The sequence below is a fragment of the Eleginops maclovinus genome, chromosome 18, assembly GCF_036324505.1.
Source record: "Eleginops maclovinus isolate JMC-PN-2008 ecotype Puerto Natales chromosome 18, JC_Emac_rtc_rv5, whole genome shotgun sequence".
NCBI classification, from domain to species: domain Eukaryota; kingdom Metazoa; phylum Chordata; class Actinopteri; order Perciformes; family Eleginopidae; genus Eleginops; species Eleginops maclovinus.
In genome coordinates this window covers 9983553-10266270 of record NC_086366.1, presented here as the reverse complement: position 1 = coordinate 10266270, position 282718 = coordinate 9983553, and the positions used below count along the sequence as shown (strand labels likewise).

General features: G+C 39.5%; 3 protein-coding genes across 4 annotated transcripts; 2 read left to right on the top strand and 1 right to left on the bottom strand.

Annotated features, from left to right (window-relative positions):
- The first annotated feature begins 69245 nt into the window (after nucleotides 1-69245).
- Nucleotides 69246-112716, top strand: pdgfd (platelet derived growth factor d). Of its 2 annotated transcripts, none has more exons than XM_063906271.1 (7): nucleotides 69246-69810; nucleotides 92090-92279; nucleotides 93918-94095; nucleotides 100310-100369; nucleotides 101536-101749; nucleotides 107451-107668; nucleotides 109730-112716. In XM_063906271.1, exons 1-7 carry the CDS (start codon nucleotides 69693-69695, stop codon nucleotides 109865-109867), a joined length of 1116 nt encoding a protein of 371 aa, XP_063762341.1. In that variant the 5' UTR covers nucleotides 69246-69692; the 3' UTR covers nucleotides 109868-112716. The 2 variants fall into 2 exon arrangements, with proteins under 2 accessions (XP_063762341.1, XP_063762340.1); XM_063906270.1 differs by having other exon boundaries at nucleotides 92069-92279.
- A 29449-nt stretch (nucleotides 112717-142165) lies between these two features.
- Nucleotides 142166-247582, bottom strand: dync2h1 (dynein cytoplasmic 2 heavy chain 1). Its single transcript, XM_063907500.1, is given in 99 exon segments — nucleotides 142166-143002; nucleotides 143816-143932; nucleotides 144967-145048; nucleotides 145134-145243; nucleotides 147633-147722; nucleotides 151909-152010; nucleotides 152520-152627; nucleotides 154868-154984; nucleotides 158371-158475; nucleotides 159716-159796; nucleotides 159799-159941; nucleotides 160283-160358; nucleotides 164474-164559; nucleotides 164984-165053; nucleotides 167883-167993; nucleotides 171179-171304; nucleotides 172714-172874; nucleotides 181301-181373; nucleotides 183188-183319; nucleotides 183542-183595; nucleotides 183673-183723; nucleotides 183831-183896; nucleotides 191062-191151; nucleotides 197675-197818; nucleotides 198684-198818; nucleotides 200280-200399; nucleotides 200538-200701; nucleotides 201574-201697; nucleotides 202591-202689; nucleotides 203317-203337; nucleotides 203724-203833; nucleotides 204503-204644; nucleotides 205735-205861; nucleotides 207217-207303; nucleotides 207499-207620; nucleotides 207761-207884; nucleotides 208808-208968; nucleotides 209111-209224; nucleotides 210627-210764; nucleotides 211303-211463; nucleotides 211872-211947; nucleotides 212323-212465; nucleotides 212828-212941; nucleotides 213312-213420; nucleotides 213848-214096; nucleotides 215203-215327; nucleotides 216769-216933; nucleotides 218770-218872; nucleotides 219488-219632; nucleotides 219835-219986; nucleotides 220194-220440; nucleotides 221504-221763; nucleotides 222029-222184; nucleotides 222469-222598; nucleotides 222703-222910; nucleotides 223063-223195; nucleotides 223381-223512; nucleotides 223679-223878; nucleotides 225569-225684; nucleotides 226064-226287; nucleotides 226483-226665; nucleotides 226760-226942; nucleotides 227949-228154; nucleotides 230316-230466; nucleotides 230642-230755; nucleotides 230919-231031; nucleotides 231162-231279; nucleotides 231374-231506; nucleotides 231671-231825; nucleotides 231939-232007; nucleotides 232792-232950; nucleotides 233722-233892; nucleotides 234380-234494; nucleotides 234593-234748; nucleotides 235234-235439; nucleotides 235866-236015; nucleotides 236563-236690; nucleotides 236864-236979; nucleotides 237431-237558; nucleotides 238327-238555; nucleotides 238800-238842; nucleotides 238845-238938; nucleotides 239142-239240; nucleotides 239403-239564; nucleotides 239775-239870; nucleotides 239967-240162; nucleotides 240374-240549; nucleotides 240776-240900; nucleotides 241296-241407; nucleotides 241517-241630; nucleotides 242027-242161; nucleotides 242658-242744; nucleotides 242890-243035; nucleotides 244325-244469; nucleotides 244966-245084; nucleotides 245521-245659; nucleotides 245949-246122; nucleotides 246360-246577; nucleotides 247463-247582. Coding segments are annotated over 98 exon segments (12921 nt in total). The 5' UTR covers nucleotides 246543-246577; nucleotides 247463-247582; the 3' UTR covers nucleotides 142166-142840.
- A 2825-nt stretch (nucleotides 247583-250407) lies between these two features.
- On the top strand, nucleotides 250408-256711 carry LOC134880595 (uncharacterized). The gene is made up of 8 exons (XM_063907587.1): nucleotides 250408-250432; nucleotides 252070-252098; nucleotides 252655-252713; nucleotides 253608-253904; nucleotides 254280-254549; nucleotides 255204-255326; nucleotides 255463-255502; nucleotides 255699-256711. Exons 1-8 carry the CDS (start codon nucleotides 250430-250432, stop codon nucleotides 255739-255741), a joined length of 864 nt encoding a protein of 287 aa, XP_063763657.1. The 5' UTR covers nucleotides 250408-250429; the 3' UTR covers nucleotides 255742-256711.
- The last annotated feature ends 26007 nt before the right edge of the window (nucleotides 256712-282718 follow it).

The following is a 282718-nucleotide window of genomic DNA, read 5'->3' as shown; positions in this document are numbered from 1 at the left end:
CGCCTCATGCTGCTGACTGTGACTTTTTAACCTAGCCGACTAAACAACTGTACAAGGTATATGTTAGGTTCATAATGAACTCATAATAATTGCTGAGCCATATACAGGTATGCAGACATTTACACCAAGCTTTAACTGCTCGGTGGGAAAGCTTTTCAGCACACCAGAAATACCAAATCACTGGCTGTGCGGTAATATTTTGTCCCAATTACACTTAGGGGGAGCCAGGTTTACTCACTATTTAATGTCTCTTGATGGTTGCTACTTCTATTATTATTTTTTCTTGTTGCGTTGATGCAAAATAATGCCCTCAGTGGTTAAAATGACAAGACCAAAACTACTTGCAATGAATGTAGTCTGGCGCTGTAATAAATCCTGAATATTTTCTACTGGCTTTATACAACTGCCAGCTTACCAGAATGTGCATGATGCAGTGCAGGCAAGCAAATGAACAACTGAATCCCCAAACTTGTTTTGGTTGACCAGGGTTAAGCCATCTGTACAATAATGTGTTTGAATGTTCGTTTGATGCTTATAATGAATCACTGCAGTTTATTTTTAGCTTGCAAACAACTGCAGCAGATGTAAAAATTCAGAACAAAATGTCTCATGAAGGGAGTTCATTGACTCATTATTCATTTACGGATACTTACAAGCTGCGGTAATACCTTACTAAAGTGTTTTCATGCTTGTACAGTCCAACTTGGAACCTGATGTTTTACTGTAAGTGGTCTGTATATGTACTGTATACAGACCACTTACAGTAAAACATGACACATATTGTGGCATGAGGTAAATGTGTAAAATTATACTTTTTGCTTGATGGCACTCTTCCTAATGAACACATGCAGAGACTTACACCTTTGCAAGGTCTACCCGTGGGAATTTTTCCTTTTACAGTAGGCTGGATTGCTCTGGTTGTGTAAGCGATATGTATTGCTGAACTCCACTTGACACCATTAATGGTAAACCTCCTACATTGATGGCTCTTGGGAAACATTAATTATGAGCATTACTTTTTTTTCTTCATGAGTAATCCATATCTGTAATCTTAAAAAATGCTTGAATAAAATGCTTTTCAAAGTAAATGTTTGAAACCCAATCACTTTTATATTACTTTACAGCCACAAAAACTGTGATGAATTTCACAATATCATAGCAAAATATAAAGATAAACAATTCATTACTCAGAGGGTTAGGGTTAGAAAAGGACAACAGTACTCAGTATAAATCAAATAATTAAGGTCAAAATGTAAAGTTTATTTCTGGTTCTTTGTGGGTTGCTCCCACCAGGTGTGATTGGGGCTTGTGTCCAAAACCGTATGGCTCAGGTGAAAGGAATATTCCAAATGTCTAATATGTTTAAGTCTAACCCAAACTGATCAAAACCTGAACAACATGTTGTATAACCAGATGATGTGAATCGTAGCTGATTAACAGGTGTAGAGGATCAAAAGATGAATTAAAGAAAAACAAGCTTAGGGAATATGTGGGCTTGTGAAGGATCAAATAAAGATACAATCAGGAAAGAAACAACACTGTCTTTACCAGCACAGTTGCACATGGAGGGAAAATGATTGCATATATTGTCTCATGTTGGAACCCTGTATTTCTATAGTGCTGCTGACATTTTCAGAAAAGCAGAAAAATGGGTCATGATCCTGGGACACATTATTAATGCATTGCATTGAAAACCCAACAAACATTTTAGTAAAAAGTATTTTGTAGGATTCAGTGAGGGCATCAATTAATTGTACTCCATAGTGCATGCCGAAAACACGACTGCTAATGCGTGACCTACATCTTCTGGTTACTACCCATGCCCTTCCCTGCCAATCTGTCATTCCTCTACTAGTTCCTGAGGTACCTGGTGGCAGGGCATCATTAGTCCCAACTAGGCTTGGTTTTCCTAGTCTATAAAGGCCTGGCTGCTACCAACAGTCTCCCTCTCTCCTTCCCTGCAGGCTCCCCTTTGGTTACATGCAGCTTTAGTTACTCTTAGGTTCTTTCCTTTCCTCTGTTTACATGCACTCCACAACACTTACACTCCACTGTCTCCTCCACTCTCCATTTGCTTGTTGTACATTTTGTTGTGTTTAATTCATCTCAGTACATTCTCTATGACACCAATACGGTAATAACCACCTTTTTGTTCTGCACGGAGCACATCAATGAGGATAATGTCACAAAAAAAATATTGCCAAGTCTACATTATGTCTGATCTATATACCACTTTCAAATATATCTAAATCAATTAATCCATGAATATCAATTACCTTATAGGAATACTCATTGCCTGTCAAATTGAACAAAGACAATTACTTAGGTCAGAGTCAATATAAACCCTTGATAACAAAGACCCATCAACAGAGTCCAAGAGGGATTTGGTATCTGACACTGTGATGGGGATGTTAAGGTAGGCTATTTACCTTTCATTTAGATATTTCTTGACAGGCCAGAAACACCGTTTCTACCCATATGTCAATATGGCAGAACATGTTTGTAGAACAAATTAACAAGTTTAATGCCAAATCTCTACTGGCCAGAGTTCAAACATAACATGGCCTATCTGGCCCAATGCCAGCAGCTCAACTTCCTGTAAGACTCTGCCAAATCTGGCTGGATAATGGAGGAGACAGCCATGTTTGAATACCAAATCAGAAAAATTGGAAAGAAAAATTGTTATTGAGCAAAAAACCCAACAATACTTGTCTTTCTAATCAAGCCTACATTGGAGGCACAAGTGTAGCGACGAAAATGTCTGCATGTTGGTCCAGTGCTTTGGTCCAGACTGAAGCATTTCAACTGTTGGGTTAATTGCCCCTTACATTTTGAATTAATATTCATGGTCCAAACAACATGTACATGATTGATTTTGGTAATCCACAAATGTGGATCCAGTGCAACAATGAGGTTAATATTTTAAATGTCTAAACAACATCAGAACAATTTTTGACCAAATAACTAAACCATTTTTTCCCCCATCAGAAATGTCATCACTGTCTTTGTTCAGTTCCCGGTGAATGAATGGCTGGAAACCACTATGCAAGGTGGTGGCCTAACCATCATAATTCATAATCGGGAAAAATGTGGGCTTCAATGTTTTGCTCAAGGACATCAACATTGCTGACCCTGTCATTAGTGGACTGTGCAGTCTACTTCTGAGCCACAGCTGCTGATATTAATTAGCGATTGGCTTGCGTGCTAACATTGTATTTTGCTCAAAGCACAACTGTGCAATTACAGCCTCAAAAGCCACTGGCATGGCTGTAGGCTCTTATATTCTCCCTTTAGAAGTCACTATTCATGACTGCCACCCAGTTCAAACAGTTCGAAAAACAGTTTTTCCCCCATCACCTCACTACGACCCTTTAACTCCGTGACTCCTCCACCACCTAATGTCCCCTGGCCAGTCCAGATGTTGTGCTTTGTTTGTATAGTAATACATGATGAGACTGTGTGAGTCATATTTCCTCTATAATCATACTCCACTAGTCTTGCTTTGTGGTCAGTAAGATAAATTGAGTCCAAGTGAACTGATTATTTTATCCTTTTCAATTATTCTTTTATTTTATTACACTTTCAGGAGACATAATTAAATATATCTCACTAGCGCAAAAATGAACTTGGATAGTATTTGAACAGGTCTGTTTTCTTGGTGTTCTTACAAGGGTTTAATAAACAAAAAGATTAACTTTCAAATAACATTACGTTATTCTTTGCTTTTTTTTAAAGACAATCTAAATGTGCCTTTGAACAATGGCCACCAATGTAACCACTTAACATTTACATTCAGCTCTCATAAGTGAATACAAAAAGTTACTAATTACTGTATCTGGCATTGCGATGTAACCTTGCAATAGATCTTGTGACACCCATAGACAACAGCCTATCCGCAGTCAGAAAAGGTTCACTGCAGGTGTGTGAATGTTTAAAAAAGTTGACATTTCTGTATGAGTGTCTTTCATCTATGTGTTTTCTTTGAGGGTTAAAGCTGTACGTGTCAGTGTGTGTGTGATTATGTGTTTGTATAGCCTACCTCCTCCCCACTTTTCCCTTGACCTAACTCCATCTATTTTTGCTATCATCATGCAGAGCAAGCAGTCATTACCGATAGACCTCCCATAGATTGTGCATTACACACTAATGGACTCCATGCCAGTAGCCACCTTTAAAAATCATTCTCCTGACACAGCGGCATATGGTGGCAATTTCATCGATTCATCTATCTATGTATCTATCCATCTACATATAACAATCATCATTGAGTCATGGGCATTCTGATTTGTCGCTACAAGCCTTCGTCCAGTCAACTTGTCACCACTCCTGCTTAAAGGTTACAAGTATAACCCTCCTCCCTTCCCCTTTTATCGCTGGTTATTCATGCATCCATTCTTCTCCATCTCTATCCCTTGCTTGTGGTGAATCATCAGTCTAAATGCGTTTCTCCTCCTCCCCATCACTTCCTCCTTCCCAGCCCTCCCTATACTCCTCCTCAGACAGCTCCTCTGCCTTATCCTTCACCTTAGCCAGCCATGTGCCCTATGAGTCACCTTTTAAACTGTATTCCTCCAAATTTCCATCCTTCCTTTAACCCTTATGAATTTCCTTCGGCAAACCATTAGGGTAATATCAAAATCCACCAGCCCTCTCTGTATCATCTCTGTATCGTTTATTCACTTTATCTTTCATCTCCTTTTTTGCCCCAAAGCCTTTCTTTTCTCAAACTCAAACTACTGCGCCAAATCGTTTCTTTTTCTCCTTATTTCTGCCGCAGAACATCTAGTTTTGCTATACTCTTTCTCTCTCATTCCCCCAAATGACCCTAGCAGATCTCTTGTATCTTATTGGAAACTAATAAAAGCTACAACAGCAAATACAAATCAATAGATGGTGTTACATTGTGAGGTTGCAGCAGGGGACTCGTCACATTACTCTAAGTAAGAAGAGGATCAATGCGAGTCAATGGCAGCAGATGAACAGTGCATTTATAACATGGAACAGCAATTGTTCAGCCTCTGTGACTTTTGGCTGATTTCTTCATTTAATGGATGAATGGAACATTTCAACAGCAGTGAACAGAAGGCAGTGGGCATGCAAAGTATTCATGAGTGTTGTTTTCTCATTGCTATGGCAAATAACGCTCCACGTTGTTGAGAATCTATTTTTAACTTATGGAATAGGTTAAAATACTTTATGTTCAGGAAACAATCTCTGGTAAAAGGTAGGCATTGATGGCTAATGTGTTTTTGAAAGGCGATTAAAATGTTCAGCAAAAATAAAAAAGGTACCAAAGTGTCATAACAAATCATTGCAGCTTGCTCTATAGCAGTGTAAGGAAGGCTGAGGCAACAGCCCACGCGTTTTGTAGTTTCGGCAACCTTTGAAGATCTGTGCACAAGACAAATGATGATTGACTGAACTAGCATGCTCATTACTGTTTTCAGACTCCACTCAGTCTCTCTTGGACCTGTCAAATGACAGCCCTGCATGCCGATTAACTGTGACTTGTAAATAAATGGTATTATGTTTTGATTCGGTGACAGACTGGCAGTGTGCTGCATCAATATGACTACCGGCAAGAATTAACGTCAGGCTAAATTAAAGGCAGCTAAAACTATGAGGTAGCTTGTAATTCACAGATTAAACCAGCACAGTTCTGCTCATGGTTGACTCATCAAGATACAAGCTATTGTTTTGTTTAAGGATTGACAGTGTCTAATGTTTCAAGAATGCATACTCTAATTGCAACTTTGTCCCAAAATTGAAAAGACAGCGGACAATGTTTTGCAATTACCCAAACTTTTTTTAGTAAAACTATGTTATCAACCCACAAAATACAGTATACATTCACTGTACTGCCCAGCTAATTGCACACAGGTCATTATGCTGCTAAACTCTTGATTGACATTGAAAATTGATAGAATGTCAGACTCTGTGCAGGTTAAACAGAATCATCTTTTGTTTATAACTTTTTCAAGTAACAACAAGTTTCTTTTCCAATTCCCTTGGGACTGAATCTGAACTGAGTGTTCTTGAATCTGCACAAGATTTAAGTTGTCTTCATCACCATTTTTTGATGAGTCCTTGTAGGAACGGTACAGAGCCGGCAGGCGAATGACTTTGCTGGGCTGGATGCCAAAACCATTAAATGCCATCCCTGGGTGCCTGTCAGATAATGATTACCCTCTTGTGCGATGGTCCTGGATCTTCACACACCTTGTCTAAATGCTCTGCCCGGGTTCTGGCAAGGCAGACTAAACGCAGACTGTTTGACAGATAATAGACAGCGCTGTCCCCACAGGCTGGCAGATGGCTATAAACAGCCTAGATAATATGAGTGTATAAACACACACGCTCACACACAAATATGCACTGATGCTTACCTATATATACAAATACAGATCAAAACACATGAATATGCATTCGTGCAGACTTAAGAATATGAAGATGGACCGACTTTGGCATGTGTTGAGGAGTCTGCAGGGCCCATCTTTAAATAGTTTGAACTTTAATATGCTTTTACTGAATGGATGCACACAGAACATCTCTGTGAATTTCACAATCAGATCTCTTAGTCAGATCTGTGCCAGCTCCTCTCTCCTCTTCTCTGATCCTGCCATGGGCCAACGTAAAACATCTGGGAGTTGAACACACACTGTGTGTGTGTGCTCAAACTGAGAGTGCGCTAGATTTGCAGTGAGCCTGTTTGTGCCATGCGTTATTGTGTGTTGGCTTCTGAGCAAGCCTGCCAGGCTAAGAGACCAACATCTGTGAGTTCAGATGTTTTCTAATGATATGCTAATGGTGCTGGAGGGAGCCAAGCACAGAGGCTAATGTAGCGGTCACAAACCTCTGCCATTTTTCTATTTCTCTTCTCCCTGGTAGTCCGAAGACCTTGATTTTCACTCTAAATCTGGCTTTCCTTTAACCAATTTTATCCACATAAAAGATAAAACATCTTTAACTTAACAATGTATAATTTCATGCCATATCTGGTTTGCGTCCTGCTATCCAGTGTTGTTACTAAGTAGCAACTTGCTCCCTTTCTGACTCACAATGCCTATAAATGCAATCATCCGAACCAGTCATCCCAAATAAATGTAAGATAAGAGAGTCACTATGGATACTATGCCAAGGTATTGCAGGTTGAACATCATATCAAGTATCTCTCTCACTCTCTCACTCTCAAGATTACGTACTCACTGCGAGTAGCTCTTACTCATCCCTAGGCTTTAATTAAAGCCTGCTTGGTTAATTAGCTCCTACAGCTTTATAGCAACAGTTAACCTATCATACACACTGTATAATCTAAAATTCTTTACGGGTAGCTACTATCACTTTAGCTTATTGTATCAAACTATATTAACACCAATTTAGTGCAAGATATTACCATGATAACTGTCATATGCAATTGTCTGATAAACCTAAAAAGCAGACTACCAAAATGTAAAAGAAGTTACAAAACCATGCATTGTATTTCAAGGTCAGCTACCAATCTACAAATACACATATTGAATGTTCAGCCCAAAAAAACAAAGACTTCAAAGGTCTGTATTACAACAAAAAATAAAACACACAAGATCGGCAGAATCTGACCTTCTTTTAACAATGACAGAATATATATATTGTATTTTTAACAAAACATTGAGTGGATGGTGTGGCTGTTCAATACTGTGCTCTTTATAATGATCATTATAAAACTGCATGCATGCTAATCACAGTTAGTCCTTTTTCAGAGAGCAAATCTAAATATCCCCAAAAATCTCTATCACACAAACACACAATCACACAAGTAAACACACAAACACTCTATCTGACCATCTCCTAGTTCTACTCACTCTTCCAACCACCCACCTTCCCCAACAATAACCTGAGGCTTAACCCCAATCATGATATACAGCTGTGTGTGTGTGTGTGTGTGTGTGTGTGTGTGTGTGTGTGTGTGTGTGTGTGTGTGTGTGTGTGTGTGTGTGTGTGTGTGTGTGTGTGTGTGTGTGTGTGTGTGTGTGTGTGTGTGTGTGTGTGTGTGTGTGTGTGTGTGATAGAGAAAGAGGGATGAAATATTTCTCTGTGATGTGAATGTGCCTGCAGAGAATTGACCTCAGAGAAATTATTGGATTGGAAGAGGAAGGTGGGGGTCTACATCAAGGCTTTTATGACTTGTGGTGTGTGTGATTGTGTGTTTGTAAATCAGAATACATGTCCTTACTACATGGTGGTTGGTTACTTGTTAAGTCCTAACCCTAAATAGGACATACCGTGTGTGAGTTTCATATTTGGGGGATGATAAGATATCTTGAGTTGTTAACATAATACCCTGCTTGTTTGATCAACCTAAAAAAAAACTATTACGTTGACACTTTCATACGATCACCAATGATATTTCTGAACTGTGTTAAAATCAATTTCCTGGGGCTGTTCATCAGCATGATCAATCTTCATTGTTCCCAAAAGTCAACATCCAAGTCTCTCCTAATGATACAAAATATAGCTTGAATCCCAAACAAAGACAGCTTTAAAGATAATAATTATGTCATTTGAAATACTCATACAGCAGAGCTCATGACGTCTTGTCTAATATTTCATGATAATATTGATAGATAGAGCCTCTGAGAATTAAATCATTGCACAAATGAATACGTGTAATGGCCCCTTCAAGCGATGTTGCCAATATTTTGGGATTTCTAAAGAACGTGCCTTGTAAGCAAACCGTGGCTTTGAAAGAGGACAAGTGTCATCTGAATCCCGATGACAGAAAGCCCCCTGGAGATTATGTCTGCTGGGAAAAACTTGAGCATATCCATATCAACTTTATAGAAGATAATGTCACATAAAAACAGCGAGAGGGCATGCCTGTTCACAACTCTGAATATGTTGTTCAAATATCGGTAATTTGATTTATATACAGTATTTCTCACGTGTTTCACAGAGGACAATAGATGTTAGAGACATCATAGAGCAATAAAAATAAGTCCATAGTTTACACACATGCTCCATTAGCCTACAGCTTAAAGTTTGAAAGCACATAACCAGGAACAAAATGCTATAATTTACAATGACACGATTGACAATAACACAAATAAGGAAATAGAGGAGGAAGGAAAAGCAAAAGGTCAATACCATTAGCGTAGCAATTTAGAATAAGAATATTGTCTACTGACATTATGTAGATTAAGCAATTTCCATGACACCTGTAATGCAATTCTATATTTCACACTGTAATACCGGATTTGTTTATATATCAGACAGGGGTAAATAACACTAGATCCAATGATACATAATGCCTAACGGTATGCAGTATGTCTATTTTTGAGAGGGACTCAATGAAAAATGTATAATATCTGAAAAAAAAGAAAAGAAAAATCTAAAACTCCAAATAAGGGCTATGATCACATAACAGGAGAGAAAAACCCAGAAAAAAAGTGTTTTTTTTCTCCTTGATTTATGTAGGTTATGATATAGTGTTATTGTAATTAGGTTTGAATAAAAATGCGCCTGCAAAATCTTCTGCCGACTAAAAAATTCTACAACACTTGTGCCTTATTCCAACTTTCACTTCCGTTGGATTATAATAGAGTTGTAAATCAAATTCTCTGGCAAAGGGCTAAAAAGACCTATAATAATAAGAAATCTATACATTCAAGATATCAATTTATCTTTGGTCAGGCATTCTTTCTTTTAACTTCAACACAACTTGTTCTACTTCAAACAGAAATGTACTACACAGCCTACCAGAGGCACATACACTGTGGTAATGTTGTGTTAGTGATCTCAAGAGGATTTGGGTAGAAAGCAGGTGCTCATGAATATTCAAAATAAGGGAAATGGTCCAAATGTCTGCTTTTCAACCTAATAAACATTACTGTGTGCGTGGGTGAGGGGGAGGGGGAGGAAGTATTAAGGTGCATAGGGTTGTGAAAATCTGAAGAATTCTAACAACATTTAAGAGCAAAAATATCTTCTCTGCTAACATCTGTCCCCCATCAATATGCAGAGTTGGGTTCAGCATGGAAAACGCAATTTAACAGGAATCTTTCAGTTTTCTTTGTACCAGCAACGTCATACACATCTCTCAAGGTTAGTTTTCTCGGTTGTGCCTCCAAGAAACAACATTAATTGTGTTGTGACAACCAAGTATGAATCCCACGATAGTTAATTATGCCCTGTCCTTCTTTTTGCTAATTTGATTCCATCTACATATTGTGATTTGATCAGGCAACACAGTTCTCCCTAGTGATTTAGAAAAAAGATCCCGCTACTGCTCGAAACGTTTTTAACGTACTAACACTAACCCTAAAAAGGGCTCAGGTTGGTACCAAGTGATCTAACTAAATTACATTTAAACAAAACAAATACATACATTTTTTAAAGTACAACTGCCTCTGTCTTATACCAACCTAAACCCTAAGTTTTGCTGGGTCAGTATCGCCTAAAAACATTGAGCCTGAGCTGAAAATCTGAGCTACAGTATATGTCATTTAGGAATGGAGAGCGGTTAGCTGGATGTGACTGTATGTGTACAGTACAGTGTGTGTGTGTGTGTGTGTGTGTGTGTGTGTGTGTGTGTGTGTGTGTGTGTGTGTGTGTGTGTGTGTGTGTGTGTGTGTGTGTGTGTGTGATAATGGGAAGAAAGCAAAAGCCGTTTTCCCCCTCCTCTTGTCCTCTTGTTCGGCTTGTTAGTGGAACACAGAAACTGAGCTGTTTCCCTAATCAACATGAATAATGTACGCTTGTTTTCACTGTAAACTGAACACAGTCATTCCTCGATGTACTGTATGTGCAAGGCAAAAGGAAAGTGCACCTTAGTTTGTGGGCCAAGTCTTGCATGGCAATACTTTATGCATGACTGTCATTGCACAAATAAAATCATGATTAATAATTTAATTTCAGATATGCTTATGTGCAATTGTGTGCAGATGGGTTAATTGGTGTATAAATGTATAAAATATGGACAGAAAAACACATTTAAGAAACACAACTATGTGTGACACTTTAGCATGCAAGCATAGTCTTCATTTTGTGTTGAAATAATATGTAGCACTTACAGGTTGTTTGTAGATTTAACACCAGCAGATCCACATGAAGTGAAGGTGCAAGTATTGTCACGTCTATAAAAAAGTCAAAGTGTGTGTATGGAGTTTAGGTGTGTATATATATATTTTTACCTATAAAACTTGTGAAAATGCATGACTATGAGAAGTGTGTGAGAAGGGTTTGTCAATAGCTGAAGATACTTAGAGTATTTTGGGTGGGGTTTAATCGGAAAGATGTACATTTGTCTTTTAGTCTCAGTGTTAGACTTTTTTCATCTGTTCCAAGAACACTTTGTTGCTTTTGTGTCTCACAAATTTTCACCAGCTTTTTGTTCCCACAACATCACTCTGCTTCTCTTTGGTGCTTACCCTGTACGAAAGCACCAAGATAGTAATGGCTTTTACAGTCCTGTGGAACAACAAAACGCTTTTCTTAGTCACTGAAACTATCTTCTCTCAATATTTTCAACAATTTCTATCCTCTTGGAAACTAAAAGACTCAAGGAAAGCATTTTACGAGTGAAATGCTAGTATTATTTCATGGTTCACCTAGCTTCTGCAGTACTAAATACAAGGTAACAACAGTACAAAGGTGCAGCTCTCTGCCAGACATGTATTAACTTGGAACACTCTGTTCAGTGCACACAGCTTTTCATATTATATTGGGGAAAGATAATCTAAATGAGTAGTTCAAACTGTGGATCAGTTGAGAGGCACGACTATGGCAACACTGTTTTCCATCTACATCATATTGATGGAGAATGATTAATGTCAACGTAGAAGCATTTGTTCTCATTATGTTATCGTCTTCCTGGGAAATGTTGTTATTGCAATCGCATTAATTGACACACAAAATTCAATCATTGTTATCTTATTTGCATTAGTGTAGAAATATGATAATGTATGTGTATCTAGATATATCATTGGTATATTTTATCTTTAAACAGTGCTGTGATGCTCTATTGTGTTACATATTTTCCTGACTGTGTCTAAGTTGTGTTTCTTTAAAAAAGACTGTATGTCTTAAAAATACACAGGTAGGAAAGGACCAGCTGAGTAAAAGTATTCTAAATATAGCGCACATATAACCTAATATTATTTTTTTAAAGAGGGTCTTTCATGAGGTGGCTAACATATGTATTGCTGCTGCCTCATTCACAGTAGTATATTGCTTAGCACCCATGTTGGAACTCCTGTCCAATTCTCTAAAATCTGAGGGTGCATGGACTCTGTATAAAAGTAATGTACTGTAAATGCGGATTTACATTGTAATGTAGAAATGAGAAGTTAGTGTTCGTGCATGCAGCATTTAATCCTGGGTCCCATCAGAAAAGCAGAAAGGTTTGGCTCTGGCTTAAATGTAAGAGGGAAAGGGATGAACATTTCAAAATACCCTTCCAAAATCATCTTGTGAGTTGCCAGCAGGTCATCTACCCCTGGCTCACGGTAACTATGTTGGAGTACTTCCACCAAAGCAATCCCAAAGCTCTCAGACTCTGTGGCATTACAAAGAAGCGAAAACAAACATCGAAATATATTCCACAAGGGTCGGATAACATCAGAGGTGGACGGGCCAGAAAAAGGTAATCAAAACAAAAACTTATATGTCAGGACCTGGTAGTGTTATCAAAAGCTAAACCCTTGTTTAGTAAAAAATAATCAAGGCTTTGGATGAACATTAAAGGAAGTGTTGTTTCTTAAACTGCCTGCTGTTATCTGTGCAGTTTGTGATCATCTAGTGCAGTGGAGCACTTTAGAGTATCTCAGACGATCCTGCAAGACCAGACACAGGCTGTAAATGAAATGTGTTTTAATAGAAATTACAAACACATTTCTGATTCAATGTAAATCTCTTATTCTCCCGTCACAGATCCCAGCTTTATCCTAATGTACAAACACATCTACTGACACACACACACCCACACACACCAGACCATGCTTAATTAGTTATTTCCAGAGGTAGTGGTGAGCTAAATGCCAACCATCCGTCAGCAGTCTACTGTGTGAAACCTGCTCTCACTCTTAACCTCTTCCCATCTCAACTCTCTTCTAATTTTCTCTCTCTTTTGCGTGAAGTCTCTCTGGTCCCCCATCTCATTTATTCTCTTTGTTCCCTTTTCCCCTTTCCTCTAATCCATCCTCACGTGCACATCATTTACCTTCTCTCCTTTCTCTCCAACCATCCATATATCTGACGTTACAGTAACTGTTCCTCCGTGTCTCCGCTCTCTCTTCCTCCATCTTCCTCTCTTACTTCTTCAACATTTAACTGGCCCTCTCTGACTGTGCACCAACTGTGCGCTGTGGGAAGAGTTGCTAACCTTTCACAACCTTTATCTACAGTGCAATGAGCTTTCTCTCTCCCTGTGCCGGTAGTTATCCCGATAAATAGACAATTATTGTTATGTATGAATGGAAAGGTAAATAGGCCATGTTTAATCAAACCATATTGAATGGCTAGTAAAGGTGCACAATCCTAGAAGGGTATATCACTAGTTAAGAATAACAAGACAATTGAAAAATAGACCAAATATGGTTTGTGACTGACTTGATTAGTAGTCGTTTCTTTGTCCTTTTGGTTCCATAAATGAACGTTTCCAATTGACGCAGCCTTTTTTGTTATGAAGCATATTTTCAACATAATCATTTCCCATAGTATGATCGTGAATGGCCTATTGTAGACCCAACCTGCATTCATTTTAATGTATTGTTATTTTGGATGGAAATGAATTACGTGAATAAGAAGAATGTATGGAATACATGGAGATGCTTCTTCACAAGGCACAAGGGGACAGGAAATAGTTTGATGATAATGAACTTATTTATATCATTGTCTAAGGCCCCTCATAAAAACCTATGGAAGATTTGGTTCTGACAATACTCATCAACAGAATTATCAACACAGCAAACAGGAATTCTTAAGGTGTACAGTACATCCTTTCAGTAAAGTTTAGAGATTTAGCTAGGTAAGCTGAACTGGTGGCCATTTGTCTCCGCCATTCTTGCTTTGGTGCCTCCCTCAATGTCAGCATGTATCTTGTATGCCTCATAAGCTGCTGTGATAAGAACGAGCCTAATGTGTTTAGACTGGAAACACCTCAAACACTAACACATAACTGTTGCTGGAGCAGTAAATCTGCCACTTCATCACTGGAAAACACTTCTTGGGACATTGTCCGTCTAGTAAATGTCACTGTTTACATCCATTATGGGTTGGAGAGGGGACCAACTTATTAAAAACAGTTGGTGTTCTGTGACCTATCGATAGGCCACATCAATATCAAAGATAAATATGATGGATAAGTGATTCTGTGTCCTCTTTGTCTAAAGAAATAGGCCAATTGAGAATATTTGCTTTTTGACACCAGCTAGTTTCCAGGCATTACTGTCCTCCATGTACCCCATCATGTTCCTTGAATCATTGAGAAAATCCATTCTTGGGGGTAGTACTTGTAGTAATCTGTTTGATGTATTATTGCAACCTGGTCTATAAACCTCAGGGAAACATTTTCCAGATGAAAGGTGCAATAGGCCGGAATGACAGTTGGAGGCATACACTTTGGGCACTGAGTGGATCAGTCAAGTACACTTTGAGTTGTTTCCCTATTGGATGATTAAAAGTACACTTGCTGTTTCAACCATTTCAGCCTAAAATTAGGAGTAAACTTTTAAAAGTGCTTTGGCGAAAACTTAAAACTTTACTCAACAGTTGGGCTTTCAAAGTTAACCAACAATGACATTTGAATATTTGTCTTTAAATAACACATTGGTTTAAACTATTCAAATATACATTTTATTGAGGACTGCATGTCTTAACTGGCCTCAAGTAATGCAGCCCTGTTTCTATTTATCCTTTATCAGGTTTTTGTTTTATATATTTCCTTCTCTATTGGGGTGTGGCAAGAGGACTCAGTGACTTTATCTTAATATGCTTCCTGCAGGGAGTGAGGCAGGCGACCCAGAGTGTGTTTAAATCCCCTCAGCTGGAGCTTCCGGAAGAGCTCAAAGCTCTCTGGAGTCCTCTTTGAACAATTTCAGTAGATTTCTTTTTAAGGTCCTCTCTGTCAATACAGCTGTTCCACTAGGTTTGAATTCAGCAAAAAGGGTTGGTCATTTTTACAACCAAAATGCTAACCCAATACTGCTTGTTAGTTCGAGATATTTAACCCACATTATTAAGACCCATTCAAACAACCAACCCTACATCTTGCTTGTTGTTTACAGTTTGTCAATGCTTGCAACTATATATAACCTACTTTTGAGCAAGAACTGCATACATACATTTCCCATTTATGTGACTCTGTCGATAGCAGCAACCCTGTTATTTTGGACATACTGTAAGACGTTGTAAAGAAGAGATATTACAATAACTGCAAATATTATCTTCTCTTCAATCCTCGCTCCACAATTGGTAAAGGCAAGTCTTTGTTGCCCTTTATTGCATCCCACTCACTTCCTGTTTTGCAGAATTTGGTCGGATAACAATATTGGCTCGATGTAGAGTTCAAATAATAAAACAAAAACCTAACCCCTATTTTTGGAGAAAACCCAATCCCGCCTGCCACCCTAGAGTGTCTTGATAAGCAACTTGCCTAATGGCTGCAGCCAAAAAACATTCATATCACTTTTTGTACATTTTATTATTTAACATTTATTTGGACCTGGAAAGAAACAATGCACATGTTACACCTCCACAAAAAGTGAGCCGCAGTACACTGCAGCACGTGTGTGTATTTGTCTGGGATGTTCTCTGCCTCGGAGTAACTAAACTAGCTCAGAGAGGGAGAAACGAGGAGCAGGGGAATGCAGTGAATGAGATAAATGATTTTTATTCAAAGGAGTCGGCCTGTGGCGCCGTACCCCTTCTCTTTTTTCCTCTCGTTTAATTAAGAAAGCAATCCTTCTTTCCCCTGAGTTCTCCCACTCTTAGCCTCACTCGTTCTGGCGGAGGACACGTTCAATAAATGATCATGATGATAATGGGGGGCGACAGGCAGTGGTGTGTGCGCGTGTGCTGAACATTGTATGTGGGTGTACATACATGTGTGTGCATGTGTGGCTGTCAACACCACTCTAACACATACGGCAAAGCAGCCTTGCTACAGTAACACAAAATTAAGGTCCTACATGTGGTGCAGTGCTAATATAGAGGACCAGAGGATGTACTTTGCAATGACCAGCAAAGATACTACTCATCCTTCTTATAGCATGAACAACATTTATTAAATCCTTGCTTTTCTTAAAGAAATGGTTTTACATCTGACATGCCTTTACTCAAAATGAATTTGAATATTTTGGCCATGAAATCTATTACATTGTAACTGACTACAGCTGTGGTTTTACCCCTAGAGGCTGCCAGGATGTATTGATTGAATGTTTAAGAAAAGCCTCATAAAACCCTGATCTCTATCTTTACCATTTACCATTAAGAATAACCTGAACTGGTAAAAACATCAAATTTAAGAAATGTTTGCCAATGTAATAAAATGTCTTGGTTTGCAGCACAGCTAAACTAAACTAAACGTGTTCTCCGAATGAAACAACAGAGGACATTTTCTGTGCATGCCCTCCTCAACAACACATGTTAGTGTTTTCTGATCCGACTCTTCTTTCAGCAGATGTCATTTTTATGCCTTCTCAAATCTTGACAAATCTGTTGACAATGAAATTTGTTTTATAATGTGACAAATAGGGTTGGGTATCGTTTGAATTTCAATGATTCTGATTCCGATTCTGCTTCTTCTTTTCTATTCCGGTTCTTAACGGTTCTCAATTCCAATTCTTTGAGGAGCAGTGTAAAAAATGTTTACATGCTTCTTCCACCAAAAAAAACAACCTTTATTCTGGCAACTTTTACACAAGTCAGTTTACAGTAATATTCACGTTAATCAGTCTGTTCGTTGTTTTTATATTCACTCCTCTGTAACTGTAATTCTGAGAACCAATGAAGCTACAACACAGCAACAGAGCAACTTTTAAAACAAACCTATTTAATTTAAGGAGCTGCAGTCCATGTGGGTGTTGAAAATGGAAAGGTAGTATCACCTGCAGCAATCAACTAACACAAGTCCCACTCTGAACTAGCAAGTATAAAAACTCCCCAAATTAAAAACAGTTCTTGTTTAGAAAAACACGCATATCTGCCTTTTCAGGCAGCATTCATAAGCGTTCGGCCCTCTTCACACAACCAATGTGAGGCGCTCTTATAATGAGTGTCAAACCCTGTGGCGCGTCCTGCTACCTTATCCTTTAAGAGTGGAGGGTCCCTGCAAGAAACAAGCAAAATACACACCCATCCGATCTGCTGCTTATACCATAACATATAGAAATATTAAGTAAATATAACTACTACAGTATAATATAAATGACTACTTTTACTGTTTGGTACTTTGAGTATATTTTGATGCTAAAACTTTTGTACTTACACTCGAGTAACATTTTGAAGAATTCTCTGGAGCCTCTACTTCTCCCACCGAAGCTGGCCTCATATTGAAGCCAACTCACTGTCCTTTCTCTCAGTCATTATCTCACACTTCTTTCCTTTAACTCTTCCAGGGACTTTTTGTCATTTGAAACCCGTTTTTGCCGGGCGTTTGGCCCGTTACCGGCTGTTTCTAAAAACATGTTATTGAAATCTGCCGCATCTGTAGTAAACATGCGTGGGAGCCTGCTCGCGGGGCTCTCTGCTCTGGAGCAGACAGCGTCTGCACTTCATCAACTATCACATCCGCATTACGAAACTCAACATTGTAGCAGTAATAAACAACATTAATTAACCATACTGTGTTCGCTACATGTCGCGCCCCGCCCCCGTCATCTACATTACGGAAAGCCTGCAAGAAACATCTCCTTAGGAATCGAAAAGTGTAACCGAAATTCACCTTTCTCAAGAAAGCCAGTTCACTGGATCCGGTTTTGGATACCCAACCCTGACAACATATTCTGTGGTTATGTTAAAGGCACAAAAATGGTTAGATTTAGGTAAACATGCTGTTGGTTGCAAAATAATTCAATAAGGTAAGGGGACATTGTCTGTCATAGTTAGAATAAAACAGCCGAGTAAAACACCTTTTCTATTGATATAATCACAACAGCCACTAGAGGTCTTTCTCATTTTAACGTAAACATAATGTAGTTTAGATACACTTAAAAAAATATTGACATTTCACATCATGAAGCGTATCATATTATTTAAATGCAACTTAATTTACAGGCTTCCCTTTAGGCCCAAATATTACAATATTTTCAAGTCAGAAAATGGCTTCAGGTTGGAGCCTTCAGATTGGAGCCATCCCACTGAGCAAAAGGAAAGCATGAGCAGAGGAAACCTAAAGCTGACACTAATGGTGCAACATATTAATACACAGCAGGGCTTGTGCCTTAAGTAGCAAGCAGCGAGATAGAATTAGTGTTGAAGAACGTTCAGAAGCTTGCCCAGGGTGTTTTGTTCTAACATTAGCATCTGTGCGTAAAATAGAGAGTTGTGTTCAGTATGGCTTGGCATTAGTGTAGTATTAAGGCATTGGGATAAATAGGCAGAGTATGACTAGCCTACAACTGAGCCGTGTTGACATGTGTTGGGGGTGGAGTAGTTGTAGCAATGGACAGGGGAGGAGGGGAAATAATATGAAACAAGCAGTCAAGACTGAGAAAGATGAGAGAAGAAACTGGAATGGTTCAGGCAAGTATATACAAAATATGATATGGGAGAATGGGAATATTGGAAGATAAGATGAAAGAAAAGGATAGATTAAAAGGGCGAGGGGAGAACACGCCAGAATTAAGAGAACAAAACAGGGTAAGAGAGGGAGCAAGGATAATGAAGAGAAAAGTAGACCGGAGAGTTGGAAAGTTGAAAATGGTTGTTGAGAGGAACAAGGGAGGAAGGGGAAAGGAGAAGATAAAAGGGTGGATAGAAAAAAAATGACAGCGAAGTAAATGAGAAGCAGAAAACATGAACAAAGGAAACCCAAGCGATAAACATCAATGTCCACAAACTGCCAGGGAATGGACACAGTGGAGGGAAAAAGAGAAATTGTCGCTACACAAAGGAGCAAGGGAGGCCCAGGAAAAACTAAGGTATATCCCTGGATCTTTGCTCACCCCTTCTGATAAGTGTGAAACATATTTTATTCATCCACTGCTTCACTTCCTCTCTCCGATCCGTTCTGGCTTATCTCTCTTCCTTGGAGGGTTTCTCCTAGGTTCAGGGGCAGTGCTCTCTTTAGCATTTCCCTCTTATCTCTGCTTTTACTGCATCTCTTCCTCATTTTGACATTTCCATTCTCCCTATTGCTCCTTCTTCTGCCCTTTCACCCTTAAACACATCGCTACCAATTACTCTAATTTCTAGAGTCATGTCACTGCTGAGACATATCAAACTAGACCACATACAGATGACAAGACGAACATGCAGTAAGTGGAGCAGGATAGATGTACTATAGCACTTTGTAACAGGCTGTTGAATGCAATTAATGTAAACATACAGTCATGAACAAACACCGCCACAAACAAGCATCTACAAATAATTAGATCCAATGCTTACTTTTCCAGGTCACGTCTTTATGTTTATGGCTCTCTGTCTTGTCCTATTCCATTTAACACAACAAAACCAATGCATGTGTGATAGCAGCGCTATACGGACAAATTGAGTTGAGTTGAATTGAGTCGTACTTTAAAGCAAACATTTTTTTATGAAGACTTAAGGATGCGTGAAACTGATCTCAAACGCATTTGGTTGCAGTTCCCCTCTCTAAAAAAATCAAATAATATGGTTTTTGTTTTCAATGGTTAATTACATTAACCCTATCCTGGTGGTTTCTGGAGATTAAATAAAAATGTCATTCAAAAAAATGGGGCAAACATGCATATAATAGGAGCCCTGATGTGTGACCATGTTTAAACATTCATTTGTCTAATGAAAAAAATAAACAATGAAAAAGTAAATGATTGCCTGTCATGTACTGTATTCTTGGGATGTGCAATTTGGGCTTATTAATTCAAGTGTTTGAATGAGTCAGGAGAAATGATTCACATTTTTGTGCCAGTGTACACACAGCTGTGCTCAGCTATTTGAGCCAGTTCTTCTGAGTATGTGACTTGCTCAATTACTTAGAAAAACAAGAGAAATGAAAGATTTTCTCATTTCCCTGAAAGAGCTTGAAAGAGTCATCTCCCTGGAGGAGAACCAGTCACCGCTGCAGACCCTTGGCAACTAATCTGTGACTGGCATCAGGGGAAATTGTGACCATACAGAGGACAATAGACTGTCTGTGAATCAGAGGCCTGGAGTTAAGTCACACGATAATTCAATGTATTGGTCAAAATATGTACAGGTGGAGGAAGGGGGGCGGTAGGCTGTGGGCCCTTAGCTTTACAGTAAGCTACTGCCATTCTTAAGGGCAGACTCATTCAGTCTTTGTAGCTATTCGGACTGTGGATCAATCCAACAAACACCAACAGTCATTTATTAGTTGATGATACTTGCCTGGTATTGGCAATGCAAACACATAACAGTGAACTTAAGAGAAAAGTAATAAAGCAACACCAGTGTAACTTGAATGTCAATGTACTTAACATTCAGAAACTTAAATGCATCAATAATTCAACTAAATTATTCAAATCTCTGTCTGCCAGTCTCTCTGTCCCTGTCTCTCCCTCCGACTCTGGCACAATGACGCCCTGTGGGCTTCCTGTGCTGACAGGAAGAGAGCGGCTTTTCACAGTCGGCCAAGACACACAGCTGAGCGGAAGACGAGCCCCCACCTCTTCCCCATCGCTTTCTGGATCTCACTTTGACATTTTTTTTCTCTCCGTCTTGACCATCCTTACAACTGTCTCCCCACCCCAGTTTCTCTTTAAGGAATAAACCCCCCATTTTTCACGAGCTGGCCATTACTTAATAGCTTTTGTTCTGTTCATTTTCATTTGATTCTTTCCAGTTTAAACATTAAATCTTCTCTCCTCCCTCAATCGCACGCTGCACATTCTCTCAGATCCTTTTTCTTTTGTCTGTCCCTCCAAGGAATCCTCTCTGTAAAATTCCCTGTGACTCCATTGTGGACCATCATTACATTCCCGAGGCATCGTTTTAGCTGCTTCTTATTCTTCCATTAATTTATCTCGAAAATCTCTTCCCTATCTCTCAGCAACCTGGTGCTGGTACCCGGGTTCTCCCCTATGTCTTTTATTGGCCCTGTTCTTCTTCCTTTCTGCCCTTCTGCCCTCTCTGCTCTTATCCTCCATTAAATCTTATTTCCCCTTTGTCTTTGCCATCTTGTCTCTTAATCCCTTCCACCTTCTCTTTAACCTTTCATCACTTTGCCTGGATTTCCATACATCTGACTCATTGAGAAAGTCAAGAATGACTCTTTTCTATCTTTCATCTTACGTAATCTCTGTGGCTGACCAACACAGGTAACAATTTGCTGATAACTCTTGAGTTTTTACTGTTTACAAATGGTTGTTTGTGTCTCTAAAAAACAACCAATCAGTGATCCTTGTCCGTAAATTGGCCAAACTGTGATGACCCAGCTTGAAATTGATAAGGTCCACACAAGGTTAACTTCAGCATTTTGCCTCTTTCAAAAAAACTGATTGTGGACAGATGTTTGCTACCTCATAATGAGCTCATTCAATGACCCTTTTCCCTGCATCCTTGCTCATTATGGGCAGTGAGTGAGTATGTTGCTGTAAATGTGTTTTAGCTTTCAAACCTATTGATTCTTCATGAGTTTTCTTTTGATTAGTTTAGGTGGTTGGCACAGCTCATCTGAGTAATCCATCACATTACGTGATGTGGAACAGCAAGTAAGGAACACTGATTGGTGGTCTTTAAGTGTTTAAAGGGTTTATATTTGGTGCTGATGTCAGGAGAAATGATTGCAGTTGAAACTGTTTGGACATCTCTCAATGCTTATTGTTGTTTCAACCTGTAAAGTGGCCAACTGCAGCATTACCAATTTGACAGTGAATTTTCTCCACCAGAAGTCAACTGGAAAATGAGGATAACAAACATAGCCGAAGTTACTTGAAAGCTTCTGAAAGTTTAAGAATTGAACGTTTTTCTCTTCACAAACATTTCTACAGCCTCAAATAGACTTTTCAAATAAGGGCATATTTTTTAACAAACCACATTCACTCCCACAAATACTTTCAATCAAATACATCATCAAAGCATCAACCTTATTCTACGTGTTACTCAACTTCCCCAGGGATCATCAAAGGCGGTCGATTCCCTGAACTCAAACACCACACACAGCTGCATGTGTGTGTGTGTGTGTGTGTGTGTGTGTGTGTGTGTGTGTGTGTGTGTGTGTGTGTGTGTAACATAGTTCTCTGCAAAATGGATAAATCCAAGGATCAATACATTACATTGTTTTTGCATGCAAGAAATGTTTTCTGAAACTATCTCTTGCTTCATTCAGACGGCAATGGTCACACATTCCTAGTTTTTACTTTCTTAGTTTGAACTTACAGAAAGCAAGCACACTAGCCACAAGGAGAAGCTGTTGAGTTATTGTCTGCGTCACCAGGCAGTGAAAAAAAAAAATTCAACAAAAAGACGGAACATCTTCTTTGGGTTGTTTTCTGCCAACCATCCAATTTGCATCAATGTCTATCAAGACAAATATACAGTATATGTGCGATACAGTATGATGATGTGATACAGTAACAGGTGTGATAATCAGATCCTTCAGTTTGTGCAGATCGGACAAAATCAAAACCATCTTGGATAACACTTCTTATTTTCTACTGTATACAATGAGCAGTGGCAGAATAGCATGTGTTGCAGCGAGACAGATGAGAGGAAAGCTCCAAGCTTGGGAGTTGTTCATCGTCTGATTCAAGGATCGTGTTCGCTGTGCAGATTTTGAAATCACAATGAACATTTTTAGTCAGGCTAGGCCGCTAAAAAGGATTGTTACAAAACACAAAGTTGTAACCATGACAGTAGACAATGCTTCATTTTGAAATATGGATGTTGTTGCTACAATTCGAAAATGTGGATGCTTTATATACATCTTTACCTCTGCAGCACAGAAGATCCATACAATCAACACAGCTTCAAGGTTAGCACCCAAGATTCAATTCCAATTCAGTATCAGACCAACTGTGAGTTATGGTCACAGTCACCTCTTATATATAGCAAGGAATTGTGTCCAGCAAAGGATATGTCTCATCTTGTGGCTTAGACTATCAGACAAGCAAGATATATTAATATTGGCCAACTAAATGACCAGATATTTGATTGATATGTTTTGCAATATTGCTCAATGTGAGTGGATCCCAGCCCATATTATTTTAAATGACAGTATGAACTCCCTGTATTCAACAGAAATATGCTATACTTGAAGGAACTCATCCATGTGCATTGCTTTAAAAGGCAACTAAAAAACATAACAAAGTTGCACAAGGAAAATTAGAACAGACAGAAAGAAAGAAGAAAGAAAAAGGTAACACGAGTAGCCTGAAAGTGATGTATTTAAAGCTTGTATTTGCCTGACTAAAGGTGGCACAGGTTGGACTGAAACTGCAGGTCAGAAACTGCAGGCTTTCAGATCAATGACACTTTGTACCCCTTGTTCTGTCTTCTAAGCTGATCCTCCCCTGTCTCTATCTGTCCACCTGCTGCTCTTTCTTCTCCATTCCTAAGGTTTAACCAGAACAAAGGTAGAAATCTATTGCATTCGAGTATGAGACTCCAATATCCATACCAACAAGAGACAGAAATCGATACATCTCAGTTTTTAGAGGCTACACGGCTACTTTAAAGTGATAGTGTAGGAAGTGATACAATTATTTAAAGAAATAACAACAATTATAATATAGAAGTAGACTATAGCAAATGTAAGGAAATTGTGAGCCAGGTGTAGTGCATACACACCAAATTAGCACATCAAAAAGTAAAATGAATATCACTGAGCATAAAAATAGCATAATGTAGGTGACAACAATCCTGCTGCCACTTAGGAATAATTAAAAACTACAGGATTCATTTTTTAACTGCACTAGGCTTGGATGGTCTTTATTTTTTCATACCTTCATGACATTTCAGGTCTTGAGGAATTGTAGCATGTATGCACCTGAAAAAAGCCTATACTGTTCATCAACAGCGCTGCTACATTCAGATATAATATTAACTATGAAATATAAATGCTGATGTCAGAGCAATTATGTCACACCAGCAAAGCTTGGTAAACGATTCTTTTTAATGAAATGGGCAATCAGTTCAGAACAGTCTTGCAAGGATGTTTTCACTTGGCCCTTGTGTTTTGCAGCCTTGCAACAGCAACACACAGAAAACAAGCAAGATATTTCTGTCGTGTAAAATATTGTTAGGAGTGATAGATGTCCTGGGGCGCACATGGGCATAAAAAAAGAGCAGATATGAAGGAACATAAAAAAAAACATGAGCAGGGCCTGAGAGAGGAGGTAGATATCAGGAGCATGCGTGAATGGGAGGAGCAGAAATTATAGTGATTGAGTGGACAAGTGTGTGGGATGACAAGGGTGCAATGGAAGTGAGAGATGGGGACAGCTATTGGTGAATCGAGATATGAGGAGAAAGGGGAAAAGGGAGACAGTGGGAGAGGAAGAGGTGGGGGAAGTAGAGAATAAGGGAAACTCGTAGGAAAGAGAGTATGGGACGGATTAGGATTCAGATTATGGAGATGAAAAAAAAAAAAAGAACGGTACAGGGATAGAAAGAGAGCCAGCTGAAAATGTGACAGGTAAAGTGAGCAAGATGGGGAAAGAAGGAGGCCGTGGAGTAAGTGACCATAAAAAGGAAGAAAATATTATAAAGGAGATGAGGGGAGGTCACCAGTGTTTGTTTTTCTTCATTCAGACAGGAGTGTCTCTGAGTGGGTCTCTTGAGGCTTACTCAGTAACTGTATATATACGCATAAAAACACACACACACACACACACACACACACACACACACACACACACACACACACACACACACACACACACACACACACACACACATACACTCTGAATGTTTCATGGCTTCCTTTTGCAAGATTACATCTTTCAATTAAGACTGAGATGGTTGTCTCTCTCTTATTCCGTGTGCGTGTGTGTGTGTGTGTGTGTGTGTGTGTGTGTGTGTGTGTGTGTGTGTGTGTGTGTGTGTGTGTGAGCGTGTGTGTGTGTGTGTGTGTGCATGGTGTACTATGAATATTCATTTCCAAACCAAAAGCTTCTACAACAACAGATTCACAAATTACAAAATGTACATCAGTTTCAATAACAACGTAACATTGTGTGACTTTAAATAAGAATAATGAACTTCAGTTTGAGAACAGTAATCCTGTTTATATAGCATAACAATTAGGGCTGACCTCATCCAAAAGAAATCTTAGTCACCTGACACTCACAAATCTTGAGTTTTGTCCATCAAGTTCCCTTTACATGCAGATATTTAAAAGGTTTGAGGGAGTGCCCTTGGGGAAATTGGTAGCAGGACCTGGGTATAACCTTAGAAATATGTGTCAGGTTCAATTTAAAAAACGTTTTACCAAGTCTCTTAATCAGTGATAAACAAGCTGATAACCATAAAGAGAGACACTGTATACATCACCCCAGTGAGAATGAATAGAAAGGATTTGTTGCACTCAGATATGTCTTGGCGCTTAGCATTTTTTTCAAATAAATTGACCATAGGGCATCTTATCCTGTGCATCATTAACTACAGTACTCAACAAACAAATATTACCTATAGGTTACATGATAGCAAAATATTTACTGCACTGCATTGGAAACATGCAGATTCATGGGATGGTGATCAGTGGTTGAGGTCTTTTTTTGATATCTCAGTAATGAAGAAGACTCTCACAAATCATGGTGAGCTCTATAATGAGGCACATTGTCCAAGGTGGTCCGAGGTGGCTACACTGATCAAGAACATTTTACTGATCCTTAGATTGGACAACACATCAACCACAATTTGACGTGAATTAATTTACCTCATATTTCACCTTTATAACAAGTCTGTTGACCTACAAATTGCTTCATCATTGTTTTATCCTAATGTATGCATAACACTTTGAACTATTTTCTGGTTTTGGCTGTCTATGGTAGGTTTCCACTTGAAAAAAAAAACAAGTTAAAAAAACAAATGTATAAATGCATCCCACTTGAAACTTCTGTGTTGGAGTACTTCAGCCATTTTTATTATAAAAACACCCTAGGGAATACACTCCCAATCATTTTTGTGACATTGATCCCTCTGCACTGTTTGTTTGCCAAATGGCTGCAGGGCAGTTTTAAAAAGCTCCTTCAATCAATATGAAAGAATGACTCTCTAGAACATATTTGTATAGCATTGGATTCGTTTTTCTGGGGTTGGGACATAATATTTCACTATTTGATATACTGTACAGTTTGTTTGTAGTACATTCAACAAAAACTATATTGACAGGTAAAACAGGTAGGTGTCACAAGTCTTCAGGATAAACCTCTTTTGATCATCATAAGTCTGCTTGGGTTTATCAATATATCCAAAGTACTGACTTATTATTTGTTATTCTTTCTTTTTTCTATTTGTATTTAAATGCTAAAAGTTGAAAACAACTGAAATAAATGATGGAACATCAACATGATACAAGAAGTTTCATTATAAATATCAAATTAAAGTCTTTATTAAACCGAAAGACATATTTTGCAAGGCTATGCTGTCCACCACAACCGAGAACAGGTAATTGTCTCTCTGTGTCCTTCCTGATTATGTATTGGTGACGAGCCAACAGCCAAAAAGCCCAAAAGGCAAAACAGCAGTCTTATACTGTAGCAGAGAAACATCAGCCTCAAAAAAGAGGGCAAAAGGCCTATAAGTTTGAGGTATGTCTACTCTTGCACACACATACTGTAGACATGAGGCTAACACAACAACGAAAACAACGAAACACAGCCACAGCTGTTTCTGATGGCGATGTTTCTAGGACCGATGTAAAACTCTGAGTAACTCGGAGAGCAGGTTGAGTCCAGAAAACCCCACTCCCCAAGGCAAAGTCTCAATTATTCACAGCAGATTACTGCCTTGACAGTCCGGAGCCCACAAACTAGTATTGGGGACAGCCCGAGATATTCCTACTGACTGTTTATTCATTAAGTTTAATCATTTGGGACTTGCCCTTATGCCCTTTCTCTCTCTTCACTATAAATAAATTATGACCCAACAGTGGGTGGTACCCCTGCTGTCTACTGAAAAGCTGAGATACCGTAGATAGAAATAGCACTGTGTAAATGTTCTTCATAAAGAGCGGTTACTGGGACCAGAAGAACATTACACACAGTATTACCAAGTGTTATTTGCAATCAGCGTGAACTTCTCAAGTGCACATATTGTACATGCTTGTGCCCGTGAGTACAAACCTGTAAATGCATGCAGACAAAAGGATGGTTCCCCTAGATCACAGTGAAATATGGTGGTTTCATTTTTGATCAGCATGTCATGGTAACATAACAGTGAGACAGGGCATTGGGAGAAAATTGTCCAAGTCCAATCCAAGAAAGCTTAACGTATCTATAGCAACAAACACCTATTGTCATGCTGTCAGCTTGTTATCCACATATCAAATTATGGGTTGTCATGTCATGATGTGTAAACAAACTAAATTATGTTTGATTGCTCCCACACACAAACACACACACTCTTGTAGTTTGTACATATCACATTCTGAAATGGGCCCTCATTTATTTGCCATTGCTGAAACAGCAAAACCACTCCAAACCTGGATAAATTTAGCGCAAGTGTCGTTACAATTGTGGGAATCTTGTATTTTGTGACACTTTCCCCATATCCTTAAAGTGAGAGCTATAACTGGGCTTTTTTTTTTGTTAACCCTCTGAGACCCACGGGGGCGTATACGCTCCCAATTATCACGTCGTCTTCGGAGCATCATAACTTCTCAGCAGTTTGAGCAAGTTTAGACATAAAAAAGAGATTCCTGGCAAAGAAAACACCCATCGACACTGCTCAAAATAATGGGCTTGTATGCATGTAAAGAAGAGGTTAGAAGCTTCTAATCACTTGTGCCACAATCCAAACAAATGTGGGCAACTTTCTGTGTTGAATGTTTTTTACAGTATTATGGTGCGCAGTTCTGTTTTAATGAAATAAGATACAAATTCAAGGTGGGCTTTTAGATTTAGTTTTTATGGCCAAATATCCACTATCTTTAATGAGTGACTTATAACATTACTTGAGGTTCTGCTGATTTATGGGATGTGTACAACTTGATTATACTGAATAATTATAATAATTTACAAGGCAAAAAACTAAAATATACAAAAACAGAAATGTCCTATTGTGGGTCTCAGAGGGTTAAGGCATTCACAGGAAAACACACCGTTTCATCAACCACTGACATGATTCAAAGCATCATGCATCATTAATTGCAGTGAATGCCGGCATTGATGCTGTATGGGTTTTTTTATTTTCAGATACAGACCGTTTTACTATCAATCAAGGGTTTGCTTCTTCTTCGTAGGGACATATACAGTAGTAACATTTGGAGGAAGTATTCAAATATTGTACTCAAGTAAAAGTAAAAATATGTCAAGTAAAAAGAGTCAAGTTGAGTCATGCACTACATTCAAATTAACAAAAATATCAAATAAGTGAATCGATTTAAAAAGTACAATATTTGCCTCTCAATTGTAAAGGAGTATATGTAAAAACGTACCTCAAAATTGTACTCAGGTATACGCTAAATAAATTCACTTACTCACTTCCCATTCCTGCCTTGAAAGCCTTAATCTGATTCCTGCAGTGATCTCCATTGCCTGGAACTGTTGCTTAAGCGTAGTTTTGGTTTTGTATTCAATAGGGTGCAGCTTTCACAGCAAGGAATCGGTAAGAAGTGAGTGTTTGCAAACCCCAGACCTTGAAAACCAACCAAACAGCTTGTGTATGCCGTTTAGTGTTGGCTGTCAAAAACAGTTCATTCTACACGAGCCCCTCTAAGATGAAGAATTCATTCATTTTTTATTTATTTTTTATAAAACTATGTCTCTTGACATCTTCTCATGAGGCAGAAACCTTGTGCTGCTGCATGTAATTACCCTCTCAGCAAAACCTTTTTTCAGTGGTAGCAGATGTGTCCCTTATTTGTGCGGTATCTTATCTTTTAGTCATTGCATACAGCTTTAAGCCTATTAAACACATTTTCTATATGTTTTCTTGGTTTTGGCCATTCCCGTTCTATATGGTAAGCCTCTATACATCTTTCTGTGCTAACTTTTTCTAGTTTTACATTGTCCTCAGTCTCTTATGTGGTGCAGGCTCCAATCACCATAGGTGGTCCGGTCATGTCATTCATAATAAATGACCGCAGCTTTACTTCCCCCTTAACCTGCGTGACTTCCACTCTATTTATATCTGAACTGTCGTTTCACAGTCATTCGCAAGCACGCACACACAAAGCAAATATCCAATCAGCCAATTACGTGGCAACAACTCAGTGCAATTAGAAATGACATTGTCAACACAATCTGCTGAATTTCCAACCAAGCAACAGAATGAACAAGAAAAGGGATTTGTTCGGCGTGGTTGTTGGTGCCAGACAGGCTGGTTCGAATTCATCTCTGAGGTTTTTATATTGTATTTTGATTGTAACTGACTTTTTGATTCCTATTGTAAAATGTTTTTTCTGTAGAGATCTCTATTATGTTTATGTGTTGTTGAGGCAGATTTACATGAATGTGTTTTCATTTGTCGCCGAGTACATACACTCTTTTTACGACCTCTCGAACATAAGCAGGTGTGGAAAACACACACTCATGCATAGGCCAAACCTACATGACAGTTATAAAGTGGAGGACATTGTTTTTACAGCTTTAAGGGATGGACGTATTAATAATTCATGATGAGAAGGGTTTGTAATGTTGACTGTGTTTTTGTTTTTAGTGCGACTGCTTAATTGGACTTAAAAGAGCAGTCTGAGGACAAAACGCCTTAAAGGATAACTTTTCTAACTATCTGTGTATAAGTTGCAATGTTGAGTAGCTACAGTATCTAAAATATGCAAAACAAAGCCATAGTCCATAGAGGATTTGATATCGCTCTCCGATGGAGCCAATGTATGCAGCCTGAGTTAAAGCATTAACTAACTTTTCAAAGTTGAAACGTGAATGTTTTTTATGAACAGTAGGAAATGTATAGTTTCACCTAAACTGCAACAAAGCTGATACTAATAAATAAAATCCCCCTATCACTCAGGTTATAATGTATATTTTCAGTTGGAACTTCTTCAATAGGGGTGCAAATTCAATTTTTGTTATTTTGGGGGCTGGGATTCATTGTACTGTTAAGATATATCGTTGTGATTGCACTGAGAGGTGCTTTCAATATCTAGTTCACTATTGTAATACATAGGTCTATATAAATGGGGTGGACAAAATATTGAAAAAATGACACACATAAATGTCAGGCTTTTTTGTATATTGACACATGGTATAATTTGCTATTGAGTGTCTGCATGCAAAAATGGCATGACCGTTATATGCTGGTACGTTGAAATGTGTGAAAGAAATAGTCATTGCTGGTGTAAAGGATTATGTATTTATTGGCAGAAACTTTTTATAGAAGGCTTTGCTGAAAATATTTACATGCAAATAACCCATGACTTATAATAAGGAACAATGTATATCTTTCATGCTGTTTTATTTGCAGATTTGTTCTGTTGGATACACCTGATATTAGGTTGTACACTTTCTTTTTTTAAATGTATACCAAGGGTTTTCTTCCTGATGTAATTTTTGCTAAGCTCCATTTAGGCAAATAGGTGGTTTTCAACTTCCCACTCTTGTAACTTAAACTGCCCTTGCAATTAAACACAATCAAGTTGCCAAAAATCTGCCAACTCTCCGTCCCTGCCTTCAGATTCTTCTCCTGAGTAGTTATTTTACTATATAGCTGTCTGTTTTATCACTTAATTTCCACTTAAACTTTTACATTTAGGTTCGCCTCATTATTCAAAAGACTAAATTCAAAAACAGAAAAAGGAAAATGGACTGAAACTGGACTGCAAACCCTATTGAAAAGCACCTTAAAAGGGTATGGTTATCCTGTCTGCAATTGTAAGTCCGTCCTGAGAAACCTCTCGGAGAATAAAGACCTATCCTGTACTGCTAAACATAGAGATTGGCAAATGTTCCTTACACACTCACACTAATGCATTAACCATGTTCTTTGTATTTGAAGATAATTCCTGCATATTCAATCCTAAAATAGCAGCGAGAGAAAGTGTTTTCACTGAAAATCCATCTTCAGTGGCAAACTCCTGAGCGCATTTTTATGTTAGAGAATAAGTGTGTGTGAGGGATGAAGAATGAGTTAATGTGTGTGTTTGAAACTGTTCACTGATGAGATTGTAGCAGTGAGTGACCATCACGATTTCCTATATTAAATATCAAAATATTAACATTGTTTTAGCATTGTTGTAACACTAAAAATGAAACCATTAGACTTCTGTTGCAAACAATACTTTTACATTACACATTTTTTATTGGGGATTTTTTTCTATCTGAATAGCTATGGACTGGATTCCTCTTGAAGACTTAAATAATCGCATTCCTTCTACTTTAAATGAACACAATACCTTAAATCACTCAGTATCATTATATCATAATAAATACAATAATGTAATACAAAATAAAAGTGGAAAAATCGACACCCTTGCAGCATAGTATATGTACACAGAGACCAAACATCACCGCCCTGTAATGACACCTTATGGTCTGTAATATAGAATTATACTCAAGTCAGCCCCTGCCATATCAGATGGAATTAGCCATTCCTTTAACGAAAGCAACCCTGCTTTATCCGCTTTCTGTCAAAACAAAGCTCAAAGGGTTGCTCCATACTCCTTCATTAGATAACTGTGAACACACACACACACACACACACACACACACACACACACACACACACACACACACACACACACACACACACACACACACACACACACACACACACACACACACACACACACACACACAACTTTTAACTGCTGCAGGAAGCTTGATTATAGCCATTACCAGTGTGACAGCAGTGCCACAGTTAATGATATCTGTGTTATACGGAGGACAGCTTTGTGGTGAGTTATTAATACTTAGATGCTTCGTCTTTTATGGCCTTATCAATAAAGGCTGTTCTGCCAGTCGATACAGCTGCTTCACACCAATGACTATTCATCCACAACGCAAATCGACCCAGCATGATATGTGTATGTGGTGGGGTGTAGCAGACTGTAAAAGTATGTGGGTACATATTGGGCTTTGCATCACCTAACAACATGCACACTGAGTGGTGTAGTGGATCAGTGGAATGAGTACTGTCAAGGACTGCATGTGTATGATATAGAATTATGTTGTTAAAGATAACTTGTTTGACCTGTATCGCATAATGCTGCAGCGACTCTAAAAGAAAAGTGATCATAGCGATCCGATTACTTTGTGGACTACAGTGTGAAGCTTCAAGTTAAGCACTTTGGTCGTGCCAATATTGCCTTTTGAAAATAAAAGTGAACACATTAAGATGAGAGGGTCCAAATGGAGAGTAGCATAGTGTGGCGTTAGATCTGATTTTGCAGACTGACTTCCGGACTCAAGTTAGACTCTTGAAATAATAATTAAGATAATAATAATAACACTGGGTAGCATAGCATTAATGGAAATGTAAGTGCAAACTGTGAACATTGGTAAAAGGGAATGTCTGCTGCAGGTTTCCAGAGGGAAGTTAGTAAAAAAAACAGGGGCAATCACAGCAAGCCATGCAATACAAAAATGAGAAAGCAGATGTATGAAAGTCAAACAGGTTAAAGTAAGCAGTGCAGAGATGAGTGAATATGACAGCAGGTGAAAAGACCAGACAGAGCTAAATTGGGCAAATTTCAAATTATAGTCATTTTACAGGTGAAGGAGGGGACACTGCAACCTTTCAAGACAGAGTGATGAGAAAAAAATGAAGGAGGAATCAATAAAAATGAGAAAGGAAGGAGAAAAGAGAGCGAATATGAGAAAATAAAATCCAGAAGATAAATGGCATCATGACTTGGGTGACACTGTGGTGGCTAACATAGATTAGATGGGCTAAACCGCTAAACCATAAGGGATTTTTTCTTACTTAGCAATAAGACAAACCCACAATCCAACCAATCTGTCAGCCTTGGCCCTGGACTCAAGACGTATTCCTCTCCTTCTGTCACTAAAGCATGTTAGCATAAGAATAATTGCGTGTTAAAGACTGGAGAGACTGCAGCCTTTGAGAAAGGTATAAACCATGTTAAAATCTATGTGCTCACATACTTAGATTGTGAACAGGTAGCAAAGGCTCTCAAAGTTTTAGCAGTCAGCTGTGGAGACAGGTCTGCCTGTGCGACATGGAGACAGTTAAGCTAGTTCAAAACAAAGCGGATTTCTGCAATTTGAGCCAAGTCTAATCCCTTTCGGAGTCTAGCTTGGTCAAATGTCAACACACAGATACAGCATATACATTTCGAATAAAAGCGACTCACTCTTTCCGATGTGGTCGTATATCTGATGGCTGTATCGATTTAATGTACATTACTCCACTAGAAAACTCCGACAAAAGACGCTCCTTCCTCCTCCTGCCTGAGAATCAGCACCTTTTAAAGTGTTTCCTCAGTATGAGTAATACATTGATTTCTGCTAGTCTGTATATTTGTGGAGGGAAAACATGGATCTGCAATCTGCTAATTCGGCGTACCTTTAGTGGTGCTACTATCTCCATGGTAGCATTGTAGCTACCTGTTGACAACCCCAACGCATTATGGGAACTGAAGTTCTATGGGGTAAGCGACACAGTTGTCGTGATTTTGTTGTGTCAGTTGTCACAGTGCAGAATTTTTAAAATCCCTGCCCCAAAACATTTGAGATTAGTACTGCAAACACTGGCATCACCTACTCCTGTCATTGTTTTGCACAGGCATTTGACCACCCCTACTCATTGGGTGCTAAAGGTCCAACTGCAACACAAATTGCCTATCTATCATTGTAGACACAGACCAAGTGCACTAATTGAACCTAAAAGACCTATTTATGTGGTTTACCGGCTCTCTTCACTCTTTGTACCACAGCCCCTGCTCTGGACCCCAGTTCCAAATAAAGCTACGTTTTTCGTGTTCGCCGTGCCCATTAATGTATTTACATGCTGCTGCTTTTCACTCACAGCTCTTAACTTTGATCTTGTACTTGACTCCATCGGAATCTCTTTGCATTAAATATTTTATCGCTCTATAATTAGTGCTAAACATATTCACCTCCAAGCACATCTAGCAAATGATCATCTTTTACAACCCTGTAAAATGAGTATTGGTGGATATACAGTACACCTGGTGAATATACAGTAAAACCAATTAGGTTTACACAGCTGTTATGAGGGTCCACACTATATTTTTTATGATCACAGATTAGGCTCATTAATTCCCAGTAAATACGTATTCTCCATTAGTTCCTAAATGTATTGGTTGTAAAGCCAGCTGCTGTGGGGGTCAAAACACATCAGCTGAACCTGTTATCTTAGTGGGTTATGCTGCAGGAGTGGTTTGAGAAGTTTCAATGGATGTTTTAAATTTGGGTAAAAAGTTCACATCAGACATGTAAAGTATTTGTCAAACAAATCTTACCACTGATGCTATCTGTCATCCTCAAAGGAGCAAGCTATAAGTCCTATCACAACACACAGGTATTTAATGGAATATTGGTCTATAGCCTAGAGCTCTAGTCTCAACGTATCAAACTCAACCCACTTATGATATGTCCACTATTCTTTCAATTCCCCTGCCTTACCTTTTTTTCCTGCCACACTTATGGACATGTTATTGTTAGAGTTAAAATGATTCCCTCCTACTCCCCAGTGCTTATTGTGTACACCATGTGCATCTGTTTGTGTATACATTTCTATCTACAGACAAGATTGGTCATGTTTTCCCTCCCTGCAGCTTATGCGGATATAAATATCTCAGGTAATTAATAACTGCGAAGACCTTTGAATCTCAGATGGGATTTCCACCAGGCTCATTCACTCTCTTTCAATGTTCGCCTCCAGCATAGAGAGAGAGAGAGAGAGAGAGAGAGAGAGAGAGAGAGAGAGAGAGAGAGAGAGAGAGAGAGAGAGAGAGAGAGAGAGAGAGAGAGAGAGAGCCGCAGACGAGAAGAGGCATGGGAGGGGGAGTGACAAGCATAGAGAGACAAAGAAGAGTTCGCAGAGGGCAGAAAAGCGAGACAAAAGAGCAAAATAAGAAGATAAGGAGAAGGAGAAAAGGTTAGGAAACAATGCATGCAAATGGATAAATGAGGGGCAGGAGGGAAGGCAGAAGCAAAAAGGGAATCACTTAAAAATTAAGAAAGGAGGGTCATGCTGAGGTGGAGCAAATCCATGCATAGTAAGGTTAGTGATGCTTTTTTTGCCAATCCAGGAGGATAAGAAAGATAGAAAAGAAAGGTGAAATCAATTGACTTCATGTAAATATTACTTTCTTTTTGCTTTTTAAATTCAAATATCCTCCATATTTGTTAAATATATAACAGTTAAAGAATAACAAAATACTTTATTTATAAAAATGCAAAAACAAGAACTCAAGACGCTCACATGGAGGAGAAATAAACAAAATGCTGCTACGCTGGTTAATGATCCTCAGAAAGGACAAGATGAACTGGCAGACCAGGGGAGACAGGACTATTTAAACATGAGGTGACAGGGAACAGGTAGGAAACAATCAGGGGCGGGGCTGACGAGGGCAGTGACAGGGAGTCAAGAGACCTGGAACGAGACACAGAAGGTGAGTACCAAAATAAAACAGGAAGTGGAAGACAAGACAAAAATGACTAAACAAAACATAAAACATGACCAACCATAGATCTGGGGCATGATGACACAAACAAGAAACTTGACAAGACTAACATTTTTGACGAGACCCAACAATATTGAGTTTAACTTCAGACAGTTGCATTGCAGTTTGTAGCTCTTTCTAAGAAATGCTGTTAAAGTCCCTTCAGCATTTAACAGAGTTTAAATGTGCAGTGGCAGCACTCCCTGAAGTTTAGCCTATCAGAGGGATCACTGTTTAGAGTAGAGACGATGATAGAAGGAGGACAACTGTTCAGCAGACTTCAGCCCAGGCCTCAAACAGACTACAGAACTATTCAGCTGTCTGGAAGTTTAGAAGTGTGCTTGAAAAGAATACTAAGAGTGACAGTGTCTGTGTGTCCATTTGTGTCTTTCTGTGTAGCTTGTGTTTATGTTCGGATGTGAATGTACATCAGCGACTCTCTGCGGGCTTTGCTAAGTGTCGACATCCCTCCTCACACAGCTGTGTGTCTGGCTGTGTGTGCATGTTCTCCTGTAGCCTGTGTCTGTGTCTGTGTGTTCTGTGAGTGTCAGATAATACTGGTCACCCCAGTTAACATAACAGAAATGTCATTGAGCTTTCAGAGCTCTGCACTGCACAGAACAGACAGCCTTGGGTAAGGAATTTCCCCCAGCAGCCTGGCAGGGCAAACACACACACACACACACACACACACACATAAACTTGCCCTTTACAAGTGTCACCTCCCTAGCCCCGACAATTGCAGGTTTACACAGTGCGTTAAATTAATAAATGATAAATGTTTTTTTAATGGTGCAATTACTGAAATGTGGTTTGTATATTAGGGAAATGGGCGGATATCTGATCAAGTGGGCATACTTCCCTCACAGATGTTTCCCTGCATTAAAAGAACAAATGATTGAATCAAATAGTACAGCAGATGTTTGAGCAGACTCCTGAGGAGTCACATGTAGAAGATCGACATCGTCATTACTGACTTTGGCCCATTAAGTTTGGACTTTTTTTAAATGGGGAAGGACCAAAATGTTTTAAATGTTAGGATCAGATTAATCTTGGCCTCCACACTGCAGGCATAAAAGGTTGTATCAAATTGTATTTTTACTATCCTGTGGCAATTGGTAGAAAAACGCCATGCTGATACTGTACCCCCTGGCGTCTTGTCTTTGTGGAGGAGAATAAGGTAGTTTAGTATGCAACACTACAGATCTCTTCATAACTGCTGCAATCTAATGTGTTGTCAGCCTCTAGGTAGACACACAACAAACACTTTAATGTGCTACACCTGTGGAATGGAGATTCAATCAAATTGCTTCTATTGATTATCTTATTTAGAACAATGGATACAACATTAAATGCATTTATTACATGTGGTCAGTCATTTGCCTTATATATTTATATGTTTTGAGAAGAGATATAGAAAGAGGGAGATAATTGTCTGCCAACACACTTTCTATCACTAACCTGAGTAGCTCTGTTTTCTATCTGTAAGATAGTTGTTTATCAAACTATGAATCATCTCAGGGCTACATTTGTCCTGATGGTTTTAAAAGATTTAACATTTCAAAAGATTTCTTCCATATTTCTCTCCTGTGTGATATTGTGTACTTTATTCTCCAACCACCTTGAACTTCAGCAGTCACTATTAACCTCCTCCCCACGTTCCATGGCTCATCTTTCATTCATCCCTGCCTTTCTTTAGCTGTGCATCACTTCTCCCACACCTCCTACTAGCTTGTAATTTTCCTTTTGATCTTGGTAATGTAATTTCCTCTCTATTGGTCTACATTAATTGTTTAGTCTTATCGTCATCTTGTGATTGAGAGATGATAGTCATGTGCTACTGCTCACAGGTCCTCAATAGTAGGGGCCCAAACAATCCCCTGCAAACATTCTTGTTCCTGTGATATATACTGATGATAATAAACAAATGAATGAAACCTGGAGCAGAAAATGAATGAATCCTTTAACTTCACCTGCTGTTACAATAATGAAGCTTTCCGTTTAAATTCATTTGATACTCGGTACAACCCTGCTTCTCTGGTGTCTCTTCTTTGTCATACACCTTGAGTTAGTTGAGTTACTGAGAACATTAAGAATAATTGGTAATGACTCTTCATCTCTCTTGTGCTTTTTCTCATGCATTTTTCTCTTGCTTGCTTCACATTTTTACAGTTTCATCATTCCTTTCTCTGTCCCCATTTTCTTAGTTTATCACTCAATCTTTTCTTACTGAAAATAAAATGTTCAGTTGTTGCCTTTGGCATTGTTGTCTCCATTATACATCTTCCCCTGTTTTCCTTTTGTTCATTTTGCTAATGTGTTGTGCAAATAATAACATTTGTAGAATATGGGAACCTGCCGTCATCAGTTTGGAACAGGCATTTCTCTGCTTTTGTGTGTTTACATTATAAAAGAATGGCTTTAATTGATTTTGTGTTAAAACAGCAAAATGAGACATTTATAGAATTAATTATTGATGCTCCATTATGTTTTGAGTGTTGCATTTCTATGCAAGGCATCTCCTTCGTTCTTCTTTCTTAAATGTCATTCACTCGCTCATCTTCAGAGTACTCTATCAGTCCTCTTTAGGTCTCGGCCGCATCTCTTTTTAAAACCTTCTTTTATGCCTCCCCACCCCCCCACCCATCTTTAAGATGATAACCCTGAGGGGCTTACGGATGGCAGCACAGTGGCCATATAGCAGTGTGGAATATACACATACAGTATGCACATTTTCACACACATGCATGCATGCACATTCAATTCTCCAAACACATGCATAGACACATGTGCAAAATAACACAAGGACACATACATAAAAGCAGAATAAATAGGCCGTCTTGAAATATGGAACACAACACACACTGAAACACATTAACAGATGCACGAGAATAGTGGACAGCCTTGGAGTAAATTAAATAGACACATGACATGTAATATGAAGAACCAGACTGCATTAAGTAAATGCATAACCCTTTATCATCGCTGAACTGTTCTACATTATAGCTCACAAAGCTGCAGTATTTACAACATTTATTAGGGAAACCTTTGACTGAATCTAATGTTATCAAATTGAACAGCTCTGCAATAAATCCTATTTCTGTTCAGCTTATGAGACTTTCCTCCATAGGGGAGCGACAGCATTCACCGTTTTGGCCAGCAATCAAAATACGCCGCAATCAAGTGACAAAGCAGAGCAAAGCAGGGAGGTGACATCAAGCACTAGGTTAAATGTGACTCAGCACTGGAAATGTTAGAAAACAAAAGGCATTCTCTTTGTTTTGATCCAGTAACTGACTGGTATTATGGGTCAAGACAACACATTTCCTGAATAAAGTTAACCCAGTATTGTGTTTGGGCTTCACTGACCCAAGCTGGGTAAATATTGAACAAACAATATACAAAACAAAGTCTGTGTAGGGAGGTTGTGGATATACAGTGGGGCAAAAAAGTATTTAGTCAGCCACCAATTGTGCAAGTTCTCCCATTTAAAAAGATGACAGAGGCCTGTATTTTGTATCATAGGTATACCTCAACTATGAGAGACAGAATGAGAAAAAAAAATCCAGAAAATCACATTGTAGGATTTTTAATGAATTTATTTTCAAATGATTGTTGAAAATAAGTATTTGGTCAATAACAAAAGTTCATCTCAATACTTTGTTATATACCCTTTGTTGGCAATGACAGAGGTCAAACATTTTCTGTAAGTCTTCACAAGGTTTTCACACTGTTGCTGGTATTTTGGCCCATTCCTCCATGCAGATCTCCTCTAAAGCAGTGATGTTTTGGGGCTGTCGCTGGGCAACACAGACTTTCAACTCCCTCCAAAGATTTTCTATGGGGTTGAGATCTGGAGACTGGCTAGGCCACTCCAGGACCTTGAAATGCTTCTTACGGAGCCACTCCTTCGTTGCCCTGGCTGTGTGTTTGGGATCATTGTCATGCTGAAAGACCCAGCCACGCTTCATCGTCAGTGCCCTTGCTGATGGAAGGAGGTTTTCACTCAAAATCTCACGATACATGGCCCCATTCATTCTTTCCTTTACACGGATCAGTCGTCCTGGTCCCTTTGCAGAAAAACAGCCCCAAAGCATGATGTTTCCACCCCCATGCTTCACAGTAGGTATGGTGTTCTTTGGATGCAACTCTGCATTCTTTCTCCTCCAAACACGACGAGTTGAGTTTTTACCAAAAAGTTATATTTTGGTTTCATCTGACCATATGACATTCTCCCAATCCTCTTCTGGATCATCCAAATGCCCTCTAGCAAACTTCAGACGGGCCTGGACATGTACTGGCTTAAGCAGGGGGACACGTCTGGAACTGCAGGATTTAAGTCCCTGGCGGCGTAGTGTGTTACTGATGGTAGCCTCTGTTACTTTGGTCCCAGCTCTCTGCAGGTCATTCACTAGGTCCCCCCGTGTGGTTCTGGGATTTTTGCTCACCGTTCTTGTGATAATTTTGACCCCACGGGGTGAGATCTTGCGTGGAGCCCCAGATCGAGGGAGATTAGCAGTGGTCTTGTATGTCTTCCATTTTCTAATAATTGCTCCCACAGTTGATTTCTTCACACCAAGCTGCTTACCTATTGCAGATTCTGTTTTCCCAGCCTGGTGCAGGTCTACAATTTTGTCTCTGGTCTCCTTTGACAGCTCTTTGGTCTTGGCCATAGTGGAGTTTGGAGTATGACTGTTTGAGGTTGTGGACAGGTGTCTTTTATACTGATAACGAGTTCAAAAAGGTGCCATTAATACAGGTAACGAGTGGAAGACAGAGGAGCCTCTTAAAGAAGAAGTTACAGGTCTGTGAGAGCCAGAAATCTTGCTTGTTTGTAGGTGACCAAATACTTATTTTACCGAGGAATTTACCAATTAATTCATTAAAAATCCTACAATGTGATTTCCTGGATTTTTTTTTCTCATTCTGTCTCTCATAGTTGAGGTATACCTATGATAAAAATTACAGGCCTCTCTCATCTTTTTAAATGGGAGAACTTGCACAATTGGTGGCTGACTAAATACTTTTTTGCCCCACTGTATATCCACAACATTTCAGACTTTAACACCAGAGATAGTTGACTGTCAACTATTTGATTTTCAACAATTACAATTTTTCCCCTATTAATAAACTTATACTCTTTACCAAAATAAATCACAATTATTCCTTAAATCTAGAAATGATTATGAATATCCTAAATTATCTTGACTCATTTATACCATTGCATTGTCACATCATAAAAACTGATTTGAAAGGCATAGAAACAACTTTATCCTGGCAATGAAGGCGGCTGATCATAAGATATATTTTTTGTGTCATTACTCTAATTCCAATAATCAAACATCGCATTTTATTTTTAACCTGACTTTGAGTTTTTGTTGAGGACATGTTAGAGACATAATTGTTTGAGACATGTCGTTAGTGGGGTTGTTGAATTGGATAACATTTCCGAAATTGTTTGCCTTATAAATGTGCAATTTACTTTTTCACTTGTTTACTGTTTGTTCCATGACCTACCTACTTGCGTCTTACTTACTAAAATTCACCTCCTCATTTAAAGTCTGCCTCGTCTTCCCCAGTGTCACTTTCGATCTGTCGCTCTCTCACACTGTTTTTTCTCTCACACTAATTGCCTCCCTCTGCGTCATTCTCTTCCTTCTCTCTCTAACTCAGAGGCTGCTGACAGAGAGCTAACATATGTGTGCCATCACATGTTATCTGTCATATTCTGTGTTTTTGTATGCCAGCAACTATCTTCTCATGCACCGGTGAGCCTCTGCTCATTTCCTCACACACTCTTCACTCTTGTGGGAATCTCTTTATCGTCCACATCTTTTAACTTCCATCTTCGGGAACTTGAACTCGGCAAGTTGATGTCAGTCTTCCACATATTTAAGATCTGTACATATACTAAGTAGAATTAATTCAGAGGCAGCTATATTTAATAAACTTTACCTTGAACCAGAATTACACTCAGTTCCTTGCTCCTCCTATCAATGTGTTTGCATTCATTTTTGCATAAATGTACAGTATGTAACTAACTTGGAATTCAAGGCATCATTCGTGTTTTTTGTTCATATTCAGAGTTGGTACTCTGGTTAGGATTCATATTTTTCATATATGTCAAATTGTCATAATTCTCACAAGGGCTGTCTATGTTCCAATTTTATTATGTTGTTTGTTGCATGGCTGTTCATCAACGTCTCTCCTTCCTCTTTTCTTTCCCTGAAGTGTCTTACATTTTCTTTACCCCTTACTTATTCATTCTTGGAAAGTTGTTTTCTTTTTCTGCTACAAGGGCATGGGGACAGATGACTTGTATGCTGTATAGATTGTAAAGCCCCCTGAGATAGCTTTAAATGTTAAACAACAAGCTTTTAGATACTACCATAACAGGTAAACTCAAACGCACCCTCTGCTGAAGAAAATATATTGTGTTTAATTGAATTGTATTCTATCGAATTGTTTAGCAAATGAAATAACTTTCACTTAGGACAAAAACTGCAAGATGACTTTTCTGTGTTGAGTTCTAAGAAATCAGCATAAGGTAAAGATTCATATACTGCCATTTACATATCGTACAGTAATGAAAAACAGGCTACTTTTTTTCTCCTCAAGACATCAGACACTCAGTTAAAATAAGAACATGTAGGAGTGTCGGACAATGAGTAATATTTGTCTTCTAAAATATTCCTTCTTTGTTCATTCTGACAGGACTTGGTTTCAATTGTCTCCTCTACACTTTATTCCAGATTGTTCGTGTTGTGATTGCAGTTTTCATGATGGTCTTTGTGCTTCTGATTATTTCATATCAAAGAAAGAGAGGAATCTATGTCTTTGTATCTTATTTCTGAGAGAATTGACATCTTAGCCATTTTCCTCCTACTCTTCTCATTTCACGACCCTCTCCCTACACTCGAAGCTGAGAAGCCACAATGCTTGTTATTAACTTTCTCATACCATTTATCTCCCTTTCACCACCCCCATTACCTCCCCTTGCTTTCTGTCATCTAATCCTAGCTACCCATCTCTCTCCTTTTCCTTCTCCTTCTCACACACCATTCGTCTGTTTCAGTCTCATTAGTATTCTTCCTCTCTTGCAGACAGCAGGTAAGTTCAGCACCCCCAAACTTCCTTCATACGGCTCCCTCCCGATACATCATTTTACCTCCTGTTCGTTACTGCAGCATGGCTCCTATTACACCTGTCAGTACGATCATTTGATCTTCATGATCTCTGCACTCCCAGAAAGCATTTAACCACCACATGAAGGCATCTTTATTCAAATTAAGGTTGTGGAGTGACAGATTTGATTATACAGTATGTGCGGTTCTGGCTGGAGACTAAGGTTGTCCGCTAGATACAGACTTGTTATCAGGCAATAAATCAACCAGTCTGTTTAAGAGTGTGCATTGCAGTGGTGGTGCTCAGATATTTGACTTGTGTAAAAGTAGCAATAGTGTAAAATAATTCAAGTCCTTCATAAGTAAAGGTACAACAATATTGGTATCAAATACTCTAAGTATACTTATTAAATGTTAAAATTACTGGATTATTATTATTGATGCATTTATGTGCTCATCACAGCTGTCAAATAACTGTAGTAAAAGTACAATAATTGCTTTCCAAATGTAGTGAAGCAGAAGGTAAAGTTCATGTGCCTTAAAATTGTACTTAATTACAATACTTGAGTTAATGTACTTCATTACATTTCACCATATAATGGCATAATGCAGAGCAGCATTTTGCGGTACAAAAACAACGATTTCTCTTGATGTACAACATGATTGCAGTGTCAACAAAATATTATTCTGCTATGTTAGCAGCACAGTAGGACCCTTGGAGAATATTTTTTTAAGTCAAGGTTTCATGTTCTCCCTCTCAGCAAGATAACAAGCGAGCTGAGTTTAGATATAAAAGAAAGTGAATTATTAGCTTGTGTTAATGCTGCTTGTGTTTGGCCACACATTGCTCCCCAACTGCAGTGGAAATGGGCAGCATGTGCTTAAACAGAGTTAAAATCTTAACCAGAAAGCTTCTTTAAGTTTATTCTGCACGCCTTTCTGCCATCTTTTGTCAACTTGTACAACCGTTACTTGCACAAACTGATCTGCTTCTGCCTCTAAAATGAGTTTGTATCAAAAATCCAAATAGCCAATTATGAACATTCATGTCCAATAAACTTCCTACATTTGTTCCGGTTTATTAGGAGCATTAAACTGGGACTCTTTGAGAGGGTGCGTGTCATTATGATAAAATGTGTTTTTTAAGACAACTAGAGTGAGCAGGACCACAGAGGCTCATTAAGTGCCATGGACAGATGTTTTTTAAGCATCTCAACCATGCAGGATGCAGTAACAAACTTCACAGGTGAGAAGTTGAGACAGCAATGAAGTTGAGATTGAAGATGGGTGTGGTCTGAGCAGGGGGGCTAGAAGAAGTGGGGGTTGGAAGTGAGAAAGAGGACATTAGACCCAACACTCTCTTGAGATTGATGTAATTCTATTGAAAGATGGTCTGATATGATTCATTTTAGTGTGAAGTGTTTCCCCCTCTTCATTAACAAATGTTTTGCTGCATTTTGCAACACAGTCTATTATACAACATGTACAAACTAAATCATTGTTTAAGCTCTGTTCTTTTAAACTGGATTTCAAATAAAACAATGATTATCTATTTTAAGAACTTAAAATGTCTAAAATTGATAAACCGTTCTTATGTCTGTCTTAAATGTTACAATATCCTACTAACTGTCATATTTTAACGTTGCATTGGTGTTTGATGTTGCTATAATGTTCAACACACTGGGAAAAAAGGTTTCACTTCTGTACTGTATATAAATATTTCATTACAGTATATAAAAAACCCTCTGTGTGTGTGTGTGTGTGTGTGTGTGTGTGTGTGTCTGTGTCTGTGTGTCTGTGTGTCTCTGTGCGTGCATTCATTCTCTTGAAGGTATTTGTTGTGTTTGCACATTCCTGCAGCTGCTCTCTCCCATGCCCCGAGGAATTTCCTGGAGTCCCCTGTTTCCTGATCACCTGTTATTGTCTTCCATCACATGCTCACACACAGAAAAACAGAGGCACATGCATACCTACAGTGTGCCTGCACACACACACACACACACACACACACACACACACACACACACACACACACACACACACACACACACACACACACACACACACACACACACACACACACACACACACACACACACACACACACACACGATGATCTATTATAAAAGGAACCCATCCCTTTCCTGATTAAAAGTGTGTGTGTGTGTGTGTGTGTGTGTGTGTGTGTGTGTGTGTGTGTGTGTGAGTGTGTGTGTGTGTGTGTGTGTGTGTGTGTGTGTGTGTGTGTGTGTGTGTGTGTGTGTGTGTGTGTGTGTGTAGATATGCGTTGATGTTACAGACTGTCCTCAATGACTCCTAACCACCTTTCAGCAAGCCCTAAAGAGAAACATGAAAGAAGTGAATACTGAACAAAGAAAGAAAAAGCATTATTCAGTCGAATGCAAATGCTCTTCAGTCGAATTTTATGATAGGGGAGATAAGATTCTGATAGCAAAATTGTTAGTCAGTTGATTATCGGGATTATTTTTCTCATAAAAATGGTAATTTATCAGTTTGAAAGTGAAATGTGTAAGCCGGCCTGGTGATGATCTATTTCATTGTATTCTAGTCTTTATTGTTGTTTTAACACATAGCACATCCCAAATATGTTTACTTTGTCATTACTCATTCCATTAGAGTTATAAGTAGTTAAAATTAAAAAACTAAAGAACATTGAAGACAATACATAAATAATGAAACACATCTATCTCACCCAATGGTCTGCTCTCCTGTGGAAAGGTGGTTAAGAAAGAGAAGTAGACTTTAGGTAAAATGAGAGGTCTACAAGGGCAATTGAGTAAAAAGTGGAAAACAAAACCTGTTGAAGAAAGAGAAGATGGTCAAATGTGAAGAAGTTGTTCATGTTCTATCCTAATGTTTCCTGACAGCAAGGTGATAAAAGAACAAGCAAACTCTCTTTAAAGTTTAATGACACAACACTGATCCCCCGCCAACCAACACTGGCTAACAGTTTTCAACAGCTGAGAAAAGCCCTGTGCGTGAGTGTTGTTTGTGTCTTTTCCTACCTCAGCATGTTCGTTCTCTCTTGAGCATTTATGTATCTTCCCTTCTGTTTCCAGTGTTTCATTAAAGTGTGTGTCTGTCCGTGCGTGTGCATGAGTTTCCTGCTATTGTGTTTTACTTCAGCTTCCACCTAGCACAAATGTGTTGTATGAGGAACTGGCCTACCTTTAAGTGCCAACAGTTTCCATGATGGGGTCATGACTTTCTGTCTGGGGTCAGTGCAGGCTGTGTTATAAATGTCCAGGCGGTCTGGTTTTGAAGGCACATTGTCCTTTGAAGTTTTCATTTTATGAGCATAATAATCATGAACAGTGCTGATCATCCACAAGTTTCCAGCTTAAGTGAGAAAAATGGCTGAGAATCTAACCCCATCTGCATGATACTTTTTCTTGCCTGAATAAAGCAGATCATGTAATGCAATATCTATCATTGTTCATTTTAAATAAGGCACTCTTCTTCACCTAATACCGCATTCCATATTTTAAATAAGATATTTTCTGACAAACCTTCCAGGAGCACTAGAACCTAATCTGGATTTGATTTTGAAGAAAAACCTACAGTTCCTTTTCAGTTCAGTCATTAAACCCTACAGTGCTGTTGGATGAAGGAAAATCAGAACCGGTAAAAGTCAAAATGAATCAGGCAATAAGGCCATGTTAGGGAATTTCTGCACTGCATTGCATTAATGGGTAAAGTGTGTACGCTTTTCTTTGTTCTTTACATAATGATTACCAAACTAGATGGTATCTACATTCAAGTTGTCAGATATTGTTTTGGATAGCTTTCCCCAGTTTGCAAGACCTCCTACAAGAGGAAAACAGTTATTGAAATAGTAAGAAAAGTTAACAGCTTTGGCAAATGAAAAGTTGTACTGCAAATTGAGGCACATCTGTGTCTGACTAGGTTTACAGACACACTCCATACAGCAATTTTTTCCTGCCATTTCTTCCTTGTGACAAACTGCGGTACTGCAATAAAATATCCCGGCCTTGAGTACCTTTCCCCGTAACCCATCAATGTAAAAGAAAAAGAGACTTCAAAATGTAAACATACACATTCTCTTGATTCTCAATGGTGAATATCTTGTGTGTGTATTTTGGTAGGGTACAATTTGCTATAGTAAATGTACTGACTCTGCCAAAAAGTTTGCCACGGTATAACGATTGTGTTCTCATACCCTAGCTGCAACACTTTGAGTATAGGTATTGATAAAAAAAAAAACAAACATTTTATAGTTTCAGACCACCACCTAAAAGTCTTGTTAAGAACTATATCTCCATCCACCATGCCAACCGCTGCCTTTTCTTTTTAGGGATAGTAAAATCTCTGCTGGACTAAAATATGCATGTTGGCACTTTATGCAGGCATATAAACCATGCACTTATGCACTTATGCACACACACAAAACACACACACACACACACACACACACACACACACACACACACACACACACACACACACACACACACACACACACACACACACACACACACACACACACACACACACACACACACACACACACACACACACACACACACACACACATTAACAAAATTTGAGAGCAGGAAGATAGGTTCCTAATGGAGAAAATAGGTTGTTATTTGGATACAAGTATATTTTGCCCCCATTTCTTCTCCTAATGCATCTGATATGTCATAGTGGTGCTCTTGAAAGGAAACTTAAATGGATAAAAGTAGTTGTACAAGGTAAGGATGAGACACTTGACTATTAAGTTAATGTGGCAGATGGGGAAAAACGTCCAAGGTGACAGGAAAAATGCTGTTCAGGGTAAAATGCTTTAGAAATATTCCTCCTATCCAGCAGTGCTAAATATAGGCTCATTAAAAATCTAAAGAGCCCATTGAGGGGGAGGGGCAATGGTGTAGATGGGAAGAGAGTTTGTCAGAAACACAGAGAGTAAGATTAGACGGAGGTATGGATAGGTAAAAGAGATTTAAGAGGGGGAAGTGATGGTGAGAGTAGTGTTGGAAGAAATGAAAAGTGGAGGGAAGCACAGAGAATAAGCAATATGGTGATTTTTTTTCTGCCTCACACTGCAAGGGGAAGCATGTCACTTCCATCACATAACAGCCACCAGATTGTCTGCTTCTCGTTGTATTTCTCTGCTCTCATCCAGTATGCAATAGCCTTCTCCTATTTGGCCAGCTGAAATAGAAAAATGCCTCATTGTCATGTTTCACTTCCATTTTCTCTCTAATTGAAAACTGAGGAGGAGGAGTAGAGGGGTGGTGGGTGGAAATGATGAGGGAAAAACAGAGTCGGATGAATAGAGATAGACTACAACAAAGTATGGATCATTTTAAAAACATATTTAGAGTTCAATCATAAACAATTGCCTTTGAAGCAAAGATAAGCAAAATGTGAGATAAAAACAGACAAAGGGTGGGTTGAGACAGAAAGCAAAGTTAATTTTGTTTTACTTGACAGATGTCAGGTTGTGTGCAGTCTGAGTTGATTTGCTATAGCAATGGATGCCTGGGAGGGAGCCCATGTGTGTCCATGCTTAATCTATGACCAATCTCAGAAGTCAGCAAGATATCTTTATGTTCTTTATGTTATGTTGAGTCTCTCTCATATTTCGTCTTTCTCCTGGCTGTAAATTCATGATGATAATACATAAAGCCTAGTTCACACCACTACTGAGGAATTTGAGTCTTATTGCAGCTTTCCATTAATTATTTACGCAATCATGTTCCTTTCTGTGTGAATGTATAGTAAGGTGGCTATTCACTGTTGGTAACCTGTAATATGAACACATTTGTATTTGTTATGCTTTTTCTATAATTATCGGAACATAATTAACATAATTATTAAATATTGGGCTTCTTCTGTCCATTTTACATATATACTGTAGCTACACTGCACATTTGCATGTAAATGATTCATGTTGATTAGTCCTTATTTATTTGAAGGTCGAACACCATACTGTAAGTGAAATTATAAATAAGTTATTTTAAGAAGTTTCCAAAAGCATTAGATTTGTTACTTGAGTTTACTTTTTTTTTTATTAATCTGTATTTAATCAGGCAGTTTCATCAAGATTAAAATGCCTTCTCCAAGAGGAACAAGGGAGCAAGAAATATGCATAAGAACACAATCGGCATATCAGAAAAAACACACCACAGTAACATGGCATTAATCAGCTATAGGATTCATAAAAAGATACATTGCTTTGGATGAAATGTGTCAATTGTGATAAAATGTAATGTACTACGATACACTGGGGTTAACTGCTGGAGTTCTGATGTGGAAGCATCACAGTACCTCCATACATGTACAATTGTGTTAAAAGACGTGCTGGAAGACGACAAACCTCCTTTAATTCTACACTAGAAGCCTAGCTTGATTTTAAAATGGTCAGTTAAATGTTTAAAGTAAATCTATACATGTCTTTTAATCAGCCAATATATTTGTCAAACAGCAAGATAAAATATTGGTTTTAATTTTACGTTTTATCGGCAGTAAAGTGAATTTGACTGAAACGGAAGATTTTTCCTGTGGAAATAGAAGTGACGTTTTTAGGGTGTGGTGAGATGTGTGTGGTATTTCCAGGTGCAAGTGCATCGATAGATGGAAGTGGATGAGCATAAACAACAATGACACCAAATGAGATATGAAGGGAGAAACAGACAGAAAGAGAGGGATAGGTCTTGAGAGGAATGGGAGCAGAAGATGAGAGAGAGCCTTTGAGGAGAGAGCAGCTGCTCAGTGGAACAGCCACGGGGCAAATTTCAGAATGCATGACAAGGGGAACCTTCAAGGCCTTGGTACATTGACACAAACAGACACACACACAGACACACACACACACACACACACACACACACATATTCAATTTATGATTTGTAACATTATGTATGCATTCAAAGACACACATGTGGGTATGTCTGTTTTGGTTTTGCACCACACACACACACACACACACACACACACACACACACACACACACACACACACACACACACAGACACACACAGACACACACACACACACACACACACACACACACACACACACACACACACACACACACACACACACACACACACACACAGCCAGTTTACCTGCCTCTGCCCAGACTATTCATTATGCTATTCAGTGATATATAAATAGGCCAAAGTTGCATTTTGAGTGATACTAGAGCCATACACAAATATTTATTTTAAAGGAGATCTAAGCATTCAAATAGCAATTACCTTAAGAAAAGCACTAACAATTATTATTTCAAAAAGCACATTGCAAGCAACCTTAAGGCCAAATCAAAGTTGCTATTTGTAAGTTATTACAGTCAACTACAAGGTTGATAGCTTGGTTTGACAATTCCTGTCCAAGTGCTGGCTAAGTCAGGGGCTCTATGGTCTTGGCCCTTTGAAGGTCCCAGCTTCATGGGTATTTTCAGTTAAATTAGCTTTAGACCAATTAAAGAACAGTATGAGCTTGCCTACTCTGATGATGTTGTTTGCTTAGTTGCTCCTTCTGGCGGTTATACTAACAGTCATTTTAATACATGGCGTATGGTGACCTTATCCATTCCCGGGGCGCAGATGCAGCAAACATAAACCTAATTAGTCAAGCTAAGTGAAAACACCTGTGAGGGTGTGCAGAACAATTAAGGTGAAAAGTCTAATGTAGGCATCAACTAGAAAGACAATAAAAAGGATCTAAATTATAAAACCAGAGTAAAACCATGCTATTTTCCTTCTCATGTGATTTTTTTTTGTTATCTTAAGGAAGAAATTTGATGTGTGTTTATTCTATATGGAATACAGAATAGCAATCCGTTCACTACTTCATTCACTCTCAACCAGGTATCTCTCTATTAGCTAATTGCCCTAGTTTTATCCATTCTCTCCTCCATCACTTACTTCATCCCCTGTTACCTTCTGTCCCTCTCTATATCACATGGTTGGGAGGGCAATTAGCTTGTTTTACTGCTGTTCTAGTTTTACTGGCTAGGGAGCAACACTATAAACACTAATTAACACACACACACACACACACACACACACACACACACACACACACACACACACACACACACACACACACACACACACACACACACACACACACACACACACACACACACACACACACACACACACACACACACACACACACACACACACACACTCTATGCCAGCTTTACATATATACAGTATATTCTCAATTTAAAAAACAGCCTACAATAAAGCACCAGATGTCAAAATGCTCAAAAACTCTGTAAATTGCAACATACTGCACACAAGAGGGACCCAGACACATGACACGGACAGGGTGATGGTGGTTTCAAATGTGTTGTTATATTGTAAAAGAGGATGGTAGGAAATTTGACAGGCGAGTCACAAAAAAGCAGAAGATAATGAATCACCAGTGATATAACTGAAGGTGTGGCGGAAACAACAATCTGGGGAACATTGGTTGAAGGGTCAATTTACTGCAAGCTATTGAGATAATGAGCTGTAGGTGAGGAGAGCGTGGAAGGGAAGCCATGCCAACGGCAACACAAAACATGTTTACCTGCAAATTTCAAAAAGCTGTTACAACAAACCTGCATACATCCACCAGTGCGTGTATTCACATATAACATCACAAAAAATGTACCTCCATGCCAAATTAGATAATACGGAGGTCACTATGGACCCTCCGAAAGATAGAACTCTATACTTCTGGTCGTAGCTAATAAATAGAGACAGGGAGGCTTTAGGAACAAAGCAAAATATAAACAATTGTAATGGGCATGCTTTACTCTATAGCACGTTTTAAGTAGTTAAGCTCACTACAGCTCAATGTGGCCTATTGGGCTTTAATGGAGTGGCAGGCCCATCATTTCGTACTGTGCTATTTCTAATGCAGTTACTTAAATAGCATTAGCTATATCAGCAGTGTCGTTACTGCTACTAGCAACTTCACACAGGTGTAGAGAGTGTATCAGCTTGTATTAGTGTGAATCTGTGTGTGTTTGTGTGAGTGTGTGTGGGGGGAGGGTGGGATTGTAGGGGTTGGAACAGTATTGATCGAAAGGGGTGTCACGTAATGATGACTGGTGCGCATAAACATGCAATATAGATTAACCCATGATAGAGGCCTATAGAGACACTCACAGCTAGAAAGCAAAGCCTGCAGACACGCACCTAGAGAGAACGGAACATTTGCCGTCTTGCAAACACAGATTCACAAGACAAGAGTCAACGAATGGCGACTCCACAGCTGTGAATTTCCCATATACTGTAGGTCTTTACACTTTTGTAACTGCAAGAGAATGTGTTGATGACTAATGTCTCAGTCTGATAAAGCTGAAAATAAATCCTTGACTGCCTTCTCGTTTAAAGGTAACACTGACATTACATTTCACTGACCTTCTTGAGGAATTGAAGGCGAGAATACAAACATTCACCGCCACCATGGCATTTTAAAGCTTGAGATTCTCACTTTGCTTAATAAGAAGGGGAAGAGAATGAATATACATATATGCACGTCTGTGGGTATGTTTGGTATTATTAGCAACGTATGTATTTAAATATCAATCAACTGTGAGTGTATATTTAAAAAAAAGTGTGCTTTAACAGACAGATTTCTAGGTTGGCAATTTCAAAGTGTAATGGGAAGTATTTCGGCGAGTGTGCGTGTGTCTGTGTGAGAGACAGACAGACAGACAGACAGACAGACAGACAGACAGACAGACAGACAGACAGACAGACAGACAGACAGACAGACAGACAGACAGACAGACAGACAGACAGACAGACAGACAGACAGACAGACAGACAGACAGACAGACAGACAGACAGACAGACAGACAGAAGACATCTGAAGGTAAGTGGTTGATAAACACAGTGTTGTTGCGGTTAGAGATAGAGATGAAGAGACAGATGGAGTGTTTCTCTTGTCTTCGGTGTGAACTGTAGATTAATGAGCTTCTTCGACTAACCTTCCTTTGCTGCTGCTGAGGAATGTGCTGTTCCTATACTCAAATATACACACACCTACACCTGACAACATAGAGAATGGAAAATAGGAAAGAAAATGAAACCAACTGACCAGTTATAGGCTATATCTTATGTTAAAAAATCTTTAGCCCGTCCTAATGATATGGTTAAGATGTGTGTGTGTGTGTGTGTGTGTGTGTGTGTGTGTGTGTGTGTGTGTGTGTGTGTGTGTGTGTGTGTGTGTGTGTGTGTGTGTGTGTGTGTGTGTGTGTGTGTGTGCGTGTGTGTGTGCGTGTGTGTGTGTGTGTGTGCCTAGTCTGATTAAGCCAGATATTGTGTGGCAAGGTCATTGATGAATGTAAGACGGATGTCATTTAATGGCTTTACAATGGATGCTTGACAGCTCTCTCCATCACTGAGACATTAAATTGAAACCGTTCTTCACCTGACTAGATGAGTGCACAACTTGCTAGGCGGTCACTGGTCTTTGCTTCTGATTTTAACGAGAAAAACATGGCAGCTCTTATGGACATTTCTGGAACCAGTGTTTCTGTACCCCTGGGTACTCAGACCTAATTGAAATGACTTGTCATCGAATAAATAGAAACTGTAATAATGAAGATAATAAGTTGCTATGGTTTTTTTAAACATGGGAAATCTAAATGTCATTTTCCTACATACATTAAAACCAACCAGTTTTAAACTAAATTCACATGATTTAGCTTGGCTTTGTGAGGTCATCACCTCTAAGCAAGAGAGAATACGTGAGTTAATAAGAAAGGCTGCTTTGTTGTGTCATCATAAAGTCAAGTGGTTTTTCTAGTTGTGTGTGTGTGTTTCAAGCGTCTTGACATTAATCTTACTGTGAATCGGACCAAATGCTATGGAAGCAAGGTCATTTTGTAGAAATCACATAGCCATTCTGTTAAATTTGCTTCAATTTGTAGTTCAGAACAGACTTTGCTAAATCACTGGCAGTTATTTTGCAGCAGAAATGTATAATAATGATACTACCTTACAGCAGTCTTTTAAGTTACACTAAATTTGAAAAAGTACACGTACACACAAATACACAGGGTAGTCTGCTCCTCAGTGATACGCTGTGTCTGGCTTCAAGGCTGTACAAAAAAAAATGCAAGGAAAGAACAGCCCTGAGGGGAAGGACTTTGGTTTGAAAAGAACCAGTGCAGTTGGAATTAATATCTGTGTGTGTGTGTGTGTGTGTGTGTGTGTGTGTGTGTGTGTGTGTGTGTGTGTGTGTGTGTGTGTGTGTGTGTGTGTGTGTGTGTGTGTGTGTGTGTGTGTGTGTGTGTGTGTGTGTGTGTGTGCGTGCGTGCGTGCGTGCGTGCGTGCGTGCGTGTCATCAGTGTTGATCCAGCCATGCTATTGGTAGCTTTTGTATTGGCATGGCCCATGCATGAACCTACTTATACCCTCCCTTCTTACAAAAGTGCACATTGGGTTGCACACAGAAAGAAATACATGCCCAGACTCTCAGAGAGAACTAACACCTTCAAGCCAGCACACACGCAAAAATCTAATTAACACATTTACATTCTCTGTGACAGTTGATTAACATACAATTACCAGTTAGAGGGAAAAGGGAGGGGAGACTAGTAAATACAAATAAATGCTGAAGACAATAACACATTTTCTTCCCAGTCAACAGTAGATTACATTACATTACTCAAACGTATTAAAGACTACAATCAATTGTCAATGACAATCAAAACATGACATATACTGTAAGTAAATCAACCTTTCTCTATTTGTTTGGTTGGTTTATTTATAAGAATAATGCAATCATATTGTATTCTCCAAGTGTCCTATTGAGTGATTTTCTAAGAAATGTTATGAAGTTTAAACCAGAAGGAGAATGAATCACACTATGCTTAAAGATGAAACGCATTGTGTGGTCAAATTGACATTACTAGGTCATCTTTTAATGAGAAATTAGAAAACTGATGTTCTTTCTGTATTGCATTGTAAATGCCAGGCTCTCAGTCAGTGTGAATCACAGTCTCTGCAATGATAAACAGTAGCACAGCTTAAGCATTTGGAGGTGTGCGTGGGTGTTTTAAGGGAACTGTAGGAAAGGTTGGTAAAAAAAACAATAATGAAATGAGAAAAGAAAAACTCAAGAAAGTTAGGAGTTAGAAACAACTGATTAGATGGGATAGAGAAGAAAGGTTAAAGTTTCATAAAGACAAACTGAAAGTATTCACACTGCACAGCTTCGCATAACATTTTCTACTTCCAAAAATAAGTTTGCAATTGTCTTACTCACTGGAAAGTCACGCCATTGTTATACTCTAGCGGAAAAATAAAACATTGCTTCATAGTGGATGTCACGATGAAGCCTGCCTTTGTTGTCTTATAGCAAAAAGAACAGCTGTTGATGTTGCAAACTGCAATAGTTGCCGGCTGGGCAGAAGAGGACAAATTCATGTTTATTCAAACCACCATTAGGAGGAATAACACACACAACTAATGTGTGTTAATTTACTTTTTTGTATACACGCACTGAAATACACACAGAAAGCACTTGATATGCTTGAGGCATTCTAATTTGGCCCTTGCAAACACTAGGAAACATGGACTCTGCTGGAAAACTGGAAAATACCAAGAGTTTGATGACCACCTCAGGATGATTAAAGGCTCGCTCACACACATGCACACACAGTTGTACACAAACATTGCTGGAGAGCTATGTACAGTATATACTCTGTCAGCTGCAAGGAGGAAGCAGCACCCATTTCATATAATCTAAATAAGGTTTTATCGCTAATCTGCAGTAGCTGCAGCAGGAATGCAGAATTAGATTGGATAGGAAGTTAACTTTTTTGTCAGCTGAGATAATCTTCTTGGGTACGAGTTTGATTAAATATAAATTGAGTTCTGCTTGGGAATGTGGATTCGACCAGCTATATATTCTTGATTGAAACAACATGATTTGATTGATGTATAAAGAGTTATTCCTGTAATGTAAAAGACACATTGTATTTGACACATAAGCTATGCATTAGCTTTTTTTCCATTTAAATATATAAGACATATGGCTGCGAATGACATTTTCCTTCCACACACCAATTCAAAGAGTCCTACTTCCTCCTCTTTAAACCTGATCGAGTAGGATTACTTAAAGACCTTAATTGAGGATGATAATGTAATAGAAACACCTGTCGTTGTTGTTCCTCTTGTCTATCTGGCAAATTGCTGCTCAATAAGACGTCACATTTATTAGATCATGTAGTGTTTGTTTTAAATCCACTAAAGCCACAGCTGTCAGCGGGGACTCAAATCAAAATCCATGCTTCACAGTGATAAAAAATATCTTTATCTACATTAAGGAACCATCTTGTATCACATGCTTAAGGGAAACAGATGTGCTTACACCAAAATCAAAACATTAAATGTAATGTCAAACTGTAATAAGTTGACATTTCTCAAGGAGCAATGTGTCCGATAAGAATCGTCACACTCTGTTCCCTTCAGCCACAAAGTTTGTTTGTTGAATTGTACTAATATTGGAAAGCAACACAATCACATTTTGAATGCACTGTTCACAAATACACAAGACAAACACCAGGGGATAGCATTTCAGAATAAATAACATTGCCCTTACGTGCCTTTGCAAAGTTTGTGTATGTGTGTGTATGTGTGTGTGTGTGTGTGTGTGTGTGTGTGTGTGTGTGTGTGTGTGTGTGTGTGTGTGTGTGTGTGTGTGTGTGTGTATGTGAATTAGCAGAGTAGAGAGTGGCCTTCCTAATCTACTTTCCCCTAATTAAAAGCCTGTGACTAAATGGACCAGCACTGGAGCCGTTTGCAGGGGAAATTAAAAAACGAGAGATGATTAGAGGACAGAGGAAAGAGGGAGGTGGCAGAGCACAGAGGGAAAGAGGGGCGGAGGATAAAAGGCATTGAGAATAGAGCGTGACAATGGGAGGGGAGTGAGCAGGAAGTAAAGGACAGGCGTGAGAGAGAAAGAAGCAAGGTGAGTTTGGGGATGAAAGGTAGGGAGATCGGGGAAAAAAGGGATAGAGGGAAGATATAGAAAACAGAAGATGATGAGTTGAACGGTTAGGAAGTAGAATAAATGATCATCCATGTGAAGAAAGAGAAAGGCAGAGCTGCATCCAAGAAGCGGTGTTAGAGTCAGAAAGAGAAGGATATAAAAAGAGAACCAACTCATAGCAACTCCAGTCCAACAGTCTGCCATCAAGCAAGCAGCTCTGAGAGGCTGCGCTTTAAATTTGGAGCATTGGTATTTAATATTTACTAGGTTTGAAATCTTAGTTTGGCATACAGTATTTTGGCCTGGACCAAAGATAGCATGAAATTTTGCCAGGATCAACCATGAAATCTTGCTTTGCTAAAAGACTGTAAGATCAAAAGTAGGTGGTGTTTTTTTTATGAAAAGCTTCCCATCTTCCATTTTAATAAACTTAACTAAACAGTTACAAAAGGAGAAACAACATTATGGAAGTACCTTGATTCTGATTGGATCAAAGACACATACAGTAATAAGTGCGTAGGCCCTCTGGAGTTGCAGAAAACTTTTGGCCTGCAGAACATTCATTTGAATTCTGAAGGATGCTGTCTTATGTACTTACTTTGCGTCCATAAAATGGGATAGAGGGGATGAAAAAAGAGGAAGGGGAAAGAAAGAGAAAGTAGTGATGGGAGGGAACAAAGGATGAAAAGAAAGATGAGATGAAGACTGAGAAACTGTGCATGCAAGACAAGTGTTTGATCATCCCAGCTGAATCAGCAGTGTACTATAACTGAATATAAACATACTCGATGCTTATACTCTTGAGTTTGCCATTCATTTATATTCATCACTCCCTCTCTCTCCCTCAGAGATAACTTGTCTTTTTCCTCCCCTCATTTTGTGCCCTACTCTCTGAGCACATGCCCATCATCTCCCTTTTGGCTTGCTACAAAGGAAACCACCCCTCAGTTGGAAAATTTGCCAAAAAATGATTTGCCCCTCGGCCTTGACTGTAAGAATAAAAAAATATACTGTAAAATGTAATGCACACTAAGTGAATGTAAGTGGTTTCTTTCATTCAAAGTGCCTGAAGGTGCAGTGAGTAAAATGGCAGGAAAAATCTGACACTGGCATTTGGACCGGAAAGCAATTTATCTTTTTCAGTGTGACTGCTTGCATGAAGGATTTCACCATCTTTATTTACAGTATGTGTTTATTCTATGCCAATCAAATTGCTCTACAAGCCTGAGGGGAATGAATAATTAGCTGATAAATGTTTGGAATATGAACACTATCTGTTGTTGCCCAGTTTGTTTGTCTCAGGGGTGGGACACAACAAAAGAACATAAATCTTTCCCATTATTCAGCAACAGGTTGGGCTCTGGCCAAGAAATAAAAATCATTCGTAACATTAAAAATGCTCAGCGAATCACATTATTCTTCTAACAGTATATCCATCTTTTTATTGTTGATATAAATCATTTTTCCGAAACAACAGTTATTATTTTTATAGTTTTTTCAAGGAGGTGAAGTGACAGAGTCTTGTTTGACAGGCCTAAACTGTCCACCTGTACAATATGAGTTATATGTCACTCGTCATATTATCATTGTTGTGAAACTATTTGTCCGCTACAGTATATCTCTTTGCCTTTTGTAAAACCTCTGCATGTGTAGAAAATAATCACTAAACACGAATCGTTCATTGTGTTGTTCTCTATTGGTGCACAGTCTGTAAAGGAAGCCTATACTATTTAACAATCTCTTTAGTAATTAAAAGATGCAACCCTGCAAAATGGTGCAATATGGCATAATAGTTTAAACCACACAAGGCTTATTGAAGGCAGGTCAATATAAAATATGGTTTGCTCATATCTAAATTTTGATATTACAGTTTAGCATGTGGGTGCATTTAGATGATGAATTTAAGGGGAGTGACAAATACTCGTTAGAATTGTGTATGGTTAACACTGGCCAAAACTGCTATAATCAAGAAAATGTCTTTAAGAGATCAGGATTCATCTGTTCATACTTGTCTCCATCTTGCTGATGTCCATATAAAATAATATACAACTACATTGCATGCGCCAGTGATGCAGAAAAGTCAGGAAATTTCTCTCTCATCTGCAATTTTTGTTATAAGGGAAATTTAAATCATCTAGACATTAAGGATGGGCACTTGGAACACAGAAACCCTGGACTGCCATGGTAAAGGTGTTATCTATTTGGGTAGCGGTGACCCAAATGTGGGAGAAGAAGGCCTTTCAGAAAGGGATCATTGGTTTGATCCCTTGAATTGGCAAACAACAAGCACAGTCATAAGCACGACATTTAAACCCCTTACTGTTTCAATAGAGCAGCTCAGTGGTCAGCAGAAGCTCCCTGTTGTGAATATACAAAAAGTACGATGATGAATGTGAAGTAGGGCACTGTTGGAGAATAATCTCCCTGGATATATACAGTTAGCGCCATTTTAAACTAAATGCAAAATAAGGTCACTGACCTGTATCCACTTAGACCCAAAAGTGGAATATAGGATTTAAGAGTTATTTGTCAGAATAATTGGCGAGGATGAAGGGATGGTGCAGTGTAGTCACTTTTCCTTTGCATATTTCTGCCTTTAGTTAAGTACTTCAACCACACAAGATTAGTGTGTGCCTTGGTCAGTTAACACACTGTGTGCTGTAGCTCATTATAATCTGTATTAGTCACTGTAAAAGATCTTGTTTTTAACATCACGTTTTTTATTAAACTTTTTTATGCTCCTTTAATTTTAGTAAAGCATAATGAATGCATAAGTTATAGTTAGTCAGTCAGTTAATCAATAATGGCACACGTTTTTTGTATGGCACTATCATTCCTAGTGATCCCCAGTGTTAGGAGCAGTGGGCTGCCATTATGCACACAACCCGGGGAGCAGTGCAGTGCCTTGCTCAGGGACACCACGGTAGCACTTGGTCTTTTGGGACTTGAACTGGTGACCTTCCAGTTCCCAGGCCAAGTCCCTATGGACTTTGCCACCAGTTCACTGAGAGTTTATTTCCTTAATGTAAAACTGATTTAAAAAGGTGGAGAGAATATAGCATTGTTGTAAGTGGTGGATTATTAACTTCCATACACTAACATCCTCTGTCATAAATGTAATTTCCAACACTTTAATTAAGATCTCTAAGGCACTGCATTTCTGAATGCAACATATTTTTGGTTTAAAAAGAAATACATCACACAGAAATGACTTATTTTTCAGAAGTAGCTTGAGAATGAAATAAACAAAAAAAATACTTTTGACAGCCAGAAGCACGATTCCATCAAAAGTTACATGGTTATATTGAATTGAGTGGAAGCCTTTCAGGCTTGGCTCGATTTTGGAAATGTACACAACAGGGAATCCCACACTCCTTAATCTTGACTCTGCACAGATGCATTTATAGCTGAAGAGAACTCTCACATTCTACAGAGAATAAGGGAGATAAAAAGTGAAGACTGAGTCCTTATCCTAATGCATGTCCTTGTCTGAGCCGCCTCCTTGTGTGTGTTTGTGTGCGTATGTGAGATGTGTGTGTGCATCAGGCTATTATGACACGTCACATGCTAAATATCTGTGCAGACCTCCAGTGAAACACAGGGATTAATGGGCCATTGCAGACTGCTTGACATTTCAATTCTTTTTCTATGGGGAATGAGGAACACAACCTTGGACGCACTCACACACACACACACACACACACACACACACACACACACACACACACACACACACACACACACACACACACACACACACACACACACACACACACACACACACACACACACACACACACACACACACACACACACACACACACACACAACATATACTGTACGGTAGCATGTATATACGAAGAAAAATAACATGTTTAAATAAAATTGGCTGAAGGAATTACAGTAACAGTTGACTAATTATTCAAACTTCTCAGCAACTTATCTTTACAGTTTATCAAACACACACACACACAGACACACACACACACACACACACACACACACACACACACACACACACACACACACACACACACACACACACACACACACACACACACACACACACACACACACACACACACACACACACACACACACACACACACACACACACACACGCATACAGTCCCAGTTATTAATATACTGTAGAAGTAGGCTATACTATCATTTATAATGTCAACATCAGTTAGAAACTCTTTCATGTCAGCTAGATTATGCACGGTGTGTGCACTTGATCATGTTGATACACTGGCCGAGTTAAATGAGACAAGCTAAACTTGCAATGGAACAAAACATAACCGGCGGTTCTTACACATACTGTACCTCCTTCATCTTACTTCTGCCTGCAGTGCAACATGACCGGCCATTCATCTATGCCACCACACTCTAATAGAACTAGAATGCAAACTGGTGCTTAAAACACAATGTTTTAAATAATAATGTGGTTAGTTGGAACATTCAAATGGAGGAATCTATCAAAAGGAGGACGATGAGTTAATTCACTTACAAAGCATCCTGTAAAAGTGAAGCTACTGTCGTTTAACATTTTTGGCTTCAATTGTACAGTTTCAGTGTGCAAAGAATATTTTTAGTGCTGTACCCTCTGGTGCCTCATGAATCAAGGAAAGTGGCAACTCCACAATGGTTGAAATATGTGACAAATACTCATTATAAAAAGAAAAGGATCATTCTGTGTCAGTATTTTCTTTTTACAAATTGCCCATCCATTTTACTTCTATAAAACCAAGTCTAGAAACATTATTTATTTCTTTACTGTGTATATTATTATGAATATGAGTATCATGTCATGAACATAATCAATCACTTCCAAACTTACCTGATGTATGGCAAGATAATCAAATGTTGACAGTGGGTCCTCAAATGTGTATCAGCAATGTTTTTTGGTACAAAACAATGATGACTCTTTTTAAAATGCTAAAAAAATTGTGCATTAGGATCATCAAGATCAAAATATACTTTCAGTTTGTTTAGTTGTTCTACTATTTACTCAAATTTCCTTGTGCAGGTAAGACATGTAGAAAGTCACAATGAAAAATTATCTGATTACAGTGTTATAGATTTAGACCTGATTAAGTTTCAGAAAGCAATTGGAGTGTTCCATTTTAATGCAACATAAATTGTATTAAAATCCTGTTGAGAAAATTGTGTTTTGTTTTATTGTGGTATTCAATGCTTAGAAACTAAAAAAGGTGTTTTATTTTATTATACTGACCGTAAAGGTTTTAATTCAACATTTTATGACTGGCTGTGTGCTTGATAATTAAAAGAAAAAAGGCAATTAGGTTTGTCAGGGAGCGTTGTTCACATTTATTTTGTTTGTTCTAAGAAGTGGTGTATTGAACCACGTTTTATTCATTACTTTGTGTGTGTGTGTGTGTGTGTGTGTGTGTGTGTGTGTGTGTGTGTGTGTGTGTGTGTGTGTGTGTGTCTGATTCTGATCTTATTCCTGTGTGCTTGAATGTTATGTGTGTCTCTTTTTTATGCAATGAGTGGTTGTTTCTGCAAGGCCAGTTGTTTTGCACTGCTGCCCTTATATCCACGTTGCTAGAGCCTGTGTCAGTATGTATGAACTGTCATATGTCAAGTGCGTGTATGCATGCCTGTGTGTATGTCTGCATTTAATGCCACCAAGTTCACTTTACGTACCATAAAGCATGTGTGTGATATTTACTTGTAGACCATGGAACTTTGTCAATGGAGCATAGGATATCAGAGGACAGATAAACTTGTCATAATAATCCTTCCTTTGCTTTGTTCATCAAGCCAGCCTAACACACACACCCAGTGATGAACACTGAGAAGCACAACCACTTACTGAAAAACATGACCAAATTCACCAAAAAAAACATGCTATTACAAAAACAATACTGATTACTTTCATCGTAAGTTCCTATATTTATAATGTTGCTGTTGTATTGAAACAGCTGACAAAAGGATCCAAATTAAAAAGAGAGGTGACTTTCACACAGATTCATGATGATTTTTTTTTTGTGTTAGTTTTTTCTTGTTCTCAATATCCTGTAGTTGCTACAGCAACAAGAGATTCAGTTGCATAACAGCAAAATATAAATATATATCAATCAAAATTCACCCCTCACCCAGAATATACAAACAGAATTTGTTCAGGAACTTCAGGAATTATGATTGAGATGGAAGTGATGGAAATTAAAAATGTATCACCAATAATTCATTATTTATTAAATTTTCAAAACTAAAGTTCATCTGAACTAAACTGTCACCTTAATATTAAGATACTTCACTTCAAATTGTCCTAAAATAAGAATTGTAATCTAAAGAGTAGTGTGAAACATCGTCTTTTGACCTGGATGTTTGTTTGATTTTTAATGGTTGACTCATATTTAGTAAATACTTAATTATAATGGTTGAAAAGGGTGATCATTCAATATTGAATCATGATTAAAGCTGAGTTGTATGTGTATGTTATGTGTGTCTATTGTGTTCATGGTGAATATGCGTCATACTCAGATGGTCACAGGGTCACTTCCCTCTAGACTACAGGATGCCATTACTCAAGCCTAGAGATACAGAATCTCTAATTACTGAAAATTGGGAGGACAAAACAGTGGAACGAAGCATGTATAAAGACACACACACCCATGCACACACACAGGGTGCGATTTGTAGGGGGGGATGGTGAGGATTTCCCCCCTTCTGGTTTTCCTATCCCTACCTCTGCTAAATTATTTTTATCTCCGGTGGGGACAAGGATTTCCCCCCCTTGATAGCGATGAATGCAACTTAACTGCTAGCCTACTTAAACTCTTGAAATCTAACGATCTTCAGTGTCTTTACATCAGAGTAGGCTATTCAGCAGCCTTCTGGCAGACGGTGCATATTTCTGAACGTCATCGAACACAAAAACATTGTAACATTTTTGTGCGGGAACTTCGCAGGAAAAACAGCGCTGAACCAAACATGAAACGCGTTCAGAGCAGCATATCATCTTACTTTACAGGACCCATTTGCAGAATTGTGGATAGAAGAGGGCCGAAATGCTGCAGACAATGCCCCGATAGGAAAAACGAAAAAGCCACCACAAATTTGTCACCAGAGCCGACTGTTTACTTTGTCTAGTTTTCCAGACCTGTCCCTGAGTGTTGACAGCACGTTGTGCTATTTAGTGAATTATTTTGAGTGTTTGATTTAAGTTAATTGGAGGGTCTTTTCATGGAGAGCATTGATGCTGTTCTATGGTGCTTTCTGCCTGTTAGTGCGTACGCATGTTTTTGTGACGTTGAATAGAAATCCATGTATGGGTTATTAAAAGTTTTGCCATGTTGTGATGGGGACTAATCCACGGACCCGAAAAAAGGGCCTGTCTACTTTTTGCGTTTTTTCTCCCTAGTTATGCAAGTTAAAAGTCCAATGTTCTTGTCTATGAATAAATTTAAAAAAACATCCCCCCCTCTGTTTTTTTGTCAAATCGCACCCTGCACACACACACACACACACACACACACACACACACACACACACACACACACACACACACACACACACACACACACACACACACACACACACACACACACACACACACACACACACACACACACACACAATCAGACTGACGGAAACATACACAGATGCTCCACAGACGTGCAGTCACCTCCTCCTCCTACACTGCCACATAATGCAAGCCCAGCACATGAAACCTGCCTAACATGAACTGCATGCCCCATTGCTCATACTGTGACACACAAACATGGGTAGGCAAACATTTGTGTGTTCATACACACACAGATGATGAGCTCATTAAGAGATTCCCAGAGGGTAGCCAAGAAAGACAGACTAGTATGGGAACCTGGAGGCATCTGCCACTCTGACCTGAACACACACTTTTAAGACAAACAGGAAATTAAACAATAGATGACAGCATTATGTTATTTTTGATAATGTTAAGTACTCTTAAACTAAGTAAATTATGAGTTATGTAGATCCTTTGGAGATAGAGCCACATTCTTATGTCTATCAGAACATTTATTTTTTCCAAATCGAACAAAGCTTTACTATTTGTCCAAAGCATCATCATAGGCCAAAGCTTCTTACAACATATCTTAGAATATTTAACATAAAAGTACACACAACATTCAATTGTATTTAGAAAAAAGTGTTATCTTTTTATTTCTGCCATAGAAGCAGACATTTAAGGATGTGAAGTGGTGCTAGCCCAAAAAACGGTATTATTTTAGTATTAAAGAGCAATTTATTGCAGGCTTTGAAGTCCCTTTGGAAGTTAGAGTAACATTTCTCCCTTCAAAGAGAATTACTGTTGTGGTCAGCTCAAATTTGTGTCACTTACAATATTCTGCAAGACTAACAACACCTGTCTGAGTCCAAATAAACAGCTGTGGCATTTCAGGGATAGCAAAACTGTGTAGTTTTACTATGCCTGAAATGCCACAGCTGCAACACTTCATATATTGTCCCTTGTTGTCTATTAACTTTATAGAATTCATTTTGACATTTTATTGATAGCTTCTTTTAACTTCTCTAAAATATGTTTCTTTGACATGGCTCTTAGGCTTATACATATATGCCAACACACACACCCACACAACCATCCATACTAAAACACTGCACACGTCTCCCTCTGCCAAAGCTAATCTCCCTTCATCTGACATTAAGCCAAAGGATGGATGGATGAAGAGGTGAGCAGGGGATGAGACAGGGAGGACACAAGAAGAAATAGGCAGAGACATTGAAAAAAAGAAAAGAGAACAATGATCTTTGCCCTATTCACCTTTGACTTATCTGGGCTATTAGTGGTGGTGCATATCTGTAATCGAGTGACTGCAAACATTGGCATTTTTTTTAGTTTAGCCTTAATTGTCTCTCGAGGGAGATCCCTCTCCACAGAACTGTGAACGACAAACAACAATACATACAACAGCAGAAAAGTAACAACACAAAATGAAAGACAAACGTGGTGAAGTGGATGTGTGATATCCTGTTCTATTGAAGTTGCAATGTGTGAAAAGGCCTTCATTTTCACCTTCACAAGGTTCTCAAAGGTCCAGGGAAATCTCTCTTGGAAAGCATCGGCTATCGTCTGACAATGGCCTCTGTGAGCAGGGGATATGTTTTTGGTTTTCTGGAGAAGCAATTGTATATCCGTGCCATCACATTCTTTTCTGTCCATTGCTCATTGTTTATAGTCCGATTAGCAACTTGAGAAGCGATAAGGGAGTTGGGATAAGCTGTGATTATATTTAGGCTAGTGCCTTGCGCCTCTTTTGCTCTCGGCATTGACTGTTTGCCTGCATTTAAAGATAGCCCACTCAAACATGTTCAAATCTAGTCCCCTTTCACAGTGGTGGACTAATGATCCTGCAACCCCTGTGTTGGTTATGCGTGTTACTTTAGCTCGATTGGCTACGGATTAGACATGATTTTAACTTTTATCGATGTTTTCATTTAAAAAACGTTAACACGAGCCATTTTCATTCAAATATACTGCAAAGCAAATGTCTTGCACCCACACTCCATCTGAGTCATTTCTGATCAAAATAAAACCAAGGTTGAAGAATCAATAAAAATGTAAATGCACACGTAGTCCACACAGGCTTGCATGAATACAAGTATCTAAGGAAATCATGTCCTTTCACCCTACAAACAAGTTCAATTGTTATTTAATTCTAGTATATGTATTTCATTACCAAATGAATCTTTTCTCTCTACATCTGTTTGGCAAAGTCTTCCTATCATTGGTGAAACAGACTGCTGTCTAAAACAGTACCTGAGGACGTCTTTTATTCATATTATAAATATGGCTTTAATCAGACACACTCGCACACAGATATATCATCAGGACCACAACAATTCTGGGAAACCAGCCCGGTTGGAACAAAACCACAAGCTGTATTAGAACAGCATGTGTGTGTGAGTGTGTGTCTTAAAAAGAGAGAGAATAACACAGCATATACAGTATGTCTCTAAAATATGCCTTGTTTGTGTGAAGTCAAAACAAAGTTGGTAGAACTGTAGAGTGAAAGCTACTTAATGGATGATCCAAATATTATATTAAAGGGACTTTTCATAAAACTCAACAAAGCCCCACACACCTCCCATGTAAAGTTACCACCGGATTAGGCATTGACTTTATTGATCTGCTTCTCCCAAGATCACAAGTTAAACATTTTTTTGATTTTTACAGAAAAACTCAGAAAAATACACTTTTTCTGTCTGTAAAATCTCTTTCAGAGTATTATTTATCAAGCAATACCAATTGCTATATATAAAATCTGTTGGAAATATTCAGAAGTCCTTTTTTTCTACAGTGAAGAGGTTTCCTTACACTAAAGTTAAAGTAGTGCAGGAGCCCTGCTCAAGGGAACTTCAGCAATGACAACAGGTCTATGAATGATGGGGATTACACCAGCGCCTTTTAATTTAAGGGTTGACATTCTTGCTGCAAGACAAACCCGCTGCCTCCATATGCACAGACACACACTCGACATTAAGCTTACACATCAATACTTCTATTCACTGTGAAGTCTCTTCAGGGAATACAAGACCAGATCATTCAAGCATGAATATGCTGCAACACACACACACACACACACACACACACACAGAAAATCTTCTTCCTATGGAATACCTAAATTACAAAAAGAATACGGGAACGGAAAAGCAATATATGTACATCCACACAACTAATATTTCTACAACACGATGAATGAAGTATATCACCTTAATGATAAAAACAGACATAGAGCAGAGATAAGTACTCTAATTACTTTAACAGTGTGTTTGGTGCTTTAATATAGTCTAGCATTATTACTTTTCATTGTATTACAGTGTCTGTAGCAGATTTAATCGATCTCTTGCCTTAGTTTCTTAGCATGTTCTGCCCTTTTTGTGTGTGGTGTGTGTGTGTGTGTGTGTGTGTGTGTGTGTGTGTGTGTGTGTGTGTGTGTGTGTGTGTGTGTGTGTGTGTGTGTGTGTGTGTGTGTGTACACATGCAAGTGTGTTCATGACCACCATTAACGGCATGATACATCTGTGCCCACCAGCGATCTTTATGTGTACTTAGAAATTCACTCCTCGGGTGCATTATGCCTTTGAAGCTCAGCAGGCTAGTCTAATAGCTTTTAATTATAATTAATTTCCCCTCTCTATTAATAACCTATATCATTCCCTAAGTGCTTCGGAGATTTAAAGGTGCTGCTTTACTCATTAGCCAATTTCAGGGTAATGGGATGGCTTTTCCTGAGTCAGCAAGAACCTAAATTTGGCAAGTTCAGCCAGTCAAGATAACTCTTGGAGTGAGATGTGGGGATCCACATGGACATGGTTGACTAGAAAGGAGAGTGAAGGTGAGGTAAGCTTACAGTAAGTATGATTTAGAGAGTGACCAAAACAAAAATTGAAATGGGCGATAAACATATACTGCTGCAAATATCGGATACAGTAAAACCATGAAATGTTATATCTGTGGATAAAACACTCATTAAAATGATCCCAAACGTAATGACTGTCGGAAATGCCTTTAGCTTACACAATCCTGCCTACTTAATGATTCCCGGCAATTCATTTCACATTATCAGAATCCTTAACAAGTACTATCATGTCCTCTGTGTTAAAGTAGGTGGTTAAAACAGTGAGTGATTTGAAGAGGAAAACCAATATCAGTGTCAGAACAGACAGACGGACGAATGCAATCATTGTATTCATTTAGATTCAATTAATCTAAAATAAGTGTATACATTGCAGTGAGCCCCTTAGCCTACAGGACTAATACGTGGAATGTAATGGCCTCCCTTCTGTCATTAGTTTACAAGTGAAGTCATGCCAGCTGTTTCCTCAGCTCTCTGTTTCATGACTACCAGGGAAGAGCTCACTCCAGAGACGTCCTCTCTCTAGAGTTGAACTGTAGTGACCCTCCCAGTGCTCTCCTCTGAGGGTTTCCTTTAAATAATGTCCTCTGTGGTGCATTTCCTCAATTTTTCAAACAAAGTTTACTAAAGTTCATATTCCAAAAATATACATTAAGATTGATAGCCTACAATGAATGAAATTGTTTTGTCCACAATCCCAGAGTGCTTTTTTCTGCGTCTCTAAACTCCTGCAGCAGCTTCTCCCTCAGTTAACCCCCCCCCCCCACACACACACACACCCCATTACACACCCACATACACACGAGTGGTGAACGCACACCACTCGGTTACCACTTTCACAGCAGAGACGCGTCTGATAGAAACCAGAGAACTATTCGGGATATTTTCAGTGACTCAACAAAACGTATCTACGATAAGAAGTTCGGCGCCTGTAAGCTCATGTCTGGCCGTGAACGGAGCTATATTACCCCCCACCTGCACTTAATTGTTTCGGAGTTCTGCTCTCGGTTCCTGTGGGCGCGTAACTTTTTTTATACCAGGACAAAAACTTGGATTTTGGGGCACTTTGGCAGGAGACGGGACATCGTGTGCACAGACATAGAAGTCAACAAATGGCTCTCATTTACGGGTAGAGGAGGGAGATTATGAAAGTTTGAAGTTGCTGAATGGAAAGTTAGTGTGTACTTTCTTGGCTGCAGGGTATTTAAAGTAACATCTCATTTGAACCACTGGAAGTTGAGGAGGACATTTATTCTTAAAGGCGTTTACGAGTTTTATATCACAATGATCGGACCAGTTGTTTTCCAGATGTGGACGGTTTTATTTTTGGGGACTATCACCGGGTTCTGCAGGGCTCAGGTCGCCACCGCCAAAGTGCTGAGAGGTAACATCAGGAGAGAAGGTGAGTTCATTTTTTTATTTGTTCGATAAATTGTTGCTTGTGTTGTTAGTGTGTATTTACTGCTAAGAGTCTCTACCACGCTCTTTAATGATATACTGTAGAGAGCGTTTGTAGGAAACTATACAAATTATAATTATAAAAGAGGTCGTGTTACTCTACAGTATCTTAGTTTGTAAGTTATTGAATACTTGAAGCCCTACCATTTTTAAAGCTTAGATGAGACTTATTTCATTAGTGCATCACTTTATAATTTTTTTTTTCTTTCTCAGCTTTAATACTGCTATGAAAAGATGACTTCAAATATTCAGGATCAATTGTTTGTACTTCAGAATGACTTAACTTGCATGTCTTGCTGTAGTGAATGATGCAAAACAGTGGAATCACTTGTGAAAGAAGGAGAACATATAAACGATGAAAATGTGATACAAAAGTAAAGGAAAAGCAAGTTAGATGACAAGCTGCTTCACATTTTCAGACTTCAAAACTAAAAAGGTAGAGTTCATATCTCAGACAACTGTACTACTAAAGAGTGGGACTTCTGTCATTGCTGCAGTTTGATTTTCTTGCATTCAAGCCGAAGTCTTTAGACTACCCTAGCCTCTTGGCTATCTGACTTCCTGCAGGTGCGCCATGCTTACTTTTTACATGTCCCTGAGGCTAAAGTCGGTGTTAACAGTACCTTTGAACACACACACACACACACACACACACACACACACACACACACACACACACACACACACACACACACACACACACACACACACACACACACACACACACACACACACACACACACGAGAGAGAGCTGCAGGGTTGCTTTTGGCAGGGAAACATTAAAATACCACTGTATTGGGTTCTAACCTGGATAACTGCCCTTGAGGCCGGTCTCACCTCTCTCGTCTGTGTGTGTGTGTGTGTGTGTGTGTGTGTGTGTGTATTGCAAAATAATAACATTGAGAAGTAGGTAATGACTTCCAGTTTTAAATTCCTCTGACTTTTTTTGATGTTCAAATCATTTCTTGCTACTGCATTTACCTTTTCATGATCAATAACTTCGTGAGCCAAGTCAACTATACCATGTAATTACCTTAGAGTCTGACACACTATGATATATCATAATCTATGGATATTGATTGAAACCTGCCAAATAACAGCTGTGGGTCTTTTTTTTTTTTGTCTATACAATATACGATACAATAGTATATAAAATACAGTATAAAGGACACAATTGAAGCTGAAAGAGTGAGCAGCTGTGCTGCAGTATATGTGACACAGAATTGAAAAGTAGCAAGTGATGACAAAGTCTTTTCACAAAAAAAAGTTGATAATGTTAGGAGACAACAGCTGCACTAACTCTATTTGCAGGGTATTTACACAATCTATTTGGTCAATGTACAAAACACTAGCAGGTCAACAAGTTTCTTCTCTGAAAAAGTATAAAGCAGAATAAAATCAGACCAAAGCAGAGTTAACATGCTTCTACAATTTTTTAGAAATAAGCATTTTTTATATTTGTTCAGATAAATCTGAACTGCATCTCAATGTTAAAGAAGATCTCCAAATGATTATTACTTTTTTTTTTTTATCATTGTGTTAACAAACCCACACCAGGCCTTAAATAAGCACTTTTTTATTGTAAACACAAAGTAAATGTTTGTTAGTTTGGTCAAATCTGAACATAAAGGGAGAAACTCACTGCCGAACATATACTGTAACTAAGCTGTTTACACTTGCCATCTTTCAAACTAATCCAAAATGAGGGAACTCCCTGTGATGGTGTTGCCAGGAAATGATTGGTTTAGTGCACACACTCAAGGGAAAGATGGCCGTTAACATTTCAGAGAAGAATTGTTCTCTACAAGCAGTCAGGGAAACTCATAGTTTTAAAGATGAGATGGTATTTTTTTCAACAATGTGCACTCGCTTATTGTTCTCACAGAGTTTTCAAACCACCTTTATGTCCTGTTTATAACATCACATCAGATTGCTTTCATCTGTGATCTCTTATGATCTTTACTTGCACAAAGGCTATGAGTGGCTGTGATAGTTGCTTTTGAGACATTGTTATATGCTGCACAGCCTTTAAAATAGTTTTAATCCCCTTCAGTCTTACAAAAATACACTGTGCTCAGAAGTTATCTTTACGGTGTGTGTGTGTGTGTGTGTGTGTGTGTGTGTGTGTGTGTGTGTGTGTGTGTGTGTGTGTGTGTGTGTGTGTGTGTGTGTGTGTGTGTGTGTGTGTGTGTGTGTGTGTGTGTGTGTGTGTGTGTGTGTTCATGTGTGTTTTTGCATTACCAGGCGGCTTATGCGGAATATGAGAGCTTAGTTCCCTTGTTTGATTGACTGCTGCTGATTAGCTTGGATTTCCATGTGCAGGGGTGAACTTCAAGCTGATAGGGGCTCCGCAGCTTTCATTCATCCATTTACCACTGTGAATGTTTTAATGATGCTCTAGCGCTTTATCATAGTAGATAATGTATGGTTTAGGAAGAGCGTTAACTGATTGGAGTTAGATCCATGTAAGTCTTTACCAGATCTTCAGATGTCAAACATTGTTTTGAAATTCATGCTTAATGAAAAGGAATCAGATATAAACAAGTATAAGCCTATATGATTATTGTCATGAGAGTTGTGTTGTAAAATTTTCCGGATTTTCCATCCAGTACAGGGATGCTTGCATTATATGTCACAATCAAAAAAGAAAATGTCAACAGTCCTTCCTATATAGCTACACTATTCTGTTGATATTTCTTATTATCTACATGAACATTTTTCCTTTCAATGTTTAATTCCCTGGTACACCTAGGCACAGTGCTTCAAAAATCACAGACCAAGGTCAAGAAAAGGTGTTGCGCAACATTCTGTGTCTGAATGCAAGAAATACTTTTGAGATTTGAGTGCACTGTTATCTTTGTTTTGTTTTGACCCTGTTGACTTTAAGATGAACTAAAGCTAAGCAGAAGTAGTACTCCCACAGTATACACTACACACTCACATGCAGACCTGCCTTCTCAGCTCACAGAATAACGAGGTTCAGCTACAGAAACACAATATATTTTATAAAGGCTCCTGGCTTCTTTCTGATTCCTCTTCTTCTTTCCTCCAATACTTGTTCTCTTATCTGTTTCTTCCTCTTTCAGTGCTGTCTTATCAGTCTATGCCTCGCTCCGTATCACTCCATCGCTCCAGATCCTCCTCTTTCAATCTCCCCCTTTCTCATTTCTTTCTTTATCTCCCCATCTCCACCCCACCTGTTTCAGCTGTTGTTAATCAAAAGCTTTTTCACCCTGTCGGCTCTACGAACAAATATAATGCGGCAAACAGTGTCACAGACATGCACGTCAGCACATTTGGCAAAACACATCTACCTGCACAAGGATAATACTTATAGTCAACCTTTGTAAATCAACAGACACTTTACCATCTATCTTGGATACACTCAGATGATTGACATTCACACTATATAAAAGTGATAAAAAACTAAAGGAACACGTTTGTAAGTTATACACACATAGCTAAATGCAAACAAGTACTATATGATTGGATGTGTTAACAAAAGCATGTACTGTATGTTCTCATACTGAGCAATGCTAGGCGTTGGTGCTATCAGGCAGTGTGATGTCATGGTCCTTGACTGTGTCTGAAAACTCAAGGTGGCCTTGCCTCTAAAAACACACACACACACACACACACACACACACACACACACACACACACACACACACACACACACACACACACACACACACACACACACACACACACACACACACACACACACACACACACACACACACACACACACACACACACAGCAGACTAATGGTAGACAATAATGTATGTCTCTCTGTGTTTTGAATTACATACTATATGTTTGCTCTTGGGATGTATGGAGGGCCATCACCCTGGTCACTCCGTACAGCAACCTATGATTAATTGGAATCAATGACTCACTTTCAGGACACCCAACATGGAAGTACTCTCCACCCGCCCACCCAGGCCGACATAGACACAATTACAGGATCTCCCTTCCAAGGGAATCCCCAAATAAACAATGTCATCGCACGCACGCACCCACGCACGCACCCACACACACACCCACACACACACCCACACACCCACACACACACACACACACACACACACACACACACCCACACCACACACCACACACACACACACCAAGCTAGGAATTGCATGAGCCAAAGTTACCCCACCCCAAAACATTTGGCAGACAGTGTTTTCCTCTCCTGCACAGAGGAAAATGGGGTGGTGACCACTTGGACAGGAAAGCAAAAAGTGAGATGATGCCTTGGAAATTAAGTGGAACTAGGGGAGGCTCAGTTGTGCTCAGGTTTAAGGAGGAGAAGGCAGCTGGACAGAAGTGAAAGTTTAGAAGGGATCTTAGAAGAGTTAGAGGGCACAGAGGAAGAGGATCGGGAAAGGTGTTTTGAGAGAGATATGCTGTTAAGTTGAAAGCCCTGTCCCTCCACTTTTCTGCCCTGTCAGCTTAGAAAGAGAGATAGTACGACCAACGGCAAGCCAAATGGACAGAGTATAAAAGAGGAAATGGAAGAAAGCATCACTGATAGAGGAGTGGAGGGGAGGAAAGATAAGGTATTTCTGGAGAGGGAGAGCGGACAGAGTCTAGTGCCGAACATCAGCAGATTATCTGATCTCTGTATCTGATCAAAGTTTAAAGCATAAAGAAAAAAGCAGGATAAGAAGTGGGCACGGCCACAGCTCTATCAGCAAGCATTACTTCACCACTGATGTAGGCCACAGACAGATCTGGCTTCAAAGATTTGGAGGGTCAGGCTACTGTACATGTGTGCACACCCAGAGAAGTGGAAACATTATTAAGCTTCTTCACCTCAATGTCCCAAATGTGATTGTACAAAAGAACAATGAATTCCTTAAGATTATCCAAATACACAGAAAATCTTATTCAGAAAAAACTTTTGATCTTTCATGCTGAAGATTTGAATTAATGTAAAGCCATCATCAATTGTTCTCTCCTAATAGAATTATTATAATAAGGAGTTATCGATAAAAAGAAGTAAAGGTCTGACAAGCGGACTGTGATAAAATGATAATGCTCCTACAAGCTTTCTGCTTTAGCATGTGAATCATTTAAAAGCTAAATACCCCAACATGACCACCACATCTTACAAAATGAGATTTAGCAGTAGCTAAATTCAGGGTTTGCTCCCCCATTTGAATTATGGGGAAGCAAGGGCTGCTTAGATCCCCTGAGAGAGTCATTAGCTGCCCTTAATATAACAGACGATCGAGCTTGGGCAGAATGGCAGTTGTATTTTGCTACCTTTCTTTGAGAGTTTCGAGTTGGGACACGGTAGAGGAGAATTATAGAGCTTGCTTGAAAGAATGAGAAAGAATGAGAAAGGAAGACAAATGTTAAGCCATTGGAGAGCGGGCAGTTTTGTAGCTCTGCCATCTGACTTGCACAGCAGATGCAGATAACAGTAGCAGAAAATTGAGACAGAAAGAAAGTAAGAGATGCATGGAAAAACAGACAGGATAGGAGAGAGATGCAGGGAGCAAATAGGAAAGAAAGATGATTAGACCAGTGGATAAAACAGATGAGAACACCAAATGAAGAACATGGATAGGATAGGATGGAATAGGATAGGATAGTGTTAATGATAGTCTTGGAGGAAGCTACACAGGAGAAAGCTAGTAAGAGGGAGAATTAATGAACAGAGGTAGAAGTAAACAAGTGAAACTTATAATTAAAGGGGAGATGAGGGGTCAAGCAGGTTAATATGGAGGAAGGACTGAAGGAAGGGAGGAGAGAGATGGTGTGGTCCGCCAATAATGTAATAAAAAAAACAGCTGACGAGAGAGAGAGAGAGAGAGAGAGAGAGAGAGAGAGAGAGGAGAGAGAGAGAGAGAGAGAGAGAGAGAGAGAGAGAGAGAGAGAGAGAGAGAGAGAGAGAGAGAGAGAGAGAGAGAGAGAGAGAGAGAGAGAGAGAGAGAGAGAGAGGTAAGATGAAGCAAAAATAATATGAGAAGAGATATGTGAAAAGAGTGATAGAGAGTGCATGGCACCACAAAGCAGAAACAGGAGTGGGCTGAATAAGCAGTCAAAGTGAAAAAAAGCAGAGAGTAAAGTTTAGAAGAAAGGTGAGAAGGTTTGTTAAAACACGTTGAGTCACCCCCCCAAAAGTGACAGGAACACTTATGAATACGAATGAAGGATAATAAGGGGAGGGAAAAAAGTGTGTGCAGTTTTAAGATGATGTAGATTTCTGAATAGCAAGCTACTTTCCTTGACACACAGAACTATTGTAACTTCACATACATTTTTTTGGAAAAGTATGATCCATTTGTGTAAGTGTGGTAGAAACATAGAGATATACAAAGAGATGTGTTCGCTTGTGTTTGTGTGTTATGGCATGAATGAAAGTGTACTTTTGTTTGCAAATCTAAGTGGAGACCTCCAGCAGCACCTGAGTCAAGTTGCTAGCTTGACGTGAGTACTACAATGAGCAGTTAGTGGTATACATTCATCACGCTAATTTAGCAGCTTTTGGAAGTAATGCTGCCAGGTACTTTGATTGGATGTAAGATGGAACATTAGACTGGGTCTTTCAATTTAAAAGGGTTAGGGTTACGCAAAAACGGTTTGTTGAGCAAAGCAATGCACTTTTGTAAACGTACTTATGAAGATTTAAACATACCTGAAAAAGACTACTCGGCAGTATGAAATACTTTCAGTTCAACGGTTATTTATAATGTAGCCAGTAAACACTTTAACATAAAACGACCCGAACAAAGTCACCGCTGAATCAAATCACAAACATTTGGGTGGCTGGTAACATTAAGTGCTGGACCACCACAAGCAGCCAGAATAGCTTCTAGTGAAATATAACATTACTGTTCATATACACAAATAACTCTGGTGTGTAGCAATGCCACTTCAGCTGCAGTTGGTGTGTTAATAACATTGATATCCCCTCAGGCAAGGTGTTGTATTGACAGGTTTTCCAAGGGGATTGTAAGGGAAATTAAAAGGATCTCTAGTGTAGCTATTGGCACTTATTTGGATTTCAGTTGGATAATAAAAGAAAGCCAGCCAGCTGATCTTTCATCAAGCTGCAGGCACATTATGTGTATAAAAGCAACGGATTGATGTACCCGCTACATCAAAAGAAAGGGTGTTCATTTTGGGATTTGCAAACCTTCTAACTGTATGGCAGAAGAAAAGACAAAATCTGGGCCTACAAAAGCTAAAAAGGTTGTCTGTTTTTGCCAACTGATGGAAGCTTTGCCAATATTTCACAATTTGAGAAAAGATCTTTCCCTTTTTTCTCACTTGACTAGAACATTAGTTGATGGTTAATCATACAAGCACCTCGCACCTAACTTACTGCAACATCATTCTAATGAGTTCCTTCGTATTACAAAACTACTGTAACTTCTGCGTTCACTACACATTGCTGCTGTTCATATAACCGTACCTCGAAGTTAACATCCACCTGTTGCATATTTAGGTTATCCTGGCAGGGAAATTACCATTGTCACTCCTCAGTGTCTGCCGTGCAGAGTTGGATGTCATTCCTTCCATAAAACCCCCCCAAAATCTGTCACCAAGTAATGTGTTTGTGTACAGACCAATCAGCATCTGAAAACTGGCAACTGGGGGGTTAGCGTAGATGTTGCAATAGCAGAAAGCTAGTTTTTTTTTTTTTGAGAGAAGAGCAAAAACCTCTACTGCTTTTATCAATGAAAAATAGGTTTTGTGCTTGTGCTGACTGGCTTTGACAAGAATGTGATTGATAGATGGTTAATTAAATCACCTGCCAAGTATTTTTTTAAATGTACCTGCCCTATTTCAAAAAGTTCAATGACAGCTTATTAAATGGCAATGCGAAACCCATCTGATGTGTCATGTTGTTGGGTGTATCTATGAGGGGTTTGACAAGGTCCCACCCGTGAAGCCAAAAATCAATTCTTTATATATGAATCATCTATATATTATATATCTATATATTAATATTCTGGGTTTTGACTGACTGAACCAACACTATCATTGTCACTTTAGACTTTGCCTTGTCTCGTAACTTTCACAAGCCTCTCCTTTCATTCCCAATCCAGTCTGCCAACGAAAAGTAATGGGAAATAGGTCAGTAAATAAAACAAAAGCCACAACACTTAAGAAGTTCTGCACTTCTAGTGGAGAATATTTAGGGTGTTTTTGCAATCAAAAGACAGCAAGGAATCAAGTGCTCCAAATGTACCTACTAAAACTTTTGAAGTACAAGATAGAGTGTAGAAAAGAAGTGCGTGATGCCAGTGAGTTTCAGCCTACAGGGGCTAAGTGAGGGTGAGAACATGACAAATGTCAGAAGTGACACTGCAGAAAGATGAGAGCAGAGCGGCTCTCACCCCAGGAGATTTGCCCCTGCTGAAAGAAAGAGATAAACACTCTGTGTATTTATGTTGTGTGTTTTACATGTGTGTGTGCGTGTGCGCCTGTGCGTGTGTGAGAGAGAGAGAATTCCTTTAGTGCACTGTTCAGAGCTATGTCTTTGTTACTCTGACAATGGTGCTCTGACAAATGAAAAATATTCTTCCCTCCTCTGCCAAACACTTTTATCTTTCCCTCTCCAACTGTCAGCGTTTCCCCCCATATTTCCCTTACCCTCTCTGATTCTCCATTTCTGTATCTCAGAATTTCTCCTGTTGTCTCCCTCCCATCGCCTTCTGTCTTTTCTTGTCTTCATTAGCTTCCCCTCGCCCCTGTTTTCATTTAATCATGTTCCCTTTATGAATTTTGTATCCGGGCAGGAAAGGGTGAGGAAAAGCAGAACGAGAATTAGAGAATACAAATATAGAGGAGACAGGGAGGAATGGGTTTAGGGGACATAGATAGGAGCATAGAGGGTAGGTATCAGAGGCAAAAAAATGTGGCTGAAAGAAAAGTTAACATTCACAAAAAGAAGAAGAAGAGAGAAAGAACATAAAAAGGATAAGTGAAATGTCAGGAGGATGGTGCTATGTGCAACTGTGGAGCCTGCAGCAGGATAAGTGATCCCAGTGTTAGATGAAAGGTCAGATACACACTGACAGTGAGACCACTGCTTAACCCTGTGCTCTGACCACACACGCACGCACACGCTTCCTGACACTGGCACAAATGCACTGTTCTAGACACATACACAGCTGATGTGAGGCAGACGGCCTGAGAGCAGGATGGCTGTCAAAACATCAGCATCTGCTCAGCATCACACACACACCCCTCAGAGCAAACACACACATACATCCAGCAAAAAGCGTCCGAGCAGCCCTCAGAGGGATCAAGGCTGATATTTGATAAACTTGTGCTACCCCAGCTGGAGCTGAGCAAAAGCGCGCGTGTGCACACACACACACGCTCACGCACGCTCTCACACACACGCACGCACGCACGCACACACACACACACACACACACACACACACACACACACACACACACACACACACACACACACACACACACACACACACACACACACACACACACACACACACACACACACACACACACACACACACACACACACACACACACACAAACACACTCGAAGAAGCATACACAGCCCCACAACAGCCAATTTCACCCAGTTTTCTAAAGTTATGTGATTAAACATGAAGCTATAACATTATAAAGGGTTATAAGTTGTATTTGGTAATTCATTAAAGTAACATTTATGGTGACCTTTTATATTGTAGCGTTATATTTATGATATATAAAGTGTTTGTGTGTGCATCTGTGTATGTGTGTATGTGTGTGTGTGTGTGTGTGTGTGTGTGTGTGTGTGCAGCACTAATTGATTGTCCTCATCAGCCCTGCTGTTTAGACTGCAGTAACTGTCAGCAGGAGCCAACTGCTACCCTAACAAGCCTTACAAAAACACAAATGTGTACACTCACACACTTTCATACTCTCTCGCAAGCATACACACACACTCTTATTATCACAGTAGCCCTTAACATAACAATAAATGCAGTCTCACTTTAGGCCACGTGAAAAGGCAACTCAATAAATCTTTAAAATGCATGGGCCGCGATTGAGTCTATGATGGTAGACTTGATAATTCGTTGATAATTAGCAGTTTGATTGACAGATGTTTGAACTATCCGAAGAATTCCCTGGCAGTTCTTGGTACGTGATAAACACAGCGAGGCCCAGGCCTTAATCCAACATTAAAACCAGAGTTATTCAAAACAGAAATGTACCCTCTATTGCTTTAACAAAAAAAACAAAAGAAACTCAGAAAGAGTTCATCTGATTATTCACATTCCTTAAAGGTAGAGACACAGGATAGGAAAAGAAGGAAGATAATGCACACGCAACATACTGTACAGCCACACACACAGACACACACACACACACACACACACAGGGAGGAAATTGCTAATGAAGTGTGGGTAAATACACTCCATCACAGTGTAGGAGGTTACACAGGGACAAGCCCCTCTCATCCCTCATCCTCTGCTTCTCTCTATCCTTCCCCTCCCTCAAACCCACCTCACAATCTGTTGTTGCAACTTGAGCCGGCTTCCTACACACACCTGCTCTCTCCTCTCTTCTTCCTGGACTTATGGTTTCCTGTCTTATCCATCACTTCCTAGTCCCACCTCTCCTTTTCCTCTAAGTCTTCCTGTCCTCCTCCCTGTCCTTTTTTTTTCTAGTCATCTTCTCTGGTCAATTTGTTCTAGTATTTGTTGTCCACCCTTCTCATTTAGCGAGAGTGAGCTTTCTGTCAGACGTTGTCCTTTGAGGCCTCCTTCACCCTTCCGTTTGTGCAACACTGTCGCTGTGTATGACTCATGTGTGCCTGTTGGCACGTGCAAGGCCGTGAAAGCTACAAATTAATGAGTGTGTATATTAGGACTGGGCAATATATCAATATTAAATTGATGTTGTGATATGAGACTAGATATTGTCTTAGATATTGTAGATAGATAGATAAGATAGATAAGTACTTTATTCATCCCAATTTGGGATTTTTTTGCGTAGACGATATTGTAGCATTAAACAAAGTATTTTTAGATTGATTGATATGTGATATGTGTTTACTGTGCAACTTTGTGATACATTTATAGGAAATACTACAATATAAATAAAAGTATTAATAGTGAGAAGTTTGTTTTTCTCTATATTGCTCTATAGTGTGCCTTTATATCTCTCTGACTGAGAGAAAATGTGTATATGTGCTTCTTTTTTGTATATTATTCTTGGGAATGTATTTTATTATGCATACATCAGCATTTGTAACCAGAAAGAGTTGGATAAAAAACATATAACATGATGTTATTTACTTGAAAATCTGACAGATTATAATTGATATGTTCTTTTGTACTGTTGTACCTAATTATGGTCCTTAATGAATCGTTAAAATGGAAAATGTGGAGAGTATGAAGCATGCAGTAATCTGCATTGATAATGCATTTCATCCCCATCTCTAGCCTTAAGAGCTAAATTCTCTTCACAGATATATTACTCATTACCTTTTATGTGCCCCAGGCCCTCTCTCCCTTTCCTATTGTCTACCTCTTTCTCTTTTTTTTATGTGGATGTGCTTCTGCTTTTCAGTTTAAGTGACACCATGAATATGTATGCATTGTCATATAAGCAGCCATGTATCTGCTTGTGTGTGTGCCACCTCTATATTTGTGTTAAGGCTGCTGAAGCCGTTCAACCACAAAGTCTTCACTGACCTGTCCTCAGTGCTGACTCAGCAAGTGTTGGTCCCCTCTGCATTATTCAGCAAGCTTAGCCAAGGTGTTAAACAGGAGCACATCACAGCCGAGGACCAAAGCATGCTAAGTGGACTGGCACCAGAAAGGGGGAATGTAGAGATGTTAGCTCAGTGCGATAGAGAGATTAGCTTGTAGAAACAAGCCTAAAGCCATGTCCCATTTCCATTCACAAACAACTTTGATTTGCGATTGAAGTGTGAAGTTAGTAGGCACACTAAATGTTATTGATTGTTCAATGTAAATGTTTTGATACCCACTATCGTCCCAAAATGCAGCACATGAGAAATTAATTTGTCACAGTCAAGAAACATTGATTAAAAACGATCCAAGTCATAGAATATAGAAGAACTGTTATGCTTTGAACAAAATTGCAGTAATGGAAGATAAATTAATGCGTGGCTAACATGTTCAAATCCCTGGTATGGCTTTTAATTGCTGTTTAAAAAAGCATGAAAATTGTTAGTGTGTTTGCAGGAAGAAAGAGGCATGTAATTGTTGTGGTGGAGAAAAAATAATATTTGTATGCTTTATGTTTCCTAAACAGAGGATTATTATTATTATTAATAAAACTTTCATCTATTCTACATGACATTTAATATCCTGGGGTACGTTTTCAAAGTTATACTATATATCAATGTGGTATAAAGGTGAAGGAATGGCTAGTGGATATTATATTTTAACAAATTTTTCCACCACAGATTTTCTCCCTAATTGGCAGACAGCTGTTCATCCCTCTTCTTTATACCAATTAGGGTGTTTGGTCCCCATCAACAAGTGTGGAGTCATAGATGCCTGAGAGGCACTCGTGAAAGCTAAGTGGACACTAATGCTAATCAAAGGCCCGACAGGACCATTGAAACTCGATGGTTATGATGTAAAGGCTAAAAAGCTCCTGTGCCAAAATAAATGCAAAATGAATTGTGAGTCACAGCTTCCTGGTGATGTTTCTGTTCTTTGAAATAGACAACAAAAGCATGTAATGCTGCATTTTCGCATTACAGACACAAAATAGCACATAACCTCACACGTGCACACAAAGCAGTTATTACCTTGTTATTTATGATTGCGACATGCTCTCTGTTTGCGTAAGCAGTGTTTGAAGTGTTGAAGTAGAGTAGCTTGGGGTTTTGAGGACTTTCAATCTGGTTTTCACAGTACCTGTGGCAGGGTCTTCTTCTCTGTGTCACTAATCCCTTTTTTATTTATCAGCTCAGTCTTTACATTCACTTTCTATTCCTGTTTTCCTTTCTTCTCTCTTCTCTATCCTTCCTTACTTTACTCAATCCATCCCCCATTTCTTTCACCCATTGCACCCGCCTTCATATACTGTATGCTTGAGCTCTTGATTCTCACCTTCCTCTGTATTTTTGTCAGTGTGTTTTGTCTTCTCTGTTTACACTGAGTTGTGTGTAGTCGAGAGGAAGGTAAGCTCAGTGTTTTGTCATGTCTGTAGCTGTTTGTCTAACCCTCTCTGTCTGTGTCACAGAACATGCCTTTGTGTAGGCTTCAAAGGAACACACACACACACACACACAACACACACACACACACACACACACACACACACACACACACACACACACACACACACACACACACACACACACACACACACACACACACACACACACACACACACACACACACACACACACACACACACACACACACACACACACACACACACTTCAAAAACCTTTAACAGAGGTTTGCTCATCCAAAAACCCACAGAGCCCACACACACGTTCTCATGCACACATGTTGACGTTTCTACAATGAAATTATGAAACATTCAAAATCAGAGAAAGTGAGGAATACACTTGGCTTCATATCTTTTTGAGTGTTTTTTTAATGGTTTGCATGACGTTTTTCCGAGGAATATTTCAGTCTGAGTGGGAGTTATAAATATCTAAAGAGTCTTTTCTCTGGAATAAACTAAAAGCTTGAACATTCTACATGATTAGGTCGCCTGGCAACTTAAACTATAAATAACTGGTGGTTGTGTTGATTGGTAGTTGAAATCAAAACAGAAAATCTTAAAGAGAAACATTGGGTAAGCTCAAATCACAGATGGACTATGATAATGACATCGACAACCCTCAACCCCTGTCTCTAACTGGCTGTCTGTTAGAGTTAAGTAAAGTTACAAAAAAAGTGTTTAGTGCCCAGCCAGCCAGATATTGCACCTATCCAATTACCAATAGGCCTATTGACATTGTGTTTCACAACCAACATTTCTCAGCCACTGTAGAAGTCGTAGCAAAAGGGAAAACGCTTTTTTGAAATGTAAAAACACGATGGTCAAAACATTACCAACGGTTTAATCTACAATTTTTTCAACAACCATCCAAAATTTTAAAAAGGGAATGAATGTTTTTTGTTTGTTTGTTTTTGTATCTTTATTTTCCTTGTTGTGTTTGCAGTTGAAAAAGATTCCAAAAATAATTCAGATGTACATTGATAATCATGCTACCCTTTGACACTTTTCTAACGACAGCTCTTTTGCCATCAAACTATGCAGCAGCTCTTTTGTGTCCAACTGAAGGCGCATGATGTATGTGCTGTATTCTTGTCTATAATTATATATACAGGCCTGCTGATCTCTATAATTCATATAAGCTCCAGCTGCCTCTACACGTATGTAACACTCAGACGAATGCCTATGTGGCCTGCCTAATGCACTGGACACTCCCTCACACACTTGTTCTAAAAACATGTATTCTCCTTCCTGATCATCACTTCAGTTAGTCAGACTGGAGAGTGACTGAAACGTCCCGCCTGTCTATCCCTTCAATATTCTACATTCCCCTTTATGCATTAGCTATACTTCATAATCCCAATTCCCCACACTTTTACACTGACTGTGAAAAACATGCTCTCTGTGCATAACATAAAGTGATGGAAGATAATTGGATGCAGCAAAGGTGGGGCTGCAGCAAAATGGTAATCTGAAAGAAAAGAGTAAGATATCTGAAGGGGAAGATGGATGCAGTAGAGGCTATTTACTCCAATTAAATCACACATTTCATCAGAAGATTAGTGGTTAAATCCCGGTTAGATTGATTCATCACAAAAGAGATGTTTAAAAACATTTGTATGCCATAAGTCAGATATATAATATAAATCTTAGTTTTTTCCATCCTCCAATGTCCAGCCATTCAATCAGCTGTTGTTTTGTTGCTGCAGTAAAAGATCATTTTAAAAAGACAAGAATATATCTTTTAGAGCTCTGTACATATTACCATTCTGCTTTTCCAATGAATAATACATTAATCAAATGAATAATAATTAAAATAGTTGTTATTCCAAGCCCTAAATGTGACGCACTGTGTTTTATGATTATTCTCAATGAATTAATATTTAACGCCTCAGGGACTAAGTCAAACCTTGGTCACGGTTTGTCTGAGGTGTGAAATGTTTCAAAATGTGAGAATGTAAATCAGGGGTCAATTTGATGTTAACCCAAAAAAAATTGAGCTCAATTGTTTCTGTCATGGTCAAAACGAGAGGGAAGCAGAGGTAGACAAGATGGTGCAGGATGGAGGGATCAGAGGAAGTGAAGAGAGAGGAGGAAAAACGTGGGGCGAGACTGATGCTGACCAAAGCTGACACCCCTCGGCATGCAGTGTTCACCTCTAGTGTGTGTGTGTGTGTGTGTGTGTGTGTGTGTGTGTGTGTGTGTGTGTGTGTGTGTGTGTGTGTATTTTTCATGTCTCTATGCTTTTGTGGGTGTGACTGAGAAACAAGGGAGAATATTTAAAGCCGGTTTGTCATGAGAGAGTGGTAAAACTGTAGAGTCAGCAAAGGTTTGATAAGCATGCATCATAGTGATGCACAACACACACACACACACACACACACACACACACACACACACACACACACACACACACACACACACACACACACACACACACACACACACACACACACACACACACACACTTCACTTCAGCAGCCGTTTGTTGCTAATGGGCACTGTTTTACAATCTGTTGCCAAACACAGATGAATAAACAATTTTCCAGATAACTAGGGATGCGTCTGTTATATAGTACATGTAAGAATATACAGTAGTAGTGTTGTTGTTGTTAATAATAATGATAATGTATTAGAGAATTGTTTCAACTACTAGTCTCCTTTTTAAGGGGGGCTTTTTTGTAGATTAGGTGATATGTTCTTTTACCATACTCACTTAAATTCTATATCTTCATTATTTATTGGACCTATTGATAAAGCTAGTTACTGTCTCACGATATGATTTGAGTTGAAGTAATCAAACATTGCATACAATTTAAAAAAGCTGGCTTTATTAAATAGTTTTTCCCTTGACATGTCTGACTCTTCAGATACTTGAGTTTATTATCGAAATATCCCCCCACCCCCCCTTATATCAAAGCATTCATTTAACATTTGGGAAAATACGCTTAAAACGCCTGACATTCCCCACTGGGATAAGTAAAGTCTTATCTTAAATCCTTTGGTTGCCACGCAGGCAATAAGGAGACTACAGGTAGTTACTGCTCCCAACCATTCTTGTTTTTCTTAGTTGTAAATTAGTCATGTGCTTATGTGTTATGAATTGGTAGATTACATTATCTTTGGACTTAGCCAGAATAGCTGTTTCCATTCATTGTGCTAAACGAAGCCAACCAGCAGCAGTAGCCTTATGGTGCTTTCACACCAGATGCAAAGCAGTATTATGCGAGTCGCAATTACAAAAGTGAATGCCAAGGTATATGGAAAGCTAATCCTGTACCTAGGACATGTGTGGGACTTTTACAACTTGCCCCGAGCAAAATTTGTGTTTATTTCAGTTGTTATCATCTGCACTTCGATAAGCCCTGAGTAAACACAAATGATGCTGCAGCCAAACAGGCCCAAGTAATGAGACCAAACTTTGCCCGGTAGCACTGTTAGATCAATCGGACATATATGAGAGTGTTTCCAATCCTTTATCTAACTCTTTGCCAGAAAGCAGATCATCCTATTTCCTAAAATGTCAAACTGTGACAAGGTAAGATTGCTTGGATTTATTTAAACTGATGTAGTTACTTCTTATCATCATTTTATGATATAGAAAAACACGAAATCCCAATCCATGATGGTTTAAAACACCTTCTTTACAAACAGAATCTGGGAATGCCACCAAAATCGGGTAAAGCAACATCCCAGGTCTCTAGGGAGTTCTTCACAGCTGAGAGTGAATGTATTATGTCAGTCCTGTTAGAGTAGGTAGTGTCTGGGCTTATGAGAATTCATTTTGAGAAGATGAAAGTCAAACAGGATATGTTAGACGGCATGGCAGATGTAGGAAATGGGGTTGCCTTGTTATAGGTAATGTCCTGTGGGAGTGTGAATGTTTCATAAACAAACTGTCACTCAAGAGCAATAGTTTGTTTCTGCACAGAAGGGAGACTTGGATTAAAAAGAGTGAAGTTTAATATTAGGAGTGTTTGCACACTTTTAATTAGGAGAGAAATATTAGGGATAATATCTCGTCTACATGATCAGTTATTTTCTTCTGAGTTCTTTAGTTTCTGTTCACTGGTTGCTGGGTGATTGGAGTGTGATTGGCACTTGGATCAGAAATAGATCTCAGAGCCATGAAGAACATCACACCCTCGTACTGGAGGTGGGAGAGACAAGTTTAATTTGTGAGAATGTACCCACATACATCCTGGCAGTCGTGCGTCTATACAAATACACATCACTTTTTCTTGCAACCTTAAACACACAAGAGACACACGTCAGCCAGTCACGCAGCATCATTGTCACGGTTACTTAAGTGTCAGATCAGGAGTCTGAAGGCTTAATTGCCAGTGTGAGACATTGCATGTGTGTGTTAAAAATCTAGGCATATGAGTCAGACTGTCAGTGATATTATTATCATCACATCTAACAACATTTCCTAAGAGACTGCAGAACTTTAACTTTATGTTCAGAAGAGATCGGTGTTGTTCAACTGGTTTAAAACAGGTTTTGTGGCTTAGATTGAAAGCACTGCTTATCGTTATGTGCTAAGATGTCATGTTAGAAAGGATTTAAAAAGAGATCCATTAATCGATCAGGGAAAAGACGGATAAAACAGGGAGGATAAAATACGTTTTAACTTGAGATAGATTTTGTAAGACTTGTCTTTATCAATTTCCCACAGAAAGCACCAGATGCTGGGACCTCACACATCAGAGCAGCAGGGGTAATTACTATTTGGAGAAACAATAGCAATCTCATTTAATAACATATTGTGTTTAACTGACAACATGAAGGGGTTTTAAATTGAGGTGAAAAATAGAGAAAAAGATAATGGGCATAAAAGACAGAGACATATTTAATTAGATTAGGTACCATATTTGGAAATGATTTACTGGAAGGACATGTCTTCCCATAACACCATCTCATGAATTGAAATATGGTATTCTTCCTGCATTGATAAAGTTTGGACAGCAACATTTTCTTTATTTTGTTTTGGTTCCTGGACTCAAGAACATTTGGATCCGAATAAAGCCTGGCATGGTTTAAAGTGCTGACTGTGCCGACATGATGGTGTTCACATGTCATAAACAAGTATAGCATTCTTAGCCTTTTCTCCACTTCCTCACTTAAGGGACATTTAAACATACAGACACTAAATGTAAATAAGACTTTATTCAGTCAGTTATTGTCTGAGGTCAATAATCCACTGAAAATAGCTTCCCTGGTGATGCACGGTCGGCCTGTACTGCTGCCCTCCTTCTGACCTTCAGATGTGAAACCCACATTGAGGTGACATACGATGTTAGGTTCATCCCACTGTATTTCTTATTATGTTTGACTTTTCTATATGCATAAGACAATCTGCTGTATTGTGCTTAAAACTATAGAAATGTAAAGAAAGCCCCTTTTAACCAAAAACCGAAAACCTTTAAACACTAAAACTGTAAGTCAGTTTAGTCTCTGTTTCAGTTCGTCAAATATAGGGCAGTAAACAAATAAAACACAATGTGTCACTTCCAAACTGCACAGCATGTCCCGCTGTGCCTCCAAAGTATGTGTTGGATTTTGGATTCTGCTCAAAGCCTGATTCCATAGCAGATTTTTACCCAAAATAGTATCATTGCACTTGTTGGTGTGATGAAAGCACTGGAATCAATTTGTAATGGAGACATCTTCTCTCCTCATTGATTCTATCATTCGCGAAAATATGTCAATGCACATAAACCTGTGTTTGAACACGTTACATTTTTAGTTATGTTATTGTATTACCGAGAACATTAGTAAAAAATGTTAAGCCCACCTGCTGTTTTTATCCACTCAGCAACCAAAGCATTTCGGGAAGATGGAACCATTAATCATTATGCCACAAAACCTCCCTATGACAAATAAATAAAAGATAAGTTGGATGTGTCTGTTATTCAGCAGGAAAGATTTCAATGTTTATGTGCATGACAAAACTATTAAATAGGCCAGAGCTAGGCCAATATAAAGCAATCAAACCAAATTAAATTTGATGAGCCAGGATGGTTGGAGTCTCTGCTGGCTTTCACAAATTCACTGTAATACTTTCTTATTCCAGCTTCTCTTTCCACTGGTAAACACAGTACATTCAACAAATGTTCAAAGTCAAATGCAAACAGAAATGTGTCTATTGTTCCTTTGCTGCAGGTACAGTTGTCATTATATAGGCTAGAGATAGAAAACTCTGCAAACAGATGAGTTAAAAAGCAAGTGACAGCAATTATATATTCTCTTTTGTCTGTCCCAAATCAGTACAAAAGCAGCACAATTCTAAATATCCTGCAATTTTACAAGCAATATTAGTTTATGACCTTTTACTCAGTACAAATAATATCATACAGACAGTTAAGAGACAACATTGTAGAGAAGGGCAACATAGTTTAAACAACTAATTAATGGCTGTGACATTTTAGAGGGGCAGAGATGAGTGTCTTCTTACAATTTGAAGTTATCTCAATCATCTCACACTGGCTTACTGGCCCTGCTAATGTTCTCTATTGTCCTGGAGAAGGTTAAAGGCATATTTCCTTTGATATGCATGGGTTGAGCTAGCCACTTCTGTTTGTTTGACATTAAAACATCTTTGCATTTCTGAGGAAAACTAGGCAGAGATTTCTGATATTTTGCAGGGAACATACGTGCTAATATCCACTGCTTGTAGTTGTTGAGTCCAAGACATAGTGCAACCTATGTATGTGTTAGGCAATGAGCATTAACACACAAAAGCTAGCTACGAAGGTTTGGACAGTTGCTGTAGCTGTGCTATACATGTAAGTCACAATTGCACAATGTAAAGTTGAGAGATGAAATTGCAGTGGCTGCCTGTGGGCGTTTATTTTTCAATAGTTGTGTGTGGCAACATTCTGAATGTAGGAAAATGCACTCACCTCAGACGCGTGTAGAAGACAACATGGCGTTATACAGTTACATGTTACCCAATATCTAAAATTAAGGTGCATTTCTAACACTTTTAAAAGAAGTGCTCTGCATATTTCTTTATATTCACAGGCATACATTTGAATGTCAGTGGGAAAAAGACTCATACATGTTGACTTCAGGTAAATGATCCACCACATACAAATCATTTATGATGGTTACATACAGAAGATATCCACAAATATGCAACAACTGAGTGACGCTCAAGCTGTAACACAAACACACAGCACTGTTCAGCAGTGACCTTAGTGGGTGAAAGTTCCTGACACATAAGCACTTTTATGTCTGAATGGACCTTCACACGCAGGCTTCTGATCATCAGAGTGGAAGGATTCCTTTACAAATAAAGCCCACCCATGCATGCATTTTGACATACTCACACAAGCATAAATGCTCATAGGTGAAAATACAAACACGCTCTTACACAGACCCACCCCACCCCACATACACATAGGGACAGTGTTAATTGCTGGAATGACTGATGAGACAGAATTACTGACTGAAGCAAAGAGGGAGAAAGGGAGAGGTGGAGGAAAGGGCCAAAGCTTCATCATCATCTCCCAGGGGTGCAGGCTGAAGTGGCTTGATTATGCATTCAGCTTTTTTTGTAAAAACCACACACTTCACAGAAAATACAGCCCTGTCAGCCTACTGCGGCACACAGTCTGACCTTAAACTATAAAAATGTGTTGTGTAATTCTAATTTATAGAAAGTAGGCAGAATATTAATGATAAGGAAATTAATATACTGGTTATTAAATACAAAATTGATCTGGTTGATTATGATGTTCAGCTTGACTGATGAGAACATATTTAACTTAAAACGTTCATAATGTGTATAGTTTATAGTAGCCATCTCATCAGTGAATCTAAAAAGTAGATGTTAGGTAGGTAAAGTACCGGTAAATGTTGTGTGTGTGGTTTGTGCAAAGAAACAGCTAACACAGCAGAGCAATAAAGTTGACCGTTTAGGCAGACACTGTTATTTACACACACTTCTAAGCATTCTTAAACAAAGCACACCATGTTTGATGTACCGTACACACTACAGCATATTCCCTTTGTTGAAGACTTTGTATTCTACTGCAACAGACACTTATACTCTCCGTTTGTTTATCTTAGTAGTTTAAAACTTGACATGATTCTTGGGCACCAGAGAATTACTCCTCATGGTTTTAATACTTAGTTTCTATTTGAACAGTATGTTGATCCATGACCAGATTTCACCTCATATATGCTGTCGATATTCATGATCATCACAGAATGAATCTGAACATACTCGTTGATACCGTGACCTTTTCTCTAGTACCCCAGTCAGGACACATTTTCCGCTTGTATGCAAGAGGTATCAAAAGTCTTCAGACTTACACTTCAAATTAAACACAGTTACACAAAAATATGATTAAACACTCTTAAAAACACAAGGTTTAGAGTCACAAAAGCAATGATCATTTCCAATATAACTCACTTTCATAGAATCATGATAGAGGTCCTATTCTTTTTTCAGCTATGAAATAAAACTATTTTTACAGACCGTGATATAATTGATATTGTTAAGGAGTAGTTGTTCTCTTTACTCTCTCTAAAGATTGAATAACCTGCCAAGCAGCATTTATAAGGTTTTGAATGAACACATGATATCTTGTTTGTGTTATCAGTACATCTCAAAAAAAAAAAGCTATAACAAAGTGATGTTTTATGAGGATATGTTAACCTTCTGACAGAGCCAGGGGGGCATATATAAGCGCTGTATCAAACTCGTATTTAGTTCAAGGAAAGGAATGTAAAAAAGCATGTTTGCACAACTATTTTGCCTTCATACATCAAGCTGAAAGCTTTAGAAGTGCTGAATTAAAGCACCTTTCCTGAGGACATGTTATCATTAGACTGAAATGTCTGTTGTATGGAGCTAAAAATGTGTCTGTTTTTCTGCTTTTGTCTCCCTATCGATAAGTATATAGTTGTATTTGCATGTAGCATTCTAATGTGTGCTTTAATTGCTTTTACTTAGAACTGGATTAACTAACTGATAAGTTGTAACCGCTAACAGACAGCAATCGCCTCACCACAGACTTTTACTGCAAAGAGGAAAACATCACAGTAACGCCAACGAGAGGAGCCATCTACAGCCCGCGCTACCCCAACGCTTACCCCCGCAATCTGCTGTTGTCATGGAAACTGCTGTCCCCACCTGGTAGTCGCATACACCTGGAGTTCGACGGACACTTCGGACTGGAGGAGGCTGAGAATGGAGTGTGCAGGTAAGACACAGGATGGATGGAGGGATGATGCAAGTCAGCAGAGAGGATAAGAGCTTAGTAGAAAAAACACACAAAATGAGACAAGGACAATTCCTGAGTAGTAGAAAGAAGAGTTGAGGTACTAAGCACAAAGAAGAGCAAGTATTGATGAATTACAAGCTGCTGTAAAGGAGGAAAGTCAGATGAAAGTAACTAATGATCCAGAGTGCGAGCAAAGATATAATGGAGTGGACTATAAGGAAGATAAGAGGAAAAGTTTATGGAGCAGAAATCTTGAGTTGAAGGCCATACAACAACAACAACAACAACAACAACAACAATAAAATATGTAACAATTAATTGATGATGTATTCACATTAGTGCACCAACTAAGGATGCGAAGGAAAAGCATATAATGAATGTGTTTGGGGTGGGATCACTATGAGAGAGATGGATAGTTGAAGTTTGCTTTCTTGGCAGGAAGAAGTTTGTCCTTGAGGTTTGAGAGCAGGAAATAGACTTTCTAATCCCCATATTCAACTCAGCCGTCTTTGTAAGCACTTTGCTGAAAAGACAATAGGGAGCAGCATGGGGGAGAATTTGGCAGGGGTGGGAGTAGCTTTACCCGGTTTTTGAAATCTTGTTTGTGTGTTTGTGTGTGTGTGTGTGTGTGTGTGTGTGTGTGTGTGTGTGTGTGTGTGTGTGTGTGTGTGTGTGTGTGTGTGTGTGTGTGTGTGTGTGTGTGTGTGTGTGTGTTTGTGTTTGATAGATGCTCTCACTAATTGACTGTGGCATTGATTGCTGGAAAGTTTTTTCTCACAACCTTTCCTACAAAAAGGATTGTTGTCCTGAAGTTTGGCAGGGTGTCCTAGTGAATTGACATTATACAATATTCTCACATATTTTATTACCATATTTGAATAATTTTAAGACAATACAATCAACATAAATTGTGCTTAGCAGTGTCAGAATGACCTGAATGCACTTTGGGGAGAAACCAGTTTAAAACTAAGTGTTTCATTTCCGTAGTGCAGGCAGTCATTTTATATGATTTAAGCTTCTCACCAAAGTAATATCAATAAATATTTTGGAAAACATGTTCATAAACTTTCAAGCCGAAAGATAGATAAGAACAACACTCTCAATGGTAAACATGGAGCTTCAAAAATCAGCAGGTTAGCTTAATTCAGCGTTCAAATTGGAAACTGCCAGAAACAGATAGAATTGCTCCATCAAAAGGAAAAAAAAACCTCCTACCAACGCCTCAAAAGCAAACTAATTAACACAACTTCAAATGAATGCCTTAATTCAGACGTAAACCACAAAAATAGCACAGCTTAACTGTACTGTACAACACTATGGACTGTACAGTACAGTTGCTCAAAGATGTCACTAAAACTGTGACTTTTAGATTTTCTTTTGTTTGTCCACTGAATTCCTAAATGTCAATAATAACAGTATTTTTTATCAAAAAGGATAAAAAGTACAAATATAAGCAACTGTTTTTAAGCCTACTAATTTTCCTCAATGTTAATTCCTTGGTTGGTGAAGACACATTCATGTTTAACCTTTTCTTTTTGTTGCGATGTGACATTTCCATCATCCATCTTATGCTCTTCCCTGCTACACCTTCATCTTCCTCTCCATCTCTCGCTCCAGGTATGACTTTGTTGAAGTGGAGGACCAATCAGAGACCAGCACTATAATTTGGGGTCGCTGGTGTGGGCAGAAGGCACCTTCTAGTCTCAACTCCAAAACCAACATGCTCAGAGTCACCTTCAAGTCGGACGACTACTTTGTTGCAAAGCCGGGATTCAAAATCTTCTACTCCCTGCTGGTGAGAACACTTTAACTTAGGCAAACACACAAACACACACAGAGAAACTCACACACAGCTGGTGATGAATCCTGATTTGTTATATGGGACACAGCTTAAAGGTTTTTTTTTTTTTTTTTTTCACATCGGGTTCAGCCCAAGTACCACTGCAATGCTCAAGGTAAAATACTTCCTTCTCTTTTACCTCCACATAAAAATGAGAGATGAGATCATAGGAAGAGATATGTTGATGGGAGAGGAAAAGGGGGGACAGGGAGGATCTAGTTACACTGTCAGTGTAATGCCAAAACGCATTAGCCAACTGTTCTTTTCTCACACGTCCACTCGACAGTAGAGGAGAGATGCAGTGATAGGGGAAACAGGGAAGGAGGGAGGGTGATGATGAGAAAGTATTCGCATAAAGGCTGTCAAACAAACGGATAAGGAGATTAACTTTGTCATTCTGTCAGGGAGAGAAAAGAAGAAAGAGAGGGACTCTGATTTGAAGATGTTCTGCCACTCTATAATAAAAAAGAAATGGGGAGAGAAAGAGCAGCTGTTGTAACGTTCTCCGGTTTTCCCTTTTAGTGCAGAGGAGAGAGAGAGGGAGAGACACAGAATTGCGGACAAGGTTGAACCGGTGGCATCGCTTATTATCCGAGAAAGAAAATGGAAAAAAAGAAAACATTGCATCCTTCACTTTCATACGATCGCTTCTTACATTATAGCTCCAGCAATAACAGTTACCCTGGCTCTCATCACACTTTGTACTTAAACCTCTACACTTCCCCAGCAAAAACAGTTTCCCTCACACAAAACACTAAGTTCAAATATATTTTACTTGAATGATAAGCTGTCATTCTTCTATGTTGTTTTGTCTTGAACAGACCCAGTAAACCAACATGTGTTAGTCAACACTTTGTACCTTCCCTACCCTGTCAGACAAATGTAGTGGTTTCTGTAGAAGAGGTAAAAATTCATATCCATTCTTCTTTGTTTTTTTTAACATATGCCATTCAAACTGGAGTAAAGGATTCAATTTTGGAGGATATTTTTCAACTGCAGATCAATACAGATGTCCAGTTAACTAGTATTTATGGCAGCAGGGCAGTAAGGGATGAGGGATTGAATCCACTAAAGTGCCCATGTTCATCATAATGAAGTAAAATTACTGACTAAGCCTTAGTAGATTTCTTTTTGGATCAATATCACAGAGGAATAAGTTACTTGTATCACGCTTAACTGCAACAGTTATGCCTTATTCTTAGTAATTCATAACAGCGTAAAAATACCCAATGGAAAGTCTTCCTTGTTTGAGCTAAAGATACAGAAGTATTGAATGACAACTGTTAAAGTGCTATACATTGGGTTAATGTTATGGATGCACTAACGTTTAAGCTACTGCTGGTTGAGCTGAAGCTAAGTAGATCAATAATTATGTTTTTCCGCCCTATATGTGTATTCAGCCATCTAAAAGTCCCTATAGTGTATTCTTAACGATGTCCGGACACCAAGATTCAGATCGCATCCCTATTAAATACAAATATAATCAAGACAAAAACAGAAATGCAGATGAACTGCAAAGCACCACAACACTACAAATCCATGTATCCTGGATTACTATAGCAACATGGAACACAGTGTAAGGCCAGTACAGCCACAAACATGCGCATGTGTGTGTGTGTGTGTGTGTGTGTGTGTGTGTGTGTGTGTGTGTGTGTGTGTGTGTGTGTGTGTGTGTGTGTGTGTGTGTGTGTGTGTGTGTGTGTGTGTGTGTGTGACAAATGAGCCCCAAAACAACCCCAACTAAAACCACAAGCAAGCAACTTCCCAATGCTCAACCCAACATGATGACAACAAAGTAAAAGTTCCCCAAACTATAACTCCCTTATCTCTCCCTCTCAGATGTTCTCTCTGAAGCCTTCTCGTCTTCCCTCCCTCCCCTCCTCACCCTTTGTTATTCCTCCTCTGGTCAAATAAACGCAACTCTGTGTAGAATCCAACTCCTGAGGTTTATCTTATTGGATCCGTTTTACCCATTTTTCAAAGAGCTCCTGTTTTTGAGTATGTGTTTATCGCTTTCCATCTTTCACACACACTCACAGATTCCCTTTAGCTAGACTGGAGCTGTGTGTGTGGCTTAATTTAGCAGGTCTAATTTGTTCTCTCCAGACCTGTCGAACAGATAAGAGGGAGGAGGAGAAGAGGTAGCCAGAAGAAAGGATGAAGAGCGAGGCAGAGAGAGAATGAGCAGAAGCAGCATTTGAAGGAGAGAACAGGTGTCTGAGATAGTATCAGTGTGTCAGCTAATCACTGAAACAACCTGAACTGAGAACGACAGAGAGAAAGAGAGAGGCATGTGTGAGGTAGTGAGCTATGGAATGGACTGTGGTTGACTAGATAAAGAAGAATACAGGAGGGGAAGCAAAGAAGTGTCACAGTGAGATAAAAACAAGAGCAGAGTGGAGTCACATGAAAACATACAGGGAAATTAAAGTAAACCTTTGCCATGTTAAAATGTGTTAGGGACTTGTTTGACTTATACAAGAGCAGCCGCACTGTGAACTCTTATCATGGGTGTGTCATAATAAGAAAAATGTGTTATTTGAGGCCAAGCGGAGGAGGAGAAATGCAGTAAAAGTGATGTTTTTTTGCTGCTGTTAATGACTTTTTGTGGCTGCTCTTTAATGAGAGGAGCATTGTGTCACTGCAGTGAATGTGTTTTCTCTCTTTCTTCTTTTTTAAATGTTAGCACATTTCAACCCATAAGAGATACAGAATAAATAAGAAGTTGTTGAAGTAATGTATTTAAAGCGTCATCAGTTCAACCCCTTGATGATCTGTGGATGACAGAGCACTGATCTGTTTGGTTGTGGAAGTGGTGTCAGTAAAAGCCATGAAAATGAACACTTGTTTGGCTTGTCGTCCATTATCGTGATTTATCGATGTGTGTGTTCTGCACAGTTGTTGCTGAACTGTTATTGTTGTAACTTAACTACTGAAGTGCCCCTTTACTCTTCAATTTCCATTTCCTCATTTTTAGCCGATGCCAAACAGCCTCAGGAGCATGCACGCTGCACTGAGAGAGGCTTACGTAGATTTTCATGTAGCCTGTGAAAACCAAGACAAACAAGCAATCAGATTTGTCATCTGGATTATAGAGACACATAGATTACATTGTGTCCAAGTCTAAAGTATAGTATTACAAATTTAATTCATAATTAGGACACTTGAAATGAAATTGAAAACACATTTCAGAACAGGGCTAGATATCCTTGGGTCTTTAAAATAAAAAGGGTTGTGTATAGGTTTCATCACATTAGGACCTTGGTGATCTTTTATGTCGGATATAAAAAACACACTGCTCCCTCCACCAAATAAATAAAAGCACTGCAGTCAAATAGAGCCCTTACTCAATATTCTGGTCACTGTTTCCTCCCCAATTCATTATTCTTTGATCCGTCCCAAACCTAGCTTTAAGCCGGTGTGATTTGCCTGCAGTGCAGGTTCAAATAGAGTAATGAGTGCTTTTGATTGCATAAGATAAAGATTTTAGGAACCGTTTGGTTAGAATGGCTCAAAGAAAAATCACAACTGCACAAAATCCTTGTATTTATTGTGAACAGAAGTTGCTCTCAGTTCATCTTTGTAAGACTTCACAATTGTATAGATTTTTTATTGTGTTTGTTTGTCTTTCATATTGACTTTTTTCTGTGTTGGATCATACAAGTAACAGTAATGTATTTTTGATGGGTATTCCCGAAAAGTGCTGCTAAGCCTGGTGTAGCGGGAAATGACTATTGATCAGGAGGTATGATCCAAGCTAGTTCCAACATTCAACATGTGTGATTCTCAAACCGACTGGAGATCCCTCATTATTTGGCAAAACCCCAACGTGTCACATAATAATTTCTAATTGATAACAGCAGCCATCACAAATGTTCAAGTATCATGTTGTGCTATAATTTGCTGAATAAGTTATAATTTCTAGGAATTTTTTGAGGTTGTTGACACAACTCAACTGCAGGGTTTTCTCCACGCATGGTATGTCACATAAAAAGGAGTATTTTCCAGGCTTCAGCTTGGAAATTAGCTTAGAATCTACTAACTTCAATGTCCTTTGGCATTAAGTCAGATAACCGGTCATGCGGAGTAACAGTCAACAGGGATATGCTCTTTCCTTCCTCCCCATCTACCCCACACCTAATCCTCAGATGCTCAAGTGTCCAACTGTACAAAATGGGGGTTGAAAAGGGCAGCTCCCTAGTGTCCCCTCCACTAGACTGCAACTGTATATAAAAATCTATTCCCTCACCACCAGTGAAAAAGGCAACAATGCCAGCAATATTATTTTTCAGCCTCCTAAGCAATATTATACATCACATTTTTTTCAAAGTTTATTCAAAAATAATTCACATGCAGAATGAGCTTCCTTTGCAACTTCAGTAAAAAAATCCTGTATGACTACTTTTATACATGAAAGACTTTTATTTATATCCACAGCCGATTCCTAAATATGCCAAATAAAAATAAAGCAAAATATCAAAATGCTACATTTATACACGGCTTTGTTTATTAAAACTTTAATCAGTGAATCTGAAGGTAATTTGGTTTCCCTAGCCTGTTTTTGTCCTTTCCATTCAACTATAACTAGAAATAAAAATCTTGAGAGGGAAAAAGTTTTGTACTGCAGCTGGCAGGTGACTTCAGACTGATCAGAGGCTAACAGCCCTCCCTCTTCATGTTCTGTCTCATAAACCTTTTTCCAACCACAAGTGTCCCAGATGTGCTTGATGAAGCATTTAACCTTAAAAGGAAATGAGACATGGAATCTGTAAACATACATTTACTTGCACACACACTTACAGGAAACCTTTTGAACTCAATCACAGCTGGCTCAGATGTACAAGTACATGTATCCAAAAGCGACATGCGAGAATCTGTTAAACAAAAATGTTTGCACAGAGACAAGCTTTGTTGCCAATTCTATTACATTAGCGGACACACACACACACACACACACACACACACACACACACACACACACACACACACACACACACACACACACACACACACACACACACACACACACACACACACACACACACACACACACACACACACACACACACACACACACACACACACACACACACACAGAGGGCATGGTGTCTTTGAAGTGCGTTTGAGAGAGATTTACTGTTCCATATTGACCGCGGATGATATTTAAGACTCTAAAAGGGATTGGATTGCCAGTGGAGTTTATGTACCATATGTGTGTGTGTGAGAGAGATACAGAGAGGGAGGGATGGAGACAGTAAGAAAGAGAGAAGAAGAAAAAAAATACAAAGAATGTGTGCATGTGTGCCAAATATGTCAGTCTGATGAGTGTTTATGATCTAAACGTGCTTTGACCAGAGTCTGACTGCTTCCACAAAAACACAGAAAGTCATGCTGTGACCGGCATCACTGGAAATTCTTTTAGGAATTTCCTGACATACTGACAGTCAGTCAGCCAGCTATACAGACAGGCACCTTGGATAACCTTACATAACATGTCAAGCTCCACCCCGTATCTTACAATCAAAGTTTAAAGACAACTATTTTGATATTAATATTAACAATTAATTAGCCTCAGGCTGCACCTTTGAACGTTTCACATGTGGATTTATTTCTGTTTTTCAACCTCGAACATCACTCAAAGTAACTGCAATTAGATCTTATGTACCATATGAATGCCATCCCTGAGAAGTGAAATAAAGAAAAAAAAACAATGGCTAAATAACTCAAGTTCAGCAATGTGTTTGAGTCAGTGGGCTGTCCAACAGAACAGATACACTTTCACAGGACTTATGAATAGCAGTGCAAACACATGTAGGTATCACTACACCCTGACACAAGGCCGTGATTATATTATTCAAACCTAAATCATATACACAGTTGCTTTGAGAATTATTTATATTCCACTAGTAAACATCTGTATGCCTTACTCTGTTGCTGCAAGGACACGTGAATTTCCCTGCACAGGGATAACTAAAGTTCCATCTTATCTTATCTTATCTTATACGTTTTATTTTGCCTCAAGTCCTTGATCATGATCTCAAGTTATCTGAAAACCAAGTGACCTTTTTTCAAAAGGCACTGAATTCATTTGGTATGATTTATTGAGTGTCTCAATGTCTGCTCAATTGACCGACTGATTATTGGTTATTTCTGCTGTCCTTTACTGCAGTATGAATCTCCCTTGCCTGCGTCCAACACCAACTGGGAGGCCGTCACTATGCCCATGTCGGTGAGTCATGCGCACACATACACACTTTATGATAAGTTATATTATAGAATTTAAAAATAAAAATGCATGCTTGATTTCAGTTCTATTGGGAGGTGAGCCTTCTTAAGCACAGCAGGGACTATGGCTACACCAATGAATATGACATATAGCCCATTTGCATAAGCTAACCCACACACAGAATACATTCATGCATGTACTGTATATACTTGTATATATTATGCATGAAGTCTGAAATGTTAATTGGCATGCTTCTATAGTCTAATGTTTTTTTATAAGTACATCAGTGTAATCTGTGTGTGTTCGTGTATAAGAGTAGTGGGGTTCAGTGACACATGTGACTCTAATAATTAGTATGCATTGGGCTGTGTGGCAGTTTTTCTGCATGGATCGATAATGATTAAATGTGTGTGTGGGTGTATGTTTTACCATGTTTATGTAAGGGTATGTCACTGCCAGATGTAGTCTCCTCCATTTTACATTCAAAGGCCCTGGGAAGTAATCTGTAATCAAGGGGTTTTCCCTGGGATTTGTGACCGTTTTACATTAGGCTCTTGGTTGCAACTTCACTCAGAAAATACATATAGTTATATTTTTCAGCTCTTCACCTCTCACTGGTTTTGAAATATTCCTGACTCTTAATGTAAAACAAACAAAAAACATTTCAAATTGATAGTGGAAGTAAAAAACAACTATCAGATGGCAATATGTAGTTTATTTGAATAGTAATCCAAGGGAGCATTTGACTTGTCTTATGTGGTGCCATAACATGGTTTACATACACACATTTATTGCAAACAATTATCATAAATCTATCATTTAAATGTTTTTAAGACCACATATTGAAGCCGTTACAATAAATGTTAACTTTGAAACTAAGTCTGAGTGAACTTCATGATAGTCTCCTTAAGTCCTCATCTCTGTGCATACAGCTACTGGGTGAGATGTCCCCTCGCTGTCCAGTAACCACTTTTAAAATGAGGTTACACTATATTTCTATAAAGCACAATAAAGGTGGAAGAAACCAACACATTCCAAGAAGCTCTTGACACATAGATCTTTCATATGTGCTTTTGGTATTAATGCTATGAATGAAACAATTGGTGAAGTTAGAATAGGCCTAAATTATTATAGTTTCTAATTTCGTCTTTAACTTTTGTTCTTTACAGGACAGTGTTGGAGGGCAGATGCCAGTGGCAGTCACGGAGGTTCCTTTCTCATTGGAGGATTTGGACCGAACCATAGCTGCCTTTGAAACTGTAGAGCAGCTGTTCAGATCGCTCAGCCCAGACACCTGGAGACAGGACCTGGACAGCATCTACACTCAAACACACATCCATTATAGATCCAGGGCCTATCACCTGGCAAGCAGACATAATAAAGGTAAGCTTTACTATATATCTGCAAAGTTTATGAGCTATACATTAAACCGTCAAACAAATAAATATAAATCATCTTGAAGAGATTCAGGTTTGACACACTGAAAGCAAACATACACTGCCCTTGCATGACTGGGATTTTAGTGGGACGATATTCAGTTTGATCCACCTCTAATAGAAGTGCTGAAATCAGAATAAACTGACACATAACATGATAGTTAAAAAACAGAACAAAAATGAAAGAGTTTGCAACAGAGTACAAATGTGTTGAATAATATCAAACTATAAACCAATAAAAAGTCATAATTGAAGGAAGACTCCAGTTTTGCATCATTCAAATAGTCATCAAGGTACCAAATATCTATAATATGTGTACAAACGGAAGCTTTGCCTATCAACTACTATACAAAAGATGCAACCGCATGAAAAGCTAATTATGCGAAAGTGTCATAAAGCTACCAAAGAGCTACCGGTTGTTTGCAACCCTGGATGAATGCAGATAATAACGCAGTATGCTGCCTTTAATTTGAGTGAAAATCAAGATAATAACAGGAAAAATATTGTGCAGTCATAAAATTAGAATTTGAGGTTTTAGTTTTATACCTGAAAGACGGATCAAATGCATCGATCTGATTCTGATGTTTTCCTTTGAATGTAATGAGTGATTTAATAGAAACCCTGCATACACGTTCAGTATTGACATTTAAAGTCAGTAAAGTTGATGCAGGACGCTGACAGAGGTGATGTTTTGATCACTTTTTATTGTGCTACAGATGGTGATCCTCCACAACTCTGCTGCATTCACAGTATTTCGCTGAAGACTGGTGCAGTCGCTGGATGCTGGTGTAATATAGGGGAGGGGAGAGCTTGACGCGTTGTGCTGACCAAGAATGAGCCTGACAACAGGAGGCCCATTCTTACATATTGCGCCATACATAAAACTCAGTGGTACAGCATTGCAGCGGACAAAGTTTAGAATTATGTCTGTGATGGAGTCATATTACTGCTTTGTGATGAAAAATTGACAGAACTGGAGAAAGAAAATTGGCTTAAAAGAGCATTCTCGTGATGTTGGATATGAAAGCACCTTTAACTTGAAAGGTAGATATATAAAAGTAAAATCTAAATGTTTGCCCTTTTTCTAGTAGGCTAGAAATATAAATCATCAATAGTAAAAAGGAAGCAGCTCCTGCTGAGTGATGATGCAAAACATACTGTAGCCTGACTACAGTTGTTGCATCATCAAATGAGCAGCTTGCCCTCTCGTGGGTTGAAAAGTGAGTCAGTGATTGATTTAAGGTGACACACAAACAGGGGGTTCAAGGCAATTCTAGACCTGGAATCAGTGAGGCAATAGAATTTTCCTAGAAAAGCACATAGCGGATGTCTTTGAACAATATGCTGATTACACACAGACGTCACACAATCTTGGGGCATGAGTGTGTCTACAGTAATTATACTTTTAAGACTCCAGTGCTTTTCACTCCTTCTCTCACCTGTTCCCCCGTATCTCTCTCACCCACTCTCTCCCTCTTTCTACCCAAAGGCCCTCCTGTACCTTAGTAAACATTTGTGCCTGACAGCAAATCTATCTCTATTTATCAGCGCATGAGTGTGCTGGCAGGCATTAAAAGGTCTATATATGGGGAGTTTGTGCGTGCCGCAGCACTACAGAAAGGTGCATATGGTACAGTAGGTGCTGCAGGTATTTGATCCACTGTACAGGCGTAGCTTTCTCTAATTGGAAATTCAACCTGTGCAGCGAAGCAGAAATCTGCTTCAGTCAGCAGCTTAGCTTTGTTTTCATTAGGAGACCCACACTCAGTAGCTCACGCCCACCTTTGTTCCCATGAAGGACAGTGTTATTATAATATAAATTGGGAAACTTTTAAGTCTGAGTAACAAACAAATGTATAATTCACAAACAACAACACAAACCCTTGTCGACAACTTTACGGCAGAAACGTATTTGATCATGTTCACTTCAGGTTGGTTTCTGTTAGAGCAACATAGCACTTTTTGCAGGCTTGCTTTCTCTTAGCCTTGCTGTCCCCGTCTGTCATTCTCTCCTCCACACTCTCTGACAGGGTTCCACGCCACTGCGTTCCTGAGATAACACTTATTCCCCTTAAAGAGACACAAGCTCGGCCACGCAAGCACAGAAACACAAACCGTATACACCCCAACACATGCAGGCATGACGTGTGCCTTTGTCTTCACTGATACAGCATCAACATGCGACACACACACACACACACACACACACACACACACACACACACACACACACACACACACACACACACACACACACACACACACACACACACACACACACACACACACACACACACACACACACACACACACACACACACACACACACACACACACACACACACACACACACACACACACACACACACACACACACACACACACACACACACACAATGATCCAATGTTCCTTTGAATCTTCTCCTTTACAACAAGCCTTTCATCACCTTGGGAGATGCAGACATTACAAATGGTAGGAACACATGTCATGATTTCTGTATCACAACTTTGCCATCAACAACAAAACCGTTGCTTGTTGAAAGTCAGCTATTTTGCTTTTCACTAAAATCACAACAAAAAAACCCAGAAATGATGGGTCTGCTGTCACCTACATTTTTCACATCAAAGGAAAGAGCAGCAAACTAAAATCAATCATTTCTTATTTTGCTCGTCCTGCATTTGCTGTATTTTGAAGAAAAACAAGCATTGCTATTCTATTCAACATGTTTTATTCTAACTTCTTCAAGCCTTTAAGGTTGTTGTTGACCGTACATTGCATTTCTCTGTAGCTACAGTACATAATGGAGTTCAAAACCAGGCATAGGCCTACAGTGGAATTTCTTCATCACTAGAAACAGTCAGTATTTCATTGTCGCTGTCAATATTTTCTCAAATTTACCAGATTGATATAATCTCAACAGTGACATGTTTCCAAATATCCAAAGTACACACCAATAAATCCAATGATTTTGTTAAACCTGACAACCATGCTGTTCAGTATCAGTCTTTTTTGAGCCTGTTATTACCACACACATGCAGACATTAACTCATTTTCATGTCACCGACTGTATACTAATATAGCGCACACAGAAACTGTCTCATACAGAAATGTTTGAGGCGATTGGAAACACAACTACAATCACACATTAAACACGCAATCACGCAAATATAGCAGTCTTCATTTGCTTTATTTCTTTTCTGTGAGCCCATTACATCCAATATTATCGTTTGTAATATGCCTGTAAATGAAACATGTTGTAAACACAGGTAATGTTACCACTTAGATGGGAGCACAATCAATGACGTTGGTAAAAATAGTTTACCTTTAACCTTCATCTCTCTCTTTACTAAAACAAATGATTACATTGCCTGCTGTTCTCTTTTCGTTGTTCATCAGGCATCCTACAGGTTTTATGGCATGAATTGAAACCCCTTCTGCAATGATTTCCTTTTTGTGAACAATTGCTTATTGATAATCAATGCCATTAGGCTCTCCTTGACCCCATTGGACTTCCCCTTGCATCCTTACTCTCACACATATTATTGCACGTCAGGCAAATTTGTCGTTGTTATACTAATGCGAGGATATGCGATTTCTAGGCAGTTTGTATTGCATGACTGGTCTTTATTGTTGCAGCAAAGCTCAAAAAGCCAATGTAAGCCAATCGTACCAAAATATAGCTGTAGTTCACCTCAAATATCGATCCTGACAAGTCTTTATTCTCGCATTGGGTTGTAAAAGCCCTTTCCACTTCATTGAAGGGAACAATATAGCAATGAGCTAAGAAAACGTAATTCATCTTCACTACAAATGAACTCCTGTGAAAGAATATTTAACTTGTTTCAAGAAATTATTATCCCATTTCACACTCTATTTAACGCTTTGCTTGGTTCAACACAACAAACTTCACCTTGTTTGAGCAGTAGAATTGGCCCTCATTTACAAACCCTGCTTCTGTTTTCTTTCAGTGTGATAATGCTGAAATGTCTCAACACTGCTCACTCCAAGCTAAATTACATAAAAGAAAAACAATTGAGGTTGCCACTTAAAACCCAGTTTTTGTGGACCTACTTAAGTAAGAAGATACCAATACTTGGGAAGCCATTCATGGTATGGGCATTAAATGGCTTCAGACTGGTGAATAGCATCTATTGTGAATAGGCACAGTACACTTTCAGTGCCTAAAGGGCAAGCTCTACCCACTACTCTGTTCAAAAGTCTAGTGTTCTTCACCTATTCTCTTGGACAGGGGAGATTGCATTCGACCATAACGGTAAATGCATCAGCTTGTCATGTTGCTTTTCCTGAGAGGTCGTTCAGTCACTCCCTCCTAAAATGGGATCTTCAAGTAGTGAAGCACCAGAATGAAGTCCAGTGGGTGTGTGCCCTGGCCCTTAAAAGTGTCTTTTATAAACCTCAGCAGACCATTAAGGGAAGATCCTTGGGTTTTACTTGCCTTTTTATAAGTGCAGTAAATAAAACAAACAACAGGGAACAAATAAAGCTAGAATCTGTTCTGCTTACACCAAAGCTTCAAAAGAAAAGCAGTGTAATCAAGGGCTAAAAAGATCTTAATTCACCAAAGTGTTTCTTTTCTTTCTTAAACTTATCAACACAAATCAAGTTTATTGTGATATACCTAATTTGGCTTGCGTCTAAATTGATTGTGTGTTACTATGTCAATCACGCTGTTTTGAGACCTGGAGGGATCCTCCTAGAAAAAGTCAGTAGATCCTATTTGCAGAAAATAGAAATACCTATATCCCGGGTTAAGGTCAACTTTATTCCTCCAAGCAGCAAATTAGCATCTGCCAAGTGCTGAACAACGCTGTGTTTTCACATAAATTATCCCATAATATTTGAACTTATGCAATGGTCACTGCTGAACAATACAATCATGTTGTTTAGATTGCTTTCCACCTTTAGTTATGCTGCCATTTTGCATGACTTATACTTTTTGACAGCTTTTTAGTTAGTGGTCTCTAATTATAATCTAGGACATATTTCAATCAGATTATAGTTTAGGAACTCCTGCTTTCCCCTCTAGACTAGTATAAAGTCCCATAATTCCCTTCAGTTTGTCCTGTAATCCTTTTGGTTCTCTTGATATGAGTTTCGCACCATTACAGGAAGCCAATGAACAAATGTCCAATGTGCACAAACGGGGTAATTGTCTCCAAAGTGGTGACTGGATGGCTGGGGTCAATACGTTCAATTTGCTGTACAATCAATTTATGTCCCCGGCGTGCTTTTCTGGCTTATGTTCTCTCTTTCTGCATCTTTGTGTCTGTGCTCTTGCTATCTGTTCCTGAGCAGTCAATTTCTGTTGCAATTGTACTCGTAACTAAAAGTATCTCCCCACCTTTCAACCATTTTCATTCAATCAATGCTGGCCATATTTTCTACAGAACTTGCTGCTATTTTGCTTCCCTCGCCCGTATAATCCTTCCATCTCCTGCTCCATCATGTCACACATTTGTATTAATGATGATGCTAAGCAATTGGCAACTATCAATGAAAAAACAACTGTTTGTCTCCTTCACACTTCCTTTAGTGCAATCCAGAACAGCCACAGCAAAGAGGAAACTTAATAAACAAAACTGAACTAATTTCCTTATCTGCTCTCTTTTTCTGACGCACTGTTCAGTTGATCTGAACCGCCTCTATGACGACGTCAAGCGCTACAGCTGTACGCCTCGCAACTACTCTGTGAACCTGCGTGAGGAGCTGAGGGCCACCAACGCCGTCTTCTTCCCCCGATGTCTGCTGGTCAAACGCTGTGGAGGCAACTGTGGCTGCGGAACAGAGAACTGGAACAACGGCTGTACCTGTCAGGCCTCCAAGACAACTCACAAACTACACGAGGTACACACACACACACACACACACACTTCTGTCTTTTCTCCTGTGATATTTGGTACAAGGAAACAGCATCAGATCCTCCAGCAGAGAATTGGACAGTAATGAAACGATAAATGAAAGAACATTACCAGGGATTTTGTAGGTGCTGTCATGATTAAAAAACATTGTGAGCATAGTGGATCTCTGACCTTTCTGAAGCATAGGAAAAAAGATGTTAGGTTGTGACCTTTGCTAATTCCTATTTGCTGACATGCAGTATGAAGACCATGGTTAGGACTGCATACTGTTAGCATTGGCGAGTAAATGTAGGGTGATTGATGCATGAGGATTACTATGATCATTCCCTTTTATCTTGCACCTTGATATGGAGTAACCTCTGATCAACTGATCTGATATGAGAACATTTATTCTATCAAACAGCCTTGCTTTTAAGGGAGGGTCGTTATTTTTATTTTTTTTGCATTAGACAGCACTCCGACAACTGCATGCTAGTGCACGCTGAGGCCCTTTCATAAATGTGACAGTTTAGAGTTGATTTCAGCTGGAAGCGTTACAGAAAAGTGATGCGTGGGCTTATTCCAACATGAGCCTTACATGTGAAATTTCTGGCACATTTTAGGTGTACTTGAAAGGGGCTGAAAAGAGGGTGTGAGAGTTAGTGAGTGAGCAGGAGAGAGATTTTGGGTGTGCAAATGCAGGCGCCACATCAACAATGAAGCAGCAATGCACCAGAAGCCTCACAAATTCTCTCTCCAATCTCTCCATATCTCTCTCTTTGCATTGTTAGCATTGTATCACTCTGTCTCTCTAGACTGCCATCATCCTTTCATTTTCCCCAATTCCCATTTTCATTCCCTTTGCAATGCACTGTTATTGTTCTTTAAGCTTGTCATTCATTCTTTTCTCACTCTTCCCTCCATCTCTTTGTGTCTTTGTTCTTGTATAACTTCATTATTGTAACATGGTCCACAGGGTTTCTCTCTCTGCCTCTCGCTCCCTTGCTGTTCCTACAAAAGAAATTTAGACAAAAGTGGAACTCGGGTTGCAATTGTGGTATGTGTATGTAAGCATTGAAAATATAGTGTATTGTATACTGTATATCGTACATGTGGAAAACAGCTTACAAGTTGAGGCTTTGTGTTTTGGTTTGTTTTTGTAAAGAGATTTCCGTCCTCTTTTCCTCTCCCCTTGTAGGGAGGTAGATCTGTACCTGCTTCTTTCACTGACTTCACTTCTTAAGAAACACATTATTTCTCACACTATTGTTTCAGTGCCAGGAAGCCCTGACATAAATCATGGGCAGTTTTGCTTTCACTGAGCTTTGGAGAACAAATTGACTGCATCAGTTGTTGAACAGTTTGTACTTTCACACAAACAATATGGCCATCTCCAACACAGTCAGTAACAGGGAAACACTGACTTATTCCAACTATAAAAACATAGTACCTTTATAGACTCACTGTGCAAAGAGAGCCTTTTAACCTCTAACGTGTGTAATGCAAATGCCAATACTTTTTCTGTATCTGTAATTTGTGTACACTGTAGAGATATTTGGTATGTTATCTGAGATACGGCATACCATTTTCTATTTCACATTCAGCAGTGAGTTCCTTGGCAACATGTCCTGCATTTTCTCCCCATGAGAACAATTCAAAGTTTCCCTGATACGAAATATGAAGGAATGAAAGTTGAAATGGTACAGGAATTCCATGTATGATTAACAGGATAAAGGGTGGGTGTGTAAATGTTGTCTCCTGGCCACCACTGTGTCACAGTACAGCAATGCACTCTTAAAAACCTTGCCTGCTATCTCATCTGTATTTTGATGAATTTGACTTGCTTTGGTATGAAGTTATTTGTTCTTATTTTCATCAACATTTCTCATGTCTCTTGCGTCTTTTGAATTAGATTTTTTGTCGTCAGCTACAATGAGCTTACAAAGTATTTTCAACACCTACTATCAATACCCACCGACCCTTCCCGTAGCAATAACCCTCCAGGCAAACGTAAGTCAATTTTATGACCGCCCCTCTTCATCCTTGTCCTCTTATCCTACTCCTTTAGGTGCTGAAGTACGCCCCGGAGGTTAGTCTGCATCAGCGCCATCGGAGGCCGGGGAGGGTGCGCTGGGTCATAGATGAAATCTTCCTCCCACACCATGAAAAGTGCGAGTGTGCATGTCCATCCCAGCCCCCCCGCTGAGAAACCAAGATTTGGACATACATCAGGAAATGATGGACGAGATCTTTTTTTATACATTTTTGCAAAGGACTACTTATAATTACAGCAAGGCAGACACACATGCAGCCAAGAAGAAGGCAACAATTTGACTGACAAACGCTGCTTGCATTGTACACGGGGACATTTGTTCTTGCAGCAAATGCATTTACAGCCAAACATGTAAATGCATATGTTTCCAGCCGAATATGTTCTTATTTAACTTTCCTGGAACTTGGAGTCACAAGTTCCATCCATATTTTTTCCTCAATAAAATAAATACAGAAGATTCTTTGGAATACAAAAACATGTACCATACCAAACTATGTGAAAAAGATACCGACACTGCATCAAACTTACATTCTGGTTTAGGAGCTCAACAGAGGCCAATTTGATCGAATTTTCATTCAACTGTAAGCGACTGCTGTGTTCACAGTTTATTAATTTCTGTTTCATGTGTATCTGTTTGCATTTCTGCATGTTGTAAAAAGGGTATTTGCAGAAACTTCAATCCCTCTGCCAGGAGCATGCTGAGATGAGTGAGCGTAAGACAGAAGGAGGGAGGGAGAAGGGTTGAAGGAAGCATAAACCAAAATAACATTTTATCTCAATGTGAAATAAGGCTAACCAAAACCCTCCAGAACGTAATTGCACACTAACACACTCACACACATTCACACTCCAGGCAAAAAGTATGTTATTATTTTTACTGAATTCTTCACATTACTATTTATCTGTAAAGCCCTGGGTTTTTGTTTTTGTTTTTTTGCATACATTTATGTCTGCATAGGTCTGTCCTTCCATCCATAGGCTTTCTGCTACTCGTGTTTCTTTCTCACTGACTCCGTGCACACACACTTTCTCTCCCTTCATCACTCATTCTCACAACACATCAAAGAGATGTCAGATCAAGCTGCTGCGCTTTGCCTACTTTTCTATGCGTCCCTGGCATTCCCACTGCCAACCGAAATTCTGCTAACACGGATAAAACCGTGATCCTCAAGCTTTGAAAACATGAGTGGAAAGAGCGTTTTTTTTTTCAGGAGAGGCTGCTAACAGAAAAGAGACAATCAAGCCGGCTATTCGTAGATTAGTAGCACTTCTGGATGAGAGCTGAGAGAGGAGCCACTTTGCAGATGCAACATAAAAGATTGCAGCTACTGTAGGCGTTTCAATCAGCATGTTTATACATTCAGCAAGCCTGATTTTTTTTTTTGTCAAGCTGCTTTTTACTTTCTCACAAAGATGCTCACATTTATCACAACCTGTCCCACTGCTTTGCAAGTGTGCAGCGGCGCCACAGTGAAAAAGATCTGCGGGAATTAGCCTAATGTTCTCTGCTGAAAATACAACAGAACTTGAGTGTGAGTGTGAGTGTGAGAGAGGGGGCTGTGTGTTACAGCTCAGGAAAAGGTCCTTTTGTTTAAAGGGTGGAGGGTTACCAACAGTCTGCGAGAGCTGGCAGCAGATACAAGCATGGGAATGGTCAGCGTGTGACCGTGCGCGCAAGTGTGTATGTGAGTGTGTGCAGGTAGCTAGAGTATCAAAGCAATAGAGCAAGAATTCAAAGTAACTGCTTATCATTTCCAAACACATGATCCAGCTGTGCGGAATTAAACACACCGGCATCCGCCATCTCTCCATCATCACCCCCCATGTGTCACACGCCTAGGCCCGCTTACTGGACTGAATTACTCTGAGAAAATTGGATTTTACACACTTCTTTTGTTCAAAAGAAAGACAAAGCTGGACACTGAGACGATCCCTCAGTCACAGTGAAACCCGATCAGCTGTGTGTCTGCGCCGCTTTTATGTGCATGTGCGTACTGTAAGTCATGGGTATTATTCGGCAGATGTGGATACAGAAACGCTCTTAAATATTCCAGACGCTTTTCAGGTTGTGCAGTAATAACATTCTACACACACACACACACACACACACACACACACACACACACACACACACACACACACACACACACACACACACACACACACACACACACACACACACACACACACACACACACACACACACACACACACACACACACACACACACACACACACACACACACACACACACACACACACACACACACACACACACACGTAAATTGTTTTGGGATGTTCTTCACTTTGTTCTAAAGTTTTTGTCTTCTGTTCTCATGAAAAGTTTGCTTTCATTGCTCTGAGCTGCATTTTGAAACACAATGCTGAACATACAGATAATCCAGAGTTGGTATATAAATCATACTGTTAAATTTTTAATAGCTAACAAACCAAAAATAAAAGGAGGCATTTAGTAACTTTTCAAGATACCTATTGCAAAATACATAGTTACGCTAGTATTTTATAAACTCTGCTGCAAACATATTATTTTGTTAATTATTATTTTGAATATGTGTGAGGAGTATGTGTGTGTGTGTGCTTCCTGTGCCTGCCAGTTTGCTGGCGTTATCAGCACATTCCATTGTTGCGTGCTCCGAAATGAATTTCCTCTTTTCCTTATTGTTTTCTCCTCTCGTCTTTGCGATAGAACCACATGCATTTCAAGTTCCTAGTTTCAAACCGGCTTGTGTAGGTGTTTGGATTTCTGATTATTCCTTAAATTGCATCAACTACGTGCATCAAAAACAAACATTCAACATTTGAGAAGTCCTCTGACTGAGAAATGTTTGTTTTAGTAAAAACCTGCTTTGCTGTGTTCAGAAAAACCTTCATGACAAAACTGTACGTGTGCTTAACCTTAATAATTTATTGTGTCTTTCTCTATTGTTTTATTAAAATATATTAGCTGTTTGATCTTGATAAATAAAAGGTTTCTAGACTAACTGTCTCTATTGCTTTTTCTTTATGACCAAAATGCTTTTTCAGGTATTTGACTGTACTGTGTTTTTCTATGACGTTGATCAATTTCTTTTCAATCACCTGTAGAGTGTTATGTTTCAGTGGCTTCTGGAAAGTAAAAAGAGAGATATAAGAGCCACTGGGAGAAAAGTAACTAGTAACAAAAGCAGAGCTAGCCAAAACATGAAGAGCTTGGAAGCAGAACAACGAAAATCCTGGGAGGCTTTGCTAACTTTAAAAAGCTTCAGCAGTTGAAATCTATTGAAATTGAAACATTGAAATGTCCATTGATTCCCACAATGAATAGGTATGCATGCATTGTTTTTTTGTTGGAGAGTTGAGACTCGACTTAAAGTATTGTTTAAACACATTACTTGCTTCAGGAAGCGTTACTTCACCACAGCAGTGCTTTGAGCTAGATGCTAATGCCAGCTTGCTAATAAGCTAATGGCATTGTTAACATGCTGGTGTTGAGTATCTAAAATGTTTACTATATTCAGGATCTTAGTTTGGCATGTTATTATGCTGATAGTTGTTATAGCTCTAAACTAGAAGTGAATATCACTATCAGAGAAGTCAGGGGATCAGCTATTCACAAAGCTCCATCCTCCGGGTTATCATGAATGCCTGCACTTCTGGCATTACATCCAACAATTTATTCAGATTTCACACTCTGTACAGATATTACAAAAAATGTGCAAGAACAGTCATTGATAATATGGGACAACATCTGTTCAATTAATGTTTAATGACTTTTTGCTGTTATTAAATGCCAAGTTGATAACATAAAAGATATTCATAACAATTTGAGTCCTCCTCTCATCATAATAACAGAAAATAATGGGAACAGGTAATGACTCCCATAAGACCTAAACATATCACTATTCGATTAAGAATATGGTGAAGACAATGATCATTTGTTTCAAAGGATTCACTGTTTCAAAGGAATAATGATGCATTTTCATTCAAGACACTTTCTATATCTCTCAAGGCTGTTTCCTGTCCCTGCGTTGCTGTGGCAACCCTTCCTGTACTTCTATCATTACACAGCAGTCTCCCTTCTACAGCAGCCAGTCACATCCCGCACCATCCATCCATCCATCCATTCATTCATCAGTCATCCATCGGTTCCTCCATCCATCCATTAGTCCATCCATTCATGCATCCGTCCGTCCCTCCTGTCCATCAGTTCTCCACTGACTAGTTTTATTTCAAAAGAAAAATATGCAACAATACAAACAACGTTCTCTCAGAGCCCCATGGAGTTGACAGACACTCAGAAATGTCCAACTAAATAAACAAGAGTGAGCAGAATTAAGATTAAGGTAAAAAAATAAAAATAAAGGGAAATGTAAAGAGGCAGATAGACTATAAAGAAGACGGATCAATCATAAAGGAGAGAGAGAAGGTCAGAGAGAGAGGGGGCATGCTATTTGTTTAAACCCACATTCCTACAAGGCTGTTTTTGTGTCTGTCAGCAGCTTTTTATCTTTTCCTTGCGGGCGGACACACACACACACACACACACACACACACACACACACACACACACACACACACACACACACACACACACACACACACACACACACACACACACACACACACACACACACACACACACACACACACACACACACACACACACACACACACACACACACACACACACACACACACACACACACACACACACACACACACACACACACACACACACACACACACACACACACACACACACACACACACACACACACACACAGAGAATAGGCTGTCCTCATTTTTCTGATATCCCCACATATTGAAAATATTTAAGTATAAAACCCCTCTTGTTTTTTAACTCTAGTTTAACCATCCCCTCAAGCCCTGTGCCCACTCATGCTGGTCTCCCTCATTCCTTTGGTTCCACTTATGTTTCAAATTTCTCTTTTGAGTTATTTTATTCTTCTTACTCCACACGCTTCTGTCCCATGATTTGTTTTTTTTTCATGTTCTTTTATCAGGACAAATCACTTCCGAGCTGTTACCCCAGAAGCCAGGAAATTAAACCATAAAAGATGGAGGGAAACATCTGAGGACCTTTTTTCAAACATTCTGTCATTCTACCACATTGTCCTCTATCTCCTTATATCTCCTATAACCCATTTTCCCATTCCCCTTTTTCCCCATTTCTCTGATGGGAAGCTGGGTTAAGGGGACTGAAGATTATCAATCGTACGGTCATACATTAGTCATGGGGGTGGCCTCTAACAAACACAATACCTTCCAGCACTCACTATGCTTCTCTAACTATTTTCATGTTTCTTTCTTTGGTCTGTGGTTGAGGGCAGAGCTCGACATTACTCATGGGGACCAGCTGCACATTAGATGAGCCACAGCTGAGGCAATATTTGCAGAATTATTTTTGGAGAATAGGTTCTTGTTAGGAAACCAGCAGATTGCCATATTCAAATTGGAAAGCTTCACTAATCAATATTTGTACGTAAAAAAATAGAGCAACTTCTTACATCTAATGACAAAGATACCGCTTGTTGTGATGAATCAAAGATAATTATCAGCAGACTCGACAGCCCCCTCCCCTCTACAGAGTTTTAGATGTATACAGGATAGCTCAGTGGTTAAAGCCACAAACTTTGGTACAGTGGAGTCATACCGGCTCGGACGTCTCGCGGGTCAACAAGGTCCGAGTCAGGTGTTAGGGAACCAGGTCAACCTGCTGAGAAATTAGCTACATATGGGAACAAAGCATGGCTAGACAAGAGCAGAGAATATTGAATGAAGGGGGCAGTGGTGATGGATGTAGAAATCCCAAGCGATAGCAACATCAGGACGAAGCAACACGAGAAGCTTGGGAAATACGAAGGGCTCAGAGAAGAGCAGTGGTACCAGTGATGATCGGAGCAACCGGGGCAGTATCCAGGACAGTTTTCGATGCTCCAACTTTGTTATTTTGGTTTAATCTCGTTGCTCTTTGTTTAGTGTTATTTATAGATTCATCAGGGAACTGTAAACAGGAAAAAGGCTCTGGTAAATCCACCCTACTCCATCATCACAGAATCAAAGGTTATACAGACAAATAAAGTCGCTATATTACAAAGTTGTTGAGCTGCAAAAAAAGTGTCAATAAATAATAATTATCATCAAAAATATTATAATAATTGGTGGACTCACAAGACTAAACAACTTTCTAAAATGAATGAACTCTAAATTACAGAAGCAAAGGCCAAGATACCTTCAATCCAATTAACATCATCCAATATACCTTACACACTTTGGAAAACTTCCTCCAGAGACATGACATAACTGCTGTTGTTTTTATTGACAGCTTATCCTTCTCATGGAGAGTAGATGGACCTTTAACTGTGAAAATTAGTCGTACATTTTTTTTTTTTGTGTGTAGTAGAATTATGGATGATAGGGATGACAACACCTTTCAATGAGAAAGGGAAGAAATTAAATCAAATGTGAAATGCTCACATCTTAGCTCAACAATTGTTCAATTTAGATACAGCTCAGAAAAAAAGAACCCTAGAGAGGAATCTATTTTTATTCTCCGCTTTTCAGCCATCCACGGTCTCCGCAGCTGCTATAATATGATTTTCTTTATCATACATCATTATCAAATAGTTAAACGCTGGTACATATATGAGCTGTGATTGAATTTGGCCAAGCTAAGCATGTTACCAGCAATCGAAAATAAAAGCTGGGTTATTTTTCTGGTAAAAAACTGGCAACATAAAACATTTAAGTGCAAAGAATGATCTAACTTTGGGTGGAGGCTCATCAAACTTAAACAACCAGTACAATGTTTGGGATGGAAAGGGTTGGACGACAAACAGGCAGAATTGAGAAGGAGGATATGTTTAACAAAGAAAGACAGGAAGAAGAATGTCAGGGAGGTGATGGAGAGAAGTAGACACAAACAGAGAAAAAGATACCTAAAAGACAGAAAGAGGGTTTTAGAGAGACAGACAGGCGTAGAAAAAAAGCGACACAGACAGATGATGAGGAGGTGGATGAGAGCTGATGAAGTCATTGAGGCGTGTAGGAAAGTATGGTGAGAATATGACCCATAACTGAGACACGATGTAGCGAGACGGCGCTGCCCTACATCACACTCGGAGCTGAAATGTAACAGAAATGAATATGAGGAGCACTGTCAATCTGTCCTTTCTCTGTTCTCGATCCAATGTCGAACACAAGATAAAAAACATGCAACACCATGACAGCAACCAATTTCACTATTTTCTTAGGCAATTCTTCCTGTTCTTTGTTAGGGTTTTTGAAACACCAAAAGTCTCCTAGCATGAGGTGTGTGGAGGTTGTTTACAAATGTGTGGGTGACGATTTTACTTCCTCACTTTTTCCTCCTTTTGGCAGATTCTTATCCAGTTGTTTAGTTTCATTCTTCCCTAATTTGCAAAATGAATCCAACACATAAAGAAAAATGATCCACAAAATACACACACACACACCATCATCATCATTTCTCCGTCCTTCCCGACCTCCAGGCCCATCCTTCCTCCTTGTCCCTTGCTCCCATCTTACCCGGTCTTTCACACTACATTATAGAACAGCTTTCATTTAGGTATGAATATTAGATATTTCTTTTAAATAATGGATAAAGACCTTATGTGAGGAATCTGCAGACATAAGGAGAAAAAAGGACAGTGGTACTCGTAGGTCTTCACTTGCACATTTAAAATAGTCCAATAAAAATGACATTCTCAGATCCAAACTGTTCCATTAAATAAATGATTAACTTAAAGTGCAAGTCAAGAAGTGAGGTGTGTGTCTGCCTGTGTGTTGGGAGACGGAAAGCTTCTCCATGTTATTATTCCAGGAGCTACTGCAAATCGGAAGTACTGCAGAAATAAGCCAATGTTTATTCAAAGTGACAAATTTGCTTTTAAAATATGATGACCTTTTGTTATACTTGAATGGGATGCTATTGCTCTTCGTAAATGTATCGTGCTTTGACGTATAAAACGGCATGTACGCTTTTTCAAAGTTTCACATGACTTCCAAATTGGTAGAGACGACCACAATTCTAATTTCAAAAGACAAAGAAATATATGATGGTTTTTTTGAGTTCATGGAGAGTCAGGTTTGGAAATGTTATATTTATAGCAGTGTCATATTGAGAGATAACAGGGCGGCGGGAGAAAGGAAGGCTAGGTTGAGGAAACAGGAAGAAACAAATAACAGAAGCTCTGAGGTGCCGGAGTTACTTTAATTTGAAAGAAGTGATTCACTGTTGTGCGTGTGCGTGTGTGTGTGTATGGAAACCTACTGGCACACTTTATACTAAAAGACTATTCAATTACCTGAATTACCTGGTACACAAGCTGAGAGAGCTTATCTACACACACTTACAGTCACACTCCCGTCACAAACAGAACATGTGGAGAGCCAGACAGACATAGACACCAAACCACGGCAAAAAGAAACCTGCAAACATCAACAAGACCAAGGTTTGGTGCGCACACACACACGCGCGCGCACGCGCACACACACACACACACACACACACACACACACATTCCCGCTATGAATGACTGCAGGCATGATTCCTGTTTATACCCTGTGGTTTTTGTTCCACATATAGCAACACAAATATCAAATCATTGACTAGAATAACCTGACTTGCCTTTCCCTAAGCTACCCCTCACATTTTCATGTCATTACTGTAGATTTCCTGTGAGGTCTTAAAGGTTGCCTCTATTTGTAGTACCTTTTTAAAATAAACTAAACAGTTACCACCTACTGTATCGGTGCAGTCAGCCAGAAATGATGATTACTATGCACTTTTATCTGTAGAAACATTATATTTTGTGAATTGTTACAATGTACGTAAACTAATCGCAGGGATGGTTACTAAACTAATCAACAGGTCTATTGTTGAACTGAAAAAGAAGCTCCTTCAGCATAAATAGCAATCATTGAACAACTGGACCAATTCTGGCATTTACACGCTGGTCCTTCATGCAATAAGGAAAGAGTACTAAAAGTATTGCTTGCTTCCACCCAGATTCAGCTTCTGGCAACAGGGCGTCACACTCAACCCGTGCAACGAACAGGGTTGGCAGTGCTCAGCAACAATCATGCTCTGGACTCTGTACAACTCGTACAGGTTGATCAGGATGCCTGTTCAGCAGGGATGGTGCAATCTGCAGAGGACAGCATGAAACTTCCAAGGTGAACCTCCTCACTGTGTACACAGGGAGGCAACTGGTGGTTTCCTGGACCAGCGATGGTTTGGCAGTGACACAGACTGCATACACAATTTGGAATTGGCGATGAATGTGCTGTCTGGCCTGCCTTTCTTTATTAGTGTGCCCACTTTTATCAATAGCTATTGAATTTGTGTTGTTAATGTACCAGTTCAGGGTGGATTTTTCACATCTATGAAGGGACTGCAGATTAAAGATAGCGATGTATCCAACTGACGCATATTTGCACTAGTAATGTCTATTAATGTTCACTGCACCCGTAACCTCGGTTTTCTGAAATGTGCTCTATTAGTTAATACAACTATTATCCTAATTTGAAATTATTTTTTAAAAGAAAATACATAAATAATAATCCAACAAATAAAAAATATGAGGTTAATTCATCTTTAAAAAGTATCTACCCATTCACATTTCTTATCTATCCCTCTAAAAACCTCCTTCCCCCTTCAACAATTTACCAACGTGACCACTTTTTGCTTGCCCAATCCTTACGCTCATCGTACCCACAGCTTGACAATTCCTAGCAATAATAACAAATGTAAGAACAACCGATGTCACATATTTCCCTTCATGAGAAAAAGAAAGAAAAACATCGTAGAAGATTGATGGCGGGAACACAATAAATCTATAAACAGCATGAGAGTAGGAAATAGCAGATCCTGGAAAACAGCATTACAAAGTCCCATATTTAGTGACCGCTCCGAGCAGGAAAGTGTGTCGTCTGCGGTTTGTCTGTGAAGTATAATTTATTTTGTGTGTGAGAGAAGCCTGTCTGAGAGATCTGGGGTTAGTCAGACCAAAAAAGTACAAAAAACAGGAAACACATGGTAGAAAGGCTAAAAAGCTCACCTCAGACCATCTGACACACACCACACACACACACACACACACACACACACACGCATACACACATACACACACACAATATAATAGAAATGTTCCAGGGTTATATTATTAGCTATGGGGTGAGTAAGTTTGTTATTGCATAATTGAATACCAATATTTCACTGCATCAGACTCTAGATTATTTACTTTGCAAAGGTAAGTTATCATGATATAAACTTTTTACAGACGCTACAGTATCCCCGATCAGATCAAGGCAGATATTTATAAGGTTAAACCAATGCTACATTTACCAGATTAGCTCAGCCTGATAGAATGCTATAATAGCACATTAGGGAATCTCCGAAAGTCAGTGAAATCCATCCTGTGGGGACCATGAATGCCTGTACAAGATCCGGGCCAAACCATTCACTAGGTATTAAGATATTTCACTTTACATGTGAAAACTTTGAACAGCAGGTGGCTCAGAAGAAAGATTCAGGTAATGACAAAAGTCATTATGATTTATCCTATGTGCAACATGGATATCTGTTCCAAATTTGATGGTAATCCATTGAACGGTGGTTGAGATAATTCACATTGGACCAAAGTGGTGGACAGACTACATTTAGATTAATAATGACCAAAATATAGTTATTTAACTCAAAATGTCTTATACCCAAGCAATAAGATACTCTATTTTGTCCTATATAGTCAGAGACAAATGAATGTAAGGAACTAGGAATAACCAAAGTATACACTGTATCCTTAAATCCAAAATCTGCTCTGTTTACCCAGTGGCCTCCCAAGTACTGTACAACTCATAAACCCACTGAGTGTGACACTCTTCTTATAAAACCTCTAAGCAACTTATAAAAACGATACAACATCTACCTAAACCACAGCTGTGGAGGGATGTCTGGGGTCTTTGCACAAACACACTTACCATCACACTATCTCTTCCTTATAAAACCTTAGCTTTCCAAAGTTGTTTCCCTGAATTCCTTAGTAAACAAACAACCACTCGTGTGTCGGGAATGTGAACCGCACTAAACACAATGTTTAACTTCAAGTTCCCAATACTGGTGTTTAAACAGCTGCTTCAACTAGTCGGTGAAACCGCTTGGGGCTCACTTTTAAATGCTCGATCATAACTGCATTCTAAAGTTTTAATGGAAAAGGTAAGATATTTGTAAATCTGAAGTAGGGAAACTCATCATTTGATTTTGCAGAGCAGCCATATAGATGCAATGACTATAATAAACCCTGCTTGTGTCATCCAAAAATTTACCTGGTTTACGTGAACGCTGCATTTGTACAGTTAAACTAGTAATATTTGTAATGAAAGATACAATTGTTACTGTGTGAACTTTCAAGATTAGAGCCTTGTATCCTGTATGAGGGCCTTGGGGCATTGCTGATATGGTTTTGTAAGCGTTAATCTGTTGCACCAACTGGACTTCCTGGATTAACATCAGACCTCCAGCATAGCAGTGTGGTGCTGTGCTGTGCTGTTTACAGTCTGGATCTCCATCAGATAAATATAATGTTCTTACCCCTCATTGTGTGGAAGGGTCATGGTAATTGTAATAGTTAGGGAGATGAGGACACTGTTATTCAGCTTGATATAATTTAGTATCTATTCAAACGCAGCAATGACACAAGGTGATCTCACTACACACACACGTACCTCTCACCACTGTAGAGTGGGGAAATATGCAGAAGGTTGAAGATCTCAGTTTATTTGATTCAAGACATACTAGAAAATATTTCAATTTGGAATTCAACATGTTTTTTATGACTAATCGAAACTTCGAAGCAAGAAAAGTCTACAAAACATTATTCAACCACACATACTGTACCATCCTTTTTTAGAAAATCAGAAGCATTCAAGGACAAACAAATCTGACATGACTTCACCTACTGAGTAAACAATCCAGTCTGAACCGTTAACCCCTGAGTAACATTCCCCTCTGCAAAACAAGACGCTCACACAGATTATGATTCACCATCAGTAAAAGGTGTTTTGACAAGGACAACTCATAGAAAGCAATAAATTCATTCTGGTGTGTGCAGAACAGAAGATGTCTGAAATCGCCTTATATGCTTTGTCAATAAGTGTGATGGCGCTTGTCTGGCAAACATTCTATTGGCTAGTTTTTACTGGAAAAGACAGTACTTTCAAGACCCGCACATTTTGGGGGAAATGCCCTTTGAAGACAAGGACAGAAGTGGAGTGACAAGGAGAAAATGTAGCCTATTTATTTGAAAGGTTCTGCTAGGAAAGATACACGCCACAAAGAAGCCATTTATCATCTGAAATAGAGTCTGAAAAGCTTGATTACCTTGCGTTACGTAATCATCACTTGAGGACAATTTCCCGGTAAAGTGGAAAACATGTCAGTAATTACAACTACTGAAGGTTTACCCAGTGGCATACGGGGTCACATCATTCTTGGTATGAATAAATGTAATAGAAATCCAGAAATACATGTATTTTAAGGTTTTTTGCAATTTTCATCAAAAACATATTTGGAAGTTGCTGAAATCAGATTAGAAATATATTGGTGAAACGGAAGTATTTTTGTAAAGAGAGAAATGTACATATACACCCGGAATTAAATAAGATAAACTTTATATAGCCCAAATTGGGAAACAATTTTCATTACAGCAGCATAAAAAACCAAGGCACTGCACAATATTAAAATTAAAAAGAGTAGAAAATAAGCAACAACAACATATAAACATTAAAAAATTAAACAGAACTAAAGAGTAAAAAATATACAAGTTGACCATGAAGATACAGGTGCATTTAGTATATTGAGAGTAATCTGATCCCATAGTGACATGAGTGTGACTTTCTGTGTGTGTGTAAGTTTGAATTGCATTTACCTGAATGTGTGTGCATTTTTCAAAGTGTGATAGGCAGTCCACCATTCCACAGAATCTTGGGACACACACACACACTCCCTAAATGATGGCCCTGAGCTAAATATTTTACAGCGAGTGTCTGACAACATTTGACCTGCTTTTTGATGATGTTGGTGGAAAGTTTCAGACAATAATTTAAGTCTGTACCAAATCCTGACTCAGGGTTACACTCTTTTATATGTGCAATACACTTTGTTGAAGGTGGGGAAAGGGACACTTGGCTCTTAGCTGCCTATTTATTGCCAATGTTTGTTTACAAGACAATAACAGCACACAGGTGACTCTCCGTTGTAATGGGCAGTACTAACAAATACGCATACGAAATATAATTTATGGTGCGCTAAGACATTCCAACTGTAAACATGTCATGCTTGATGTATAATGCATGCGCCCTCTTGGGGAGCAGTGACAAGACACATCGTCTCTCCATATTTTATAAAAAAAAGGCAATTATGGTGAAATCACAGTGTCGTACTTTTCACAGTGACAATGTGTCATACAGTATGTCAAACAAACGCCAGATACTTTACATCAAAGTACATCAGTATGACTTTTAATTAATAACATGGTCAGGAGGATACCCAGGGATATGGAAGATAAGATTCATGGAACATTTACTGAGGTTAAATAACTCTGTCTCATCACAGTTAAATATATTACATATGTCAACAAATGACTCCATTGGCATCCTTATAAACCAGATTCAACAAACACAATTATTTAGCTTTTCTATTAAGCAGAAGCACAACGGCCTTGTTCTGCGTTATGTGTTGGACCTGCTTTAAAGCTGTGAACCACCCACACCTCTCTGCTCATGTTCTTGCTTTACAGAGGGTCAAATCCAATTTATTTTAAAGCACAATCGTAGTCATTGAATACTTTATCTAATAGGTCAAGCACGTTGACATCTGAAGGAAGCAGGAAAAGTATGTCTAATCTTATATCAGGGTTAGAAGTATTGGAGGGAAACAGAGAGCCTTGTTTAATAAATTATTGGGAGATCTAAAATATCCCTTTTTGTGGTGTCTCTTCTTCTGTTTATATTTATAATTTCTTTCACAGTAAATGTGTTTCAAGTGTGCAAGTTATCGGTACAGTTGGAAGCAAATGATAAAAAAGGAAGCTTAGCACCTTTAAAGAATGAAGAGAAGCATTTATCAATAATGTTGACAAGTAGAAGTCAATGCAAAGTGTAAGTTTGTCACTGAATAAACACTTCAGCTCCTCAAAACCAAACTATATTTTTTGCGTCTTGCTTCCAAACTCCTGGGTGAAATAAAAGGGAGTTGGCACAGAAGAGAAAATCAACTTTGGTCCTCCCGGCTAATCAAAGTACCCTCTGTGTCCTCCACAGTCTGGGAGCTTAAGCAAACACGTGGACTCCTGCATGATGTTGTATTTGCATTGCCACTTTACCTCAGCAATGTGTTACTATGCAGCATGTATTACCAATCATAGGGTGTGGCGTTTACAGTGGCTGTTGGTCAAATTGTGTTTCTATAAAACTTACATATGACAATGTGGTAATGTTCATAGTCGTTATTGGATTCAACCCAGGTCTGTCCTTTAAACAAAGAAACGTAAACGCAAAAGATTGCTAACATCTTGCCTGATGAAAACAAACACTAAATACACAAACTGCCAATGTGTAAACAAGAAGAACCAGAACAGAGGTAAAACATGCAGAGATAATGTTCAGCTTTCTATAGAAAACGTATTTGCAAATCTGTCACACATCTCCATTTCAAGCACCCATTTTGTGCAAATCCTGTAATTGGACCAGTGAAAGCAAGATGGAAAAGGCAGGAGTCTGATTTGTGTGGGTGGGAGTGTTAAAAGCCTTTTCGAACCATTAACGCCATTTTCTCTCCTTTCACAGCCTTTAATAGCAAAGCAGTGTGACACTGTCCCTCTCAGTGCTGGGTGCTTTGACTGTGTATGTGTATCTCAAAGATAAGTTGGATGAAGATTAGTCAACCTGGCATTCTTCCCTTGAAGAAGTCATCATTAGAAGAGCACTCTCAGAAAGATATGGGATGGTATAGAATATGATTGTGGAAAGCAATAAAAAAACAGTCAGAGATGATCGCAGTGAATTTATTATAATGGATTAATCGTGAATATCCTCAGGATTGACTGTCTAGCTCGCCATCGTAGTAGTAAAGTTAACCTAGTTTGCAGTGGGACCATATGACTATCATTAACCCCCTTTGATTGTTTGTATGTGACTCAAAGGTGTCCACTAAAAAATCCTATCTGTGATTGAACGCAAAAATAATATGCTCTTCTTCCCTCTGAAAATGAAATCCCCAGCTCTCCTTGTAGTTGATATGTCTTTGTTTAAATACATTTGTTTTTATATTTAATTTCTCTCTTGCTTCTCATCACATATCTCTTTTTTTTCTATTCCCAACTCTCTTCCCGTCTCCATCAGTCGTTCCTTTTCTTTACAGAAGGTGCTGTTTTTTATATTCTACCCCCCAAAAAAAAGTTGGCTTTTATCTTCCTCTCTTTTTACTGTTGGTGTCCAATATGTTGGTCTCCCTTTTCTCCATCTCTACCCAAGCTTCTTTCGCTGCCTTTCTAATTTTACTTTCCGCTCCCATTTCCAGAGTCCCGTTTTAAAGGCCCAAACCCCAGCTGCAATTCTGTCGGCTTTTCTTCTGAATTTATTCTCCGAACATTTTCTTAACAGTCAAATGATAACATATATGGACCGCAGACATACAACAAATACAGTATTAAAAAGGTTGTTTAGAAAATGTTGCTGCTAATATAACATGACCTTATCCAACCTTTACTTCACCACCTGTCCCCCTCACATCTCTACACACACACACTCCATTTGTTCAGCTGTTTTGTCTGTGTCTGTCTGACTGCTTGGCTGACTTCATATTTACTAATGAAGCATGTTAGTGAAAGAAACACTGCACTAATCCTGCCCTGGCTGCAGCACTTAGTAAAATTACACACACACAAATTAACAGACAAACCATCCAACAGGCATTATGTAATGTAGACAAGGTTGCATTGACATACATTGAGTCACATGAGAGCTGGTATGATATATTGGAGGAAGTGTGTGCCCAATTGAGATTTAGTAGTTGTTTTATTTCCCCACAAAAAATAAAATCAAAAAGTTAAAACGAGCCATGTTGCATCAGCTGTCGATCTTATCAAGACACATTTGAAGACTTAAACACATTTTCATCATCAAGTATTTACCAAAATTCTGAGATTTCCGTAGCACATGGGGGCCTACAGTTCTCTGTTCCTCAAGACGGAGGATTTTGAAGAGCTACTCTGAGACAAACACTCCACAGATCTTCTGATGCAATGCTGATGATATAGAGGAAATTCAAAGATAACAGTCTCTCTTATAGGCAAACAACGCATGCACACAGAAAAACAGATACCAGTATGCTCTCAAACCCACAAATAATATGGTTGCATGCTCAAAAGTGTTCTATATACTCAAATGTTTCAATGCTCAGGAACAGAATTTGGTTTAACAAAAGTCCTCTACCCGGCAAAATGCTATGAAAAAAAAAAGAAGATAGGCTTTGCAGAAGTTGCAGACGCTGAAAGTTAAGCTTTTCTGGTGTTCAGCAAGACACTTCTTCAGTTTTGCCATGAATATATTAAATTCAGAATAGTTTAAGCGACTGCAATTATTAGAATATTCTTGTAAACACAATGAAGGACAAAAAGTGTAACTGTTGTTCAAACCTAAAGAGCCTCATGAGTCTTTAAAGGGATAGTCCGGCCAAAATTGACCCGGGGTCTTTTTCTGCATGAAAACTGATCATATGAGCCCTCCAGAGAATAGCTAATAGCCCAAATGGCTTACAGTGCATTCGATCGGGGCAGTGCGCAGAACGCTTCCAAACGGCATTTTTTAACCACTAATATTGCTCGAAATAGCACCAAACCTCTGCAGTAGCATGACTAGGGTCTCTACACATAAAACGGAGCACCAACAACGTAGTTTGCGCACCCGAATTTTATTAAAAGAAACTGTTGTACAAGACTCACCAACTGCCTCCCATACCAGCTCCTCTCCTAGGAAAGTCCGCACAAGTCGATTCTCGAATGCAATACAAAAGGAAAGAGCCCATTGAACATTTGTTCCAGAAAAACACGTATACTTTTGTATTTGTTTATACTTCATTTGAAAAATGTTTTTCATTTCCGTGTCAACACTTAGGCCAGTCATTTTAGTGATATACCCACCACAAATTGCAATAGTAATGAAACTTGGCATTTTTGCTTCTTTTGACCCATGTAATAACATAGTAAAAGTCAAGGAAAATCGAGGCATTGGAACACATTCATTTCGAGCAACCACTTTTTGAAAGTTATGCATGAAAATACGCTAATAGAAATGTTATTTCTTTCACATTTCTCAAAAGATGTAAAAAAAATAAGTGTATGTTGCCTACCTAGAGGTTCTGTGATATATTTATCTCTAAGTTAGGATGTAGTTACCTTATTTTTGTCTTTCAATTGATCGCAATGCATAAAAAATGCCTGTAACATGTAGGGGAGAGCGGGGTTGGTTGGCACACAGTTAATTTCCAGGCCTGTAGAGGGCACTGCCCAAAAAATGTAACATTAAAATAAATGATTGCCCTCTTGACCTGAACATATTAAGTTTATCAAAACATCTGAAGGTCACTATCTGTTGAGGTGAGGACAACTTTTCAATTTTGCAGTGTCAAAACAAAAAAAATGCCCCTCCCACTAATACATTACAGAACTGTATTACAAAGAGATATAGAAAATGTATTAATTTCAGTTGATAGAGATAGGAATCAGCTATATTTTTATATGAAATTTGAAAGTCAGTGGTGAGTGATGCTAGCTGGCTAACATCATTTTACTAGAGAGGTGTGTCCTAATGTGGGTGGGGTTGGTTGGCACACTGATTTTGGGGTTGGTTGGCACATGTTAAGCCATTGGGTGCAATTGTATTAACTTATTTGGTTAAAATTAATATGATCTAGTTTGTTTAGAGGTCTATGGGAATAGCCGGCCTGGGGAAGTTTGGCTTCAGTGTCGCTCATACACGTACACACACTCACACACATCACACACACTATACAAACTGTTATTTGGTTAAAAATGGAAAGTGTTGTGTTGAATGTTTATGTTTTCTGGTTCTTGTATGAAGCCCCCCTCTCCCCTAAGGGTAAATACATTGAGATAATTAACGTTTAATAGCCTTTTGGTTTTTTTTCAGTTGAACCAGTAGCATGGACGATTGCGTTTTCTGCGGTAAGTCTCTCGGCAATGGCGAACAAACCACGAAATTAGGTGCCAAGGGGTGTGATGGAATAAGCAAGGCAAATGACTTACGGCAGGCTGATATAAGTGTTGCACCTGGACAAGTTGTACACACCAAATGCAGGAAGGACTTCTGCTCCCAACTGTCTATTGAGCGAGACAACAGAAAACAGAGATATGACTGTACTGGTGGTTCCAGCGGCACTGTGTGTGCGCGTCGATCTGCCAGTCCTGCGTTTCACTACAGTGAACACTGTTTGTTCTGTGGAACACCAGACAAGTACCAGGGCAGAGAAAAAACACATAAACTTATACCAGTCCGAACAATGGACTTCCAGAGGAAGGTTACAGAGAGCTGTGTTGAACGCAATGATGCATGGTCAGAGACAGTAAAGGCTCGAGTAGAATTCGCCCAGGACTTGCATGCCGCTGACGCAGTCTATCACAATATATGTAGCATAAACTTCAGAACTGGGAAGCAGATTCTTCGCCAGTTCCTTACAGTGCCAAGCAAGCGACCTAAATATGGTAGACCGGTTGATGTCACACGGAATGATGCATTCATAAAAGTTGCAGAGTACCTCAAAGCCAATGACGAGGAACAGACAACGATACCGGATCTCATAGAGAAAATGGGGGAATTTCTTGCTGGAACTGATTGCACACCTTATGGATTCACCTACATGAAGGAATGTATCCAAAAGCACTTTGGTCAGGATATCACCATCGCTGAAATAAATGGCAAAGAGAATGTTGTGACCTTTCACCACAGGGCCTCTGCGATCATTCAGGAATTCTATCAAAGGCCAAAGGAGACATCATCTGAAGCTGAGAAGATGAGACTGATTAAGACGGCAGCAAAACTGATCAAAAGTGATGTCAAATCCGTTGAACAGTCAATAGATATGTACCCATGTTCAACTGAAATGACCTCAACAGAAGAAGCCATGTCGTTCCTACCTGAATCAATAAAACTCCTTCTTCAAACACTCTTTGTGGGCCAAGATGCTGATAGGAAATTTGGTTCTCTAGGCCAAGCAATCATGCAGGCAATTCGTCCCCGAGTGCTGCTGGCACCCCTACAGATAGGACTGGGTGTACAGATGCACCATCATTTTGCATCAAAGTTCTTGATCGACACGCTCCATGCCCACGGATATTGCAGTTCTTATCGTGAGATACAAAGGTATGAACGGAGTGCAGCAGTTGCACTAGGGACAGACATACCAAACTACCGGCCAGAGCAGGTCATCCAATATATGGCGGACAATGTTGATCACAACATCCGTACAATAGATGGCCTCAACACATTCCACGGGATGGGAATGATTGCGTCTGTCACTCCAGGTACCCAGACATCAACAAGAGTGCCACGTGTGTCTGTGACACTGAAGGATGTTGTAGCTGTGGGCCGGATAAACATCCGACATCTGACATCACCTTGCGATGGGCTAGATACTCTGAGGTATGAGGTTCTTCAAGAGATAATTACAGGAAATATCAAGGTTCATGTTTCCAGAGACATATTCAAGCAATGGGGCAGGAGAACATGAACACCGACAGAAATGTCCTACCCTACCCCCCAAAATGCATTACACTTTGAAGCTGGCATGTGGTTAAAATACATTATAACTCCATTGAAGCAATGTTTATATACTAAGATATGAACCTGTTCAGATAAAGCCATCACATTGCAGGCCTCAGGGACATAAAATTGCAAGATCTGATTAGGATTTATCAAGAAAACAGTTGTTAAAAACAGTTGTTTAAAATATACACTGAAAATTGTATGCAGATTTTCTCTTAAAACCTTCTCTTAAGGATTGCAAAATTTGGGAATGTTCCAATGCTCCGATTTTCCTTGACTTTTAGTATGTCATTCTCCACTACATTTGACATTGAAAAATGTCTGTTTCATTACTATTGCAATTTGTGGTGGGTTTGACCCAAAAATGGCATAGAATGACTGGCCTAACTCACTAGATATGAATTTCCATGGAATTACACATTCCAAAACATTCCTCCTTGAACTGAACTCCGGTGCATTCAATAATCGACTTGTGCAGACTTTCCGAGGAGAACCAGGAGGAGCTGGTATGGGGGGCAGTTGGTGAGTCTTGTAAAACTGTTCTTTTTAATAAACTTCGGGTTTGCAAACTACGTTGTTGGTGCTCCATTTTATGTGTAGGGACCCTAGTCATGCTACTGCAGAGGTTTGGTAGCCTGACTACGTCATACTCACGATTCTATTCAGAAAGTGAGTCTGAAACTGATCCATAGCGCTTTGATTATGGGGCGTGTTTCAACCGAACCAGGAAAAAAATGCCTCTTCGCTCAATTGGATAGACCTACAACCAATCAGAGCAACGTAGTATGTGACGTAGATTAAGCGACACACACTTGTTGTCAACGGCACTCATGTAGGAAGGACGGCAAAAACATCTTTTCTATCGATAAAAGCCTTTATCGCGTTCCTCTGTTCGTCTTTCAAAATGAATGCAATGTTGAGATCCTGTAGAACAGACTCGATGGCAGAATCTAAACATCCTCGCTCTCCAGCGGCAGCCATGTTTGTTTCAAACGAATTCAACCCCAGCGCTCTTTAGTGACGTAGTCGATTATGTCCCTGTTGATCATCTGTCCATCATCGTATAAAGCCCGCCCTGGCAATCTGATTGGTTCGACTGTCGCAAGATCCGAGATAATGTTTCCCCAACGGAGCAGAGCCAGACCGAACTTCCCGACCAAAAATGTTATGGGCGGGGCTAAATTCGGCTGGCACCCAGGCTAGAGATTTGGCGCTATTTCGAGCAATTATGTGGTTACAAAATGCCGTTTTGGAAGCGTTCTGCGCACTGCCCCGATCGAATGCACTGTAAGCCATATGGGCTATTAGCGTTGCTCCGGGCAAGCTCTCTACTGGTTGATGAACGAAATTGTCTGGAGGGCTTATTTGATCAGTTTTCATGCAGAAAAAGACCCTGGGAACAATTTTCGCCGGACTATCCCTTTAACGGACCTTTTTATTTGTATTTAAATTGCATATACTGTATGCATGGGCACAGCCCAAACATAAATGATTTGCGGTTTTAAAACAACATATTGGTCGGTTTTGTCCATAGCTAATCAAAAAATATTCTATTGATTCACTGTAAAAAAAATTTTAAAAAAGGTATTGAGCTCTATCTCTTCTAAAGAGACTGTAGCATAGAGTGAAAAATAAGTACAGCTTTCAGTAAATAAACTTGTGAAAGCAGCCTGTGCTGAAACAGTTTTTGGTGATATTCCACATTTGGTGCAACTCTGGTCCTCTGCGAATGGTTATCTGGTAAAAGCAACGGTTTCACAATATTAGAAACAAGCTCAAACAGAGAAGGGGGGCATCCATCAACCACTGCCTGATATTTAGGAAGAAAACTCTGGGTTTAGGATACTGATGCTTCTATTTGAAATAACAAAATACAAAATGCAATAAAAGGGAGTAAAATGGTGAATTTTTGTTCTCTTTTCTTCTTAAGATTTTATGTGAGTCAAATTGGCCAGGGTCAGCCCACACATGGTCTGAATCGGCAAGCAGTCACTGTGTGATTGTTACCGACACTTCCCCGACTGTGCCTCTCCTCCCACATAAGTGCAGCCAAGGTCATGATGACTCATCAGAAACAAAATGGATACAGGTGAGAAAAAAAAAAAAACCTGATGAAAATGCTGTTTTTCTAAACGCCCAGCCCACCCCCCACCACCACCATGTATCACACACACAAATCCCCTTTAAAAAAAACAATTTCTGTGAAAGCCTTGCACTTTTACTTCAAGTCCACAGAATTATTAAGTTCCCTCTTTTTCACAGAACCTTCTGATGTACCGCTTTCAGCTGCTGAAACAACAAAATGAACTGCAGAATCCTAAAACGGATCCGCACCTTCTTCTGTGTATTTTACACCTTTAAGCCTCTGGGGCTTCAGATGCCAGTTATAACAAAAAGCTCCAAGATGAGACATCGTGCTGTCAGTCAGGACTACACAGTGCTCTTCATGTTAAGGCAATTCTGCAGAGATTTGACAAAAAAAGCTGCATATGAATCATCTTTAAATCTGAAAGTGTGAACGTTTTGTTCACAGGTTTTAGCAATCTGAGGTTAGATCCTAAACTGTGATAGCAAGGTTACACACCTGCTCTGACACACACACCAACACAAACACACACACTTAACATACTGAGCCACACAACCCAACAAAGAACCTTTGCTGTCTGAGGATATGTATCATCCTTAATATCCTTATGTGTGTGACTGTCTGCGAGTGTCTGCGAGTGTGTGTGTGTGTGTGTGTGTGTGTGTGTGTGTGTGTGTGTGTGTGTGTGTGTGTGTGTGTGTGTGTGTGTGTGTGTGTGTGATCCATGGTTTGTCTAAGGGCTGGTAGACAGGGCCACGGTCATAAATCCGCCCAGCTGTAACCACGGTGATTTGCAGGTTCAGAGAAACCATAAACATCAGCACTGAGCAGCCCGCTGCCCTCAGAGGAGGCTGAATTAAGTGGTGAGTGTGTAGCTGTGTGTGTTTGGGAGTGCCAAGTGTGTGTTTGTGCCTCCCTGGTTGAATGAGTGTCTATGAGTTTGCTCAAGGGCATCCCGTGCCGGAGATGAGAGCCCAGTGCGGTGATTGGCCGGGGGTCTAAGGGGTCATTAATCTACGCTGCTCCATTGGCTGTGACCGCAACGGGGAGGGGTTAGTGCAGCTGGTCAGTTAGCCGCTGTCAGCTTTCTAATCTGCTACATTCTTCAATATTAGATGGAGTGCGCACAGGTTCACTGGGGCCAAACTGCATTCACTAAAACACTACATTTCTGTGTCCTGTGCCTTTTAGTTTCTCATCGTTTATATAAGGCGGCAAAGTCTCTTGATTTATTTACTTGGGTTTAGAGGCAATTATTCAAACTGAAAAGTGCCTTCACCTTGTTGTCTCTTTTGATAATCTTGATCACGCCAGCGCTCCAGCATCAGCGTTACAGCAACAATAAACTAGTGTGAATCACAGAAAACATGTTCAATGGTACATTTAATGCATTTCAAATGATCAAATTAATCACAATAGAATAACAGCATAGTGTGTTTTGTTGACTGGATAGAATGTACTGTCCTTTTTGTAAGGCACATTCAAGCTTTTGTAGCCAAGTCATCTGTGCCGCTTCTAACAAACACAGAGGGCACAAAATGGTAGCAGTCGTATATAATTCAATTGATAATATCAGAGAACTACAAGGAATGGAATAGTGAGCAAAACCAACATATGGGACTTCAGAAAAAGTACTAAAACAACATGATGGTTGCAAAGGTGCAGCCGAGGAAAGAAGCTGTCGGCAGGAAGATGACGAAGAGAGAGGGGCTGTTGGAAGGGTCTAATATTTTTTCCGCTTTAATTATATTTTTATCGTCCTTCTGCCTTTCTCATCTCCTTCTCTTAATCATTTTTATTTTTCCCCCTCCTCCATTCACCCCCTTCAATTCCTTCCTCTTTTATAGGAGGAAGGATGGACAGTCCAATCTCCTACAAGATTGTTTTTGGTTCCAGTAGGATCCTACAGTGGCTATGGGGTGTCTTTTTACAGCTGCTGCATTCTTGTTGAAATGAAAGAATATAATTCAAGTTGTATTACAGCCAACAACTGCCGGACAGTGCGGCGCTACAGACAATTCAGGCAAAAGTCCATGAAAAAGCATGTTAGAGGATAGAGGAGCCACACACATATTTCTTGTATTGTTCAACCACAAAATTGCTCTGAATCTGGTCCACTGTTACAGCGTACGACATACTACAACACGAGAGAGACACCATTTGTGGCCACAAGTTCGAATCTGATTGATCCAGACTGAAAGCGTCACCTAAAATCAATCCTCAAAAGAGCTTTGAGATGGTGTGTGTGGCCAGTGATGGTGACATCGATCCAGCATGGGAAAAACACTCCAAATAGCTTGCTGAAACTTCAATGTCTGGGATAAAAGTCCCTGTCGCCTTCAAGTGGATTTATAAACAGAGCGCGATTATAGCAAGAGCACAGAACAACGAGCAGCACTGAGGAACAGTTCCTCTCAAAAACCATTTAGATAATATTCCTCTAAAGATTACTTTTTGAATCACACACTACTATCTGAAAATCTCTTTGGGTTTCTTTTATAACTGAAAAGACAAAAGAATAGCAAGAGAAAGATGTGATTCCTAGATCCATCTGCATTGGTTTTATTGAAATGCTTGGGTACAAATTGCTGCCAGGGTACTAAGTGATCTTTGCAAAAGCGTGGGCCATCTGTACGGTTTTGCAAAGACTTCAAATCAATTCAGGAGGGACTGACGACTGTAAAAACTGCTGAAGCCGACTTTTGAAAGGCTGTTGGGCCAAGTGCAGAAGCCTCTAACCGAAGTGTAGCTGCTGCCTGAACAGTGCAAAGTTTGAATTCCCTGTCTTTGGGAATTTTTTATCTGCTTGCAGTGCTATTTAAGGAACTGAGGTTTTCCTTTTTAGATGAGAAGCTGGCTAAGATCCTTTACAAAAAAGATCGAGGGGAATTCACAACTACAAGATTCTGAACAGGGACCATTGGACACTTTCCAAACTCAGTGTTAAGCTTGAAGCCAAACCTGAGGCTTTATAGTACTTCAACAAAGTAGAACTAGGCAGCCCACTAGCACTGCCAATAAAATGTCCTTGTGTATTGACAGAATATAAAAATCCATTTTTGCCGTCCCCGTTTTATTGAGGAGACCTCTTCACCCTAATGGGCACAACTATCCCGATGCAATGAAAAGCTTCAAACTGCAGCCGGGCTGACTCATCACAAGCTGTGTTATCGTTTGTATGGAACAAAATAATATTATTCAATAGGCTGTTTGTGTGATTTATTCGCAAAACAAAAAGCAAAGTCACCATTCAGTCTACATGTACATTTTAAAATGGTGTGTGTATGAAAGTAAGTACAGGATGTTCCTGCCTTTGAATGTTATAGACACATTTCTGATGACTTATAAATTCAGAACATTCTTCATGTCTACTTCTCTGATTATTAATTGAAATAAATCAACAAGCTATAAGGAATCTCACTTGGAAAAGGCTTTTTCTTATTGAATACCCCTTAACCTGTGTGACACTCAGAAAGCACACTAGAGAATGCTTAACTTACTTTAAAACACTTTGAAGTAGCTAACCTTTGAAACACATAATAAGTCAATTAAAAAGGCACTAGAGAGGAAAGTATGGGTAAAGGGAAGGTAAAGAAAAGAAATGCAAAGGATTATGATGTTATATGATTGATCTATTCAATTGAAAAACAATGCAAAACAGTGCAATAACATGTCCATGTATGGAGACAAAGCCCTGATGTCCAGATCAGAATAGTCCTTGTCTGTCTGTGCATCCTATGAGCAATTATGCAAACCCCAATGTGAGCTTTCCTAGAATCAACCTGAAAACAGCCAATAAAATAAAGATAACCAACAATAAGATGCACACTGTGGTGGGTGTAACACTTAAATAGCAACAGCATCACCAAAGAAGATAACACAAATAACTATAGACAATATAAGCTCCACACTGCAGTCACAAGTGCACGATCCAAGCAGAAAGCAGCAGCAGTTCCTGCACAACAATGAGTTTTGTTGGTACTCACCTTTCTCAACACCATTCAGAGTCTGGTGCTCTTATGCACTGAAGTCCTCCCCAATCTGCTTGAGGCTTAAAATCTCTGCTTCTCCACACTCAATCCATAATATATCCAGCCCATAACACTTCTCTGTCCCACAGCACTCTTCAAAGTACTCCAACATTTTAGGCTGAATGCAGCACAGGCCTCACACACCTTACTGAAGGCACAACTTGTTTTGTTTGTTGTGAAAGCAGGAGTCACATGTTAGATCTAAAATGTTAGCATTTAGCATGTTAGCCAGATCCAGCAGCAGCACGCACCTGTTAATCATGTGACCTCCTGGGTGTGTTTGATTCGTGTCACTCAGCATGCTGGCTGGGTGGTGCAGTAAACCAGTGATCAATTAGGATGGATACTTCTTTTCTAATTTGTACAATCTTGCTAAACAAAATGTCTAACCCTGTTAAACTCTTGATGCAACTTGAAAATTATCAAATCAATTTTAAAAAAGCTCAAATAATCGTTTAAATTGTTTATTTTTAAGAAAATACTCACATACATACATACATAAAAGGTTGTATCGTTCAAAGTGTTAGTGTAAAGTGTGAGTTACATTCTTGCACTGACAGCAATGTCATCCGATCTGCTGAACAATATTTAATGTGTTAATGTGTAAAGTGTGTGAAAAAAGGATAAACACTGATTATAAAATAAGAGCAGAAAACCCAAACTGCATACAGACTCCTTTAATACCGTGATCTCTTAAGTCTGCAGGGAGAACATGTCAGCTGAGACATGGAATTATACCATAATGACATAATTAACATATGTTGACAAACGCTTTACACTACATCACATAAAACCTGTTGATTTCTTATATACTTTTTCAATGAGTATTGTTAGTGACACAGCTTGTTTTTTGTGCACGCTGCAATGTTTATCGATATTGTGGCACTGACTCAGACGTTTCTTACTATTGTGAAGAGTGGTTTTCAAACAACAACATTTTATTCTTCAATTGGATGATTACTGGATACAATTTCTGAACAAAAAGATTAAACAGGTTTTTTACCCAATCATTTGAACCAGTAAATAGCCTCAAATATATAATGAAAGATGGCAGGAAGTCCTTAAGGAATGTTGTCTAACATCTAGCAATAATACAATAATCCCCTTAGTCTGCTGGGAGAGCATGGATTAGAGGAGAAAAGAGAGGAAGAGACAGAAACAGCGACACAGGACGAAACTGTTCGAGGAGCAAAGACACAGAAGAGAGAAAGAAAAGTGAGAGGAGGGAAAGGGAGGAGAGGAGGAGTGCGAAAAGGATGTGGAGATAAAGGTGTAAAGGTACAAGACGAGAACAACAGAGGAGACTTAAAAAAAGAAGCAGGATGAAGCAAAGGAAGAAAATTAGCAGGATATTCCCCCTGAAGTGTGTTTGTGTCTCCTGAGAGGATCAGCGATCAGAGACGAGTGACCTTGTGGTCATCTGTCAGACCCTCTGACTCTGCTGGAGGCAGGATATCTCTCCAGGGAAGAACACACTGACACACACACATCACGCTGTAGAGAATACCGAGGAAAACATATGTGTTCTCACATTTCCACTCACACATCTAAACAAAGCAATGGCAGGATGCACACACAAAGCTGTGTTTTCACCTTAAAGGGAGTGAGGAAGGTGCCATATTACATCATGAAGCCTTTTACAGTAAACAGCCAGTCAGTATTTTTCTGGTTGCAACTTTCTCATATTTTGTCTTCTGTCGGACTTTGACATATCACACAATTCCATTCTCCCAAAATACACTGAGTATACTGTGCAGACTGTTTGTTAGTTAACCCAAATAAAAAAAATTAAAACCTGCTTGATAAATAATTCTTAGCCCAAAGTCTACTTTCTGGAAATGTGTCAGAGCTTTCAGCCACACATCAGCATACAGGGTTAGAACAAATTTGTCTGGACTCATCATTCAAAAACTATCTCAGAAACTTTGAGAACAGTTATCATTATCTTCCTTTTAACAAATAGCTGACAACGTGTTCTCCATTTTAATCGCTCCAAAAGGCATCTACTCCTATGACACAGCACTGCATGATAACACTGCAAAGGGCTCAAATAATGGAATAATTTCTTCTATGATTACCTTGTCTTTATTCTCAGGAGGCTGGGGCTTGTCACAAACAAAATGATGTGAGATCATTTGGACCTCCCATCTTTTCAATGTGGGTAAAAATGCTGTGCAATTATTTTAATGTTCATCGGGGATCATATATTGTAATGGACAGATGAGGATGGTTCAATCCTGGCTCAGGCAACGGCTGACCACTTGCCTTTTTTTTTTTTAATACATTGCCTTATTAAGATGTATTTTTCTCAGCCTAGAGTAAAGAGCTGCCATAAGGAGGGTCCATTAGAGGATGAAAGAATCATAGATATCACAGAGGTAATGTTGGGTAGTGCTATAATGTGTCAGATCAGAGATGGAACGATTGGAAGGCCGAAAATGTTGCATCACTTTGAGGAGATAAATTCATCTTTTATCATCACTAATGCAGTCATCAGCCGGGGAAAAAGCGGTGTAAATATTACATCGCATTTAGCTGCCGCCTTTTTCCAAAGCAACTTACAATAAGTGCAATAAAACACAACATTTCAAACTAAGGACAACAACAACAACAACAACAGTGCTGAGATATTCACTTCAAACAAGCAACATCATTGTGAGTGCTGGTGCATAATTTACCACAAAAAAACATTATTTCATTCTTTAAAAAAACATTATTTGTACTTTTTGCTAAAAGCATTATTTTAGTCCATTGTCAGTTTGTCTTTGGCTCTCAGACCAAAACCCATTCACTACTGTTTGATATAATAACACATTAAAAAAGATGGTTTTTCATCTGATTTATTTACTTAAACGGAAACATTTCAAATACCACCAGCACTATCATTTGATCACATGTGGCAACGTATACATGTTAAAAAGCTATCCCAGTATTATACAATCCACGTTCTACTGAGCAAATGAGGGTCAATGGCACTGATCTCTGTGTCAATCAAACCTGCTGGACACCAGGTTGATCCTGCCTTTGTCCTCTTCAACATTTTGCCCTCCAGCCAGTGATGATAAGCTTCTCGCCCCTCCTCCACTCCGCTTCCCTTGCTGTATATTTCCATCCTCTTCCACCTGAGAATCCTATCCATGATGTCCTCTCACTTCCTACTCTTAAAAACCCTCTACTGATGGAAGACATACTGTGACATCTTTTGTAATCCAGGGTGTTTAGTAGGAAGACTGCACAGTGAAAGGATCAAATCACACAGTGAAGCAGTGGGAGAGATCAGAGGTGTCATCACCAGCTGCCCCACAGACAGGGGTTCAAGACTCAAAGCCTTTACAGAATCCCTGACACAACCCACTCGGTGTATAGTGAGAAAATAATATCATTACCTTATGCAAATTATAAATAGACCTCATAGATCTGATTAAAAAAAATACAAAGGTGTCCATTTCATCCCTGCAGATATGCTATAACTGTTTGCATTCTTAGTGATTTCTACACTCAGACACTTGCAGATGGCTGGAGCACTTCTGAGGTTTCTGTATTTCTCTCCCTGAAACACGGCTAAAGCCCGATGCAGCAGTAATTACCATTTTAAATCGGCAACCCAAATGAGAAATCTCGCCTCATGCGGGAACCCAACACATTTTCCACTCCTGCTTTATGGGGATTCACCAGATGTTGGCCTAGTTAGCAAGCTTGGTGCCAAAAGTTAAAATACCAAGATCTGACGATTTAGAAAAGCTGTGTCAGGACAGACTTGATGTTGTCGAATGAGCATATCTAACTCCATTCTGAGCGGGAGAGATTACATATCTACCGGATAGGACAACAAATGAAATGCCTGATTCTGATCTGTGTTTATAGTACTTATTTGGACTACATGTTACTTATATGTTTGTTAGAAAGTTGATCAGACACAAATGTTTATGTCTCACATGGGCCAGCTTTACACAAGCATTGTATTACATTGTTGGTTGAACAGCATAGTAAATGAAAACACTGCATGGTGGCGTCATAAAAGAGTGAATGGAGGAAGTTGTGAAAGAATTGATGGAGGGTCACATAGGGAGGAGTATGGAGAAAACAGAAGAGAATACTTTGAAACTTCAAGACTGAAAAGTACAAGTTCTGGGATTAAATTACTTCTTACTGGAGTCAATCCCATTGATTTAAGTGGCTTTGTAAGATCCAGGGGGCGGAGGTTAACTCAACTAAAGTTCAAGACAAGAACAAGTTGGCAGGTGGTATTTTTCCAGCATAGAGACCAAGCACTAAAACTCCTATTATGTTTGTGGTTACATTTCTTAGTAGGTTTTATGATTATTCACATTTCAGCATTTATTCTTGAGAAATCAGAGTTTTGAGAGCTGTGGCATCGTGACGTGTGATGCATTTATTCCACTGCTCTGAAATGACTCACATCGTGTGGGTTTGTGATCAAAATAAAACACATTTCTTCCCCTAATGCAGCCACTGAACGCCATCAGAGTCAGAAATGTATCACAATAGTTCCTTCAACCTGGCATGCTAATTTGAGACAAACTGTAAACACATTACCTTGGAAACAAGCTCCTGGCAATGCGTGTGTTTCTGTTTGCTGCGATGTTAATTTCCACCTTGGGCTGCAGGATTAGTAGTCAAATCAACACTTATGGAACAGTTGTGCAACAAAACTCACTCGTACGAATGTTTCATTTTAAGCAGCTTTTGGTAGATTGTTAATTCCAGGAAAATGTTCAGGTTTATAGTTTATTTGACTTGCAGGAACATAAATAATATACCAAATGTGCATGATTACAAACTAGTACAAACAGTATTGTAGCTAAACACTGACATATCAATAGAATAAATACAATCTCCTCTCTTTCACACTGCCCTGATGTCAGTGCTGGGAAACAATATACACATTTTTTACCGAGTACTCAAACCACACAATAAAAACATATAAAAGTACTGCATCATGAATGATACTTAAGTCAAATTATTCAGTATGATTAGGAAAATGTACTTTGAGTATTCAGAGTAGAAGAACTGTGAAAAATGTTTGAACAAAAAACATTTGAACCCACTTGTGGTTGAGTTACTCCAATTGAAGGAGGACGGATTAATCTATACCAAATAATCATATGTTCTAAGTATTGTCAAAATGTGTATTTATAAAATATCTAGCAAATCCTTCTGTAAAATAAATATAGTGGAGTTAAAACACAAAAAAATGGCTTCTTGAAGAAGAGTAAAAGTATAAAGTTATATCAAATTAAAATACTTGGGTAAAGTACAAAAGCCTCAAATATGTACCTTTGGGCAGTACTTGAGGAAATGTACCACAGTCCACCCCGGCCTCATGTTCATTTCGCCATATATTTCACCATATTTGTCTGAACCCTGTCTATCCAGCTCTATCCCTTTAAGCCTGCTCTCCTCCAAACCTCTCTTCGGTGTCATTCTAAACATCTTGTTCCTCTACAATTTTTTCATTTGGGTTTTATAGCCATTTTCTCGCTCTTTCCCTCCTTGCATCTTCCTCTCTCGCTCCTCTTCGCCTCCACCCCTCTGTCTCTCTTTCGCTCTCTGACCCAGAGGGCCGTGTTTCGCAGAAATCCAATCCTCTCTTTTTTTTTTTAAACCTGCTGTTCCATTTCATTCCCATTTTGTCACACTGCAGCGCACACACAATACTCGCTCCACCCTCATTTCAAGCCTTTTTTCTGTCTCGCAAAAACACACATTCACAGAAGAGTGCACACACACAGATCCTCCATACATTTGCCCAACTGCATAAACACAAAGGGGGGAAAGGCAGACGCAGGGAAAAATGCTTAATTAAGCCATCCATCAAATTTGATGCTCTTGGATTCATGCACAAACACACAAGCATACACATCGTACACACTCCCTCGCGCTTCTGTGGCCGTCCATCACAGCTTCACTGACTCCACTCTACCTCAACTCACAACCAATCACAGAGGTTAGAGTGTGCTTGTGAATGTGTTTGTGTGTGTGGGTGTGTGTGTGTGTGTGTGTTTGTTTGAGAAGCACAATTTGCTTTGGGAAAAGACACTGAGGGGTTTCACGCCTGTAAGGCCCGTTTAAGCAGAAGTGAGTGAGTGGCAGATCAAGCAGAGTGAACTTTGACCTGTATTGTTTACTGTTGATCAAACATGAATACTGTTAGTGTGTGGTCTGGAACACACACACACACACACACACACACACACACACACACACACACACACACACACACACACACACACACACACACACACACACACACACACACACACACACACACACACACACACACACACACACACACACACACACACACACACACACACACACACACACACACACACACACACACACACACACACACACACACACTCCTCTGCGTATTATTTTTAACTTTGATAATGCATGCTGAACTGAAATCAGATCAAAACAGACACCACCTGACTGGAAGGGTTGACTGACAGCAATATTGACTTCAGTTTCATCTTTATTTTGAATAAATACGGTCCAAAAATACACTTAGTTAACAGAATAACCATTAAACAAACAGTCAAGGCTACATTTATACATAATGATACTGTTCTTCACAAGCTCTTTACACAAAATAACTTTTTGATAAGTAGATAAATATGACTTCTACACGATGTTTGGAAATGTGTAAGATATCTGTAGTGAGACTAACATTAGAATAATTCAGAGGGATCAAAGTTTATGACAGAGGTTCACTTAATATTATGTAATGTTAGTGCTGCTCCATTTTGCTGTCAGGAGAAGAAAGGACTTTACATTTAGTCTTAGTGTTACTATCAGGAAACCACTTCAGTCAGTCATTCAGTTTTCTGCGGCTCAGGTGCTTTCCCTTGTACTATTTAATGCAAAAGCTGGTGGGAGACTGTTACTACATATTTAAATCTTTGGTCTCTAAGCTAAAGTACTTAATTAAAAAATGATGGTGTCAGCATCGGAGCCTGACATTTTGCAGCGGTAATAATTGCTCCTGTTGTTTGAAGGCCCGGTGATATCTGCTTTTCATGACAACACTACCTTCCTCTGAGGCTTACTTTGCTCACACAATCCTCTGTTGTTGGGGTCTCTATGTGCTTATCATTCTTCCCTTCACTGTTGCTTGAGGAAGAGAGCAGCTCCAGTCTGTATCCACTGGTTGGGGTTCACTCCACAGGGAAGGCAGATGTGTGTGACCACCTTCACCCTCTCTGAGCTCGTGTACAGAGGCAGCCAGATACTCTCCTCTGCAGCAGCCGCGTCAGCAGCGGAGTTCTGGGATCAAACACAGAACACAAGCATTAATGAATGAATGCAAAATGACTGAATGTGCAAGTAGTATACATATACATACAAACAGTTTACATGTACTGTCATGCAATCAACTGTCCAAAATAATGTGTCAAATGATGCCTCATAATATAACAAAAAACATGGTCGGAAAACTTCAGGCTTTCGGCCAACTGAAACAAGAATAAACATGTTCTGTATCTCGTCTATTTAAATCAGCCTTGCCCACTGCAGTTGGAGCCCATTATCAACACATTTTTATATAGACTACATAACTATCTTAATATATATCTATATATATATATCATAACTCAAATTTAAAGTATAATTCTAAATAAATATTCGTGTTATTCTCATCAGAAACAACCAAAAGGTCAACATTATAAATGAGTGTAACCCTCATCACTGAATTATCTCCACAGATTCCCTGTATGAACACACACTGTAAGTGTAGTATTCTGCCATCCTGATTACGTCTTATTGAATCCTTACTTTTCATATTAAATAGGTAAACCGTCCTTTAGGATTTACACAAGGTCTATCTGTTAGTTGCCTGCATCAGACAATAAAAACGGTCTAACAGAAATACAAATATGGTCATTAGCCAAAGTCCTCGTCCCTTTTCCATGTTTGTTTTTAGAATAGCTTTGTATAGTTCTGTGTTTGGCTCCTTTTTAACAACTTAATTTCCCTTTCTATATTTACGTATGAACCATTATACACCAAAGCAATTCCCTTGTGTGTGTAAACCTACCTGGCAATAAACATTCTGATTCTGATTTAAAGAGAAACACATACCTGTGCAACCCAGGCCATGTAGCAGGGCGGGACCGCGGACACACTGGGAGAGTCGTGTTGATTCTCACACAAATGAACACCGTCAAAACTACAACCCTCCAACTGGAGACCCCCGACCTGGAAAAAAAGTAATAAAGGAGGCATTAGAAGCAAGAAGATGTAGAGGAACACTGGAACACAACAACTGAACCAAGTGATTGTAAAATGAGGAGTGGAAAAAAGGAACAAGAGGAAGGATCACAAGCAGCATATTAAACAGAGGGAGGGAAAGACTGTTGTTAGTCCGGTGAGATATAAAGAGAGAAAAAAAGAAGAAAAAAAGAGAGTGTATGATAAACACAAGAAAATGTGTGAACGAAAGAAGATTAACTAGCATGTTTTACACACTGTACATGAGTGTTTATACGAGTGAGTTCAGTACGGTGACTCAGGGATTTTCCACAGAGGAGCAGACTATAAAGGGAACTCTGGCGTCAAGTTAGACATGCACAGACAACTCCTAAATCACCATAATCTGGGCAAGAAAAAGCAAGAGAGTGAGCGAGAGACTAATCCCAGAAAAGCAGCATTGTGTGTGTATGTGTGTGTAAGAGAGCTCATTGCTTCACAACAATTATCCCCTTTCACTTTCCCTGTCAGATGTCTGAGTATTCCTCTTCCCTCCCTGCAGCTGCAGTCTCTTTTTAAAGCACCCCGAACCCTTCCCTTCTCTCTTTGTATATTTTCACTAAGTGTGAGTCACGCCATGCCAGCTCTCATTGGCAACACAGAAGAGAATATCCAGGAAAAGAGTGTTTCAATTGTAGACAATACAATTAAATCACCCCTTAAATCCGAACATGAAAAGGAAAGAAGTTAAAACCGAGAGGTGTAAAGTGCACACTCAGTCTTAATTGTATGAATTGGTGTCCATTCAATTCATGAAGAAAGCACATTACAGCAGAGAGAGGAGGCAGTCTCTAATGGACATGAAGCAGACTCGTACTAACTTGCTTCTCTCCTTAAGGTGCATCTGAGTTCTATCCTTGCAGGCTATTACTTAATTTTATTCCAATTATCTCTGAGTGTCACTTTCCTGCAGCTGGAGGGAGCATTGTGTGTTTTCTGCTGTCTGCCTGCATGATATGTAGCAGAGTGTGAGCTCGTCATACCTTGACTTGCAGCTTGGCTTGTGCAATGGGACTCCTCCATGACGATACAAACACTAAACTATCCATAGAGCAACCCATGGACCTAAAACCACAAAAAAAAGAAGATGGTATTAATTTGAGCACTGATTATTTTTCTCTCACACAAATCCAAAAGCATTCAGTGTCACCTGGCAGTTTCCTGTCTCAAAGCATTGAGGAAGGTGTCAGGGTGGAAGAGCTCAGAGAGATCCAGGGTGTCTGATAGAAGAGCTTGCCTGCCTGAACGCTCCACCCAGCTCTGGATGCACAGAATCAAACACACATATGGATTAATGAACCTAGCAAATAACAAATATACACATCATTCAGGCATCACATTATTTTTGTTTCACGGGAGTGAGGAAACACATTCTGCAGATCAATTCAAGGTAACATTTTCTTCAGTTCAATTAGTGGCATTTGACACAGATAGAACCGGGTCTCAAAACTTGAAATATTTGCACTGAATCTTCGCCTCCCACAATAGTTTGTTTATAACCATTAGAAAAAGTCTATTTTTATTCGGCTCCTTACATTTTGATAGAGAACATCGATCTGTTAGACGAACGATCATCATATTTGTCTTTGAGTCAGTGTGTGAGTGTTAATGAGAGATACACAGGGTTACAAATGGTCAGAGCAAAACACAACGTCAATAAAAATGTGTGGCCAGAAGAGTGTTTAATGTCCCCTTGTCTTTTTATCACAACATCAACAAGCTGATGACATTGGGACCCCAATTAACTGCTAATGGGAATACAGTGCACACACACACACACACACACACACACACACACACACACACACACACAGTATATTTGAGCATGTGAGTACTGCATACTTAGACAAACACAGCCACACGCAGAGATATAAAATGTGTATGTACACAAAAAGACAACAAACGCTGTATCCAGACAAACAAAGATGGAGTGTGACTTGAGATCTGTAGATAGACACCTCTCTGCATCCTCCAATGTGTCTTCCTTATTCAACAACATCTGCTTTGATAGTGTAAGCAGCCTCCTTCTGTGTCACTGCACAAACTAGTTATTGTCAAAGACTCAGGACTGATATCTAACACAACAGTCCTAGTTTCTATGCTCTCTTTTTTATGATGCTGAGATGCAAAACAGCTGATTTCTTGGTCCTTACCAGCAAGCTTATCGGCCTGAACGTCTGTAGTGGTCAGATTTAAGCCTTGAGAGTTGACATAAGATTTCAGTTTTGACCTATTCTCAGATGTTCATTTGTATTGCATTTAACAGTAGGCAGTTTTCTCTATAACACCGTAAAAACGTCAAGGATTTTGGAGGACAGCTTCAGCGAAATGCTGACAAATAGAGGCAGAAGTAGACAAACATCTGATCAATCTTTATTATAAATGGATTCCCTTGTAGCACAGCATCAGTCTTCAGTGGCTTAAGAGATAAATTGGGATGAGCATTATGCCAAGAAATGCATAAATGCAAGTTCATACTGATGCAGTCACGCACACACAGAGAGGAAGCATTTTGGGTATTAATAAGACAGTGTGTCCTGCTATGCATAGTATCTGTGTGCATGTTTTTTATGAGTGTGTGTGAGAGCAGTGTTTTCAAGGTCGGCCTGCTCATTTGGGGTGCACCGCTGCGCTGTTAGCTCTTTATTCTTCTGCAACTCCACACAGCAGCAGCTTTGGCCGTCGCCACCTTTATTGGGCTGATTAGCTAACAGGACGCAGACACACTGCTAACAGAGATATCACTCAGGGCTGATGGGCAGGAGTAGACAGTTAAGGACAGTGCAGCTTCCAGATAGATACACATTAGGACAGATGGGAGAGCAGGTAGACAGAGAAGCAAGCAGACAGGAAGGAACGAGAGATGGCAGGCAGACAGGGAGAGACACACACAAACAGATGGGTAGGCAGACCGACAGACACAGGCAGCGGGGCTCGCCCACATGAATAACGAAGTGCATCAAATTCACATAAAATAAATTATTTCTGAGCATGTGTGTTTTCTAGTCTGCCTGAACATATTGAAGTAGGCGTACAATCAGACACAGTCGAGAGGAAATTCAGCCAGAACCTTTATTTCCTGGCTGAAAAGTTAGGGCAAACACTTCACCGGACCTCGTGCTTCTATATAATGATCTGTTTTTCAATGAGAGACACCAGGAAAAAGGTCCAGGTTCATTGTGAGATATCTAAGGGGATATACAACTTTGCAACTGCAGACTCCTTATGTAATATTAATCACAAATGGAGGGCAATGCTCCTGGTAGGATATTAATGCATGATGGATGCAAACATGTCTTAATCAGTGTACTAATGCTGATTAAAAAACTTGTATGCCTCTTGAGTTTTATTCCTGTGAGAGAACTGAGGGTTGCCAGGGGCTGCTGGGTTTTTAGTAATGAGCACAAATGTTACCACAAGTCCTCTGATAGAAGCAAGCTTGGTGACTTTCAGCTCCTAAATGACACTGAACTTAACCGTGACTAGGAACACATCATGATAAAGGATTAAACTAAAGTTTTTCTTCCCCTCACAGTAATTTCTTCAAATGATATAGAAAATTAAAATGCACTGTACCATTACAACTAAGAGAAAGGGAGAGATGAGAGAACAGTGTGTTTGTTTTTGTGTATACACATGCAAGTGTTACCTGTATTGCGAGAGCCTGTGTGACTACAGCTCTGAGGTACTGCATCGGCTCTTCTGGTCCCTCCCATTTAGTCTGCCATGTTAAAGGACACTGAAACAGAGGCAAAGGGATAAAGAAGGAGAATGTTTATTCAAAGCCAAAATGAAAAAACACAAAACATAATATCAGTAAAAAGGCAAACCGTATTTGCTGTGGACCTTCAGTGAGCCAGTGCACGGTCCTGCTGCTGTGTTGTTGACTGAACGTGCTGCGCTATCACTTACTGAACGCTGCTGACAACCCAACAGCAGGACTGCAGACTCACTGAGGTTTGTTAGAGAGATACTCTTCAAGGAGAAGTAGCTAATATCTGCACAATGAGTCACTTGATTTGTTTTGTGCCTGTTATTTTAATGAAGTGGTGCAGATTTAAAGTCACTTATTTGTGGGGCTTCCTGAAGGCATGAACCACAAACTCTGCTACCAAAATGTCTCCATGTCTTGGTTAGATTATGTCCCCCTCTTTCTCTATCACTATAGGGCAGCCACTGTTGCTAAAATGTCCACGATGAACCTGGTGACACTGGACCCAGCGGGGTCACCTAACACATTTAAACTTTGCGGTTTCACCACTAAAGGGCATACACTCCCCCAGGCTGCACTGCCACTGTGGTCTGACATAAACAAATGTCTATTTCTCTGTGGTGTGAGAGGTGACATCGCTTTTACTCTCCTTGTGTAAAAGGGTTTGGCATATATGCAGATAAGTAAATGTTTTAAGTGCTTGTTTGATTGTATACATATTTAACTTAACACAATAGAAATGCTTCTACAAACTTCAGACTAAAGACCCATCAAAACACAGAAATGGTTTTCTGTCTGGCTCATCATGTTAGTACAACACTTAAGTCTGTTTATCCATTTTCCCATGCCCTCTGTCTCACACTGGAACTGTCGAGTACAGTGCCTCAGTGATTTGGCAGAAAAAAAAAGCTTCACAGAAACAAAGAAGGGATAACTGTACAAAACAGAACCCAAAGCAAGGTTTTAAGCAAAAAGTTTGGGTGAGGAAGGTTGGACTAATGTCCTTTAACAATAACCACCGTCTTCACACATGCTTACTCAGTAGTTTTAACCAGATAAAAAACACTCATATGTGTTGTTTCGAAATGCTTAAAGAATTCATAGTACTATTTGTGTTAAGGTGGCAAGTAAATCTTCTCCCCAGGAGACACATGTTAACTGTGGAACAGGTTAGAGGGTGCGTGCTGCTTTAACTGTTAAACAGCGATCAAAGACCCGCCTTCACACTCTCACGCATTAGTAGACACACTCACAGTGGGATATTGAGGATTACAAATTGATGTTTTTCAAGCTTGAAAATTTATAATGGAACTAAAAAGGAACCTTGCATGTCTCTCAGCTGCAAGTCAACTGTTCAGTAACTCTCCTGCTGTGTGTGTGTGTGGCTGTGTGTGTGTGTGTGTGTGTGTGTGTGTGTGTGTGTGTCCAACTAATTACAGAAGTGTGGGGAGATAAGCGCGCAGGCTTAAGTTATATCAATGACATTCGCTAATATTTGTTATACGTTCTTTGATGAATGTTAATGGAAGACAAATTTACTTCCAGAGATATTAGCTCCCACAGAAAGCTTATCTGAGTGTAGTTTAAGCTTTAGTGTTTTTAATATTACGCAGCTTTTAGTGAAAAATAAAAATGTAAAGCTCTATTTCCCGACTAAATGTCTGTTGACTTCCAAACAAATTAATAGACTAAAGCAAATGTGAGCTCTCTGTAGTTAAGAAAGGAAGAAATCAATGAATACTTCCTACAGATGCATTGCAGTTTAATTAATGCAAATCCAGTCTCAAAGGTAACTGCGTTTTTAAAGTAGCTGGTGAGGCTTGCTGTCAAATACAAGTTTTAAATAAGATTAATTTGATCAATTATTTACTTGGATGTAACTTTGGTTATTAAATAAAAAAAGTAAGAATTGACATGCCCATTATTACAACTAGCACTTTAAAAAGAATGACTGATCCTCGAGATTTTGTAACCTTTAATCAAAAAGCCATCTCTGCATCATGTCTTGATATTAATGATCTTCCCACCGACGAAAGGCACTGCTGATATTTATTTCTCTTTTGCAGCAATGTTTACAACTTTCCTGTGATGCTTGGGTCGTTTCCAAATATCTAATTATTTTTTACTGCACAGCTCAGGAGAGGGGCAATGGAGCTGAGCCCTCCAGAGATGTGCTTGCCATACTTTTACAATATTACACAACCCCAAATGGTCAGTTTTTCCAAATATATAAATCACATCAGCAGCTCACTCTGTTCCTCTTCTGTGGCTGGAACGGGGCTAATCAGTGATGGTTGGTTAAAACGGATGCTTAATACTTAATGGAACATGGTTGGAGACCCCAGGGTCGTACTTTACCTCATGTTATTTTCTGGTAATGTACACTCAGCAGTGACAACCATCTGTTAACACATGTAGAATTGAATTGAATTACTCTATGAGGAAATTGACTTAGTCGAAAAAAGAGGTGTATTTTTTATTGGAATATAACTGCATGGGATTAAATGGTATTTTGGATACAGTAAAACGCTGGGATTCAGATTTACGAGACATAATTTAGCACTTTTATTTTGTTTGAGGATGTGTAATGGACCAGGATTTGCTTTAATTATATACAGAATCAATCTAGACTTTACAATTTAACTGCAGATTATGAAAGGTCATCAAATAAATTCTGCTCTGATAGATACTGGAGAATTATAATATTGCTCTGAGCTGTGCAGTAGTGAGCAGTGACCCGAAGAAACCCCAGACAGGATAGGAAAAGGCTGCTCTACCTTCATGTGACAAACTAGAATGCTGAAAAGCCTTATAGCAACTCTGGAATTAATGGTCATTACAATTATAAAACATACATTCTCCATAACCCCAGCAACACATTTACTTAATGTAAAGGAAAATAATAATCAATCATTTTGTTACTATACAGTACGTTATTTTTTTCCCCTTACAACAGTGTCTAAAACATTGCCAGTTATCAGGTTTTATATAAGTCATCACGTCCTAAATTCAGCTGGTGGTAAATCTAAGGTAAGTCAAGGGTTTTCTGAACTGCAAGAATAAACACGGCATCAGCAAGAGGTGACAGCTATTTTCCAAGGTTCTGTGATACTACTGTTCAACACACTGTGATCTGGGTCTGATTTCATAAAAACAGGCTATAGTTAAAGTCTACAAAGTTGCACTGCCCCAAAAAACACCAAAAGCATAACAAAGACATGTATTTGATTATTAAAACAACAACTCATGGAAATGCAGCATTTTGATTATTCGCAACAAAGAGAAAGCGTAAAAAATGGGTCATAGAAATGATCATAAGGAACGAAAGCTTTGCTCAGTCCTACTGGGTCAAAGGAAGTCTTTAACCAGCTCGTTTAAAAGGACGAGGGACATTTATAAACTTGTAAAACAGGAAAGAGAGCTCATCTGTTTTATATACTGAGAAGTTACAAGAGCAGGTCAGTCAGAATGCACTACGATGTGTCCTCATTTGTGGCAACAGATGGATATGTAAAATAAATCAAACACTTGTCTTTTTTTGGCTTACTTGTTCTGTAAAACTGACTAAGTAGAAGAACCTAAAAGTTTTTATGAAAAATGTTTGATGTGTTGTAATAGAATTGACCCTTTCTTGTTTTTGCTGTGTTCTTTAGTTAACTGCAAACATATTCTGTGTTTTAAATTGAAAAACCCCCTCAATTTTGTGACTTTGATTTCAACTTTATAACAAAACCCCTACCTAGTAACAAACACATTTCATAGCAGGGATATGTTGGACGGAAGAGAGAAAGAGAGGGAAACATGAGACAGAAGAGTGGAGAGAGATGAGACTAAAGACCTGCTGATTAATAGAAAAAGAGAGAGGTGGAAAGCCGTGAAGAGGGAATTCTGCCCAAGGCTGCTCTCAGGAGATTACACGTGTAGAAGAAGTAAAAGGTTGATTGTGCATCTCTCCCCCTCATCATACCCTCTTTGTCCTCATCTCAGCCCGGGGACACACACCGGGACACCTGCAGTGTTTGCTAGAAGTCTCTCTGTAATGTTCAGTATGTATGCCTGCTCCTGTGGTCTCAACTTTAGCACAGTATGCAGGCCTCACACTCCTCCTCTCAAACCGTACAGCAGAGAAAGTGATTCACTTCACACTGGGAAAATGCTAAATCGATGTGTTTCAATGTTTGATTACTCCCCTTCTTTTTTTCTCCCTTCTTACCTCTTGATTGAGCAGGGCGGTGGCTAGTTTTTGGACTTCAGGAGTCAGCAGTTGGGTCCCTCTGATGACTTTACTCAGCGCAGCCAGGGATTGGTGGATGCTCTGTGACAACACTTGCAGTTTAGTGTACATACAGTGCCAATATTTAGAGCATTGGTACCTGGGGTGTGATTTGACATTGTGCCATTTAATTGCTGTTAACTAGTTCATTATGACAGGCCCTTTGATTGACTGATTGGGCTTCTTTTTCTCATCTGATTACTTTGCGTTCTTAAATGAAATTCTAAGAGAACATTCAGTTGATATGCACCTGTGGTTTATATAACACTTTAAATACAGGCCGCTGCTAAGAAACTGGAGAAGATGAATCACATTTTCTTCCTGTTTATGATTCCCACTTATCTCATGCATCTTTATGAAGCTGAGCCTGTTTACCATAACCTTAACATTCTAATATACACATCTCTTTAGTATTTTAGCAACAAGCCATATGTTATTTGATAAGAGCGTTAAGTCAAATTCAGACTTTAAGACAATTTCCTTTTAAGGCGATGTAATGCAGGGGTAGCAATCTTTTTTGACACAATGTTAGCACAGTTTATCTGACCCACCTGGACCAAGCGGATGGCGTTGAACTGCTCCAGCGTGATGAATGACAGGACCGGGGACCCCTGTCCTTCTATAGGTGGGGCCACCTTCTGGTGGATCAGAGAAGAACCCTGATAGAAAGCAGGAACATAGAAAGACGTATCACTTTATTGACAGGATGGAAAGGTAGTCCTTTAAAGAGATATTATTTTCAAGAGTGAAAGAGACAGGAAAGATGTTTGTATAATGGAAAGAGAAAGAGATTTTTTCTTCCATGATACAAAGCATTAAATATAATTACACAATCCTCAGTCTGACTAACTGAGAGATATAGATATTTCTCCCTGGGCGATAGGTGCTTCGAAGATTGTTGAATAATATTGTTCAATAGTCCTATCGTTGCTTTATGTCCCTCTTATGGCTGGAACCCTGATTAACTTCCGGCTACCTAAATTGGTCGCTTCACAGGAGCACCACCATGATGTTATTTAGAGTAAGGCGTTTATTGCATTTTGCAACTGCCACTGTGCATCAGCATGCCAGCATTTCTCTTTTAAATGAGCTCCTCCATTACCACTGTATATCATTCCTGCCTTCCCTGTGGATTTCCTTAGCTCAACACACATCAACTAAATTAATTTGCTCTTAATTCTTCCACAAAAATAACCAGAAGTACCAAAATGGGGAATTGTCTTTCTCTCTCTCTCTGCAGTGCAAACCACGGGGAACATTTGTTAACACTAGTTAACATAGAGATTTACTGTAAGTACACCCAGTGTTCCTGTGTGTTGTTGTGTAAAGAACACAAACACATATTAAATAAACAATAGACACTGATCATTTGTTGTATTCTGCTGCAGATATGACATTCTGCACATCAAGTTGTGTTTTCGTCACAGATAGAAGCTGAGAAGGAGAGGGAGGGAAAGAAAGATGGGAGGACTGTTTGATGGAGGAAGGAACATGTTGGGAGAGAGATAGACGAGAGATAAATGAGACCAAGGAGCTGGCAGTGTGGGATTCTGCCTGACTACAGCTCTGCTATTGTCTCTATTCAAAAATGTAACTTAACAGCCAAATAACCAGTATGCTGTCTCTTGCGTCTAAAATCTCCCAAGACTAGATAAACAATAGGCAAAACAAATAAATACATTCATGTTTTCACCTGTACAAAATGCTACACACAGAGTTTAAGACACAAAAATGCACATCAAACTCATACAAAAGCAGGCAGAGGCTAAGTCATACATACGCACACAAGGTTTATTAATCCGTGTGTGTGTGTGTGTGTGTGTGTACACCCACACACACGAGCTACAGGAAAACACACCCGCTGATGGTCAAACATAGAGTGTTAGCTCTCGACAAAGGGCTGTTAATTGAAAGCAGTCAGAGGTAGATTGTGATCTATGGGAAGCTAGCTGGTGATACAATGGCAACAATTAACACAGTCAATCATTTTTTTTCTTCTCAGTGGGTACACAACAACTCTGCTGCAGTGGACTGAAAGAGAGACAAAGAGGGAGGAGAGACAAAGAGAGAGGTTGAGGTACCAATAAGAAAACTATGGCGGAAAGCGTGCGTGATTTACAGCATGAGAGAGAATAAAAGACAGGCACAGCAAGAGAGAGCGGGAATATGCAGGCTAAATTATTTAATGCAGAGGTGGATGTCCTTTTGATTTGAAAAGGTGCCAATCTCCAAGCAACCACACACAGCAGTGCAGCCTGACTAGGCAAGCCAGTGGGTATCACACACAGTCCTCAATTAGACTCTGCTAATTTCCAATTAGCTTTCACAGCTTTTAATTTAGACCAGTTACTGCTGCATGGGCAATGCACAAACATGTTTTTACATAGCAATAAAGACTAGCATAGAACTGTAACAGCCTGAGAAGAACTACATCCTAAGCAGGTACTGTGAGTTCAATGAACACATCTTATAAGATATGATGTTATTTAACAGTTTAAGGGTTTGACATAGAAAGTAAATTAGTCATTTCAGAGATGTAGGGTACATTGTATGATCCTCAGGCATATTAACCAGTGGTGGAAGAAGTACTGTGATATTTTACTTAACAAAAAGTAGCAATACCACAGTGTAACAAGTAAAAGCAAAGATATATGTCTCAAGTACCATGTTTGATATATTACTGGATTAGAACTAGTGTAACCACTTTTTATCACTGGTAAAAGCGGGGATCATTTTAGCTACTTTTCTAACTGTATGGTAGCCATATCCATACTAGTTCCTCATTATTCATTCATCGTTTTTATATATACTGTGTAAATAATCTTAAACTTCAGTCCTTCAGTGAAGGTAAAGGAATAAAACATGTCAGGAAGATAAACTGAAAAATAAGGAAACTGACCTGGTTGAGTTTCTTCCACAAGTGAAGGATGGGCGACAGTCCATTGGACCAGAGCTCCCTGTCAAACTTTGACCCTGTTGCTACAGAGCGGCTTAGGACCCGCAACTGGGAAATCACCTGTGGATCAATCAAATATAAACACACAACAGTTACTCAACAGTGACATGGAGGGAATTGTTTCCTGAATTAGTCATTTCAGGGTTATTTGAGACAGGTCCTGTTGTGAAATGTTGCCCAAAAACAAATGTTTATGTAGCATGCATAAAGGCAGAAGGTTTAAAAAAGCTCAATATGTATAAAAAATGTATGTGTAATGTCTGTTAGTTTTTAAAATACTGTAATAAAATGTCACTGACACCTGGTGGCTACACCATCCAGGGACAGTTTACACTGTTACATATCTTTGAATACTGCAAGTGAATAAGGCCTAACCCCAAACTCATCCCCTAACTGCTCCTTACACACCTAATCAAGTATGCTTAGCTTCAGGCTTAGAGTCTTGGATAGTGTACTCAGTGTGTGTGTGTGTGTGTATGTGTGTGTGTGTGTGTGTGTGTTTGTGCAGATGTGTGAATTTCTATACGTGTGTGTGTGTGAGCAAGGCAAATTGTCTGATAAATGGCTTTCATTTGGTCAAGGAGAACTCCTTACTAACACCTGCTTTATCTTCTCTGCTCAGGAGGGAAGAGTGTGTGTATGTGAATGTGTATGAGCATGCATGTGTTTGTATGGAAGGGGGGAGCCAGGGGGTGGGGGGGGGGGCAAAAAAACTAGATAGCTAATCTAGAACTTCACCATGACAGCATTAAAAAAAAGTGTGCAGCTGAGGATGGAGATTTGAAATATGTTGAGGTTTAAATACACAGGGATTTCTGTGAACCATGACTACAAAACAGAAACTGCATTAACTGGCATGACCTACGGGGAAATAAAAGTTCTAGACAATGTCAACATGCAGAGTAGTACCATTTAAATCCCACTCAGTGAAGTCCACTTAAATCTTTTAATTGATTCAATTGTAATCCAGGATTGTGGTTCAGGGTTTATAGTTGGGACATTTTCTCATGGTCTTAGTCAAGATGGTGTTCAATAAAAAACAAACATCTAATGAGCTCTGAAAACAAGGATGCTATTACACCATGATGAGACATGGCGGCGCTTTTAAAGAACAATAGTCCATTCAAACACATTCATTTGCATACATCATGCATTGTGTCTGTAAGCCCGAGGGAGTCCTCTGTAGACCCTGATGACCCGTGTTGGTTCGTTCACACTGAGCCTACGCATTTATTTTAAATGGCGTCCACCAACAAAACTCTGTTCAGTGTGTGTGGTTAAGTGCCCAGCCCACAGACAGTGACAAGAGTCTTAAGGGAGAGGAGGAGGCACAGAGAGAGGTAAAGACAGAAAGGGAGAGAGAGAATGAAGGTGACAGTGACAAATGACAGGAGGGAGGGGGAGACAATCACAAGTAGGGGAGAGAGGTGGATAAAGACACAGTAGAACACACATGGACACACACACATGGACACACACACATGGACACACACATGGACACACACATGGACACACACACATGGACACACACATGGACACACACATGGACACACACATGGACACACACATGGACACACACACACACACACACACACACACACACACACACACACACACACACACACACACACACACACACACACACACACACACACACACACACACACACACACACACACACACCCATTCTGGCCTTGTGGGATTCGGAGGCTGCATTGGTGGTTCCGGTGATCAGCAGACCACAGTGACAGTTTGAATTAACTTAAATGCATTAACACCCACAGGAGGACTGTATACACAACCTGTCTCCATCTCAATTTATAATGAAAACGTATGTGTGTGTGTGTGTGTGTGTATGGGTGTGTTTGTTTTTGCTACCATTTCTCAATTGTGCAAGAAACTAATAAAAAAGAGAGCAGCAGTCATGCACAGTACACCATCTACATCCTGTCTATCCATCTCTCAAATCTCCATCTGTGTTTTTTGATGAACACACACACACACACACACACACACACACACACACACACACACACACACACACACACACACACACACAGACGACAGTCAAAGAATACATTTGTTATATGTTTCAGCGTGTTGCGTTAAGTTACATCAGAGTCTGCAGTGACCATCAGCCCTACACACACACACACACACACACACACACACATACACATACACACACACACAGACACACTTACAAGTGATGATAATTCATGACAACATGAGCATAAACATTGCACACCATCTGCAACCACACATGCGCTCATACGCTGCAAACAGACCAATAGACGGAAAAATAACCCCAAGCATATTCACAACATAAGGGGTCCCTCTCCTTTATGGTGCAAGAGCATGTTTCTTTTGTTGCAGGATCTGACTGACAGAGATTGATTGTTGATTTTATAGTGATAGTGATTAAAATAAGTCAAGCAAATTCAAGGTTGAGCAACTTTGCCCTCTACACTTGCATGTCTAACCCTTTGATGGGTAATTCTCTGAATCGACCATGTCTTCACTTTTTGAAGACTGTTCACTATTTATTTGATGTTACATTATTTCTGCAGTGTGGAGTTTTTCAAAATCGGATTACACCACAAACAAAATGACCACACAACCTTGAAACAAACAATGACAGCCGACGTGAGATTGTATGTGATGGATTACCCATGTCTCTGCAAAGTAAATTTGATTTCATAGTGAAATAAATGGAAACGGATGAATGCCTGGTAAAAGGCTTCAACCTTAAATTGAAGTCTTGACCCTTAAATAAACTGGCTGTTTGTCTCCAGGACAGAAGGGTGTTCCCCACAGCATGACTTGAATTGTGGGTTTGTTTGAAGGGTAAACACACACAAACATATGCACTGTAACACACACATTCACACAAACTCAGAATTTAGACTGATGAAACTGAAATAAATGCATCGTTATACACTGTGACTGCACAGGTTTCTCCTACAATCTGGTCGAGTAATCAACTCTGTAATTTGAACAGTAATTGAGGGATAAATTACCTTCCTGTACAAAGGGTGCATTGAAGGTGAAAAACTTTTTACAGGAGCTACTTTGACCCGACTCACAGAACGCAGATAAGATTTAAGAGAGAACAGAAGAGTGCCTCTTTGTGTGGTGGCATGTACATAACTGAATCTGTTTCTGAGCACGAACAGTGCAAATGTACCTGATGAATGCGCTAGTGTGTGTCTGCAATGTGAAATTGCGTGAAAGTTTGTATAAGCATATGGGAAAAAGTCTATGTGGGTGTGTGTGTGTGTGTGTGTGTGTGTCCAGTTTATTTATTTCTCTGCAGGAAATATGAAGGTGGTGTGTGGGTTTATGGGGAAAAGCAGGTGGCTGTGTATGAATGTTTGTGTGTGTGTGTGTGTGTGTGTGTGTGTGTGTGTGTGTGTGTGTGTGTGTGTGTGTGTGTGTTGGTGCACCTGGGAGCTGATGATTCTCTGGGAGGATCTCTCTATGTTAGCAGGTAGACCAAAGAAAGCAGGTCTGTCATCCTCTGGGAGATTCTCGATTACGCTGCGGTAGTCCTGGGAATACACAGATACATCTTCTAAAGGTCACACAGTATGCACTTACATGCCCATTTTTTTTTTTCATCACAGCTCAAAGACACCAGATAATATGTTAGCTTCTACTAGCAACATGCGCTTTTAAGTTGAAACAAGATGAACTTGTAGCACACTAAGATTATTAACATTTAGATTTCTATGTTGGAGTTTAGGATAACTCGTGCTATAATGTCTTTCAGAGAGTAAACTCTTTGAATGGCTTTGTTTTATCTAATCAATATGGCTTTAAAAGTACGTTAAATACAAAAAATGAACGGCGCCTTACGAGTGTCAACAGATTTCCACATTGACTTACCAAATGGTCTCTTAATGGATCTCCTTCAAATACATGTAATACATATGTTAGGGTATATATTATGTCCTCTTGTAATTTACTTTTACTTATCTGCATCAATATAATGGAAGCATCACACAAATAAATTGAATAACAAATCCAAGTGAGTGAACTTGAGGCTATGTTAAAAAGTAACTTAAAATGAAGCAAACACAACATTTACTAATAAATGTCATGATCTATGTTTTGTGTTTGTAGCTTCCTGTTTTATCTTGAAATGTTTTTCCTCTGTGTGTTTGGTCTAGTTTTACTTCCTGTCTTTGGGTTCCCTCCTGTCTAATTGTCTCATTGTTATCACCTGTTGCCTTTGTGTTTCTGCCTCCCTTCCCCATCTGTGTCTTGTCTTGTGATTAGTCCCTTTGTATTTAGTCTTGCTTTCCCTTGTGTTCCTTGTCGTTTCGTCGTCGTTTCTTCCCCAGAGTTTGTTCCTGATGTCTTGACGCCTCCATGTTTGTCCCTGTTGGTTTTTTGTCTGGATCCTACCCCGTGCTCCCTAGTTTATGGATGTAAGGTTTTTTCTTGTTTTTTCATGGTCATCGGCTTTGGTTAATTAGAGCTCGCTTTTTGTTGAAACCTTTTGATCGTTTTTTTTTACTGCACTTGGGTCCTATTTACCCATTCCTGACAATAAATTGTCAATACAAAACTACCCAGTGTAAATCTAGTCAGTGAATAGAGTAGGTGCATTGATTTATTTGTATTTATTTTAAATGTTTTTGCTTCTGCTTAAAGTAGAGAAACAATGTTAGATGTGTGTTTTTTTCTCTGTAGCTGTAATAAATGTCTCAAAGCTGAACTGTAAAAACCAGCATCTGTTCTTCCCAACCACATGTGTTACACCAATGTGTCATCCTGACAACCTACCAATACTGAGCAAGAGTTTGGGAGGCTGATCTGAGGTGGGAAGAAGCGAGTTCCACCTTTGCTCTTTCTCTGACCAGCTGAGAGGAGGAGGAAAAGAGACGCGCAGAGAAGAACTGCTCCAGGTAGGAGCGTAAGATGCGGAGGTCAGAAGGGTTGTCAATCCGTCCACCATATATGGCGCTCTCCAACAGGCCATGGACAAACTCCCACTGGAATGGTTTGCCACCTTAGAAATACAAAGACACACAGGCACAAAGAGAGCTATAAACCTGTGTAATAAGGGTACACAGAACAAAAGAACACTTGGGCTGAAATACACACAAGCAAACCGACACACACACATGCTGAAAGCCAGGAAGCTACAATGAAGGGCGCACACATAAACACAACATTAAAATGCAAATGCTGCATTGTCCAGGTCATGCTTTATCAGTGGGAGTTTGAATTAAACAGGTAATTGATCAAAAAACCCACCGATTCCAGTTCTCCTTAGCATATGTGCTGCAGAGCAAATTAACATAGCAGAGCTCTCCACTGCATTGTAATGTGTGTTAGCAGCCCCCCTACCATCAAAAAGCCTGTCGATGATCTCAAAGCCAGCACGGAGGTCCGACATAGAAAACTCATAGAACTTCGTCCAACCCTGCAAAAAGGCACAAAGGAGGGACAATGAGTTTTACAATTTATGTTACTGACTGTACAAGAGTCACAATACATTAAGTACAAGGTTATTTAGTCAAGATTAAGTCAAGATAACATGACAGCCACATGTTTCTACACAAGATATAATGCACAAGTCTGAGAAATGAAAGACATATCTATTGCATATCAGTATAGACTTTTGTAGGTCAATACATGTGTTAATCTAATTTTATTGTAGCTTTATCAACCATCTGTATGAGCAATACTTGTAACTCTTGAAACATCCGGAATACATCGACAAGATTGTTCAATATTATACACAATAACACTCATTGATACATTACAAAAACCTGGCACAACTAAGGTTTACCCCAAATATTAAATATGGGCGGCAGTGGTTCAGTCTGTATAGGGACTTGGATATTGGACCGAAGGAGCACCGGTTCACGTCCTGATCAGACCAAAGAAATACGGATTGTGGTCTGTACTGGAGAGGAGCCAGTTCACCTCATGGGCCACTGCCGAGGTGCCCTTGAGCAAGGCACCAAACCCCCAACTGCTCAGTGGCGCTGGCTAGATGGGCTGCCTCTCTGCTGTGGATCCTCTCAAATGTATGTGTGTATTATTGTGTATTGTATCTGTACAAATGCATGTGCGTGTATAAAAAAAAGAGTGGAAAACTCGATAAAGGTTCATCTTAATCTTAATCATTTCAGCCATTAGCTGTTGAGTTAAGAAGAAGAACAAGAATATCCTTTATCGTAAAGAAAATGTCCTTTATATTTAAGAGGGAAAAAGTTTTGCACACACGAAGACGCTACCCTGTGACTTGGATCACAGATTGAAGACATAACAACTGAGGCTTCAGGGATGAAAACAACAAGCCTGATGCAATCAGACACGTATGTATGCACAGAGTAACACACCCACGGTGCGCAACTTTGACCATTACAGAAACCATACAGAGGTGTGAGGGCGTTTAGTTTGTAAGGGTGTGTTTGTTGCACTTCACTGCTATTCAATCAGCGACTGATGTGTAGGTGGATGAGGTGAGGGGTGGAGGAAAACTATGGACGCATGTTCAGTAATTCCTTGAATGATTAAGTGTGCGCTGTTTGTTCAGTAATGTTGTGCTCGAGTGTGTATTCACAGACAGTGGAGAATGGCTCGACATTTGATAAATGTGCTTACATATGTATAAGTGAGACTGTGCTCATGCATGTATGCATATGATTTACCATTGGCTGCTTAGGCAATGAATGATTCAATGTAAATGATGTGTCCTACAAGGTAACTGTGTGTGTTTGTGTGTGGCAAGTGAACATTGATTGTGTGTGTTTATGTTTCCTATTGCTTCAGATAGTGAGTGCTACCGTGATGTGTGTTCGCTAGAAATTATACACACAAGCTTCTGTCTGCTGCAATCAGACAACACACAACTTACCATGTCAGGAAGAAAAGTACAGAATTGGGTTTCAGAGCAGTCGGTTTGTTTATCAAGCTGAACACAACCTTACACGCTAAAACATGTCTCTCACTTTTTCACTTTCCTCCCTTTGCCTCTTAACGTCTTTTTCCCCTATCTATTTAAATGAAGTGGTGCCTGCACACGCTAGTAAAAAACGATGAGAATGGGGAAAGAGAAAAGAGTAAATGAGAAAAGGATGGAGGGCAAGAGGAGGGAGTAACTGATGGTGGAGTGGACAAAAGGAGCTGTGTCTGTCTGAATAATGAGGCGATCATGTTTTTGGAAGAGAAACAGCATTACCATCTCAAATGAAAACACTTACTAGGGATTCAGTGATTGAGAAAGAAAGAAAAGAAAGAGAGAAGGTAACAGTAGCAGGGAGAGAGGCCAGTAAGAGGAGACTTGAAGGGGAACATTTAGGCAAAGTGAGATAATTTAAGGGAAGAAAAATTGAAAGACGGACACAAAGTCAGATCTTGTATGCCAATCAATTGTTTCCCCCGAACAACTCCACAAGGGGAATGGCTAAGTGGGAGTATTGGGAGCAACAGCCTGGGGCAATAGGAGAAACAGAGAAAGAAGAAACATGTGTGCAAATGTGGTGGCAATTTAATTAGAAAACACGTTCTCTGCCACAGATCTCCCTTGTGCTAACGTTTATCTGGACTGTGTTGATTGTGTGTTGGAGAGCAGGCAAAAATAGATGCCTTTTAGCTGAAACTGAAGACATGCTGTGTCATTCCATTAGACAGACCACTGTAAGGCAACACTACAGTGCACACAAATGAGTCCCAGTGCTTCTGGCCACTCATCCACATGCTACATAATAAGTAAGTAAAAACGTGACATGAAAAAACTGCAGTATCAAGAAAAGACAGGAGCAAGCACATCCGTGTTTGCCTGTGTAGCAATGTCTTTGCATCTTGACTCACACTCTAAATCAAGAAAACCAGCTTATTAAAAAAAAAGCATCATACTCTAGAAGCTTTACTTTGTGGATTGAAGGCTTTATTGTATCCTTCCTAACCTTCATAAAATATTGAGCATAGTGATAGCAGGCTAATGCTCAAAACAAACTAGTTTGTTTTCAAAGTGTTTCGAGCTTTTCTGGACAGCTACAGTCTAAAATCCTGCTGTCATTGAGAGGCGATCCATTATAATCGCTTCAATAGAGATAACAGCACACGGTCGGACTTTCCTCAAAGGCATTTATAGTGTTACACCCTGATGTACACATGAACAGGGACAGACATTGTCTAGTTTTCACTCATTTTCCCATTAACTTACATATGCATTTAAGTGGCTTCTTTAAAAACTTGCTACAGAAAATGATACAATTTATTTTCTAAATCAAATTTGATTATTTGCAAGACCTGTCTTCTGTTTGAAACAAGGTTCCCAATAGAGCAATAAGTCATTGTTCAGCAACATTTCCCTCAATGTTTTTTGATCTGCTATTAATTTTGTGCTGATTCATCTCTGCCTCAGGTTTCAACTGAGAAATAAATAAACTACTTTTCTCCGTAGGGATGCAAATGATATCATTCGTTAAAATCACAAGATTTCATTTTTGTAAAAATCTCAATTATAGAATATAAGCGAGTATGAGTTCAATTATTTGTTTTCTGTTCCTCGACATAACAGCAATTTCTCTTGTTGTGTAGTGGGGATTTATCAAAAAAAAATGAACTGTAAGTTCAAAGAATAGTATCTTTTTTTTGTACAATATCTTTGGATGTCAATGCGTTGACGATAAGGCTTTCAACTACAATTACTATTCTGAATACAACATAAATGTCATTAGACCTTTATTGTGGCACATAACCTTACAGTATGACGCTCTTATGTCTTCATTGCTGTATCATCACCATTAATGTCTCTTATAATTATAATTATAATCTGGATCTAAATATTGACCAAAAATAATTGGGATTATAATGTTTGCCATAATCAAAAAGCCTTAGTTGACCTTGACTTTTTTAGTCAATCTGTATAGATTTTGGGTAATTTTCCAGCCACAAAATAAAATAGTAATGCATTTGCATAGCTGTGTTGAACTGCATTTCCTGTAATTATGTACCTGTAATAACCAGTGTGAACAAAAAGTATTTTGCGGTTTGTGTGAGCGTGGGCAATTACCTCTTTAGGTTTTAAATGGTAAGTGGCCTGCATTTATATTGCTTCTCTGTACCTTACCTGACAAAGCGCTCTACAATTTACTTCTCATAAACCCATTCATACAGCAATGGTGGAGGAGCTTCCTTGCACCGCGCTGGCCTGTCCAACAGTTTATAAAAAGCTTGTGACTTCAAAGGAAATGAAAACACTTTATTTTGCAGTCAGCATCAATTCAGGTTGTGATAGCAGTTAATGCTGGTGGAATAACTTTAATCCAATGGCAGGAAGATTCAGGAAAAGGTGCTATGTTATGTGTTATGAAGTTTTGCCATACTTTTACTCCTACAAATGGCATTATAATTCTACAGATATTTGAGTTTACTGTCCTAAGACTTATTGCTACAACATAAACTTTTACAATACTTTTAACTTTAAGTACCATGTGAATTTCAGTCATACAAAAACCTCACCATAGAGCAAATGTATAATTATTATTATTGTGGCCACTCGAGTGTGTTTGTGTATTTTACCTGTGGTATGTAGTTGCGTCTCTCTTGGCAGACAGCATGGAACCAAGCCAGACAGAACAGAGACTGGGCTCTGGCCAGGATGCCTCCTGCACACAAACAGTCATCAGCCTATCACGTCCGAAATAACTACAATAGGCAATCATAATCAGTGTCAGTGCTTGATGAACTTTCATGGCAGAAATCTTTAATTATTTATCAAACAAAAAAACAACAGAGGGGACTGAGAGGATAATCATGAGTTCACAGGAATAATTAGCATTTATGTAAATAAAACAAACAAACGTGAACTATTTCTTTACTTTCAACAACTACATAGCAAACATTCTTAGAGCATATGGCCAAATCATTAGCTAAAACTAGTTGTTTCACTCCTTAAAGCACAGAGCAGAGGCTTGTGTACAAATGTATATAATAGCATTATTCAAAAGATTGACTTCACTGCTTTGAATAACCGTGAATTTGAAACAACTGACTTCATAAAATGATTCGGGGGGGGAGAGAAGAGCCAACCTTTACTGATCTGCTCTGGAGTCCAGGACTCGTACGTTCTCAGGAGATTTTTCTTTAACCCGGGAGGAGCCTGGAAATAGGAAAAGAAAGGGAGGAAAATAGACGGGCAGGAAAGGGACCAGGTCAACAAGGGTAGAGGAAGGAAGGGGAAGAAAAATAAAGGGCTTTATTATGATGGAACATCCCACAACTTTCAAATGTTTTAGGCAAGAACAGATTACAAGGTCCCAACATAAACCTGCCATACAAGCACAGAAGCAAAGCGAGGCAAAGGGTGACACTGAACATGTGTGACAGACCTATGTGCTGCATGATCAAATGATGATGGAAAGTCGGTGCACCACAAAAAGGGCCCTGCTGGGATTTGAACCGGGATCTTCTGTTTACTAGACAGGAGCTTAAAGACAAGATTTGTCCATCAAACAAAAGGGAGGGGATACTACCTGGACCAAGAAGCTATAGTAGATCTAGATTCTGATTCTTCTGGCATTTTTATACGTGAAAAAGAACAAAACAACTCTATGTTTTAATTACACGTGAGCTTGTATTATTGTGAAGAATTGTTAGTGTGGTATACTGACATGCCCAAATGCTATGATTCCAAAATTACTTTATCAAATATGTGCGACTGGCAAGACCAAAACAACGCTGTAAATGCAATTCAATGAGTCAGGTGATAATTCCAGCTCAAACTTACCATGTAGGACCAGGAAACACATGACATATGCAACTACCTGTTGTTTAAAGGTCTCGTATTATGCTATCTTTGAACAATATATTAAAGGGCCATATCTATACAAAACTTCTGTGAACTGTTTTGCTCAAAATACCAAACAGATCACCAATTGTAGCATGCCTCATCCCCCTCTATTTCAGCCCTGTTCCTGAAGTGAGGATTCAGTGACTGTCCCTTTACAGCTGAGTGCTGAGCTGAAGCTGGCCACGCCCCTTTGGAGGTCATGCAGCGCTCTCTCCTCTGTGAAGAGAGTTTTCTACCAGGAGAAGATACTCAGCTAAACGCAGGGTGATTAAACGCCATATTATGTTCAAAACCACATCAAGCATTTCTTTCTGAAACAGTATGGAGCTCAAACGTTTCTATCTTGCGGGGTTTACCACACAGACACAGCTGTGGGAGGGGTTTCAGCTAGCAGACTTTATATTGCAGATGGTAGGTTGGGAGGTGTCACGTGGGCGGGACGTTGCCAGGAGTTCAATGTAAAGCCAGCCCACATTTTCATCATTACATTAGCAAATCTGGATCAGCTCGTTTGTACCCCCGTTTTTAGAGATGTGGGTAAGAAGGAAAAGAGAGAGGGTTGTATTTTCTGACACTTTGTGAGTCTCCAGGGACACATATTCATGTATAAAAGACAGCAAAAAGTGTATTTTGCATAATAGGGACCTTTAAGCAATTTCTATCCAATTTGTGTCTCTGTGTGAATTAAAAAAGGAGTCTAAGAATAAAACAAAATAATACTGTTACTGTTGGATGCCCAGCAGCCTTTGCCACCCACAGTGTGTTCCTGTGTTGTACTGTACTTTAGTAAGTATTTTCTTTACAGTACATGAGTCAGCACATATTGTATCTCTGAACAGTTCCCCGTACATTTGGTTGCTCCGGCAACATTATGCTCTTTTTAGAATGGAAACAATGAGTGTACATTGACATCAGTTCACACATTAACAGCTTTGCTGAACATTTGGCACATCCATCTGGAGGCTTTGATAAAACCCACAGCCTAATGTATGTGCACTACATTTCACTGACATATGTCACCAACTTCAGCAGATTTTTGCAAGATGCTCACTTTTTTTAGGTTTTACATTGTGTCAGATTGAATTTGACTCTCTGCTAAATCCCTGATTCAGATCATGCTTTTGGTCATCCTTAATAAGGTAATAAAGTGTGTTAACTCTGCACACTTAGACAAAACAAACAACTAAATAACGCTTTTTCTCAATTTAAATTCACATGGAGTTTAGGCTTTCTGGATCTTTGTATCTTCTTTGTCAATTCATTTGTAGAATTCAATATTTCTTCTTTGAGATGCTGGTTTACTCTGAGTCTTATTCAAGCATTAGACGTAATAACTTTCTGAACCTCCAAGACTAAACTGCAAAGTGGAATTGATTGTGGAGGTATTTAGGTTTTTGATGGAGAAGCTGTAATCACTGTGATACAACAGTTTTCCCTTTAAGATATCAGATCTATACAATCCTGATGCAATGACACTGAACAACTAAAAAAGTCCATATGTATCTGTTTATATAGAGTGTATCTTTGGTCTGAAAAAAAACATTTCTTTTCTTTCTTGTCCTACAGTTGGGAAATAATAAATTACAGACACTGGGGAATGTGTTCAGGATGTGTGTCACACTTTCAAGTAATGCCAATAAGTTTGCCCATGAAAGAGTGTGATTTTATCTGACAGACAATAAAGGAAAATCAGACAGACAGAGAGGAGGGAGGGGGGCTTTTGTGCAGCATGCTTGGCTGCTGAAGCCGCTAACCCCTTGAGCATGACTCCCATCAGATTGAGCACTAAAACACGCATCACTACCACACAAGCTGCAGGCTTCTGCTCCTTACAGATGTACAGTGTATACGGCTGCGTCTGTAGCATGACATTTCAAACTGACACAGTCCCTTCACAAGTACGCATTAGCATGTTAGCATTGCACATCAGGGCTCAGACAAATATGACTGACTACTGTAGAGATTCATAGAAACCTATTCAGGAGGATTGAAAATGTGATATACTGTATGTGACTAAAACATAGTGAGCACTAGTGCTAAGTGTTCTTGCAAACATGGGAGCATGTTTGTGTTACTAGGTCAATGCTAAATAACACTAAACTAACTGGAATATATGTGAGTCTCTGTGTTTGTGTGTACCTCGTAAGTGATTTTGAGGCTGGACTGCAGCAGTATGGGAGGAAATCTGGGGTGAACTTCAGCTGTCAGCCAGAGACGAAAGCCTGCTTTGGGATGTAGCACATTTAGCTCCTGTGGAGGAAGGACAGCAGACACATTAGACATTAAGAGACCACCAGAGGAGAACCGTGCAGAACTATCTGGCTGTAGAGACAACTCTGAGCAAATTTCTTCCTTTGTAAACTCATGCCCTACCTCACAGACATATGCAAACACACACCGATGTACTATTTCTCACAACACACAACACATTTATTTATAAAAACAATCACACATGACTTGAGCCTTTGATTGCACATTTTGTCCATACACTTTATTACACAGGCTCTTAAAACAAGATTGTGTTGGCCTACAACAATTTTCTTCATGTTTTCCTTTGTACTAACAGATATATTCAACCTTTATTAACCCCTCTCTCTCTTTTTCCCCATTGATGTCTCTTCATCTCACTCTCCAGCTCTCTCTCCTCACTTCTCTTCTTACATTCCTTCCTCCTCTCTTTCTCGAAGATTTGAGGCTAACAATAGCATTCTGGCAACTTAGGGTCTTGTGTCATCTGATTGGGTACACACACACACACACACACACACACACACACACACACACACACACACACACACACACACACACACACACACACACACACACACACACACACACACACACACACACACACACACACACACACACACACACACACACACACACACACACACACACACACACACACACACACACACACACACACACACACACACACACACACACACACACACACACAGAATCGTAATCAATGTGTTTCTGCATCATTTGAAACCTAATTCATTCTTGTGGAAGCACACATGATCACAGAAACTCACAGAACACAAGAAGTGTCATCCCTCGAAGAAAATTCCTCTTTCTCTCATTGAGTACATATGTGTGTGTGTGTGTGTGTGTGTGTGTGTGTGTGTGTGTGTGTGTGTGTGTGTGTGTGTGTGTGTGTGTGTGTGTGTGTGTGTGTGTGTGTGTGTGTGTGTGTGTGACTGTGTCTCATGTGTTGTCGACCAGAATTTCACCAGCGTAAGTGATGGTAATTTCAGAAAATGCAGGACAGACACATTTACAAATGAATGAAATGGATAGATACGGGGAAAGGGAATTCAGCGGAAGCACTTTTATTTAAAAGCTATCACATCCAAAGCTTCTTTTGAGAATATGTTGTTGTACTGTTTAGATGTACATTGTGTTAAAGACACAGATAAATAAAGACCTCAACAGGCTTCATTCCTACAGTCATTTTTGCTGACAAAAAGTTGCATCTCTACACTAGAGATCGGAATCATTTTATTTAGTTTCTCCTAAATCCTTCCTATCACAATGATTTGACTTGTGATGAAGATCAGATCACAACAAACGTGATTTATTTATAACAATCCAGTTCTATCCGTTAGTCATTTCATTACATTGTGATTGGCAGGCTGAAATGTTTAGAGCGATAGACAGATAGATAGATGGATGGATGTAGTGGATGATGTGAAAAATGAGACAGAAAAAAACAGTGCAAGTGGAAGAATCTGATCAGACGGGGAAGAGAGGACATCTGCACCGCCAACTTTAATTATGAACACTGACCGCTCCCCTTTCGCCGCGTCTCTTCCCCTCCGTCTCCTCTTTCTAAATGACCAACTGCTTTTTGGAGGGATGGACCAGAGGGACAGATAGTAAAAAGAAGCGGGAAAATTAAAAAAGTACATTTAAGTAAAGAAGAGTAAGACTCAGCAGATGGACATAAGTACAGAAAGCGAAGCAGATATAAAATACCTTAACAATTTCAAACTAAAACAAAGCCCTGGCTTAGTCGAATTTCCACCAGCAAGCTGAGGCTCAGTTCATCTTTTCCTACATCCCTCCTGTTTCACATCCACTATGTATTCATTCTTTCTTTCCCTTACTATGAGAAGAGGGAAAGAGCAGTGATAAGAAAAACTGGTGGGAGAAGAAAATACCCAGGGTGTTGAGGTGGTAACAAATAGTGAAAAAGCAGGAGAAGAGAGAGAGGGGTGAGGAGAGTGGACGAGAGGATTAAAAAAGTGAAGAGGAGAGGTATTAAGCTATGCTTTGGGTCACACCGGCAGCGGCAACATTTCTGGACAGGAGGGACCTCAAGCTAACCCCGGGGCACGCACATGCATTCACACCAAAACACTTTCTCACTCACACCCACACAGGTGAGGGCAGACACACAGGCCATTCACTGCTGCTGACAGCTGTGCCGCAAAGTGAGATATGACCTGCTGCAGTGATACGGCATTCAAACACCCCCAGGTGAAGCACAGATAAAGTGACACACATCATTATAACACACCAAATAGAACGTGACACACATGTGCAGTACACAATGATAACAGCATACAGGGTGAGCAACACGAGCCCTACGGATGACACACACTGGTATGCACTGCAAAGCAAACATGATACAAACACACTCATATATGTGCCCTTAGAAATGGAAAAACAGACATGCACAAAAACAACCCTCATAGAAAATAAACACATAAGGTAACAAACAGCCACACAAACAGCTGAGAGACTTATACGGTCGGACAGGCAAAGGCAATTGTGTATGTGCAGTACAGAAGATCTAAGATATGGAAATTTGAACAGCTATCAGAATGTGTGTGTTGCATTGTTGGAATATAAAAATGTACACAGACAAGCAGCATGACACTAGAACACACTTAACAACACTTTTCAACTGATCTTTCCGGACCCTAAACGCCAACTGTACCTACCAGGAACTGTGGCCTTGAGGTGAAGTGAAGAGGTGTGTGTTTCACTTTAGAAGTTGTGATGAATATAGTTGCTGGATCACAGCATCAAGTATTTGAAACACTGTACATGTCTATCTTCTTGGGTTAGTCTTTCCCTACCCACGGCTCCTGATGCACACCTCACTTTGAGCTGTACAATATCATTTCACAGTAAATGTAAAACTGCGACTTTATGCAATGCCTTAGTTAACAGGCACACATCCATACCTAAACATACATATCCATATATATACAAAACATGTGGGGTATCACTGTCAACTTCATCAGTCTCTCCTTGAATTGATCAGTAAGGATACATCTCAGGTGTATTTAGAGATACACAACCACTCTCAAACAAATAGCACTACAAAAAAAATGGATACAATTCTTACACATATTTATGTTGTTATATATTCCAGAGTAATTTAATTACCACACACAGAATCTTAGACACAGAGCACTCACTTTTTCCAGGAGCGGTAGCCACGAAGTGACAAGGTGAAGGTTTTTCAGGCAAAGCCATTCTCCGTTTCGGGAACATTCTCGGAGTGTCGCTAGGGCCACATCAGCCTGTCCCTGACCCATGGAGATCTAGACACACAGAGACAGTTGGGGATGGAAGGAGGGGGTGAGAAACAAGCAGAGTGAAGCAAAATGTGATTCTTACATTGTACTTTATCAAAAATTAGGGGGCAGATAATCTGATTCAATATTTGAAACCATTTCTCTCCTCGGTGGGTGGAACGATGAAATATTTGCAAAGCGGAATTCCCAGTGAGATTTTTATGAATAGAGTTCCCACATCGAGGCGGCTAACTCATAATTAATCCGATTTATATTTATAGGTAACCAATTTGACTAAGAGTAATGCTATACTGTACGCAGCGCCCATGTGAGAGGAACCCGGCATGTACATCCTCAGTGCCGCTCTGTGTATGGGTTCAGTTGCGAATATAGATGGTTGTAGTTGAATTATAAAATATGTTAAACTGACTTTTGGATATTCTTGGATAAGACTGATATTAGCTATGGTACATTGTAAAATGTATTTAAGTCCTCAAGATGGAAGTTGATTGTAGGAAGGTTTGAATACTGAACAAAATATATTTAACAGAGACAAAAAAAGCATGTATTTCAAAGGTTGTGAATAAAACGGTCTAGTCATAATTATTCAAAACTGAAGGATTTGAATTGATCTGATTTGATTTATTTTGAACGTGTGAAACAATAATAATAAAACAATTATAATTATAATAATGAAATGAAAGAAGAGAATTATGATACTGTACAAACTCAAGCAGTATCAAATTGATTTAAAAAAACATATTAACTTAACAATGATATATAAACAAATGATCTACCTCATTACAAATCTGAAAAGGGATGGGAAGAAGTTAACACTTATTTAATCCCAGCCTTTCTCCCAAAAACTAAATGATTAACATTTAGTTTGTTCATTTTTACATACAGCCGAGGAAAAAATTAAGAGACCACTTCAGCATTATCATTTTCTGTTGTTTTTTTACTTATAGGTACGTCTTTGAGTTCAATGTTTTTTTTTATTGAATTCTATAAACTACCGTCAATTTTTCTCTGTGTTGGAAGATACTGGAATGGCTGCCATACATGTAGAGATAAAGATTTAAGAAACATTTGGAGTGGTCTATTAACTTTTTCCAAAGCTGTATATTGTTTTTTTTCTCTTTTAACAAAAAAGGATGAGCAATAATTCTTGGAAATACAACTCAAAATGTAATAAAGGAACATATCTTGATAAGCATTGGCATGGCTCTTGAAGGGGTACAATGTGTTATGCAGAGAACTTAATAAAACTTAACTCAACTCGAAGAACTTAACCGAGAGCTATGTCTCAATAGTTCCATCCTTTTCCCCATTTAGACAAACAACTGTTGAGTTCTAATCTGGGTATTCTTTTGGAAATATCATATTGGCTTTCTAACCTACTATGATTTTTGACATATTATCCTGATAGACTATACCTCGTGATAATGTTCCCTGCCCACGGTTTCTGCTGCCAGTTCTGCGAGCTCCTGGGATGGGTCTGCCCCTGGAGAGATGATGATCAACACAGGCTCCCATTCTAATGTCTCAGTGTAGAGACGGCGTAGGTTCAGAGGAGGGGGGGAGAGCTCTTTCATACCTGTGGAGACAAGGAAAGGGAGATAAGAGGAGAATGAAGGGCGTGCAATACATATCTGTGAAGAGTGTTTCAACATTGCATTTAAAGTTGTTATGCTGCTTGAAATTGGAGGGTTCCCCAGGAAGAACATATATACAGTAAGGTGAGAAAGAGCAGCGGAAGGGACGTTTGGGGAGGGTAGGTGGTAATGAAGGAGACCCTAGGCAAATCAAGCAGAAAAAAATGACAGAGGAAGGTACACTAAAGGAGGTTGATGGGGAAGGGAGGTTGGGGAAATGAAAAAAAAGGAGAGAGAAGAAGAGAGGCGTTGATGGAGAAAGAAACAGAGGGCACAAGAGGAAGAGACAGAGCGAGAGAGATTAGGAGGGAGATGTGCTGTGCATACTGAGTGCTAGGTATGCAGCAGTATTCATCACACACAGCAGAAGAATACCTTGTCAGCCTCCTGGTGTCGAGGAGCCAGGCTCTTTCTGTGTGTGCCTGAGTGTGTGTCTGCATGTGTGCGTTTTCCCACTGAGCATTAGGCTCTAATCCTGCTGTAATTTTATGAGTCATATATCAGATATGGGCTAATAGTGACACACAAGCAGTGGAACAGGCTCACACAGTGTTAGAAAATCCTCTATGACGTTATTCACACATCAGTGGATATATTTTTATCACGCGCACACGCACACACACACACACACACACACACACAGTAACCATTCTTTAGTTTTCTCCTGCCAAATGAAATATGCTCCACTAGAAGTGTACATACTTGCACGCACAAAAGGTCTTGCTAGAGAACATCTCAGAGCGACCTTTTGATATACATCACCATGGCAACTCTTGAGCAAAACACTAATCTGACCACATCACTTGTATGAAGGAGCATACAAAGAACATGCGCGTGCAGAAAGACGCGCACCACCACCTTTGACACGGGTAATCAGTATTCGTGCTGCGGACCAGCATCCTTTGTCTAAGAGTAGAACAGTTCACCTTGGCTTTTATGAAACACAATCAGGGCAAGAGGAGCCACTAAAAAAGACAGTGCTACATTCTCCCTGTGGTTCAATCACTGTTTCGAGGAGGAAACACTGCATGGCTGTGACTTAATGAGCATCAATGCAGATTAATTGTAAAAAAACAAAACAATGTCTTATTGGCTTTATGATTCATAAGAAAAATAACTCAGAGAGATGCTTTTTTTGTGGATATTTGAAAGAGGTTTGTATTTTGAAAAGTACAGAGAGCAAGCGTGTGTGTGTGTGTGTGTGTGTGTGTGTGTGTGTGTGGCTGTGTTCACCCAGGCATGCCTGTGTGTGTGAACTGTGCCCAGGCCTGGACGGGGGGGATTGAGCGAGATTAGCTGTAAGAGGATTACAGACCATGCCTCATTAGCATACTGATTTACTGCCAAAAACACATAAACACACACACACACACACACACACACACACACACACACACACACACACACACACACACACACACACACACACACACACACACACACAGAATCATCTTCTCTCCTGTTCTCCATTCTAATCTGTCTCTCTCTCATTCAGACACATGCTCTCGCCCACATCACACACTTGTACACACTACACCTTCATCAAGGGGTTCACTCGGTGTTCAAGGAGTGTGAGGACTATCTCTTAATCAGGATAGTGTGTTTGTTTTTTTATTACAACTGCCCACGAAGGAACATGAAGAGTGACACTGGTGCTTTCAGGGAATTAGCTTGACTGTGCACACAGATGCACACAAAAGAATATGAGAGGTATGACCGCCGGCTGTCCACACCCACACTCAGGAGTGCATATACCCACGTACATCAAAGACTCTTAGACAAAGTTATTCCGAACGGTGATTGTTTTACTTTTCATATATTTGACAATAACTCGTACAGCCTCATCTGGTCAGTAAGCAGTTAGCTTAATCTAAATACTGTAAGTTTGAGCTTTTTAAAAGTGCAGATCTTTTAAGAAAATGATTTGCGAATAAACAAGAATGAATGAACTGAGAAAGTCACAACATCGTCGTTAAAGGTGTGTATTTTATTTGCACCACATGGACTGAGAGATGGATGTCATTGATCCTCATCGACACAGATCTACAATACAGATAGGCACCCACTTAGGCTGGAGAGTGCCCCTCCATCACCTAGTATTATTATTAGCACTAAGTGTCAGCTGCACAACAGCTGATGCTGAGTTTCTGTCAATAGCACTTTTTGCCATCAGTAGTAAACACAGCACCAAGGTATTCTGCCTTTCAAAAGTGCTCTCGTTCTATCTGTCTTTATCTTCTCTCTTCCACACTGTTTGGCAAACACTTTGTTCTCTTTACCAAAGTGCTCTCTTAATGTCCTATAAACACACATTTTCAAATATGGGTGTGTCATGGGGGAAGTCTACTTGACATGTTCACAACTGTTCCCGGTCTCATTGGTAGTTCAGGCAGCACCAAGGTCATATAATCGTATTTATTCTGCATCTACGATTACCCTAAAGCTGCTCTCAGTCCAGCAACAGCTCATAATTGTTTTTTTAAACTGTACCTCACTTTCATCCCAAGACTGTATTTCTATTTCTTTTGTCATAGTAAGGAAAGTGGATAGAATGATGACTAAATTATCATACAGCTGGTGCAGAAACATTTTAGTTCATTTTAAATTTAACAGTCAATCTCGTTTACCACCCTCACCTATTGCCATGGGCTTAGGGTAGTGACCGAAAGACTGAAATTGCAGGTACAAGTGGTGAAAATGAGCTTCCTCAGTAGGGGGAATTGGCTCATCCTTGGAGATAGGGTCGGGAAGCTCACACATCCAAAGGTAACTCAGACTATAGCGACTGATCCTATGCTTAGAAAGGAGCAGGCTGATGTGGTTAAGACTTACGATAAGGATGTCTCCCTATACGCCCACCATAAGAGAGGGGGGTAAGGGTAGTCTAGAGAGAGATGTTCGGAGTGCTGCCACAGCCATGTAGCCTTCATAAACTGCAAATGCTTTGGATGGTAGGGCTGAGTTATTTAGCTGCTCAGTTTTATGTCATAAAAACACACTTTTAGGCCTTGTTGTGGCAGTAGGAAGGAAGGAGACGCTTTTTTAAATGAATTTTTTCATAGAATAAGTCAAACCAGCCTTGTATCCCTAAGCCTCGTTGGGGCAGTGTTTTAGAATAAGATTAAGAAAAGAACATTAATGGTACTGCTAAAGGAAAATAATCAGGACACCTGCCTCTATGAAAAACATAGAGCATATGACAAGCTGGGTGTGAACAAAACATCATCACTGCATCACCATTCATCCATTTTAGGTTCATCTTTGTTTGTTCTACGCTGTCCATTGTAAGTCCCTGACACAAAACATCACACATCCATACACACGTTCTCCACTGAATAAACTGACCAGCACATGAAGTGTATGATCATTTCTTTTGTAAAGTTTGCAGGTACATTATTGGTAGTGTGTTCATTTAACCTGCGCCCCCCCTGTCATTTGTCACTGCTTCAGTGCTGGTTCATGACACAATGCACCTGGGGTTGATCAAAGCCTTTGTGTTAATATTTGGATGTCCACATACTTTGTTTAGAGTAGTCACTGAATATATATATTATTATTTTTTTCATAATTGCAGCTTAAGCCACGGTGGGGCATTCATTTTTAGATTCATGTGAATACAAACAGCTTAAAGTGGGGTGCCAGTAAAACACTTCTAGCTGCTGCTGAAAATTATAGCAGGGGGTTGAATGCTGCAAAAATAACCAAAAAAGTAGGGGTGTATATTAAAAATGTTTCACAATAGAATACAACTGCAAGAACAGGGAAAACAGAGCTGCTAGCGTCTTGTTCATAGGCAACAATGATTGTTCCTGTTAAGCCTACACACTTAATTAGAATTCCCTTACTGGTAACCTGATGATCATATACTCAAAGATTTACCTTACTGTCAAATACTATTGGAGGAATGGGGGGGGGTCTCATTAAAATAGGGAATGTTTGGCCTTGAGTTCTTGTTTATTCATCAATGAAAAAGATGCTGATGTCCAAAGCAAATAGATTTCCCTACGGTTAACATGCCCAGTAAGGCTTTTTAAATGACTGACAAAGGCAAGGACAGCTTCAGAAGCATGCCCTGAGGCTGTGTGTTGTAGGTGTCTCCCATGTGGTTTAAATTGGTAAATTTTCCTTTGTGTAGTCAGAGTAGAGAGTTCTGAGGAATGTGTTATTTCGTTTTTTTTAACTTGCAAGTGAAATTGCCTGGAAAATGTAATTTGGCATTAGTGATTTACTAGATTGGCCAAACACGCTCACACAAAACAGAAAAGAAAAAAAGGCGGACATATTTTTGCACATATGGATGTACATGCTCTTGTTGCTACAAACCAAAATGCCCCAGCAACAAGAGAAGAACCAAGGAAACTAAAACCCTCAGAAGTCAATTAGCATGGCTTGTCTCACAGCACAACTGAAAATGAGTTTGGTACCCATACATTATAACCTGCATATTAGTTTCACCTGACATCAATTAGCAGCAGCCCAGATAGTGCAGACAGAATCCAACACACCATTAGGATTATCTGGACTGAATGAATGGGCTCATTAAGCACAATAAACTGTCATCACGTGTGTGTGTGTGTGTGTGTGTGTGTGTGTGTGTGTGTGTGTGTGTGTGTGTGTGTGTGTGTGTGTGTGTGTGTGTGTGTGTGTGTGTGTGTGTGTGTGTTGGGGGGGTATGTATGTGGCATTTACTCAAGGACAGTGGCAGTCATTCAGGGATGAAGGGATGAAATACAAATAAAGTAAAAGGAACATGGGATAGAAACATGATTGTGAAGTGGATTGTTCCAGAATAAACCTTGAAGGTAGTATTTGGGTTGAGTGTGAGGGAAGAAGAAACTTGAAAAACAAAGCAACTTCCTATAGAGCAGAATGAACGCAGAGGCAAAGTAGTTTATCAAAAAGGGGCAAAGGGGGATCTAGTAATTTGGGATGTTTACAACTCATTATTATGAGTAATCGCACTCTAATTGAGGAGGGCAAATATTTACTGAACCTAAACAGAACAAACATGTCAACTTGTTCTCATTTTTCAACAGCTAATCAAACTCCTTTTCCTTTGTACAAAGCAGAGCTTCAGTTTATGTGTTGGTCTCAACATTTGCAATACACTTCAAATGTGTACCAGGTGAAATGTGTGTATTCATTGATGTGATACGTTAGGGATAATGTGCAGCGAGGCGGTCCTTATTATTTGATTGACTCAAAAATGATTGTTTTTCCTACGCTAAGAAAAAAAAAACCCCGCTCGACTGCGCACCAAGGGCTGGAACTGAGACAACCACCACTTTACGGCAGCACTGATCAACGTTTTTTAAAGGTGCCATAGAATGCATCTATCTGGTATTTTAAATTGTTCTCTGATGTCTACAAAGAAGGTATATAACTTTGGTTGATCCAACCAAAATGTCCAGATGTGGTTTCACAGACCCATTTACAACCCTATGATTTGGTCCTAGAATGAAACAAGCTGAATTGCCTTATTTGGGGGCTCATTTAAATAATTATGATGAGCTCTGCTCTGATTGGCTGGTTTACAAGGCGCAATCCATGGCTGCCTCAGAGCCCACAGAAATAAGTGAAGTTCGCGAAACTGTGAGCAATGAAACATGGAGGCTATTGGCATCCAACCTTACATGTTTGAGGCTTTATCGGAGGAGGAACCGATGAATTCTAAGAACAGCCAGTTGGTCGTAGATTGGAGAGCAACATTACGGAGTGGTACGTGTTACCGTTAGTGTTTCCAGCAGCTGGTGTATGCAAATATTGGGGCTGGACTACCGTGTGTTACTAACACACAGGGATTGTTGTAATTCGCCCGTTTTACCGCTGGGATATGCATATTCATGATTTGCCCGTGAAGGAGGAAACAATGGTGTTTGAGGTTCACGGTATGTCAGTTCAATGAACCGAACTCTCCTTATTCAATTCATGCAGCTTGCAGCAGCAGCTCCTCACAGAGATGCGGAGACCCCCCCCCCACTCCGAATGACTTTAAAGTTACGGCAGAACCACTGTCACTGATCTAATCCTTCAAAAATGATGCCCTGATTTAAGATTTTGTCTGTCAGATTTAAAAATAACGACGATAATGCGACTTCTCCCGGTCACGTAGCAAAAAATAAACATCGGCGACTGCCATTGGTGATGTCACCTTACTTTACCGATGTGGCGATTGTGGTAAATAGGGCTAACATCGGCCGATGGCGATGGCTCACCGATGTATCGGTGCATCCCTACTATTTACAGTTTCTGATCCACTAACCAGTCCTTAAACACTGCAGAGACCAGACCATGTTCCTGTTAGCGTTTACTTCCTGTCTGTCTGGTTCTGGTGATTATATGACCTCCAGCGCTCCGTCTCTTAAGCTCTTTTTGTTTTTCTCTTTATTGATCCTCCATAGCAACGGTCATTATAGAACTCGACAGCGGTCTGTACCACTGTATTAACAACGTGTCACATGTTCTGAAAAGACCAATCGAATCGATTATATACAGTGGGGCAAAAAAGTATTTAGTCAGCCACCAATTGTGCAAGTTCTCCCATTTAAAAACATGAGAAAGGCCTGTTATTTTTATCATAGGTATACCTCAACTATGAGAGACAAAATGAGAAAAGAAAATCCAGGAAATCACATTGTAGGATTTTTAATGAATTAATTGGTAAATTCCTCGGTAAAATAAGTATTTGGTCACCTACAAACAAGCAAGATTTCTGGCTCTCACAGACCTGTAACTTCTTCTTTAAGAGGCTCCTCTGTCCTCCACTCGTTACCTGTATTAATGGCACCTTTCTGAACTCGTTATCAGTATAAAAGACACCTGTCCACAACCTCAAACAGTCATACTCCAAACTGCACTATGGCCAAGACCAAAGAGCTGTCAAAGAAGACCAGAGACAAAATTGTAGACCTGCACCAGGCTGGGAAAACTGAATCTGCAATAGGTAAGCAGCTTGGTGTGAAGAAATCAACTGTGGGAGCAATTATTAGAAAATGGAAGACATACAAGACCACTGCTAATCTCCCTCGATCTGGGGCTCCATGCAAGATCTCACCCCGTGTGGTCAAAATGATCACAAGAACGGTGAGCAAAAATCCCAGAACCACACGGGGGGACCTAGTGAATGACCTGCAGAGAGCTGGGACCAAAGTAACAGAGGCTACCATCAGTAACACACTACGCCGCCAGGGACTTAAATCCTGCAGTTCCAGACGTGTCCCCCTGCTTAAGCCAGTACATGTCCAGGCCCGTCTGAAGTTTGCTAGAGGGCATTTGGATGATCCAGAAGAGGATTGGGAGAATGTCATATGGTCAGATGAAACCAAAATAGAACTTTTTGGTAAAAACTCAACTCGTCGTGTTTGGAGGAGAAAGAATGCAGAGTTGCATCCAAAGAACACCATGCCTACTGTGAAGCATGGGGGTGGAAACATCATGCTTTGGGGCTGTTTTTCTGCAAAGGGACCAGGACGACTGATCCGTGTAAAGGAAAGAATGAATGGGGCCATGTATCGTGAGATTTTGAGTGAAAACCTCCTTCCATCAGCAAGGGCACTGAAGATGAAGCGTGGCTGGGTCTTTCAGCATGACAATGATCCCAAACACACCGCCAGGGCAACGAAGGAGTGGCTTCGTAAGAAGCATTTCAAGGTCCTGGAGTGGCCTAGCCAGTCTCCAGATCTCAACCCCATAGAAAATCTTTGGAGGGAGTTGAAAGTCCGTGTTGCCCAGCGACAGCCCCAAAACATCACTGCTTTAGAGGAGATCTGCATGGAGGAATGGGCCAAAATACCAGCAACAGTGTGTGAAAACCTTGTGAAGACTTACAGAAAACGTTTGACCTCTGTCATTGCCAACAAAGGGTATATAACAAAGTGTTGAGATGAACTTTTGTTATTGACCAAATACTTATTTTCCACAATAATTTGAAATAAATTCATTAAAAATCCTACAATGTGATTTTCTGGATTTTTTTTCTCATTCTGTGTCTCATAGTTGAGGTATACCTATGATAAAAATTACAGGCCTCTCTCATCTTTTTAAATGGGAGAACTTGCACAATTGGTGGCTGACTAAATACTTTTTTGCCCCACTGTACCTAAGCCATGTAATAATCATATTTAGGGTTTTGGCAAGTGACAGTGAAAGAGGAAACAAAAAGAAACCTTTTAAATTATCAATGAATATGAGACCCATTTCCAGAGCGGCTGGGTGCCCACTGTGTAGTACGATTATGTTGTGAATAATAAATGCTTTTTATATGTATCGTGCTCCATGGAAGTACAACGGTACTGAGCTCAACTCCAGCCCACTTAAACACATTGATTAAAATCATTGAAATAAGAAAGCCCTTAAATGAAACACTTACCGAGGGCATGGGTGGCAAAAGCTGCCATAGTACTCTGCAGTCGATCTGGTCTGACTGCCTGAACCAATAACAGCTGGCAGAGAAGAGAGCAGAGAGAAAAGAGGAAGAAAGAAACAACAAGTATCACTAAAGGTCAAACCCATATGGAACACAAACTTTACTTAACTAAATGGAGAAAAAGTAGCGTCATTCGGGTTTGGATGCTCGTTTTATTATGCTTTTGAGAGCATAATTTGAAAACTAAATGAGTAAGTCAATTGGTGTGACAAGTGGCTTCTGTCTTGTTCATGCTTTGAAATGAGATTACCTCAATCTTTATTCAATCTCAAACCACATGTGAAGGGTGTGCTCAAGGGCACAGGCAAGCTGTTTTCATTTCTGTTCATATCACGTCTTCCCCTCAAAAGTGAAAAAAACAAAAGACTTGAAAGGGCTGTCATTACAGTTATGACAGTAATAACTAGGAATAATTTAGAGAGCAGTCACCTCTGCCCAGGCAGCATTATCTTCCAAATGTATTATTTTGTAAATACGGTAAGCATTAATCAATAATAATGATTGTGTTTTGGAGAAATACTGTTTAAATATCTCAGGTTTTAGTGCAGGATGATAAACTTTTCCTCTGCAAAATATGAATAACAGTAATGGGAGAAATATAGACCACACAAATAGGATATTGGAAATAACATTGTATATAAACTGTATGGATTATAACAGTTTTTGAAGGAATAGTAATCAAGAATAGTGTTAAAGCAGGAATCTAGTTGAGGCAGTCAACTCGAGCACCAATGATACATTTACACATCACGCGCCTCGTCCCTCTTACATCAAAACAAACACTTTCTCCTAAACTTGTCGCTCTATTTAAGCTGCCAGATCTGCCTTGGTAATGCTGCTGCTGCTACTGCTGTTGGAGCTATATAAGGGTTTATGTGATTTAGTCATTCGATATTTATTTTCTAGCTGTTTTGTTTGTATTATATACATCATTATTACCCTAGTTACTCTAGTTTCAGTAATGCTTTTATTTTGAAGGAGGTTTTGGACACTGGGTTTGTTGGGCACCCGGTGATTAGTGTATATATTGGACACAGGTGATGATGGGATTTGTACCAGGTGATCATACGGTTTTTTTACCAGGAGAAGCGACAGGAAAGGCCACCGGTGAAACCTTGTTCATTTTTGTAAATTTGGAATACGACCAAATAAAAGAACGAAATGATATTCTTGCCTGAATATAGGACATTATTTTACCTGTGTGAGATTTGCTTTCTGGTGCACCAGCGGCAGATCAGTTTGAATTAGGTTTTCTATTGAATTACTTTGTTTAGCCGTTACAGCTGCATTGACGTTGCTGATGCTCGCCTACCCCACCACCACCCCAGCTTCTAGCTGTAGGATAGTTATCTAATCATCACTCAATGTTCTATGTAAATCTGTGGATTGATGAAGCCCAAGCCTAGACTCCAACCTCAAACTATATACTTCTTCTAATGAACATATCAAGCATCACATGAGTTGTCGTGGACTGAAATGGGGTTGGCCTACACTGAAGGATTCCATCTTGAAACAACAAACTGAGAGGAACTTTTTTTTGTTGCTACAATATGCCTCACAATTTATGCTTCATCATTAAATGTGTTTTATAAATGGCAGCGCTATCTGCACTTAAGCTTAATCAGTTCTTCCATGACCCAAGTGCTAACTTTACAGCAGACTAAAATCTGCTGACTGACACAGGAACAATAACATAAACTGAGATTATAACATAACTTTCCTGGCAGAAGTAACAAACACATAAAAGTGGTGTGTATACTTTTGATATACTCTGTAAATTATGATAACCATTTGGCTGATGAAATGACTGTTTTTTGATTGATAGCTGACCTGCTGGAAGGAAGTAATCTTCTTGGCAATGGAGGATGGGATTTCCTGCTCACACTGCGAGCTCTGCGAGAAGGACAGCCAAAGGTCTGAGTCACTCAAACACAGGGACTGGTAGAGGGCCGGGAATGTAGTCTGTAAAGGAGGGATGGTAGAAGTTAAAAGGGGGAAAGACAGGGCAATAGAACCGCTTAACTGGCATTGCCTTTGAGTCACATAAAGCTATTATTTCTTACCTCCACTGGTTGTAGGAAATGTCAAATTAATTGTATATCATTAAGTTGTTATCACAGATTGCAACTGATGGGGTAAAATTGTACATATTGTAAGAATCTGTCGGAATATCAACGTATTTACTTTAAAAATGGCCACTGCTCCTTGTCTCTCCTGATCAATCCAAGAAGGGAACTCCTACAGAGACAGAAGAGGTGTAAGTGAACTACAGAAATTGCGCTGTGTTTTCCCGGAAAAGAAAGCTGCTCTCTTACCTCTTTCTTAAACATTTCTCCTACAATGGATCCAGTCAAGACATCCCATTCCTGCAGCAAAGGGTAGTGTAACATTTTAGCAGGTCCAAAATAGGTTTATTTAATTTGTCACTGAATTTTTGAAAGCCTAAATATGCTAATTCTTCAAAGATACTTACACTCTCCTGGAAGAGTTCAGGGTACATGCCTTTCACAAAGTGCATAGCAAACATCAACTGGTCAGCCTTGAAAAGAGAAAAAAAATACAATGTTGAAACATGGATGGAATATGTCACGTATGAGAACATGCTGTGCACAACAAATACAGAAGTCTTGGTAGAGCACAAAATGTTAGCAGCTCTTCCAGGCCGGGGGCACTCATATTCCCATTGCATGATATGCAGCTCAGTCATCTTAACCAAGGGGCTTGTAACGGCTTTCTACACACTGACAAAACATCCCAGGGATTTCAAAAACGACACAGGCTGTTGTATCATCATCACACGCACACACACACTCTCTCTCTCTCTGTGGATCTTTCTTTTGTCATCCACTGGTGGAGTTTGAGGAAGACAAGAAACAGCAACAAATCAAGATACATATCCCACCCACAAAGAGAAAAAGAATTGCAGAGACCGAGAATATAAAATGCTATCAGTTATTTTAGAAGAAAGAAAATAGAAAAAGCAAGACATCAGTGAGTTCAAATAAAGACGGCACATATACACACACCTTTAAACACACCTATAAAGCCACAGTTTCCTTCACACACCTTATGTGTGCCGTTAACTATTTTGAGGACAAATGAAAAGGCCTGGCCTACCGCGCTGTGAAGGGATCATCAGCCTCTTGCTACATCCAAGCCCGGAACTGCACAATCCATCACGTGCACTTTGCTAGGCGTCAGCCAATCGGCTTGCCACTCCATCTCTGTGAGCGGGACCCAGGTACCCGTCAAAAACACGCCTGTTTGATATCCTTGCTCATAAATGGTGGAATGGGCTCCTAATTTTATCTCAGAACAGCAGAAACTCTGCATGTCTTCCAAACTGAAAATGCATCTGTTTCGATTGTACCTTGGCAATTAAATTCTTGCAACAGAAAAAAAAGCACATTTAAGAGTGAGCTTCGGCCTTGTGCATTTTTTTACCAGTACTTACAATGGTATGACTGGCTTGAAGTGAATATATCTGCACTGTCCTTGTTGACCGGAGTTTGATTCTCTATGTTTTTTCCACTTATTGCAAGTCGCTTTGGTTAAAAGCGTCAGCCAAATGAAATGGAACGTAAAAAAGACAGAAATAAAGACTAATACATGTATAGGATCGGAAGTAGAAAATAAACATGTATGTAAATCAGGTTTTACAGTAACTACATTACGTTTTCTTGACTGTTATACAGAAATTACACAACACCTCAAAGTAAAACATGTAAATACAGGCACTTTTAATTCCACCTCTGCTGAGTGGCCCAAAAACGCATTGAAATATTGTCCTCTGTCTCTATACAGCTACAGTACATATTCAACCTGACTAACATCTTTAACTTTAAACAATGATACCATACCTACTCACTGATGGTAATAACAGGCTGTGCAACTAATAATATTCACATTGAAATGCATTCACACTGCTTCGGTGCTGGTCATGTTTATTCATGTGGATCTAATGTTATGCACTTAACTGGATGGCGAGGACAACCAAATTAGACATAGTGTGCAATTTAGTAATACCTCTCAATGGGGTTTTGTTAAGTGGCATTAAGTCAAATGACTGTGATGATCTAATCAGATTGGCTATTTACATTAGCTGCTATTACTACTACCAGATGTGGGCATTGCTGCTGGAAAAAAAGTTTCATAAGAGAGATGGTAGCTTAACCTCTTCTGCAGACCACAGGGGCTATAATCTTTCAGATGCGCCTAATGAGCAGTTCCTTAAATACAGCATTATTTTGACCAAATTAAATCCTGTTAGCCACGGAGACTGCATGTAAAAGACACCTGCATCTAATAAACCAGCGATTTGGACTCCCAGTGGTCTTTTCCACCCACCTGAGAGTGTGTGTTAAGCTAAGTACTGTTAGCCAGAATACTTGCTACACTTGAGGAATAGTGCAATAGTGCAATTCGACAATGCAATCCAATTTTGTGCCTCCTGTGTTCAGCCTACGTTTCTATTCATAACCAAGCCATGTGGGATCAATGTACAGCAAATCCTATGACCCACAATATTCCTGTGTCAAGCTGTTTGCACAAGAAGCCAGCAGGGCACACGGGTCAGGTAGTGTCACATTAACACCCACACCCACAGGCCATCACATACAATATCTTGCTTTTCAAAGAAATATGATGGATTTCAGTCTCCTGCACACATAGGGTTTAGTGATTTGGTGGTGTTTTCTTTTCCCTCGCAGCAATTGTTGAGATCAGCTCGATGTGTTTTCAATTTACAGTCTCTGTTTCACGGTGATAAAGGTCTAAGACTTTCACTGTAAGAGAATTGTTAAACAAAAAATAATTATTTGGGGAGAATAATCAATCTATATATTGAAACGGAAAATTAAATCACATAATTCACTGTTTCCAAACGGACCAGAATTTGTTCTTCCGGGCGCACTGGATGTTATTGTCTTTGGCCTCAGTTAGCATGTAGCTAATATCGTATATATGAATGGAGGGAGAATGACGCGTGGACCAAACACACCGCCTCTAACCCTCACTCATTGACGCTGCAATAATACTATTACGTATTAGATAACCAATAAATCTCAGAAGAATTGTATAATAAAATATCATAAGGGGAAGCGTCATGACTACGCCAACAGATGACAACAGTAACTTCCTAAGAGGGCGAGCAGAACGTGCCCTGGACTCGCCTCCTTCGACATCGGCCAATGGAAGAAGACTAAATAAGAGATGGGGATATGCCCATGTCAGACTTATATAGATACTAATATAGCTCTGGCCCATGTGACAACAAGGGGCCAATAGCCCCCACCGCCAACCAATGAGAGAAGACGAGACCGGAAGGAAGTGAGAGTAGAAATGTGTGACGTGAACAGAAGATCGAAGCCTTTTCTCCACGCTGTGGTACCGCAGCTGTGTTTCCTTGGTAGCAGAGCTTGCCATTACGTAAATAAATATTGTTATACTTTACAGAGAAGCTTCCTGGTCTATTTAAGACCAACTCTTGGTCCTCAAACAAATAGTATTCTTAACTATTTCTAATAATAATAATAACAACAATAAAGCTTTATTTATATAGCACTTTTCAGACAGCATGTGCAGCTCAAAGTGCAACAATAAATTCCCCTCAGATCACATGTTGAGACATTTTAACAGGAAAGATTCCTCTCGGAAAAATAAGACACAAGACTAAGCAAACCAATGCAATCTGAAACCCTATAAAATAAAAGCAAACATGTGGACAGTAAAATATAAAAGAATGATTGTAAGAAAACCTTCATAATTATAATAAAGGGTGAAAATATTAACAACCAAACTCAAAGGAAATGTTGCTATTACAACTGTTAAATAAATAATAGGTTCATTCTTTTCCACGGTAGGCCTCTAGGTCTATGATGCTAGTTTGTTGAGTTTTATAAATCCTTTTAAGTCGATCTTCTCATCTTCAAAATCTTCTTAGCACATCTCTGCTGGTTAGCTAATGTTTCATTGTGTGCTTTACGAACAGGTGCAGAACCAGCTTGAATAGCTTCAGATTGCATTTGGATTACACATTTTTACCACCGTGCCCTCTCTCTGACCTTCTGCTCGGTTTGTTGATGTCTGCATGATATATATCAGGCTGCCAAGATCAACTCCATCAACTGAAGTGACAGTGGGTGCAGTTGATCCGAGAGAGAGCCGAGCCATGTGAAATGACTGATCTAACAAAGAGTGGCACAGTGTTCTGTGTGTGTGTGTGTGTGTGAGAGAGAGAGAGAGAGAGAGAGAGAGAGAGAGAGAGAGAGAGAGAGAGAGAGAGAGAGAGAGAGAGAGAGAGAGAGAGAGAGAGAGAGAGAGAGAGAGAGAGAGAGAGCCAACAGAGTGCAATGAGGATAAAAGTTGGGGTGAGTTTGTGTGAACTGCTGTCATAGTGACACTTTGACAGGACAGGAACCAGTACAACCTGGAATATGTCACCCTTTGGCACATGCTGCCTGTACCAAGAGACGCCTTCACAGTCTCTGACACACAGGAAACCTCCTGAATGCTTATTCCTGCAATGGCTTACACAAAGACATCCACATAAAACACATACAGCGACGTGTCTTAATGCTTTACTACTCTCAGAGCGAATTCACAGAGGATTGTCCTTACTGTAGTAGCGGCGTATCACTTATGGCCGCTACCTATAATCATATTAAGCGCAAACACAGCCATGAAGCTCTGCAGCTGAGTGCAATTGCCCTTTTTAGCATCTGATCGCAATCATCCATGTGGCAAAGCATAAATCGCTCAAGGCCAATGCATTTGTTCGGAGAGTCAGAGGTCTCATCATGGGGGGCCTGCAAGAGTCACTCCTCTCTGTCTCTCCCGCCGGCAAATAAAGAGTAAAAGGAAAAATGAAAGCTAAGTATTTGGGAGAGGAGGGACTATTTTTCTTTATCCTTTCCACATGTATTTTCAAAACAACATGTAACCTTGCTCTATTCATTCATTTATTAGGACACTGTCACTGCATCCAGTCACTGCATTCCAAATGAATGAGTTTGAGCTTGGATGATGTAAATCATTTCACTGTACCTGCGCGTGGCTATTTGATCTGTGTGAGTTGGACAGTTTTTGAGATGAGGCTGATTTGCATAAAAAGGGGACAATTTTGCACACCAAGTATGCATATTATCTCATTTATATACACGCAATGTGTAGGAGCGCTGTGACGTTATTTGCTTGGCAGCACAGTAAGGGCTGCATTTCACTCTGCAGGTTTATTGAGAATTACACCATTTATTTTTGTCTTAGTGCACAGGTGTAGCAGCTACAAAAGCTGTGCAATTATTTTGTAAATTGTCCCCTTATATATAATCTAGTCAGTGTCCACGCCTGCATTGTACTCTCAAAGAAAAAAAAAAGTATATTATTGTTGCCTGTTCTCAATGGACTTCTCTATGAATTTCAAGGCGCAATAGACGCATAGATCAGACAAAGAATACACACTGTTGAATCTTAGGCACTGAATTCATCACGGTGAAGTAACACTTCATCTCATTGAAGGTGATAATATGTGTATATGCAGAATGTATATGTCAGATTTTCTACATATTGTAATGTTCATTCAATTATGCTTATTTTCAATTTGAAATAAAGTGACAAAGGTACAATTATCATAGACATTTGGTTAGAGCAATCCAGCCAAAAAAATACATAACATCTGTGTTCAGTGCCTTGAGGGAAATCTGTGATTTGTGATATTGGGCTATATTATATATGAATGAATTGCCTTGATATAATCTGTACCAGATATATACCTGCATTTTGAATTAGCACATCCAACATTAATCACCTATATTTCATTCAAACATACTACTTTATCATTAAAGACACTGCTATTAGCCTTCAATTAGTATTTTTCACGCACATCCAGGCATTTAAATATTCCTGTTCAAGACATGTAATAGGTGGAAAGCAAAGCTGTTCAAAATATAAAACATCTCATTATAAGTCAAATAACATATGCTTACTAATCTTACACACATACACATATAAAATACAATGAAAGCCTCACGAGAGGTTCAACAGTCAATATTTGAATAACCCTGATTCTTAATTACGCCTATGTGTGTCCAGCCATGCTCAATCAATACCTGATTAAGCTGAATCAATTTCGTTCTGGAACAGTCTGAGCGCCGACCACGGCAATAAAAAGGACATTCTGACGGTATGGGATGTTTGTTTTTTCCACAGATGCTTTGGTGTATCATCTCTCCTCTCAAATTAACTTTTTTTCCTGTTATGCTTTCCTCATTTTGGTCCTCTCTTGCTCATTATCCACCTTTATCTCTCCACTGGACTCTTCCTCCCGACTATCTCCTCTCTCCCTTGAAGTTATCTCTTCTGTAGCACCACGGGGGGTGTTGGCAGGAGCACAGATAATGTAGTCCAAAGTTTCCTCTCTGCTAATGACTGGACTGCTGCTGTCAACATGTCTGTGTGAGTGTGGGTGTGTTACTGTGTCCTACTGTTGGGTTGATAGCCTGTAGACGTGATCAGCAGTTAACAGCCTCCTATCTCTGATTGAAACTACAATTACCATTCATGCAGCACACACTCACACACCCCCTCACTCAAAAGACAAAGAAATTACATTTACCATTTACTGCCCAATCGATGCAATGACTGCTCTCTGTCGGTCAATATTCGACCCTTCATTACTGTGTTAGTTGTGGCGGTCTGAGTAAGTGTGTAAATGTATGTGTTCACCTGATTGTGCATTTGGTTTGAACAGTCAATAAGAATACAACGACAGGGTTTTTTTTCTAGAAAAAGAGCGCTAACGTCACTTCCGGGCAAAATTACGGCTCGCCCAATTTTTGGGCGAAAATAATGCATTAGAGCGAAGCGGAAAATAATAGTTTCTTCATGTCTTAAAACTGCTGAGTCATATATTGCACCTCAAATAACAAATAAATCCGAATATTCTTTAATTACGCTACAGAAAAAAAGGACAGTAAAAGAAACGATGTAATTAAGAAATCACAGTTTCAGTGTAAGCTGCTGCCAGCCACCGGCAGTCCGACCGGACATCCATCCCCTATTTCTTCAGAGCTCCGTAAAAACAAAGCTGTCTCTGCTGTCTATTTGACAGTCTTCATATTTTTGGAGTAATTATACAGTTTTTGACGAACAGAAATATTGTTTTCTGGCATCACTTTGGATTTTCACAGGGAAAATCGTCAGTAAGAGGGCGCAGTGCCTGTTACCAGGTTTAAACAAAACCTTGCTACAATACGTCTAGCCTACTTTGTATTGTAATGTGACAGTAGCTCTTTGGGAGATTTACCAAGCGTTGTACAAGAAATAAATAAATAAAAACAAGTCGCCCTTTTGTAATTACATTTTTTAGTACTTTTCGGAGGTACAGTAGCTGTTGGATTTGAGTTGTTCTCTCTAGCTGTGAGAACAAAAGGGGAGCCATGTATTAGGCTTATGATGGGTGATGTGTTAATGGCCGCTGTTGTCATCATTTGAAATCAATTTAACAACAAGCAACAAGGAGAAAAATAAAACAGTTGGGGGTCTTCTTCTAAACACATTGATCTTGTTTTGTTGTGAAAACAAATCTGATGTTTCTTTGTTGTCCCTATCCTCTTACCAACAACACAAATTACCATAAGGGACGACTGGGATTTTTTAGCACATTTGTCCTATTTCTGTGTGTAAGTGTGTGTTACTGTGTTTATTACCTTGAAAAGCGACCGGCAGACATACTCATACACCATATTCTTCAAACTGGCCTCCAAAGCAGCAATCCTGGCCTCGGTAGTTTCTGCTTCCTAAAATGAACACAAATTCAATCCTTCATGAACACAATAAAAGAGGGAAGGATCATAGAACGATAAGGGAAATAATCTTTTAAGTGCGACAGCCTTAAAACCTTCAGGGAGCGTGTGTAAATACAGAAACATCCCTGAAATACAAAAGGTGAGACCAGAAAAACAATAGCAATAGTTAATCAGAAGAATTAAAGCATGATTATCAGCCACAAACTGAATTTTGGAGGATTTCTCTCTTTCTGTCAACTTTCAACGGTTCAGCATGTCTTTTACTCACTTTATCCTCCCTGGATGTCATGTTCTTACAACACCTGTGTTTACAGAGTGGTACCCTGTGTATAAACTACATGACGTAAACATTTTATGCATCTGCTCTTGTGTTTGTGAGCTAAAATAAGGATTTGTAATGTGTTATTTCAGACATGAGAGGTTAAAACTCTCATCTAGATCTCATTTGCAGGTCATGGAAAATAAACGCAGCCATGCAAAACAACTGAAACAAAGAGAGGCAGATAATTCCGACCACAGTGAATGTGTCCACAAGCCTACCTTCACACACACATACACACACGACAGTGGTGACCAGCTGCTGCCTGGTGACATTCTTGGATGACAGCACTGGCTCTACCAACCCATACAGGATTTGGGGAATTATGCTCAATCTTTTTTAACCCACTGTCCGTGTGCCTGTGTGTGCATGTTTATCAGACAGTGTGTTGAGGGCTCAGATGGAGAACAGCAGTGTGATAGACACACCATGATGCTCTGCAGCTGCACCGGCCAGACTGAGATAAACTGGCTGAAAAAATTGAGCTGAAATAAATCAAGCTGACCTGATAAAAAAAGAATAATCGGAAAAAAGGAAAGGGGGTTTAGTTCATCAAAAATGTGTGCTGAACTAAAAATACCAGAATATATTATATATTAAAACCCAGATTTATCATATTGCTATACGTGTTTACTTATACAGCCGTGGAAAAAAATTAAGAGACCACTTCAGCATTATCATTTTCTCTTGTTTTACTATTTCTTTTATTGTATTCATAAACTACTGACAACATTTCTCTGTGTTGGAATTCATCAGACACTGGAATGGCTGCCATACACGTAGAGATAAAGATTCAAGAAACATTTGGAGTGATCTCTTCATTTTTTCCGGAGCTTTTCGAAAGTGACTGCACCTGTCCAAAAAGTAGTCACGCATACCATGTAAAATGATTGTCATTCTTACATGTCATTCTTACATTCGTACCGGTGCAACCTCCCCATTTTGTTTTTCTTTTCATAAAATAGGCATTTTCCCAGTATTACTTGTTTTTGTCAACACCGCCAGACTCAATAAAAAGCAAATTATGTTTTATTTATTTGGTCTAATATGTATTTCGAGTTTTTAAATCATTATCTGGCATTCTTAGTACACATATATGCTGTTAAAAGTTGAATATTCACTTTGGTTCATTTTGTATACTGTTTCACGTGTACTCCTTTAAAAGATCTAACATCATACAACGTTTACTTTAAGCCTAAATAGAAAAAGTAATGTTTTTTTTATTTAACAAACATATTTTTGTATTAAAAGAGACTATTACTTTAATAAATCAACAGCACTGAAGAAACATATTGTAAGCACATTCATTTAGAACAAATAAAACTCCCTCTGACGGTGGTGGCTTTAGAACTGACGGTGGTGACACTAATCTGACGGTGGTGACAGTGGCTTCATTGCAACATACAATTCCAAAATGTATACCACTCAAGTCAATGGCTTCTTGCTTAACAGCTTTATTTCTATTTGGTCGAAAAAATAACAATCCTGAGCACTTTGATAAACATTTTTCAAGGAATATACAGTAAGTGTAACCCCTTTCTCACTATTGGACAACGCCAAGCACAATTAAATAGGCCTAAGCAACAGCCTAATGCTACCAGTTACTAAAGTGTTACAATACAGTACAATCCAAAGGCGCAACAGGATCCTGAATTCTCAGCGGTGGAATGGTGAGCTGGCTGAACTTCCTGTGTAATAGTAGGCTAGTGCCACGAATGACAATATTAGTGATAATAAATAAGCGGAAATGAGCTGCCAATACACCCGGAATAAAATCCATAATAATAGGATTTATTAAGTGATAATCAGGGTAATAAAAGGGAGAAATAAAAATACAAATACATTTCATTGGTTTACATGTTTAGAATCTTATAAGAACATAGGAAATGCTTAAAACACAAAGCATGCTGAAAACTTAGCAAAAACCTGAGCAATAGGCTATCATTAATAAAGTACCCCTTAATAATTATTATAAGTAAACAATAAATCAACACCAGTAGCAATAGGATAGAATTCACTGACCTCATATTTAACTGTCATGTAGTGCCCCCACTCATAAAATAATATGAATCATATTCTTCTGTAAACTAGACTATAAACTGTATGGACGTGAATAACAGATAAAGTATACGTCTCTTTTCCATAAACTGAAATGTTTCAAAATACAGAAAGCATTCTGTGTAAAACCACAAAACACATCTGGCACAAAAATAATAATAATTCATATGTGAACTCCTGCGAGTATTCCCTGACTGTTTTACATCACCCCACCACTCATTTAGCTTTATCAGGAGGTATATGGTGTATATGTTTCCCTTCTATGAAGTCCATGACTTCAGCAGACAGGTTGTATATCTCCCTCGTCCTGCTTGCACGACCTGGTGATGACGGTTCCACAAGTTTGACCAGAATATGGTCAAATGGTATGAAGCACATATCCTTTCCTCCTTCTTTTGGATAGAATCGTGTGTTGGGCCCATGAGGGTGAAAAAACTCCACTTCCACATCTTGATGATGAGCGTCCACAATGACAGCCTTTGCTAACCACCAGTTCTGGTGATAAATGACCGCAAGCCAATCTCCGCAATGAACTACATCAGCAGATAGATCCGTCACAGTCCCATCAGGACTACTCTTGGTCAGTGGTTCTTGCTCACTTTCCTCCCGTTTCATTTCCCCCAACAACATTGCCAAAGGACCTTTCCTCTTTTGCATTGGTATAGGACCATCATCCTCAAACTGTACCCTGGGTGTGTTGGCAGTCAACTGGAATATTGTTGGGCTGAAACACTCGCACATCTGTGGATCACTGCAGAAACAGACAGTGATCTGCAATGGATCTTAGAGTCGTTTAGGTGTGACCTGATGGGAGTTTCCTTGTTGCAGGTACAGGTTTTAGTGGTTGAGAAAGGATTGCATCATATGGCTTTATGTCAGCTTGAGTAATGATATAGAGCTTAGTGCTGCAGAGGCTTCTGCCAACCATCTCATGGAAGATATTTCCATTCACAATGTCATTACCCCGCAGTATAAGGCTGTCTGCAGTCCTTTTCACAGTTCCTTCAATGCCGCCTGGGGCTCCCTTCCCATGGGAGTTGGGGAAGAAGTTCCAGGTTGTTCTCATTGAAACCTAGAGTTGGAGGGACACTGCAGAGGAGAGAAAAGCTCTAACTGTTCTTGTATTGCTTGCTGGGGCCATCTGACCAAAAGTGAATAGTATCAACATTTGGAAACTTTAAACGAATATCTGTCAGGACTGGTTCCATGTGACTCCAAATGGCAGACGCATGTTGTCGCTTGGATTCTGACACTGTGCAAAAGCCTGTCTTTTGTTCTTTTGTATAGTACATGCCAGTGTGCAGGTTGAGCTGTGGGAGGTTCGGACCAAAATGGCATGACTGTACCTCAGAACGATACTTGCATTTCCACGCCTCAGAAAAGTCCACCTGCACAATTACTGTGCCATCATTGCACTTCTCGATCATGCTCCTGTACTCTCTGGTCTGGTTCTGAACTGAGCACACGTATATTGTTGTTTCTGTCTTCAGTTTGTCTTCGTGTCGTTGGATAAGCTCTCCCAGCGTGCCACTGTGCATCACAAGTCTTGTGTTGAAGTGGAACCCATCTGCTGTTTGATCCTGAACTCGTTCCCATTGCTATCATTCAACATTGGTCTGGTCTTGCTGTGGTGTGGGAAGTGTATGTTTGTGGAGACACCAGGAGCAGGAACGCAGAAGACACGTCTCGCTTGTTTGTGAACAGCAGACAAGTTCAAAACTATCCTCCAGTTTGCTAGACTTGACGACACCATTGTCTCTTAGGACTTCAAGCATCAGCTTAGCATTTTCATGGTACTGGCATTGGCATGTCTTACGATCCGACGGTCTTGGTGCTGTGACATTGAATGGACCTAAGGCACAGAAGGATGAATAACTGAGCTTCACTCTTGGTTCCTTCTTGGTGAACTCCTTGTCAATACTGTATCAGTCAGAATCATTCTCTGATGCTTTATTTTCCTCTGTGTGATTGTGTCCTGTTTGTCAATTGTCATTCGTGCTGCATTATGGTAGAAATCCTGAACCTTCTGAGTAATTGTTTGAATGTATGCAGGTTTTTTGTCAGTAAGCCACCTCTTCCGCAGTGTGTTACATGTTACACAAAATTGCCTTGTCTGGTGAATAAGCCTATATTTTTTCAGAACCTTGCCTGACAGAGTCAAGTGCTTGTTCTTGTGGGCAGATTTGTTTTGTTTTAATTCATGAATGAGTGCATTACGGAACAACAGAGTTTTCTTGATGGAGTGGTTTTTGAGTTGGCTTCCCCGCAGCAGCTGTTCTGTTTTTTTTCTAGGGGGTTCTTGTGTCTCATCCACAGATAGCTGCTGAATAGCCATAACTTCCTAAAATACATGAAGTCAAAGTTCAGTGTAATGACTATGAAATTTAGGGGAATTACAGTGAATGTTATATTTGGTTATCCTACTGCTTGATTGAGTTTCCCATTGTGAGGGCTCTTTCGAACGTGCAAATAAACGTTGGTTATTTGCACGCCTATGAAGTAGTTACATTTTTTCACCATCTTGTATCAATTCGCATTAGTGTTCCAGCATAGCAACCATAGTAACCAGGCATGCCGAACTAGAAACAGTTTGCTCTGAGTTTAGAAAACTCGGAAAGAAATAGGCTTGTTTCGTCAAATTTGCCTCAGTAGGCTAGGCTAGTAAATATTTCAAATGTGGCAACAGTAGAATAAGCGGTATAATGGACTTCATGCCGTTAGACAAAAGCTATCCAAAGCTAACGCACTCCGCTGCGCGTCGTGGCCGCATTATCACCTCAAACGTGCGTTAACTTTGGATAGTCCAATCTAATTTAATATTGTTTATACAAAAGAGAGGGTGTTGACATGTTATGGTTGCGACAGTAGCAGTGTCCAAAAATATGATCAAGTTTAAGAAAAAATAGCTAACTTACGGGAGCTTTAGTGATCTTGAAGCATGCAGTAGAGCTGAAGGTTTGAAAAGGGAGTCCTCAGGAATGTAGTTGACCTTGTAGTTGCCTCATTTTATTGCTTTTTTATAAATATCTGACGGTGGTGAAGAATATGTGGGACACATTTTTGAGCAACCACAAAATAATAGTAAATATTGTTCAAAACTCACTGTTTGTAGTTTTTAATACATAGAACAATGTACTCTTTCATGTGGTAAAGATATTATTCAATTAAATAATTACTTTTTGTTTTTTTAATCAAGTTGATTATCTCCTACCCGAGGACAACTGATTTTCTAGGCAATGGGTCAGGATATAATCATTAAATGAATAAAAATAAAACCTATTAAAAAAATATATATTATAACCTTGATTCTTTCTATTCATGAAAATGTTATTAATTTCCAGCAGATACCAACAAACTGGACATTGTATTTCCGTCTTGGTTGGTTGAACTTTTAATTGAATTGCACTCCCAGACAGGACATTACATAAAAGAAACAGAAGAAGACTGTAATGTGACGACTCCCGTGCTTGACTCCTTCGCTTTAACTATACAAAAGTTAACAAAGCGAATCATTGACCTCATTTTTTATTTGTATTTTTTTATTTTTCTATGCTTGTATGTGCTTTGTTTGCGTTCCTGTTTGTATTCTATAAAATGTAAAAGAGCTGCCTACACTTTCCAATCTTACTCTACACCAGGGAGAGATTCCTCCTAACAATCCAAACTATTTATTTAAGGTGAACGTATGCCAGATATAGCCCCATGAGGTCATCACACTCATAAGCTCTTAGATTGTTTTTCTTCAAATTGACTTACAGAAGCTCAGTTTACACCTGGAGACGATTTAAGCAGAGGAGCTTTAGTATTTAAGACAGATTCCTGTAGGAGATGAATTGACTTTCAAAACAAATGTGCATCTTCTATTAATGTGGAACCAGACCTCACACAAGATTTACTGTGTGGGTGGGATCAAATTGTGTTACCTTTTTTTTTTAAACCGTTATATGTGAAAAGGTTGCCTATTGTGTTCATCTATTGAATCATTTATTTGTTTGTGTAATTACTGTACATGAAAAGGGTTGTATTGAGGTTGGTTTTGGTTGAAGGACATGATATTTTGACCAATTCTGAAAACACAGCTGTTAACACACCGCAGTGCTGGATGAAAATGTGAGTACTCTAAGAGCTGTGTGTTACCTTCTTGGCCTGAAGAGCCCTTTGGAAGAGGCGCAGAAAAGAAGCAAGGCTGAAGCGGTACATGTTGTTGATCCTTGACAGGTCTGTGATGACAAAATACATCTTGCTGGCACTCTCCGCAAGAGGAAGGTAGGCATCCCGCTCCTAAAATAAAATGAAAACAAGGAAAGAAGAGACAGAGAAAGGGAAGAGAAATAAACAAACAAGAAGCAACAAATGTGTTTTTAAAGAGTTACAGAAAGTTCCACGGATGGAGGGCGTAGGGTTGGATAAAAAGAAATGTGGTGCACACGAGAGAGAGAGAACGACAGAAAGAGAGAGAGAGAGAAATAATAGATGACATGACGTGTGATGAGAGAAAATGTAAGAGAAAAAAAACATTGAAGTTCATATATGAAAGATGAATAAATAATGTATAGAGGCTCTGGTGTAACACTGCGCCCTAGAGCATGACAGTGTAATGCATCTACAGAAGCTGCTTGATTGTTCATCTGCACAATCGGATTTCTGTGCTAATAAAAAAATGCTGCCGGTGTGCTTACCTATTCTCTACTCAAATGAGCAGAAATGTCTGTGCTCAAATACGAGTTATCACTGCGTCTTTGCAAATCATAGTATGGTGAGGATTAGTCTTAAAGGATTAGTTCAAAAATACAAAAAAAGGAGGACAACTTCAGGTGTTCTGAAACCTAACCAATTAAAAATGTGTTGAACGAGGCACAGAGTAACATTACAGATGTTCTGTACAGCTGTTCAGCCTGGTCCCTCTCATTGGCTATTGTGGTTGCTTTCTCAAAGTGCTAAAATAATCAGCCAGATTATACCTCCTCAAAATAGCAGTCGGTATAAAGGGATTGTTTGGCACTACATTGATCCACGTTAACGCTGATTCACTTCTGACATCACTTATTCATGACAGCTTGGATGCAGTGGTGCAGTCAGGTCGGCCACACAGTTTTTCTTCATGTTATTTTTTCCGAGTGTGTGTGTGTGTGTGTGTGTAACTGACCTGGTCAAGGGACGCCTGCAGCCGGTGTGACTCCAGCAGTGACTCCTGGATCAGGGCACTGCTTGCCTTGGTCTGGTTCAGACTGTCGATCAGCTCCCTGTTCTCCAGAATATTACCCTGAGATGTAGCCAGGGTCTAAAACAGGGAAAGATAGACAGATGGACAGACAGGTAAAGAAGAAAGAGAGAGTGAGAAATGAGAGGCAGGGAAAGCGATGCACAAGAAACAAGAAGTTTGACTAACCAACTTCATTCTGTGGAGACGAATCTCTGAAAATAACTGATACAATTTATTAAAATAAATTCAAATAAAATATATGAGAAAAAGCAGTGGAGCATGGAAATGTCAAGTCCAATATGCTCCTACAATTCTGGAATAATTGCACGTCTTGTACCACTGAAGCACTGACATCCTGCTCTCGGCACTATCTGTGTGTGTGTGTGTGTGTGTGTGTGTGTGTGTGTGTGTGTGTGTGTGTGTGTGTGTGTGTGTGTGTGTGTGTGTGTGTGTGTGTCCAAATTCCCCTTAGGCTGTGTGCACGGAAAATCATCATTAAGTTGAGGGTCTACGTGTAACAATGTCCATCAACTGTGCGTGTATGCGTTTGATTATAAATATGCATTAAGCCATGTAAGAACAGGGAGCCCCATTAAGTGTTTTGGCAGCAACTAACTGATGTTACGGCTCCATACTGTCATTACTGTGGATTTCACACGATCTAGAACCTGCCTACAAATGTTTCTGCACAAGTATGAAGTGCATGAATAAGTAAAAAAAGGTAATGCAATAAAATGAACCCTCCACTAACATGACTAAGGGGCCGGCAGATTAGCTGAGTGCTCAATCAAACTCATCTGGAGGGCAACTGTGGGATCCAAATTTGGAGAAAAAGAAGTCACCTAATTTCTTCAAAATGGTTTTATAATTTTCAATTGATTAAAGCTACATTTGTTCACACTGAAGTACATCATTTTGCTTTTGTAGGTACAAATTGCAAGCGTAATGTTTTGTTATTAAAATAATGGATAAGTTCTCTTGAGATATTTAGATTTTTAGTATACAAATCAAGTTAGCTGCCTTGGGTCTGTTGACCGCTATAACAACGTAATCTTTTATTATTATTATTACAATATTTTCAGGTCTAGACTGAATATGCTCAAAAATTGGTATTTTGAATAAAGTCAAATACAATGCATAATTAAAGTGTAAATACCACTATCAAATTCCAATCCCGACAAATTATCAGGCAGCTACCAATTTATGTTGCCACTATAATTTCCCTCTGCCTTGAAAAAAATTAATAAAGTGAAGTGGGGCAATACCGTACACCAGCTGAAATTCAAAGCCGAAGGTCATGGTGAGGAAAGATGAAACGGAATGCATTACTTTTGGATTCAGAACGGCAGGCAGTGATGGGCGAGGGTAAGCACAATATTCATTTTGGTAATGACTAATTAAAGTGTCATACCGAATATGGTCAACCCAGTTTAAATTGGTTTCCTTGTTATGTTTTTTCTTATTATTCATTTGGAAAGGTTGTCCTCAATCATTCCAAAGCTTAGAATGGTCCCCTTCTTTGGATGTCTGCATGCGTACCTCTAAGAGGGATTCCTCCAACTGAGCCAGCTGTATCTTCTTGTCTTCCTCTTGTTGTAGCAGTCGGGTTTTCTCTCTCTCCAATTCTGGCTTCTCCTGCTGGATGGTCAAGGCCAGCAGCTGACGCCAAGACAGCACACACAAAGAAATAGGTAAGTGGACACATACGGTAGGTGCCGAAACATACAGTACATGACAGTGCACTGCACTATAAAAGCACTCGAGTGCAATCACACAGTGTGAAAACACGTTGGTTACCTGTCCTCGCAAGCCTGCCCTCGTGGTAGTGAAGTTGACCTCTGTAACCACAGAAACGGCATCAGGGGGGATGAAGGGGGCCGGATTACGTGTTGCCAGGAAGAGACGGAAGTCTTCATTGTAATCGATGACCTTGTCTCCTATCTGAACGACATATCGAGGACCTGCATTTGTGTGTGTGTGTGTGTGTGTGTGTGTGTGTGTTGAAGTTGGGCAGAGAGAAAAACTCTTTGTCAGCAACATATACTCTATTATGCAATCTTGTTACTTTCTCTACAGTGTTCACTTTGAATCCTATCGTCACCCTTATACTTTCTCCTCCATTCTGTCTTGTAGATGTCTGCAATGCAGTCCTGCCATGCCTTTGTCTCGCCTCTTTTTTCCGATCCTGTTCGACACTACTTTTAAGTGGATAACTTGCCCTTTCTTACACTTTCTCTGCACCCACTCTTTCCAATTTAGCTTCAAATAGACATCCGCCTCTCCCTGGATGATTCAGAGCCTCATGAATCACCCTCATTTTCACAGGTATGGCTAACCTCTGTTTACACAGGCCCACAGATGTGATTGGTCTGCAGTTATTTTAGCCAAGAAACTGAAATATCACACAAGTTAAATCAGAAGGGAAGGTGCCTTTCTTATTTCTTATTGGGGAATCATGATAGCATGTATCTATAACATAGAATAGTCAGAACAAAGCACATCTGAATGCTAATTTTATATATGGTAATAAATAAGAATAAATAGAAAGTATTTAAGATGTCTGAATTCCTCAGTGAGGCTCAAACAATATATATAAGGAAAGCCAACAAACTTCTTCATATAAACGTTGTTAAATAATGTCAAGCTGCAGAATAGCTTGCACTCATTAACGAGTCATTTTCAGGCAGAATTCTTCAAAATGTCATGAGAAAAATTGCCTACATCAAGAAGAGTGGTCTGCTTTTTACGTAGCAACCACTGGCTGTAATGCAGAATCAATAATGTCTCCCACACACACTTTGCATGGTGCTGTAGTTTGTGAGTGTGTGCTTACCCTGTGCTATGAGGTCCTTCCTCAGCAGAGGGTAGAGCACAGGCTCAACTCCATCCATCTCCTGGATGATGAGGGTTTTTCCGAATCTCACCGCCAGCTCCAGGGATGTCATGAAGTTGCTATCCTATATATATACATATATGTATATATGTATATATATGTATATATGTATATATATATATATATACATATATGTATATGTATATATATGTATATATGTATATATATATGTATATATATATATATATATATATATATATATATATATATATATATATATATATATATATATATATATATATATATATATATAGAGAGAGAGAGAGAGAGAGAGAGAGAGAGAGAGAGAGAGAGAATTATTTAGTTTTTAAGATTGGTTAGTGACACGACACTCTGTATTACATCAGAGCATCATGCTTTCTATCCGCTATATCAATAAGAAAATGATTCAGGTTTAAAGATAATTAAAATAGAGAGAAAACAAATCAACCTTGTATTATTTTACATGGCTGACAATAGAGATAAATTAAAGAAAATACACACAAAGAGAACTAAGAAAAATAGTAAAAAACCTTTAAGTGACACACACACACACACACACACACACACACACAACACAACACACATTCCAACGGGTAAAGGTAAAGGTGGCTTTATCATATGCTGTCAAACAGAGCGACTACTAAATGATAAGGCTAATGGAATTTAAAATAGACTTGGATTCATCAGACAAGAAGAAGAAAATCAATCAAGGGCCCCTAATGAAACATTTCAAAGAGAAGCTTTACTGGCCCCTGCAGACACAAAGTTACCCCACTGACAGGTTACGGTTTAATTGATATTTCATCAGTGTGCCTGTGTGTGAAGATGAGTTTGCGAACATCACCAGGATAGTTAAGGACACATATAATGTCCTTTTGGATATGAGTGTGTGTGTGTGTGTGTGTGTGTGTGTGTGTGTGTGTGTGTGTGTGTGTGTGTGTGTGTGTGTGTGTGTGTGTGTGTGTGTGTGTTTACCTGTTGGTTGATAACCTCCAGCCTGTGCTGTTGGAGATGTGTGCGCAGCCACTCTGTAGCTCGGGATGACGGGTCGATCAGGAACGGACAGGCAACACTCTGAGTACAAACAATGATGAAGAACTCTCTTCAGCTTAAGTTGTTTTGAAATAGTTATACTTAAAAAGAGGTTTGGTTACTAAGGCAAATAAGGTGTCTAAAGGCAGCTCAGTCCTGTCTCACTGCTGTCATGCTTATCGACCAGTGTCACTCCTTTGCCTGGCAAAGGAATTAAGTCCTGCTCCCTCTTTTCATCCTGTGCTCTTCCATTTCACGGTTACTTGCTCAACGATTCTCTTCCTCAGACCTGCTTATTTGTCTGTTTATTACCCCCAGCCTTATCTGACATACTTATCTGTTCTGTGTGCTGATAGAAGGCGAAGAACAAGAACTGTGCTCTACCCGATTTTGTGTGTTAACATCTATATCCTACCTGTTTCTTTAATCAACAACCATAGTATATCACAACAAGATGACTAGGGTGTCTAATAAATATACAGATAAAGGTCACCTTAGCATTTGCATATGTGTGTGTTTGAGTTAATGTGAATGACATTGTTTTATGGTAGTGTATACAGAAGATTAAACAACAATAATCTAAAAACTATAAAATAGGAACGCACAGACGGACAGTGAGAGAGACAGGGAGGCTACGCTATAAGGATGATTGATGGAACATCTTCTTACCCGTAGCTTGAGTGCATTGATCTGATGCAGCAATGGTAAAAACAAAACACATTACAGACGAATGGAGGACAGATGAATGGCAACAAGGGAAACATTATTGACAAACTATTAATATGGAGACAGGCTCTTACTAGAGAGTGCTGTATTTATATTGTACTTTGATGTCTTTGTTAAGGCATGACAGCTTACGTCTTACTGTAAGCTGACATAGAAACAGTTTTCATTATCTTCAAACACGAAAAAATACAAGAAGTTCAGAGCAGAAGGAGATGGATGTTGGCTATTACATTGCATTAAGTCTACATACAATAGATCTTCCTGTGAAAAAGCAGAATTGTTATCAAGGGAAATAAAAAGTGGAAAGATGAACAATATGAGACATATTGAGAAACAAATGGATGTCCAACCTGTAGTATGACAAGTGCATTCTCCATGGAGAGGTCGTCAGATGGCAGCCCTTGACTCTTCCAGATCAGCTGCTCACTCTCCGTGCACAGGAATGAACGCAAATCAAACTCTGAAACAAACAAACAAACAAACATTCTGATTTGTTGCTTTCCTTTTTTGCCCACTTCTGATATTACAGTAACTGACAACAAGCTCAAACTCATCAAAAGTGCCTTAACATAGTAAAATAAACTTTAAGAGGGTTCATTAAGTTATCTTAAATTGTGGAGAAACCATTGGGAGGACATACAGATTTTAAAACATGTCAACTGGATGACTCAGCTCTTTACACGCACATCTGAAGCACCCTGGGAACGAGGTTGCCAAGCGGAATAATGTGGCCGGAGCTATTAATAAGACAATAATTAGTGCTGAAAGAGACTTTCACACGTTTTACAGGTTCATTTGTGTGGAGGGAATTTTAATAGCTGAATAGAGGCCGACAAATTAGGGTGATTATGCTTGGCAGATGAGAAGTAAAATCCAGAGCTGAAAAACAGGATTATTACATTCGGTAATCCTTAATGATTGAGTGTTTGGATTCCTGACATTTGTACTTGTTGTGTTGCTCAGGTAGTTGAAATAAAGTTGCAATTGTGGGTTACTGAGTGAAGTTGTAGACTTAGAGTGCACGAGTTAAATGGTGATAAAGCAATTTAACCTTTAACAGTTAAGTGAGGGAGGAAGTAGTGTGCTTTTTGTGTGTTGGACAGTTATGTAAAAGCAGTTGTTTGTTTACTTTGTAGTCCGGATTGAGCCATCCATGTCTCTTGACAGTGTCTCCTGTGGTCCTCAGGTGCTGCAGACAGGTAGGTGATGAAGGCTGCAGCAAGCATGGCCCTCATAGGGAGCGTTTCCAACTCGTTCTTTATCTCAGACATCTGATGAAAAAAAGGAGAAGGTGATTAGGGTGAAAGAAGTATTAACAGACAAGAGAGGGGAGGGCAGGGATAAAGAAGAGAAAGGTAAGTAATCAGACACTCGTGGGCATTGCATGCGTTTCCTCAGATGAACCGTAAAACCCCAAAAAGTCTGCAGTGACTCTGACTAGAACACAAATTCAGGCAGACACTCGCTAATTATGAGCTAATGTAATGTTAATGTTATGATTTCTATGTCAAGCCAGATTCACTTGAGTCTATTAGCCAGTTGATCACAAGCATTTTTGGAGAATAACTATGCATCAGGCTTAATTGCAATGCCTCATGAACCTGAATGCCCACATCTCTGTCGCTGCCGGTTTTCAGAATCACGCAATCTCTCATAATACTGTCAGACATCATGATACACCCAGTACTTTAGCTCAAAACACCCCTCTATTTATGCACCTCTCAGTCTGAACTCGCTCACTCCTTTGTTTACCCCTCTCCCCATGTGCCTCTCAGTGCCCTTGAAACACTTTAACAACTTAGAGACATTAACATATAGCTAACCACAGCTTCTGCAGAGTGAGCAAAAGCGTTGGGGAGGAAATGTGTAGCGTGAGGATATGGAAATACATGAGAAGAGAGTTAACTGGCTCTTTGGTGGGTGCGGACCTTGAGGGAGGCAGTGAGTGTGTGTGTGTATGTGTGTGTGTGTCAGCAAGAGATTGAGTGTTTTAATTAAGGTGCAGACAGATGCTGCAGAGAGGAGTAAAACAGCCAGAAGGGACCCAAGACGGCAGGATACATCCCCCCTATCACACACACACACACACACACACACACACACACACACACACACACACACACACACACACACACACACACACACACACACACACACACACACACACACACACACACACACACACACACACACACACACACACACACACACACACACACACACACACACACACACACACACACACACACACACACACACACACCTCCTGTTGCTCTTACATGTTAAATGTGCCCCTTTCTTAGTAAATATGTATAACATCACACACCAATACACACACAACACACTGATACATCAAACTACCTGTGCGTTCCACCGTGTGTGTTCTCCGTCCAGTTGGGATAGGAGCTGCTGGGCGGCAGTGATCGTGTCCTGAGCTTTTGTTACCTCGGCCTCCAACTTAGCCGCCTCTGTGGTGTGACACTGAAACCTGAGATAAAGAGTCAAAAGAAGGCGGAAAAAAAACTGTAATTGCTTTCTATGTGGAATCATTGGAGATTTCTAAGACTGACATTCTGATATTTGTTTCATCTACCAAGCCTAGATTAAATAGATAGAAAACATTTAATTATTTCTCTGATGTATAAAGCTTTTTAAGCTACTTTTATGCCTTTCAAATAAAAATACAAATCTGTACATATGCCACGGGATTTGACGCATATAGACAGTTGAGGTGAGGTGAGGTGAGGTGAGGAATGGTGCCAAGAGACTACTCAAGAGGAGAGAGGAGGAATGGCCGGGGCAAGTAAGGCATCATGCAGTTTGACTAACACTGGTCAGAAATGATTGTACAAATCGGGATGATACTAAGTGAAATGGCAGGACAGATGGTCTGAGAGAGCCAAGGTGGAACATGTTTGAGGAAAGAGCAGGGCATAAGGGTCACACTTGTAGAGTAAGGTTTACCTTCATGTCCTTATAAGGACATAACTGGCTGATGTCCAGGGAACAGAGAGTGGCAAAGACCTGTCCTTTATTATTGATTGTTTGTATATGTTCTGTCAAAACCAGTGAAAGGCAGATTTCAAGACCTGGCTCCCTGCTTGATTAAATAAATTATTATTTCTAGTTAAGATGAAATGTTAAGTTAATTGTCAGTTAATTCAATTTAAATCCAGAGAGCAGAAATTAGAGTGTTTGTTTAAGTATGACGTGTTTTCCCTTTAAATTATTTTTTTGCCTAATTGTTTTAAGTTAAACAAACTTTGGTTTTGTGTTTCTTTAAAGGTGTTCAACCTACATGAAAGCTAAAGGAAGCTACATGAAAGCTAAATGAAATCAGAAAATAACTCTACATGAACTCAAATAAAAAGAAAGTGTCAAGATTGAGTTGTCCCGTGTCCTTTTGGTGTGAACCAGTTTAGGCAGGAGTCAATCACTTAATTCATAACTGGACAGTATCCTCGGTATTATTACATGGTAAAAGAGAGAGGCAGTAGAGAAGAAGGGATGCTGCGTGGCTGGCAGTAAGTGAAGGGGAGGGAAGCTACTAGATTTTTTGTGGAATGCTATCCTGCAAGCCCGAGCTTCAGAAGCTTCTTAAAAGCTTAATCATTTCCAAAGCTTTAAGGTAAATTAAACTTTGCCAGTGCTGGTTCTCGCCATGCCATGAAACAAAATGAGCAATTTCTTGTCCTGTCTCTAATTGAATCGCTTTGTATTTGTTTTTTCTAGTCAATGTAACATCAGGGCTAGTCAATAATAAGGCAATATTTAGACTGGTGAAATACAGAATGGACGGATTGAAGGGTGGAAGAATACATGGAAAGTTAGAAGGAGGCATACTTCTCTTTCAACTCGTTGACTTTGGCTCCGACAGAGTTAAGCTGGTCCTCCAACTTATTCTTCCTGCTCTCTGTTTTCCTCATGTTTCTGGACACACACAACAACAATTGTTAGGTCTGCATATTTATTTGAGACAAAATGAATACGAGCTGCCATGTGAAGACCTAGACCACAGGCTCGCTTACGAGAATGCATGAAATAGATTTTCTTTGGCTGTAATTATGATGAATACGTGTGTTTATGGTGCTATCTGGAGTGGTATTTGTGTGTGTTTTCCCCTACTCCAGTAGTCCAGCCTGCTCTCTCTCCAATGGCTGTATCCTCTCTAGGACGTGGGAGTATTGGATGTTGGCTTTGACCCAGGCGGCCAAGGGAGCAGCTGCTGCACTAGCACGCTTTGCATTCTGATCAACAAAAGCAATAAGTCAGTTATAACAAAAGCCACAATGATATTTTCAGCCGACAAATAAAAAAAGGACCAAGGGGTTAATCACTTCCACCAACCATACATCTAATTGTTATTCTGCTATTGTCGCTAGCTGACCTTGGGATCGAAGGAAGCCTTGTTCCTGTTGAGCAGTTCTTCCACACTCTGGCGAATCTCAGGGGTGATGTTCCTCACCTCAAATGTTGTTATGTCCTCCCTCACACCACGCTTAGCCAGAAAACTACAGACAAAAGGGGAAAAAACAACAAGAAAGAGAGAGGATTGGACCAGGTGACAGATAAATCACATAAAGGTTGAGTGCGGTGGTACTTTTATGTTAATGCCATGGCAATAAAGCAAAGTCAAGGAGTGATCGAGAGACAGATCTTTGCAGAGGATGATAGGATGAAGTGATTTTTTATCTGGAAAATGAAGGAGCTAATGTTAATTGAGGCCGAAAATTGAGAAACTTTTTTTCAACTCTAATTAAGCGCAAACAAATTAAATGTATTGTCTTTGTTACCCATGGAGAGTAATTGTCCTTCCCCTTCTGTCATATACACATATATATATATATATATATATATATACACACACACACACACACACACACAGTGTTACTTGCAGTGCCCAGAGTGGAGTCATTAGCAGGGCAGAATTTTTTTGGTCTGTCTGATACCCTCTAAAGGTGCCCATGGTCAGTTGAGTGTATTATTCAAAGCTACATTTACATTTAGAAAATAATTACGTGATGCTGCATAACTACCTTATTACATGACACACATTTATTTTGACATAACTTCCACAACTTCATTTATTTATTTTGGAAGTCTTTTTTTTTGAGCCATAAGAAGAAATGGTGGTAAAATATAAATGTTGGACGAGACAAGAAACTATAATATTATGCCATGAAGGCAACTAAAGTTTGAGTATGAATTGATGTTCCTTTCCTCCATCTTTTCCTAGCTGAGCAAAACCTTTCATCATCTTCCTCCCTTAACAACCCCCGCTCACACGTCTTTTTCCTAACCCAAAAGGTGTTGAAGATCCTCCTCAGTTTAATTACTCCCAAAGGCTCAACTTTATTTATTTATTATTCCACCCTTCTTTATTTTGCCTTTTCTCATGTCTACCATTTGACTCATCCAAGTCTCCCCCTTTCACCTTTTCATGCTGACCCAGGAGGTGTCGAAGATTCCCATCATTCTCAGAACCCCCTCAAGGATGTCTCTGATGACGTCAGGCGGCATGCGGAGGGAGCGGATTTCAGACAGAGCTTCCGGCTTGATGTTTCCAACTGCACGCTTTGCTTCATCTACCAAAGGCTAACCGGAGGCAGCAATGGTGTGGGGGGGGGGGGGGTACAGAGGTTAAGAAGGGATAAGTACAGCTGGGAAGGAGAGTATATACCTGTAAGCTCAAGGGGAGTTGTATGTGTGTGTATTACGGACATATAATAACACTTACCTGCACTTCCTTCAGCTCATCATCTATTTTGGCCTTTCTCTCTTCAATCTTGGCCACTTCGTGAGCCATCTTCCCTTTTATCTTTTCCATTTCTGTCTTCTGGTCACTTGCATTCTGGATGAAAAGATAATATATGTTTTAAACTCTGAAACAGAAGAATCTTATACAAATCATACTCTCTTCATCTTGCTACTCTCTGAGAACACTCGACCCATGACCTGGAGATTTTACACCTGAAACCTCTCTGAGCAGCCTCTTAAAATGTAAATGAGACTCTTTTTCAACACTTCAATTCTGAGATGCGTCAGACACACAGCCCCAGTCCTCCTCCGACTTAAGATGAACGATTTGGTTTCAGAGTGAGACACATGGTTGAGGATGAAAAGAGATAGTGGTTGAAACGCCTTTATATGATCCCAAGAATCCATATCCATCTTATCACATCGCACGCTCAGCGCGAGCAAATCTCTTCATTGACTGTCTCCTCATCCCTCCAATTCTCCCTGTCAAGTCTTTATCCCTTCCTATGTGCCACACGTTTCTCCTATTCCTTCACAGAATCGTTCCACTGTTTCCCAAGCCTCTTTCACTATTCCATCAAGTTTGTTTCCCCTAGTCATTGCCTTGTCTGAGTGTTTCTCCTTCTCCCCTCCCTGCTGTCAGCGTCTCTACAGGAGGCGAAGTTGCTACAGTCCAAAGGGACAAGTCTATTCCCTAATTATCACTCTGCAAACCAACTCTGCTGACAGTTTCTCCTTCTGTTGTTTCTTCTCTCTTCCCTTGTCTCTCCATCTCACTCAAAAAAAGCCAATTCCCCACAGAGAGGAGACAGAAGGATATCATATCTAATGAACAGGGTTCAGCTTCCCTTTCCCTCCATACATCTGTCCTAACATCCATCCGTCAGCGGGGGGAAATGGAGAGTGTGGTTATCAAGAGGGAGAAAACTCTGGATGAGAAGTCAAAGAACAAATTAATGCGCAAAAGCACACAAAACTAAATAAATAGCGTCTTCACAGCAGGGAAGACACAGTGGTGGGGAATCTTTAAAAAGTTGTTTGCATAATACAATGCAGATGAGGGGAGGCAACGAGAGGAAGAGAGGCAAGGATAAGATAGTAGACTGGAAGAGGAGGGGAAGAGAAGTAAGAAGAGAAGAAAATAGGAGAGAAAGAAGGGAAGAGAGTGAAGTACAGATTAGAGAGATAGAAATGAGGGAAGAAAGGAGAAGAGAAGGGAAGAGGAAAGGAGGAAAAGGAAGGGAAGGGAAGAGGAGACAAGTGGAGATTAGAGAAAAGATTGAAGTGGGTGAAGAGTAGAAACAGAAGAGAAGAGAAATAAGAGAAGAGAAAAGAAGAGAAGAAGTTTGGCAAGAAGAAGGACCGCAGTGAGAGTTCAGAGGAGGGCAGATATAACTTGGAGGAGACATGAAACCCTGCCAGACCTCGGCCCTGTCTGCCACCGAGCGTCAAAGTTACACCCACTGTCACACACACACACACACAAGCACACACACCTGCATAGAAGTGGTAATTTCCTGCAGGGCAGAGTCTGCCTCCTGTTGTTTAGTCTTCAGCAGTGCACTCTGCTTTGCAGCTCGCCTCTTCAACTCATCCACCAATGACTTTGCTTCGTTCAGTTTAGACACACCCGCCTGGAGACAGAGTCGTAGATATGACTTGTATGTATGACAACAAAAAAAACTATCTAGGAGATGTTATACCAAATTCAAAAGTTCTAAAACAGACACTGCATTTCAGATTAAGAAAAGACATTATCCTTAAAAGAACTTAATTTTTAATGTATATTATGTATATATTATGAAGTATTAAGGGATGAACAAATCCAGACCAACTGAAAAAATTAGAGTTCATAGAGTCCACACAATATTTAGGTAAATTGCCTTTTTGAAATACATTTCTTCCTGCTTTTAATTGCCAATATAAAAAGTTTTGCCCACTTGATAATTATTACATCTAGTTGTTTTTGTAAAATCGACAAACCATACACACAAAATATCTAATAAAATCATATTTTTACTTTTGTAGTTTGACGTATATTGTTCTTAGTCTAACAACTAAATGATGTCAAAGCTAAATAAAAAACAAACAGGCAAACATTTGGAGTGTGTACTTGTTTATCCATCTTAGTCTTTTGGGCATACTGACTTCGTAGTGTATCGGATACTGTACCTGTAGGTGCTGCTGCCTGGTTGTGAGCTGGCTCTGTTTGCGGCTGAATAATGCCGTGTAAACATGCAGGAAGGCCATGTACTGGCTGGGTGTTGCACCATTTTCTCTGCATGACTCATGGACCATCAGGAACAAACGGCAGAGGTCTGCCTGAGCAGAACCTGCTGAGAGTAGAGAAACAGGAGGATTATGACCACACACTGCTTTAAATTAAGAAGGTCATTTAACTTCTTTACAAGAAAAACAAATGGTCATTTACCTACAACTTCATCATGTTGATAAAAGGAGTGGTTTTTTTGGGAAGTAAAATGTTTGTTTCACATACCTTCTGTGATTGGTAGAAACACTTGCCCTTATTATTTGTAAAATACTTGATACTGATGGAAAAAGCCATTACATTTCTGAAGTTATAGCACTAAATATGTAATTATTTACACTGCATTAAGTGTCTTGCAACTACATCCACAGAAGTACAATTATTCTTAAGGAGATGACAACGATGAAGTATAAAAGTAACTTCACTATAATGATAACTAACACATCTTTGCTCGGTGTACTACTGCTCCTACCTGAGTTTTTCCCCTTCGTGCCCTTTTCCCTTCCATTCTCCTCTCCTTCGGTCTTTGCTAGCAGCAGCTCAGGAATCTGACAAAGCAGAGGTTTACACACCAGATGAGAAAGTTATATGGAAAGTGTCAATGCATGCGTGAACTTTTCTTATCTAACCTTTATTAAAAAAGAGTTTACAATGTATAATTTCAGTTTGCACAGTTAGGCAAATGTTCTTCTGAAGCCCTGTGGTGATAGGGTCAATATTAAATATGAAACCACGTGTTAATCAAACACGTATGTACGGGGCTACAGCAGAGTAAATGATAGCTCAACACAAGTCTGTCTTTTAATTGTTTTCAGGCATATGTATACCTCCAGACTTAACACCTTTAAGTAGAATTGTTTATTTAAAAATCAGTTTTTGTTGTTGTCCGTGTGGCTGCTGCTCCCTTCTCCTCTTCCTCCTACCTTCTTCATGCTGCTTTCAGACCATCCTTCCATCCACTGGACAGAACACTTGCGGTAGAAAGCGGGGTTGCTCTCACAGTTGATGGTGAAGTTAGAGTTGGAGCAGTCCATGATCAGAACAATGTGGAGGTTCTGCTGGATTCCTTAAGGGGAGAAGGTTGATTGTTAGGAAGTAGGAAGAGTGTAAGAGATAATCATGACATGTCGATTGAGACAAAGCAAATGAGCCGGAAACAGAGACAGCAAAGGCTGTTTTTGTGTTGCTGAGATTGTCCCTTTCAGCGTGTACCTCCTCTCAGAGTTGCTCTTTAGCGGGGATACTTTGACAATAACAGAGCTACTGATTGTGTTCTGTAGCAGCACGATAACCTCATCGGCACTGCACCATTTCTACTGTTAACACTCCACTGCACAGCAGGGAAGCAGAGGATATGTGAGCAGAGCACCGGAATACTACATATACCACATAGATTGGAGCAATATTGTAGAAATAAACTGGACGTACTGTGGGAAAAGTAGTTGTACAGTGGTCCGGTGAATCCATCCTGGGAAGCACTATCTTTGAGGGAGGAAAGGAGAGGCTCCAGCTCTTCAGGGGTGTACAGACCTGGAACTTCACCTGAAAAATAACGCACACAAACGCATAAATATATAATCCGCGGGTTTTTACACCTAGCCTCTACAGTATGAGAAGAAACTGAACACGAGATTTTAGGAGCAGGACCAATTGAAACTGCATCGATTGGTGCAGCAACGATTTTTGCAAGAATTGACGGTGCATAGTTCAAATGTAAACCATGCAAACTCCTAAACAAGGGCTGCAATCAAAATGTGAAATCGAACAGTTAATAGACAAAAAAGAAATCAAAGAAAAGAAAAAGGGGAAAAAGAAAGGGAATTTGCGTATTACTAACATGACCTAATCCTGACCTTGTAATAAATGAAGGAGAACCTCGCGGTCAAGGAAGGGAAACAAACACTTTACACACCTGATGACAGCAGGCTGTTCACCATTTCTAAGAAAGTTTGGTGAACAAACTGATAATCCTCCAACAGTAGAACCGCCTGTTTGCCCTCCAGACCAGCAAGCTGCATCACCTACACAAACATACAAAGACACTTTACCTTTCATATACATAGACCCTTCATAGGTACACGGACACCAAAGTTCCTTCAGCAAGCAGTTTGTGCATTTAGAATTAATTATACTTTTCAGGTGCAGGTGCCACCATCAATTTTGCAATTTGAATCTGAAAACAAAGACTTAAAGAGGATATATAATGCTTATTTTCAGGTTCATATTTGTATTATGTGCTTCTACTGTGACATGTTTACATGCTTTCTTGTTCAAAAAGTGCTTTATTTTACTTCTTTTCCCCCTGTCTTGAACCAGAGCCCAGTCTGCTCTGATTGGTTAGCTGTTGTGATTGGTCAACCGCTTATAGATGTGTCTGAAATGTCCCTGTCCCTTAGCATATCATGTATGAAATTCTTGAGCCAATAAAAAAAGGCAATCCACTCTTACCGTCTTGAGATCATTGCTGAAGTTCTTGAGAGCATAATCACGGGAGATCTTGGGCGTGAACAATGTGAATCCATGCATGTGTGACACCAGGCAGGTGGCCGTGTGCCGACCCACTCCACTCCTGCCCGCCAGAAGCAGAGAGCCACCGGGTCGGCTCAGGACCCGATCCACCCTGGACACAAAGTCACACACTTCCCAGAACAGGAGGAGATCCAGCTCCTTGTTATCACGGCTGTACAGCACTACTCCCTAGGGGGAGGAGAGGGAGGAGCACACACAGGTGAGAAAGCTGCACCACAGACAATTAGACCTAGGGATTCAATGAAAAGAACAAAACAATGGCGCAGTAACAGAGCAACATGAACTTGGCATAAAGATAAAATAAGATGCTCAAAAAATTAACATCGTTAATTCACAAAGGCAAAGCTACAAAACCACAGTGTAAGATACATCAGTATAAATGTAAAAAAAATAGAAAAAAGTAATCGGATATTTTTAAAAGCAGACATTTATTAAAAAAATCTGAAATTTGAAAAAAAGTGATAATTTTGAAGAAATAGTCGGAAATTCAAAAAAGTCGAAATTTGGAGAAACAAATCTGAAGTTTGAAAAGAAAACAGAAAGGAAAAGAAATTGGCAGACAAAAAGTGTGAATTTTCAAAAGAAGATGATTAAAGCCACATGCAGGAGGTAGAATAATGAGAAAATAGTGGGATATATTTTAAAAGTCGGTTTTAAGAAGGAAAAAAAAGGACATTTGAAAAAAGGCAGATTTTATAGGAAAAAGTGACAGTTTAAAAAAAATAATCTGACAAAAAAAGAAGTGTCAACATTTTAGAAAACAAATCTGAAATTTAAAAAAAACTCAGATCTTTTAGTAAAAAATTTGAATTTTGAATAAATAGTCAGAAATTCCCCAAAGTCTAAATTTGGAGAAAAAAGTTTGAAAAAAAAGAAAAAAAAGTGAAGTTTTAAAAGAAGATGGTTAGGACCACATGAAGAAGAGGTCTTATGCAGAATAGCATATTTTATTGTACGTACTATTATTCCAAATATACCTGTAGTCACCCCTCATCTTGAACACTACGCCTCTGTCTCTTTTGGCCCCTGCTGAATAAGCTCAGTATGCTGTGATTGGCTTGCGCGAAAAAAGTGGTGAACCTTTGCATGGAAGTTCACAAGCTGTGCGCTGAGATGGAAGGCAGTATACTGTAATGAATCTTTATACGACACAGTACGGGGGGGCCAAATCACAATGGCTTGGTAATTCCTTGTTTTCTGCCCAAGGTAGCCAACAAAAAATGATTGTGGGTTGTTAGGCACTCCTGATACTCTCAGCACAGCAGAAACTGTACCTTTTGTATAACTTGCTTGAGGTCAGCAGAATCCAGGCGCCCCAGTTGTTTACCATGAGGAGGGAGAGACTGGCCTGGAGCCATCACAGCCGCTTCAGAGGCTCCCCATGTCACATAGAAACCATCTGCACCCAGGGGAAATATAACAGATGGTTAGCAACACACCCGCCTATGTGCTCATTGAATGACAGAAATCAGAGGCAGAAATGTGCACTGTAACGGGAACTACTGTCACAAAAATGAACCAATACCAGTCAAATACATCTGAAAATGGAATGAATGTGTCTGAATGTTCAACATGGGCATTTTGATTTGGTTTCAAATCCCACAGCTTACACACCAGATGTTTTAGAGAAGCAGGCAGGTGTTTGCTTTGCAGGTGGACTGCACTTCTGGCCATCATTTGGAAAAGACATTTCTTGCAGAGTTTAGGTACCAGCCTTTAGCTGATGCTCTCTCACAGGTTGGATTTTAGTGCAGACGGCTTATGTTTACAGACATGTGAACAGATTTCAGGGAAGTTTGGGGGAAAAAGCTGCTCTGTCTCTGCAATCACTGCCAGGTGCCACGTCCGGATATTGCAGTTTCATGTCTTTTATTTGCTGAGCACCAGCGTTATAAGCACGCACCTCCAATTCTAAGTTTAAACATTTGATGAGTTAGTTCTTGCACTGTAGCAGAAAGACCTCTTTGGATGTGTTGACGTGATGACAGTAATTTATTCTCTAGGCTCCTGTCTCTCTGATTTCATTAATCCTACTGCTGCATATGTAAAATGTTGTTTAGCAGTTTCATTGACCTCTGTTATAGATCTGTCATTTCATTTATTGAGCATCAATGACCTGTTCTTGAAGATCTGAGTGCATCAGCATCTCTGAGTGGAGCTTTCTTTACATGGTTTTATCATACTGTAGTCAAATGCACAATGGCTTCCTCTTGCTTGGATTTACCACATATTTCTAGAGTGGCTGTGCAGATCATTACCGAGCATAGTAGTTATTGGTATTATTATATTCATTTATGCAAGGAGGGCAGAATCTGCATTTATCTTTTACTCTCAGTCCACAACGAGTTCTGAGAGGAGCTTCTTCACAGGGAGGACAACACCAGGAAAAGACTTGCTTGGCTTCATTCTGGAGTACGAGTTTGTTCTTGTTTATGACACACAAGGAGTTGGCATGCCAGTGTAGCATTGGAGTCCTGCCAGTTGCCAGTGTCTTGCAGCTGCTATAACCGAGGAATTCAAATGATAGTACCTGTAGTGACACTATGTTCTTTATCAGTGACTGAATAAGGAATATTTGTTAAGCCGCAAGCACTTGAGTTTTGTTTACAATAACAAGGAGCAGTCAATCATGGAAACATTTACCAATGTCAAACAAAAGAGAGCATTAGCGGAGAAGCTGCCATTAACGCAGAGCTGTCACTGAACAAAGCAAATATTGGCAAGAATTGCATCAAGCACTCAATCTCAGATAGATGTTTTCCTGCTTTGATTTAATGTTGTTTTGTATATGTGTGACTTCAATGAAGGTGTGCGTCGGTGGGATGAGAGGTCTCTCGTACCGGTCATGTTGTCGAGAGCGTCAGAGCCCCAGTCCCCCCGTATGATGGATGAGAGGATGTTATCGAAGGTGTGAAGGTCTTTAGAGGAAACTAGCCGGTCTCTGAACAGTCTTCTGGCCTCGTATGCTACCACCTCCAGCACGCTGTCTGTCACATTAGATTGAGCTAAAGACGAAGACATGACACAAACACACACATACTTGGATTAATACCCGACGAGATACTTATTTTTACATTTACATACATTTGTTTCAAATGAACACCTTCATATAAAAGCGTGAGACTCATACGGATGTATCTGCAGAGGGAAATCAACCTCTGTTTCTCACTTTCACCATAAAACATATGACGAATATGTTGTGTGTCCATAGATTTAAAAAGGGAAGAAACAGACACAAGCGTAACAAGCGTACATAACTGTTTACCCTGTGACTCAGCATGAGTAAAATGGCTGTTTTTGGTGAGACCAGGCATGACAAACGCAACTCCCAGGGTTTCAATACACTTACTATGATTCCCCCAAGAATCTGAGCTGCACTGTAGCTAAAAAAAGAGAGCAATACAGGGACAGGCCAAAATTGTGGTCTCATAGGGCCCTGCCTTCAACAGTGACTGTCACATTATATTGAAAGAGCTGAAGAAGAGAGCCAAACACAGACACAGTGACACTGCTGGGTTCCCCTTGCTTATTAAATGTTAAAGACCACAAAGTAAAACTAAAATAAACACTTATCCAAGTAGCCATGCTTAACATTTTCTTTGCTTATAATGTCCTTGCCAAAAAAGGATTCTAAAACCAAATATGTCCTTAATTAAACACATAACATAAAGGAAAGATGATGACCAAGAACAAAAATGTTCGAATGAAATCAAAAATAAATGTTCTTTGAAGTTGTGGAGTTATTTTTTGGTGATACTTATTGGCTGACGTTTCCCTGATAATGATATATCTGTGATAAGCTTTAATTAGCTGATGGCATAAGCCTTCAATGTCTCTGGCATCATACATGACCTCATATAATGTGTGTGGGGAAACATACACACGAAGCAAAAACAGACCAACAAGAATTGATTATCTTTTTTTTAAGCAAACCCTCAAGACCCACCTGTTACTCACCACATTTTACTGACCTTTATTATATATTTGAACCTTTTATGCTCTTAACCTTGTTCTTTCTCTGTTTAAAACAAAGCTGCCTTTCTTTTTGTTTATTAAATACGATTCTTAGATGCATTTTCATTTCATTTTATTTCTTTATTTTTTTCTCCCTCAAAGGCATTGTGAAGCACCTTGAGATGACGTTATTTTTAAAGTGTGCTATAGAAAATAAAATCTATTATTATTGCTAATGATGTGTTGTTAATACATCCATTGTGTTCAAATGCACACTCACATGTACCACATACATCAACACAGTCATAGAAGTGAGGGGTTTTTTTACATACCAAAAAGAAGGTAAGCAGCGAGAGAGGGGAAAAGAGGGAGGAAGAGGCAAGAATACGTTAGAAAATGATGAGCATAGGAAAAGGCAAGTTTGTCCGCTGACGTGTTTAATTAAAATAAATGATTGGACTCACTATCACAGCAGGAACACATTGCAGGGGAGAACGAGTGACAGAGGGAGAGATGAAAGGACAGCAAAGGGAGAGGTTGATAAAAGAGGGGGAGAGAGAAGAGTGACAGAGAGGAAGTGAGCAAAGAGAGGAGAGATCAAGGGAAGGAAAAGGTGAGAGTTGGAGACAGGAGTTCTGAGCTAGAAGAAAACTGACAACAAACTGAGCCATATGGTGTTGTCCTTTTGTTTCTGGCATTCTTTAGGTTCCTCAGTGCCAACACAATGAATCTATACGAGGACTGGTCTCACAACATGAGTCTGCGTCACAAGACAAGGTCTGAGTATCCCTGGTTAGGACATCAGTCTTTTTCACTGTCAAAGGGCTTACAAACAAATGTGTTGCATCCGTGTGTGTGTGTGTGTGTGTGTGTGTGTGTGTGGTTACCTGCAGTGAGGTCATATCGCAGCAGGCTGAGGACCCACTCTGTGAGGATACAGGGGGTAAACAGGTAGTGGCTATGGTCATCCACTGTAAACTTGGCTTTCACCTGAAAGTGGGAAACAGGGAGAATCAGGGCCCGTTTATAGCTATAGGACAACATCCATTAGCGATTGACAATATGATATCAATGACGTACCTAAATAAGTTCCATATGTGTCCGCCTCATCAGCATTAACAGCATCAAACGTGACTTATCTCTCCTCTAAAAGCACAATCTGTTTGCCATCCAAAGTTTAGAACACGCCATATGGTGCTTCATTCACAGATAGGGTAGTGTGTGTCTCACATACAAGACAGAATTAAACAACTCTCCTTCATAACTCCACTTTTCAAATCACATCACATGGGTAAAAGTAAACTATTTGTAATTCAGTAGTTTATTGTAGTTCTGTTGAAACTTCCTTCTGACCAAACCATTATATAGAGTTCCCTTTTTGATAGCAAGAGAAAACAATCAAAAGCATCCAATTATAACTTGAAATGTCACATAATTAATTGTGTGACATTTGAGAGTCTAATTAAGTGTGCTACAATGTCATTTCATGAAGTCAAACAAAAGGAACCAGATATGCTAATGGTGATGCTTTCAACTTCTCAGGCGAGACCGTGTAGCTGCAAACACAAACGCGAGCGCGAGCGAACAACCTGTCCGTGTAAATACCTGTTCATAGAGCTGCACCAGAGACCCAGCCAGCTGGTGTGTTTTCCCGCTGCTGGCCCATGATGCCTGGCTGCCCAGGCTATGCTGGAGAACTGGCTGCAGGTACGCAGAGTAGATAGTCTGCAGCTGCTCCCTGTCTGGATAGCTAAAGGCAGAGGCAAAGAGGCAGAGAAACAGATGGGTGCAAGAAATTAAAAGTCTGGGGATTGGGATTAGAGGGAGACCAACAGTGAAACAGAAATAGATTAGGGTGCTGGTTTAGATCACCTTTAGTCACAAAAGTGTATATTGCAGGCTGTTTGGTAAAGTATAAATGAATGTTTCAAGTACATTCGAGTTATACTTACTCTATGGTGCCAATGCGGACTATAGATGAGAAGCGGGAGGTGAGGGAGTGGCTTCCTACAGCTCCCCCTGTTGACATGGAGGCCACCACCTGGATGTTCTCAAGACTTACCCACTCCAGATTCTCATCATAGAATCCTTTATATGTCACAACCTGGAGGAAAGAGAGAGATGATAAAGTAGGTATGGTATAGTAGTAGATACATTTTAACAAATAAGGGAGTTGACAGAAAGTAAGGCACATATCGAAGTGCTCAAAGACTCAGTAAGCAGCTCCAAAGTTGTTTTCTTAACCACATCTAGTATTCACTGATGTGTTGTCTTGTCTGTTGGTATTTTGGGTTTATTGTGTGGTCTCTACCTGCTGCAGGAAGGCAGTGAGGTTGCTGGTCCCCCATTTGTCAGGTTTGGGCAGGTTGATGTCTTTGAGGTAGAGCACGAGGTTCTCACAGTCTTTCGGTCTGAAGACTCTGCCTGTGTTGGAGCTGAGCAACATGCAGGTCTGACCGAGCTTCTGCAGCACATGGCGGGAGGACGTCTGGGCGCTGCAGTGAACCACCGCCACTTGGGTGGAGCGCAGCCGAGAGAAGGCGTGGCGCAGGAGCATGCTGGACAGGAAACAACAAAAAGGTTTAAAAAAAGAGGGGCATTTATTAAATAGAAGGAGTAGCCAGACAGGGTCTAACTTATGTGACATCACTTATATGTTTGCAACAGTGTGATCTCTGCAGGAGACAGTCATAGGATATACGAGTGTCAGTGCTGTATTTAACAAGAGGGCCACTCCTAATCTAACCCAATAATGTTTGTCAGAGCAGACCCAAAGGCAAAGAGAGACATTTTGCGAGGGCGCAGACAGAATGATAAAATAATTGGAAAGCTAAATAATGTGTGTGTGTCTGTGTGTACATTAATTAGATGTTCTTTGATCAAAACAGTACGCCGACAAACCCAGTGCCACATTGGCACAGTGACCTTTCAGAGGAAGTGAGGCGAGGAGAAAGAACGAGAAAAGGAGACTTTGAGTGAGAATCAACTGGAGTGTAAAAGGCAAACTGAGTGACCCTTGTTCTTCGAAGCCCTTGGGAGGGAAGCAATTACTTTTGAAGCAACCGCTCTCCGAGTACGTACACACACACACACACACACACACACACACACACACACACACACACACACACACACACACACACACACACACACACACACACACACACACACACACACACACACACACACACACACACACACACACACACACACACACACACACACACACACACACACACACACACACACACACACACACACACACACACACCTAAGTCATATCCTGACATGCGAGTGCCTTTTACACAAAAGGTCAAGCCTTAAAAAAAGGAGATCTGATTTGTGTTATTTTAAATGTATATAATGCACACTTTGATCTTACAGAACCTTTTTTAAAGCAGACCAACATGAAGTTTGGCACGAAGAGTTTGTATTTAAACAGTTAACACACACTTCCACTGTATAAATAATACAGTCTTTTTGTGTTATGATCCACATTTTGGGATGATATGCAATGTGTGTTTATGTGTCTCAATATACATGATATTGCAAGTATTTGTGCAAATGCCTCCTCACTTTATGATGCATGTATGCAAATGTGTGTGCTCTGTGTGTAGTTACCCCTTTCCACATCCCTCTGGCCCTACCACCATAAAGGGCTGCCTGTGCTGAACGGTGAGCCACGGGGAGAAGCAGTGCAGACCCCTCTGCATGTCTGGAGTCTCAATAACAGGCAGTGTGTGTGAATGAGAGAGCTGTTCCAGTAAGAGACCGTCGGGACGATGAAAGGTATAAGCAGCTAGATGTCCGTTGTCTGAGTCATAGTAGGTATCTAGAGGCTTTTTGGAGTCTGGTGGGCTTTCCCTGGCCCAGCTCAGCAACTATAGAATTACAAAGAAAAAAAGGGTGAATATTAAGAGCAGGGCGGATAGCTTTTCGAGCAGTAGCATAAGAGGAAATTCCCCACCAGGTGCATATCCTGTATTTGTATTTGAATAATGACTCATAACTTGAATGTTTTTGTAAGTTATAGCTGAATCTAGGAACAAGCTTTTTAAGTTTGAGACATGAATAACATTTCAATCCTCAAAGTAAACTGTTCTTACAGTCACATTAAGCCCATACAAAACACACAGGGGTCCTCACCTCTTTGGCAAACTCCTGTCTTGTTTTGAGGTTCAGGTTTCCTCCCAAACCCCTGAGAAGACCAACGATAAACTGACCTCTCTCGGACACAGCATTGAGGTGTGACAGGCCATTGAACACTGTTCCCACCAGAGTGGTCTCCACCACAAAGTCATTCTAAAGAAAGGAGAGCCGAGAAGGGGATGACAAAAAACAAGAAAAAATGGGGTAAAACCTGAGAAACCTAGAGTTATTGCAGGTTATGATAACTACAGCCTGCTGATTTTTGTGAATTAATATCACTCTTAACATAGAAAGATGGTCAGTATACATGTCCTATCTTTTAGGGTCCCCAAAATGTCCACGATTGACATAAAACATTGCTACAGACTGTTCAGCAAAATCATGTTAGCATTGTTTGTCTGAGTCAGTGTAAAGATGTAATACAGAGTAAATGGTACCTGTTTGAGGACCCAGTCCAGGGCCCGTTGGAAGTAGTCTCCCAGCCAGTTTTCTAGGTTACTGCGACAATCCTCTGGCTGTCCCCTCAACCACGACTTCACCAAAGCACCTACATCAATATCCTCATCACTGCAGTAGAGAACAGGGGGTATAAAACACAACATGTAGAAGAGCTAGATGACAAACCTGGAATTTGTGTGCAGAAAAACATGAAGATGGATAGTCCGACCAACCTGAGAAAGATCATTCCCATGCGGGATATGGTGGCTGGTGAGGCACAGCTAAGGTCATGAGTCTCAAACAGGAAGTTAACATTGGGTCCAAACTGGATGCGTTCTCCGCTAGGCATGGTCAACAGCCGATTATCATCAAGCACAGAGTTGAGACTCTCAATCCACTCTGGGTCGATGTCGCCGTCACACACAATCCAGGAGCTGACCCCTAGAAAAAATGCAGTCCTTGTAAAGTTTACTGGTCTACCCTGATTTTTTTCAGTTAATATAAACTTTATTGCAGTTATCTAGGTCTGGGTCTGGGTTAGCCAAACAGATTATTATCAGTGACCTATTAGCGCCGATTGAGTGATGTCTTACCCTGTGGTTCTCTGACCACATTCCGGGCACTGTGTGTGAGGACGCCATCAGCCCATTCTCTGGTGTCCATGTCTATATGTCCCAGCAACTGTTGTCTGGGCATGGCCTTAGGATTCATTGTGTACTGCTTCACCTACAAATACAACAGCATAAAAGCATTAAAGATGGCACACAAGATCAGGACAATATTTTTAATACTGACCCAAATACTAAAATAATTGGATATTACAAAATGTACATTCACAGCATTTTGAATAATACATTTACAGCACGTATCAGTGAATGGAAATCAGTGTAGGCGGTTTCCCTGTTACTCACCACTTTGCCTGTCTTGCTGAGAGCGGCCCTGAGCATCCTCCAGAGCGTAGACTTCCCCGCTCCACTTGGCCCAACGATGACTACACCCATGCGTTGTCTCAGCTGTTCATTCAGCTCCAATGCCTTCTTCAGCTACACAGAGATGGAAAAACAGTCAGCAATTCCTCTAGGGGTTTTGCATCCTTCTAACAAACTATTCAATTGTCTCAGTTTTAAAGTAAGGACTTTTTTGGAGTGATCCCGAAAACTGGTCAGTATTATGACGATCATTGGTTAGTGCTTGGATGTCTTCACACACCTGGCTGGGTATAAGCTCGAGCCGAGCCTCCTTGTAGACTTGGTCCAGTGCTTGCATTAGAGTCTTGTCCTCCACATCGGTGAAACTAACCCCAGAGAAGACATCCCTGACCAGAGCATCAAACCGGGAGCTATCTGCAAACGTCAGCTTGGACATGGTGTTCAGTCTCAGCGCCTGCACCACCAGACTGCTTTCCTGAACTGGACATGAAAAACATGGATTTTTTTAAATAAGAAATATGAGGCATGACAAAATACTTAAATAATGATATGATATCATATAGTTTTATACTGATGCAGAAATACATGCTTGATAGAGAGCCAAAAAAGGTTAAATGATAATGAAGTCGTCCAGTCATTATTCTTTTGCCCTCTCACCCTGTTACAAAAGTGCTCATTACCAAAGGCTGCCATGATTCAAGAGTTTGTCGATACTTTTGTTCTCTGCTCCAAAGTTGCTGGCCTTTTATCCGTGGCAGAGAGAAACACTTGGCCGAGCTACACACACACACACAAGACGAACACAAGAAAACCTTGGGGACTCATCTAACAGACAGAAAGTGCATGTACTGTGTGTGTGCCTGTGTGTGTTGGACAGATAAAGGGCTGCTGATGAAACAGAAGGATTTAAAAGAGAGAGAGGGGGTAGGTTGAAGAAAAGGCAGAGGGAAATTAAGAGAGTAAGGAGAAAAGTAAGGACATGGGGTGAGAAAGAGAGGGCAGGGAGTGACAATGAGTGGGACGAGAGCAACATCGACAGCCAGGAATCAGAGAGGGAGCTAAGAGGTCAGAAGGAGGCGGAAGGAGGTGGAAAAAGATGTCCTGGAGAGGTAAACAACAGAGCTCTGGCAAAGTGTTTGGAAAGGAGAGAGAGGAGAAGGACAAAGGGACAGGCAAGTGAAAAGCCCAAGGGAATAAAAGTTTTACAGGGGACATTTGGAGTATATGTCAGTTAATGGCGTGCCTGAATTAGAGCATTTAGAAGACAACGACAACGGCAGGGGGTGGTCCGTAAATCCTATTTGTGTTATACACTGTTCTTCAAAACCGCATTCAAGAGATATCCACAAATAAAGACACAGATTAATGAAACTAATTTAAGGGACAGGACAATTGTCTCTTAACTTTTATTTACTCCTCATGCTTGAATCCTTTTCATCAGGTGACTAGCTTTCTATCACTCAGGTCAGAAGGTTACTAGGAGTGCACTCCTCAGGGCACAGATCTAGAGACACTTTCATCCAATGATCAAAAGCATATTTTAGAAATTTGGGAAAAAGAAAGGCTATTGGAATATTTTACTTAAACTAATACACTGTAGGGACATTACAGGCAAACATAACACAGTACAATCAGTTCTGTTATATAATCAAAACGTGAATATGAGAATCATCACATAGATATTAAACGTTGATATGTTAACCTTGATTAGCATTAGTCTGCAAATAATATAACATGACTATTTTGGTTTTGTGGTACATTTATTCCTGAGAAGGCTGCCAGAAACATAAGTCTAATTCAGTAAATAAATAAGAGGGGTTTTTTTTCTATTAAAAAGTAAAACAATACAAACTGTTTTTGGATAGAAAAAAGAAGACAGTGTATCTTTGGTGGCAGTAAGCTTTTTCTGATGTTAATGGCAGAATCAATCAAGTAATTCCTGAAGGGATAAGTTTAGTTGTTTTCATTTTCGCCCAATTTTGGATAGGAAGAAGTCATCAGTTATCTGATGTTGCATTTGGCTGGAATGGAAGAGCAAAGAAAGTGACTCGAGGTCATGGCCAAATAAGGCACTGTTGTTTTCCTAACTTTGCTGTCACCCTCCACTGTTGGAAAAGCCTCACAGAAATATTGTACTTCAAAATAAAAAACAGCCAGAGGGGGATCTTACTCTTGTCCTTGTCATGACTCCTCCTCTGCTGCTGCAGGAGACTGCCACAGGCCTTCAGCACCGTCTTCAGAGCACGCAGACCCCAGTCGTAGTGCTGCTGGGGAGTCAACAGCTCCCTGGACACACACAAAAAGGCACACATACTCACACTCTCTGAATTGTTTGTAGTGTTAAGGGCTTGAATGTAGGATTATAATTATCCACACATTAAAAAGGCCTATATTGCAAAAGATTTTAGTGGCAGAGTAGGTCATTTCAAATACATCCAACAGCATGACACTGCTACAGCGGGGCTAAGAAAACAGGAGTTTTAGGCAGATTTATCCATGGTTACCCCTCCTGGCAATCTATGACAAATGGGGCATTGGTTCGTACCATTTTTGGGCCCCAATGCTGTTTATATTTATTTCTTGTCCAATTATGAAAAAAAAGATCCCAACATCATCCAACTTCAACCTCAAATTAAACCAGAAAAAGAAGACCAACTAAATCTACCTGGCAAGGTTGAAGATAGCAACCAGTTTGCGCCCCAGCACTTCTCCGCTTTTGAAGCCCTCGGAGTAGAGGATGACCTCAGCGATGAGCTCATTGTCTGGCCGGCTCATGGCCACAGGCCTGAACAGTTGCTTCAGGTTGTCTGGAAGCTTCTGTCTGCCTCCATAGCCTTTCCCTGCTGGGTTTAATGTGATAAACACCCCAGAGTTTGGGTCCAATTCCACCTGAAGGATGAAGAGAAGGAGGACAAGTTATTGCCATGAATATGATGTTTATTCTAGAGCAACACTAGTACAGTTTCATTGATTGCTTGATGATAAATGACCCAACTATCTTGGTTAAAAAAAAACAGATAGCGGGCCTGAGAGATAGCGAGGCATTGATTTTTTAGCATCAGTACTCTGTTATTATATTCTGACCTCCTTCCCCAGCAGTTCACATGAGTTCTTGTGATGTTTGAGGGAGTCTTGAATGGCCTGAATCTGCATGGAAACTGCAGACAACACAGCTTCCTCTAAGCGGTTGAATTCGTCAAAGCAGCCCCACGCTCCACACTTCACCAAGCCCACAAAGATCCGTCCCATTGACTTCACGTCGATACCCTGAAACAGAGATGAAGGTCAAACTGTAAAAAGCCTTCTCATGTGTATTTATGACATTTTAGGCTGACATGTTAACCCCTTCATATATTCATACCTCATCACAGTTGAACACCAGCACTTGGCGTCCGAACAGCCCCCCCAGGGCTTTGACCGACTCCGTTTTTCCTGTGCCAGCAGGCCCATAGGGGTTCCCCCCAAGTCCCATCTTCATGGCCTGGGTCAGAGTCAGGTAGCACTTATCAGTCAGGGGGGTGTGCACCAGCTTGGCCGCATTCCCCTGGGAGACACGAGAGGTAGGAGGGAGAAGAAAGTGAGCGATACAGAGAAATAAAGTGACAAAAACACAGTGAGATAAAAATAAAGATATGGTGAGTGATGGAAGAGTGGAAAGGCAAAAAAAAGAAGGGGGGCAGAATTCAGTGGGGGAGAAAGGCAAACAGATGATGGATTGAAAAAGGAAGGAATTATAAAACAAATGATAAGAGGAAGAGAATGCGTGAGACTGAGTCTTGCTTGTGTTATCTTGAAGATTCTGCAGAGGGGGAATAAAGCGAGGTATCCTCAGTGCTCTTCATCTCTGCATAAACACTGCCCCCCAAAGGTAAAAGATAAGAAGTAGAACTTTATTTCTGTAACAGAACATACTGTGAGTGAGAATAATAACAAGAACACAGAGTCCTTTAATTGATAGTGCTAATCAATCACTGTTTAACTACGATTTTGAGAATGCTACCTCAATGACAAGAGCCATCTATGTGTGAATCAATGTGTAACTATGGGCTAGGGTTAGGATTAAGTAAAGCATGAGCGGGAACACTGACTGTACACTGCTGACTGCTTGAAAAACATGTAAGAATGCTACAGTATGAACAGTTGGCAGTATGGCTTTTCAGAGTTTCGCAGAACATACTGTGCATGCTTTAGCGCTCCTTATATGTATTTGATGAGGAATTGCAGAAGGAACATTTAAATGATATGCACAGTATGTGTTTATAGCAGGTGTCACAGATGGCTGAAATGTGTATTGTGAAAGTGAGACACAGAATCAGCACGTCTATCTGAAATTAAATGGATCAATTAGTCAATTTAATTAGAGTTGCCAAGCGTATAAGTTAGAAATGCTTCCTGCTTTCCTCTTTTCAAGACATGGCAGTTTGAATACTAAGTAAGCTGATTTCTACTCTAAAGTATGAGCTGACTGATCAAAAATGAAGACTCTTAAGAAAAAGCTTAACTGCAGCTGATTTGCTCGTGTATACAGTTTTATGCACATGCCAACAAACCTGGTATTCATACGTGTAGCTGAATTGTGCATCCACCATATGAATAAGGCAGCATTTGTCTGCTCCCATGTAGAAGCGAAGCTGCTTCTTCCAGGCCCAGGCATCAGCGCCGGTCACCCCTGCCTGGTTGAGCTGCTTCACCACGCTAATGTTGTGAATAATATCCAGGATCAACGCCTTCAGCTTCAGCTGCAGGACACTGGACTCTGTACAGAGAGACATGCAGGAATATCAGAAGGGGTAAAAAGATACAAATAACCAACTTTATTTTGAATGCTGTGGATAGATGGATGGAGCTCATTGTAAAAGGACAGAGAGCTTTTATGTTATCATAACCGTTGCAAGGAAAGCTATTTTAAGTTGTAATGCAGAAAAGTTATTATTGGTGAGGAAAACAGGACCCCTCACTACAAACATTTTAGGAAAACGTTGTCAGACATGAATTCACCAAACTGATATTCTGGAAAGTCAATATTACTAACTGGCTAAACCGTAAAAAAGAAAGGAATATATGGGAGTCCCATTCATAGACAGAGTCAGAACCGAGGCACTTTGCTGCATGTCTCTCTTCTCTCTACCTCCTTATCGGGCAATTTGTTCTCCAATAAAGGCAGAACCAAAGAATGATCTTGAAGAAAACTGTGATTGGTGGTCAGTATTTTGTGATTGTGAACAGGCCTAGCCATTAAATTCTCTGTGAATTAAAAAAAGACTAATGTCACGGCTGAGAAAAAATTATAAAAGGAATAAATACAGAACTCTTGTTGTTGTTTGACAGAAAGATTCCCTCAAGTGGATACCTTTGTGCTTATCCAAACTCAATATGTTTATTTATGCATAACAGAAAATGACTAGTCCAATGGACCTTGTAAAGTCAAGTGAATGGTGTTCCACTGCCAATCTCCAGCAACAGAGGGAGTATTTTACATACAAGATTTATGGCTCGGATATTTGAATCATAAATCTTCCCTCTGAAGTTGGGATTGTATAATGTAAATTACATTGGACAGTCATTATGTACTAGGTAGGTGCTTTGAATGTGTTGTGTGTTCAGTAGGAATGCTTCAGTGATGTCAGCCCACCCCAGGAAGCATAAAAACACCATGCCAAATGAACACCATCTTGACTTGTCTGTGTGCCAAACGGAAGTTCATTCGCACTCCACACCATGGTTTATGGGCCATTAATGTAGATTGGGTAATTACATTATCCTTCTTGCCATTACTTTAGCCGCTTTAATCAATACTGCCACTCCAAAGCCTCTTCAGCCTACCTGGTTGTTTTAGGAAGTCAGTCATTTGAAGAGATGCTATCATGAAAGTGGGTTTTATTTCAAGTGTGGACTGCTAGAGGGTTGAATGCAAGAGAGGCGGAACGGAAACCATTTGATCAATAAATATACTAACCTTCAACCCTGCGCTCTGCTGAAACCTTTGGTACTTTATAATTATGTGAAAAAAGTACGAAAATCCAACTAGCCGATGACAAAAATCTGCGAGTGAAACAAGCACCGTTATCATTGAGACATTTTCATGACACAGAAATGTGGAATTTGGTTGCAATGTACCGTGAAATGATGCCACTACCAGAGTTATGGAAGAGCTTTTCATCTCATGCATGAATAAGAAACCCTGATTTGAATTTAAAAGTCCTTTTTTACAAATTCAAGTTCTGTAAAAAAAAAAAAAAAACCCTCTGCTGTCATGTTTAATGTAGCTTTATATCCCACCCTGAGACATTCAATTAGCCTGCCAGCGTTAAAGGGTACGGCCCCTCTGCAGCCCCTCGGCTCTGACTGCCTATCAGAAGACTCACATAAGAGCAATCATCTCTCAGTCCTGAGTAACAACACAAGATTTTGATCAGAGCTCAATCATTAACAACACAAGAGGGAGTCTGATAGTGGAACGAAAAGCAAGCGGGAAGTCGCAAGTGTTTATAGAGATTGGCAATTTAGGGAGGTTAGTGTCAAAAGGAACGTGATTAGCAAACTAATATAGCAAATCAAAAAAAGGGGGTTGAAGAGCAGAACGATCCGCAAGGCTGAGTTTGCATTTGTCTCACAGCAGAAGATGTTTAGACATCTTGATTTTGAATGACTTCTTAGATTATGGTCAGAATTACTACCACACGGTATAGATAAATACATTTAAGAATATGGTAAGAGGGTTGTGTATGCACTAGAACAAAACAAAAAATAAATACACAGGCATGGTCCCTGACAACTAAACAAATAAAATAAAGTAAACAAGTTTACGTAGTAATTTAACCCAAACAGTTTACACAAACAAACACGTTTCTTCACTCCATCCAGTTAGGACATACATCAATTCACCACTGCTTACAGACAAACGGAGACAGAAGTACCTGAGTTAGTGTGATCCTCAGAGCTGGTGTCGACCGTAGTGTAGTGTTCTAACTTGTTGCTGAGCTCCAGCTCCAGCTGCGGCAAACTTTGCTCTTTTAGAGCCCTTTCCACATCTTCAGTAAATTGGATTTGCTCAGCCAGACACAGAATCTAAACCAAAAATAAGAACGTTCAGACACTTGAAATAAAATTGTTATTTCATATCTTGGGTCACATATCGCTGACACTGTGCTTCTCATCTTGAGCAAAGTATTGGGGTTGGTTGGGGTTGGGGTTAGTGTGTGATTGTGAGTGTGAGTGTGAGTGTGAGTGTGTGTGTGTGTACCTGCGACGGGTAGCGTGAGGGGTCCAGGTCCCCTTTCCTCCCTGCTTTCATACATTCAAACAGCAGGTGCTTCAGAGTCTCCTTCATTTCCACAGACAGCTCACTGAGCCACACCTAGGACAGAGTTCAGAGAAAACAACGATCTCATTTAAATAAGAATACAGTATCCTCAGTTTTTAAGAAACATAAACATGCAAAGCCGGAGAGTCTGCAACCAATTATTTATCTTCAACATACAACCCAGAACATACAGTATATACATTCACATACACTTTACCTCCACGAGGCTGGAGATGCGTACTAGGTTTCTGAGAGGCACTGTTTCTCCTTCTAAAGAACACATGGCCACAATGTGCTGACACTGCTCATCAAATGTAACACTGTGGATGCCTGCAAGGATAATACACACAGCAATTATCTTCACTGTCAGGAAACGCTATGATACAACAGGGAAAGATGAAATGGAATAACAGAAAAGAGAAGAAAGTAATGAAAAACGAGAGAACAGAACAGACCGGACCTGCAAAGAGTTTCTTGAGGTGTGACTGGATGACAGTTGGGTTGGTTGCCTGGCCGAGAATCTCTAACAGATCATCATCTCCTATGAAATAGAACCGTGGGAAGGCAGAGCGCTTCTCCTGCGATAAACACACACAATAAAAACAGTTGTGATTCGTACAACCCATGAAGTAAATCTGTAGTCTTTGCATGAAAAAATGCATGTGTGTGAACCTCGAGGAACTCGTTGAGTGACTTCTGGCAGCGCTGCAGCTGATCCAGTATGGTGACCAGAGAGTTTCTGATGCCAGCCCTTGAGCTCAAAGAAACCACTCTGTTGTCCCTCTGAATGTCGGACATGATGGACCTGTTTCACGTATGGAGAGAGGGTTTTTGTTAATGAATGTGCATATGGCAACGTAGATAATGCTTCATTTCAGACTGAGAACTCTGGGTGTGGGCAATGAGCTTTTATTTATTGCTAAAATGTCAGAACTACTTTTAACCTGTCTTTCTATAAACACGCGGTACCTGAAGTCTTCATCAACACGTTTGAAGCGGGCCTCCTCCCGGGGCAATGCACCCCTTCCAAAAATGGGCTCCAGATAAACCCAGCGTCTCTGGATGGCATTCAGACTCAGCAAGTACTCGTCTAAGTCTGAGAGACGGACCTCCCACAGACTGACCTGGACACACACAGAGTAAATATAGGAGCTTTGGTTACTGCTGCTTCATTATGGAATGTGAACAAAATGCATACATATGTGAAGCACGTATTCACAGATTTTACTGAGCTGACCTTGTCTTGGAAGCTGCGGTAGTAGGGGGAGTCTTTCAGAGACTGCAGCAGGCAGCGGTTATCTCCCACCTGGATGGACACAGAACGGTGATAAAGCCAATGTTTGCTAATCCTTCACATTTCATTTGAAGGGGCCAGTTTATCTACCGAGTGGTCACTTTAATTGACCTGCCCAAAACAATCATTATCAAAATAATCCTTATGATAAGGGGAAATTCTGATAACAGTTAGAGTAGCCTTTCAAATGAATACATGTTTTAATATGCATTGCTCTGCATGCAGACTTACATATTTTCATATCATCCTAATAAAAAGCATGATGGGGAGTCAGCGTTATGGCTCAAAACTCAGGAGAAGGAAAGGTAAACTTGGTCGAGTAAGGTAGAACAACATCCTGGGTCACACTGTTTGTATACTAAACAGCTTTAGCGGCCGGCCCAGATTCAAGAGACAGGAGAAAGTCCATTTTATAAAAATTCAAAAAAAGGAAAACTAGACAACAAAGATACTGTCAGGAAGAAGTATTAACTACAGCAGGATAAATGAGGATCATGCTGATTAGGGAAAGGATTATTTCTTTTTACAGGAGGCTACATGCAGAAAGGCAATCATGTTACCTGATGCTACAAATGATGGGTGTATGAGAAATAATGAAGTTAATTAAACAGTATCTTGGTGCTGAGGAATCCCTTGGTTGGCAATATCAGGCAGGTGGAGAGCAGTTAGAGGAAATTAAGATCTAATAAAAAAGTAACAAACTCTTCTCAATTTTCATGGAGGCCATCTGCCATGTACCAGTGGGTTATGGTCAAACTATGGCTAATAAAAACATTTATTGTGCCTGTGTGTGTACCTGGTTGACTATATCCTTCCAGTCCTTGATGAGGGTGAGTGAGCGCTTGCTGCTGTCTGTGTACTCCGTCAGGTTGAAGGTAGCAGCTGCTCCCCACAGATCCAGCTCCCTTAGTGCTTCTCTGATCGTGACTTCTGCCTGAGCACGACTGTTCAGGTCCTTAACGTCCAAACGCATAGACAAACACACACACTACTTTCAATACATTTTGAAAATACAGTACATGGCATCCTGGAGGATCCACCGGTATGACTCCTCTGGGCTGGTGTGCAAAAACTAGTACCGTGAGGTCCCCCGTGTACCCTGTACAGTATTTTGGCACTGATTCTCTTGGATTATAGAAAACTTGGCATATGATGATACAAAAATTCACTCAACAAATGTATCTTTACTAAAATCAACCTTAATACACATATTGTTACTGCATTTAACTTTGAATCAGCCTGGTAAGAAATAAGAAAACAGCAATTATCAGCTTAATAATTCCATAATGGCCTAAACACTATGATAAATAGGTTGATTTATTTTTTAAATGTGGCACCAAAACACTACCAGGAAAAATCTTAAGGTGTGATTAATAGGAAGTATCTAAATCTAAGATGTCATTGTTTTTAGATGAATTAAATAACACGTTAACACAAACACAACTGCAAGAGTTCTTACTTTATATAAGGATTTGTTCAAAAGGAAACACAGAAAATGCTTAAATACCATATACATAACAAAGTCTTAATTCTTTACTGAATGTGAATATGTCAAATTCTCAATATCAAATGATTGGCATCAGTGGAAAAAAAACAACTAGATGAGGACATTCCTAAAAAACGAACAAGAAAAGCAGGAATAATTTTTAAAGACGTCTGGTTCCGTGTAGATGTGTATGCCTCCACCGTTTTATATGTACATTTGCTTGAGTGTGTGTGCACATACCTTAAGCTCCAATGCCTTTTCAATGATGGTATGTGCCACATTGAGGAGGTCATTAAAGACGAGTCTCTCTAACGTTGTTCCTTTTGGAAGGCCAAGCAAACGGAACATGTCCAACCAATGGTCCTGGGACAGGTGCTCCCCGCGCACATACTTCAGTACCGGGACCATGTTCTAGACACACAGACGGAAAATTGTGAAAATAAGAGGGTAGAAAACAACTACAAACTATGCAATGATGTGAAAGAGGATCAAATTCCTTCAATATTATTTAACACTCACCATTCATCTATAGTCGTTTGGTACAAATAACATCTATATATTCACAGATTTTTGTGATCATGTGACCTTTTTTCTTTTGCCACAATTACAAAAGTCTCTTCTTGCATCACATTTTCAAAAAGAATGTATTCTTTCCAAAAAAAAGGAACTCTTTAGATTTTAGAAATGTCTCAACATGTCCTATAATAACATTTTGACACTTTCCTATGAGCTGATAAACGGCTGATTTGTCATTGTATTGCCTAAAACTCCTAACAGAGTGGAATACACATCAAAGCCTGTAGGTGCTGCTCAAGGGTTATGCTTGAGATGTGTGGTATTATTGTTGTAGTGAAAATAGATGATAATACGTTATTCCACCGACTGCTCTCCTGTCTACCTTGTATTTGTCCACTTCTCCTTGCAGTTTGACGGACATGGCAGTCGGCTGTTCCAGCTTCCTAAGTCTGTCCTGCCACGTAAAGAGAAATTCCTCAAACACATACGTCTTACTCCTGGAAAACAAAAGAAACACAGATATTAAGACACAACCAACACAGGTAAGTGAAAATAAGAAGATTAATCTACAGCAGGAATCAAATTGAGCCCCAACCTGAATGTGATCCAGTCCTCCTGGGCCTTTTCTGTAAAGCCTTGCTGCCACTCCTCATACAAACCCCACATCTGGCTATACTCGTCCATGTCTCTTTTTGTTTCTTCCGCCAGAGAGAAATCTGGAGTCCCCAGGTCAAAATAGGTACAGTCCTCACTAAGGAGAGAGGAGAGCAGATGAATGCACACTTTAAATAGTCTTAAATGTATTGAGACCTGAGAGAAAGGCACTTAAACTGTAGATTTAGGTAAAACACAACCAAGAAGTTCTAGTGCGGGGCAGCTGCTCTGCACAGGGCCCTGGGCTGTAGTGTAATTATGAGAAGGCCATGAATAATATAGTATTTCCAGTCTTTTTAAGTCAGTGTGAATCAGTAAAAATACTGAGAAGCTTCAATGGAAAAATCTATCAAAAAAGATAACAGAAACCAGACATTAAAAAATGAAATTGCGATGCCGTTTCATGTTGAGCAACAAACTTTCATAGTGTATCTGACTTCTTAGGCAGGTTTATGGCTGTATCACCAATCATAAACACATCTTATCTAACCATAGCATATTGTAAAAACATTATCTAGGATATGAACATCCTATCAGCTGTCCCTAGTCAATAAAAACAACTGGAAATTCTTCGTAACTTACAGCAGTTTACTGCGCAAAAGCTCTAGCTCCTGGAACTCCTGCTGCTTGTCCCTGATGGTCTGGAGGCAGGCAAGAAGGGCAGCGTGATCCCCACTCTCCAGAATCTCGTCTTTAGGCTTCAGCTGGTCCCAGCGGGCCTTAAAGCGCTCCAGGTCCGCCCTGTAAGCATCGATACGACCGGCAGCGTTACTTCTCATCACCTCCACCTGAGGGAGGAACAGGCAAAGAGAAAATGTAAAGGAACATGGTGTAAATAAAGATAAGGAAAAGAAAGAAAGGCAGGAGGAGAAATAATGAGACTAAATAAGAAGTAGCAGAAAGCTGTTGGATGAAACGATTTTAAACCCGGATGTGTACAATACTGAGTTTTTCTGGTTTCTGTGGCTGCAAGGGAGTGCAATCATCTTTCAATAGGAATGTTTTGAGTTCGATCCCAGCCCTGTGCAGTCAGCATGTTGATGTATCCCTGGGCAAGATACTTTACCCCGAGATTCTCCTGATGGCACGGCACAGGGTGTGTGAATGTGTTGTATGATTGCTAGCTTACATGAGCAGAATGCTACATTGCGCAGTGTGAATGAGGTTGGAATGATGACTGGATGAAGCGCTATTTATACAGTCCATTCTATCACCTGGTCTTTGATCATGAGCTGGTGGCTCTCCATGACAAGCTCCAGTTTATCCCACTTGGCCCTCAGTGAGGAAAGGGAGTCCATGCCCCCACCAGCCACTGCTCGTAGCAGGCGGTTCTTCTCCTCCGCACACTGGAACTGAGGCAGGATCTATTCACACACACACACACACACACACACACACACACACACACACACAGACACAGACACAGACACAGACACACACACACACACACACACACACACACACACACACACACACACACACACACACACACACACACACACACACACACACACACACACACACACACACACACACACACACCAGAATAAGTTAATTAGGTAGTTTATTTCCATAGTATGTTAAACACTGGGTTAATTTTACAGGAAATTAATAGTTGTGCTTTTATATCAAACATCAGAAATGTAATAATCATAAATGCACATACACTTAGGAATTCATGCATGTCATGTTGTTGTTTTCAGTATCATAAAAAAAACACAATTTGAAAGTAAAAGAAAGTCAATAATTTCTTTACATGAAGAACAGATATTTGAATGTATGGAGGAAAATGACCTTTATGCCTTAATTTCTTTTGATTTGAAGACAATTAATCAGGGATTAGAGGAACAACTCTAGCATTTGTACTGTCGTTTAGCTCCTGGTTAGAGATTCTGATTGTGTTGGTCTTACTTCTGGTTTGCGGGTTAATATCTGGTTATATTTGCCACCGGCCACACCAATCTCCTCCATGCTCTCTGGTCGAGTAGACAACACCTCCATTGACTCTGAAAGAAAACTGTCTATGGCCTGGGTGTGCCCTGAAAGAAAAAGGAAAATGGTAACATGAAAGAAAGGAAACAGAAAATGACAAAGCATACCAAGTTATTGGGCAATTAGAATGAAAAGCAAAACGTATGCTGTAAACAAACGAAACCAAGTGAGTAAAGAAAATGAAAGTAGAATAAAAAACAATCCAGCGGTCTATTGTTACCTTGTATGGACCTCCTGAGTGATGAGAGCAGCAAGTCAAACAGCCTCTGGATCAGGTCATCGATGATGGCTTTCACTGGCTCACAGTTAACTGTAATACAGTCGACCTTCTCCTGACTGATAGAGGAGGAAGAGGGAAGAGGATCAGTGCATGTAACTGTATTGTCTGGGTGTAAATTCCCTGTACTTTAAAGGTCAATTAACTGGAAGTCGAAGAAGTACATTTATTCCTGATAGTAGAATTAAAATGTCGGCTACAGTACAAATGGCATAAAGTCATCTCTGTGACCTCAACACAAGCAGAATCACAGTATGTAATCAACAGTTTCACCACACCCAGCTTGTGTTGATAACAAAATGTTTTTTATGAATCATTCATTCATAACTTCTGTTTTAAGAGAATGATATGACTGCTGTGGTTAAATGCTTGATTTCCAGATACAGAGTTTTTTCTTTTATGTTGTGTGATGATGATTCATTGTTTTTTACTCAAAACCAGTTTGAACATAGTTTTTGAGTAGTTGTAACTTTGTTATGTTTACCTGTGTTTATTATGCGTATTATATACCTTGGTAGACGTTCTGACTCCTTCCCCCTGGCTTTCAGGGCCTTGAAGTTTCTCTCCCAGTCTTGCACAGAGCTCAGATGCTTCTCTACTAACTTCTCTAAATCAACCTGGCCCAGCACCACCCACTCCTACAAAACACACACACACACACACACACACACACACACACACACACACACACACACACACACACACACACACACACACACACACACACACACACACACACACACACACACACACACACACACACACACACACACACACACACACACACACACACACACACACACACACACACACACACACACACACACACACACACACACACACACACACACACACACACACACACAAACAGTTTCCCAATTTGAAATGTCAAGGGGGCTCGATTACGGGCAGCAACAACAAAAAAAATGAGTAATTAGAAACAACTAATGAAAAATAGACGAGGGATTCCCCAAGTTTAGATATGCTTGGCTGCAAACAAAAGGGGAAGTATCCTATACTGCATGTCCTGTCTCACGGGGTAAAGGGGGGGAAAAGCTTAGATAAAACAACACAACTTCAGTATATAAATAGAGAAGCATGACTAATTGAAGACTCTTTCTTTCAAAGAAAACAGTTCAGTGCTTCAATGAACAAAGGTTCAAAAAGTAAACAAATTAACTTTTGAAGTTTAGCCTTACATCTCTATTGTGTCGAAGAGCAGAAGGCTTGCCACAAATAAATGTATCAAAACAGTTCAATTTTTATGTAATTATCCTACCAATAAAAAACATTTGGTACTCTTCTCTCAACATCATACATAACACATGTGCTTTTTCTGCAACAGTTGAAACATATAAATCAGCCATAATTAGTATTAATGTCAAAATAATGTGTTGTTTGTGCACCTTGAACTTGTGTTGTATAGCCTGCAGGCGGCTGAAGAGGTCCTCGGCCTTGCTGAAGATGGTGACGAAACCAGTAGCATTTCTATCAATCATGATACTGAAGATAAGTTCCTCCCCCTGGGCACTGACCCCTTTGAACTGGTTTGGTATTGAGATGAACCGCTTCATCTCCCTGAAATAGCGTGCTCTCACTTCCTCAAAAGGTGGGCGGAACTGCAATCGACCCTGCCTATTCATGGTAGCACAGAAATAAGGGGGGGGGGGTGTTAAAATGAAATTAACAATGTTGATATAGGAAAGAGAAGTAAGAAACACATGGACAAACAGGAAAAGAAGGGGATAGGGGGGAAAAGTGTGACGGGTAGAGAACAAGAGGATATTATAATCTGTAGAAGCAGAGAGAAATGGAATAAGAGAATACGAATAAAGAGCGGGACAGGAAGTTGTTACCCCCTTAAAGTTTGTATACTGACTTGAAAGTGAGGTCTATGTGTATTTCAGGCAGGTTCTTGTTAGAGCCTCCAGACCGGTCTGGTACTGATGTTCCAGAGCTTTGTAAAGCTGATGGTTCCAGTGCTGACGCCATGCCCGCATGTCATCAGACCGGAAGCCCTGAACACACACGCATGCATTCCATTTTAAAGGGAGAGGATTCATTTGTTATACAGGTTGTGTATGTCCAAAAATGCGTGGAGCTTCCTGGTGACTTAATTCTTCTATCAATATATTATATATAATAAATAATTGATTCAATATGAATATGTTACATTATTGCCAGCAGCAGAGACACTTGTATTTTTGACTGCTATCACTACCTGAGCCTCCAGAGTGGCAAAGCCAGTGCGGAGGTCCTGCAGGCCGTCCTTCCACCGGTGCTGGTGTCTCAGTAGGTCCACATTCATCAGTGTCACCATCTGAGAAATGCACCCAGGTGTGCAAACAAATCAGATTTTAGATACAAATTACAACATTATTATTTCAAAGGAATAGGGTTGCAACAATTAATCCTAATTGCTTCTGTATTCAATCATTTTGTAAAAAAAAAAGGAACAAAAATGTAACAGCAAGCTGCAAACCTTGTCAATGAAGTCTGTGTGCCACTTTCGTAACTTCCTGTTCTGGGTGGAAAGTTTCTCAGCAGCAGATTGCAACTTGGCGATATAAACTTCCAGCTGTTTGGGGTTGTCCCAGGTGATTTTTAGTTTACCACCAGATTCCTTTGACTGAGAACGAGGATTCTAAAAAACGAGAACCAAAAAAACAGAAAAATGATCTTCAATTCAAAGCCGCAAACAACATTTATAAGGGATATGTTGTTTAAAATGTGTCACTGCGGAAGAGAAAGTTCAGTCCGATACCTGTAAACCTCATAATGAGGCATTGTCTTCAGCTTTCAATATCGCTTTTATGGAAATAACAAACAAATTTCACAAAGTGCTAAGCTGTACCTTGATGACCTGTTCAAAGGCCAGGGCAAGTCCAAGCATCATAGGTCTCTGAGAGGGAATCATCTGCTGGTCAATGGTGTTGTAGAAATGGGCCACCTACAACAGTCACATGATACAATATGAGCTTTAGACAAGTTAAAACATAAATAATGAGACAGACATTAAAACACTAAAGAGGAAAAAGCATGTCACCTGTTTGAGGACTATGGCTTGTCTGTAGAATTTGTCTGCAGTATTAGCAGCCTGCTGTATCTTAGCGGGGATGGGAAACCCTAGGGCGGAGAGCTGCCGGACCTCCCTGAGCAGACTGACCAGCCTGTCTGAATACTGGATCTTCAGCCTGCCGTCCACGTGGTCCAGGTCCATCACACGGTTACTGGCCTGGAGACTATATAAGGATGAAAGAATAAGTAGATACACTCAAACCAGCACCCTGAAATGCATTTGAGCAATGTGCCTAACGAGGTGATGTTTAATATTGAAAAGTTAAAAAAAGAGCCCCAGGTACTGTGATATAAATTGACCTGAATTCTTTCAATGGCAATTAATATGTAACTCGGTGTTGCTCTGAACTTTTTTAGATGTCTTATTAATCAAACCTGATCCCTGACTTTGGGTCAGCCAGCCCTGACAGTATATCTCTCGACCAGTCCTCGAACTGCTCCTGCTCATACGCCCTCAGAACCTCCAGCAGGTCATCACAGAAATGCAGGAAGCCCTTAAACCCGGACAGGTCTGAAAGCAGTGCCTCAGCAATGCGGACAGAGTCCTCAACCTATAGGAAGAATCCAAGTACAGGAATATAAAAGGAAAAAGGAATCAGTCCAAACGCCTCATAAAATGTATTTGATTTTGTATCATAAGCAAAGGCTAAAGTTGTATGATTTCATTTCATAAGTTCCTCATCTGTCTCAGTATTTAATGAGAGCTCATTCTCTTACACCTGAAAATCATTTTTAGACTTGATGATAGAAAGACGTATGTGAAACACACTTAGTTACCTTATGTATGAGCTGTCTGACCCAGACAATTTTGTTGACCACTTCAGGCAGGTTCCTGCCGATGAATGGCCCAGACTTGTCTCCAGGAGCTCCATGGCACCGACTCTCAAAGTCAGTCTTCAGGCCTAAGAAAATCAATTGAGTAGAGAGGGGTCAGTGGTCTGGAACAAGCAAGGGCCTCAATCAGGGAAGCATATTACAAACACATTTCCCCTTTATTTAAAACCTTCTCGTATTGTTATACATTTTGAGTAATTTAAACGATTGGATTATTACATTTATGGGCTAAAGGAATACTATTGGTCCCAATTTAGAGTATAAAAACCCTTTGAGGACATATTCAATGCTTTCAGATTCTGAATGGCTTACATACTGCTCTCATATTCAGCAAGACTGGGACATTTTTGAATTATTATAATGTACTTTTTAGGTTTTTTTCAGCAGGTGTAGATACAATAACCGGATGCCACAGTATCTCTGACAAAACAAGACATAAGTGCTTTGAATCAGAACTGTGTACCCTTGTTGTAGTCTAGGAGTCTGGCCAGTAGTGTCTCTCTCTCTGACTGCAGCTCTTTGCTGATGGTGGGACGTCTGATCAACTCCTTGTGTTTTTGGAAAACCTGCAAAAGCTAGACAACAACCACATACACACAGGCACAGGGACATACAGTAAGTTCCCAGATCAACACACACCCACACACAGTGTTTTAGCTTCCAATCTGAGGTGTGTTACGCTACCTGTTGTGGGTTGTCTTGTACATCTGCGATGTAGCTCTTCAATCTGCCAGCGACTTCCTGTTCAGAAGGAGCCATCAGTCGCTCAAACTGAGCCACCGCTGCTGTCCAGAGAGGCTAAAAACAACAAATAAAAGTAATAATTTAAGTAAATGAAGGTACACTCTTGCCTTTATAGTGTAGAAGATGCTACTTAAAAAATCTAAATAATCAGCATGGCTTTTCTAAGCTTGAACACAGGTGCTTTTACATGGGTTTAAAGTCAATACAGGATGAGGTTTTTGGAAAATATACAGCTGCCATCCAGCCAAATGCTCATAAGTTGGTTGTAGCTAGGAATTGTGAGCATTATTTGGAATTCTCTTAGCTTGGATATATTTTTATGCAGCCACGCAGTGAAGAACCTGCAACTGTACTATATCGTGCCTGCATGAACTGGAAATGACCAAGTACAGGTATAATGAAAGGCTAAAACACTCATTCAGAAGTGTCACATGGAAATATCTCACTAACCTCAGTGTAGGGGTTGTAATGCAGAGGGTTGATTCCAGAGAAAGGCTCAAACACTCGATCTGAAGTCAGAGCAGGCTGCTTCCCTGCTGGTAGCAGACGCAGCAGTTTCTCATGAACCATACGCAGAGTCACCACCTGGAAGACATAAACAAGGAGAGTGTTTACAACTTATCTATGTCTGTTATGTGTACGTGTTTGGTCATGTTTGCAAGTAGTCAACAAGATGACTTACAAATTGTGACTGACTAATCAGATTATGGCACTATTCCTAAAATGCTGTGTAAATGGGTATGGGAGACACAATATAAAAAATACAGATGTTCTTAAGCGTGCTAAACTGATGACAAAAACGTTTGAAAGAATACAGTTAATAATAAATTGATCAGTGTCGTTACTTTGAGGATGATTAAGGTGCACAGTGTGCAATTCTCTTTTTTAATCCATTAATGGTTCAGATGTTCTTCCATGATCTGTTTTTTAAATGACATGTGGAAATTTCACCTAAATGTTACGTCTGTTCTTTTTACAGAAGAGCAAAAACAAGGGAAGGACAACCAAGACACTTCTTACAGAAATACATTTAGGTCAAGCACTGAATGTAATGTAACCACAATGACATGAGATTACTTACCTCATCTAATCTTTTAGCGAGGCAATGTAGGGTTTGCGGACAGTGCTTGTTTCCTTTCCAGGGGTGTGGAGCATGTCTCTTCCACACCTGAGAAAAAAGGCAGGTCAATACATGTTCAGTGTTACCACAGACAAACTGATTTAGTTTTATATGTTTTATTATAGGTATAAACCATATATTAAAATGTATAACAATTGTGTGCACATCCTCCTCATTTTGTTCTCTTCCATACCTGTCCAGTCAGATGCTCACAGGCTAACACCCACTGTTCACAGATGGAAACGCCCGTCCTCAGGTTCTCTCTCATAGATACAAATGGCTCCTCAAATATTTTAAGACTACTCAGCTTCTTCTGCACGTATCTTCCCAGAGCTCCACCTAGTACACAAAGAATAACGAAAATAAAAGATGACAAAGTTGCTATATGCATGGAAAAGTGAACCTGCTTAAACAGATAACCTTAGATTGTGAAACAACTTGCTAAATATTACAGGAATGTAAGGATGTCAGAACTCAGAAGTTATGAGACAGTATTATTAACAACTACTCCAGGGTTTCCCACACATAGATTTTTCTTGGGCGGGGCCGCCAAGGTACATTTCGCAACCCATTTAGTTTTTTGGGTTTTTTTTTTTTTTTAAATCAGTCGGCGAGCACGACGCTCGGATTTGGTGACAAGGAATCCCCCCTCCCTCACTTGTACTTTACTTGAGTATTTCAAATGTATGCTACTTTGTACTTGTACTCTACTGCAATTCAGAGCTAAATTGTGTAGTTTTACTCCACTACATGTAGGGAACAATGCCTTAATTAGGGACACCTCAGTAGCACTTGGTCTTTCGAGGACATGAACCGGTGACCAAGTTCCCAGACCAAGTCCCTATGGACTTTGCCACTACCTTACTAACATAGGATCTAAAAGATATTCATGTTGAATAAATGGGTCAAATAACGGTAATTGTTTTCCTCTACCACTCAGTGATGCTAACATAAGGCAAAGCAAGTTAATTTATTATTAACATGTGGAACTTAAAATTGAGTGCCTGGTTTATCAGTAAGGATGACAATGTAAGATATGATTATGATGACATGGATAGTCTGTAAAATTATGACAATGAAAACATATATTTGAAAACCAAGGCTAAAGCTAACGCTAGGAGTTAGTGGCAACGTACGCTAGTTAGTGTTCAAACGATGTAATATTATTTAAAAGTAAATTTGACACATTCACTGCAGCAGAGCGCGAGGTGCAGCTGCGACACTGAGCTCTGCTTTGAGTATCCGAGCGGCCCGTTCTAACAGCTCTCCGACCGGTTCAGTCTGTGCTAGAGTGACTCTGGCGCTCACAGTGACTTAAAACGAACAAACCCGTATGTAACGTAGCTGCTGAAGTTAGAACGTCGTCAGGAACAGCGGAGATTAGCCGACAGATAGGAAGTCTCCGAACACACAGCTTGCGCACCTCAAAACCACAACACCCTCTACGACAGCATAGAACAGCCAGCGGTCGCAGTTTACTTAAGTCAGCTTGACACCTTTCTTGTATTTGAATCCGAGACTGAGTAGTTTCCTGAGAAGTCAGTTTCAGTTCAGCTAACTGAGCATGTAACAGACGCAAATGGGTTTTCACTTCCCTATATTGTTTTGTGTTTGTGTGAGGGTCCCACCGATAACATCCATGAGTCGCACCATGCGCGTTTCTGGATAAGGGTCAAAATCAGTTTGCCTCCAAACATCATCCAGACTGTCTTTACTCTGTTCCACCAGATCCACAACATCAGGCATCGACAGGCCATCAAGTCCCCCATACTCCTGGTGAAATTACAGACAGTTAGTTCAAAGATAGTTCACTGCAACTTGTATCAGCTTGTAGAACAATTATTAAACACTTCTTAAAATGGTGAAAAAACATGTGTGGAATCATTGCATGTTCCTGTTGTTTGTTGCATCCAATGAAATACAACAATTGAAATTATGACTGGACAAATGAGTCAAAAACTGCTAGATCCATTTGAACAGGAAACTTTTTTAATACTGTTAATGTATGCATTGTTTGTATTGCTTAACTTGGCCTGCACTCTGTCTGCAGTGCACATTTTTTAGATGAAAAGTATCAACTAAGTAAATAAAATATCAGTGTCAAAAAAACCCTACATTATGTAAAATGTCTGGATGAAAAACAAAATACAGTTTCAGTGCGCCAAACAACAGCTTGTACTAGAAGATAGCAGCATCACATTGTTTCGGAGAGACCACAAACATTTGTAAACTTACGTAAATATTAATACATAAAGGTTTGAATGCATACCTTTTGTACGGGTTTAAACTGCTCAGTGATATATGAAGCCCTCTCTCTCAAAATGTTCTTCTCTGCAGAGTGAGCGAGTTCCTCCCAGTACTGGAACTCATCACTAGGAGTCAGGATGCCTGCATAGAGGGGAAAAAAGAACAGGGTTTGAAAACATTTTTTACTCACATTCTTGTTAGATTCAGTAAAGATGTTAGGAGGTTAGAGTTGTTTTTACTTGACAACTTCCTTTATGAAATGAACAGATATTGTTTAGCCATATATTTATTAAGTATTTGTGATAGGTGTACTGAGATAACACAAATAAATTAGTCTAATACATTACTGCATACATTCATTTAGCCAAAGGAATGCTTACTGTACGTCAATACAGCTCCCATTGTTAAGTTGTCCTTTTAAATATATAAGTAACATGTTTAACACAATCACATGTATATTGTTACAACACTTCTAAAATCCCAAAATAATATAAAACATTCTGTACCCCTTATTTGATCATAGGCACTAAGGCCCTGACCTGTGTATTTCATTTTGCAAATATATGTTTATGCATACCGAGGACATCTTCCTCAGAGCGACCCTTCTTAGCAGAGGGATGTTCTCCAGACTGGCGGACCACCGAGCCCAGGCCAAGCTCCAGCTCACTCAGCAGGCCTGCCAGCTTTGGGTCAAATGCTGAACGCCAGTGCTCATCCTAGAGAGAGGTAAAGCAAAAATTAGATTAGATTAGAAATTTAGACCGAATTGTCTTGTTCTTTGTCGGTACTTTATTATGGCACAAAATAACGTTTTTATCAAAACTTAAAGGTATAACACTTTAATGGTGAATAATTCAAATTAAAATATGTTCCAAATAATAGCTTCAGGAATGGTACGTCCTCAAACTATTGTGGATTGTTATTTACTGTGTGGTCGATCAGATTCTTTTACTTTTGTGGATGTTACTACTACTGCTGAATTATTGAATACAGAGACAGGATCACCTTCAGCAGTACAGGTGCAAAGACTTGTCTCACAGCCTGGTAGAGGGTGTTGATGGGAGACTCCAGCATGGACGACACAAGTACGCTATGGTGAAGGTTGTCTTCTGTGATTACTGTGGGATACAGCTTGAAGAACACCAACACCTTCTCTCTGTTTTCCCCCGATGCTTCAATCTGACAAAGAAAGATGAAGTATGTCAAAAGAGGCAGGGAAATACACTACTTTATTGTCAAGTCAATTTATTTTGTGTAAGTATGATACAAAAGTTAATGACCTGCATATATATATATATATATATATAAATAACATGGTCAGATTGTTGTTATGATGAACGCAGATTCTTTCACAAGGATATCTTGATCCAATCTAGAAACTGAAACACTGTGATGATGCTATACACATTGTGTTACCTTATTTGACAAGTGAAGGTCACTGTCATGTCTGCTGATGGACAGGACAAACTCATTTCCATCATCCAGAAAGTTATTTAGCTCTGGGCTGTCAGTCAGGGACGGTGAAGGTTTTATCCCATAGAAGTTTCCTGTTGTGGTCAAGATAAACTTTTTGCGAGCATCATCTGAACCGTGGGGCATCTTTCAGCGACAATGATGTACTGATACAGTGAAACCTGTAATATATAGAAAATAACACTGTGAAGACTGCACAATGCGAGGGATGTGGCTTAATATAAAATGGATATGGCTTAATGGTCACTATTGTGTACTACAAGCACTATAAATTCTGCTTTTACGTCTTAATGTTATATATACAGATTCTTTGGGCTCACATTTTTCTCTGTTAATAGCTTCCTTTAGGGTTGAAATATCTCATAGACCACAGTTATCGTAAATTAAAACATATCATTGTATTACGTGGGAAATAAGGACTCCTTAGCCACTCTCATGTATAAGACACTTGGATAATAAGCAGGAGACATTAAATGGATATTTCTATTACATAGAAACCCATCTAGCATTAACATTTCCAATACACCTTAGAAGCAGAACAATTACTGCCGCAAATGTTGTTCTGTCGACACAGAAACAAGCTAATAAAGCATTTTCAAGCCTTTCTCAAACCACATGCCCCTGTAATTGTCTATAAAACTACAACGTAAAGCCAGGTACTTTGCCCTTAAGATAATTGAAGACGTAAACATTTCAGCTAAGTCTTTGAAGGAAGAGCAGTGCTAACGTTACCAGAGTATCGATGCTAAACTATTAGCTAACTAACATTATAACGGTACTATCTAAGTTGCTAGTGCTAATACAAAGTTAGTATGTGCTTAGCTTAGCTCAGCCTTCCTTGTCAAAGCAGATTCTTCGCTTAATACGGCAAAAACTAATGTTTAAAAAGTTAAGGCGCATAAATATAACAAAACAATGACTACAGGATGGCAACAAATCCACAAGCTAGCTAGCTAACGTAACCACTTTGAATTAAAGTTAAGCGTTTTAGCTGGCTGGCTTGACTCCAGCACGCTAGTAAGCAAGTAAAAGCATTGGTTTCATACCGTTTTGGTAACAAACGTACTACCTTTAGAGCTTTTGGTAACTCAATTCATGGAGGGAAGCTGTTACTCATGCCTGTCTGTTTCTTCAAGATTATGCTTTTGCCGTTGCCAGGTGACAACCACGATCAACTGTACCACGTGACAGCGGAAATAGAAACCCCTGCAATTTATCTACGTCAGACTGACATATATGTCTGTCTGTCGTAATGCCTCGTACGAGTTATATATATATCTGTATTCTAGTGGTCATAAAACTATAATGGGCCTTTTGTAAGCATTGTAACTTGTTCAAATTGAATCACTGGTGATACTAATAACATGACTCTATGTTAAGTCTCCCAAGTGAGGCATGACAGTGTTAAGTGAGTCATTGCTTGCCCATGGTCAGGTTAATCTATTAGCCCTCATCTTTGTGAATTGTTTATTGTATTTATATGGTATGTCCGGATATATATATATATATATATATATATATATATATATATATATATATATATATATATATATATATATATATATATATATATATATATATATATATATAAACACAATGTAATTCAGGATGAACACCTTATAAGCTTTTTTGTTTAAACTAGAATTTGACAATACCTTAACACCAACACACACAAAATAACACACAGAAGGACAGGGATACCCTTGCTATTTAACAGTTTCATTTCTTTAAATTACTGTATATAGATGGAAGGAAAACTCTTTTGTCACTCTTGGGCATTTCTCAAAACAGTCTTTAAACCTCTCATTGTTGTTCTGTTCAATTTAATTTACCACATGTGAATAACTTTCTCTGCCTGACTAACATTCACTACAATATATTTCAGGAGCACAAACAAATAAAGATTGCTTTCAGAAACAAGCAGATAGCTGATATAAGGTTACCAACTGCAGTCTTTGCAGTACCATGCAATGCCTTGGCTTTTAGGTGGAGCACTTTTACAGGATAGCTATTAGTATGAACCCCCTAGAATAATGAGATGTGATTTCTGTGAATCAAAGTGAACTCTTTCGGGTATTTTTGTTAGGAGCCTATCCTCCCACATGTAACCAAATTCCGGTAAGAAAGGCTTGCCTTATAGGTGGTGTACAGGAATGTATTGTTCAGTGGGCCGTATGGGGGAGGAACTTAACTTCTACATAACGCTTGTACAAACGACTGTCTATAATGTCTTCTCATCAGTTTTCTAATAATTATGCAAACTGTTGATTTATATATTTCTTGGCAGTCTAAAGTTATACCTGGATGTAAAGTTCCTGTTATAGCCCCTTATCCAATACATAAAGCTCTTATTGATCACATTATTCCAGAAACAGCAATTAACTTTCACAAACATGCATGCCACCCCTAAAGTGTCAGTGTATTTTTGATATGGCATGCACTTCTTAAGGTGATGGAATGAAAATGTTGCCTTTGACAATAACAAATTATGTTTTACAGTCGTTTACATTCTATAAAATGACTATTTAGCTATTTAACGTGTGTATATAAATATAAGCACCTAAATACTAACTAATTTACAGTCCAAGTATTCAAAAGGAAACCAGATATAAAATAGTTAACAGCCATGTCTTGTGAAGGGCGATGGAAATAATAGGTCATTGTGAGGCTGTTCTTTCTGGGTACATATGAAACTTTTCTGGGATACACATGAAAATCCCCAGGCATTCCCTGTTTCCTAAATCTGCTGCTGTTTTTGTAAATTTACTCATTCAGGGAATTACCCTGCTTCTAACCCAGATGGGATACACCCATTTCTCTACCTATTTGTTTCCTTCATTTCAAATTCATTAGTATAAGTATCAAAAGGTCAATGAAAGCCAAAAAGGGGAAGTTAGAGGCTATTAAAAGAAAATATAAAGAGCAGATACACTGAGTGAAAACTGGGTGACACACATTTTTACTCTTCAAATGTCAACGTGAAGTTAACACTTCAGCAAGTTAGCTTGGAACCTTGTAAATTATTAACCTTTTAGAGAACCAATTAGCAGGAATTAAAATAAGAATTGATAATAACGGTCAATGTTTCAATATTGGACAAAGTGCTATAACTAAGTGATTGAAAACAGAGTTGAAAAGATGTTCTACATGTACAGAGAAACACAAGTGTGAAACCTACACATTGTGGTTATCTGCAGCAGAGTTAGAAGCAACAATTTTTGAGAAGTGCTTTTTGAAATTCTCATTAGAGGTCTCTGAGTTATTGAGTGACATCAAAGGCATTTAAGCAAGTAGCCCGATTACAGATTAACAGTTTTATATAAGTATTGATTTTTACCCTGAAGTCGAACAGGTTGCTTTACTAACACTTGCCTATTTTCTTTCAAAATAAAACTAGTATATTATATATTTACATAAAACAAATATAAACTGTAAAGGTTTAGTTTCCACTTCTCCCACATCTACAGTAGGATTGTGATACAATAGTTGACTCGTCTAATGAATGATCTTACTATGACCACATGGTCAGATGAGACGAGTGTGAGAGTAAGCTCTTTAGCAGACAGGGAAGTTTATGAAGATTTGTCATCTGTGACACATACTGCATGTAGTGATCACTCACACAATGTGCAAAAGCATTCCTTAAAAACACAATTCTGTGGAACCCCACTTTAGGCTTCTCAACCATAAATCATGTTCAACTTTAATCTCAAAGTGACTGACTGGAACACTGACATACAACAAAGCCATTGTTAATGTTATTAGTATCTGTTCTTCTCATGCTATAATTAGTTATCTGCTGTGATAAAAGTCACATTAGTCTGTATCAAAGATATAACAAGCTTTGTTAAAAACATAAGTACCAATACAACCTGTAAAGGTTGACATCCGTTTGTTTGTCATTGCTTGTCATATGACTGTTTGGCCCTGCCCATTTCTTTTCTTTTGAACGAAGAGGAAGTGTGTTTTTCTTGTCACTTGCTTACTGACTTAGACAGAGACAACACCTCGCAATGGTAAGAGCTTAGTTTGTTTTATTTTCCACATTTAATGCTATTGTTATGGATACAGTGTTCCATTGTCTGTCACCATAATGTTAGAAAGGAAGTCTGTCATGCGTTTACATAGTTTTTTTGTAAAAACAAACAAACTTGAAAGGACATTGAGCAGCAGTTTTATCCTTAATTAGACTTACTCATGCATATCAGAGCATACTTTATGGCTGTGTAAGCTTGATCTATATCACTGTAGGAATGATATGTGGAAATATGCACTGCTGATTAAAAAATGTATCCTGGACATTTGTGTCTATAACAATATTTGTGAGATAATTATTTTGAGTCTGTTTAGAGTATCTCACTCTCTTTACTATTAAATAGGATTCACCAAGGGTTTCAACCTGAAACCCAGTTCTCTCTCTTTTTAACTACAACAGTGTCAAATATCTCCCACATTAAAAAGAATGGCACAATGTGAGAGTACAATAATCAAATGTGTGAACAAAGTGTGGCTTTCATAGCTAATCTCATAAGCACAAGTTGTGCACTCATTTCGTCTAAAACAATTCTACATCATGTTGAGTCAAAGGGGACTCCCCATATCGAAAGTCTCTTTTAGCTGATGATAGATTAATCTGGTAGGTGACCGAAAACACAGCCAATCATAATGCTCAATCAATGCGATCTGTTTTGCCATCGATTTCTGAAGTGTTCTCAAACTTCTGTCCATTGTATTGTAGTCGATTCCAAGCGAAGTGTGGACTAAAAAAAGTCAAAGAGAGGACTTAAGACCATTCTGATACAGTGTAAAGAGAGACAATCTTCTTTAGCTCTTTCAAAGTACAACTTAATGCAGTTTCATTTTATTATATTTGATCATTACTATACTTTGGATGCTGTTGTAACAGAAAAACGCAGTCACAGAAAATAGGGAAAACTTTAACAACATTATTTACATTTACTATTTGAATTAATTTGATTATCCATCGGTTAACACTTTTCCTGAACTAAACACAATGTATCACACTTGAGGAATTCACATGGCCCCTGGGGATTCCCTCAGGGGCCATGATGTTTCTGTTGAGAAAAGAGTGTTGCTAATGCTTTCTTCTTTTCACTTTATATTCGGTAAAGGTGTGTTTTAAAAGATTTAATATGAATAATTTTCCCAAAGGGTGAATGTAACCTGTGTTATTTTCAGACTATGAGTATGTCTGAGTTAAGAAAGACAGTTTGTTGAAGAAGACAGGGCGTGTGATGCATTTTGTCACTGTCAGAAAGCTGCAACTGTCCCTTTCCCTTTGTTTATCCTGTTACTTTAAGTTAATACTAGGTTATTACAACATTAATGTCTTGAAGGAAATCAGGTTTTTACTCATCAAAATACAAAACTATGAAAGTTAAAATACACTGTGAACTGACACTTGTTTTTTATAATACAGCATACAAAATATAAGAATATGACACGTCACTGTCTGAAGTGTGAAGGCAGTTAACAAGATGTCTAAGATTTAGATTTATAAAATATTCTGAGCATGTGACTCACTGGCCAAATTTGATTCTGAATACCTTAATGAGTAATGCTCCTTTGCACTGATTTCAAACAAAGCAAATTAAATTTAAAAAAGATCTAACTTGATTTTTCTTTGCAACAGGCATCACCTTCAAACCTACGGTGTTTCCCGTAAGTCCTCTACGCCTTTTTTTAAATGACCTCATCCTTACTGTATGCTGTCACTCACTATACTATTATAAACAATGTTAGATAACATTGCTGAATGATGTCACATGATCTTTTTCCAGATAAGCAATGACTATGTACATTTGTAATTTGTCCATGTGAATGTGACTGTTTAGCCATTGCATACTTTCTGTATAAAACATCTTCAAAATGCTGATAACAGAATTTCTTCAAGCCAACCACAATAGATTTCCAGACAACCGGTTGTTATATCCTTTCAACCCTAATAACTAATATACAGGTTTTATCATGCTAAATAAATTGGCAGGTTGAGTCATTATGAGAATGTGTGGCTCTAGTGATCTGAACCTATCATTACCGTAACTCTGGGCACGGGGCCAAGGGGTACTTTAGTATAAAGTTTGAAAGTTTTTTTTTCAGTTACACAGTTTGTATTCATTTCTATGCGCCACTGGAATTCCCATTGTTACCTTGGTGATCACGAAAACAATTCTAAACGGTTTTAATTATGCTTCCTCCTGTGTCCTATAACTCAAAGGATTTCCCTCTTGCGGCTGGCTCTGGTTTACATTGTGACTAGTCCTTTTTGTGTCAGAGGTAAGCAGTTCCCTCATATCAGTGATTCAACACCACATTCTTACCCTGGTTTTACAGTGAAACCAGTTGTGTATAAATAGATGATATGCCGACTGTAAAGATTTTTGATATAACAACACTTTGCTTGGTTTCAAATAATAAGAAACCAGCAGTGCTGAAGATCAATTTAAATCAAATAACGAAGTAAAAATGAGAACGATTTGCTGGCAGACAGGAACAGGCAGATCATTATTATCCAACATCTCTATATATCTCTAATTCTCTTTTATCTCAATCTTTTAGCTTGAAAGGATTATTTAATCACTCTTGAAAAAAGATGGCCTATTTCCCAAACTATTACTTTAAAACCCATGCCATAGTTATCGAAGTCCAGCCACCCTTATCAATCTTATATAACTGACCTTTGATCATGTAAAAACATGAGGGACATAAGTAGTTGCGTATTTGACACAAACAATAAGAGGAACTGTGATTAGGTCTTTGTGTCATGAGAAGAGCTAAAGTCAAACAGAAACTGGCTATTACACACACACACATACACACACACACACACACACACACGCACACACACGCTACTATGTGGGAATTCATACAGATTTCAAACTGTTGGCGGTTTTACTTTAGACAACATAACAAACCAATGTTTTGGCTATAGAACATTATCCTTTTTTTATTTTATTCCTTATATTAAACCTTATACCATTTAGACAACTTAAATTGACAGGGCCTTATTTATATTTTATTATATGTACTTGCATATATCTTCCAACTCATTCTGTGATCAAAATGTGCAAACCATTAAAGAGTGTTAATTTCTAGAAGACAATTTAATTTCACTTAATAAAAGGTTCCCAAGCATGCTCTAACATGTTCTTGCTTACTTTCCTTCTGCAGAAAATGTTGCCCAGATTCAGTACAGAGGGGTGGTTGGTGGAAACGTGACTTTTCGCTGCCCTATTGACAAAAATAGGACAATAGATCTATTGTACATACAAAGGGGCAATGACTTTGTGAATGGACACTATGCATCCAAGGAAACATCACATCCGGTATGGGCGAACACCAGAATGGATGATGACAAGAGAACTATTCATATGTCCAGTTTGAACGTTTCCCATAATGGGGACTATCAGTGCTATGTCATGTACGGCACTGAACTAGTTCAAACTGACATTCACCTAAGTGTCACAGGTATGAGTATGTTTACATTTAAAATGTATTTGTTTGAGTGGTTCGTTGTTAGCATATTTAATGCCAACACTTCGCAACACTATTGTAGAATCACATTGTATACTGTTGCTATCGATGTCTACAGAAAATACAGTGGTTAAACCCATAGTTTAGTTTATTTTATCAAAAAACAACACATTTGATTTAATCCAGCACTATGTAAGTCATAATTGATCTTTGAGTTTGTGATCTCTACTCGAAGGCTCTGTTAAAACCTTGAATCATGAAAAGGTTAATAGAAATGCAACTAAACATGGCCATTTACAGTTATCTTGACATGCAGGAAATACAACTTGTTATGGTTGACAGTGTTTTCTTTGTCTGTCTCTCTAATAGGAAACTACAGTAAACCTACACTTACAATGGACTGCTGTGAACAAAACCCTCCCTTAAGTTGCCAAATGACCTGCTTCTCACATGGCGGCTACCCGAAAACAGAAGTGAAGTGGAATGTATCTGGAATTTCGAAGGTTACCAACAACATTACCAGAGATGATGACACCATGTTGATCAACATCACCAGCACTGCACACTTCAACTGCTCCAAGGAATATATGTTTATCAGGTGCTCTGTGGACAACCTCAGCTCAGAACCGTTGTCAGTCTGTGAGTCCTTAACTTGAAAATAAATGTATATTTAAAAAAAGTGTAAAAGGCAATGAAAACCCATGGCATATGGTCTTTTAGGATGTAATTAGATACACCCAGGCTTTGAGCTTAAATCCTTGTTAAAATGTTTACTAAATTCACCATCTTAACTAAGTATGTTAACATAGCTAATGAATAATAGTAACACAAGGTACTGTACAGCAGAGCTGGTTAAATCATTTGCTTTTTCAGGTAAGCTTTCTGACAAGTCCCAAACCAAGTCACATTTTACCTGATGGTGGCACAAAATGTCACAAAATGTTTTCATCTTTTGAAACATGTATATCTGTAGAAAATATTGCCATATTACAAGCTGTAAGCTCAAACTGATTGTCCATGAACTTCACAGTTCAAAAACAAAGCTGCTGTATCCCACCTTTTGAGATACAACAATTTCTGCTTCAGTATATTTTCATTTGATCTATAGTGCCTTGTAAAAAAAAAAAATGTTTTCAAAATTCAGGTAACTGTAGTTTGATCAAAGCAGATGTTTTGAGATATGTAAGGGAAATTGAAAAAGAAAACTTTATGCGTGGTTATGGCATTAACAGAGAAAAATATGTAAAATTCAACATGTTTAAGAGATGGATTTCCATGTGTTTTCTTCTCTAGGTAAACCCAAATATCCATCTTATCCTCACTGGCCTTCTGAAATCATCTATGGAGTGATACCCTTCTGTTTGATTGCTGTGGTTGTTGCATTGCTTGTGTGTAAATGCAATAAATGTAAGAAAGGTAAGGACAGATATTAAGTGTGTCACAAGTTATTCCACATACATTTGCATATGTGTTTGTATAAATACAAAAATGAAAGTTCAACAATGACTCTGTAACTTAAAAAAACTCACAGAACTTTCTATGTTGATTCCAGAAGTGAAAGCAGACATTGAAAACATAAATCCTAATTTGGAGTAAGTGGATGTTTAAAGTTTACACCTATAATACTTGGATGTCAAATATAACATGTTAAAAGTAAGATGAAGCACCAACTGAATTAAGTAAAGCTGCAATTCATGAATTTCCAGTTGCCTAGAAATGTTGTTTGCGACCTTTATATCCTATTGAAGTACACTGACTTATCTCTCCCTTTTCCTTTCTATTCTCCAGGGCAGAAACATTCCTCAATGGAAAAAACCAAGAGGCATCTTGAGTGCTGGTGACGATGAATGTCCGATTTATCTCGGTCTATGTTCCAGAAAATATGTCTCGAACGTGTACAGTACATATGTGGCTGACCTGCGTACCAACATGGATTAACCAGAGATGGTGACTCACTGGACAGCACGCTGTCAACATTTTGCTGACATTTGCAAAGAGAGACAAGAGAAGTATTATTAGTATCCTGTAATAGGGGAAGTACGGTGCATCATGGAAGTGAACAAATCTTACTTAACAAAAGGACTTGTTTTTATGTAAGATTGTTGTTGTCATATACTGGCAAAAGTCTCTGGGGATATACTTCACAGCACTGCGGACAATCAAATCAAATCACAAAATACTGTATTTTAAGTTTATACAAATGTGTTTTACTGTTACACTGACATCTGCTGACATCATTTGGATCTGTTACACACCATTGTAATCATTTTGTGATACAATACATTGTTGTTGCTGGCGTTGCACTTTAAATTAATATTATATTGTGTTAGGTAGAACGTTCTATTAATTTATTACATTTACAAATTAGAACGTTATTTTTGTCAATATCTATATATTTTTAAGATGTACTGTAGTTCGTCTATTTTGTCTAGAGTTTTTCTCTTTTCAAGTCATTGTGTTTAGTTTAGTATGAGAAGAGTAAAGAAATAGATGTTAAACTAAAGAAAAAAGTGCAATATTGAATACAAACTCTTCCATAGCTAAACATTTTAGTGCCTGTCACAACTTAGGCAATCTGGTGACTGTTCTCCTGAGAAGTATTTATGTGTTGCATTTTTTGTTTATTTTGAGGATTTCTTTCACATTATCATTATTTCAATGTGTCAACCTATGCTGTTTGAGTAAGATGGCTTTTCTTCCTCATTCCTCAGAATTACCAACATCTCAAATGGCTGCTTTCATTTCCTTGTGTTGTAAGGATGTTTACTTCATTTTCACATCAATTAAACTTTTAGAATAACTTTTTTTTGCTGTGATGTTTTTTTACTCACACTTTGTATTTGAAATCCTGCATGTCATTGTATTTACAGTTTTTAAGACCTTGCTGGGGTTTTTGGTTACACAAATGTCTAGAAATATAGCTTTAACCCAACTCATTCATTTTCCATTTGAAGTGAATTGTTTTGCCACTAGATGTCGCATTAGCACTGTAAAGAAGACGATCCTCCTGCTGTTTGGTACTGTGTTAACTAAAATATCTGTACCACATTCATTAGCCGCATTCAATATATGACTCAGTTGGCAAAAGCGACATGTTTTATTTCAGCTTTGGGAATGAAACAATACTTTTACTTTCAGCACATATTGTATAATCACAGCATTGTAATCAAAAAATGACCAAGAGGGATACATGTCTACATGATGCTTCACCAATCCCTCACGCAAAATGTTTTCCCCTGCCAGAAAAAGAGGGATGGGCCCTGCTTTATTTCACCTTCATTCCTTTTCCTCGCTTGCTTTCACTCTGTCTCACTGTGAGTTACAGTGACAGGTTGTCAGTCTCTGCCCTGTGTTTACATTGGGCAGCAGAGCAGCACCAGGCTGGTTGCACTTCTGGAATGTAACCCCCAAAGTCCCTGCCCTCCTCCTCCTCCTCCTCCTCCTCCTCCTCCTCCTCTATCCTCCCCAGCTTTCTACTCCACCTCATTGCACTCCTTCCCCTTCTCCTCACTTACCTTCTATTACATCTTCCGTAATTTCCCTTTCACTCTCCTCCTCCCTGTAATTATCCTCCCCTCTGCCACATCATCCCCCACCTACGAGCTCCCTTCTGCCACCTTCCTCTCCCCTTTTCTTCCACACGCTTTCTCTCCTCAGAACTTCCACTCCCCTTCTCCCTCGCCTCTTTTTATCCCCTCTTTAAAATTCAGAGAGCATTGTCCAAACTCACTCACACCCCCCATTCCCCTGTCATCATCCCCTCACCTCCCACTCCTCCCCATCTCACTGTCCTCCCTCCCTCATTCCTCTGCTGTCTAACCCAAACAAACCAGGGAGGACTTTCCTCTGTGGTGGTTGTGAGAGAAACACACCACATGTCAGACTTAGTTTAAATATAAACATTAGGCAATTTGAGGCACTGGAAAGAGTATATGAGGCGCTTAAGTTCAACATAAGATAGAGCTACTATTAGGAAATCTTAACGCTAAACTTACCACTGAATATACAAAAATCAGAACTGGATATTTTGGAGTGTATTTGTAGAAGTATATTCTTTGGAGTGGGGAAACTGTAAAAGAAAGACTTAAACAAATGAACCTTTACAAAAATAATTTTAAAAGTTCCCTTGTTAAAAACAATGCTCCAGTTGAGCAACAGGGAATCCCTTCTTTTCTTTTTTTAACTCAGTACCATTTATGTTTGTTGATTACTGTTGATAAAAAGTCAACTTACTTTCAGTCTATTGTGAGGTTCACAAGGATGAAAAATACATGTATTTGAGATAGTTACTAGCTTCAGCTCACAATTGCCGAAAGGAACTAAGCATGATAACTAACTCTCGTACTGACACATTTGGAAACAAGGCAAAGAAAATAGACATAATAATTATGAAATACCTCTGCTCACTGTTCTGTTTTCTAGTAACACAGCAGTGCGTAAGCTCCTGCTTATTGGAGAACGTGTTCAGTCAGTGGAATTTTTCAGCAAGCGGCGTGTGACCTCTGCCACAGTGTTCCGTGTGGCGTCCATAACGAGGGATTTATAATCAGATTACACTATAGTTATGAAAGTCAACTAAATTAGTTTTAGTGCAGGGAGCCGGAGCACAAGGCATCGATTCACAGCAGGAGAGTGGAGCTGATCAGCATGAGGGAGATTGGACTGATAACGTTCCTAAAATAACACCATTACACATCTCTGAATCAGATAAGCCTATGTGTGCGTATGTGAATGTTTCTGTGTGTGATGTAGGAATTCAAAGGATAATAAAGTGGATGTCTGAACATTTATTTAAACAACAGTTTATTTTGTAAGCACCAGAAAACATGGATAACTTTGATTTAGTTGTTGTCCTCGGTTTGTTTCTGTTTTACAATATCTTCTAGTAAGTTCTTGTCTTGTGCTTTACATGTAAATGTGTGTATGTATGTGTATATTTAAGTCGATAGGTACCTTTTTAAATATGGGATAGTTGGAAGAGATTGAGGCAGATGGAGTAGAGACGTTGAGGGAGCGAGGGGGTCAGGAGGTTTGGATCTGGTGCTTTAGCTGAGTGATCATGTTGTTGCTGCCACTGCAAAAACCCTCTCCCTGACCTCCAGAGGCAGGAGAGGTGACCTGGAAGCATTTATCACCTCTCTGCTTTCTGACCCATGACCTGAAGCCTGAGATATGGATAAGAAAACTAACAGCAGAAAGAACTGAGAAAGTAAAAAAAAAAAGACTCAGGGAAGAGGGGACAGATGCATTTAGTAATTGTTACACTAAATTAGTCAAATAAAGCAGTTTGTGACATTACTCATGAGAGGAATTCAAATATTCCTGTAAGAAAATGTGCTTTCTGTACTTTAAGGTTATTATGGCAGGTTTATGAAACTGTTGGAAACCAGTGTGGACTTTGACACTGTGCATCAATGGCAATATTTATGTTGGTCAGATGATGAAAACATAGCCGTCGTGTATGTGTGGTCTCACTTTTGGTGGAGCCAAAAACCATCAGCAGAGACTTGAAAGAACAAGTGAGGAGAGAGAGAGAGAGAGAGAGAGAGAGAGAGAGAGAGAGAGAGAGAGAGAGAGAGAGAGAGAGACAGAGAGCTATTTGCTGGCCGGGAGCCCAATATAACTATTAACACCTCTCTGTAATGGTGATACACCAAAGGAGTTCTTAGTCAAGACCTTTTCCACTGGGCCAATACCGAGAGTTGTGTGCGTGTGTTGATGAGCGAAATCTGAGCAGACTTTGACTAGAGTCACATCTCCTTCGAATATTTATAGAACAGCTTAAGATGTGACCTTTACTTTTGCACACAACTCCCCCCCCCCTCACCCCCCCAGTTTTCATGCTGTGACTTTTATACTGTATGTCTTTCTCTCTGTCAATGAAACTGTACAGTAGACATTGTTCTGATGCCTGAAAGACTCCGACAGGTGATCATGCTGAAGTTGACCGTCCCATGGGGGTATTGTTTGAGGGGGAGCAGTGAGAAAAACAGAGACCCACGTGAGGGATTGGTGGGTATACAATGCCCAGTTGGCTGCAGATGGTTGGCAGCCTCATGTTTCTGCAGAGGCTAAACATCAAAGACCATCAAGTGTTTCTAATATATGTTACCAAAGACTGGAAATTACATCATGCAATAAGATGTTTCTGCAACATTATACGTCTTGTTCCACATATCTGATAACCGCATTTATCACTTTTCACAGCCGACCACGGTGGAGATTCCTTTTTTGTGACCTTATTTGATAACAGTGCCATTTTATATTTCATTCTAGCGACTGCAAAGGCAGAAATTGTAGAGTCGTGGCTTGTTATCTCTTTATGCACATGATAAAGGCCTGGTAGATTAAAGAGACAGTACAGTTTATCGGAGACCAGACCATGAAAAAGATCAATTTATAAAATAAAAAAGATGTGTTATGTTTTGAAATTGTTTCTGATAAAAATGTACCTCTCCAATCTGTATTTTAGCATGTGTGCAGTTTAACCTTTTAAATTATGTAACTGTTAGTCTTTTAGGAATTTCATGAAGCCGGAAAATATGTAAGGTATGGCACTGAGAAAACGATCACGCTGTTCAGTGAGTGTGTATGTGTTTGAATGCATGGATTTTATCACTCCTGGCAATGGTTGTTGCAACAGCTGTGTGACATTTATCCAATTACTTTCTGCATACAACCATATATCTTCCGCATATTGGATGCTGCAACAAGAAAGTGGTGTAGAGATGGGAATGTTCTTTAAAATGATTGCATGCTCAGATGGAAGAACTGTACATGAAGGGGACTCAAGTGAAACTGAGTAACGACGTGAAGAAAAATGGCTGACATGCTGTGCAAGCTGGGGACACATGACACCGACAGGTCCCTAAGGCAACCTCCACTTAAATTTATCTCTACAACCCAGACGTGGTGAGGGATTTGAGAAGGGACAGGTTGTACAGGCGTCAACATGGTTGAAATACAGAGACAAATTAAGGCAGTTTATGTACAGTAGAGACATTTTGTTGGTTGTTTTCCCCCTGTGTGTATCAAAGAAATACCTATGTATAAGTTTCCAGTTGAAGGAAAGAAATGAAGGTGCGTGCATGTGTGTATATGCGTATGTAAAAAGAGACACCTGAGATAGTTAGAAGGTCATTCCTGGAGTCTGGTCACATAGCTTTGATCATTTTCTTGTCGCCTCAGAAATAGACCAGAGAGGAAGGGACGGGACAAACTCTCCCTCTTTGTGTGTGTGTTTGTGTGTGTCTAAGGGAGAGTGCTACCCCAACAGCCTGTAGGGGAATCCACACTTGTTTGTAGTGCGCAAGCCTGTGTCTGCATGACTGCCCTAATGCATTTGCACCCATACCTTTGTTTGGCACTGATTGTATTTGCCGAGTAAATGTGTTCAAATGTGTGTGTGTGTGTGTGTGTGTGTGTGTGTGTGTGTGTGTGTGTGTGTGTGTGTGTGTGTGTGTGTGTGTGTGTGTGTGTGTGTGTGTGTGTGTGTGTGTGTGTTTGTGTGTGTTTGTGTGTGTGTGTGTGTGTACTGTAAGTGTTATCATTGTTAAATTCTTAAGTTGACATTAGAATGACTTGGAGCCAGTTTAAAATTATGGTTTACTTCAAGCTTAAAATATTAAAAAAGGTGGGGTTTTTTGGCAAACTTTTGCCCACGGACATTTGCGAGTTGTAACACAAAAGTTGAAAACGGTGTGCCAATTTATGCTCAATTATATCATCTTTAGATTCATTTACTTCTCTGTTATAGTTACATCAGTAGTTGGCCTTCAAAAGTTAAGAGTATAATTAACTGATGTAATGGAGCCATACAGTCCTTCAGACAGGCACAGACATTGTTTAATAGTCTCTTGTTTCATACACTCTCCAGCCATATAAGACCAACATTTTATATAAACAACTTGGTCTATAAAATGAACTTGTGCGTATCCTTCCAACAGTATATACACGTCCATTCTGCACTTTGTCTTTGCTTGCCATTGACACTGTGTGAATCCAAGAAATACAACTCCATCCAGCCCTTTCCAATTTCCACATTCGTGTAAACAAACATGTAAAGATTGCTAATTGTAGGTACATGAACACGCATAAGTCAGCACAGTATCAGCTCAAAGAACGGGCTGATATTGTATATGCAGATAATGGAGAATTCTTTACCACACTGATGCTGTTTTATCAGCCAGTACTGCTGTTACTCCATGATGTCTTTTTTCCTCTCAAAACGCAACTAACCTTGAGTATGTTGCCATGAAGCCCTGGTGAAAATATTCAAACTAATGTCTGGAAAAATATTTTTAAAACAGTTGGGTCTTAAAAGAGAAATTAATAAATCCTTGAGGCAGAGCTTCTGACCTCTGAGAAGACCATGTTGTCACTGGCAAACCAAAGCAGAGAGTGTTGACAAGACCATAAATGTGATTGAAGTGCAATCATGGAAATCTTTTAGTGCTGGCGGTCCTTTCTTAAAATGATGCTTTTGGGCTGTTTCCTAATCTTGCAAAGCAACGGCAGTAAATTGTGCACAGCAACATGTCACAAGGTGTTAGAACAGATATGAGGTCCAGGATAATAGGTGTTGTCCTGACAAGGTTTTGACCAAACATGGTGTTTGTCAGAGCTAACCATTGCTTGATGAGGATTTGGCCCTTCTTTGGAGATGTTACACACAAAAATCAAAGCATGTTTGAAAAAATGCCCAGAAAAAAGCCCACAGGCGCCATAAATCTATTATAAAAGGTATTGCAGCATCTCATCTTCCTCCGACTACAACAGATTATGGGGGGTGGGGGGTTGGGGGGGTGGGGGAGCATGCTTGGCTGATTCTCAGTTCCAGTGAGACAAATCTCTGGAAGCAGAATAGACACTGTTAAAGTACGTCACCATGGGATACGGTTAGGGCTCACCTTCCTGTTTCACAATCCAAAAACAGCTTTAAGACATTCAAAGAAACAAATGCACCTAAACATGCACATTCACTCCGAGGCTGGGGGGGGGGGAAACAAACACAGAACACACACACAATCACCAGGGACTGGGTGTAAATCAAAAGCTTTTTTATGCAAACATACCAGGGAAAATCAGAAGCCCGAAGGATAGGGAGGATGATTGTGATCGAACAGAGAATTTATAACGAGAGCGTTGGGAATACCTACAATATGTGTCTACTCTGAATCAGATTTTTGTTGCTCCTTTGAGACGTGATCTATCCACATCTGTGAAAACATCCCTTACAAAAAAAGGAACTAAATATTCATCATGAATTTTTTACATCCCAGTGAATGTATTTGGATGCTATATATCACACAAAATTGTTAATCAAAGGTGCCGAAAAAATGTAAAAAATATTTGCTTTGGCACTTTCAATTTATGGATGCATATTGCGAATATGTCATATGTCATATCAGACGTTTAAACCTATTCAAACTCGTAATGCCTGGTTTGTCAAACAAAGATCTTAAAGATGTGGACTTTCCATATTACTTTACTTTCTCCTTTTCCCAAGGTTCCTCATTTGTTTTCAATATTTTCATGAGTAAGTGGGGGTTAGGGAAATGAAAAATATGATGTGGATACCTTTCCACCAAATGAAATATTAAGTGATTATAAAGGTAACATTTATATTGTCTTAAGCTGGCTTTTTCTTACTTAGAGACCACTGTGTGAGTTTTAAATGTGGTAGAAATACATTCTGTACAGGCATATTCAGCTTGTATTTTAGCAGACATCTCTTGTTGACCACGCCTTTACTGAACATTATGAGTGTCTTTTGTTTGTGAATTTCTCTTTCTCCTACATTTTTCTCTCCTTGAGGCCATCAATTTGTTGTCAGTTATTGATTCTGTATTGTCAGAAGGAATACCAACAGTTATCTTGACGTTTGGGTATAGAGATGCATCAAATATACATCAAAGGGCCTCATCGATTGAAGACACACGAGGAAGATAGACAAAGATAAAAGAAAGAAACAAGAGGGCCATTGTTTTTATAACAAGAACCATATACAGATTTGAGCAAAACAGCTACTGTCTGTGATAAATTCAAACTACAGTATATTCACAAGTATATGTATAATTCACCAGAAAAAAAACCCAGTAGTTCAAAATACTATCTTTTTCCATGGTGAGCGTGTTTTGATCTGTTGTCTTGGTGCTCGGGCAAGCATTCCTGGAGGAGTGCTGTGTTAAAAAATGTCCAATGTACTGTAGACAATGGAGCCTTTAAAACTGTGGAAATTTGTATAACCACATGCTCTTACTATGGGGTTGGGGCTCTGGTTGGCAAACACAAGTGCCCAGAGAGCCAGAATTTGAACTACCTGGCAGTGTTAAATCTAGCAGCAAAACACACTGTCTAAAATCAATACAAATGTGCCCATAGTAGGTAGTTAAGTATGGAGGAGGACATTGTTTGACTATTAAACACAGTCATTCATTTGCTACTGATTGGGAGAGCATGTTACCCAGAAGCTTTGTAAATCCACAAAATTACATGGTGTACTGCTGGGCCAGGGAAAACTTGCTCAAATACTGCAAAAAGAAAACTTTTGTTCATGTTCAAAGAAAGTATAGAATCCTGCCAAATTAAATTCATACAAGTACAAAGCGCCTGTCCAGAATTCTGATAGAAACCAAAGGCTGTCTCAAAAATGTTTTCCAAAAACCATGTGCCCTCATTTACTGTATGCTATTTTTCAAAAGTGTAACACTTGAATAATGAGAATGCTACATGACGTGAAGGCTGACCCAAACCGCTGAAAATGCATTTCCTTAAATATCCCAAGTATTTGTTGTCAATCAGAGAGATTTCTGTGGGTTACCAATGTTTTTCTAAAAGTCATTTGACACAACCAAAAGGAACTCAAAGCTGGAAAGCAAAACTGATGAAAACCTGATCTCAGAATCAGAATCAGTCTTTCATGTGGTTTTTGGCGGCGCTTCTTAATAATAAGGAATAAATTGACTTGGAAGAATTCCCAACTCCTCAGTCTGTCCGCCCCCTTGTCTATCCAAACTGCCCTTCTCCCCCCTGCCTCGTACAATTACCCCCTCCTTCCCGGCTCCCCAGCCAAGGCAACCCCTTTGCCCTCTTGTATCCGGCCATTTAGCGTGACAATCCATTATTTTGACGGGTTCTAGAGAAAGAAAGAGAAACAAAGAGACAGAAAGAAGGGGGTTACTTTGACTTTCAGACATGGGCCCCAATTTCTTTCTCATATCTATGTCTTTGCTCTTCGTTCCTTTTCATACTTCCTCCTTTTGCCTCCAACCTTCATTTACCCTTCCTTCACTTTTCCTCCTTCTATTTAAAGTTCATGAAATAGTATAAGTATGTTTTTTTACCATCTCTGCTCTCAGCCCCATGTACTCCCCATGTCTTTCCTTTTTCCTTCCTCTCCCTGCAGACCCACTTTACCCCCCTTAGCTCTTACCCCTGAAACCACTCTACACCCCTCTGTCTGTTTGGCTCTGCATTGCTTTGTTGCTGGCAGCCTTTAGGAAACCTGATAAGGATATAGAAAAAGGGAGGAGCCAGGGTTTAAAAACGGAAAACAAACTGCCCAAGGTAATATAAACCGGACACAACCCACCCAAACATTTCTCCACCTTCACTACCCAGCAACTCTAAGAAGATATATGCCCTAACTACGGTTGTTTACAAACCCACCACCTCTCTGCAGCTCCAAACACCCACTATCTATGCACACCCCAAAATGGTATAAGAGTAACATCATTAATAACCTCTCTGACTAACACTAGAGCTTGTTGCAAACTAAAAACAACCAGTTTCTTCTTTCTTTTAGTGTATTTAGCTTACTAGCCTGAACTCTTAACCAGAGCAGAACGGTTGAGTTGTGTTTGGATGCTGTGTAAGATATTCATAAGGATTTAGGGCCAAACTCTGCTTATTATAACTTCACGTATAAATATGATGTAAACATTTCACCAAGTCATGTCAATTGCTTAATGATCATTGCGAGAGTAACATAAATTGATGTTTAGTCGAAGCACACTGCCAGAAATATTTCGTTAGAATATAGGTGAGTAATGAGGAAACCATTTCTGGAACGAGGTGTTGCTAATGAATTATTTTCATGTAGTTTTAATTGCTAAGAAAAAGCAAAAAAATTCCATTACATTCACTCCATTTTCTATGGAAAGGATGCAGACATTTAAAATATCTTAATATTGTGCATACACATACAAATCTATACACATAATGGTGTAATAGACATACACATTCCCTTAAATATGCTTTGTGAATATAAAGCAGCAACAACTACCCGGATCTATAACATGTTCAGACTCAAATCAAATCTAGCGCCTGGATTATTCAAATGTTGTCACAAATTTGCCAAGAATGGGGCCTTTGCACATAGTTTAATAACCTTGGGACAATCATTTGAAAGTACAGCACAGGAAAAACTTGTTCCTTTCCTTTAAAATGTTCTCACTCTTTATACAAAATGGTCAACCCCCCAAACTATAACGCTATTTCCCTATGGTCTCTGTAAAATGTGTGTCAGGGCCTTAGAAGTGTGGCCAAGGCAAACACCTGGCACAGCACAGGGATCTGCTACATTTCACCTTCTACCACAGAAATATGCACACAGGGAGTTCATATGCACAGACATAAACTCACTCTACACAGCAGTCTCAATTTTCATTGCACATTAACACACAAAGCAGATGCCGGTAAAGGCAGAAGCATTCATACACACACTCTTACACATGGAGGCGCATGCAGATGCAAATGGTCACTATAACGGAGGGAGAAACAAGTTAACGTGGCTTCCCCCCCCCTCTTCTCTCTTTCTGTCTCTCTCCCTGGTGGTGTGTCATGTTTCGGGGGGATAATAGGTGTCACGGTGAGACCCCTTTGGTCTCAGCGCTCTGGGGGACTCTAATGACACACACACCCAAATACGCACGCATACACACATTCAGCCCTGTGAGCACAAGCAGCTCATTCTCTGGTCCATGGGAACCACAGATGACTCTCCAGTCTTCTCACCTTTCTCTACCTCCACCAGTTACCCCCTTTTCTCCTTCACTTTCTCTTTCCACTCTACTTTTTCCCACACATATTCATCTGCCTCATTTTTGAACCACTGTTCCCTTGGGTGATCAAACAAGTAGCTCACCATTGAAGTCTGTCTTTCTGTTTCTTTTTGTCTGTCTTTGTTGCTAAAGTGCAGCTTCTTTCAACATTGGGTCCAGATGTCAGATTTAACATAGGCATTATTGGGTCAGTGCACAGCAACAGTAGAAGCCAATCTGAATAACCCATGAGCTACCTTCTGATGTATCATTTGACCAAATTGGAAATAACCCAGGCTCTGCCACAAAAACTGAAAAGTCAGACACTCTGTTGTGAACTTGTGATGTCATGACATCACAGGGTAGAAAGCAAAAACGACTTCCCTTAATATAACTTGTCTCATTTTTTGAAGTTATTGACCTCAGTCCTTCAGTTGTGATAATACTGTAAGTTCACAAGTTTGATGTGGAGTTCTAGGAATGCAGCATTTTATAAATCTGTTGGTTAACCAAAGTGGAAAATGATGGCCAAAAGTAAAAATTGATTTCCCAAATTCATCCATCACACTTTAGAGATCAACTTTGTAGCTCAACTTAAGAGCAATAGTTTAAAATTTTGTCAAAAATGCTTTGAGTTACACATTAAGATTGATACCATTACATTGAGCTAAAACCAAGAGCCTGTCAGCATAGCACAAAGACTTGGAGCAAAGGAAGCTCTGTATGTTTGGTCTCATGTACTGCACAACAGTGCCTCTCTCTAGTTATGGCTGGTAACATCAACCTCACGGCAATAACAAGACTCCATAAGCATTTAGTTGGTGGATTTTTGTCACAAGCAGTAGCAACAGCAGTAGGGTTACATTTTAAATTATTTTTTAGATGTTATCCAAAATACTTGGGTGAGTACAATGTTAATATAACCAATTGAAACAATGGCCACAGCTACTAAAACTATAACTTACATAGTAACATACTGGAAGCATCTTAAGACTTTCTTCATTCGGCACATTCCAATAGTCAAGACACAAACTGATGCTAAAATCCATTTAAATTAAAAATGAGGTATCTTGACTTTTGTGACCTGGCTAATTATTATACCTTATTATATTCAATGAAAATGCCGAGTTACATGCATAATTGGAGGGATTCATTCAACAACCATAAATGTAGACTTTTAGAGGAGGATTTTTGGCCCCATTCAGGATGACAGACACATGATAAGCCAGCATGACCTACACCTACATTAACTCTCATGTATCATATTACTTATCCTCTTTCTTCCTAATAAGACGGGAGTAAGAGAACTGCTCACAGAGGAAAAGGGATGAAATAAGGAGGGAAGGAGGAGTATACCTCCAGGTACAATGTCATCTCCACCCCCCTTCTCCTACCTCAGGCTACAGGTTATATATGTGTACTTGTTTTGATTAAATACAATTGCTGATTTCAAGTGTGAATATGTATATGAATATGTTTTTATAGAACTCATTTATATTGACTGTGTGTTGAGCAAAAGAGGTGAATTAACTTTTGCTGAATTGCAATATGTGAATAACAAACGGGGTCATAAAAATCTGCACCAAAGGAGTCCCTGATTTTTCACTTATACATTATGTTATGTAAAACAAGGTACGTTATTTTTTTCTCTCTCAGCAAAAGGCGTACTACCACAAGGGACACAACCAAAGAAAGAGGAAGACACAGAAACAATGCACGCGCTGACGAAAGACAAAGAGACGAAAGAAGAAAGAAAACCATAACAGGAAACGAAAGAAAATAGAAACCGTGGTAAGTTTCACGTCAGGTATTATGGAAAGAGAGTACTGAAACTTCCAAGAAACTTCTGAAATCAATCTTGTGGTGTACGTTATAACATACATTCTCTGTAGTTTATTGTAATGCTCAGCATTTTGCAAACAGTGATTGTTTCAAAAATACAATGAATACATGCTCTGCTTTCCGCTGAAGAAAAGAACATTGTCTGTTTACATGCATGACAAAACATGGCAGAGACAACGTTGCAGCTCCACAGTCATTCTCATAGAAGAAGTTTAATGTGATAATCTACCAAATTTCAACAGACACCTTTCCGTTTTCCATTTGGATTTGGAGTTTCAATGTAGAATATAATGATAAGACAGCCAAATGGTATAAAGAGCCCTATACTAGTTCTTCATATCTTTCCTTTCACCCACTTCACATATTTATACTTTCATAGAACCACATACACAAAAGATAACCACACAGTTCATAATATCTTAACATTGTATATATTGTGTGTGTGTGTGTGTGTGTGTGTGTGTGTGTGTGTGTGTGTGTGTGTGTGTGTGTGTGTGTGTGTGTGTGTGTGTGTGTGTGTGTGTGTGTGTGTGTGTGTGTACTGACTGTTTGCTGTACTTTTCTAGTGATGAAGAAATTCCACTGTATGCCTGGTTTTGAACCCCATTATGTACTGTAGCTACAGAGAAATGCAATGTACGGTCAACAACAACCTTAAAGGCTTGAAGAAGTTAGAATAAAACATGTTGAATAGAATAGCAATGCTTGTTTTTCTTCAAAATACAGCAAATGCAGGACGAGCAAAATAAGAAATGATTGATTTTAGTTTGCTGCTCTTTCCTTTGATGTGAAAAATGTAGGTGACAGCAGACCCATCATTTCTGGGGGTTTTTGTTGTGATTTTAGTGAAAAGCAAAATAGCTGACTTTCAACAAGCAACGGTTTTGTTGTTGATGGCAAAGTTGTGATGCAGAAATCATGACATGTGTTCCTAGGTGCTGAAAGGCTTGTTGTAAAGGAGAAGATTCAAATGAATATTGAATCATTAAGACAGACTGTGTGTGTGTGTGTGTGTGTGTGTGTGTGTGTGTGTGTGTGTGTGTGTGTGTGTGTGTGTGTGTGTGTGTGTGTGTGTGTGTGTCCAAGGGAGAGTGCTACCCCAACAGCCTGTAGGGGAATCTACACTTGTTTGTAGTGCACAAGCCTGTGTCTGCATGACTGCCCTAATGCATTTGCACCCATACCTTTGTTTGGCACTGATAGTATTTGCCCAGTAAATGTGTTCAAATGTATGTGTGTGTGTGTGTGTGTGTGTGTGTGTGTGTGTGTGTGTGTGTGTGTGTGTGTGTGTGTGTGTGTGTGTGTGTGTGTGTGTGTGTGTGTGTGTGTGTGTGTGTGTGTGTGTCTGTGTGTGTGTGTGTGTGTGTGTGTGTCTTAGCAACAGTGCAACCGAGTTGTTATTTTATAACCCTGTGTCTTTTAATCTAAGCAATTGTGTGCCACAAGACATGTTCACACTTCTCCCTCTAAATGCTCTCACTCCACGATCACATCATCATAACTTAAGCCTGGAAGCTCATCCAAAAGTTACATAGAGATGCAACATGCTAAATATTTAGAATGGCAACGTGGCTTTCAAATTCAAGTTGGCAATTTAACTGGTTACCAAAATGTTTAATGCAACGCATAATCATGATCCTATGTAGATATAACACTAATATTGCACACATCAAAGAGTATAGTCATAATAGTCATTTGTCAGTAAAACATGTAAATGTCTATAGAGCAAAACAGCCTAGACGGATTCATCTGCACAGCTTTCCGTTCAGCATTACTCTAAATAGCCATCAGGAATGATCTGCATGTTTCTCACTCATTTTTACTACTAAACACTCCTGCACTGACATTAACCTTTTAGGTGGCATGTGTTTAAAATAAAACAGCCGTTCATTGTCAACACCTTGTGGGAGCATGAGTATTGTGAACAGACGTTCTGTTTCAAGTTGAGAAGTGTTTGAACACAGATCGAGAGTGACGCAGTTGTGATCTTAGTCAACAGAGATTTTACTTTATACTCATCACCATAGAAGCCACGGTCATTTTTTTTAACCTTTGTTGGGTTGAACTTCTCTCGAGAGCCCTGAGATTAGAGAACAAAACTGCTTTCTAACGTCAGCAGGCAAACTGAACGCCACTCCCAATGCAACCGTGACATCAGCCATGGCAACCATGACTTCCCTTTTTTATTTGGCTTACACAGACTCGAATGCATACACTCACCTACAGTTCAAAATGAAGAGTAACCTGCATACATTCGAGAGAAAACTCCTCCTACAAACCTGTGCTTCTAAAACACTGCCTCATTACAGCATGACCCCAAACAGGCTGGCATGGATCTGTGAGTGCATAGATATAAGTTTTCTAACAGGATTAAGTAATCAGATACCCCCCAAAAACTAAGTATATCCAGCCCAGATTAATAATAAATAAGTGTGAGAAAAAAAAGGAAAACACTTTAATTAAACAAAGAAAAATTACAATAAATAAGGATACATTTCTAAAACTACGAAGGCAAGAAAGTAGATATTTAACTACTAGATCAATGTATAGCTCTAACAGTGCTCATTCAGTGAAACTGCATTTGAGAGAGTGCAGGAAAAGAAACAGAAAGCAGAGAAATGATAGAAAACATATTGGACATAAAGATAGATGTCAAACATAAACTGTCTCAGAGGGACAGTAAAATGTTACATTCTCCACATCTTATTCCAGAGTGAGTAGATGTTTTCACTCCAGGATGTACAGCAAGAAACAATAAAGTGTAAGATGCCCCCTCACTACTGTCTTTCTCCCTGTGCTTTACTTTTCTTCATGTCCACCCTTTAATTATTGTCCCCTAGCCTCAACCCAAATGGGACCAGGAGCTGCTGACCTGCCCACTGACCCCTCTGTTGACCCTTCTCCCTTCCCAGTGTATGTTGCCACAGGGAGGCCTGAGGATTAGTCGCTATGGAAACAGGAGGCACTCTTGTCTTTTCACTTTTTGTAACAGGGGAGTAAGGAGAGGTAACCTATAACCCCTGGATTCCTACTAGGAGCCTAATCATTCCCAGCACAAATGATTTGAACATTAATGCACCGCACGCACGCGCACACACACACACACACACACACACACACACACACACACACACACACACACACACACACACACACACACACACACACACACACACACACACACACACACACACACACACACACACACACACACACACACACACACACACACACACACACACACACACACACACACACACACACACACACACACACACACACACACACACACACACTAATGTTTTTTAGCAAATTCCTGACACAGCCTTTACACACCCACACACTGATATACACATACCTAGTATAAATAATATAAAGACAGATTGACCCTGCAGACTGGGAGGTTTTATCTTTTGGAGGGGAGGTTGGAAAGAAATAATTCCATCACATATCTCTGAGAAACTTGGGTGAACCTTTTCCCCTTTTTTAAAGAAATTTCAGATGTTTTTGTCTAGATTCAAGCCAATAATATATCTGAAATTAAAGGGTGTCTAGACAGAACGCATTATTAAGTAGTTTGTCATCTATTTGAATCAATACAGCTGACTACAGTGTTGTTTTATTACAGCATAAGTAAGTGGCTCCACGTTTGTTTTATGTGCATAGACTAGCTAAGGTTAGTGTATCTGGCTCTGAACGCTGCCAAAATGTATTACTTATACTTTTTTCAAATAGATAGATTTAAAAAGACATTGACTTAAATATAAAAAGCTAAGTAAGTTTGACAACGTTTACAATAACAAATCCGGTTGAGAGCATGTCGGCACTGGTGGGGCTCACAAAACCAAAGCACCGGAACAATCCATCACTAAGGTCAAAGTTCAGTTTTAAGGTGTTGTAATGTGAGCTGAACACCACACCACTCTCTAACACACACACAAACCTCAATTAAATTTAACCAGATGCCAATTCATTGTACAAATCGTCTTGTTTTCAGCTACTAATGAGGTATAATGGACTTTGAGGAGAGGTGAGATGCAAATAAACTTGGAATAGTTTAACTTTGATTAGGAAACTCATGTGCTGGTGCTGCCCACTCTTACACTTACAGGGAAGTTAAAGTAGAACCATATGGTGGTCAAACATTGTGTAAAGAAACTTCAGTATGTTTAATGGTAGTTGACACCATTACAAGACATTTGTGTCAAACAAATATCAATCTTCTCAGACAGCATTGAACTGCGTGAAGAACAGACTTCGACAATGAAGGCAGAAATTGATTAACAGCTTGAAAAATGGAAGAGGAAACAGAAACAGGGCAAAAGGACAAAGACTTATAACCTAAAGAGTGTTGAAGTGCTGAAAGACAGACTTTGAGAAGTGCTGGATAGAGGATGACTGCTGGAAAAAGCGCAGACTTCTTTTTGCCAATATGGACATACGATATGTAAACATAACAATAAAATATACACCATATATTCTACAGTCACCACCATGTGGGGAAACTCTTTCATTCTTCCATTTAGAAACAGAACAAGGGGAAAGAGAAAAGGAAAAAACTAAAGAAATAACAAAGCAGGTCAAAAGGTTTTAGCTGGCCAGTGGCAGAAGTCAAAGGTTAATGCGAAACTGCATCCTGCCAACAAATAGCTGAGCATCCATGTAATGTGCCAATCAAACAGTTGTGACAGTGTAGGATAGCATTACCTGTGTTGTAGAGGCAGCTAGATTTAATTACGGAAACAATTGTGCATCGTTATGTTCACTAACACTAAGAGAGTGGATCACATCACTCCATTTCTGAAGTCTTTACACCGGCTTTCTGTCAGTCAGAGAATTGATTTCAAAGTTATGCTGCCGGTTTATAAAGCATTGAATGGTTTAGGCCCAAAATACATTTGTGATCTCCTGCTACATTATCAACCATCCAGAACTCTCAGGTCTTCTGGAACGGGTCAGCTTTCTGCCCCCAGAATTAAAACTAAACATGGAGAAGCAGCGTTCAGTTATTATGCTCCAAATATCTGGAACAAACTCCCAGAACCCTGCAGTTCTTACTCCTTTTAAATCCAGGCTGAAAACATTTATTTTTGCCGCTGCTATTAATTGAACTGTCCTTGTCTAACATTGCACTGTAACTTTTATTCATGTATTTTATACCTGTTGTGTTTATTTTATTATCTTTGCTCTTAAATGACTGTTTTTAAATGCCTTTTATGCTTTTATGCTCTTAATGTCTTTCATTTTTGTAAAGCACTTTGAATTGCCTTGTGTTGAAAGGTGCTATATAAATAAACTTGCCTTGTTCAATAGCACAGACATTTTTTCCCCTCATTAAATTAAAAGAGTGATCTATTAGCAGAAGTTGAATACATTGTTCAACCTCTTTTTAATTGGAATCAAACTAAGAATTGTTGTGTTTTCATTGTCTTCGAAAGAGCTGTTAGTATCTCCAAAGGGAGTGAGTCCTCTTTAGTAGATACCACCATTTTTCAAACAAACCAAACAGTAGCTTCACAATTTTTCCTCACCCAAAAGCCAATGTACACTATACTGTACTGTAGTGCCACACATGCTAGGAAAGGGAGGGGTGATCATTGGGCTATTTAGTTGGTTGCACTTTACAACCTGACCACTAGATGCCATTGAATCATACACACTGTTATTTAAGTATAACGTACTGAGCCAAGTGTTGACATTTGAAGAATCCCTTTAGTAAGGGATAGCAGAAACGTTTTCATAGCCTGTAAACATAAAGCATTTTATAGTTTCAAATGGTTTGGATTTGTGAGTAGATCTAGCTTTCTTTTATCTCACCCATTAAAACACTCGTGCAGAGTTTCTAGAGAATCGACATGACTTATCAGTAAAACACCCAGGGAGAACTGATGCCAAAGGGGATGGAGAAATTGAGGAAAGAATCGAAAAGACCGATGTACCACAAGAGGGCTCTATTTCTATCACTGACAGAGGACACAAGCACAAAAAGTCACAATGCAGGAGCTTTTCTCATCAAACACATGTAATGCCAGCTGAAAAAAAGCCCGACTAATCAACTCGGAGGTAGGTGTCCTTGTGTGTACGGTCTGATCCAGCCCTGCTAATAGAGTGTCAGGAATCACTGGATTAACATGAGAAAGACTCCACTGATCCTCAGAGAAAGACCAGATAGGAAAGTAGTAATCCTCAAACAGCTCACAATAAACCAGTCTGTGATTAAACAGAGATGTTACATTTGTGTTATCCATGTATCAGTTAGTTTAAACAACAATATGGAAGAAATGCATAGTTGATATTCATTATATCAGTGCTGCTTTTTTTTTTTTTGCATCTAGCTACATTAGATCAAACATTATGTCCTTTATATTATTTAGTTTGTAAACACAAATAAAATATGTTCCTCGGAGAAATGTGTTAACTGTTCTTAGAGAAAGTTCACTGACACATGGACTCTCCTGGAAAGCATATACAACTGGCTGGTTTTATTTAATCTTTATCATCTTTGTAGGATGTCAGTCTACATTTCTGTGTGACACAGGATCTCAGCATTTTGGGATCAGACGTAAAATGATCATTGTGGTTAAAAGCGATGACAAGGGGCGGAGTGAGGAAGAGACGAGAGAGAGTGAGGCCGAGGTCTGTTTTTATTGGACTGTTTCTGGAAGCAACAAATGTTCCCTTAACTTTACAGGGGAAAATTCTCCCACAAAGATTTTTACAGACTTTAGCACAGAGTAAAGAACAGAAGAGAAGGAAAGAAGGAGAAAGAGAAGAGATGACCTATAACCCTTTGTGTGAGTTGGCATTTGTAGAGCCAAGGTAGTGCCATTTAAATAGGCCCTGTCTAATGCCCATTTATCCGATCAACTTCCAAAAAGCTGACAGAAAATGTTTCAAAGTTATAACAAAAAGCAGAGGACCAGTGTTCGGCTCTCCTAGCACTGGTATGTTACCATAACAATGGTCTCATTTGGCTAAACATTTTGTCATATGAAGCTTTCCATGATGTGTAGCTGATGTGTAGCTGGGTGGCCTACTGATGACAGAAGCCATCAAGCAGTTGGATATTGCAGCGGCAACTTGATGGTCAGTGGAAGAACAAAGGCTAAAAGACAATGCTTCCTTCATAGGAATATGTTCACGTTAAAGATTTCTCTTGTGAAAAATGTATCAGCATTGAGATATAACAGATGTGCTCTTCTCTATTTTTGTGTCTTCACATCAGAAAGCCACACAAACCCTTTCAAATCTCTTTAAAAGGTCAGGGGTCAAGTGTGTTTCTATACAGTCTATCCCCCCATTTCTCTTCAGCTCGTCCCTTATTCCTCCAATGGCGAGTTCCCCAGGGGACAGGTGTGTCGCTCCCCCGATTGCTCTCCATCCACCCCTCCCTGGCGCCAAGGGACAGGTGTGGGGTGTGCTGGCCTTGCAGTGACCTCCTTACCTGGGGGTAGTCAGGGTCTCCTCCTCCTCCTGGCTTTCTTTTTGTCCTGCACCTATAGGGCTGCCTTCCACCTGCTCCAATCCCACCTGCCTTTTAGTTATGGAGTTCGAATCTGGTTTGGACAAACAAGAGAAGTAGCAGGGGGGATGATTTTGGGTAAAAAAAATCAAGACTGACAAAGACAGGGTTGGGGGATGGGAGACAAGACAAATGCAAAGGAGTCAAACATCTCCCAGAGTGAATGTACTGAGTGTGTGAGTGAATAACAGAGTAAAGAGTCAGAGAGAGTGAGACGGACATGTGATACGCCACAGCCCACCAGTTTCTTTGTTCTGCCCCTCCAGCAACTGACAGACAGGACAATAGCACCTGGCACTGCTCCTTCCCTCTCTATCGCTCCTCCCCCCCTTTTCTCTCCTCATCTCTGCCTCTCCAACTCCATTCATCTCCATGTGGCACTCGTGCACACAGTGGATGTTTTAAATAAAGGCAACATAACCTCATGATCATGTGTTTTGCTAACTATGTGCTGGAACGACTCCCAACCCAAGCTCATACTCTTATCTTGGTGCCTCAAGCTAACATTGGGCCAAACTGGGAACCATGAGAAAAATGCAGCATGTGAAGCATTGTGACTGTAGAGTGCATGACAAAAAAGTATTTCTTTCTTAAACTGAAAAACAAACAACGTCTAGCTACTTGTTGATGTTGCCTAATTCAGCGTTACCATCACCTTGTTACCAAAACCAGCGGCGTCATTTGTTTGCATTTACTCAAATGTGTTCTACTCTTCACCTCCAATTTTTGCAGTCCAAATTAGGATTGAAATAAACAATACATTTAAATAATTTGCAGATTATTTACACCATTAATTAATTGATTACATTTTTAGCCAATGAAATGTTAAAAATAATCAACAAAAACAAAATCCCATTAAGCCGGAATGCATACATTGCTTTTACTGCCTGACCATCAGTCCGAAACCCAAATATATTTAATTCCTTATAATACATGACAAAAGAAAGCAGTAAATCATCACAATTTAGAATGTGCTTTTTTTGCTGAAGAAAAATCTTCTCATCAAATGTCTAATATTGATTCCCTTTTAATAATTTAAAACTTCTCTGCTGGGACGTATTTTTTTTTATATATTCAGAAGCATTTATTGTTTCGGGACATATTTCTAATTTCTCTCTCTTTGTTTTTTCCTTGTTCTCTCTCTGAACTCTTCACCCCTTTGTTGCACTTCTGACTCTTTGCTTCCCCTAGCCCTGCACACAAAGACTCATTCACACACTCATACACCTGCCCTGAATTCAAACACACACCCGTATGAGTGTAGAAGAAGTCTGATGTTGTGTTACCTTAATCGAGGTCCTTAAGGACCTCAACTCATGTTAAAGTAATTTAAATATGTGATCCAGTGGAATAACTGCTATTGGAATACTATGAGTTATAAAACTAGATATAATGTATTACAGGCTGGAAAGAAACGCTTTAACTACTGAGCAGGGAATATTGTGTAGGGAGTGGAAAGCAAGGTATGGAAGGGCCCCTTCCACACTAAAACTCCTGAGACCTATCCATTGTCCAGCCAACATCCTCTTTGTGTGTCTCTGTGTGTATGTTTGTGTGTGTGTGTAACAGGATGTCCCTGACATCTCTGAAAAGCAACTTTACCTCCCTCCACACCCTGCACGCCCAATTCCTGTGCATTGTTTCCTACCAAGAAGCAAGAGGGACAGAGAAGGAGTTCATGCGTATGTGCGCGTATATGTGCGTGTGTAAGTGAGAAACAGAAACAAAGCAAGGTAGTAAACAGGTGTGCGTATAAAGGAAACAGAGAATGAGTGCACATGGGAGATATTATTGTACAGCAGAATGTGAGAGTTTTTCTTAGACGGGGAGTCAGATGGGCAGACAGAAGGGGGGAGTCGGCTAGAGATGACAAAGGGTCTGAAAGGAGGAGAAGAAAGATGGAGGGATAATGGATGATAATGTGAGAAACAGGAGAGGAGCCAGTGAAAGAGATTATCTGATCTGACTGCTCTCCATAAAGCAAAGACACAGTGGACACACACAGAAACACACACAGGCCAAACAGGAGAAGAGAGAGAAAACACTCAAAGCCCCTCTGGACTTTTTCCCCCCTTTGTCCAACAACACTTTGCCTTACTTAACTTTGTTTCTAAATTACAGCTCAGAACCGTTCAGCCAATTCCTTGTCAGCATGTTGTCAAAGACACCAGTACATATACATTATCCTAATTTCCATGGAATGAGCTACATTCCTCAAAATTGGGAATGACTATGCTTTGGAGCCTGTCTTGGGATATACAGTCTTTCCACAACACAATATATTCAAGACTATGAAACCAAATTTGTTAAACCACAGACATCCATACATAGACGCCAACACAATATCATAATAGGTCACAAAGAAAAAAGGCCACCAATCCAGATACCCAATGATAGGAAAGCCAAAAACTTAGTGTACTGAGTACTGCCCCTTGGTACTTCAGCAAGGAAAGCGACCCACAATGTCTGTTGTGTACAAATGTTAACTCCAAAAGATTTTAAAGCCCCCAATTATTAGAAGTATCAAATGGTCATAAGTGCCACACAACAATCCACTGTTTGGCGGGCTACTCTGCTGATCCTGATGCACAGCAACTAAACATCCTTGAGGGTAAAGTTTAAAATCTTACAAAAAATATTGTTATTTACTTTTTTTGCCAAGAATGAGAAATGTATACCACTAATGTCTGGACATTTAATAGGTTTTAATTATTTTTTTGCCAATCGGAGGCAATTTGGAGTTTAGATGACTGCTCTACCTCCTGAACTACAGCCACCCTTTAGACTTCCAACAACCAGTCTCTAAAACTTTAAATAAAAATGTTATATAGTCCATGTCTACCAAGAACCTGCAATGACAACCCACCCTAATATCAGAGTTGGAATCATGTTAAGAGATTAATTTGTACAGAGAAGAGACAAACTAACTAACTAAGGTCCATGTTGGGAAGAATCACACAGATTATCCAGCAGACAACCTTTTAAATGTAGCTGATGTCTGCCTGCTGCTGTCTGGTGCTGTGTATTCTGGGTGCTTGCCAAACTATTTGTCTGCCTGACTGTGTTTTTAAGGACTGTATTCGCATTCTTTAGTTTAGTGTATTGGGTTAAATACACATGAATTATGACTTTGAACTTCTACATGCTGATTGAACTGCAGTGACATCTCACACATAGCACTAACTGGCCAATAACCAACTTGTGAGTCACTTATACTGACTGTTTGTGATTTGAAGAAGTGAAAAGATTCTGTTGGCTGAGTTGGGAACTTTTTGGGAAACATGCCCTGGGACGCACAGGGGGCAGAGGTTGGCTAAAATAGGGACATACCATCATAATTTGACCATGAGAACTTCTCCATGTGTGCTACAGTATGCACTTCACTGTTTGGGTTCCTGAACACATTTTTTGTGTGTGAATATGAGTGTGGACACGTATGCATCGGTACATGTGTGTGGGCTGTGTGTGTCTTTTTTATGCTTAATCCATATACAATGAGGGATCTGTATGATATTTCTTGAGCTTTAGCCTCGATGACAGAAGTGTTTTTCCATTAAACTACCCTGCCTCTGTCTCTCTTCTTTCTTGACTTTCTCCTATCTTTCCTTTACCAACTGTCTATTTCCTCTTCCGTATTCCCCCATCTTTCCCAATAATAAATCTCACATCTTTATCTTTTTTCTGACCTTGTTCCTTTCATACTACCTTACATCACACTGTACCCATTTAATTTCACTCTCCTCCTGCGTCTCCCCCTCCTTTATCGCTGCCGCTGTACGTTTTCAGGCCTTGTATGTGCTGACAGCCCCAATGAGGTGGTCCACTGGCAGACATCTGAAAAATGTACCTGTGCAATTACTACCACTCATGTGTAGACACAGACACACAGAGCAACAAAAAAATCAAATTCCACCACGGTGAAACATGCATTTAGAATTTCAACACTTAACACTTAACACTTAACAGAACCAGCACCGACAGTATGACATACACCATAACTTACCAAAACAAAACAGGCACATTTCGACAATCAAGGGTTACAAAGGAGGAGTAAGATGATGATTGACTGTTTTGCTGTTTTTTGTTGTGACGCAACTAGATAGAAAAAACTAATTTAATATGATTTGCATTTTCAGTGTTTTATCTACCCATTTAAAAAGCACGTAATTAGATAAATGTGAGGAAAAGTATGATGCACACGTACTGCACGCTTTTTATATTATCTGCTTATGCGTGCAACTGTGTTTATGTGGGCCGTGATGTAATGTCCAGCCTTTAAGCAAATGTCTCTTTAGAGGGTTTGTAGTATCAATTGTCAGAAAACAAGGGAAAGATGGCATTCCAGCGGAAATGTGTGTGTGTGTGTGTGTGTGTGTGTGTGTGTGTTATGTCAGTGTGTGAGAGTGTATGGGAGTGAAACAGAGACAGAGGATATCATATACAGCCTTTCAGGAAGAGCCATTGTCTGTCAGGAAGCTTTATATTGTCAACCGTGCCAAAATAACAGAATAGGGGACATCCCGACGGAAGTGTGTGTGTGTGTGTGTGTGTGTGTGTGTGTGTGTGTGTGTGTGTGTGTGTGTGTGTGTGTGTGTGTGTGTAGGAAGCTTATTGGGACAGTAAACTCATATGCTCGGAGAGCTTATACCTACAAGCAATTCTTGTGACAACTGATGTAGGCCTGACCTGGAAATGTCAATATAAATGAAGAAATTTACAACAAATCAAATCTGTGCAAATCTAGCCCATCATATATTATGGTAGATAATGTATGTACAGGCATCATGTTAAATTAATGAGTGCAATTTGTTGACGTGTGTAAAACTGCATTAACACACATCACACAAGTTCACACCAACATTTGAAATGTTCAAAGTTTTTAACAAAAATGAATTCATTTCAATGGACATGCTGCAATCCCTGGAATCACTATAGAGATAGAAGCTGTTCATATTTTTTAGAGTATGAGTTGGACTTTAAGATTACTCAAATTTGTTCTGTTGACATAGAAAGCCATCCTGACAATTCTAACTTTAAGGGGAATAGAAGGTCTAAAATCTTAGCTTATAAACTGCTCCATAAACGAGTAACTGTTGGGAGACAACAAGAGTTGGTCAGATACATCTTTTACAACTGTGTTTATTTCACACCATCCTATCTTAAACTGAATATGTACCAATGTTGATTCTTTACGAAATGTTTAACCGAGATCTACATTGTAAAGTAGCTTGTTAACTTTCTTTTTAAAGCCATATCATATGCTTTGTGATCTGAAATGTTACAACTTCAAGAGGTCTTGAAAAAATGTGCTGCAAAGCTTTTAGATTAAAACACTTGCTCTCAGCCACAGTGAAAGCGAGACATATGGAGCCACAGAAAACATCGTTAGAGCTTTGGTAAGCAAAAACCCTCCACTCATGACAATAGGACCAGAGGGGCAGCGAGCCGTTTTAATTGCCTGAAGCACTCCGTCCATGCTCTGAACCTTTAGACGGCCATATCCACCATTTCAATCAGCACTCTCATTCACTCTGTGCCTCTCGCTTTCTTTAACTCCCCCTCTACTTTCTGTCTTACTCCCTCTCTCCTAACTAGCTCTCCAATTCTTTGGCTTTTAGGTCTTTATTCCATTCAACCTCTCCTGTGAAACCAGCTAACTAATTCATCTCAGACAAATTGCCAATCAGCTGCGAACAAAGAGAAGAGGAGAAAAGAAACTGGTCCTCAATAGAGCTGATCGCTGTTTTACTAAACGTTCCTTCAGGATAAGGGGAGGGGGATAGTGCCTTTAAATGTGTGTTTGGCTGTGTGTCCGTGGGGTGTGTATAATTTTGGTTTGTAGGGGTATTTGTAAGTGTCAGTGTGTGTGTGTGTGTGTGTGTGTGTGTGTGTGTGTGTGTGTGTGTGTGTGTGTGTGTGTGTATGTGTATGTGTGTGTGTCCGTGTGTGTGTTCATTAAGGCGGTGTGTGTCCTCATCACCCCTCCTGCCAGGGTTCAGCACTTTCTGTATGCAGAGGTTAACGACCTTGCCGTCCAATCACATTCTCCTGTCAGGGCCCCGTCGCCAACAGCAACAGGTGGTCTGGCCAATTGGTATCCTGCAGAGCGGAAAAGTAGGGGGAGAAAGAGAAGAGAGGATGAAGGATGGAGAAAGAGTGAATGGAAGGACTGGATCATGAGAGCGTCGTTTCCACGTAGTTTTACTCCTAAATTACTTTTACGTGCCGTTTTGTCATCCAGGGTTCTTAAACTCTGACCATAGATCCTGACGACGTTCTTTGTTTGGTTCATTAAGCAAATCCAGTACTTAACACCCACGTGGATCCACCTGCAGTCCACACACAGCCCATCTCGTGGCCCTACAAACCGACCTTTCTTTCACTGCTATTCACATGTTTGC

Bases quoted from the DNA above. Each gene is read 5' to 3' on its own strand.
- LOC134880595 (XM_063907587.1), top strand. The intron at 254,550-255,203 runs GTGAGTCCTTAA...TTTCTTCTCTAG, and splicing joins CTCAGAACCGTTGTCAGTCT to GTAAACCCAAATATCCATCT. The intron at 255,327-255,462 runs GTAAGGACAGAT...TGTTGATTCCAG, and splicing joins ATGCAATAAATGTAAGAAAG to AAGTGAAAGCAGACATTGAA.
- pdgfd (XM_063906270.1), top strand. From the start codon at position 69,693: ATGATCGGACCAGTTGTTTTCCAGATGTGGACGGTTTTATTTTTGGGG. The intron at 92,280-93,917 runs GTAAGACACAGG...CTCTCGCTCCAG, and splicing joins GCTGAGAATGGAGTGTGCAG to GTATGACTTTGTTGAAGTGG. The intron at 101,750-107,450 runs GTAAGCTTTACT...CGCACTGTTCAG, and splicing joins GGCAAGCAGACATAATAAAG to TTGATCTGAACCGCCTCTAT.